The following is a 288,358-nucleotide window of genomic DNA, read 5'->3' on the forward strand; positions in this document are numbered from 1 at the left end:
TGATTGCAATTGCTATTGGAAGCTCTTGGATTGATTGTTGTCCTGGTTAAAGAACCAATATAACTAGCTAAGAAACTTTTATTTGCATTTTTATTCTAATTATTTTATTCTATTTTTTTTATAAAGAACTATCATAGCATTAGCATCAATTGACTTCTATATCTTGCATCTTCTTGTACACTATTTTTGGCCTCTGAATATAAATGAATAAATCCAATGGTCATGTAAAAAGCAACGTAAAAGGGATTTCTCTCTCTCTCTCAATTTTGTATATATAAACAGTGTGGAACCATATATTAAATATTAATTTCTTCATTTTTTTTAAAATTAGCTTTTTGAATTCATGTTGAGTGCTTCATAAAAAATAGTTTTGGGTTTTTTTTGCCTTTACTACACTCTTTAAAGATATACTTTTAATACATACTGTAGATGGTTACAAAATATTTTGCACTATATTGCTCTACCAATGATTTATTTTTCCACTTCAATTCTAAACATGACAGCTATTTTTCAGTTCAAGATTCCAGTATCAAACCACTCCAACATCACTGTCCTGATTTTTTAACAAAAATCCTGTCTAAGTTTATCCTATTCCACAAGAGCAGCCATCTGGTGTGCGAGTTTGGAGATTATAGATTGTTCAACATAAGTAACATTTCTGGCTATGAACATATTCAACTGAAGCTATTATTCCAAAGCATGAGTTAAAGCTGGATTAGTCATTAGATGGTATTCTGATACTGTTTTGAATGAATGGTAAGAATATGATTTATTGATCCATGTGTGCACATAAAACTGTGTTTCAGAATTACTCAGTCTGCACCTAGATGTTAGCCCCATGCCAATTCTCAGTGTGAAACTCTGCTACAGAGAAATGATATAGGAGTAGATGATTGTTACAGTAGGGAAGATTATAGGTTTAAATAAAAGCCTTAATTCTGACAGACATTTAGAGTTAAGTACATGTTACTTTCCACTAATCATACCTACTATGTAAAATTTGCATATAAATATTTCTATTAGGGCAGAGTTTTTATTTCAGAATCTGTTACAAAGCTAAAGTTACACTAGCATATTTTATCATTAGTCATTGCTGGTGCAAAGCTTCTACAGTTGGTAAAAATCTCACTTTCATCATGATGAACTTTGATAAGTGTCTGTTGAAAGCTTGTATAGGTCACTGTATAGACACATTCACAATTTATTTAAACTTCAGCGACCTCTTGTACAATTGCTACTGAAATACCATGTTTCCCCAAAAATAAGACTCTGTCTTATATTTTTTTGAACCCTGAAATAAGTGCTTGGCCTTATTGCCATGCACTCAAAAGCCCGATTGGGCTTATTATCAGGGGATGTCTTATTTGGGGGGAAACAGAGTATATACTCGTTAAATCTTTTCTATATATATTGTATTGGGTAAGATCTTACAAAATTACTTAGTACTTACCATTGACTAATTTTCAAAATGAACATTATAATACTTAAGTCACTATTTTTATCCCCTTTTAGTACTCGCATCAAAGAAGGAAAACGGAATATTTTTCTTGAAAAAATTGTGAGATTTATCACAATTCAGTCTCTAAAAAGAGAAACAAGACCAAAAATATAAATGCTATTTTCCAAATTATTTTGGCTGAAGTCTTCTGGTTTAGCCAGACATTTTGAGAAAAATGACAACTTTCAGGTCAATTTTGAATATTTTGATATTATTGATTAAAATGTGCTAACCTTTAAAAACAAATTCAGTGTTACATCTTAAAAAAATCCTTCATTAATTTGTTATATTCTAAAGGTTATCTACTATTCTGTTTTTCTGTGTGTCTTTGTCAATTATCCTGAAATGTAACCTTTCATAGTAGTCTAATATACATAAAAATAACCACCTCATATATTATACTGATTTTCTATCTATATTCAATTAATCAATTTAGGGAGTCAGAGGAATTCACATAATAATAAAAGAATACTGATACTATCAGATACAATAAAATATGAAAATTATCCAATTTAATTATAAATGATAGGGAAGCATTTGATTCCTTAGTAGATAGGAATTGAGAAGTTTGGGTGTGCACCCAGTTAATTCCCTTTCCTGGATTGAGAAGCCCTTCAATCACTCATGCCCTGGTTATCTCCCACATGGACTGCTGCAATGCATTCTACATGAGGCTACCCTTGAAGACTATCTGGAAGCTGCAACTGGTGCAGAATGTAGTGGTGTGAGCAGTTCTGGGCTAGTGTGGCACATGCAATATCTCTGCTATGTAAGCTGCGCTGAGTGCCAGTTGGCTTCTGGGTCCAATTCAAGGTAAGGTTATCACCTTTAAAATCCGTCACAGCATGGGACAAGGGTATCTAAGGCACCTTCTTATTACAATTACATCAACCCATTCTACCTGGTCAAAGGAGGGCATGCTGTGAATCCTGTCAGTTAAAGAATTTTGACTGGCAAGATCTAGGAAGATGGCCTTTTTTGCTGTTTCCCCTGCTCCCTGGAACATTTTAGTCCAGAGGAAAGGTGAGACCCCTCTGATCTGGTTTTCTTGGCTATGCCACTTAGCATGAGGATTTAAGATAGTTATGCAACCCTGGGAATGGCTGGAGGCTTGAGGGTTCTCTCTCAGTCTAGTTAACCTTTTAGCCTTGTGAATGTTTAAACTTTAATTTTCACTTTTCAGTTATAAATTTTAACTTTGGCTTTAATTGTGTTTTTAACTTTGCTGTTAGTCATATTTTATATTGTTTTATTAGGTTGTTTGTAAATCACCAAAAGTTACTTATGTGAAATGAACGGTGTACAAATTTGATAGATAAATACATAACTAGTATGCCTCACTAAAATGAAACACTGATTCTATATAAAAGTTTCTCATCAAAAAAGGTTTTACAACAGTCAGTATCAAGTATTTAATGTTACCAAAATCTTCTCTTTACCTTACTGCAGCACTTGATATTCTACGTTGAATGAAGAATAACAATGTCATTCTATACACATTTGGCCAGATTGAATTCCATAAAATTTATTCCTAGGATTATATAACATGGTGGGATAATAAAACTTCTTACTAAGGGATGATTTACATCAGTATGGTGCTTTATGGTTAACATGAATGCAGATACATGGTCATACAAAGATTATTTTGAGCAAGTGGTTTTATATGCTGTCGTTTTTTAAAGTTGTTAAGATTCCATCTGAGATTACATATCTCATTATAACTTATCATTATAGTTGTAAACCTGAGTGAATGACAGCATAAAAATATTTATGAGCATGGCCTAATTTGTTTTGATAAGTGTAAACATTTTTACTCAAATCCAAGTCCCATGAATAGATTTGCATACTTCCTACAGGAATTTTCTTGTATTTTGAAAAAGTCACCATATTGGCATGGAGAAGAAAAATGCATTATGAACATCAGATCTGAATCACAGAGCAGTTGGGCATCATAGAAAGAGAGCAAAACAATTCATTTCTAGTTTGAAATAAATTATGAACATTTTTTGGAGAAATACATCTCCAAACATCTTCGTTTAAATTATATATAAAGAAATAGGCCAGAAACAGATACTATAGTTTGATACTTACTTGTTTGACTTAACCGTACTTTCAATTAACTACAAATCCTGCAGATTTAGACAGTGCTGTGGAGTCGGAATCGGAGGAAATTTTGGGTACCTGGAGTCGGAGTCGGCAAACAATGCACCGACTCCGACTCCTACTAAATTTAGATTGGAATTAAAAAAAAAGCAAGTTTAAATGTCCCAATTCACAAAATGTTATAATTAATGACTTCATTAAAATACATTCGCATATTAATACAGAGGAGTCGGAGTCGGCGAGTCGGAAGTACAAAAAACTGAGGAGTCGGAGTCGGAACATTTATCTCCCGACTCCACAGCCCTGGATTTAGATATAACAGGAAGTTATAAGTGGAGGCAGATGTTTCTTTCCTTCTCCCCTGAGATGCTGCAGAAGCATACAGGAAATGCAAGTCTGAGGTTTCTTTACACACTGAGAAATCCTGAATCCTTAGATACACTACTTTTCACAGATCTAAATAATAAAAAGTGCTGGAAATTAAAATGAAGATGTACAAAACTGGAAAGTGTGAAAGATGTAGAAATGTAATCAAGGAATATCCACTTAAATACATACATTCACAAGCAACTGAAAAATATTATTTTAGTAGAACCAATAGAGACCAGTCAGATAGTCTGCTTAAATTGCCATTATGCTTATGTCCAGCATTTATTAAAGATTCCATTCAAAATAAAATTTATCATAAAAATGTTATATTTTTGTACCTTTGTAGATTTTCATAAATGTGCATTTCAAAAACGCACAAGAGGTTAGCAATATTTTGATAACCTGATTTAAGATTATCTATTACTTCTAATTTAAGGGAAAGGAGTTGCAACTTACAATTCAAAAAGAACTATGAGCTATTAATAATAAAGAAATAGCATGAAACAAAAAGGCATAACAACATACTACACTGCTGAAACTAACCTTAGAAGAAGAAACTTACTTGAGAAGTTAAAACCTAAAGCTCTTAAACAGACAAAAAAAAAAAAATCTTATAATGCATCTCTAAAGAATTGTTTCTATCATGAACATATACCTTGAAAAAACATCCAAACAGTAGTCTATGTAAACATTCAATTTACAAAAAAAGGGCAAGCTCTCTGCAAAATCTTACTGATTTGCAGATTTTAAATTGACAAATGAACATTTCAGAAAAATTAAATATATCTGACCATATTTTTCTTCTGATATTTCCATTAGAAGACTGAATAGACATTTGCCATACACTCATGCTCTCTCTCTTGCATATACATACACCAAACATATATTTAATAAAAACCAAAAAATATTAATTAAAAATCCTTAACCAATTTCAATTGTTCAGTTTAAATCTCTTTTTTTTAATGCCATAGCATGAGTTAAGAGGCACTGGACATACTGGGTATCCAACCCATCTGGTATGCCCGTTCCAAGGTCCGCTTGCAATCTTGTAGCACTGTACTGAAGGTGATATGTGGGTGTTGCTGTACCAGTTGTTCCACAGTAACTTCACTCACCTACATGTAAAAGAAATAATTTTATGTATTATTTCTTACAAATACCACATATTGTCTTTTACTCTCACTCTAAACAAGAACAAGTGAATGGCTATCTTTCAAATACAGAATTGTTCATATTTAAAATTATCAGAAAATCTTTTAGAGCAATATTCTTCAAAGCATTAATAATTTGCCTAAAATGAAACAAAAGTAAAACAAGTCTAACGTCCCAAGCAAATAAGCTCCAAAGTATGAATTAGTATGGGCATGGGTAGGTATGGTGAGAGGCTGGGAGTGGGCTGCTCAGCAAAAATGGGCCCAGAGCCTTAGAAAGAACATGAGCGTAATAGGTTCATAAGAATGAAGGTACACATATTGGACCACAAGAACCAGAATCTTGAATTGCGCTCCCACCTGAAGTCAATGGATTTGGAACAAATTGATGTAGTATAATCCTATTAAAAGACAATTTGTCCACTACATCTTAGATGTGTTAGGGTTTCTGAACACTCTTTAATTGCATCTTCAGATAAAACTCATTGCAATAACACTTTGATCCACTGTAATCATAACTAACATCTGCAGAAAAGGGCACAACAACATGAAAATGGGTAATATAGCAGCCACTTGGGCTTCCAGCAGCAGTACTGGGTAGAAAAATGTCTTTAAACGCTGAATCTTATCCTTCACAGTGATTGTAATATTGTCTAGACAGGCTGTACTGTTACATTCAAGCAAAAGATGACTATGAATCTGAATATAAGAATCTGAATCATATATTTTTAGCTTTCAATGAAAAACCCATATCTTCATGGGAAGGGAGGGCAATTTTGCCTCTCTCCCACATTTCTCATTGTGAAAGAATTAAAGTCTTCCCTCTGTAATAACCGCAATCGTCACAATCAATAATTAAAATGTACAGCTTAGAAGGTCAGAAATATCTGTGCTAGACCTTAACCAGAGATATTACCTTTATTCCTCAATCATACAAAGCAATCAATAAGGCCTAATTAAACTTAACATCTCTACAACTGCGGTGCTGTGAAGGGATTAATTTGTCAATTATTTTTAAGCTGATTGTAGTTCATATCACAGAGCCAGACAGCTTCCATCATTCTTTAGATTAAAAAAACAAGATTAACCTAAGAACACGACTTCTAGGTAACTTTCCTTAGAATTTTTTATTGAATTTTAAAATACATCAATATTTAATTTAAATACTCTTAACAGCGCTCCTCTGTTACAATTGTTCACTTTGTACTTCTTTATTGAGTCCAGTGTTGAACTAAAATAAATTTACATAACTAAGGCATTTTCCATTCTTACCATAAATATATATTTAATTGTCTTAAAATCCTTTGGCGAGGGCATGTTAAAGAACAACAACAGAAGGTCTTCAAATATCTCTTTACTATTGTTATTTCCTCTCCTGTCATCGTCCTCCCCCTAGTCGCACTGCCCTGAGCAAACACCAAACTGAAGCAATTGTGCTAGGCAGTGCAGAGAATGAACAGTGATTGCATTTTATGACAGGGATAAATGACGGGTTTAATCTACAGTTCTTCTGCTTTGATAATAGAAACATTCAATCTTCATTGGGAGATTTGTCAACTGAAGAGCAACTTGGATAGAAAATTGGTTTAACTTCTATTTCAAGTACACAGAGACCCTTGCACGCTCTAAACACTTTTGTAAACAACTACATTATAGCAACACTGAATGTGTCTAAAAAACAGGAAGCGCCTTTTAATCAATCAGAATGAAATCTGTAGTGGTACAAGCTCTATGGCAGCTCAGACATATCAGTATTTCACATTTTAAAACTGACCAGAAATGTTTCTGCAATATGTGGATGATCACATAAAGCTTTTATTAGCCTTTGCCAATGTTGGCACTTTCCAGATGTTGAGACAGCAATTCCCAGATTTCTATGAAAACATACTTTTGTACACTGAGCAGTATTTTAACAACTATATTACCTAGATATATGTGTGTGTGTGTGTGTGTGTGTGTGTGTGTGTGTGCCCTTCCATACCTAATAGTTGAAAAGGCAGAAGAGATGTTAATTAGCTAGGCCTACATACTATATGATCATCCTGAGTGAGTATCACAACATTGTGTGTATCTACTAGTTGATAGGATATATGTAATGATCTCCTGGTTTGCAAAGTAGTCTCTAAATTAAATATCTTAACTTGCATAGAATAGTGTGAGCATATTTCATATAAAATTGGCTTTAGGTTGAGTGTGTGGAATATTGGCCAAAATGCTCCAAAACGTAAGAGATTGAGCATCCTGTTATAAAAATATGGATGAGAAAAAATAGGAAAAAAAATAGCTGCAAATAAGGATTTTCAAACTGTTATATACATGAACTATTATTATGTACACTGAACAATGCATTTTGCATGAATCCAAACACTTGTTTTGGATGTTTTGTTCTTTATACAAGATGAAATTAAAGTTCTGAGCAAAAGAGTTTTGGGAGAGGGGTGTAACTAAGGGAAAAATCCAAAAATACCAATAGCTGAAGAGAGGGAGGGCACACACTAGAAATTGGAATCGCCAGTGGGATGTGCTATGTTGGGTTTATTGTTGACATTTTAGTAGGGAAGAGGGACATGGACTAGCACATCAATTATTTGAATTGGTGAGGGCAAGGGAGAAAAGGAAGGCACTGAGTGGCCAGAAGAGTAAGCTGGTGATGGCATATGCCATGCTGGGAATTATTGAAGAGATTAGAAAGGTGATATGAATCAAACTTGCCCTACTTGCTGAAAAAAAATTATCCAGGATCCCTTACGATTTATTGCAGGTTTTCTTTTTTCAGAACAATCATATATGAGTTCAGCAGAATTGGAATGTGATCATTTGTTCTGAGTTCTAAAGAAAAAATGTCCCCTCAAATTGGAAAGAACATGGTCCGAACAACAAAGAATGGTTAAATTAAAAGAGGCAGAGAGAATGAAGAGTGCTTGTGATGAAAATAAAAATGTTGGCAGAATGATAATTGGTCTGTTGCAAGGAATGTTTCTCAAAAGAAGCAAAAATAGGTATATACAAGCACATTGTTCTGTGTACTTTGTATGTCAGGAGATAAACAAAAGCTGAATGCAGTGGGAATAGGCTACTTAGAAAGTGTGTGTCTAATAAAGCAGAAAGAAATATGAATGGGTATTGAATGAATGTGGATTGAATGCAAAAGTGAATGACAAGTACAAAAGAAATACATTAAGGTGATTTGGTAATATAGGATGAATAAGTGAGAAAATATATTAAGGAAGAAGGGAAAGGTAAGACCGAAAAAAATCATAGTTAAATGGTGAAACCTCAACAATCAATGAAATTTGTAAACAATAAAAGACAATATACATGAAGTGATGCTTCATATAAGTGGATATAAGGATATAAGTGATGGAATCAAGGATAGTTTGTAAGGATAGAAAGATACAAGTATAGCGAGTAGTGAACTAGATTTAGTTCTATTTCCTTTTTTAAACTCATGTCTTTAACATTTTCTGTGTTTTACATAAAACTGACTGCCCCACTCCTTCTTAGAATAATGTAATGCATATGTATTTCCATCCCCAGCTCCCACCGCCAATATGAAGCACTAGTTAGTGCAGAGGATGAATGTGGGTTGTCTTACTTGGATGTTCTTTCATAGCAGAAGACCAGACCAAACCAAACAGTAGTTACAACAAGCAGCTGTAACGCATTAAATAAAACTTTATTGGGAGAATTTAATGTTGGAAATTCTGGTTATCAAATTTGTCTAGAATCTCCTACTCTATATCCAGTATCAAAGAGCAAATGTATCAATTAGCATGTCATGTGTACGGTTCATATCTGCGAGCTTTAACATTTGGCTCTATCCCATCCTCCAACCTGATGGATAATAATGAATATCATCTTATTTTCTTGGAACTAATACAGATAGTTGAATTTATGGGACTTGTGGCAACAGACAGCAATGGATAATGTAAAGACCAAAATAAACTATTTTATGAACTCGGCCCAAAATTGGCCATGTATATCAGATAAAAGCACTGTTGGTAATTATGGAAATCGGACGTTGTCTTACCTGAAAGTCCCTTCTATGCGCTCTGCTTGAGAATCCAAAAGCGTGGGTTATTCTTAGTCTGTTAACCAGAGACTGAGTGAATATATCTTTAAATCTTGTTGACTCCGCCTCCACCGACAGGCTGAGGTTCAGTTTTGTTCATGAAGGAAGAGAGAGGTAGAATGTCCAGTAGAGCCATCCGGAACAGAAGAGCAGAAGCCTGCCAAGGCTGGTTGGATTCTCAAGTAGCGCGCATAGAAGGGACATTCAGGTAAGACAACACCCGTTCTCCAGCACGCTGTTTGGAGAATCCAAAAGCGTGGGATATACCCAAGCAAGTACTAAGAAGGGAGGGAGGCTGAATGCTCCCGGGTGGCCGTCATAGAGCGGACCGTTTGCAACACCCGCCGTCCGAAGGACGCCTCAGCCGAGGCAAAGGAGTCAACCTTTTAATGGCGAATGAATGGTGTAAGTGAAGTCCAGGTGACCGCCCTGCAAATGTCGATCACAGAAGCCTGGGTAGCCCAAGCTGCAGGGGTGGAAGCACTCCTTGTCAAAGTGTGGTAGAATCCTACCTGGCAGGGTTTTATTCCTGAACACGTACGCCTTGCACATGTACGCCTTAAGCCAGCGGCCGATGGTAGAAGAACAGACCTTCTTGCCCATTGATGCAGGAGGAAAGAGATGAAGAGCGCCTCAGATCTCCGGAAAGGGGCAGTCTTTTTAAGGTACCTGCGAAGGACCCTCCTGATGTCCAAGGTATGCCACTAGGTTTCCACTCAATGCCGTGGGCCCGGGCAGAAATCAGGTAATACCAGTTCTTGGGCGCGATGGTACAATGAGTTGACCTTGGGCAAAAAGGAGGGATCCATTCGCAGGACTACTCTGTTTGAATGGAAGATACAGAGGTCCCCCCACACGGATAGGGCAGCAATCTCGGAAACACTTCGTGCAGATGTGATTGCTACCAGGAAGGCAACTTTCAGAGTCAGAAACCGGATGCTGATAGACCCCAAAGGTTCGAAGGGGGGCAACATGAGTGCTTGGAGAACCAGGGAAAGGTCCCATGTTGGATAGCGGTGGACAACAGGAGGACGGAGATTGGTGACTCCTAGAAGAAAACTACGAATCCTCGGGTGCTGGGTAATGGGATGATCAACAGTACCTGGTAGGATCATGTGCAAGGCCGCCACTTGCCTGTGAAGGGTGTTCGGGGCAAGACCTTTGTGAAAGCTGTCCTGGAGGAATTCAAGGATATCTGACACGGAAGCCGAGGTTGGATCGATGTGCTTCCGGGAGCACCACAAGCAAAACGCCCGCCATATGGCGTTGTAGATGCGGTTTGTAGAGTTGCACCTGGAAGCTTGAATGGTGGAGATCACCCTCCCTGAAAGGTTGTCCTTCCTCAGGAGGATCCTCTCAAGTGCCAGATGGTCAACTGGAGCCACTGAGGCTCTGGATGCAGAATGACTCCCTGGCTGAGAGAGATCCTGGGGGATCCTCCAGGACGGATGACAGGAAGACTCATTAGGTCCGCATACCATGGACGCCGCAGCCAATGGGGGCTGGCCAGAAGGACGTCTGCCCCTTCTGCCAGGATCTTGCGTACCACCCTCGGGATGAGGAGGGGCGGGAATGCATACAGCAGGCCCAGCGGCCAAGGACACCAGAGCGCGTTGATCCCTTACGACTCTGGACATGGGAACCGGGAGAAGAAACGGGGGAGCTGAACGTTGCTAGGGTGAGCAAAGAGGTCTAGAATTGGGCGTCCAAAGAAGTGCGACAGCTCCCTAAATACAGAGTGATGGAGACGGCACTCCAACTGATCTGAGTCTGGCTCAACCAATCCGCCTGGATATTGGTTGACCTGGAAATGTGTTGTGCCGTGATCAAAGGAGTGTGCCTCTCTGCCCAGGACAGCAGCTTCGTAGACTCGTCCATGAGTGGTTTGGAGCGAGTGCTGCCCTCGCGGTTCACCTGTCCTTTCGTGTTCACATTGTCTGTTAAAATTAGTACATGTTGGCTTACAATGTCTGAGGTGAAGTGTTGGAGGGCCAGGTGAACTGCCCGCAACTCCAACCAGTTGATATCGTTTTGGAGATCTGACGGAGACCAGCGACCCTGAGCCACTGTGGAGAGAAGATGAGCACCCCAACCCATCAGGCTCGCATCTGTTGTAATGGTGACGCGTTGTGGTTCTTGGAAAAAGCAACCCTTTGTCATGGCCATGGAACTCCACCAACTGAGAGACAGGCGGACTGACTGCGGAAGCAGCACCTTTGCCCCAGAGCTGCTGCGAAGTGATCTCTGGTATGGGAGCAGGTACCAATGTAATGGTCGGGCATGGAAACGTGCCCATGGGACTATTGCAATACACGAGATCATCTTCCCGAGCAGCCGAGACAAAAGGAGCAGGGGAACTGATTTGGAGGAGAGATCTGAAATATTAAAGTCATGATGCTGAGGCGATGATCTGGAGACAGGAAGACTTGACCCCTGACAGAGTCTATCACCGCACCTAGATGGTGGATATGAGTGGTGGGTTGTAGATGGCTTTTCTCCAGGTTCGAGGAGTTATAAAGTGTGACACACCGTCTCCAGGTCTCATAGAGCTTGTGTGTGAGATGGTGACAGAATTAGAATATTGTCCAAAAAGAAGTCTGATGGGAATTTGCTGGAGAGTGGCGGCCACTGCCATCAAAAATTTCGTGAAGGTCCTGGGGGCCAATGACAGGCCAAATGGCATGGCCCGGTATTGAAAATGCTGATTGGCATACGTGAAATGCAGGAACCTTCGATGAGACGACCATGTTGGAACATGAAGATAGGCCTCCTTGAGGTCTATTGACGTCATGAAGTCCGCTGTCCTGATGCAGCTCAAAATCGATTTGAGGGATTGCATTTTGAATTGGTGATATACAACAAGCTTGTTTCATTCTTTTAGATCCAAGATTCCCCTCCAGCCCCTGGAACTTTTGGGAACGAGGAAAAAGATGAAGTAGAAACCTGTCCCATGATGTTCTATGGGAACCGGCTCTATGGCGCAGATATCCAGGAGGTGCTGGATCTCCTCGTCCATTAAGTGCCTTTTGTCCGGGTTGGCTGAAACCAGGCACTGGATGTAACTATTGGGAGGGCTGGAGGAGAATTCCAAGGTGAGGCCCAGCCTCAGTGATTGAAGGACCCACGCGTCTGTCGTAGACAGCTCCCATTGGCGAAGGAAGTGGTGGAGGCGGCTGCTGATGGGGTGGGTGGGTTGGCAGTCACTTGCCTCGTCTGAAGGGCCGAGTGCCTGACCCTCTAAACGGTCGCTTGGTCAGGGGCTGGTGTCTATCCCGGTCTTTAGAGAAGGATCTGTCAGATGGCCGGTCGAACCCCTGTGAGTAAGGTCTGTAGGGCTGGGACCCACTGGGTCCAAGTTCAGTCCGAAAGGGCTGCCGCGGCATTTATGAAGTATACCTGTGGTCAGCCTGTCTGTAGGAAGACAGCATGGTCTTTTGTTTATCCTTGTCCTCCACCAATATAGGGTCCAAGGCATCCCCGGAAAGGGTGGAACCCTTGTATGGTGCCGATGCAAGGCACCACTTGGATTTCACGTCCGCCCTCCAGTGACATAACCAAAGGAGACGGTGAGATGTGCCAGTGGAGACCAGAGCGCGGGAAGCGAATTTCGCTGCATTCAGCGACACGTCAGCAGAATATTTGGTGGCTGCCACCAGTTTGTTGATATCTTGGTGTAGCTTCGTGTCTTCTGGGGGAAGGCGTTCTTGGTTGACACAGCCAAATCAATGACGCTCGATTGAAGAATGACACCGAAGTAGCAGCCCTAATGGCCCATGCTGCCGCTTGGTCAGTCTTGTGGAAGGTGAGTTCAGCTTTACGGTCCTCCGTCCTCAAGCCATCTGCGATATCATTGGTCAGGATAGTCGAGGAGATTAGCCTGGCCACAGGCGCATCAACTGCTGGTAACTGAAGCAAACCTTGAAGACTTGGGGCAGAGCAATATAATTTTTTATCGTGGCCATTAGGAGCCGCTAGCGAGCCAGGCAGGCTCCATGGTTGTTGAATCACCTCTGAGAAAAGTTGAGGGCAGGGAATGTACTCCTGCTCCGCCTTGGGAACTGTAAACAACATGTCATGGGGATTAGACAACTCCTGTCGATCAGGTTGATTTTCGGACTCTGCCAAACAAGTTGTGACTTTAACCTTAGGTAATAAGGACTTAAAGAGAGAAGTACGGAAGAGACTAGTAAATGACAGTCTGTCAGGTTCCAGGTCTTCATCATTGGAAAATTCCATGGCCCTACGGTCTTCATCATCTAGCAAGGACTCCTCGCTATGGATCAAATCCTGTTGAGAAGATCCATTGTGTTCAAACCCACCAGATGGATGGGTGAGTGACTGGGAGGCCATTGGCACAGAGTGAAACTGGATGCCTTGGTGATGCCCAGTTGATAGGATGTTACAGGAAAGCGTCGGATGCAATTCTTCCCAGCGCGGAGCCCAGCAGCTGTGGGGGTAAATGTTGGTGTTGGGGCAGAAGATAGCGATGGAGGTTGGTTTTGAGCCATCACTCCAGGTCCTGTGGATAAGGAAGGCTGAGAGGGATGTTGTCCACCTGTAGGCTGGAGGGGAACAACAGAAGAGGGTGCACCCTGGGCAGATGTTGGCAGAGGGTGAGGGCTCAGATCCGAATCCGGAACAGCCGTGGAAGTTGTAGAGGTCTCCTGATGGCCAGAATTACTGGACTTCTTGCGAGCCAAGGCAAACTGCCTTTCTAAGGCTCGATGCCTCCTATTAGCATCCTTGGCATCCGTCGAGGAGCGCCCGGCTCCAGGAAGAAGTGGGCTTGTCAACGGCAGGGGTGTGTTTGGTGCCCTTCTTGGTTCCTTTGCGCGCAGACTTGGCGTGCTTTCAAACCCTTGGGGGACTGTAGGTGTGTTCAAGGTCATAGGAAAGCTCGGAATCAGCCATGAGTATTTAATTGTAATTTAAATGTTGTTGTTGTTGTTCTATGTATGTATGTATGTATGTATGTATGTATGTATGTATGTGTGATGAAATCAGAACTCACAGTCAAACGTTTCCACTTGGATCAATTTAGTTAGAAGACGACTCTGGCGCTAATAGCAAAGCATCCCTAGAGCGCGCAGAGATGATAACTGCAAATGACAGTCAGTGATGAAATGGCTGATCCAGGTCTCAGTTAGTGATGGGCGCAGGAACAAATCCGTGCTCTGCTTCACTAATTGTCCCTTGGAAAAGACACAAGAGCTTGGCGGCTCATCCGTGTCCCAGCGACTCAAGCTGCAAGAACAAAGATGAGTAGAAATTGTCCCTCAGCGCCTCCACGGTTAGCCGTTGATAAACAAAATGGCGTGAGAGCAGGAAAAGCCCTCCAGCGCCTTCGCAGTCCTGTCAACGAGTCAAAAGCGCACGAACACTAAATAGTGGTCAAAGTGCAGCGAAGCCAATACGATACTTAGAGTGTGCCGCGGCAGACCCGGGCAGTGACTCCGAAGCCGCCCTGCAAGTCCATGGAGCTAACTTGCAGGGTGGCAAGCCGGGGAACCAGCACACACACCGGCGGCAGATTATAAGCAAGCAGAAATGTCTGAATGGACAGAGATCTGCGGTGCTGCCTTTGAAGGAACAGGCAGTGGGAGCCGGCCTGGAGTCCCAGGAACGACTCATCGACTGCCAGCAGCAGACGACGATCGATCTCACAGTCCAAACTCCTCAATCGAAATACGATGCAGCTCCAATGAGAAAGGAAAGAAAAGTCAAAGGATGTTGAAGAATCCAAAGTTGTGAGTGGAATTGCTATCAAGTTTCTAGCAGAGGAAATCCAAAACAGTCTCTGTAGTCTGACTGAGTGAAGAAAACTAAACCTCAGCCCATCGGTGGAGGCGGAGTCAACAAGATTTAAAGATATATTCACTGTCTCTGGCTAACAGACTAAGAATAACCCACGCTTTTGGATTCTCCAAGCAGCGCGCTGGAGAATCTACAATTCACAGACAAGACAAAACCATATTCTTATTCCAGAACCTGATTGTAATATCTAATATTACAATTTATCAATTTTGTTTTATGACAATATGGCGTTACATTGTTTTTGCTACTTTTATTTTTTGGACTGGCTGCTCCCGGAGTCTGGTATGGAGATGGTCAGCTATACAAATTTGACAAACAAACAAATAACCCTGGTGAACTATTTATACGCTTAAAATATCAAATTCACTATATATACTATTCAGATTTCCACTGTTTAGAAACCTTTCATATGTCCATCTCCTTTCTTTTCAATGATTTAACAAGTTTATGTGTACTATATCCTGAGTATTATTTTCTCAATTATTTTTAAGTATATTTTTTAACTTAATAGTTGAATGAATAACATTCTCAGGTGGCCTAATTATAATTCCTGCCTGTGGCTACAACATAATAAAAGGTTTGTGAAATCATTCTGTGTGAAGTGCTAGGCACTTGATCTATTCAGCTGAGATGTTCCACAGAGTTTCAGTGATTACCTCAGTGCTGAGGGCTTAGGGGTAGTTGAATAATACAGTCACAGAAAAACATCTGCATCCTGGATTTTCTAAGTGTTAAGGCAGACAATGTGCTTCAGTCTGAATTATGGATTAAAAACAACAAAAGTGGACTAAGTGATGACACTTTGCAAGGCTAGCATCTACCTGAATACTGATGCATTACTTTTGTCAAAGTGAATTTACTCAGACCCATTTCTTATACTGTATATTATTCTTGTGAAGTAAATCATAATTTCCATGTTCTGCAATAAACACCACTGAAGTCTGTATGCAAAATAATAAACGAAGGGGTTGTTTCTCTCACAGCTTAACTTGTTCCCAAGTGGCTAGCTCAATCACCTGATCCATATGGTACCCTTTGTTTGAAAGGAGTATTTAGCAGAGTTCCAATATTACAAAACTGAGTAAGGGTGAAATGTTAAACTAGAAATACTGTACTAGTATTAAACTAATAAATTGGAAAAAGTTACTAATAGAACATTACTAATACAACCTGTACATGTAACTAACTGCCCCAGTAGAATAAAATTATGTGTGTGTGTGTGTGTGTGTGTGTGTAATAGTAATTATTTGCACTCCTACATCAGACTTGATAAATCACTTGTACAAAACTTTCAATATTGCATTACACTCAGCTAAACATGTACTGAAAAGTTCTCTTTATAATTTTTATTAATAATATGGGGATTAATTAGTTAATTTAGCAACTACCTTTAGACAATTTCACATTTTTCTTAAAAGTCTTTTATTCTATCTTTTAAAAAGCTAATGTTGCAGATCTAAATTTAAAATAAAGCAGCATGATGGAGATGATTAAAGTGGATGAAAGCATTGATGTAAATTGCCTTCTAATAGAATTGTGTGAGTTTTGAGTATCAGATATCCAATTACATACAAAATTTCAAAAATTCAGGAAATCAGTTATGAAGCTACTTGATTTCTGCAAATTATAGCTATTCATATGAGTGTGTGTGTGGTGGGGAATAAATGCTACATACTTAAGAAAGCATCTTTTCTTAAAAATCAAAAGTTATAATTTCAATTTTTAAGCCAAAAATATTGTGAAAACCATTTTTATTTGACATAATAGGAAGAAACATTTTATGTTACCTACACTACAATTCTTAATTACTTCATAATTATTATTTAATATTTACTATTTTTTAATAATTCTTTATGCCTTTTAGTAATATTACAGAATATGTCAGTGTAACATAAACATGTTCAGACAAATGTGATGTCCCTGAGATTCATTTGACAGAAAAATTTAAGCCTTCTCCCCTATGCAGACTATATGTATATTTTAATGCACCTGGGAAAGATAAAACAGGGGTGTCAAACTTGCCTCATCACGGCATCGTCATGTGACATATTGCAAGTTTCTGCCCCTTCACTAAACTGGGTTTGGGCATATCCAGTGCATGACATATCCCACTCATGGGCCACGAGTTTGACACCCCTGATCTAAACCAAGCCTAATTAGATTACATTGGGACATTGGGATAACTGTAGACATTATTCAATTAATATTTTCTTTAAAAAGTAATTTCTACATTTGAGGTCTCATAGAAGCTACTAGAATTTTTTATTTAATTAAGCTGCAAGCTGTTGCTTTGTTTGGGACAATTTCTATTTTTAAGGTTTAAAATAAATATATATTTAAACATAGCTGTGTTAGGCAGTGAATTTGTGTGCACTAATGGAAGACACTAAATTTAACAATGCTCATGTCATGTTCTTTTGAAAATTCTGAACTGTTTCCTATTTTGAAATGAAGATATAAGTATGGTTCATATATAAGTATGGTTCATTATATGTTTGGTTATATTGCCATTTACATCTTGCTACTCACAATTTTGTACTTTCTTTTGAACATTTTATATAATTAAAAATCTATAAATGTTTTACTTTTGAATAAACACGTATGTAATTACATTCATTTTGATTAAATGATAAATATTAAGCACAAAAAATTCACAAAAACAGACTTCATGGTAATCCCGCATTTTTAGGATAAGATCAGTGAAATCTTAGAAAATTCGACATCTAGCAAGATTGAGGACATCACAAGTAGTGGGAGCCCAGCATTTAATAACCTCCAAATCCCACATTCAAATAGAATTTTTCAGAAACAAAATATTATTTTCTTCTCTTTCTCCACATACTCTCAAAATCTGTCCCAGAATGGATTTTGAGGGTACATGGGAAGTTCTACTTATTCCATTAACAGAACCAGCCTTTTGTTCTTCTTTAAAAAAAAATTTCTATTTAATTTAACATGACCAGGTGGCTCAGTGGCTAAGACACTTAGCTTATCAATCAGAAAGCTCAGCAGCTCGACGGTTCAAATCCCTAGTACAGGTCTCCTGCGTGAGTAGGGGGTTGGACTAGATGACCTCCAAGGTCCCTTCCAACTCTGTTACTGTTAATGATTTTCTTCTAGACGAGTACTACTCTCAAGTAGGCTAGGAGTCATGCAATATTTTCATCCTAGAAATCTTAATCATTCAGACAGTAGATCCATCTTTCTTGATTAACATTTCTATTCTCCTTTAGTGGAAGGACAATAAACAATATTTTACTTAATATTATTATCAAGCCATTTTGTTCCTTAAAAGTTGTTGCTTCAACTCTATGAAAATCAAAAGAACTACACTAATGGAACTTGATGAAAAAGCAATTAATCTGATTATTTTCATAGAGTGGATCAATAGCAATAGCCACTAGTGGAATCTGTGACCTAGAACCAGTTATATAATCAATGGAATTAAGCAGAGGCTTAATAGCCAGCTCTGCAGAGTCTCTGGACTAGTTAGGATTTAGTAATTCTAAATGTATATGAAGTACACATGAAAGAGACTTCAATGAGATTATGTCATAAAATAATGTTTTGGGGAGAATATTGGAATCTTTTGCTACATATTGCTTATAGTTATTGTGTTAATGAGGTTTTCTTCCACACCTGTTAACAGCACATAAAGGGAAGTGTTTATCTGGTATAGCAACATTATTCAATATTTTGGAAAAGGTTAAGAGGTGAAAAATTGAACCCAAGTGTACTTCTCATCCAAGTGTATGGTTGAACATCTTTTTGTCACAATGGCATTTAATAACCTTTCCTACTTGCCAAATATTACTGTAATGATGTTCTAAAAGCATTAGTTGGAAAAATAAATGAATTCTGCATGAAATATGAAAAGTTAAGGATGAAAAGTTCTTTATTTTCTGATTATGAAAGAGGAATGAAGCTCTTAAGCTGCCAACATTGCATCTAAAACATTTTAAATTCAGGATGCAGTTTCTGAATTTTGTTCTTTTTATGGCTATTATTCAGCTTTCCCTTGCACACAGAGGTTTAACAAGCAAGTTAAATGACCCCCAAAGGTGTCTCTTATGCCACACTTTACAGCATTCTCATCAAGATAGCCAATATATATTTCCCCATTAATCAAGAACAGTTTTCCCTACTTGCTCTGTAACATTCTCACAGATTCTTATTCTTGTTAGCTAAATTGTCTCCCTTCACAGCATGCAGTTCTTTTTGTAGCAAGTCGGGAAAACATAAGCAAGCAATTAAAGGAATACAGACAATACTGTAGATAGATTATACATGGTTTAAGTGATGGCATGCTAAAATCTGTTTAGAACACCAAGGCCACTGAAATTTTAGTACAAGGGAAGATTTTTTTTATAAGCTTCTTTTATTGTACAATCAAGTTTAATTATACCCACAAAAATATGTAAAATTGATCAGTTAATGGGAGACCTAATTTAATGCCAAAGAATTAAGCAGATATTTTTAGTACTATTCCTCAAATAAGACTCTCAGATAATGGCAGTCTTCATTTAACAACCGACTCATATAGTGACCATTTGCAGTACAGTGATAAAAAATAACAATTTTGCAACCAATTTTCGCATTTATGATCTTTGCAGGTCCATAAAGCAAAGGAATGCAGATATAAGAGCCTAAGCACAGTCACGTTTTCACTTAATGACAGCTTTCCTTAATAATCAAGTTGTTGGTTTCAATTGTGGCTGCTGAATCAAGGACTACCTGTACTTTGCTTGTCTTGCCTCTCACAAAATATTCAGGTATAAAGTAGTATATTCTATATACAAATCGTAGTAACAAAATAGTTGTTTCTTTAGCTTAGAAATTTTTTAAGTTTCATCCCTACAATTTGTTTTTAAAAGTAAAAAAATATGTAAAACTGAGAAATATTTTAAGATGTTTTTGAATAAGCAAGAAACAGTCATAATGTATGGAAAATTTATTAATATATAATGATTAAATTGTAATTAAGTAAATATATTACGCTTCTTGTTTTTAAAATGATGAGTTATGAACAAGAAATGTGAGGCAAAATTATGACTTTTACAAAGTCATATGTCTTAGTCTTTTTGGAGGATATTTTAAGATTTTTATTTTAAAGCTAGACAGATTATTATGTTAATGAATTATATCAGTGGTGGGTTTCTACCGGTTCGCCCCAGTTCGGGCGAACCGATAGCAGCGGCATGAGGCTCCACCCACCCGCCCGGACATCATCATGGATGCTCTGCACACACGCAGAAGGTTCTGCACATGTGCAAAAGCGCCGTGCACGAGCAAAGCAAGCGTACATGCGTGCTCATAGTCCCAAACCAGTAGCAAAGGTAAGTGAAAACCAGTACTGAATTATATTTAATAGTCAGTCAAAAATTAGGCAATTCAGAAAGTGAAACTATATAAAACTATGTTAGCATCGTAACGTCAATATTAAACAACCAGATAGGACCAAAAGATCACATACAAAACTTGCATTTACTGCCTTGCTTGAATAGATTTAAGAATGTGGCTTGTAAAACACATGGGGATATTGGTTTCAATGTTTCTTACCTTATCACATCTCATCAGTCCCAAGTATCGGAGTGATTTACTAGTCTGAGCAATCTGGGTGGCTCCCTGATCTGTGATTTCTTTGCACCATCCCACATCAACTGTCTCTATTGTCATACTGTATCTTCCAATGGCTATCAGGGCTGTAAAACATAAGCCAGAACCAGAAATGAAACATAAATCAGACAAATATTTATTTTATAAATACATGCAGAAATATTATTATATCAAACATTATAAGTATCTGCTCCTGAACTTTCTGTTTGTTGTACTTTGATTAATATATAATACTTTATTTATAAGTTTATTTATAAACAAAGAACTTTACACAGTTCCTTTTCTCCTTAAAAACCATACTGTAAAATACTTATATTTGCCTTGCTGCATAATATGTAGTGGTTACATTTGGTTAAACTTCTGTTGTAAATATATGCTCTTAATTTTGCCATTATTCTCCAAGTATTAGTTTCCAGTCTGGTATCTTTGGTAAAGTTCCTCTTTTCCAATGTTATGCTAAGTTCATCCTTGCAGCTGTAAACATACGTTTTTGTAAATAATTGTGATTTTTTTTTTGTTAAAATGCTTTAGAGTTATTCCTAGAAAGAAGAATTTATAATATGATTTCTAATATTTTCTTAATAGGACTATCTATGTATTTCTGGTACTTTTGAGTTATTTTTCATGTCAACCATCATGTTCTTTCTATCTCATGGCATTTCCACTACTTATTATAAGATTTCACTGTCTTGGCAATTATTGACATAGTTATAACTTAGAATAAAGGTGGAGAGTTGAATCCATAAAAGTGTTTTGGCAACAAAAATCCCAACATGCATTGGAATGTTGCATACAAGTATACAAGAAGTGGAGCTTTCCTCTTCATATGATATTTATATCATTTCTATGAAATCCTGACTTGTCATTGACAACCTTGGTTAATGGATTGGATTAGGACAAGGAAGATCCACACTCAGACACAGAAGTTCTAATCATTATCTCTCAGACCAACTAATTTCACAGGATTGAAGGAGAAAGTGCCATAAACAGCCTTAAGCTAGAGGAGCAAAGTTTCTCAACCTCTTTAGCTTCGATCAACTCTTGAAATAATTATGAAGTTTCAGAGGTTTCTGAAATAGAGAAAGGAGATTCCATAAATTGTCTAGCCTCTGAAGCTAAATCTGGGAATATGAATATATTTAAACATTGCTTGTTATTAGTGATGGATTACTCGGGAAATATAATTATTGAAAAAATTGAATGCTTTACTTATATTTTTAGTCACTATTTGAACACTATTTTTAATTGCACTAATACATTTTTATTTAGATTTTTTTTATTTGCTAGTATTCTAGATATTTTTTATCATGTCTGTAATATCTTTGATTGGCAAAAATGATTTGAGAGTAAATAAGTAAAAATCCAGTATAACTTACAAAGGGAGAAATATAATTATATTAGTCTTAATCAGATCGCTTCAGAAAGTTCCTCAAATCTCATCATACAAATACAATCTATAAAAATCCAATAGAATTTACTAAAAATATCAGCATTAATTTTAGGCAAATAAATTTAAGATGTAACAAGTAACTTCTTTTCTACATAACTGTTATTTATAAAATACCTTAAAATATATTCTTCCAGAGCTAGCAAAAAAAGAAAAACCATTACAAATTTCCAGAAATGAATGAACGGTCTGTCTGTCTGTCTGTCTGTCTGTCTATCTATCTAGTTATTTTTTGAAGAAGATGAAACAAACCAACCATTAAAAAAAATCTGTGTGCCTTATGTGTAGTTATTCTTTTTAAGTCAATAACATGCAGAAAATCTTAAGGAAAGGCTATAAATCAGTTTAATATTATAACCTGAAGTAGCTGAAAAGAAAATGGACTGGTTTGCAGCATCAACAGTAAGTTTGCTTTTTTTGAAGGCTTCAGCAAGTGTCTTCTATGTTAATAGATACTGGCATGCTAGATAGCAAATTTCTCAACCAGTAAGGCAAGTGGTTAATTTCCATAAATAAGTTAGCCTGGAAATATTAAAAATATAAATACTTAATTTATATATATATACATGGTCATAAAGGAAAAGTATATTGATGGCATCGGGCCTAGCTATCCATGGCATCGGGCCTAGCTATCTTCGAGACCGCCTGCTGCTACCAACGACCTCCCATCGTCCCGTGCGCTCCCACAGAGAGGGCCTCCTCAGGGTGCCATCAGCCAATCAATGCAGGCTGGTGACCCCCAGGGGGAGGGCTTTCTCTGTGGGGCCACCTACCCTCTGGAATCAGTTGCCCCCAGAGATAAGGAGAATCCAAGACCTTAGCGCCTTCCGCCGTGCCCTTAAAACCCACTTTTTCCAGCAAGCCGGGCTGGCTTAAGAAGAAATTTTAAATGTTTTAATTGGTTTGTATTTTTAATTTTGGGCCAAATTTATATATATATTAATTGTTTTTAATATTTGTATTTCATGTTTTTTAATTCTGGCTGTACACTGCCCTGAGTCCTCAGGGAGAAGGGCGGTATATAAATTTAAAATAAAATAAAAATAAATAAATAAATAAATAACAACATAAACATCTGCATTCATACATTATACTGCACTTGTCTTTTACCCACTTTACAAGCCAAAATTGAAATGGCATAATTTGGGAGATAATCTACTAGTTCAAGAATCCCTTACAGAGGTTCTTAATTGTTAGAACTTTTAGGGTCCCCCCCCTCCCCATTAACTCAGAAGTTAACCGAGTCCATGATATCTGAAACATACAAGTAAACATTTACACCATAATTTCTTCTGTCGACTCATCAAATTGCTTTCAGATAATGACAGCTGCAACTCATATCCCAAGATAAGATGTCGCTGGCCAGCTGCACCTTAATTGCAACTACTGCAGAATAATAAAGCTCATAACATTAATTAGCACTCCTCTATATAAAGAATGGGATGAAATGTCTTGAACATAGTTGAGTGTAATCATCCCGGGAACTCTTTAAACAGTAATTAAAGTGATGGAAATGCAAATAAAAATGTACAGTCCTAAGGGTTTGAAAAAGACTACTTTCTCCTCAAGTAGTTTTCAGAACTCTTCACATTTAGCAGCATAATTTACCTTTCAAAATATTCACCAATAAGAAGCATACCAGGGGAAAATGCACAGATGCATTTCTATGTGCGCCTTTTCCTTTAAATGAAATACAATAAAACTGTTCTTTGCATATTTTATACAGTAGTCTGACAAAATATAGCCAACATTATGTGAACAGAGACTGACATGTGCCACAGGATTTTCCTCCTGCCTGCATTACTAGTGTCATGCCCCAAATGCATCAATTTATTATACCGATGATAGGAATTATACTAAATTTTGTAAGCTATTCTGGAAGCCTTTTTACCTAAAGAGTAGAATAATTTGAAATAAACCAGGCTAGACAAGCAGGCATTGTTTCTCCATCTGTTACAATTTACTCAGTTAAAAATAAACAATTACAGCATGTAATTCAAATATGTACATTATGATCTACTGCAACTAGTTGCTGCATCTGTACACAGAGAGAATGAGACAAACAACCATATGTTAGGGAATGGGAAGAGCAATTTCCCAAACAAATGATCGATTTTTAACTATTAACCGTTAATACACATCAAAAATACACATCAGGAAAATGTTTGGTTTAGCAAATTCTAAAGAAATTGTTGGGAATTTAATTTTTTCTGTTGCTTATGAACTATGTACAAGTAATCTTGCCTATAAAATGTGTGTGATAAAATCATAATTCTATGTAATTTGATCTGTTCCCAACTGTTCTCTGTCAGTTTGTTTTTAAAGTACCTGTAATCTTAACATTTCAACATACCTCTGATGTGCATGGTGAATTCTTTAATGAAATTTATTGGTATTTTTTAATTGCACAACTAAGCAAGAAGAGAAAAAGTTCTTATAAAAATTTAGCAGACTCCCTATCCCCACCTCGCTGCAGGATACTATTAAGTATATACTTAATTGCAAGTAAGAACACTTGTACTTCTATTTCAAGCTGACAAGTCTTGTGCAGAGAACTTTCTTCCTATTGTTCATAGTTAAATCAGTGTCTACATATGTCAGCTACAGAATTTATATGGGGTATTTAACTAATTTATATGGGGATATTCCAATAAATGTTTAGAAATTTTGCAAGTTTTTATATTTTGCCTTTAAAATACTTCAGTTAAAGGAAAAAGCGGAATTTGGAAAAAGAGCAACTAATCTGATTAAAGGCCTGGAGACTAAAATATAAGAACGGTTGCAGAATTTGGATTTGGCTAGTCTAGAGAAAAGAAGGACTAGGGGGGACATGATAGCAGTATTCCAGTATTTGAGAGGCTGCCACAAAGAGGAGGGGGTCAATTTATTTTCCAAAGCACCAGAAGACAGGACAAGAAACAACGGATGGAAACTAATCAAGAAGAGAAGCAACCTGGAATTGTGGAGAAACTTCCTAACAGTGTGGATAATTAATCAGTGGAACAGCTTGCCTTCAGAAGTTGTGGGTGCTTCATCACTGAAGGTTTTTAAGAAGAGACTGGACAATCACTTATCTGAAATGGTATAGGGCAGTGTTGGTTAACCTTTTCGGAACCAGTGCCAAACCTGGAGCATGCATGCCGGAGTGCTGGAAGCGAGCAGCTGGCCAGAGCGCATGCGCATGACGGAACCCAGAAGAGCAGCTGGCAACGGCGCACCTGCCCACAGAGAGGGATCTGCATGCCACCTCTGGCACGTGTGCCATAGGTTTGCCATCATGGGTGTAGGGTCTCCTGCTTGAGCAAGGAGCTGGACTAGAAGACCTCCAAGATCCCTTCCAGCTCTCTTCTGATTGATTGACTAAAAACAGGCATAGAAATCTAAAATGTGCAAGATCAGAGGCTCACCCAGTTCTCTGTGATTCTTTTCATCAAGTTCGATAGGCATTCTTTTCATTAAACTCTGTGATCATTATTTTATTAGAGAAACTTTCATTTTTGAAAATAAATCTTTTATTTAATAACTTCCTTGCTTATCAACTATGTAGTCACTTTTTTCTCCCAACATACAACTTGAGGTGCAACAATGTGGTTGTGGATGATGATGGCAACAGTGTAAAAATGGATGGCACATGAGACTTCTGGTTGGCGCCGCGGCAATCCAGTCGGGGAAATGGCGGGGCTCCCACGAGCCCCGCAAAAACCCCAACTGTCAAGCCGCCGCCAACAGGTCTGCAGACCTACCCTGTCCTGCAGGGACAGGAGAAAAGAGAGGGACCCCTTGGACGGCCGAGAGGAACGGGCAGGTTCCTCGGGGCCGGAGGAAGCCCTCTGAGCTGGCAGCAAGGGAGTGGCAGCCATGGCGGCTGCCTCAAAGCCTGGGCCAACCAGAGAAGCATCATGCTGGAGGAAGAAGGAAGAGAAAGAGCGAAGTGTTCGGAAGCTGGGTAAGCGAGACCCAACCCAGGTGGGAACAGCGCTTAAATTATGGATATATACAAGTGTGCCCCCAGCCTTAATTAGCGGCTATAGACTACCGGGGCAAGAAGATCTCGTAAAATACTTTATAGGAGGAAAAGATCCATTAAGGAATTATGGCTATCACTGACTGATTTGGAATGATTGCTTTTTTGAAAGTTACAAAACTTTGAAAATTGTTTTTTCTAAATGGGAATGGATTATTTCTGAAGAGAGAAAGAGGGAAGAGGCGATAAACAGGAACTCTTTAAAACAAAGGGAAAAGACAAGCGGATAGTTATACAATACACAAAATGGAGAATTGCCGTGACGAAGTGAAAGTGTAATTGTGGATTGTTAGCAGCTTGGAAGAGAAACTATGCGTCTTGCTTTTTAAACTGGATTACTTTGGCAACAAACAAGGAAGTCTGACTCTGGAGATATTCAGTCTGTCTATTGGAGGTTTTATTGATGGAAAGAAAGAAGAAATAAAATGGAACAATTATAATTGAACTAATAAGCGCAGCAACAAAACAAAAAGGCGTGGCAACAAAAGAAGGGAATATGCTGGAAATCAGCCAAACAAAGGAAGGAGGTATGGAGGAGAATATGCTGGAAATCAGCCAAAATAATAATATGCTGGAAATCAGCCAAACAACAGGAGGAGATATGGAGGAGAATATGGATTTTGAGATAAATCTGTGCAATATGAAATATGTAAACTTAAAGGTAAATTGATAAAGTTTAAGATTTAAAGACTTGATGAAGAGGTCTAGAGATTAAGAAATATGGATAGAACTTTGATTTATAAATTGAAATAAAAAATAGAGTTGTAGTCAATTTGAAACTAAGATGTGTGGTGATAAAATTGTAAGGTAAATAATCAGACCAAGAGGTTAGAATTTTTTTTTTAAAAAAAAATAATGCTTTGATATTGATGTTAAAAGATGTAATGAAGGGAGCTTGGGAAAGAACCAGATATAATTGAATTTATAAATGGACATAATAATGAATTAAGCTTCTATGTGGAAATTAAATTGGTGGTGATATAATAGAATGGTTCTGATCAAGATACTAGAATTTATGTTTAAAAAATTTTTTAATGCTTTGATTTTTAATTTTAAAAGATGTAATGGGAAATTGTGAATGGAGCTTTTTAAAATTTAAGCGATTGTACCTATCTATGATCAGATCAAGACTTCGCTCTTGAAAGAGATATATTTTATGTTTATGTTGGAAAAAATAAAAAAATACTTTGCAAAAAAAAAATGGATGGCACACTTGGGCCATTCTACCCTATTTTGGGGTAACTTTGTCAACTTTGCCAAAATGGCAACTGTATTAATTCAGATAATTTTCAATATTAAATGCACCTTTGTACATGTGGCATAAAAAATAGATATGATCCTTAGGATAGATCAATATTTGCTTTTCTCAGTTGTGAACCTTGCTCGCATTCTAGTCATTTCTTTTCTAGTACAGTTTTAATTGGAATTATATCATTAAATCTCAGCTGGGCTTTCTCTATATTTTAGTGTTATTGCTGCATGTCTTATTTCCTTTCTCAGAAATGAAAACCTTTTTCAAAACCTTTACACATCTGTTGATTTAAAGCAATATTGTGATGCTACATTCTGTCTTTACTGATGCTGCAGAATGCTGTTATTATTTGATAACTTAAAATATTTCATTCTGGAAAATCCATTAACTAACAATACAATGGAACTCCAACACATTAGGAACTCTAGTTTTTCTTTCTTGTTCTTCAAAGAAAACAATTTTAGATAAGGACACAGACCAATCCCACTAAGTCATACCAATCATCCATTTGGCACAAGATTCCATTTTTCAAAGATGATAGCAATGTGTAAAACTAGGATTATCTGCCCTCTTTCTACCACATTGTTTTCCATCAGTATTTTAAGCTGATTGCACATTTTTTAAATACATAATAAAAAGACAATAAATAAAAAGTAATATATTTGAAGTACAAATGCATTAAAACAAAAAAGATAAAATATGATGGACAGTGTCAGAGATAAAGAAATGTCCTTGGAAGAATTGTAGATTATAGCCAGAAATAAGACAGCATAGTTGTTCATATAGTCATTTTTTTAAAAAAAAAACTGTGTGTGTGTATAAATTGACTTAAAATGTGTTGACAGTAATTTCACTTTAAAAATAGAAATTTAGATTTTAATCTCAATTATTTATTTGAGATCTATCCCAAAGCTTCTATAAAAGAAAGGGGTTGCTAAGAGAATGTGATTCAGTTATTGGTCCAACATCATATATTTGATTAAACATTTATTTTTATGCAATAAACAGAGGAATCTAAGAAAACCAATCATACAGTCCTCTGCGGTATAATAAATAATTAAAATTACACTGTGTCAAGATTCCGATTAGTGAACCCAAGCAAATCAGAACTCTGATACTAGGATCCTCCTCAAAGTTCTTTATTGAGTACACCATATCGGCACTGCTTCAAAGGAAAACCAACTCTAAATCCTTCCCGTGGTTTCTGTATAATTAAAATAGGAAGTAACCCCATGCCCAAGTGTCACAGGTTATGTTGGCCAATTGGGTTAATTGGCAGGCTCTCCAGGCACTCCTTCCCCAACCTTATCCATTGGCTGTAGAGATTACCTTTGGTCTCATGAGAAAACTCTCTGTTGTGTCTAGTGAGGCATTCTAACCTCCTTCCCCCGTTTCCCCTCTGTGTGGCAACTGAGGAACAGAAAAATGGCTGCTGCCAGGTTCAGTTCGGAATTGACACACTGTTTGCTGCTTCACCCAATGTATTAAATGACTTAATGGAGATTCTATTATGGCTTTTAGCAAATCAATTAATACAAATAATTCTCAACTAGAATACTTTTCTTAAAATAAATACAATTAGCTTATCAAAATTCATGTGATTACATTGATAAAGTATGAGCTTCCATCTTAATAGCAATATTTTTATTTATTTGTAAAACATATTAGCTGCCCATCTTGGCACACAGTAACTTTGGGGGGCTTACAATATTAAAAAATAAAACTGTATAATTTATAATAATATAAATACAATACTACAAAATCAACTTATCTGAAAAGATGGAGACAGGGAATATGATGAGAGGGGGAGAGGGTGGGATCTGCTGTTAATCAATAAACCATTCCCAAATGAAGCCCTCCATTGAAGCCCCAAGCTAACATATAAATGATACTTTGCAACACACATAAACAACACACACACACACACACACACACACACACACACACACACATCAGGGCTCACATATGCAATACAGTGCAATGCATAATTTCTTCCGGGGAGCCTTAATGGAGGCTCAAGTAATGAATTTAAATATTTCTTCCAGATATCCTGCATAATATCATATATAAGAACAGTAGGGGAGGAGCATTGATGGACATTATACAAGAGGAATGAAAAGATATTATCACATCAGTTCTCAATATGACTCTTCTTAGTGTGGACCGCTGATAATCTGCTCTGAAGTAAGATTTATAAGTAAAGCAGTTTAAGCCTGATAAAAACCCTGGGTATGATACAAGAGGCAATCAATAACAATGGGGAGGGGGGGGCTCAATTCTGACTTCTCTTTTCTCTTTCATTGAAGAGACCATGTGTGGGTCACTGAAGATTTGGGATAGCAATAATAATTACAATATATAAAATAGGAGAAAAGTGCGCCCAAATTACAGATTTATTAATCTGTTAGATATTTTCAAGTTGTATGCAACACTTAATATTATTAAACTATTAATGAATAATGAATTAAACTGTTTGCGAAGGATGAAACATTATGGCAGACGAACAAGTTGGCCTTTGACCAGACTATTCTTTCATATTCAGCCTAATAAATAAAATGCATTTATTTCACATAGTTTTATTGTATTTTATGTCTATTTTTTAATTTTATTATTTATAGATTTACATATTTTATTTCAGTATTTGTTTTTGCTAAATGTGTTGTTATGCTAATATAGTTTAAGCAAAATGACAGCAATATACATTTAGAAGCTTTACTATGTATCAACCTGATTGGAAAGTTAAATAATATTTTAGATTGTAACTATTCTACACATCAAAGATTTTAAAGTGTATTTAAAAGTTTTTCTAGTGTGAAATCTTCTGAAGCAAATGATTAAGCTATAAAACCTGTTAAAAATATAAAATTTAATGTTCACAAAATATGAGTTTTAAAAGGTCTCTGTGGAAACTTTTGTCAGTGACTTTGGAAGCACAGAATTTTTACATAGCTGTGGTAAGAGTTTTGTTTCCATTAGATTCCAGCATTCATTTCACACACTTTCCTGTTTTCCTCCTGACAATATATTTATACAGCCTATAAATTTAGGTGAGAACTTTAGACGAATCACCCTTTTTATCTCTTCAGCAGTTTGCAAAATGTTGCTCCAGGGATTAGGACATATTCACAGTAACATATTCACTGAAAATGCTAGTAGCCTGACAGCTAGAGAAGGGTTTTAAAATTGTGAGGCAACATGAGGATCAATTTTTCACTGCAATCTGCGTTTGAAAAATAAATCATGCTAGGAATTAAAAATATAATGTGCCTAAGGTATTTTACATGAACCTTTACTAGTCAACAGTAAGTCTAAATATAGAGTTGATGTACTGAAAATGTGTAAAATAAATTGAAAGTTAGCTAGGTAGACAACAGCCATTAGATAACACAGCTTACTTTGTAACTTCATGATATTTATAAGACAAATACTGCTCTAAACATACTCCAGATAAAAAACTCCCTTTTTATAACCTTGGGTATGGGCCTCTAAATCTTAATTCGGGGTATAAGCCTTTAAATCTTGTTCTTTTTAACCGGAGGGACAATCCTCTTACAAATCCCAGCTCCCATAGAAACAAATTTCAGCTGTTAGAACAGTAGTTCCAAAGCCTCATGTGTTAAATTCTCTTCTTTCCTTCTATAAATTTACTAAAAGAGAGCAGCCCTATTTTTCTCAATATTTCTTTTTTTATTTAAGTCATTCGCTTAAAAGTTACCAGACATACTAAGGAGTTTTTGAAATAAACCATAAAACTTCCCTGAAGACTTACAGTATCTCTCTCTGGTCTTAAATATCTGCACTGTATTTATCTGTAAATGTTTATAAAGATAAGATGTTTTATATAAATAAAATTAAATTATATGCCTGATGCATGTTATCAGTAAAATGTCTTGCCACTTTGGGGATCTGTCAATATAACAGTCAAACAACAGCGCACTAACATTTACGAACCAGTTGTTATAACCAGCAGCAGCCCACCCCGGAGCCTATTTATAAATATTTCTACTCTAAAACATTATTTACACATTCTTCAACTTACATAGCATCTTTTGTCATCTAAGTAAAACAAGTGGGCAGCTTTTTACTTTCTTTGATTGATGAAAAGTATAAAATCTTGTAATTTTTTCAAAAAAGCAGAACATTATATTACTCTGTTTGAAGGCATGACAAATAGGTTAATTTTTTTGCTGTCATTATGCCAACACACAGTATACGACTATTCTACAGATTAAATTTCTACTTCCAATTTTTTGTTATCACCATTGTTGCCATTATTGATTGTACGTCAATCAGCAGCTCTTTATATTTTATTTCTTTATAATTTTCAACAAATATTCCCAACAAATCTAACCAAGGGTCTGTTTTGCTTTTATGATTGATTTTATCCATTGCTGTAAAGTCTAAAATCCAGAAAATTTTAATCCTTGGACAATATACTAATAGTGTCTCCCTCAAGATAGAGAAAATATACGATTTACCATTTTAAAAAACTGCTAAAAACTAAACTCTTTTATTCTTATACCCACACACTTGAGTTCACATTGCAAAAAAGAGATTAAATTGACCAAATGAAATCAAAAATATTGAAAGCAAAACCAGAAGATTACAAATATGCTTAACTGCAATTTTATGATGCTCTAAAAATACTATTTTTCTTAAATGTATATACGTATATAAGATTACATTTGGTTTTCAGATATTATGCCCAAATTCCATAATTTCCTGGGTTGATATACTTCATGATTTAGTTTTCTTCTATGCTTGCTTTCAATACAATGCAAATCTATAAGCTAACCCAGGTCAACATATCAAAAATTATAGCATTTTTTCATCCCTTTCAAGTTCACAACTATTTTCTAGAATTTATTATATTTAAATGTAACTATGAATTATGCACTTCCTAATGACATTATATAAATATAATCATATAGCACTAAAGGGTATAATTATTCAGTACAAATTAATTGAAATTCCATTTTACAGCCAATGTTTTACAGACGCAAATGAAAGTAATTTAGCATTGTGAAACAGCCCTTCAGAAATCTGTTTAGTCAAAATTAAGGAAATTATAAATAGAAAGAAGTCTAAAAACTATTGTTTCTGTGGTCATAAAAACAAAGTATAAACTCTGGTATAAAAGACATACTTGGAGAAGAAAATAAGTAAAAGAAATAGACTAATAAACAGCAATTTGTTCCATAGATAATAAAATCTATGTAAAACATATATTAATATTAATATAGATATCATATTAACAGAATTGTGGTGGCGCAATGGTTAGAAATGCAGTACTGCAGGTTACTTTTGCTGATCACCGGCTGCCAGCAGTTTGGCAGATCGAATCTCACCAGGCTCAAGGTTGACTCAGCCTTCTATCCTTCTGAGGTTGGTAAAATGAGGACCCAGATTGTTGGGGACAATATGCTGACTCTGTAAACCACTTAGAGAAGGCTGTAAAGCACTGTGAAGTGATATATTAGTCTAAGTGCTATTGCTATTATATTACTATACTGCAATAGGATTGTTTGTAGATCTACATATTTAACACATGCAATAAAAACATTTAATTTCTGAGCGGTTTTCAGTTGTGCCTATAAGATATTCTACATTTATTAGTTATTATCATAATTTCCAAGTTTTTTTTTTTTTAAAGAACTGTTAGACTTAAAAAGGATGTCTTTAGAGAATGTCATCTTTTTGTTGCCAATAACACTTTATTTAAGATGTTTGTTAAGTTTCCACTAGTACAATATTAATAATATGGAGATAGAGAACATGCAATATAGAATTGTATCCTTCAGAATGGGAGAAGAGGCCTTTATCTCAGCTAAGAATATACTAGACCATCACTGCCCAACTGCTGCCCTGTAACTTCAGAAAGGAATTAGTAGGTCATGTTTACAAACAAACTAGGTAGCTATCTATAAGAATATAATACATAGCCAGGATTTTGGAGGAGGAGAGAGAATAGTATCCTAATTTTTTTTATTTTTTAATCTTTCTTTCTTTCTCTCTCTCTCTCTTTCTTTCTTTCCGGACCTTACAATATAAACTAGTGATTACAATGGGTAAGATTGTGCTTGGTTACAAAATCAGCTAAATTATGACCATTTGTTCAGCTACTATTCTAATTTATGGTGATCATGACTGAATGATACTTATGCCCAGTCCCCAACCATCCTGGAATAAAAGAAAAATTAACTATGTTTTAGAATTAAAAAAAGTGGAAACAAATGGCAAAAAGTTGAATATGATTCTGATCAAAAAATTTATAAACAAATGAAAGAACCAGACAAATTTGGAATATTAGGATTTTTATTATAATATTTTGAAAGTAATTACAAACCTAAATAGCTTTTTGTTGGTACTAAATTGTTTTGTCTATCCTAAGCCACAACAGAAATTTGAGATGTTATAATTTCAGAAATTGGATACAATGGAGATTAAAGTATCCAGACAAAACAGGAAAAGAAAAAAAGTTAAAGCTTGCCCTTTCTTTTTTGTTAATACTGGAATTTACATAATGACACAAAATGTTGTGACATTTGATGTATTCCAGGAGATTTTGAAGAATGGGCCTAGAAACTAGCATCTATGTCAGCAATGATATTTGCTTCTATGAATAGACTATGCCTAAAATATTCCTTAACAAAGGAATGAAAGGTACAAAAGAGACTATTTTGAGAGATTTACAGAAGAAAGAGTTGAAACAAATTTTGTCGGAGTAAAAATATTAGAACCAGAAATACTGGAATATAATAAAACTTGGATTATAAAATAGAAAAGCCAGTAGAAGTAAAACACAAATGACAAGAAATATAATGACCTGGATAAGGGCTGTCTACTGAATATAAAAAAGAAGTTTACTAAGAACTTGAAGAAGCCTCTGAGATTGGAAAAGGAAAACTTTTGGAAAAAACATCAAATCCTACAATATTTGAATGAATTCAATATCAAGAGTGTTAGAAATAAAAAGGAATATAAAGTTGGTTTGTTTGACCAAAATTAAAGTATCTTTAAATAAAGTTCTGCAACCCTTTACAGTCTTTTTCTTAGCACCAGGATAGAAAAACTGATGATTTATGGATCTGCATATGGATAAGAGATAGGTTATGAGAGAAACAGGTATTTGTTTCTAACATTATAGGGCAGAGATGGACAATTAATTTTCTAAAAGGCCACGTGAGACAGTTGTGGAGGGCCACTGCCATCTTGGTCATGTTGCCGCTCTGGTCCTGCTGCCACCCCAGCCCTGCTGATGCCCTGATCCCTCCACTGATGCCAGGGGCTGAATTGGGACTACTCACGGGCCGTAAAATCTCCAGGTCTGTTATAGGAGGTGAAGACATATATCCTCATTAAGGCTTCTAGATATACTATCTTGCATTCAGTTCATATTTACTCATATTTTTAAAGATGGACAGCAGTATGGTTACTAATTAAAGAAAAGATATATAATTGAAAAAGAAGGAAAATATTCTATTTGAGCAGGCAGGCTGACCTAGTTAACCTTGAAGAATGATTTCTTTATTGTTTTCAGACTTTTAAAAAAAGTTTTAGAAGACAACTGCCTAAGGTTAGAATAAATCTTTCTCTACAGGTATGCAATTCGATTATAGTCTATTTCAAGATTCTCAGCATCATATTAAGGAAACATCTATTAATAGTCAATGACACAGATACAATTCAATATCAGCAGGGTCATTTTTTAAACAGTTCATTTTCCCCAACTATGTGAGCATAATCCAGTCCTTGAGGTGTATAATGAATTTTTATTGAATATTGAGTGAAGATTTATTTATTTATTTATTGAATTTGCATATCTACCAATGTCAAACAAGAGACTCTGGGCAATAAACAGTAAAAAAAAAAAAATTAAAACAGTTAAACAATCTAAAAAGAAATTAAATACAAATAACAGCCAAAATATATTATAGTCTGTTAGTGCTGATATAACAAGGAAACAGGTCATTCACATGCTTGGGACATATAGTTTAGTCTTCAATGCTTTCTGAAAGACCAGCAGGGTCAGGACCATTCAAATCTCTGGAGGGAAAATGTTCCCGAGCTACAGCAAAGAAGGCATGTCTCCTCTTGCCTTCCAGCTGACATTCCTTGGCTGGCAGAAACCGAAGCATGCCTATCCTGCTAGACTGGATTGAATAGGAAGAAACAAGTAGGAGAAAATGATTTCTCAGGTAACCTGGTCAGAAGTCATGAAGGATTTTAACAGTGCAACTAGCACTTTGAATTGTACCCACAATTAGTTTCCTGCATCCACAATTGCACCCACAATTAGTTTCCTGCATTTGCAGGAAACTAATGCATCCTCTGGAACATTAGTATTACATGTGCTGGATAGCTGACCCCAAATAGTATAAATTGCTTCACCAATCATCAGTATGGTCCTTTTTGTCTACTAAAGATATAGCAAACATTTATATGCTTCTTTTGACACATCAAGAAGACTAAATTTTAATCTTAAAATCCTTGGACCGAATATAATTCTGCCATGTACTCATGAAATGTAATAAGATAATTCACCTTCAAGCTCAGTCTTCCACCTGCAGTAGGGAGAAAGTAATATGGACCTATTTTATGAAATATTATAAGCATATACCACTAAATATAATGTATGCCCCTCAATAGGTCTTCTAATAAATCTGAAGCTCCTTTGAAAAACCAGTGTTTTTTTCTTCATAATGTAATCCTAGAATCATTAGGCAAGCAATTTAAATGGTTTTGGTTTTTCTATTTTTTTTTTCACTGAGGTAAATATTACCACCTAGTGAATTAAAAACTTGCAATATATAATATTTTGTGGGGAATTATAGCTATAAGCATATAAACACTGTCTGCTGAAATCTATAAAGTTAGCACATGCCAATGAACATATAAATCTATCCCTCTTGCTTTAAAACCTCAAGGCAACAAAGTAACATGAAATGTTAGTTTACAATCTATTCATAAAAATCATCTTAATTAAAAAGAGAATAATTTATTTTCATGGTCCATTAAATAATTAACATGCTGTTTTAACTCTTAAGACAGATTCAAAAACATGTTCTTGAGGGTATTGGGAAGTGCTTTATAAATTGCTTTAAATGAAAAATAAATAAAGCAGGCACAACTCAAGAAACAAGTTCAGCTGGGTTAAAAGGAACTTTTAAATGAGCATGCACAGTTGACTTAATTTTTAATTTAGAATGAAAACCAGCTGTATGAAAGACCTTAAAACTCTTCCACCTTTTTCGGTATCTTACCACTTTTTATCTTAAGAGCTCTTTACCTCTGTTTATAATTTCTTGATGTAGTGTTTAATTCATCTTACGTAACCTATATGATAACTTTTTTTACAAGGCTCAATATCTACTTCCTCCATCAAATGTAACACTTTGAAACATATTATATCCTGGGAATGTTTCCCTAATATGTATTCTTCCAAACAGCTTTCTGAGATTTAATTTTACATAAAAAGAAGAAATCACTGCCTTTGCTCAGGTAAGCCTATAAAAACGGAACAGATAAAAGCTTTTTAAAAAACCCCATAATCTCTCCTTATATAGATTTGGTCAAGGATGGCTGGGTAATTGGGGAACACATGAAAGCACATCCCTATCCAATTAGCACTTCAGTGCAATTAAATGGAAGAGCTTTGCTATTCTGCAAAGATATGACTTTGATCTTGGAGTGAAAAATGTCCCTTCTCTAAAGCTGCTGTTTTTATTGTTTTTACCCTGTATTCCATTATTAGCATTAATTGTATGCTTGAAACCTGACCTGCCACAAATGGAATGTTTGCAGCATTTGACATAATGACCCTAGAGCAGTATTCTATTTTGTCTATATTGTATTTGCTAATTATATATAACTTAAATTATGCTATTCATCGTTAAACCCACTATAAAAGAAGATATTGAAGTAGAATGAAGCAATTTGAGTAGTTTAGTATCACATTCATTATTTGAATAACATGAAAGAAAATTTAACTCAAGCAATATACATGTTTATTCTTGAATTGCTTCCTATAGAACTTTCTTAATTGATTTCATGAATCTACAGATAAAAATGATTGAAGCTTAATATAAAATTATATGCTTAAATAGCAGAGCATAAAATTAGCATCATTACTATATCTTCAGCTGATCCCATTTCACAATTGATTTCTACAATTCCCAATCCTTTCAATTTACCCATATTCTAACTACTTTCTACAGTCTCAAAGGAATCTGTATTTTCTGCAGATGGTTATGGTGAGACATCCTCAGCCTAAGGGGTTCACATGTTCTCCCAAATACTTCAAGATCTGGATGCTAAATTTTGGTAGAGCGATCTTACTTACAAAGAGTGGTAATAGGAGCAGTAAACCTGTGGGCATGAAGTCCCTCCCATTTTTATCCTTCAAACTTTCAACAAATAGTAAAAAAACAAAACAAAAATAAACATATTTTTAGCAGGGAAAGATACATAGTTCCTATTTCCAAAATTTGATCTGCAATGCTTCCATAATGAAACGTATTCATCTGAAGTTTGTTATATAATATTTTACCATTGATTTAATAACGCAAATATGGAAGCATATTTTTGCTGATAAAACTAATATTAAGTTTAAGGCTGAAAAACCATCATATAGGTAGAAACTAACTGTGATATGATAGAAATAAAAGTTTTAGAGTCAAATATTAGTCTGTGGAGTTTGTGTAATCTGTGGAGATTAGTTTATGGAGTCCCTGTGGAGACTGTGGAGTTCCCACAACAGAGGAGTCTATATGAATCTATTATAGGAGATTAGGTCCATCACATAATGCTAGTTTTGCATATAGCCGTATGTCAATTGTTTCCCAATTAGGGACTAATCCTGAAGCAACTGACGTCAATTGGAGTTTTGCCATCAACTTTAGTGCAGAAAATAAAAGGCCATTAAAAACATAATTTTACTTACATCAATCTTTAGTCAAACTAATGGATGACTCATTCAAACATCAAATTAATTACCTTTTAAGCACCTGAATATTTGATGTAGGTTAAAATAATTATGTTTTACCAATACATTTTAATATATTTACTTTATTTGAACTGGAATCAATCCAGTACACCTCTTTGTATTAAAAATCTTAGTATATTAATGGAAAATATGAACATCATGGTTCATTAAGAAATTTATATAATTCTTGATTTATTGACTAAGACAAAGGCCAGAGTTATAATTTACAGAAGTTGAGACAGCACTGTTCAAAATCTATAGAGACTGGTTGCACATAAAAATGAAGAACTGTTTTATGTTTGACTCCCTAAATTGTACTTCAGTTCCTACCTTTGCATTTGTGTGTGTGGGAACAAAGTTTTATTAAAATTCTTGGAAATCTCAAAGGAAAAGTTGAAGCAATGCTTTTTAAATTAATTAGTGGGTACCATGAAGCTTTCTCTAAACACTGGTTTCCGTTTCGCTAGAACAAAAGAAAAAAGTCTGCAGGCATTTTACTGAAGACCTATGATTACCATTTATTTCAGATTATAACTCTTTTACATTAATAACATCTCATGGTTTTTAGGCTGTAGTCATGTACTCTAAATATCTCTTTTAATGGTAAAGGGCAAATTTTAAAGATACAGAGATACATAACCTCATTGATGATAAGTAGATACAGGAAGACATTCTCTCAAATCCATCATTTTCTCCATAGCTTATAGCCATTTCTAGTTTCAAGCTGATTGAACTATTTACTTATGCAGAAAATAAAGGCATTCTTATTTAGAATGAACAACTAATTAAAATTATCCTATAATTCAAAGTTATCCTATAAGCGACTCAATTTTTATACAATTTAACATATGTTTATTTATTATATTTGTATACCGCCCTTCTCCCGAAGGACTCGGGGCAGTGAATAGCCAGCAGATAAAATACAAAAATACAAAATTTAAAACAATATTAAAATCCATTATCATTAAATAAAGTGTAAATCTACTTTTGTAAAAACAGTCTTGTCTGATCGCCAGATATTGAAAACTAAGAATATTGAATAAAAATAACTGAAACTTTATTTTGGATTTTTGCTTGTGACTAAATTTTTGGGTGAACTAATATTCATTTTGAGATAGGAACTTTTATACTACTATTTGTGCAACATGCATAGATATTGAAAATGTATTAAGGGATTTATTATTTATGTAATACAGAGAGTGGCACAAGTGATAGGGAAAAGAGAAAAAGTACCGATAAATACTTTAATTTAACTATGTTTAAAGAAGAGTTGCAAACTTTATTGGTATATATAAATATAAGGAAAAATGTTAAAATTGTACAAAATTCCAGATAGGAAATGCATAAGGTCTTCTAAGTGAGATGCCAATAAAGTTTACAACTTTTCTTTTGGCTATCTCACAGTATTTCAGCCAATGTTTTGATTTTGATTTTTTTTTTTTAAAAAAAAGAGGAGGATCTGTAGTTATCATTCTGAGATGTTGCAGATGATTCAAATTGTAAGTCACAAACTGACAGGCTATCCTGTACTGTTCTGCTATGTATTTTGTGAATATGAATTATAATTTCATTAAGTATGATTTCTGTTACGAATCCAGTGCTGAAATGAGTTCTGTAAGAGTTTTAATGTGAAATAATTAAGCACCTTGAGAAAATTCACAAGAGTTCGAACTCCAACTTGAGGATGTATGATAATTAACCTAGGATATATGATCCCATACTACGTAACAAGATGGACGTATAACACTACTAAACTAAAATACCGTATTTTTTGGACTATAAGACACACTTTCCCTCCCCCCAAAAGTGGGTGAAAATGTTGCATCTTTGAGACCGAATACAGCCCTGTTTTTGGCCTCCTGAAACCCCTCTGTGCGTCCCATTTTTGCCAAAAGATGCGCAGAGGGTTTGAGAGACCTGTAGAATGTTCCTGGGGGCCAGGGAGGGCAAAAATGGGACACATGGGAGGTTCGGGAGGCCAAAAAAGGTCTGTTTTACATGAAAACGGGATGCACAGAGGGTTTGGGAGGCCTGCAGAGTGCTCCTGGGAGCTGGGGAGGACAAAAACCAGACATGCAGAGGCCAAAAACTTTTTTTTTCTTGTTTTCCTCTTCAAAATCTAGTGTGTCTTATACTAGGTGTGTCTTATAGTCCGAAAAATATGGTATGTGAAAGCAGTTTAAAGCAGCATTGGACAGTTCAGTAGTTTGTGATTTTCTTTTGTTTTGTAGAAATTTCCCCTAATCCAGGTGACAATTATTTCAAATAAGAAAAGGAATATGTTGTATTTAATTAAATTGTATTTAATTGAAATATAATTAATGACAATAATATCTGAAGGTAATTATCCGTAAGTATTTAATAATATACAATTTAGCCATATTCAGAACTTGGTTTATATGTAATATGTATCCTTCAGACGAAAGGTCTGATCCCTGCATAACATCTGAAATGAAAATGATATGAAGGACAGTATCTCAGAAATCATATAACTTAACCAGTTAAATTAGCATTCCAGTTTGAGTGACACTTTGTTGTTTAACTATATTCCTTTTCATTCATCTTACATATGGTAGCATATTTCCAAAACAGCTACTATAAAAATAACTCAAAAAGTGGGCACATGTATTTTTAACATTAAATTATTAAATCTTATTTTTGAATATCTATTTGGATTTTAATCCTGACTCTGTGATACTTATTTTTAGATGTGCCTCCTCAATTCAGGGTAGGGAATCTGCCATAACTTTGAATGGTCATAAATCGAGGACTACCTGCAATCTAGCACTATGAGAACTATGTTTCCTACACTGCTATTTCTAATTCATTAGAAGTTATTATAAAATATTGATATCCTATATTTGTGGGCTACAAATAAACTGCACTTTAATTCAGAGATGCCTTATGAGTTTGATCAAGAATATTACCTTTTTTCTCATTTTGTTTTCCCTTACAATCACCTCTGAAAAGATAAAAAATAATTCTAAAGATAGAAGTGACCCTATGGAATGAGATGAGGCCATTTAGGAAACTGTTGTTAGGAAATGGCAAGCTAACATTCTTTTGGTCTTAGAAGATGCTTTCAAAACATGAATACATTCTCCAAAGTATGGTAAATTGATTGCTATTCTATAATTTCACAAAAAAACTACTCCAGGCATAACTGTCCCACCTTTATTTTATTTTAATGTGAATGTTAAAAGTCAACCAACTTAATTGGAAACTTACCCAAGGCTTTTTTCCTCCATTTCATAATCAATGTTTAATAGAACTGACAATAATTATTGAAATAAAACAGGATGTCAGTTGAACCATACTCGCATCAGTAGTAAATATCTAACACATGTGACATGTAGTTTAGTTCATGAAAGGATGAGATGAAGTTTTATGACAGTCTGTGCATTAAAATGATTAATTCTTTTACTGCTGGCATCAGGCTGACAATGTGGCATCTTGCCAAATATCTTAAAATGTTTAGTGCAAGTAGTACAGACAGTGAAGCAATTCCAAAATTACCTCAGAGAATACTCTGACTTTTCTGCTGAAAGTCTGTCATTTCTTGATTACATGTTAGAAACCAGCATCTTGCTGAATTGGTATCTCAGGTTTTTATCCATTATATCATAAACTAATTAGAAATGCAATAAGACCTCATTTTTTTCTAATTAAGACCCATGTTTCTCTCATGGGTAAATTGTTTAAGTACTTAATTCCAATAAAGCCTTAAAAGTTCAGATAAAATACATCCTAAAGTGACCATTATTCTCCCCTAATTCAAAAGGAACCAAGAAAGTAAATTGCCTTTTGATTTCAAATACCATAGGAAAATGATAGCCACTCGGTCAGCTGCAGATAGATGTAACTCTCTCCTCTGTGAAATTACAAATAATTGTAAAAGTATTTAACTGGGTGTCAAAGCTTTATGTATTCAGTAAAATAAGTATGCTGTTTCTGTCTCATTTTTCTCTGATTAAAAAATTTGGCATATTTTGAATTTTGAACCCCTTTGGAGACATTTAGAGAAATTCAGGATCTAATTCAGTAACTCAATATATCCAATTTACTTTATCTTAAATTGTTTCAAGCCATATGCTACTTTCATTATGCAAGTATAGTGATAAACAGAATAAATGATATACTCCAAAGGCAATGAATGAGATAATAGTAAACAGATTTTATGCTTAAATATGTACAATCCACGTTGCTAACTTAATAATTAATGGAGCATGTCACATGATGATCTCACGTTATGTGACAGAGCCCTGCTTATTCAAGAGTATCTTGTGTGATAGTTATGGTGGGTGCCCTAAGAACAGAGAGACCCAGATTCAATTCAGCTTCAGATATAGAAATTTACTGGGTAATTCTGGGATTTGAGTAAGTGACTGCCTCTTAGCCCAAATTACCAAAGATTATTGGGGAAGACTGGAGATTATTAAAAATGATTGTGAAGAAAATGAGAATGCTTGTAAATAAATCCTGAATTCCTGAAGGAAATCACTATAGCATATAACCTATATTAAATCAAATAATATAAATACTCTATTCCAGGTCTTTAGTGAAGATAAGTAAAGCTGCCTTGGATTCTTTTTTCTATTCCAGTACAGTTTCTGTCATTTTTCTTTATTTTCTTTATTTTTTGTAATTTTAAAATGTTTTTCTTGCAAGCTACCAGAATTGTTCAGGGTAGGGTGGCATACAAATTTAATAGTAGTATATATGTTTAAAAATAAGCACAATTAACCTTTAGTATAACTATATCATACTGAATATGATATATGAAGCCTCAACATCATAAAATAAATTGATCAGATAAAGATGCTATATAATTTGCTATGAAGTAAATTTAATTAATCTCAGGTTTGAAGATGCAAAATGGACGATGGCGCATCCACAGGAATAGTCTCCCCTTTCTCTGTACATAATAAAGTTCTACCAAATGTTAAATTATCCACCAGCTGCAAGAGTAAAAAAAAAATACCAGTTAAATTAAAATGAAATCATAGTGTAAAAATTTAAAACAGGAGTGATTCATGAAGCTTGGCACTGCCTGAATTTATTCTAAATGTCAATTTTATTTAAAACAGGGGTCCCAAATATCCTTTACCGGTTCATGCCCAGTTAGGAACAAGGCCACATGGCTGGAACTATGTAGATGGGCAAACGAGAGAAACTTCATCTGTATTTGCAGTTGCTCCCCAATGCTAGCATCACCAACTCGGTTCCATCTCATATCGCAAGCATTAGATTCTCATAGGAGCACGAACTCCAACCATTAACTACGCGTACGAGATATCTACATTGTGTACTCCTCCTATCCTACTCCAGTCCATGGAAAAATTGTCTTTCATAAACTGGATCCCTAGTGTCAAAAAGGTTGGGGACTACTGATTTAAAAGGATATTTTTTTAAAGAAAAGGTTAAAAACTGAATAGAATATAAATAAAATATCGATTTAATAACAGGTATGCTTTTGGTATTTCTTAAAAAAAACACCAATTTCTAAAATGTCTTTCCTCAGTGCTAAGTATATTCAATTACAATATGAAGAAACATATCTTTTTAAAATTGTTAGAAAGCTTGTAAAGAAATGATATTTTAGAAAAGAAAGAATTTTAAATGAATTTGATTAGTTTCCAATGCATGGAATAGTTCAAAGGTTACAATAAACAAGCAGCTGTAAAGATTATTTTGAAGGTAAACTATATGGAATTTTTTTTGCTTCTTTTGTTCTATGAATACCATGTATTTTTCATTATTCATCTATTATTAGAATTGGTGATGAAATGAAAGAACAGTTATGATCATGAAATGAAAGAACAGTTATGATCATGAGACAACTACTGCAGGTTTAATCAATTTCATAGAAATTTATAAGTGCATGAATTTTGTAAAGATTACACTAATTGGGAAGGATTAAGATCCTTCTGCATGGCTAACCTTCCCAATCTAATCAGCAGAGGCATTACGATCCACTGGAACATACTTTTCTAAATGTAAATTAGAAAATACAAAATAAAGCCTCAACAAATAATAGTTATAAGAATGTATATTATCATTTGTGTCTTTAAGCTGGAGGCTAATGGTAAAAGTACAAGATATGAGATCATGCAGAGAAATATGCAAGATGTGACATCGTGCAGAGAGATAACCTTTAGAGAAATACACAATGACCATTAGCAAAACATAAATTTAGTTTGGGGGAAAAGAAAGCATAAGAAAGAAACTAAGATTGCCATGTTGTGTGCTCTTTTGTATAAGAGGAAGGGAAGGGAAGTGTTAGCTTTTCATGATTCTGTTGTTATTGTCTATCAATAAAATTCTAGCTCATTTTGTGTTGCCTATTTCCCGATCTGGCCTACCTTGAAGGGCTAGCACATTATTCTGTTAGCAATTGCACAAGAGACAATAGAGACTAGTGTATCTAAACCAAGCAAACCATAACCAATTAACATCACATTAGTTAATTGGGCAATTTATTGCTAATAAATATACTATCTAGAAGTAAATATATTTTTCATACCAAAAAGGTTACATAACATTTTGTAACGCAACTTCAAGCCATAAGCCAGCTACTGAGATTTCAGATACCATTCTATAGCTATTTTAGCCATTTGCAATTCAATAGTAATCGTAGATTACTTATTTGATAACACATAATCACATTAAAACTTTTATTCCCAATTGAAATGAAACTGAAATTTTACTTCAGAGAAATGAGTTGAAATTAACTTTTGGATTATTTTTCTTATATTATTTCCTTCCATGTTGTTTTGTCCCAACTCTTAATTTTTTTAAAAAAAAAAATTTATTATATTTTTATTGTTACAGAATAACAAAAAGGAAAGAAAAAAATCAATACAAAAAATCAATAGTAAGGAAAGAAAAATTTTTTTCCCCCCAACGTGCTATACAAACGGAAAGGAAGTTTTAGGAACTTGAAGTCTTCAATTCTTCCAGAAATCTCTTTGATAAGGTACTGGTGCCGATTCATCCAATCTCCCAAGTGCAAAGTCCACAAATGGTTGTCAAGTGTTCCAAAAAACATTTTCTTTATATATACCACTTCTAATTTTAATATCACAAGTCAATTTATCATTTAATGCAAATTTCCATGTTTCATTGTACCATTCTTCTAATTTTAAGTCAACATTTAATTTCCAATATCTAGCAATTATAATTCTCCCCATTGTAACCAAAATCCTCACCAATTCTCTTTCTCCAGTTGTTAATGTTGTTTCATTCAATATTAATAATAATATGGTTTCCAATTTCAATTTGACCCTCTTCTTAATTATTTCAAATATTCCAACTCTTAATTTTTAAAAAATCTTAAATCAGGGTTTGCTTTGTATCTCAAAGACATTTTCTGAAAACTCTGTATACAAACTCAACTATGATTTACTGTAAGTCAAAACTCCAAGAAGCTATTTTCTTTGAAGAATTTAGAGCCCATCCGTCACTGCCATTCTAGAGCTTTACCATCTATCTGAGTTTTTTTTTTTCCCCTGCAGCTCTTTCCTCATTTTGGAGTCTCTGTACTTATGGACCATTTCTCTTTAACTAATAAACTCTATCAAAATCATTTGTTCTAACTGTTCTGCTTGGTGCATATCCATTCTTCTTTCTAGATTAGCTTCTCTGCAGGTTGGCTTACCTAATTGGAAAAGTCATTATTTTGCACATTCTCAAGCTGCTTCAAATATAGTCACACATTTCATTTTAATATCCAACAATCAGAATCAACTCAAACATTATTATTACGGAAATGAGGAGGAGGCTAGACCAAAGGAGGACTTACTGACAAATTACTGCCCTACCTCTCATGGATTCTGATCAGTTTATAGCATTACTATATACTTCATTGAAGGATCCTTACCTGATCATGGAATTTTTTTTAAAAAAAACCTGTGCCTGCCTTTGCGGTGTTAATGAGGTTCTGAATACAGCAACTGTTTACTTTATTGAATTAATGAAATCTTGCTTATATGAATTCTTAGAATTTTCAAGGTCTGCTTGTTTGTGCGCTCTTCTCTTTTGGTTCTTGCAATAAGGTTATCAATGCAAGATAGGATGGAAGGTTTTATGAGCCAGTTTGTTGCAGAGCCTGACACTTGTTAGAGCTGAGAGGGAGATAGTGGCTCAAGGTCACTCAATCAGCCTCTGCTTATAGGACAACTAAAACGTGTGTCCCACTGCTCCTAGTCTAGTATGTTTTAAAATACATTAAGAAAATAGGAAAGAGCTATGGTGGTGCAGTGGTTAGAATGCAGTATTGCAAGAGTTTGAGGTTAACTCAGTCTTCCATCTTTCCAAGGTCAGTAAAATGAGGTTCCAGAATGTTGGGAGCAATATGCTGACTCTGTAAACTGTTTAGAGAAGGCTGTAAAGTACTGTGAAGCGGTATATAAGTCTAAGCACTAAGTGCTATTGCTATCCTGGTGAATCAAAGCCAGGTCCATCTTAGCCTAACTTTTTGTTTTTGACAGTGGCCAACCAGATACCTCTAGGATGCATGCAAGCAGACAACAGTGATATAAACTTCTATCACCATTGCTCACCCCAAGATGTTTTGAGGTATGTTACTTCTAGTTTGCCTCCCTTTATTGAGTATATCCATTTAACACCATCAAAGTTAGTGGCAATCACTATGCCATATGACACTAAATTCCACTAAATTCTAGAACAGGCTTTGGCAATCTGGTGTTTAAAATGGTCTATATTTGTTTTTCCAAACACCTTTTCCTTACAATACAATGTTGAATTTCAGGACCTATGTATTATTGAAATTTGTTCAAATCTTTTACCTAAAATCTTTTTTGTTGCTAAACCAAGTAGTTATATATTTATAGAAGCATTTTATATGCTCTCTTAGCATTTTGTAATTAGATGCAATGTTTTAGTATGTACACTTAATAAGTAAGCATGAATAGAGCAATTGATGAAAGAGAATTACAAATAAACTAGGCCATTAACTTAGCTAGGTCAGAACGATCCTGACATTTCAAAAACTAGAATCTTTCCAATTGACTTTGGAAGAACTGTAATATATACATTTAAATTGCTTTGGAAACATTAACTACACTCTGCATTGCTCTTTGCCTTCTTCTAAGCAATTTGAAATGTTAATTCATGGATAATGTTTAACATTTGAGAGAAATGATTTCTAGATAACAGTAACTGGAAAGAGCTTATTCGCTTTTTTGTCACACACAGAAAGAAGCAGGGTTGTATATTTTAGGATCCTAAACTGAATATTAATGACAGGTCTCATTAGAGGAGTCAGATGAAGAGTATCTCTACCATAAACAACATGATGGGACATAATTTACAGAAACCTATACCAAAGCAGTCATCAACAAGGTCAACAAGTACTGGGCTTGGTATTGGAATTCCTGGACAACTGGTGACAAGTGGGCCACATGACTCAGGACTGGTACCTGAAAAACCAGGACCAGCAAATGCAGGACTATTGGAAGAAAAAAGGTTTATCCATTGGAAATATACAAAGACTGGAAACAAAGAAATAATGATTTGCTATTACAAATCAAGTCCAATAAGAAGAGAATATCTGAAAAGAATACACCAATTGAAAACTGGCTAACATCTGGCAAAATCTACCTGATAGTGAAAGATCTAACAAAAGAGACAATACCAGGCAACTATAGATCAGTTACCTGCTTACCAACAACCTTCAAATTGCTGATTTGGTAGCTGATGCAGCTTCTAGTTGAAAACAAGCTCTTTCCATCTGAACAGAAACAAAACCACTCTTTCAGTAGACAAACAAACAAACAAACAAAAAAAGATCAGTTCCTAATGGAAGAGTTTGGATTTTGATTTTGGAAAAATGTAAGGGAAGGAAGGAAGACCAACTTGAACTTAATTTGGATTAATTACAAGAAGGCATTAGACTCCCTGCCACATAATTGGATAATCAAGTGTGCAGAAATAATAAGAGTCAGGTGAAACATCAGAAACTTTGTGAAAAAATCGATGACACAATGGAAGACACAGTTGATGGTTCATGGTGACAGATTGGGAGAAATTAATATCAAGAGAAGAATATTTCAAGGAGACTCACTGTCTGTTTGTCACTGCATTGATTCCTCTGTCAACAATACTAAATAAATCACTTCATGGCTATCAAACACCAAAAACATTTGCTAGGTATCCCTATCGCCTTTATATGAATGTGATTTGAAGCTGTATGAAAAATACCATCTGAAATATAATCACTGCTCAACACTGTCCAAATATACAACCAAGATAAGGCAATGAATTTGGCCTGGACAAATGTGCCATCTTTTTTCATCAACAAGGGGAAAAATAGTAAAAATTTAAGGAAACAAGATGGCCTTTGGAAATCTGGAGTTAGGATGAAGAAGATCACTACAACTTCCTGGGTATCCTTCAAGCAGACATCAAACACACTGAAGTCAAGAAGCTTAATAGTGAATACATCAGAAGAATGAAGATTTTAAAAGTCAAAACTCAGTGATTGAAGTATCATCAAGGTGATTAATGCCTGGATAATTTGTCATTAGATGCACAACTGGAATAGTGGACCATACTCAAGTAGAGCTAAAAGCCCAGGATAGAAAGCCCAGAAAAATAATAATAATAAATCATGCTGTTCATCTGTGCAGCAACTTTGACAGACTTTATTTACTAAGGAACATAATTGGGTATGAAATGTTGCAAGTATAGCAGATAGATGAAGAAGAAAAAAGGGCATTGGAAGAATATCTGTAGGACAGTGAAGAAGATGCACTGAAATTAGTATACCATTAAGACTTACTAAATACCATGAGGCCAAATTGGCCTTTAAGAAAGACCAAATGAAGAGCAGAAAAGAGACATGGCAAAGCAAAGTATTACTTGGCCAGTATAATAAACAAACAAATAATAAAACTAGCAGGCAAAGCAGATAACAACAAGACCTGGCAATGACTAACAGCAGGAAAATTGTTGAAAGAGATAGAGGGGCTGATTCTGGCTGCACAAGACCAGGCCTTAAAGACAAACAAATATGAAACCAAAATTGAGAAGCCAGCAACAGACAGCAAATGCTGTCTCTGTAAAGAGGCTGAAGATATAGTGGACACCTATTCAGTTGCTGCAAGAAGATTACAGACTGATTTCAAATAAAAGCATGCCGAAGTAGCAACAATGATGTATTGGAATATCTACAAGAAATAACTCTACAAGTGAGAACTGGTGGGACTACCCAACAGAGAACAGAAATCACAAAATATAAAGACCTGCAAATAGAACCCAAAGACTGTGGCAAAAGAAAGCAAAAATAGTACCAACACTAATAGGCACTATGGGTGTAGTTCCAAAACACCTATAACTTCATTTGAACATTGGCATTGACGAAATCACCATCATTTGCAAAAGGTGGCTTTATGTAGAATGGTTTAAGTCTGTGATGATACCTTTAACACAATTAAACATCAACATCAGTCTATCCAAGGTCTTTGGGAAGGACTCAACAGGTGGATAAAAATGTCAAATCCAGTCTAAACATCTGGCTGACTGTGGGGCCAACAATAATAATATAAAAGTTTATGCTGGAAAATATGCTAGAAATTATCCAATAATGGTGGTAGGCTTGGAGGAGACTATACTGGAAATTAGCCAAAAATAGTTGGTGCGCTGGAGGAGACTATGCTGGGAATCAGCCAAACATAATATGCTGGAAAACAGCCAAACAATAGAGGGAGGTATGGAAGAAAATATTCTGGAAATTAGTTTAAATAAAACATGTTTTTGTGATAAACCTGTGTAACATGAAAACTGTAATAGATGATAAGTGTTTTTAAGTGTGCTTAAGATACTAAGATTCGAGGAAAAGGGTCAAGAGATTAAGAATTAGATAGAATTTTGTTTTATAAAGTGTAATAAAAATGGAGTTGTATTGAATTTGAAATTAAGATTTGTGGTGATAAAATTGTAAGGTAAATAATTAGAATAAGAGGCTAGAATATTGTTAAAAATTATTTTGACACTAATTGTAAAAGATATAAGGTGAAGAAAAACAAGATAAAATTAGGATTGATATATAGATATAAAAATGAGCAAAAGTTAGTTTGAAATTAAAATTGTATTGATATAATGGATTTGTTTAGGTGAAGATGCTAGACTTTATGTTAAAATTTGTTTTTTTATGTTTTGAATTTCTATCCATAAAAGATGTAATGGGAAATAGAATGGAGCTTGTTAAAGGAATGTAAGCGTGGTAACCATCTATGACCGGATCGAGACTCTGTTCTTAAAAGTTATATTTTATGTTTATGTTTGGAAAAAAAAATATTTACAAAAAAATAATAATAATATAAAAGTTATTATATAAATAAAGTTATATATAAATTTATAATGCTACCCACTCCCAGGTACTTGGATGGTTAATCCATCTGGACCAAGCATCCCAGGAGAAATTGTAGGTGTTCTGCAATGTACACAGTGCTGAGACACACAGGCACTGAGGCTCACAGTGACAGAATAGCCTTACATAATAGGCCCTTGCTTGGAAATCATGCTCATTTTTAGTTTTTGGGATATTATTGAAAATGAAATTGTTCTGGAAATATGATGAAGTATAATAAAGCACCTAAGAGGAAGTAAAGTGTGCTTATTTTTTGTGATAGCTATCCTAACTTTAAAGTCATCTTAATTTTGCCAAGTCCACAGATATATGTTCACAGATATTTTTTTTGAAAAGCCTCTTTGAATATGCATAATTACCTATGAGATTCTTTGCCTTAAGCCTATCTGTAAAGTTCCACATTTCACATTACTTCTCTTCATATCAATTACTTATATAAACTATATGTAATATTAGAAACCAGAAAACCATGTAGCAGCTTTAATCTCTATTCTCTTATCGCTTATTATCTGGAAGCTGAGTATATCATAATAATATTTAGTTTTATAAATAAACACCTAAAACGACATCCTGCCCCACTTTCTTTTGAAAATTGCTATGTGATGCTGGAAGCTACCAAAATAAAAATATCTAATATCTACTAGATTATGGAATCTGATTCACTGGAACAATGGTTCACATTTAGCCACAAGATCACACGATCATTGAGTTTTATAAAAACAAAGCATGAGATTACATGATCATTAAGTAAGTGTTATAATAATAAAGCATGAGATTTAAATTGACAAATCAGTACTAAAATGAGGGAAACTATGATGAGCCATGCAGCTTCAAATCATAATTTGCCTATTCACTTGGAAGCTCAAACCTACTCCCTATATGCTCATTTTTGAATTAACAATTGAAATTACATATTCCATGTTTGAAAAGAAAAATATTGACATTTTGATATTTAACATTATTTAAATTATCAAAATTTTAAAACTATTTTAATTTTAATAAATCATACAGAACTTTTTAATAAGTTGACTGTATTTATCAATACTATTTCCCTTTGTCATGGCTTTTAACTGGGCAAATGGTGCATTATAGGATAAAAAATTTTGAACCAAAGTGCCTCAAATGGGCCAACATACAAAAATGTGTCCAAACCCTGGGAATGACACCCAGAGGAATAAATTTGGGGAAGTTGTGGCTGCTTCAGTGCTACTGACTATTACTGCTGCAATCATGTGATCTTCATTTTCAACATATTGTGATAATTTCCCAGTCAGTCTCACAATTCCTCCCTCCTTCCCTGACCTAGCAGCTTCCGAGGCAAGGCAGGGCAGGGCAGGGCAGGGCAGGGCAGGGCAGGGCAGGGCAGGGCAGGGCAGGGCAGGGCAGGGCAGGGCAGGGCAGGGCAGGGCAGGGCAGGGCAGGGCAGGGCAGGGCAGAAGATTTTCAACACTACCTGCCTGATTCCCATATGGAAAAATTAAGGGAAAGCTACTAGGAAGTCACTGTTCCCATTCCTTTTTTGACCACTCTGTCATTTGTTTCTCTTTTAAGAGAATGTCTCTGAAAAAATGACTCAAAAACACGGGTTGCCCAGATTAATTTTCAGAAGTGCTTCCAAGTTCTAAAAGAGCCATAGTACAGGAAACATCTAAAAAGTCTCAAATCTCCTCTGACTGTTAATCAGGTTGCCTGCCACTCTACCTTAACATCCAATTGGGTCATTTAAAGACTAACTGAATGAGTAAGTTGGCTTCTAGGCTATAGAAGGAGACACAATTTAAAATGGGGCATCATTACCTCTAGTGCATCCTATCTGATGTCATTTATGCCCCGTGACCCGCATGCACCAAAGTCTCTATTTGTTCTATATATCCAGGGAAAAAAGTAAGAAGGGAAAAAATATTACATACCATAATCTGTGATCTTACATGATACCAAATAAAGTTCTTTCAAATTCTGTCCTTCTTTAGCAATGACCTCCACACATCTGCAATACATACAAATCTAGATTAAGCAACATTTGTATAGATTTTATATGACTAAAAATCCAGGGGCTACTAGACTTTCGAATATCATTGACTAATGGATGAAATTAGGTAAAACTTTAGCTTAATGTGATTACATTCTAATATATTTCAAAATATATAACTTCTCTATTTTTCAGTCTAAGTTAATTCAAAAAAGTTAACATATTTTAAAATATTCAATAGCATAATGTTTTCTATCTCATTTTATTCTTAATTACAAGATATTAAAGAAATGGTTCCAAATTAGCAACAAAATGTTTAATAAGTATCTTACTATCTGCACTTCAAATTTTTTAAAAAATGACACTCAAAATTGTTTTCATTTTGAAATACTATTATATTTTAATTTAAACATTTAATGAGATTATCTTACAGTAGCTACGACTGTAAATTTGGACACTCAATTTTTTCTTGTATGCCTGAGTCAGTTTTACTGATGTCAGCAAACATTAAGGCTGAAATATGTTTTATTTGTAGAAGAATATATTAATTGGAAATAATATTTTGGTTTTAATTCTCTTGTTGATTACTAGAAGAATGATATAAATCTGAAAGTTATATTATTTTGTTCAAATATGAGAGGAATAAACAAAACTATACATTTAAGCAATTTTAGAAATTTAAATAATTTATTTTCATAGTAAAAAATTATTTTATTGCTAAAGTAATTAGTTTACAATCGAAAACAGACAATCATTTTCATTAACTAGTATTGTCCTCTATATTTCTCTCTATATTTATTATCTTTAAAATCATACCACTAACACAGAATTGTTTTTCTATTATTAAATAGATATAGGTAGAAGAAACGGCAACAATGTTAAGTTATAGACCAAATTATATTGTCTACTGTAAGACCTTCATAAAAATTTGACACTGAAACATGTACTATTCAATGTAAAGAAAACAAATTACCATTACTACATATAATGTGAACTGCATTGCTTTTTACCTGTACTTCTAACCTTACTGATATCAACTGATATCTAGTCATTGTATTAAAGTAAGGCATATATACAACAAGCCTTAAAAAAAGTTAAAACAGAGAATACTGCTATGTATTGTCACAAAATATTCTCAACAGTCAATATATTTTAATCTTAAGCATACTGAAATGTCTTAAAATATATGGCTTTTTGATATGTGTGCAAAATTTAAATGCTAAATATGTATTTAAAAATAATTAAAAGGGATCCATTTTTCAGTATAATTTGTACATTATTCTTAGAAGTCTTTCAAATGCTCAGTTTTTACCTATTGGATAAAATATATGTTAATGAAACTGTAAAATACATGCTATCAAATTGAGTCAAAAGGAGTTTGAATTATGGGAAATAATTGTCTATTCTATATGCATACATAGCGTTTACGTTTTGGACTATCTTGCAAAAGCCTGGAACATGGCATTAGTGACAACTGAAATGAACTAATGAGGAAATATGACTACACAGCTTGCAAGAAAAGTGGTCCTTGGAGACCTTGTTACTGTTTGTGATGCATTTCAGCTAATAAAAGCTGCCAGACATTGGTTCAGAATATTTCACTTTTTTTAAAAAATGGAGTTTCAATCACCTTAGCGGTATGAAAGGAAATGACACAATTAAAAACAGAACCTGATGAGACTTGGAATGACTGGCTGAAAACAGTCCTCTGATCACTGTTACTTTTACAGGAACTATATTTTTCTAAGGTGAAAAAACTTTATTTAAAATATAAACAAGAAACATAAAGATTAATTGGAAAATATTTAACTCTAAAAATGGTTTATGTTTTAACGCAAGAAAACGTATATATTTTGAGCAGAATATATGTGCATATCACATCTCATCGTAATATTTCTTTGATGATCTGTAATAATTCACTGGTAATTTACAATTGCTAATCAATACTGGTTTTCTGAAATTAAATGAAGTTGGCCCAAAGGTGCTTTTTCAAGAGAGCAACTGGACTTTGTTTTTTCTTGATGACGTTTTGCTTCTCATCCAAGAGCCCGAGTCCATCTGAAGCAGGGGTAAAATCCAGCAGGTTCTGACAGGTTCTGGAGAACCAGTAGCGGAAATTTTGAGCAGTTCGGAGAACCGGCAAATAACACCTCTGGCTGGCCCCAGAGTGGGGTGGGAATGGAGATTTTGCAATATCCTTTTCCAGGAGTGGGGAGGGAATGGGAATTTTGCAGTATCCTTCCCCTGCCATGCCTTCCAAGCCACACCCACCAAGCCACACCACAATCACTAAGCCATGCCCACCGAACCGGTAGCAAAAAAATTTGGATTTCACTACTGATCTGAAGCCCTAGAGACTGCTAAAAGGCTCACAGCACTTGGCTACCAGACTAAGGTGGGAAGCAGAGGCCAAGAAGATAAATGTCCTATTCTCCAAAAAGCCATCCAAGATGCATTCCTAACTGCAACAACACAGGAACAGTAGAGCCACCAATAGCAGAAAATGAACTGAATTTCTTTCCTTATGTTAACCGGTCTGGGTAGAAGCTAGCAGCTGCTTCACCTGCTAGGCATTCGTGCACTGCTGTTAGTTTCTTTAGCCAGTAAGTTAGATCATATTTGGGCCACGTGCTATCCAGCTCTTGTTGTTCTTGAACTAAATCAGATCTATTATTGGATGTCTGCTATTACTCTCTACATGGGGCTCCCCTTGAGGAGCACCTGGAGGCTCCAATTGGTCCAGAATGCAGCCGCACAGGTAATTGCGGGAGCTGCCTGGCGCTCCCACATAAAAACCGCTCCTGCATGAGCTGCACTGGCTCCCAGTGGTCTTCCGGGTGCGCTTCAAGGTGTTGGTCACCACTTTTAAAGCGCTCCATGGCATACGACCTAGTTATCTTCGAGACAGCCTGCTGCTACCGATGACCTCCCACCGACCTGTGCGCTCCCACAGAGAGGGCCTCCTCGGGGTGCCATCAGCCAAACAATGTAGGCTGATGACCCCCAGGGGAAGGGCCTTCTCTGTGGCGGCACCTACTCTCTGGAATCAGCTGCCCCCAGAGATAAGGAGAATTCAAGACCTTGGTGCCTTCCGCCGTGCCCTTAAAACTTTCTTTTTCCAGCAAGCTGGGCTGGCTTAACATAACATTTTTTAAAAACATTTTTAACTGGTTTGTCATTTTAAATTGGGGCCAAATTAATATATATCCTTTTAATTGTTTTTAATGTTTGTATTATATGTTTTTAGCTGGCTGTACACCGCCCTGAGTCCCTCGGGAGAAGATGCGGTATATAAATTCAAAATAAATAAAATAAAATAAAATAAAATAAAATAAAATAAAATAAAATAAAATAAAATAAAATAAAATAAAATAAAATAAAATAAAATAAAATAAAATAATAAAATAATAAAATAAAATAAAATAAAATAAAATAAAATAAAATAAAATAAAATAAAATAAAATAAATATTATGATGGTGACTGGTTCCTGTCCTTGGAGATTGCTGTGGTCTGCTCTTAGATTATGCAGCCACTTTGCACTGGTATTATGTGTCTTCTTTTTCTTCCATGTATTCTTCCAGTACAGTTCAATTTCTGTTCCTCTAATGTATCACCTTAGTCTAATATCCAGTGCTATGGGATCTAGGACAACTCGCCATAGATATCATGACCTCATTAGAGCCCAATTTGTAGGAGGATTTAGAACCAGGACCATCCGACAGGGATGGCACATCTCCTTTGGAATGTTTGGAGAGGCCTGGGGCTGAGGACAATGCTGTCCCAAGCCCCTCAGGAATTGGGGGAAGTGGTCAACTGGACAGAGAGCTGCCTGCCCTCACAGACACAGGGGAGAATTGGCTGCAGACAGGTAGTGGTTCTGATAGGCAGCAGATCCCCTCTGATAAGGAACAGCTGCCTCCCCCACTCATCCAAGGGTACAGAGAGTAGAATGTAGGCAAGTTCAAAGGAGGGCTGTGAAGCTACTTGGAGAAGATTGCTCCACCCCTCCTCACAAGGAACACCTGGTGTGGGTTGACTTAAGGAGAAATGGGGGGGAGTGTCTTCCTCAGGAATAATTATTTGTTTTGGCTTACATTCCTGCTCCTGCCTGTGCCTTGTCTTTACTTTGCGGACTGCCTTTTGCCTTGTGGACGTGCCTTGCCCTTTGTACCTTGCCCCTGGACCTTGCCCCACAAGCTTGCACATTCTCTTTGGACTTTCTTTATTGTTTACTGCTTTTCTTTGGGGAACTGAGGGTGGCTCCCTTCAGGATAGTGTGGGGTGGTCTTACCAGCCATTGTTGTGGCCTTTAATCAGAGCATCTAATTTGCCTACGCGACCTGTGACATAACAATAGCTGACTCATCCCAGTTGTGTCGCTATGGCCAATTTGCCCTGGCTAACTCATGGTCAACTTATCTATAAAAAGTCACACCTTTGGAGAGAAGCTAACTTCTCTCCATATGTGCAGAGACATATGAATGAAAGGTATGACATCTGTTCTTCAAATTACAAAAAGAAACTTAAACTGACCACTGTTTATGCTACAAATCAATATATCATTAGCAAAAGTAAAGCATTCATAGGAAATGAATGTTGCATTTATAGGAAAATGTGCTTAAGACTGCGTCCTCAATCAAGCAAGCAAGTATAAATATGCTGATCCAGCTTCTAATTCATATATACTGAATTTGGAATACTTAGATAATCATAATGTGACATTTGACACTTACCTCTGGGAGAAACAACTTTATGTTTTAGATTCAAATTGTTTGAGAGAAGTTTTCCCTTAAGGATTCCTAAACCATCTCCCCATGGCTATATTTTAATTTCTGTGCTGCTACTCTGTCAGTTGTAACAAAAAGCAGCAAATATTTGCCATAATATATCAGTGAAAAGAAGGCAAAACTAACATTCTCAGTCAATTTGAGAATATTTATTTTCAAGGCCTGTCATTGTGTCTAGCTTAAGAGTAAACAAGTTTCAAATGGATCTCAGGTAGGTCACCCAGGAATAATCTACTTTGAGTTGTGGCAATAGCCTACTTCCAGCTGCGACAATATCACTGTACTAGTCAAATTGAAAAAAATGTCTGTGGCTTTCTTATAGCACTCTCCAAAGGCAAATAAACTTTAAAAACCCTAAATAGTTTCTTAAATCTGACTGAAATCCAAACTAAAGAATCAACATCACATCTTGATAGGTTCCACTCTAGCAAGTTAATGGAGTAGCTTTGGTGTTTAACCTGTTTCATTTATGAAGGCCTCATAGGAATAATATGGGGTCTATCAAGAAATCAAGAACTATGGATCTTTCATGTATGAAAAATGGTCAAAATAAAATTTAAGTAACAAAAAAGAAAAATATACACTTCACTTGTAACAATGAATTGGTCATATATGTGATCCATTAACATTTGAATTTCATTTTCCTGACAAATGATCAGGAAGACTGAAATCAAACCATCTGTACATGACATAACTTTCTAGGCCTTCTGTGAGTAATTATGGGAAAGCAGGGGACAAGTTGTTTGGGTTATGGAAGGAGTTTCAAAGAGTCTGTCTTAACTCACTATAACTGAAACTGAGAATTTACTTTCGTGATTTGCAAGATTCTTTCTGTATTACCCCAGACTAGCATTAAATATACCTCCATAAAAACTGTGTTACTCTTTATTGTTTGGTTTTGGCAGCCCATGGGGCTTGACAACTCTCCCCTTTTCCTTTGTTCTGTCTTATATTCTTTTGTTAATTTTGTTTGGTATGTCTTTTTAAATTATAATGTGTCATTTTTTAAAAAAGAGATTATTACAGCTCTCATGTTCATGTATCTATCCAGTAAGTCCTTAAATCTATCCTTAGTTTAAATGAGAAAAATTGACATAGTATTTTTGGCTTACTTAATCACTGATTCCTTAGCAGCAACATCATCTTGCTTTCTTGATTACAAAAAAAGCAATTGGTTAGCTCCTTGCCAAAATAAACAAGAATCTATACATTGTATTGAAAAGCTAATTAGGAACACAAAATGTAAATGCATACTTGCAAGTCATTCTAGAGTTATTTCATATACATAAGCACTGAAGTTTTACAGATTAGTGCATTGGAGTTTGTGAATTATCAAACACTTCCTTGTTTATTACAATTAGTCTAATTTGCATGACAACTTCCAAAGAAAAACTATTTTGAAAAATAGTGATTAATTGACTTGGCTAAAGGAATATAATGTAATACATATATATTGTTCACTTCAGCATTAATGTCCCCTAGAGCATGAAGCCAATTAATAAAGCAATATAGGGATGCAGACATTTAAAAATGAATTTCTGCATTATACAGCATTTTCTCTTGTATATGAGCACCACACATTCCAATTTGCTTAGAATATCTTTGAAATCAAGTGACTGAGAATGTGTTCTGATTGTATACCCCAGTATTTACAAAGTTGTGATCGGCAAGGATGATAAATCACATTCACAAATAATTAGGAAGTGAATGCTTATTTTCCAATATTCATGCTGTTAATGCAATGCTTCATATTGTACAGAAAGAGCTGCAGGTTGCAGTTTGAATACAACTTGTTTAAATGCTTTTTATGATGACCCAATTTATACTGAATACCTTTGAAATAAGTACAATAGCTAGATATCTTGCAAAGAAGAATATGTTAAGAGTTAATCCATATGGGAAGGGAACCAAGCTCTTGTGTGTCCAATCAAACTTGGCCAATAAAGAATTCTATTCTATTCTATTCTATTCTTCTACTAGCAACAATGTATGTGGTGAAACCTAAAAAATATACAAACGTGACTGCAAGAATATAAGCATCCCTTTCCCCAAATTGCTAGCATAACCATCAGAATCCTACAAAAAGTTACCACTGATTTGGAATGCTTATTATAAGAAAAAAAATAAAATAAATGAGGAATAACAAAGGATTGCCTTAAAGTTTCTCCCCCATCTAAGTTTAGGATTACTGGAAGTTTAGGATTACTCTGCATTACTTATGCAGAGCTGTATGCCACTCCAAAAGTAGACATGATTGGGAGGCTTAAGGGAGTGGAACAGAATGATGAAGGATACAAGAAAATGATATACAGTATGTGTAAAACCATTTTCTCCTGCGGGAGCAATGGTATTATTACCTGATATAGGTAAATTCAACCAGACTCTAGTGCTAACCAGGATAAATGGAAGAAGGGCCACTGACTCTTTGACTAGAATGGAGCCAATTCAGAGTGATATGACAAAATTTTCGGTGTGCAGCTTTTCGTTTAGTGAACAACCTACTATGGAGTATTCTGAAGGGCTACTCTGCATAAAGAGAAATATAGCAATCCAATCTTTATGTTACCAATACCTAACTTACAATAGCCATGCTATCTTCTTCTATTCAGTAACAATAATTAATTCTAAAGCATCCCCAAATTATTCTTTCTTTCAGGTGAAGTGTGAACCAAACAAGTGGCAAGTCTCTAATTTTCATTGGAAACCACTCACCTACAATCAGTGGTGGGATTCAAATAATTCCACCACCGGTTCGCTGAAAATTTGAGTTCATGCATGTGTGCACAGCTTCTGTGCATGCACGTGCGCACAGCTTCTATGCACGGCTTCCGCGCATGCGCAGCTTCTGCCATGCAGCGATGCTTGACTAAGCAGCCTTTCAGGGCCTGCTCCCCTCCATCTTTATTCTCTGGGGCAGCAGCTGCTTCTCTCTGCACTGCTGGAAGAGCTTCTTGTGCAATTTAGCAGCTGTGAGCCGCCACTTTCCTCTAAGTCCCAACCGGAAAGCACTGTGGCTGAGAGAAACAGCATTCAACATGGCTGCTGTTTCTCTCAGCTGCAGCGCTTTCCGGATGGGTCTTAGAGGAAAGTGGCGGCTCACAGCTGCTAAATTGCACAAGATGTTCTCCCAGCAAGAGCAGCAGCGGAGAGAAGCAGATGCTGACCCAGAGAGCACATGGAGCATCTCTGTGAGCGACCGAGGCTTGGCAAGGGATGGAAGAAGAGGCTGCAAGATCTCCGCTGCAGCGCTTTCCAGATGGGACTTCTTACAGGTAATAAAAACCATCTGGTCCATTCCCAAACCTCTCTGCACCTCCTACACCCATGCCGTCCCCCCGTGGCCCTTCGGCATAGCATGGCAGGCCGCAGGCTGAGTAAATTGCTTTGGCTGGGAGGGGCGTAGTTTGAGGCCAGAGGGGGGCAGTGGCATGCGGGTGGAGGCCCGGAGCAAGGTCGGAGTGGGGGAATGGGGCGCCTGACCCAGCTGAGGCAAACGGCGAGTGGGCGGAGGCTCTGGGGCAAGGCCAGAGCTGGGGAATAGGGCGTCCCTGGGCCTGGACCCGAGGCAAACAGTGAGCGGGCTGCATGCTTACCTTTTGTAAGCAGAGCGGGTGAGGCCCGGAGGCGAGGCGCGGAGATTAGTTGGGCCGCGTGGTGAAGGCAAGATATATAGGGCAGGATGGGATGGGGAGAGTGGGTGGACGGGGCAAACGGGGGACAAGCGGAGAGCCAGTGAGTGGGTGGGCCAACCAGAGGTGGTATTTGCCAGTTTTCCAAACTACTCAAAATTTCCGTTACCGGTTCGCCCAAACCAGTCCGAACCAGCTGAATACCACCTCTGCCTACAATGTCCCCATTTCATCAGAATCTTACATTCTGCTCATTCTGGGCAGCTCTTTCATTCTATCCAATGCTATAGTTGACCAATATTTATAAACAAATCTTTAGTACAACCCTTTTCACCATAACATTCAATGAAAGGAAAGGATTTTTAATTTATAAAAGATAAAACTAGTGCAGTACAAATCCAGTGTGGATATAAGAAATGAAATTGAGAGTTCAACTCAATAGCTGAAACACTTGAAGATGTAAATTGTGTCCATCTGAGAGATCCAGGCTTAACCTAGGCAGCATTATCTGAATAGAATCCCTTCAACTTCTGATAAATTTCTTTATATTCAACTTCAGTGAGGAATAATCCTTGAGAGACAAGTATTTTCTATATCCGTCTTGATATTAATAAAGTACAATATTTGATTGAATTCTGGTGTAATTGATAAAAAGGATCAAGTTAATTAAACTTGCCTCCATTTTATTATTATTAAAGTATTTGGACTGTTTTAACAAACAATTCATCATGAGCATATCCCCAAAGTTAATAAATAGTTGTTTTTACAAATGTTTCAGTTGATACTCCAATATCAAATAACAAGTATTTTGTTAGTGCTCTTGGGCCTTATAAAGCAAACACAAAGTATCTTTTAAAAGGTGTATAAAATTTTTATATTTCATAAGTAAAACTGATAATGTCCAAAAATAGGATGTAAATTCCCAAAACAATCCTTTTACAATTACTATTTATTCCACTTACTTGCAATCACAAAATTAATTTATTTCGTTTATGAAGTTGCTTTCTCTCCCATGTTACCAGTAAAAACATTGACCTTCCTGAGGTTAAGCTTTCTACTTTGTTTGAAACACCACATTCCCTTTTTCCCCCAAAAGAAATGCTATATGTTCACGCCTCAAGCAAAGAAAAAAAAGTCCACTATCATTTTGGTCCTTCATTAGTCAGATGATCTGGCAATAACAATGCTACTTGAATTGAACCCACATGAAAAACTATTTTGAAATATAACCTTGCCAGGAGCTATGTTATGTCTTGGCAAAAGGAAGCAAGCTTTATTTCTCTATCTATTGGTTCAGTCTGCACGAAAGGCAGGTGTTGCAATAGGAAATGAGTTTGAGGGGGTAACAACCTTATGATATAATACTCCAAGGCCCAAGTGTTTTTGCAAAATGCAAACAATGAGCAATTAAATACCCTTTTGCAAAAAGTGACCATGGAGATTATAATCATTAATTAAAATCATGTAAATCATGTAAATAATGTTACGAAATAACATTTGCTTTTTATCTCAGATTTCAAAAGGCCTAAAATGGTAAAGGAGCTTAATCTCAGAAGAGCTGTTTTAATTAAAACTAAAAAACCAAAACTGTATAAATAAACGTGAGAGAGTTTCCAATCCCATACATTTAACAAATGCATGTGTGAATACTTAATTTACATCATTTTTCAAATGTACATAATTGTACATTTTTCAAAATGTACAAACTATACGTATACAATTTTTCAAACTATAAAATAAATGTGTGATTTCTTTCCCAAATATGGAGAGCAATTCTTAAATTTAACATATCATTCCCCCACTTCCCCCCGGTATAACTGAGACCATTTTTTTTTTCTAGAAACAGCAGACCATATTTTCAACATTCACCCTTACTGGTTTATTATGGAAAAATTAATTGAAAATACTCAAAGTTGTACATTTGTCGCTGTATAGCTTTCTATACTGTAAGACTTTAGAGTGTAATTCCAACCTAGGACATTAAAGGAAGTTTACTTTAGAGTATATGCCACAAACAAGGGCTTTTTTGGTTCATGGATTTGATCTAAGGATCATTCTAGGAGGAGAAATGTATTAGTTTATGGTGATAAAAATAAGGAATCTGATAGCACTTTTTCAACTAACAAATTTTGATAAAAGGCATAAATCTTTGCAAGTTGTAGTTCACTTCATCAAATGGCAAGCAAATCCGCCAAAATGAATATATATAGAACTGGGTTCTGGAAATCAGATATGAATTTACTGTGTCATGCTTTTCAGTCTATGTTGATGTTGACTCAGGATGCCTTTGATCTTCAAGGATTCCGGCAGCTTCACAATCAATGGACAAAGGAGTATACCCATAGTCTACATCTATGCATGAAATCAGCAAACCAGGAACACAAAGTCTTTTTTATGCTTTATGGTTTGATCTACTGGAGCAAAACCCTTTTTGGAATTCTTGACTCTGAATGCATTTTTAAAAAGCCACCAATTTCATTGGTGTGAAAAAGTTCTAGTGTTTATTGAATTTTATATTCCCATGCCCTCTGTGTTAATTGTAAATTTGAAAATGCAGACACTTTATTGTTTTTGCTTGGTAATATTTGGTGTCCATATACACATTTTACCCACGTACTATGACGCAGTCCACACTACAATTTGCTACAAGGACAATGTTTTAACTTGCTGGTTTGTTCTCACTCTTGTTTGTCCTGTTAATTTTTCATGCATTCTTCTGAATGTGTACCTCCTCTTTTGTTGATGTTCTGTGTTGTTGAGTATTTAAAATGCATATACCAAAGTAGACAGCCAGGGATTTTTAAGTTTCCTGGATGGCTTTTAGTTAGTTAGTATTGGGGGATTTGGGAGTTGGGTAGTTGTTGGTAAAATCACAGGCAAGCAAAATAAACACTGTGCAGATAGAATTCTACTCTATTTTCTGTTTGTAAATATGTTTGCAGCTGTACTTTGTGCTGTATTTCATTATATCATCTAATTTGGATTGTGCTTCTTCACCTGACATTGTGTTACTCTATGGAAAGGGGACCTGTTGGAAAGGGAAATAAAGAACTACTATTACTCTTTTGATCTTTTGTTATAGGATATAGGAAAGGTAAAGCAAGACCCTGTGACTTTGGCAGGGATTGCTGATTGGTTTCCAATTTTCTTCAGTGTCTGATCCATTATTTAAATGTATGCAATAGCCCAGGAATTACTGTCAAATCACAAATGCCTAACTGCAAAAAAATAAATAAATAAAAAATAGTGTACAGCAGTGAATAGACTAATGTTTTAGGATTTTTGTCTGTATTTTAAAAAAAGCTCCAGCTTTCAAGTAAGCCGATCAAAGGGACAGATGGATGTAATCTTATCTTGGGGGGGAAAAAAAAATCAAAAGCACTACCGTAAATGGAGGTGATAATAGAAACATAGCTATATCACAAAACATGAATATTATTGTAAAATTCCTTTTTACAACAATAATATTAACTGCCAGTAGCTAAAAATTCCTTTCCTGCTTTCTGGTTATAGCAAAGCTAGTATGAGAATTTATTCTTAAGCTTTTTGATGTGTGAAAAGAGGAATGTTATCAAATAAAGAGGAAGGGCTATGTCATACTTATATCAAATACTTGTTTCAGGGCATTTTTAAAGGCGGAGGCATTCAAGGACCTCTTTAGAACTTTGTATGAAATGTTTAATTATGAAAGGATACTACAGTAAACAGACAAAGAAACTCAATGTGTGTATACAGACCTAACGTTAGCTAGCCAAGATTTAATTTCCAAAATGACACAGAGGCTGCTCACTGAACAATGCCTGTGTTTAGCTCATCATACTGAGACAGTTCTTGGGCCAACTCACTTAATTTTTTTGCAGGGCCACTATTCATTAGAACAGATGCCAATATTCTTCATTTCCTATAAAGTTTGAGACAGACTTCATTCAGGATAAGATGAATATTACGTTCAATCAGTGGAGTTCAAGGAAAACATGAAGTGATTTTTATGTGATTTTCAGCCTTTGGCAGGCTGTGTTACTATAGAAATGTTTCCAGTTAATTCCAGTTTATTTAAAGAAGGACATATTTAATTAACTGGAATTATTGTTATTTATGATATTTTATTTCCATTAATTATTATGGTAGAATATTATAAAAATGAATTCAAAAGCCTTTTAATGCCATTTTGTATATATTATTCTACACTAAAAGGAAAATGATATGTTCTGTTTCAGAGTTAAATGTGAAAAAAGATAATTTTGTTTAGTTCAAAAAATAAAATGTCACCACAACAAATGAACAGTCAGGAAATGAAAAAGGCTGAAGATTTTGCCACTGAAGATGATTTACCTATTTTCAAGACTGAGAACGTCAATAAAGTACTGCATGGCCCCAGCCATCTATCATGACCTGTATCACTTCCACAAGGCAGGAGAGAGAAGTATTTGACAAACTGGTAGTTAGTTTAATCATGAGGATCTGCCCATCTCGTTAGGAGCTGCAGGAACAAACTACTCCCAGATAATCAAGCCAGAAGATGCCTAGCATATTCTTTATAGCAGCCCAACAGATGGCCTTAATTTATTTGATTTAGGAACTGCCCAATTCCAACTGATCCTGGATGGTGTATAATAAAAACAGCAGCATAAAAACAGAATACAAACATTAGAATAAAAGAATAAACATCAGGAATCCATGGCAGAGCCATCCACACACAATCTAGTGGGGATCCCAATCACTCTAACTAACCCAAGGCCTGAGAAAAGTGCAAATACTTAAGGCTTTCTGAAAACCCAGGGTAGAAGATTCATGGATATTGGGGGAATCTCATTCCAAAGGGCAGGCACGGCAACAGAATAGGCTCAATTCTAAATTACATTATTTCATTGTCATCCATTGCTCTGATGAAGTGTGATGGCTTATGTGTTTAAAAAACTAAGCCAACAATCAGCAAGTCCATGTTCGAGACTTGAGTGCTGCTGTGTGATGGGATGAACTACCATCATTCGCTTCAATTTCTTCCCATCTAGCAGTTTGAAAGTGAGTGATTGTGAGTAGATAAATAGCTATCATTTCAGTGAGCAATCAACAGGGATATGAAAGGACTCCCCCAACCAGGCATCCCCTAGGCAACAGTGATGCCATCGTCTAATCCTTTCAACCTGAAAGCAGCAGCATTCATTGCTCTGTATCTATTAACATAATTTATGGTAGCCAGTACCTGTCCTATTGGTTCATAGCTGTAAATTGTAATAAATTAAAAAAATATCATGTGAATGACGTTTTAAAACAAATGGGTTATTTACAAACAGTATACTATATATTTAATTAGTACAAATGTATTCCTGTTAGAAAAGTTTATTCTAGGTCTACTATAACTAGAGGTGGATTATATTGCTAGTTTTATGGTTTAGTGATTTCTGGAAAGGAGGGATAAATGTAAAAGTTTGATGATACTTTTGGCCATTCATATGGGTAAATAGTTTGCCAATATAATCCTTTTAGTTTCTACAAGAGTGCCAATTTATGTGAGTATAAAATTCTGATTCTCTTCTTTATGTATTAATTATAACTTACATAGCTCCCTAAACAGCATTTAAAGTACAACAAACTGAAAACAATATTATCTTTGCTGACAGTACAGAAACCTAGCTAACTGCTTCAGAAATTGGTTTCCTATTAACTATTTTAAATATTCTGTTCTCTACAGGCCTCAGGAAACTGTTCTAATTCTCAGCTACTGGATCATATGGAAGTGGTTTTATTTTCTTTTTTAATTATCCTAAGATGGTATTTGTTAACAGTTAAATACAGATAGAGGACAGGGAGAGATAGGAAATTACATTGTTTTCATTTATCATTTTTGCATAATTATTCATTTCTTCTATATAGATTCCTTCTCAAATATTTGTCTCCTGAATATATCTGTTCAGCACGTCCCCAAAATATAAGAAATAATTTCCTTTATTGTATCACCTTCCATTGAGATCTGTTGGCCAAGGTATATGTAGTGGTCTATTATGTCTAGTTCTTCTCCAGATTTTTTTCCTTGGTTGAATTTATTTAACATATATATATTAAACTAGATACTTTGTTTCAGACTTCATACTGCAGTTAATATAAAGTGCCAGTGAAAAGTATATCTATAGTGTGCACATGTATCCACATATGTAAATAAAGAGACATTTGAAGGAACGTTGTATTTGTCTAGACACATGCAAAGAATACGTCTTAATACTGTAAATGCTGACTAAAATAGAAACATTTGATCAAAAATGCTGAAAAACAGGCTATTTTCTTCCATACAATTGTTTCTCCTTGAGGAAATTAGACTTTAAGGTAAGGAAAAAAATCACTTTTAAATAAAGGCATGAAACTCTAAAAATAATTTAAAAATAATAAATTCAAAAATTGGAAAAACTTTCATTTGAAGCAAAAATATATGTATAAGAGGGAATTTAAAACACTTTAAAATATATATATAAGAGGGAATTTAAAACACTTAAAATACAGTTCAAGGTAGTTGAACTGTATAAAACAGGAAAGGGATAAAACAGGAAAGGGAAGAGTTACTAGAGGTATTAAAAACCAAAGGGAACACGGAATGGAACAACTCAGCGCAACCAACTAGCCGCTAGCTTGCTGCCAACTCACTGAAGGATACAGTTGTGCTCATAAGTTTACATACCCTGGCAGAATTTATGATTTCCTGGCCATTTTTCAGGGAATATGAATGATAACACGAAAACCTTTCTTTCACTCATGGCTAGTGTTTGGCTGAAGCCATTTATTATCAGTCAACTGATAATAAATCATAATGTCAATCATAATGACAACAGAAGCTACCCAAATGACACCGGTCAAAAGTTTACATACCCTGGTGATTGTGGCCTGATAACATGCACACAGGTTGACACAAAGAGGTGTGAATGGCTATTAAAGGTAACCATCCTCACCTGTGATCTGTTTGCATGTAATTAGTGTGTGTGTATAAAAGGTCAATGAGTTTCTGGCATCCTGACAGACCTTTGCATCCTTCATCCAGTGCTGCACTGATGTTTCTGGATTCTGAGTCATGGGGAAAGCAAAAGAATTGTCAAAGGATCTGCAGGAAAAGGTAGTTGAACTGTATAAAACAGGAAAGGGATATAAAAAGATATCCAAGGAATTGAGCATGCTAATCAGCAGTGTTCAAACTCTAATCAAGAAGTTCTGTTGAAACCAAACCACGGTCAGGTAGACCAACTAAACTTTCAGCCAAACTGCCAGGAAAATTGTTCGAGATGCAAAGAAAAACTCACAAATAACTTCAGGTGAAATACAGAACTCTCTGAAAATAAGCGATATGGCTGGTGCAAGATGCACAATAAGGAGGAACTGGAAGAAAGATGGGCAGCATGGTCGAGTTGCCAGAAGAAAGCCATTACTACGCAAATGCCACTAAGTATCCCGCTTACAATATGCCAAACAGCACAGAGACAAGCCTCAAACGTTCTGGCACAAAGTCATTTGGAATGATGAGACCAAAATTGAGCTTTTCGGTCACAACCATAAACGCTACATTTGGAGAGGAGTCAACAAGGCCTATGATGAAAAGTATACCATTCCTACTGTGAAACACGGATCGTTGATGTTTTGGGGATGTGTGAGCTACAAAGGCACAGGAAATTTGGTCAGAATTGATGGCACGATGAATGAAGTATGTTATCAAAGGATACTGGAGGACAATTTGCATTCATCATCCCTGAAGCTGCGCATGGAACATACTTGGACATTCCAACATGGCAATTATCCTACACACAAGGCCAAGTCGACCTGTCATTGGCTACAGCAGAATAAAGTGAAAGTTCTGGAGTGGCCATCTCAGTCTCCTGACCTCAATATCATTGAGCCACTCTGGGGAGATCTCAAACGTGCAGTTCATGCAAGACAGCCCAAGAATTTACAGGACCTGGAGGCTTTTTGCCAGGAAGAATGGGCAGCTTTACCATCTGAGAAGATAAAGAGCCTCATCCACACATACCACAAAAGACTTCAAGCTGTCATTGATGTTAAAGGAGGCAATACACCGTATTAAGAACTGGGGTATGTAAACTTGTGATGAGGTTCATTTGAATAGTTTCTGTTGTTATTATGATTGAAAAAGAGTAAACACAGTTGATTGATAATAAATGGGTTCAGACAAACACTAACCATGAGTGAAAGAAAAGTTTTTTGTTATCATTCATATTCTCTGAAAAATGGCCAGGAAATCATAAATTCTGCCAGGGTATGTAAACTTATGAGCATAACTGTAACTTGATACAGTCAACTCACTGCAGGGACAATCTTTTCTGCTTATTTTCCTCACAAAGCATGTCTTTTCTTGTTTGCTTGGTTTCCTCTGACAAGACCATGGCAATGCCGGTTCCCCCACCCCCACCCCTACCCCCATCCCTGGACTCTTCTGAATGGAGTCCAGGATGGCGGTGGTGGCGGGGGGTTGCTGGCCACCAAGCGAGGATGAACATGGACTCATGAGATGCACTAGGTAGGATAAGGGCATTTTGGACATGGCATGGCATGGGACAGGGTATGGGATACAGTGAGAGCTGCCAGCAGCAACAGTAGCTGGAGCCACAGAGCATATGCACCATGCAATAGCAGCCGCAGCAGCCTGCCTGCCCACTGGCCAGCTGGTGCTCAGCGCAAGTTGGTGTCAGTCATGCCCTGCTGTGACTGACACCAACTTGCACTGAGCACCAGCTGGCCAGTGGGCAGGCAGGCTGCTGCGGCTGCTATTACATGGTGCATATGCTCTGTGGCTCCAGCTACTGTTGCTGCTAGCAGCTCTCACTGTATCCCATGCACTCTGCCCACCGCTCATTCACCTGCCACTTGACTCTCCCTCTAGCTGCCCATGTGGTCCATCCTCTTGCCATGTGCTCTGCCCACCTATCCACTCATTTGCCCATTGCACCCCTGCACACTCTGTCCACTGCTTCCTCACCCACTCGGCTATCCCTCTGGCTACCTGCGCAGTCCATCCTCTCACCATGAGCTCTGCCAACCCACCCGCTCACCAAACCCCATGCTCTGTCCATTGCTCGCTTGCCCGGCTCCCATGGCAAGTTGTCCCCATGATGTGTTGTGACTCCGGCTCCCGAGCCTGTCCTCACAGAGGAAAATGACTCTGAAAGTGAAGGGGAGGAACTGACAAGGCCCCTCTCCAGGACCCTCCTTTCTGGCAATGCCTCAGGGTCCAGCTGAAGGCCAGGAGGAAGGCATGTCGGAGCACCCACTAATAGGGAGTGATGAAGATCAATCTTGGATTGATCCCAGGCAGTATCGGAGGGAGAGGCGTGCGCAGCAAAGGAAGAGGTGTGGAAGGGCCAGAGATTGCTGAGTCACTGAGCCATGCCCCACAGGGAATAAAAGTGGGCGGGGTTGCTCTGCAGGCTCTGAAACGGATGAAAACTGCATATCGTGAGCTTTGGATGGGATATCTTTCGGAATTAAGGCTTGGACTTTGTGAATGACTTCTGACTACTCTTTTGTGCCTTGTGAACTCTTGGTTGCCCCAGCAATAGACTACAGATATGCTGACTCCTCTTTCTAGAGGTGATAAGAAACTTGGCAGGCATTCGGAAAGTAGCTGCCAGCACTTTTATCTGCCAAAGGATTCAGGTCGGCTTGTAAAAATAAATTACTGGTAGACGTCTTTTGCTTGTGTGTCTGCCTATGTGAGCTGGGGGGACAGAACATGATGATTTGGCCATGTCAAGCTGTCCTGTGGTCAGTTGGCAGCAGCGAACTGGTGGTGGTTAGTTGGTCACAGTGAGCTGTCATAGACCCAAGGGAACAGGAGTGCTTCTGATTTGGGGTAGGCAGCCGACAGGTATGAGGGCACCCATGCCAGTTCTGAAACTCCTTTACCCTCCTTGAATATGAATACCCATATTATAATACTATAATATTGTGATTTAGATTCAGGCATCTATAAAAACTCATTTTCTTTGTTCCTTAGAGTTTGTAGCTACAGATTTTAAAATTAAACTTTTTAGGCTCATACCCTGTGCCAAAATGTTTCCTGGACTTATACCCCAAGCATACCTGGTTATTCTTAGTGGCAAGCTGTAACATGATATTCATTCCAATTTCATTCCATACTCCAATTATCTTTTGAACTTTTAGCTCTATGTGAATTTTATCAAATTATGCTCATTACAATGTATTTTTCCATCTTTTAAAGTTGTCAAGGTTGGAGATCCCTGTTGTAAATGGTCCCTAATTTTATAATATATACCAGGCATGAAAGAGATGGGTGGGTGATGGTCACCTCAAAGATCTCTCTCTGGTAGAAGAACATTATGCAATATAATCTACTGTGGATTAACTTGTTTTGTGCTAATTCATGTTCTACTGTCCCAAAGGACTTATTTTCAATATATTCAATTTCAGAACACCATCATTTTGAACTAAAATCTAGATGTCATTCAACAGTTGGTCAAAATATTATAATACATTGACAATAATTTAAATATATGAATATTTTATCTCAACATTGTTTACAAAGTAGCAATAAAATTGAATAAAAATGAAATAGAAAGGGTATGTACTCTTGATGCAGAGGAAATTCAGAGACTTTGTTGAAATAACCCCAGTCCCCACCATTCAATACTTAAATTAGCCAAGCCTTTCCAAAATTCATTTGATTCATTGATAAGAGCCTCCACTTGCAGTTCAGCACTACCTTTAATGTGACTAATACCGTTTTTCCTTGTGCTCAAGCAGAAGCTTCTCTACCTTGATATAATGTAGTTTTTATATAGCATAATGCTTTTATACAGCAGCCAATGCAAAAATACTCAAAATGATACTGCTTAAGCACAAATTTAGGGCCTAAATTTCTGAAAAAAGCAACACAAAGCCTACGAGAAAGAGAGGCAAAGAAATCTTATTCAAATATTCATGACAATCAATAAAACAAAGTAGTTTCTCTGCATATACCAATGTCTCACACAAAATTTTATAGCATGTATATAAAGACTCAAAGAGATACCAATAAACCCTGCTTGCCAATCTTTCACTTAATTATCAACAAGTTCACCATTAAATTTCACTGATTGATAGCTGATATAGTTCACAGTAGAAAAATAACACTTTATAACAAAGTCATGTTCTGGGTAAATATGCCAGCTAACATTCTAGGAAATTCTAGGAAAATAAGTATGGATACACTTTACTAGAACTATAATTATACTCTTTAGTGAGTCTTTAGCAAATCAGTTTCTGCTCATGAATCTGTGGGTGTATCTGTGTGCATGTATATATTTACAATTCTAATACATACATGTAGTTCTCAACTTGTGATCACAATTAGGAATGGAATTTGTTGCTAATTGATGTGGTCATAAAATGAGAACGGATTGTAGTAGACCAGTGAAATGCTGTGGATATAGCATACTTAAATTTCAGTAAGGCATTCAACAAAGTAAACCACAACCTACTTCTTGATAAGATAGTAAAATGTGGGATAGACAGCATTACTACCAGATGGATTTGTAACTGGCTGACAAACCATAATCAACAAGTAGTTCTTAATGGTACAAGGTCTACATGGAGGGAAGTAAGCAGCGGAGTACAGCAAGGTTCCGTCTTAGGCCCAGTACTCTTCAATATCTTCATAAACGATTTCAATGAGGGAATAGAAGGGGGATTCATAAAATCTGCAGATGACACTAAGCTAGCAGGAATAGCCAATACCCCAGAAGACAAGCTCAGGATTCAAAAAAGACATTAATAGAACAATGAATGGGCCCTATCCCACAAAAGGAAATTTAATGTGGAGAAAAGCAAGGCTTTACACCTAGGCAGGAAAAATCAAAGGTACAAGTACAGATTAAATGAAACATGGTTCATAAACAGTAACTTTGAGAGGGACCTTGGAGTGTTAGTCACTTGGAGTGCAGTGTGCGGCAGCAGCCAAAAAAGTGAATACAATCCTTTGTTGTATAAACAGAGGCATACAATCAAAATCACATGAAGTGTTAGTATTGCTTAATAAAACCTTAGTAAGAGCACACCTGGAATACAGCATCCAGTTTTTGTCACCACATTATAAAAAAGATGGAAAAATTAATTAAGTTGCAGAGAAGAGCAACTAGGATGATTAAAGACCTGGAGACTACAACATATGAAGAATGGTTGCAGGAACTGGGTATGGCTAGTCTAGAGAAAAGAAGTAGTAGTGGTGACTTAATAGCAGCATTCCAGTATTTGAGGGTTAGGGTTAGGGTTATGGTAATGGATGGAAATTAATCAAACAGAAAAGCCACCTGGAATTAAGGAGAAACTTCCTAACAGTGAGAACAATTAACCAGTGAGACAGCTTGCCTTCAGAAGTTGTGGGTGCTTCATCATGATGGTTTTTAAGAAAAGACTGGATAGTGATTTGTCTGGAACGGTATAAGGTCTCCTGCTTGAGCAGGGGTTTGGACTAGAAGACCTACAAGATCCCTTCCAGCTCTATTATGATTGATTGACTCCGTCCCCAATGCATCCTTCTCTGTCCTTTCTGTGAGGTTTGTACTCAGGAATGATCATATTCAACAAATTTCTTATTCCCATAATTTGTAATTCAGTGAAACAGTACATCATAGATTTTTGAACCAAAGTACGTCAAATGGGCTAACTCACACAATCCAAAATCTGGAACTCATAAGTCCTGTGGAATTGAAATTTGACAAATTTTATAAAACATGTTATGATATAAAATTATGATAAAATAATTTATGACAGAATACAAACTGTCATAAAACATTTCCTATGCTGATGTTTGACTGTACTGTACAAATCCACATGGGCTATTTTCAAGGCAGATACATTTCTGAAGTACCCAACTTTTCCAGTGAAGGCAGTGTATTAGGGGCTCTGTCACTGCTGAAAACATTGGAATCTTATAAAGAAATATCTCTAAAATGATGACCCAATTGGTCAGATTTTCTAGTACCCATTAATTCTATGTTCTTATTCACAAATGGGTATTCTAACTGTGGCTAATATTCAGGAGTGGTACAAAAACAATTATTCATATTTGCTTTTTCAAATGTTGGTTTGTGCATTTTTATAATCCTGCCTTAATTTTTTCTCCTGTCACATCTACCCTCTTCTAACATTGGCACTATACTTTTATTATTATTTTTTGGGAGCTTCCCTGCTCTTCTGAACTGGCAGATGCTTAGCAGGTCATATTGCTTGAAGATTCAACCTTTTTTATGTTATAAATGACAAATGGCTGTCCAGTCTTCTTAAAAGTCTTCAAGAGATGTGGCACCCACAATTTCTGAAAGTAATTTGTTCCACTGGTTGATTGTTCTTACTGATAGAAATTTTCTCCTTGGTTCTAGGTTGCTTCTAGGTTGCACAGCTGATTGTCAGAACTTTTTTTTTTTTTAACTTTTTAAGCATTTTTTTACTACTGGTTCGCTGGGACCGGCAGTAAAAAAAATGCTTTAAAAAGTTTTTTAAAAAAAGTTCCCAAGATCGCACGGCACAGCTGATTATCGGAACTTTTTTTAAAAAAACTTTTTTTTACCGGTTCACTTTGTGCATGTAGGCGTGCAAACCAGTAGCAGACTTCAGAGCATTTCAACCCTGGAGCAACCCAATCCCTGAGAGAGGAAAGACTGCATGAATGCAATCTGATCAAATATCTCTGCCATTCCTTTATTCCAAGCAGCAGCCAAGTCTTCAGCTGGACCATGCAACAAACTACCAGGAATAATCACCAGCTCCCTCAGAAACCATCCAGGTCCATTCAGTCACTGGAGGTGGACAAATACAATAGGTGGAGCCTCCCTGCAGTGGATAGTGGCACTAGAGAATCCCATGGAAATCTAATATGATAAGGAAGACACCAAGAGCTCCTCCAATTTCAGATTATACAGATACTATTCCAATTGAAATACAAGATCTGATGTATGAACTAACTATCCCATGTCAGGATCTGGATGATCTGGGATATGTCCATGGTTGTCATGAATTCCTGTGATGACCTGGGGCACAGCACAGAGATATCATAGGTAGCTGGTGATTCATACCATCCCTTTATTGCTCCAAATTTCTCCAAAGCTCCCACGTTTTTGGCAAGTCCCAGAGCAAAGTGATGACACACATACACACACACACCTCCAGCAGCCTCTGGCTGCAAATAGTCCAACCCAACACTGGGAACACCATGGCTGCACAGCAAGAAATCCAGCAGGGCAAGTTGAAGAGTCCAGGAAGCAAGGGAGCATGGCAAGTAATCCAGAAATCCAGCAAGAATGCAAGGAATCCAGGAAAGTTCAAATGTCGGCACTCAACACTCCAGGAATTCAGCATTTGTTCCCGACAAATGCCCCACCCCACAGCGTCTTCTTAAGTCTCAGTTCCCAGGTGTGCCTTGTGAAGAGGGGTGGGGCACTCTCCCTCCCAAGCAGTTGGCTCAGTCTGCGCTGTTCTCACTTTCTCTCTACTCTCCATGCTCGAAGATCCGGAGGGGGTGGTCCTTGCTCATCGCCTGAGTTCTGTCTCTCATGTTCACTGCTTAGCCTCTCTTGGTCATCCTGCCTCCCTTCCTCCCTGCCTACAAGCCGTCCCAATCCTGAAAAGCCCTGGCCTGACTGGGTCTGCTCTTTCCCATTTTCCTCTGAAGCCAACAAAGCCACCACTCGATCTCCATCGGCTCCAGTTCCGACTGAATCTGCAGATTCAGGCTCCAACGGGGGCATGACAATTCCTGAGTCACCTCAAACCCCATTCTTAGAGAAGACAGACTGAAGTCCCCAGAGGTCTGGGGAACTCCACTGCCAACCCAGAATGGAGTCACAGAGTTTAAACAAAGAGGATGCTACACAGCAGGGCCCAACATAATGAACAGGGTCTCACATCTGGTGATCTATGGGGCAGTGCCCATGAAAGCTATAAGAGATTCCCAGATGACAATCATCACACTGCCCACCCCTAACACAGATCTTGGCTGATAGCATATCCAAAACTCATCTCTAAAATGGCTACCTGCCCTTCCAGGCTGTTTTCAGTAATACATGCTAGGTTGTGCTTTTTATCAATAGTTAAATCATTGATAAGACAGGTCTTATTGCAGTCTGACTTGAAATTCAGTAGAAATATCTGAAAGTCAGAGTTGCTGAAGATCTGCTGACAGGGTACAAGTGCACAAGTACAAGTACAAGGATACAAGTACAAGGGCTGAGACCAAAGAATTGGAACACAAAACCAGTATAATTTATTTATTTATTTATTTAATTTATTTAATTTAATTTATATACTGCCCTACTCCCGAAGGACTCAGGGCGGTGAAGAAGCCACAAGATAAAAATACATCATACAAAAGTTAAAAACCATTTAAAAGTACATTAAATAATTTTGGCCCGAAAAAAACAAATTTAAAAACACCCAATTTGTATAAAACTTAAAAGCAAATTAAAAGGGAGAGTCAAGCCAGACCAGCCTGCTGGAATAAAAATGTTTTGAGGGTGCGGCGGAAAGTGCGTAAATCTGGGATCCTCCATATCTCCGGGGAGAGCTCATTCCAGATGGCAGGTGCCCCCACAGAGAAGACTCTCTCTCCATGCCCATCACCACCATAATATTATGGCTCTTTTCCATCTCCCAACAGCAATCCTATTTCCAATCCATGCAACCTAGGCTCAAGACTGGGATCTTCCCATTGTCCTCTCCAACCATCTCTGGAAGGATAAACTAAGCAGCCACGGCACTTTAACTTCAGTAGCTCTCAGCATCATCAGCGTACCCAGCCATAATCTTCCATTCATTACAATAACTCACATACAGTGCATTCATTCATAAACACTAACGTTCACACATACCTTCCTCTACTGCCGCCATTGATTGGTAGGGGCTCCTTCCACTCACCCACCATCAATTCCCCCTCTGAACGTAATTGTTTATTTTTTTAATATAACTCATAATATTTAGATTGTTAATTCTAATTAATTATGGGTTTTAAGGTTCATTTAATTATTTATAACAGCAATTAACACAGGTTTTTTTCTAGTTAACTTAAAATTTGCTCTCTGCCACAGTTTAGATCACTGACCACTTTTAAGGCCAACTTGAAAGGACATATAGAGTTATCAAGATTATCACAGTATTCACAATTCTGTCACAAAGAAGGAACTGAAGAAACTTCTTGGATGAGAAATGAAATCTTTTCAAAGAAAAAAACCAAGAAAGTCTTTAAGAAAAGCACCTTTGGATCTATCACAAAGACTTCTGCATACTATTACATGTAGTCTTTTACTTACAACTGATCATTTAACAACCATTTACAGTTACGAAGGCATTTGGAAATGGAACTTCATAGCACATAAAGCGCTTATGGTCATGTAAAATGTTGCACCCTGGACCTAGTGACATGATCACATTTCAGGCTCTTGGTAACCCACTCCCATTTGCAACTATTTGTAGCATTCTGTAGTCATGTGATCATGATTAGCAATGTTTTTTTGCTTTTGGTGCTTTTTGCCAGTTTTTGGCAAAAAAAAAAAAAATGCCCATATAGAAGAATGGTTCATTCTTACAACATGATTCACTTAATGACCACCTTAAAAATTGTTGTAAGCTAGAGTCCAGTCATATGAGTACATTGACTTATGGCTATCATGAGTTACGACCAAACTCTGGTCCCAATTGTAGTCGTAAATCAAAGACTACCTGTAAACATGGATTCTCTGTTATATACAGGAACACACTGAAACCTGTCCCTGTTGGAAGGAAAGGCGAAATCTGGAGAAAATGAATAAAGTATTATTCTTAGTCAAACACTATAAAATTGATAACTATTAATTGAGAGATGTATCTTACAACTGAAGAACTTAGCTACCCTGTTTCCCCCAAAATAGGACATCCCCTGATAATCAGCCCAATGGGCTTTTAAGCGCATGGCAATAAGGCCAAGCGCTTATTTCAGGGTTCAAAAAAATATAAGACAGGGTCTTATTTTCAGGAAAACATGGTACTGATTCAAATTTAAAGTCAGGGACAAAATTAAATCTTAGCAAACACACTGGAATAATAAGGGAAAACATGTAAAAACCAAGTAGGAATATGAAGTTGGAGCATCTGCTGATCAGTATGATGCTAATCAATTTTTAAAAGTAAACGAACTATGAATATCCTATTAATGGCTGTAAACCATAGGAACAAAGAAATCTAGCATGCTAAAAGTCTTTAACAGGTTGCAGATGTTCAGGTACAAAAGACAGCCAACTAAGGGATAATTAAAATATAGAAAGTGGTTCTCAACATCTGGTAATTATAAATTCCTAGTGACATCTGCAAAGGAAGGGTGGAAGATGGTGATGGCAGCAACGCAATCCAAGCCGTACCTCTTCTGTATCTCTGTTATCATCAGTTAAATGTGTACACAAAGGGACAGGGCTTCCATCATGCTGCAGCAACTGCTTGTCTTTTAGAATGTGCCCCCTCACCCGGCCACTTGCTGTTCCAACAATATTCTAGAATCAACAGCAGATTTAGGAAGTCCTGATGTAAACTGGAACCAGAACTGAACAAGTTTTGATTGCTTAGAAAAAAATAAGGCTCTTACTACTATAAACTTACATCCTCTTTTGGAACTAGGAAGTAACTATTGTCCTTTAAGTTGTATGGTACTGAAGATGCGCCTTAGGACAAAAGATGTTAAGAGATGTTTTCCCAGTTTGAAGCATGAAAGCAGTAGTGCTTGTTTTTCATTCATGCAGGAATGCAGGCAATGCTATTTCTGGAATTCTCTTTTGGAAGAAAATAGTTACATTGTTCTCAATTCAAAAAATTCTTAATTCTTGGATCTTAGTTAATTCTTAATTCAAGCAATCAAGAAACTAATAAATTAACATTTATTTTATTACTATTTTATTTTCATTATTTTGCCATAATGCAAGCATTCTTGCGTTTAACCACTGCTTTGCTTTAGAAGAATAACACGTACCTACAAACCATGTCATGCTGATCTCAACCCAAAATTGCTTACACAATCAAATATTAGCACATCTGCCATGGATAAACTATGAATTGTTTACCAAATAACTGAAGGAATCCTATGAAATCCCTTAGAGCAATTTTACAACCACAATTCCGAGGGGAAACAAAGGAGAATGTACGAACATTTGTCATCACTACTGTATTCTAAAGTCAATATCAAATTCACGAACATTTTCCACTGTCTTTAGATGTAATTCAATAAATTGTTATTGCTATTTCTTTACCCAAATTATGCATATTCTGTCTAAATATTTAGAAAAAATACAGCCAGTATAAGTATGGTTGCCTTAGTAAATCATTTTCAAATAAACTACATTAAGGATGCTTTTTATTGCTCAACATCTGTGAAACATGTTTGCTCATCCTGATGAAAAACTAGTATTCCTCACCCATTAAAAATAATTCAAAGCTTTCTTGCATGGACATGTTTTAGCTCTAGATAAAAATAAATTAATTTTCACTTTCCCCCATTTGCCTTGAAGTCACAGATGTTTTAAAACAAAGCTTCTTAAAGAAAGATGAAGTATTATGAATAATTCTTTTATTAAGGAGAATTACTTAGGGTCACAACGGCAAAATGCAAACATACATAAAACAGCTTAGAACCCTTTAGAGGTCAGCAGCTATTTAAAAATTATACTGCAGCATGTAATAAAATGCTGTTATAAAAATGTACAGAACATTGAAGCAAAGTTATTTGCTGTTATGTAAGAACAAGTTTAAATTTTTAACATTTAAAAGCCAATCTTTAGTTATAGATGAATTTAGGATGAGAATGAAAAAAATTCATCTATTAAATATTATTTTATAACTTTATTATAGGAACTAAATAGTCCCATACCTATGTATAAAATCATTTACAATTGTGTTCTCAACAGAGCAACATAAAAATGATCATAAAGCATAAATACAAAATATGATAAAACATTTCCTATGATCAAATGCCAATGTTTGACCATGTTATGCAGTTCAGCATGAGCTACTTTCAAGGCAGATATATCGGAATATCTCCCTGAATTATTAAATTTTCCAGTGAAAGCAGAACATTAGCAGCTCTGCCATTATTCAAGGCATTGAGGAATCTGGTAATGAAATATCTCTGAAATGTTGAACCAAGGGTCATGGGTTGTCTAGTTTATTATTTTTAAAAAGCATCCTAATTTTATTGAGAACCAAAAACAGCAAGGATTCTAGGCCATAAATCAGTAGTTTATCTAATCAGAATCATCTTTCAAGCCAAGTGAAATTTATCTAGAATTGTTTGTAAGAGTGAAATCCCTGGGCAAAAGTTAAGTCAAACAAACATCTCCACCTGGGAAAAACCCACCATTCAGATACAAGACAGTGTTAAGAACATACTAAAACGCAGGAATTGAAAATGCACCATTTCTACATGTGAATATAATTCGCCCAAGCCTTTGGCAAGCATGACTGAAACCCCCTTTTCTACTTTTTATTTTAATTTAAACATTTTGTAAACCATCTAGAATCGCTGGGAGTCAGGTGGCACAGAGATTAAATAAATAAATAAATAATATAATTGTCGGTAAACTCAAATTTGAAATTTGAATCTTAACTTAGCATAACTTAGCCTTAAATTGTTTGATGCCTGTAGGGAAAAAAAGTCTTGTTTTGTGGGGGGAAAGTGCAGCTTGGAATCACTTCTTGCACAAGATATGGAACGTAAAGCACTTAGCATGCTCAAGTTCCAATTACTCATCATAGAGTTTTCAGAAAATATGACTAATGTTTTTCTTCTATATTTAATCAGAAGATGGCTATCAATACAGTACTGAGAAAAAAATCTTCAGTGTTTCCCTGGGGCTGATTGGTGTCTGTAACAGAATCGCAGCATCATTTATATAAAATAATGCAGATAAACTTTTTCCTGGCTACCATACCTTAAGTGAATGAGAGCTGCATTGAGCAAGTACTTGTCTGTGGAGTTAATACAAATGTTGAAAAATAAAGAGGCCAGTAAACAGCTCTACTTACTTTTTTATGCTTAATAAACGTGTATGCTTTGAGACCCAGAGAAGCAACTTCTCTAAGTTGTGCTAAGGGTGCTTCATGAAGCACCTTTTGAGGTGGTTTATACAGTATTAGTAACTTGATCTAGATGGGGCATTGATACTTTCCTTTTCGGGGTGTGGCGATAGTCTCCAGGCATGAGTTGACTCTTGTCATTTAGCTCTTAGACTGAGTTTAAACTGAAGACACACCTTCTGCCAAAAGTCCCAGTTTCAACGATGTCACTGCAATGTCCTATAATGCTGAATCTGCAACAACACCCCAAGGATCCCCTGGACCAGTTCTTCCTCGGGGTGGGGCTGGAAGCTATCGCCACACCCCGAAAAGGAGCATATCAGGTAGGACCAATGCCCCTTTTCCAGTGTGGTGGTGATAAGACTCTAGGCATGGGACATACCAAAGCTGGCTGTCCTTACACTCCTGGTGGAGTGCGACATGAGTGCCCAAGGCCGTGGTAGCACCTGTAAGTCATAAGCCTTGGCAATGGTCGCACGAAGCCATCTGCCAACCGTTGATGCCGTAACGTTTGGCTCATAGTCACTGGTTGAAACGAGACAAAAAGAGCTTCCATTTTACGGAGGTCGCTGTTCATTTAATATAAATACGCAGTACCCTTCTCACATCTAGCGTATGCCATTCCCGTTCCCGGGCATGGGATGGATTTGGGCAGAAATTTAGTAAAATTAACTCCTGCACTCTATGAAATAAGAATTAATCTTGGGTATGAAGGCTGGATCCAGCCTCAACACTACCCTGTCAGAGTGAAAGATGCAACAATCCTCCTCTGATATTCTCCTGGCAGATGTTATAGTCACCAAAAAGACCACCTTATAAATTAGAAAACTAGGGTGGTTGAATGGCGCCTTGATAAGGGCTCGTAGCACCCTGGGCAGGTCCTAAGTGGGATATCGATGAACCATTGGTGGTTTTAAATTTGTGGCTCCCTTGAGGAATCTCCGCACCACTGGATGTTGTGCAATGGATTGCAGGGTCCCACATGACAAGACCGAAACCAAGGCCGCCACCTTCTTGCGCAGAGTGTTTGGCGCCAATCCCTTATCCAGGCCCTCCTGGAAAAATTCCAGTAGTTGAGGAATCGATACCTTGGTTGGATTTATGTTACGTGTAGTACACCAACTACAAAAACCTTTCCACCTAGCATTATAAATCCTAGTAGTGGATGGTCGTCTGGCTGCCTGGATCGTGTGTATCACACTGGAGGAGAACTGCTCCCGCATGAAAAGTCTCCATTCAAGCGCCATGCGGTCAACTGGAGTCACTGTGGCTCCGGAAGACTGATGGGACCCTGGCTGAGGGAGACCCTGTCCGGAGGAATGCTCCACGGTCTGCAAATCGTCAGGCTGACCAGATCCGCGAACCAAGGATGCCTGGGCCAGTGGGGCACTATGAAGATCACCTCTGCCTTTTCTTCTAATACCCTTCTGACCACCTGTGGAATCAGGTCAGGGGTGGGAAGGCACACAGGAGTCCCCGGGGCCATGGGCTACAAAGGGCGTTGACCCCCTCCGACCCCGGAGCTTGAGAAGAAGCGAGGCAGTTGACTGTTTGCTAGGCAAGCAAAAAGGTCCAGAACTGGCTGACCAAACCAATCCATTATCTCCATGAACAAGTCTGGATGCAGTTCCCACTCCGAATGTTCTATGGTGGCCCTGCTCAGCCAATCTGCTTGCACATTTTTCGAACCCAAAATGTGTTTCGCTTTGATGGACAGTACATTCTTCTCCGCCCAGCAACCTAGCCGCTCCGCCTCTGTCATGAGCGACTTCGAGCGTGTGCCCCCTTGTCTGTTTATGTGTGCCTTTGTGGACACATTGTCGGTGAGGAGAGAATATGATGGCCCGCTATCTGTTTCCTGAATTCCTTGAGAGCTAAGCGGGACACCCTCAACTCCAATTTATGCTTTGGCGTAAGTCCACCTGTGACCACTTCCCCTGTGCCATGAGATTCTGGCAATGGGCTCCCCAGCCCCCAGGCTGGCATCTATGGTTATGATCAGAAGCTCCCATTCCCTGAAAACACAACCCCTGTTCATGAGGTCTGATGCCCACCAGCGGAAGGATCTTAATACCACTCTATGGAATCTGAACCCACACAGGTGAGTTGCTCCTGCCCGACCTCTGAAAGGGGAGCATAAACCACTGCAGAGGCCTGGCGTGTAGCCGTGCCCAGGGAACAATCCCTATGCAAGAAATCATCTTGCCTAAGAGCCTGGATAGTAAGGCCAAGGAAGCCACTCTGTCTGAGCGCATCTGTCTCGTTAAATTCCTGATGCTCTCCAAACAGTCTGGTGACAGGAATACCTGACATGCTATAGTGTCGATTACCGCCCCCAGATGTAAAAGGCAGTTGACCTGGGTGAGGTAACTGTTCTACACGTAGATGGAGAAGCCATGATCTTGTAGGCATCGCTCCGTCACCCGCAGGTCTTCCTCTGCCTGCCTGTGGGAGGACGATTGTACTAAAATGTCATCCAGATAGCATTGTATCTGGACTGGTCTGGTCCTGAGAGAGGCTCCTATCACTGCCAAATGTTCACAGTGCCCTGTACTGTAGATGCCTGCCATTGTAGCAAAATCTCAGGTACTGTCTGTGAGATGTTAAGATCGGAACATTCAGGTAAGCTTCTGTAAGGTCAATTGAGGTCAAGAAGTCTCCCTCTCTGACATACTCTAATATCGATTGGAGAGAATGCATCTTGAACCTCCGATACCTCAGATACTTGTTTAGGCCTTTGAGATTTAGAATTGGTCGTAACCCCCTGAGGCTTTCTAAATGACGAATAGGATGGAGTAATATCCTTGTCCCTTCTGCTCATCTGGGACTGTCTCTACTGCTCTGATGTCTAACAGATGGTGAATGGCGGCTTCCATGATCCGTCTTTTTGAGGCATCCCTTGATATGGGACAAAAACCTTGGAGGTGCTGCAAGAAATAAGATCGAATCTTATGGTCTCCCTTACCCACATGTCTGTAGAAGTCTCCTCCCATTGGTCTACAAAAAGGCCTAGATGGCCACCAATGGGAGCGCAGGTCCTGGAGTCATTGCAATTTCAGAAAGGGGCGATTACCTCCCCCCCAAAAGGATCGCCTGTTCTGAGGCTGTGAATGATTTTTATCCATGAATCCTTGTCCTGTCTGGTAATATTGCCTACAGGCGAAGCCTCTTTGTGATTTCTGGAAAGTCGGCCCTGTATAGGGACGAAAATAAGGCCTCCGAAAGGGAGGTGAGGGACAGCGGTCAAACCACCTGGCAAGAGATGGGAACACTCGCCTTTTGTCTCTAGATTCCACCAACACTGGATCTAGGAATGCCCTAAACAAGTTTGTCCCCCTAAATGGGGCAGATACTAACCTCCACTTTTGGTTGGTGTCTGCTTGCCAATATTTGAGCCAGAGCATACACCTGGCCGTGACCGACGCGGCAATGGCCCTTGCCCCAAACTTGGTAGATTTAAGTGTAGCGTCCGCCGTGAATTCAGCAGCAGCTACCACCTTATTAAAATCTTGTTGGGTTCTAAGGTCACTGACCAGCACCCTGTCCTGCATTTGTTTCAACCATAGCAGTGACTCTCTGGTAAAAAAAACAGAAGCCACCGTGGTTGTCTTAATGGCCCAGGCAGCTGCCTGGTGCGCCTTGCGAAGTGCTAGCTCCAGTTTTCTTTCCCCCGGTCTTAACATGTCCTCAGCCTTGGCAAGGGTAGCAGATGAGGATGCCAATGCCACCACCGGCTCATCAACCTCGGGAGTTTGAAGGAGTTCTGTGTGGTTAGGTGCCATATTATAGAACTTCTTGTCAAACAACGTGGGGGTGGGGTAAGCACCCAGTGATGCCCACTGCCATTGAATGATTTTTTTATTTATTTTATTTTTATTAGTCATATTTCTATGCCGCCCACTCTCCGAGGACTCTGGGAGGCTTACACCAAAGCCAGTATACTAAATAGCATATTGCCCCCAACAATCTGGGTCCTCATTTTACCCACCTCGGAAGAAACTACTGCAACGCTCTCTACATGGGGCTCCCCTTGAAGGGCACCCGGAGGCTCCAGCTGGTCCATAATGCAGCAGCGCGGGTAGTGATGGGAGCAGCATGGCGCTCCCATGTAACACCGCTCCTGCGTGAGCTGCACTGGCTCCCGGTGGTTTTCCGGGTGCGCTTCAAGGTGTTGGTCATCACCTTTAAAGCGCTCCATGGCATAGGGCCTAGCTATCATCGAGACCGCCTGCTGTTACCGATGACCTCCCATCGACCCGTGCGCTCCCACAGAGAGGGCTTCCTCAGGGTGCCATCAGCCAAACAATGTAGGCTGGTGACCCCCAGGGGGAGAGCCTTCTCTGTGGGGGCACCTACCCTCTGGAATCAGTTGCCCCCAGAGATAAGGAGAATCCAAGACCTCAGTGCCTTCCACCGTGCCCTTAAAACCCACTTTTTCCAGCAAGCCGGGCTGGCTTAAGAAGAAATTTTTAAAAATGTTTTAATTGGTTTGTGATTTTTAAATTTTTGGGCCAAATTTATATATATATTAATTGTTTTTAATATTTGTAGTTTATGTTCTTAATTCTGACTGTGCACCACCCTGAGTCCTTAGGGAGAAGGGCGGTATATAAATTGAAAAATAAATAAATAAATAAATGGAAGGCTGAGTCAACCTTGAGCCGGTGAGATTTGATCCGCTGACCTGCTGAACTAGCAGTCAGCTGAAGTAGCTGCAGTACTGCACTCTAACCACTGCGCCACCTCGGTTCTTTTATTTATGATATCCATAAATAGCAGAGGTACTGGGATAGCCTCCACTTCCATCATTGGTTCGAAAAAAAGCAGGTCAGCGGGGTCCTGTTCCCCAATTACATTGTCTGCTCTAGAGGTGTTCGCCCCCAAACGGGTTGAACTATTGGTCTTGAAGAGAAAGGCCTTGGATAAATGGGGCCTGAACAGACCCTTAGAAACTGGTTGGTCGGGTGTCATGCCCTCCTCATCTGACAGGTCTTGATCAATCTGTCCCTCTTCCATAGAGACCAAGTCCTTACTGCTCTCAGAAGAGGAGCAGTTGGGGCCCTGATCTGAATCTGGGGCCTCCCTTTCCTGATAGGGTTGGAACCTCCCCCGTCGTGACACGTCCGGGATCACTTAAAATGTTTGGCGGTTATGGCCTATGCCTGCCTCAAATCCTCTTTGCAATCCATCTTTGGACCATCTGTGGCATATCTACCACAGAATCCTCCGCCCGGCAGATTCCAGTCACTGCCAGAGTAAAAGACGCTTCAGGTGGGGCCTTTCCACTCCTGTTCACCTCCCTACCCTGAGGTAGTGGTGAAAAGGACTGTATGGGTCTGAACTCTGTTCAGATACCTGACTTAGATTCAGCTCAGCAGCCGCCGCTCTCTGGTCAGAAAACAGACTAGCAATGATCTCTTTATCCCCTCTGGGGCTGAGATGTTACCTTTTCTCCGCTTCTCTGACCCCTTTCTCAACCTTTCAAGGTGTTGGTTATTACCTTTAAAGCCCTACATGGCTCAGGGCCAGGTTATCTTCGAGACCACCTTCTACTGTGTAGCTCCCAGCAACCGGTAAGATCTCACAGAGCTGGTCTCCACCAGGTCCTGTCAGCTAAACAATGTCGGTTGGCGGGCCTGTGGGAGAGGGCCTTCTTTGTGACTGCCCCGGCTCTCTGGAACCAATTACCTCCTGAGGTCCGGACCGCCCCCACCCTTGGCCTTCCGGAAAGCGGTGAAGACCTGGCTTTTCCGGCAGGCCTGGGGCCATTGATCTCTCTACGGCAATCTTGCGAGACCCGGCCATGGAATGGAGTGTATGGGTTTTTAATGTTTTCTTTTAAAAAAAAATTATGGGATATTGTTCGCATTGTTTTGTTTTTTTGCTGTAAGCCGCCCAGAGTCCCTAGGGAGTTGGGCGGCATAGAAATGCGACAAATAAATAAATAAATAAATAAATCTGTTTTTATAAGGCCTTCTGCAATCTTTTTTCAGCCTTCTCCTGAGCCTTTGAGGGTCTCTTAAGGGAGAGCACTTTAGCATTTATTTTGGCTGCAGCCCCCCTATTCCCACTTTTGGATTTTTTATATCCACACTTGGATCCCTGAGCAGTAGCCACTTGAGTGGTACTCCTCATCCATCTCCCTGTGGTCATTAATAGGATCAGTAGACACCATTTTGCATTTTTGGATTTAGGAATTCAGACAAGGTTCAGTTTGGGCACTGACAGGGATCAACTCCTGCAATGCACAACAACTCCCCTCCAAATGGCAGACTTCCACAATCACTCTAATAAATATGGTCTTAGTAGCCTGCTATATATCTCACCACTCCAACGTTAGCAGGTTCCTTCAGAAGTTGCAGCAGTCTGTTGCGACTGTCAAAATGCCAGGCAGGGGGAACGAGACAGGCAGCCAGGCAGGGGGAAATCCTCTGTTCTGGCCCGTCGTTGCTCAAGGTCTGCACTCCATTTTGGGCAGGCAGCCTTGAGAGCGCTCTGTAGATGCGCACCAAGCTGCTGCTGTCTCCCTCGGCTTTTCGCGCTCAAATTGGAGCCAGAAAACACCGCCCCAACAGGAAGTCAGGCTAGCTGCATCACATCATTCCAGCATGCCTGCGCTACCTCTGGTGTCGCTTCTTGCCGTCCACGGGCTGTCCACTTTTCGGCTTCGCTCCCAGCCTTCAAGCAAGCAAATTATTTTCAGAGTGGTTTCGGGCTAATGGCCCTTCCCGCTCTTTCAAAATGGCACCCGCTGTCAGTGAGGCTTGTGTATTTGGGCCTCCTGACAGCCAAGCACTTAGTGCTGGAAAAACTTTCGCTAGAGGAAACAGCGGCTCAAGCCAAGGCTCCTTTATCCAGCTCCGCTGAGTCTCCAATCCTAGCCTCACAAGAGATCAAAAAACTCCAAGTCTTGACTGACTTTCCTAAGTATTGAAGAAAAAACGAGAGCTTTTCTTCAACAGGTCTGACTGAGCTCAAGACTGAGTCAAAACTGGGACCATTGGCAGAAAGTGTGTCTTCAGTTTAAACTCAATCTAAGAGCTAAAGGACAAGAGTCAACCCATGCCTGGAGTCTATCGCCACCACACTGGAAAATACCCAGCACTTTATTCTGAATATATCAATATTTCATATAGCACAGTAACCCAGTGTAATTTGTTTGTTGTTTTGATATAGCATAATACTGCACTTGTTAATGGCTAAAGTTGCTACAAAGCATTGCACAGTTTTGTTTCCTCTCATTAATACACCATTCCCACTGGAAACTTCAATCAAACATTGTTTCCTAAAATTATCCTTACCATAATTAAAGTCAATAAATTTCAAATGAGTTTATTATACTCTCATATAATGAGTGTCAACATAAAGTTAATGTACATATAAGCAGGCAGAATTTTCCTTTGAATCTTTGTTTGGAACTCTACTGAATCTGGAACCCTTTTGTCTTTCTTGTTTCCTTACCTAAAATCCCAAGACATTTAATAGCAATAGCAATAGTACTTAGACTAATATATCACTTCACAGTGCTTTACAGCCCTCTCTAAGTGGTTTACAGAGTCAGCATATTGCCTCCAATAAGCTGGGTCCTCATTTTACCCATCTTGGAAAGATGGAAGGCTGAGTCAACCTTGAGCCAATGAGATCTGAATTGCTGAACTGAAGCTAGCAGTCAGCTGAAGTAGCCTGCAGTACTGCACTCTAACCACTGCGCCATCTCGGCTCATTTAAAACAAATGTCACCAAGGCCATGTTTGATCTTCAAAACAATTCCTTATGATCCATTTCTGTACAATGTTACTCTATTCTGATGCCTAGCCCTGTTACCAAAATGCATATTCCATGTTTCTTTTCATGAGCCATTTTAATACCCTGTTGTTATTATTACTCAGTATTAATATAAAGTATTATAATACTTTAATATTATTATTCATGAACCTGTTTAATACCTTAGACTTAGAGAAAGCCATTTGCTTCTAATTACTCAGATAATTATACCTGCAACATAAATTCTAATTTCATAGATAATGAATATAAACTGTTGGTCTATTTCTAACTTTACTGCTTCACAAGGAGACAAAATTACAGAAATTTCACTATAAGTACAGATATTCGTATCTCAGATGGATCAGTGTTATTGCACTGTGCATCTATAAAGTAATAAAAAACAAGGTAAAGGCCTTTGGATACATGAAAACCTTCATTGCAAATAACAAGGTCTGAACTGTATGTACAAAACTGTGTATAAATCATGGATAACAAGGGCCATGTCAAAACCAGAAAATTGCTAAGCCAACAAATCTAAGCAAAGGTAAAAGGGGCCTACTTTAAAGGAGAAAATTTTTTTACCATTTTATTTTCATAATTTCATAAAGCTAACAAAACATCTTTTATGGTCATCTATGGTCATATAGAATCAAAGAGGAAAAATATAGCCAGCCTTCTAGTAATCTTAAAACAAGTTACTAAGCAACTATCTTACCTGTGCATTAAAACTCCCAGAGAGGAAGGATATCATGGTCTCCTAAGCCATTACAATTATAATTAGACATTTTTCTATCCAATATTCAATAGGCTAATCCCACTGTTCTTGTTAATTTTCAGCAGATCAAATAAAAATTGTTCCTTGTTTTATTTATGTTTGAATATTCTCAGACTAAATATAAATTCTTAATCTTCTACTTTCGTATCTTTAATTACTGACCTTTTAAAAATATTTCTGCAAGCTACTACAAATGCACTTTTAATGTGCAGTACTATCATTCTGATTCAAAGGGCAATATGTAACTCACGTTACAAGAAAGGGCATTCATGTACAGATAGTCCTCAACGTATGACTACAACTGAGCTTGAAATTTTTATCATAATTCATTGTGGTCACCATGTGACCTGACTCAATTTTACAACCATTTTTATGATGGCCATCAAGCAAGACACCATGGTCATTAAATAAATCACGCTGTCATTAAGCAAACCATATGGTTGTTGAACGAATCCAGCATATCCAATGGGATTTTTATTTTTTTTTGGCATTTTCTGATGGAAAATGGTAAAAACGTCACAACCTGTGGACAAATGACCATAGGACACTGCAACCAGTCATAAATGTGAGCAGCTGCCAAATGTATTTATTTTTATTTGTTAAATTTATTACCGCCTATCTTGCCATGGAACTATTATAGGCGGTTTACAATAATAAATGCTTGAACTGAGATCACATGTGAGTGTGTAATATGTGTGTGGCACTGTGTAACTTTGAGGGCAGGTCATAACTAATGTTTTTGTGACCAACTTAATTTCAACCGGTTGTTAAGCAACGACTACCTGTAATACCTATCAGGATACCTTTAACCAAATGCAAGTTTCTCCAAAATCACGTCTAAGCCAAAGAAAGCACCCCTGCAACTTCCCCAAAAGATGCAACTATTTTAAAGTGATTCCAAATGATAGTACACTGGTGTCCATATTTGGCCCTTTGAAACTAGAAGGTCTCTGCAAAGATCTACTATACAGCACTGTGCACTTTTACTCTAATGTTTATTTCATTTTATTCAATCCAATTAAAATTTGTTTTTAGTATGGTATCATAGAGAATCTTTTTCTTTAGCAAAGAGCTCAAGGTTATTAAACTTACAAAGATCAGACTAAAATCTAATATGACACTCAAATATAGTTACAGAATAATTAGTATCTTATTATTTTCAAGTAGTAATTCCAGAAAAGAAAACTGTATTTGAAGATACCCCTTACAATTGGTTCTTGGCCCTTAAAGTAGATGTCTTCCCTTCAGCTACCAAGTACAAAATATATGCTCTTTTCTCCACCGTTTTAGCTTTACATTCTCTCAGCCTGGTTAGTTTCCTCACCAGAATATATAATTATATTTATTTTACTAAAATATTCTTCTTTTCCCTGTAATATCCACAAATTGCCTTCTCTGTGCAAAAGGAAAAATATAATGTATTCCTTTTTGGCATGCAAATATGATATATATGTTTATCACCTCAAAACTTCAATTTCAACAATACTGAATCTTGATATGAGTGTTGGGAAAATTCACTAATGCTAGAGGAAGGAGTGAGATAGTAATGTTCTATTCTCAAAAAGTGTTATTCTTCTAATAACACTTTTTCATATAATTAGTTGTCTCTATGAATGGAAAAACAATTTATGAAACAAGAAATAGTTGAAAATGTCTTTCTAGTATATTTGTGTTTACCACAATAACTATACTTAGTATTGAATATAAAAAATGTTTTCAAAATATTTCAAGGGAAAAGATATATTACTTTTTATTTTTTAATTTGGTAAAATAAGTAAATAAATGGAATAGAATCTCTTTTTTAAAAGTGGGCATATTGAACCCATAAATGTAGAATATATACTACAGTATATACCGTATTTTTCAGAGTATAAGACACACCTGAGAATAAGACGCACCTTAGTTTTTGGGGAGGAAAATAGGGGGAAAAAATTCTGCCTACCAGGTATTCTTCTGGCTAGCGTCCTTAGTCTAGTCAGCTTCAGCACATTAGTCCGCTGGTTTTGAGCGCGTGCGCACCGGGTTGGGGATAAAAAACAACTTCTAAAGCACAGCTGATCTTCGGAGAGAGAAGCAATGAGAAAAGCAGGCGAAGTGCGGAAGATCACTTGGCTTGCTAGCGCCTCGTTAGGGCTGAAAAACAGCTTCTAAAGCACAGCTGATCATCGGAGGGAGCAGCAATGAGAAAAGCAGGCTAAGCATGAAAGATCGCTTCACTTGATAGTGCCTAATCTGGGCTGAAAAAAAGCTTTGAAAAAGCTACATTCAAAGTATAAAACACACCCAAATTTTCAGCCTCTTTTAGGGAGGGAAAGTGCATCTTATACTCGGAAAAATACGGTATACATTTTACATTTTAGGCAATTTAAAAAAAACAAAAATATATTTAAAAAGCCACACTAAACTAACAAATCCTTCAGTATTCTTTTATAGGTAGACCTCAACTACAAAATGCCCCCCCCCATCTATGTACTTTGGGATGCCCTGCACCTTGTAGGCAGCAAGCAATCCCAGAAACACATAGCCCACCCAGCTGTTTTGTCTCCTAGTTGCTGTGTCTAAAAAGGAGGCATTCAAGCAGTAAAACACTTCCCAAACATAGCTTTAGTCACTGTCTTTTTCAGCCCCATTGTAATCATGAACAATCCCTGAACAAGTCATAAGTTGAGAACTACCTATTGTTCAATTATCTCTATCGTCTGAAAATTATCAATTATTAGTAATAACTAATATTGTGGATTCACTTTGCTTTTCTATAATAAAAGTTACTTACCTGTCATTTATGATCCAATTCAGACACAGATTGAGTGAGGTAAGGTTTCTGCATTTCTTTACTATCTCCATCACAGTTTCATTATCCAGTTCTGTGATATGACGTAAATCCAAGCTGGAAAGGTTTCTTAGCTATTAATATAAATAAAACAGAAAGTAAAACATAAGCATATTTAATTATTCATATACTTATACGCAATGTTCTGCCTCCCATTATATTTTTATCTTTTTTTGAAAATAATTCCAAGTTCAAAAAATTTCATTCCAACCGAAGATAAAATTATTTTGTACTTGTATTATAAACAATTCCAAAGTTCTTGTCTGCCAATAATTATGGTTGAATTAATCTATCTATTTATATATTTAAAAAAGGATGTATGTATGTATGTATGTATGTATGTATGAATATATGTATGTATTTTCCAGCATAACTCCAGAAAGCCTCGAGCAATTTCAATCAAACGTGGTGCACAGATGACTTACTCTCTGGAAACAAATACTGTGGGGGTAAGACACCCCTAGCACCCCTGTGTGTGTGTGTGTGTGTGTGTGTATGTGTATTCCAGCATAACTCTGGAATGCCTCAATCAATTTCAACCAAAGTTGGTACAGATGACTTATTCTCTGGAAACAAATACTGTGTGGGGTAGGACACCCCCTAGCACCCCGAGGTGTGTGTGTGTGTGTGTGTGTGTGTGTTCCAGCATAACTCTGGAACGCCTCAAGCAATTTCAACCAAACTTGGTACACAGATGACTTACTCTCTGGACAAAAAAATACTGTGGGGGTAAGAGACCTTTAACACCCCTCAGGGTGTGTGTTCTGTTAAGATATATCCTGTTGTGCCTTAAAATGGCTGCTACTGTGTAGCACAGTGGAGTTGCCATGGTAACAGCACACCCTCCCGGCCCCGCCACAGCTAGCCAGGTGTTGCAAGAGGAGAAGGAGGGGGGAGATAGGGAGAGAGAGATACAGGGAGAGGGAGAGAGAGGGGGAGAAAGAGAGAGACATAGAGAGGGGGCAGAGAGAGAGACACACACAAAGAGAGGGGGGAAAGAGGGAGGGGATAGACACACAGAGAGATATCAGAGAGGAGGGAGAGGGGAGAGACACAGAAAGAGAGAAATACAGAGAGGGGAGACAGAGAGACAGAGAGAGATACAAAGATGGGAAGAGAGAGGGGTGAGAGACAGACACAGAGAGAGATACAGAGGGGGGAGATACACACAGAGAGATACATAGAGAGGGGGGAGAGATAGACACACAGAGATACAGATATGGGGGAGCCAGCGATAAATAAATACCCGGGCAATGCCGGGTTATCAGCTAGTATAAAATATTTATTAATGCAAATATTAACAGTATAAAAATCACTAATTATACAGTAGTGGCCAAAATTGTGGAAACCTTTTGGGGAAAGTATATTTTCTAAAACTAGCTAATAACACCACTTTTTTGGAGTAGTACCATAAAATTATATATCAATGGAAAGATAATTTAATCAAGAATGTAATGCAATAACTTTTATGAAAGATTTGCTAGAATAGCAGTTACAGTATAAAGAAGAAAAGTGAAACACATAGAAAAAACAAGATATAAAAAATTATCACCATAGAAAAAACGAGATATACAAAAATTATCACATCAGTTAATACTTAGTTGGGTAACCTTTAGCATGAATTAGGGCCTTACAACATCTTCCCATGGAGTGAACCAAGTCTTTTAGTTCTGCAGCTGTTATAATGTGAAACCAAGATTGAATGATTGCTTCTATTAACTGGGTTTTATTGCTGGGTCGCTTCTGACTAACAAGTTTCTTTAGCCGGCTCCATAGATTTTCAATTGGGTTAAGGTCTGGGCTATTCCCAGGTCATTCCAGCAGTGGAATATGATTATCTTGAAACTCCAAAAAAAAGTGGGGTTATTAGCCATCTAACCTCAAAAATACACTTTTCCCAAAAGGTTTCCACAATTTTGATTTTTTAAAACAATATTTTTTTCAGTATTTATCTCCCAAGGATGAAAGGTTCCTCGAGTCTGTGGAAAATCTCTGATACAGCATGGATTTTCAATGGGAGGAAATGTCAAACTTCTAATGATAAATTAAAAGTAATAGAAATTAGAATTAAAATTGCTGAGAAAAACAACAACCTCAGTTATGCTGATGATGCCACTTTAGTATCTGAAAGCAGAGGAATTAAGGAAATTCTTGTGGAAGGCAAAAGAAGAGAGTTAAAGGCCAATCTGCTATTCCAATATTATTGTAAAAAAGGCTATGATTATGTAAAGTCAAGGTCAGTTTTTCCACTTGTAGTATAAAAAGGGTAGATGATCAAAAAGGCTGAATGAAGAAAATTTTATGTCTTTGAACTATGATGATATTTTGGACATACAATGTGAAGCAAAGAATCACTAGAGATCTTGATGCTTGGAAAAATTGATAACTATCAAAAAGGCGGCCAAGAGAAAACAATAGAGCCACATAGCATGGGGCCTGGCTACCTATAGAACCATCTTCATCCTAATACATCGATCCACTCCACCCAATCAGGCATTGAAAATATGTTATAGACACTGTAGACTTTTACAGACTTTTGTTTGGTAAGGTCTAGGAAGAAAACCTTCTCTTGTCATCATCAGTGCCCTGTGGAATGTTCTCCCTCTGAAGGTGGTCTTCTTAAAAGGAGTTAAACATGGCTCTACAGCCTTCTGTGGAAAGTCAAGAAAGGTAATGCAGCCATGGGGCTCATTGGTGCCCTGAACTTTTGCCCTTTGTGTTTTGACTAACTTTTAACGTGATTCTATCAACTTTGCCTCCTTTTAAATTCTAAATTTTTCAATTCTTGTATGCTGTTTTTATATTTTAACATTTTAACATTAACATTAACATTTTAACATTAACTAACCTGTCTGAGAGAGATGGGCAGTTCAAATAGATACTAATATTTATAAGCATAAACTTATAAAAAATTTAAAAGGCATCTATTGACAGATTATCTTGGTGAAATGATATCCTTTTAAATATCTGGACTAAATAAATACATAATCAAATTAGGCATGAAGAATATAATATAACTGAGATTTTCCCAGAACAAAGCACTTTCATTGGTTTTAAAATACAATAAAGTTATTTAAATTTTGGTGAATAGAAATGAATTTGAAAGCTACTGTTTAATTGTGCTTTTGAAGATATATATAGGAAGGCCTGGAGGAACGTTGTCCATGGGGTCGCAATGGGTCGGAGATTTTACCACTTTTATAAGAGATGGACACTTCAATTCTGGTAAATGATGCTCTGCCTTTGATTCAGCTTTGCCTACTTTTCACTCACAATCTTGTCAATATAATTTAAATTCTATCTAGGACCTTTAGTATTATTCAGGACAGGTTGCCTGCTAATGCTATAGTCAGTATTCACATTTCAAAGTCACATTATTAGCAAAACCCAAAGAATTAGTTCATGGAAACAGGTAAAAATGGAGCTAAACACCAAGATTAAAACTGCTCATTTGGCCCCCATAAAATTATAATATTGCACTATCTTAAAAGGTAATATAATGATGTAATACAGCACATTACTATTCTGAATAATTTTATACTATGCTTTCCTTGTCAGAGTTGCTGGAATTTGAAACAGGAGTGTTCTAATCTTAAATTTATTTTGATGACCAATCTGAACATGAACTGAAATGCTTTTATTTTTAGCAAAATACAGGGTAGTTCTACTCCTACATAGCCTGATTTGTCTTACCTTCCACTTATGATTACAGACAAGGACTGACCTTTGTTTGTGTAGTAGCAACCTACAGCTTTACCAGTCTGGTTTTCCACTTTCTTTCCTCATCCACTTTTTTCTGTTCATACACAGTGTTCTGCTCTTCCTGTATTGGACTACTTCTCCCTGTTGACTGACACTGCTAGAGCCATTCCCTCACCCAATGCCACCTTCTGTTCGTCATTTGATCATAGAAGCAGCTGATTAGAAATTCATTATTTTTCTGTTACTGTTACTGTTTGGTTTGCGGCACTATGAGTGAGGCTAAAAGAGGAGATCTCTGACCCCTTCCCTGTTGCAAAAATGGTCAGAAGCATGTAGAAAAAAACGCAGTTATAGAATAAAGCCTACATCATTATGAAATTATAATACTATACAAGGGCTAACACTGCCTTTTCTGATATAATAGAAAATACATAATAGATCCTATGCCTTAGTGGATGGTTTAGGAAGTAATTCTGAAGAGCTGAGGCAAACTGCGGTGACATATCTTAAGCTCCAAACTGATCAACCAAAAAGAAAGTACATTTTTCAACTGTTCTTAAAGAAGTCAGAAATGAAAATGTCCCTCTTGTAATACATCTTTTAACATTAGCCTCTGTATTAGAGGATTAGCAAGTGGCCAATATAATGTAACTACTCAAAAAAAAAAGTGAATCAGGGAAATTACAACTGGTATTATCTCTGCTCTGTATTAGTGGAAAACAAGATTTATTCACTAATTACATTCATATTTCACCTTTTGTCTGGAGCTCAGGATGACATTCTTCCTCATTTTAACCCTATAAGAATTATACTGGGCTGAAAAAGAAGAGAATGGGAACAAACAGAAAGTTCTCATAATGAAGGGAGGTAAACAATGAAACCCTGCATAGATAAGTATCAGAAACATTCATTAAAAATTATGGATGAAAAACCTAGATCTTGGGATGAAGTTTCCTAATTATATCAAATTATTTCTTTTAAAGTTGATAGAAGGGAAAAGGCAGAGCAAAAGGTTTAACAGTAATCCACAGACAGATGTAAAAGAATGAAAGTGGCAAATCTGATTCATTATAAACATTAATCACAAGTAGTCCTTGACTTAAAACCAGTCACTTATGACTGGTCAAAGTTATGATGGACCCTCCCAAAAGCTACTAATGACCCAGTTTTGGTTTCCAACAGCTGCACACATCCCACAATCACATGATCGCATTTTGGGTGCTTGGCTCAACTTTACATTTTTTCAGCAAAAAAACAACCATAGAATTACATAAATGACCCTGGCATCTACTTAATGACTATGGCATTTACTTAAAGACTGGCACAAAAAAACCCATAAAACTGAATCTGGTGACGTGAACACTTTGGCTTATGACTATCTTAGCTTAGAATGGAAATTCCAGACTCTATTAGAGCTGTAAGTTGAAGACTACTTGTAATGAACATACATCGCTAACAACATAATATGTTGATGACTCTGTAGGGAATCAGCATATAAATTTAATATAGAATAGAATTCTTTATTGGCCAAGTGTGATTGGACACACGAGGAATTTGCTCTTAGTGTACATAATGAAAAAATACATTCATCAAGAATAAAAAGATGCAACACTTAGTTATAGTCAAGATTACTAATAAGCTATCAAATCGTACTAGGAAACAAATAAAAACAATATAATTGAAAGATACAAACAATACGGATATAGTAATAAGTGGGAAGAGATGGATACTAGTAAGGAAGAGAAGAATAATAGTAATACAGTCTTAGTAAATTATTTGTGTTGTGGGAATTAGTTGTTAAGCAGAGTGATGGCATTCGGGGAAAAACTGTCTTTGTGTCTAGTTGTTTTGGTGTGCAGTGCCCTATAGCTTCTTTTTGAGGGTAGAAGTTGAAACAATTTATGTCCAGGATGTGAGGGGTCTGTAGATATTTTCACAACCCTCTTTTTGAGTCGTACAGTATACAAATCTTCAATGGAAGGCAGGTTGGTAGCAATTGTTTTTTCTGCAGTTCTAATTATTCATTGAGGTCTGTGTTTATCTTGTTTGGTTGCAGAGCCAAACCAGAGAGTTATGGAGGTGCAGATGACAGACTCAATAATTCCTTTGTAGAACTGGATCAGCAGCTCTTTGGGCACTTTGAGCTTTCTGAATTTGCGCAGAAAGAACATTCTTTGTTGAGCTTTTTTGATGACCTTTTTGGTGTTAGGTGTCCACCTTGGTGATGCAGCGGACTAAAGTGCTGTTAAGTAGCACTTAGCTGCCAGTTGCCTGCAATTACTGCGAGTTCAAATCTCACCAGGCTCAAGGTTGACTCAGCCTTCCATCCTTCCGAGGTAGGTAAAATGAGGACCCGGATTGTGGGGGCAATAAGCTGACTTTGTATATAAAAAGAACACCGCTTAGGGGACCCGAAAGCCCTACTAAGCAGGTATATACGAAAGTATGAAGGCTATTGCTTAACGCATTGTAAGCCGCCCTGAGTCTCCAGAGAAGGGCGGCATATAAATCGAACCAATCAATCAATCAATCAATCAATTTAAGTTTGAGATATGATACAACCTAGAAACCTGAAGGACTCTACTGTTGATACTGTGTTGTCTAGTATTGTAAGAGGTAGCAGTATAGGTGGTTTTTTTCTAAAATCCACCACCATTTCTACAGTTTTGAGTATATTTAGTTCAAGATTGTTCTGGTTGCACCACAAGGCTAGTTGTTCAACCTCCCGCCTGTATGCAGATTCATCGTGTATGTGTATATATGTATATATATATAGTGTATGTGTATATATATATTATATATATACACACACACACATATGTACACACATATATATATACATACACACACACACAAATATATATTACTATTATTGTCTAAGCTGATGTGAATTGACAAGGAAAGGGAGCTCTAAAGAAGGAGTATGTTTATTTGAAAAAGCCATGAACAAAACAAGCTTCAGTACCAAATAGAAAAGGCTATGAAAAGAAATTTGCTTCTAAGTTTTTGCTATGGGAAGGATTCTATAGCGTATGTGTGTCCTTTGTTTGAATTATAGCCATCCAGCATAGTTTTAAGCATTCTTGCAAGAGCTTCCATCCATCACAAAACTGATCCCTATTCTTTAATATGTAATTTAATCAATGTTGATGCATCTAGCAAGAGTTTGCCTGTTTAGAAATATCAGTAAATAACCTAGTTAATATACTTACATTGGTAAGATGTATCACTCCTTTAGATGTAACAGAACAGCCCATAAATCCAACATACTGTAACTCAGGACAATGTTCAGCGAATGCTTTAACAGACTGATCAGTTACCTAAATAACGAGAAAAAAGTTTACATTATTCTGAATTTTTAAATAATCAAAGTCCAAGAAAACATTCTAAAGAAATGCATGATGGTTTGCAGGATCTTCTTTTTTTTTAACTATAACAGCATTAAAAATGGACCTTAAAGACATTTGGGTAACCAAGAATAAGATTTTTAAAAATTCCCTTTCCAGTAAAAATCAGTAAAATACACAGAATCAAAATAGAAAAATTGGTTGTACTTGTAAGGATAATAAAATAAAAATCAATTCTCCAATTTTATTGAAGCCTAAACTAGTAACCAGAAATTACTAGTCTCTTTCAAAGCTCTTTCTTTGGCAGAACACCAAAACACACTTAAAATACCTAAACATTCAATTTTTTTAGAATTCAAAATATACTGAAGGCAATGCACATACACCTTCAGAGTTAATTTTGAGAAAGGATAAGCAGTCAAAATAGGGTTGGGGTGGCTCAATGGCTAAGACACTGAGCTTGTCGATCGAAAGGTTGGCAGTTCAGTGGTTTGAATCCCTAGTGACGCGTAACGGGGTGATCTTCCATTACTTGTCCCAGCTTCTGCCAACCTAGCAGTTTGAAAGCATGTAAAAAATGCAAGTAGAAAAATAGGGACCGCCTTTGGTGGGAAGGTAACAGCGTTCCGTGTGCCTTTGGCGTTTAGTCATGCTGGCCACATGACCAGGAGACGTCTTCAGACAGCACTGGCTCTTCGACTTTGAAATGGAGATGAGCACCACCCCCTAGAGTTAAGAACGACTACCACATATGTGCGAGGGGAACCTTTACCTTTACTTGGGTGGCTTACAATATTAATACAATAATATTGTATATTTTCCTAATTAAATATGGTAGAAATTTCAGCTTTTCATAGGCTCCTACTAATATCAAATATAGTTTTGTACAATTGGGGGATCTTGGGGTAATTTTTTCTGGACTAGCCAGAAATAAAGCTATAAACTGTAAATATTAGTTCCTTTAGTAAAGAAAAATAGTCTAAAAGTCTCCTCAGTCAGCACTTGCAGTATCCATGTCAGCAATTCTTACCACTTTAATATAAAAAATTAATGTATTTTCACAGCCCAAGTAACCTCATATAGCAATGGATATTTTAACTCTGTACTGTCAAGTAAAATACCAGGGGATTTACTAGATTTCCAATGTATCATCTTTTTATCTCCTAAATGTAATTTGGAAACTTCCAACTGACAATATAATTTTTAAAACTTCAATTTTTTTTAATGAAGGGAGACTGTTATGAAAGAAAATTGGTAACTCTCTGCAAGGATTGAGACTATTGGGCTTAATGCTGGGGTAATTCTTTTAAACTTTGGCTACAACTTTTCATTCTATTGGTTTCACTATCTTTCCAGTCTTTGGCAGTTGAAAATATTTACTTGTTATCTTGGTATATATGCAGCTGGTGACTTCACAAAAAAACAGTTTCATTGCTTTCTAGAAGTTGCATATTTAAGCAGTTGTTTCTAATTTTCTGTTCAAGCACAATTTCCTTTTGCCAGGCAACAATCAGATCCCACTAATTCCTACTGAAATTTAAGTGGAGAACTAGATAATTGTTTTAAAAAATAAAAGGGCATAAAATCTATCTGACATAAAATAAAGCTATGTGCAAATGTGCTTTTTAACAATGAGCATGCAAGTTGAAATTAAGAATCCATATTACTTTATATGATTTAAAATTATTTTTGTTCTTTCATATGTATACCCAGCAATACAGCTAAATTCTAAGAAACAAATATACAGATAAAATATTTTTAATATACTGATAAAGAATTTGCCTATAAATTCGCCAACATTTCCAAGCATCTGTCCAGTGGTAACAGCCTTCAATCATACCAAGAAATAAATAAATCCAGAAATGTCTCAAATGATATTTGAGGGGTGGGTTGTACTTTTACCTTTATACTGGTTCGCAACGGGAGCGCACCCGCATACGCAGATCACCCATGACATCGTGGCGGTTGGGCAGAGCTTCCCGCCGGTTTTACTACCGGTTCTATAAAACAAGACTGAACCGGGAGCAACCTACCACTGATATAAACTATAGTTTAAGTGGTCTGTGTTAGGATATGGTATAAGCCTAACTGGTTGTCCAGGCAATATGTGTACTATAACTTTAAATGTATTCTGTAACTTTAAGATGTAATGCTGAGTAATTGTACTGATGAATCATTGCAATTGACTGCTGACTGACTGCTGACTGCAATTATCCTAATTGTACTGTTGAGTCATTGCACTGCTAACTTCACTTATCTTAAGTGGATAATTACTAGTGTAAACTGTATATAAGGAAAGAACCAAGCTATAGTCATTGTTGCTTGACTTGTTGGCTGGAACTGTTACCGTCGTGTGAAGAAGTTCTCATCGTGGATGGACCTGCTACCATTGTGAGTTGTTACCAGCATTGAATTGCTGTTTATTACCTACTGCTGTTTGTATGGTAAGAAGATTTCTGTAACTTCGGACTGATTTGAATGGTTAAAGACTTGGATTGATTAAAAGACTATGCAATTGTTTTTCACTACAAAGTAAAAGCTTTGTTAAATCAATTTGTATGTATTGTATTCATTGCTCTCAGTACCGTTTCTCTGTGCACTTACTCTGCTGGTTGGTAACCCAACAATATCCTTAACATTCTGTTCATTTATTTTATTTCATTGCAACTGGACTCTAGGTGATCTACATGTAAGTTATAGTAAAACTATTATTGAGCATAACAATTACGTCCAATAACAGATGCAATCATTAAATAACTGCACAGGTTAGGGTGAACAGAGCGTAAGGTGCCTCAAAGAGTGGGAGAGGTCCTGGGAGGTCTAACAAAGACTTAGGTCCACCTGCCCAGGGCTCCTGCACCTCTTGAGAGACAACCTGTGCTCTTTTTCCCACTCCTCAGACTCTCCACAGGCCTTGGGCCTGCTTTCCACCTACTTCTCTTCAATTATTTTTTGAAGATCTTTTCAGCTCAGGAGGTCAGGGTAGGGGGAGGCCATACACAGAATAGTTAGGGAATGGAGAGGAAGAAAATAGAGAAAATAATCCAGTGGGATTTCTGGGTAGAAAACATGATTATCTAGCCAGTTTCTAAGCATTGGGATGTATTGAGGCAAAATTGGCAGCCAGGTGGCAGAACAGAGCTTCTCCAAACAATGACAAGATTACCTTCTTTAGCTCCAGAAAGCAGCTTCTCACAAGGAAACACACAGGATCATATAAAATCTGTAGAAACTCTCTAGGTATTTTGATAATAGAACATTGGGAGTTGTAGGACATTACGCTCATAGCCTCACATGGAGCTGGGGACACTGGGTTCGTCTAATCCACTTCCTAGAGCATGTTGGAATGGAAAAATTTTAAAGTGTATAGAGGTCTTCCAATCAGAAGAGCATTTTAAATTGCTCAATGTGTGCACTTTTGACCCATGGGAAATATTATTCAGGAGTGATACTATTTGGCAGATCTGGTTGGCTTTTTACTCCATGTCATTAGTGGAAAGTAGTCACTTTTCAAGCATGGCTTCACCTCCAAATTGAACAGTAAAGATGTTGTGTTATGGGAATACATAGACAACAGTGATTGACATTTTCCCAAAAGATATATTCAGTTCTGCAGCAAGGGAGCCATTTAATATACATGAGTCCAAAGAAAGAGCCACTTCTTTAAACCAAAGACCAGCCAAGTTATTTCCAGAACACTCTGGTATGCATTCTAAATGGAGAGGCATGGATATTAAACATAATAATTTGCATCTCTTTGAGATATAGCAAAGAAGTTTCTACCAAGAGTTCCAAGGGCAGAAGGGATATGCATTTTTTTTTAACTCATTGCTAATTAGAATAGCTATACCCCCTTCAGATGTCTTTTCTGAGATGTCTACAATGGTTAATAGTCAAGTCACTTGCAGAAGAAGAATATGAAAATCAAACAGATACTTGAAAAACAGATGATCTTTAAAACAGGCAAACCATCGTGCTATGTTCCAGAAGTAAATTGGCAGTTTCTTCAAAGAGATTATGTGATACCTTGCTTATACAATGTTCTTCTTCAAACTTTTTAGGGAAGCCATCCTCAAATAAACCTTATCTAATTCATGGTTAATGATGCAGTCCTACAAGTCAAGATCTGCAAGTTGAAAAAGAATCTTGGATGTGTTTAAGCCCTGGGGTTCTGCTTCCTGATGTTTTTGCAATGGCTCATATGCCTTGTCAATCACCCCAAATTTTGCATGATTTGGCAATGTCATAGGATTTCAGCAAGTTTCAAAAATATTATTTACATTAAAAAAGAAATATTTCAACATATGCTTTGCCACTTCATAACAGTCACACATTTGCACAACATGGAAGGAGGACGTGTTTAAAAGACATTCATGCCAACTTTTGCATTGCTTAGAGCAACAAAATCCCTGATTGTGTCCTTCAGATATCAGCCAACATTAAAATATCTTCCCTCAAATGTAAATAAGGAAATGCAGTCATTTAAAACAATTTTTCTTCGTTCTGATGACAATGATGAAGACTTAATTTTATTCATCAGAAATTTTATAAACATATTGGATAATTTTGGCTGACATGCTTAATGCAATATCAGAAAGGCAGTGATATATCTAAACTACCTTTAACATTAAATTAATAATAATTAAAAGGCAGTAAGTTACAATTATATATTCTTATATCACTGTTATACTTTATGAAGATATATAATATAGCCTCTTATTTAAATTATTATATTGCTTTTGTGCCAAATATTGTTTATTATAGATTGTTAAAATACTGCTTGAAAAGCATAATATGTAAAGTTCCCTTAGAGTACAATTATATGGAAACATGCTAACTTTTGAGATGGTAGAAACATTGTTTTAAAATTAAATTGCAGGTGGCTGGCAGCCCTGTGTTCAAAATGATCTACAGAGACTTGCAAGCAAGGTATATGATTTATTCACCACGGAGTTGAGGGACACAATACCTGTAAAGTGAATGCCTCAGTTAACACAAACACTAGGTGTAGTTATATTAAAAAGTACATACTTGTTTTAAGTATTCTAAGTTCTAGTTTTGCTTACATAGTCAAACCATACAATATGTTCAAAATATGAAATATTCTCTAATGGTTATTTTGTCATTTAATTCATCACTTGCTGACCTAAAAATAACATGTTGCCATGCAGATTGAGAATTCAAGTGTTTTATGCTACCATTTAAAGTCCTTGGTAGAATCCCAAGAGATATATATTCCCCAAACTCACAAAAATATGACTACTATGATTGTACCTAAATATATAAAAATGCTTATATATACAAAAATTATTTTTTTAATTTCCAGTGAATGACTAGAATTCCCTGTTTATGAGCTATCGCATCCAAACTGGCAGAATTAGGAGCAAAAAGTAGGGAAGGGGCTAAGAAATATATTACCAGAAGCTTAATGAAAGAAAGGAAAGAATTATTCAATAGTGTTAGAAACATTTAAAATAGAGCTAAGAAACTCATATAGAATTACAGCTGCTTCAAGATATAACAAAATAGTAAACATGTTACTACTTTAAAAAGTAGTATATCAATACTTAGAAGGCATTAACTACATAATCCTCAATACAGAAGTATTTGTTTAATGTAAAAAATAAATAAGTTTAAATTTCACTCAAATCAGCTCAAAGTACAGGTGGACATCAAACATTATTAATTTGGTAAAATATCAATAAATGGTACCCAAATAGCCCTCATTTGTCATATACTTCATGCATTTACTTATAGAGATGTTCATGCAAGTAAAGTGGGGAAAAAAAGGAATGTTGGAAAACTAATAATTTGTATCTTACACAAAAAATGACATTTATATTCAGAAAGAACATCTTTTTAAATGATATATTGTTGTATTAGTATGGTCAGAAAGCTTGCAACCTGACATGTATAAAATTGTTATTCCTCTTTTTAAAATGTTTAAAGTAAAAGCTATATTCTGCAACCTAAAAGGAACTAAGGAAATAGAACAAGTGAATCAAACATGGTGATTACATCAGACTATTGTATACCAGTATTTAAAAGTCAAGGATTATCAAGTGAGCTTCTGAACTGAATCAGCAAGTGAGTTCTGATGCTTCATTGCATGTAATTTTGAGAAATCCTATATATTAGGATCAAATTTCTAAATTAGAAATCTGCATCAAAAAGATTGCAAGCCAAAATCAAATCACTAAATCATTTCTGATTTTGCTTGTTTTTATCCTTCACTCTTGCCAATAGTATAATAGAATGAGGAACATAACCCTAACTTTAAAACAAGTATGTTAGATGCTGTTAGAACATCTGTGCAAACCAGGGGTGGGTTCTAAAATATTTTACTACCGGTTCTGTGGGCGTGGCTTATTTTGTGGGTGTGGCTTGGAGGTCATGTGACTGGGTGGGTGTGGCTAGCTGGTCATGTGACCGGGTGGCTATGGCTATGTGTATAGGGACTACTCAGAGGGCTGAAAAAAGTCATTTCTGACAGGTCCTCGCACTTTTGACTGGTCCTCACACTTATGACCATCCTCACATTTATGCCCGTGCAGCATTCTTAACAACCGTCACTCATTTCACAACTGCTTCTCTTCACCATGGTGATAAGATAGGGCAAAAAACGTAAAATGTGAGGACAGTCGTAAGTTTGAGGACTGGTCAAAAGTGCGAGGACCAGTCAAAAATAACTTTTTCAGCCCTCTGAGTAGTCCATATGTATAAAAGGATTCAGCAATAGAGAGGGATGAAGGAAGGGAAGGGAAATTAGAGTAGGAGTGAGAGTAAGAGAGAGAGGAAGAGAGGAGGAGAAGGAGAAAGGAAGAGGAAGTAGGGAGGAGGAGAAGAGGGGGTGAGAAGAGAAAGTAAGAAGGAAAGAAAAGAGAGAGGTTAAGGAGAAAGGTTGCTGTACAATAAAAAAGATGAAAGGGAAGAAAGCCAACCCCAAACAAATATGAAGATATTAAGATAAAGAATGAATTGTTAAAACTTTAAAGAATAAAAGAGAACAAATATGAATAAATAGCAATAATTAGAAACACACATACAAACATACAATGTATTTTCTTTGAACAGAGTATTTGGCCGGTTCACAAATTTTAACAGTGTTTAGTCATTTCAATTAAATTTACAATTTCTATATTTTTTTTTGCCATATTTATTCCTCATCTATTTTTTTAAAAAACCAATATTACCTTTCATCCTCATCTCTAATCTTATTCAAATTCAATTTTTTCCTTCTATTCTATATTATACCCCTTCCCATTGTCATCTATTTTTATATCCATCCTCACATTGGTTAATTATGTAATATTACAGTTGTTTAATACAAATTCAACATTTTAATATAAATCAGTTAGTTATATAACTATCTTTTTTTGTATATTAATCAATATGAACATGAATATTCCAATTCCGGGCTGTCTTAAGATTTTAATTGATTAATTTTATGGGTAAGGAGTTTTAAAATTGGGAAGCCTAATTGATTTAATGGTTTTTTAAATTATTTTAATTTTCATACTGTATGTATTTTAACCTTGGCTATTCACCGCCCTGAGTCCTTCGGGAGAAGGGCGGTATAAAAATTTAATAAATAAATAAATAAATAATTTCCATGCAATCCAATTTCTTACAAATCAATTAATTATATTTACCAATAATAAACCAAATAATTTCCCCCATATATTCCTCCAAACCACAACTTAACCATTTCTGCTTTCAACACTATATACAATTAATAGTATCTCAATTATTACAATTCCCTAGTTAAATAGAGTTTTTTTTTCTTTTGTGTTTTAAAATCTTGAACTCTCCTCTTTTGCCCTAAATTTCCCATTGTTTGCAGTTTTGCACCTACCTTTTTTGGTGAGGAAAAAGAAAAAGAAATCTCTCTCTGCCTCATTTTGTCACGTTGCAGAAAGACCCTGCTTTACTTTCAGTTTCGTTTTTTCAGCATAGCTAGGGGGGGGAAATCTGCTCCAGCACTCTTTGCAGAGCCCTGCGCAAAACAGCTGAGAGCAAATCAGCTGAGAGTCGGGAAGACGATCTAATCAACTTGTGCTAATTAACCTATGCTGAAGCTGAAAGGGGCTTCTATTTTTGCAGGCACCGGTCTACTCATTTGTTTTAACACTGATCAGCTGTAGGGCGGCCCTTTGAAGCCCCGCAGCAAGAGTTTAAACAGTTTTTTTCCCTCTAGCCATCAGCTGGGACTCAGGAGGCAGCAATAGATTGGGAGTGGGCGGGGTAAGCGAACAGCGACCGGGCCGGGAACCGGTTTGGGGGCGTGGCCAGCCAATCTTATTACCAGTTCTCTGAACTATTAAAATCTTTTACTACCGGTTCTTGAGAACCAGTGCGAACCGGGAGCAACCCACCACTGGTGCCAACACTCCACTGCTGATCTGAAAATTGTCTTCTTTCAACTAAAGAACTTCAAAAAGAGATAAAAAAAACTTCTAAAGGAAAAAAAGGACTAGGATTCAATCAAAACTAAGGTTCTCTTTTGCAGTGGAAGTATTAAAAAGTCTGGCAAAGATAAGACACTTACTTTATCAGCTATTGCTGCTGATAAAAGTGTTTGTACTTCTCTGTAGGAAATTTAGATTAAAAGGCCACAGTGGATATCACTAACTTTTTACATTACTTTTACATTAAAAAAAAAAATCAGTTTGCTACAGCATATAGGAATCCATTCCTCTCTGGGAGTTTGTCACAGAGAAATTCAGACATCCAGATACCCCATTTTTGTTAGCTAAGAAGTGCAATCCAAGTACAGGAGATAGAACAAAGTTCTTTTAGATGTTTCATGAACAGAATTTCCCACAGATGACAAAAAAGCTACTCTGACCCAGTAAGGAGGTAGACTATTAGAAAAGGGACTTGAGGAAAGAAGAAGTTTGGGGAAACAGAGTGAGTTTATGGAGGTGGAATGGATTGCAAACCAAGATGATTCTAGACAGCATAGGCTGTTGAAGATTTGTAGTTTCCAGGCGAGCTCAGGATGAAATTCTGGTGATGGTGGTGGTGATGAGTAGCAGTCCAAAGACTATTGAAAAAAAGGGGTACCTGGAAGAAAACAACTGCCAATCCTAGAGGAAGAAAATCAGTCACCATAATTAACCATTTCTTATACTTAAGTAGGAAGCGAGGGGAGAAAATAGAAGTACCATGATTATAGTTAGCTGACATGTATACACATATAATGATACAGGCTTTGCCAAAAGCAAAAGGTTTTATATACACAGTAGAGATCCCATATTTCATAATGCTTTTGAGTAGAGAATAACTCAAGCTTTTGGTTGATTATTTCCCTGTTGCTTTCTCTGCTGTCTAACAGTCAAGCAGGTAGACAAGATAGAGAATGGAGTTCGCTATCTTGTAAATACCTCTTGCAAAGGAATACTGATGAAAACTGATATTACAAACTTGTTTTATTTGCTTTGCCATGTTAAGAAAATCATCAAAAAATGTTTTGAATTTATGTTGAAATTGTCTTGCTTTCATGTTTTTCATACCAGGCATAAACTAGTTTATGTTGCCCAAAATCCACATGAATAATAGCTTATAAATATTTTTAAATAAATTTACAAACTCTAAATAAGAGCTTTGTAACCTGATAGATAACCTTCTTAACTTATCATTGATAAATTTTGGGAGGAGGGGATGAATTTGAATAAAATATATACAACTTTTCATTATTTTGTTTTATCCATTTGAACACATTTTTCTGAGACGGTTCCATAGATTTCACTAAACACTTTAAGAAGTCCATGGCACAAAAATATTAAGAATTTATGCTTTAAATTAATGTCAAAATAAAGTGGCATCTACTAGTTAATTAAAAAAAAACCCACTAGATATAGACAAATATTGTTTTTCTTAGCTTTACTTTCCCTACTGGGAAATTTCTGAAAACCTATAATTTATTTTTAACAATATTTTATAGTAGTTTTGATGTAACACTCAATATATTATGCAAGGTGCCATTATTTACATTATTATAACTAGTAATAGTATTTTTTTAAAATGTATAAACTGTTCATTAGTATTTAAAATGTCCATATCTACTTTTAGCAGTTTTCTGATTATTTCATCTATTTACATTCTTATTTTCTATGAACCATTCAAAACCACTTACAGCATTAAGACACCTACAATTTAGCATTAAATATAATTAAACAGTAATAAACCTGATGTTTACAATTATCCATAAATTTACAATTAATTAAAAATGTAAAGAAGACTAAACCATCTAAATATGCTAAATAAACTAGCATATTGTTTATACAGCATTTACTTTAGAAATAATGATTACTATAATATGAATAATATACATTTGAACAAAAATAAATGCACTCTCCCTTCCTTTTGTGTCACTGTAGTTTCTAAGCCCCAACGGAAAGTCTTTCCTCCACAGGTGGAGATCACAGGCTATAAATCCTAGGATAGAAGATTACTGACAACAATAGGAAGATGACTTAAGAAATTCCACTTCTGTTAGTATTTAATCTTTCTGTATCTACTCTGTTTCCCCCCAAATAAGACATCCCTGATAATAAGCCCAATCGGGCTTTTGAGCGCATGGCAATAAGGCCAAGCACTTATTTCAGGGTTAAAAAAATATAAGACAGGGTCTTTTCGGTAAAACACGGTATTAGAATATTCACATACATCCAATCCAACCTGTTGTCTGTGCCTGTACACTGACATAAGTATAAATATGTGAACACATGCACACATATTTGCAAGCACAGGACTATTAATTTTGATGACATATATAACATAGCATAATTTTTTATATTTTGAAGGCAAATTATCTTGTGATGAAATTTTATTGAACAGAAAAAATGTTAATTAAAAACTATTAAAAAACAACAAGAAATAAATTGTACTGCTGCCCAACTGCGTGCATACAGAAACAACCTATTTTTACCAACTGACCCAGAATGTGCGTGTGTGTGTGTATATATAATGTGTATCAACTACACTCTATTATTTACTAGAGAATGGAAAGCATAAAGTAGGACAGCTTTAGTGTAATAGCTACCTGACATCTTCGTATCCAGGAAAATTTTCTATGTTCTTATGTAAAAGATTCAATAGATTGAGAAAGTTCATATAAAAAATTCAGTGTCTGAATATTTTCAGACCATACAATTTATTTTATGCACAGTGATAGAATTAGAAATTTGTCCTATTTTATAACAAACGTTGTCATATTTTATTATAAAGAGTTCTATCTGGTAAAACTATAAATTGTTGGAAGCAATGCCAACATGCTTTGCTAAAGCCCATAAGAAAATCAAGATTTTGTTCCAGAATGTACCGGGTTAAAATAGAACAATAAGATGCAACTACATATCAAAATTGTCTGAGTTTTGCAACATGTAGAAGTATATGCAGAATGAAATGTGGTTTAGGTATTTGCTCACTTAACTTTGAAATGTCTCAAGATTTTTAAAAAATAGTTGAAATGATTTAGTAGTCAGAGAGACATTTCTCTCAAGGACACAAAATTTAAGAGATTGCACAAATTTTGAATTCTGATACAATGTCAAGCCAAAGCCACAAAATAAACAGAGAGGTATAGCCAGAAATTCAAAAACTTATTATTATTATTATTATTATTATTATTATTATTATTATCATTATCATTATCATCATCATTATCATCATCATCATCATTATCATTATCATATATCAAAGTTCTTAAATAGCCATTAGTAATCTCCTAAATGGAGAATATATGTATATATATATAATGTTTAAATGCTAGGATCTCTGGGTTTCAACTCCAAGATCCCAACAGTCCTCTAAGTGGCTTTCTAGTAATAAAATATAAATACATCAGACAATGATTTTGATGCTGCTTTAAAAAATTGAACTTGAAGAAAGTGTTCTGTCTGTTTTTTGTTTTTATTACAGAAAAAATGCACAAAATAATCATGAATAATCATCATTAATTATTGTGAATTTTAAAATTACAATAGCACTGTAAAATTGCTATGATCAAATAGACTGCTTATTGAAAATATGTGAAGGAAACACTAAACTAGTTTCATTAGATACCAATTGCTTTATATTTAAACAAAAATAAGTCAATGGAATGAAAATATATAAAAAGAGTTAGAAAATCAGACTAATAAAAAAGTTTTATTATCACTATGCTATATCTGAAATGGAAGAAGGTGTAACTTAATCAGGACAAAAAATTATGATTGGTTCTATCTTCCTTAAATGAATTACCATGCTATTTCTTTGAGTTGTACAATACGTTTTCCTTTTATCTCAATATCCTAAGGAAATAGTCTAAAAATTCTATATTCATTTTCAAACATTATATATATCATAAACAGTACCTTCACCAGAACTGAATTTCTTACATCTGAAGTAAACATGTCATACTTTTTATTTTGTAAAAGAACCTGTTATTTCTATCAACATATGAAAAAAAACCTATTTCATTTCAGTAAATGTTTGATATTATGTAGCATATATGTTAAATGTTTGATTCCATCAAGATGTCTGTCCATTTATAATTTTTGAAATAAAATACTGGCATATATTGCCAGGATTAGAAAAATGGAAAATAAAACTAACATTTTACTTTGAATAAACACACAAAAAAACCCACCCTATATTGTATGCCACATACACCTCCAAAGTCATTGGCTCAAATCCTACGACATTGCTGATTTATTTTTTTTAAACTATGTATTAAAATATTAAAATATTATCTATCAATAATATCAATGACAAGAACATTAAGTTTGTTTTCTGTAAAAATAACTTGGCATAACACTAACCAAGGCTTCCTACAATCCTCCGATTCTGCTAACATAATAGAAAAAAGAGCACATTTCTTAATGTCTTCATTTTCCTGGGAAATGTATTAAGGCAGAAAAATCAACTTTAAACATAATTTAAAGTTATCACCTTTATTTAAATATGAAGCTGAGACTATTATTCTGAACCATTAATATAATTACAATTGAATGCACATAAATATACTTGAAATTTGAAACTCTAGACATAAGTCTGTAATTTATTCTAACAAAGTACTTTCTCTTGTATAATACTGTTTCGATAAGAAACTAAAATCTGTCATGCCAAGAGAAAACAAATAATGCCAGTGGACTAAAAACAATAAAATAATTCTAAAATTAAAGAGTTAAATTTTTAATACAATTTGACCATTTGTAGATCTGTTTGACAATATTTTCTATATGGTTTTCTATTTTATGCTATAAAACTTAAGATACGCTTATTTATTGGAATTAAATATTTATTATTTATTAAAACAGGACAAATTACTTCATATTATAGGAATTTGTGTATCTAAAAGCACCAATACCATATGAGAAACTGTTTTTTAATGAAAAAGTAAAACTAAAATAGAAGCAGCACCTTTCTTCAGTATAATTTTTTAAATATATTAAATGCCCATCTTACATTCTCTTGGGAATGGAAAACTGCATTTTAAGAGCAAAATAATAGAATGCTGAAGATGATTTACAGTCTTCAGGAAATCAACTGTGCCCTATAACTACTGTCTTACACAAACACATCACAATCTATTCTCTCAATTTACTGACATATCTACTTTTTACTGAATCTGTCTCCTCTCTTCACCAATGAGTAGCTATGAGTGAACTTTAAACTGATATTCTCCTCCTTCCGTTGTGTGCTCTGACATTACCTCTCCATATTGCAGCTACTTTGATTCTGCAAGATAAAATAAATTCAGCAAGAGTTTTCTACTATGCACCAGTACAATTATGGCAACAGAGAAGAGTCAAGGAGCTTCACCCCTTTCAGTTAAAACTAAATCTATCAAAAGCTCCTTAAAATAAAATAATGCTGAAGACTTTCAGTTTAAAACTTGAATAAAATACTCTGAAAAGTGCTAAAGTGAGGCAACTGTCTCTGTGCTATTCTTATCTGTAGTTAAAAACTTGAAAAACATATATGCTAAACACATAATTTACTAATAATAATTGAGAGTACTGTATATATCAAGTATAAAAACAAACGATAACTGTAAATAAAATTCAACAAATAATGGTTTCTGATTTCTGGAATATAATCATTTCTAGGTTTTATAGAACTGAATATGGAAATGAAGACAAAAGATTATTATGGCAAACCTATTTCACTGAACATAGTGAAAAATCATGTTTCTCATTAATAAAGTCAAACGTGAAATCTAAAATAAAAAGAGTATTTCTTATGGCATTCACTTGCTTTAAAATATCACTGCATTTATAAATAGAAATAATGAAAAGAACTGTAGCAAAAAAAGCATATACACAACAGCGGTAATAAAGCCAAACGTGAAATCTAAAATAAAAAAAAGAATATTTCCTATGGCATTCACTTGCTTTAAAATATCACTGCATATAAAAATAGAAATAATGAAAAGAACTGGGGAGGGGGAGCATATACATAACAGCTAATTTTGAAATTGCATATTAAACTACAATTTAAGTTTAATAGTTATATTAAAATAAAATAAAATTAAAATAGTTAAAATAAAACTAAGTAAAATAATGTTTAATATTTAAGATCATTAGGACTTACTTTTAAAAAGTATATTCTATTCTGCTCTACTAGCCCAACAGAGGCAGAATTTATAGTATATCTAATGATAAAAGGATATAAACATACACAAGCATATATTAAAATTTTTCAGAAGGAAATATACACTCAATATTGTATTTTCTTAGTCACTTGCCATACTATATATGAATTTAACACAATTGTTTGTTTGTTTTTGTTCTATCCCTATAAAAGAAACCTTGGTTATCCTTGTTATCCTAAACTACTTTTATATTTAGCTGTTTTCCTTTTTTAAGCTTTTTCATTTTCAAGTTCCCTACATGAATATGAAGTCACTAAGATACTAAATCTCATGAAATAACGGTGTATTACCATTATAAAATCTAACTGGGTAGTGAAAACAGCTGTAGCTTACCAGAAAAGCATCAACAATCACTTCTGAAACACATACACATTCTTGAAACGGATCCCAACTTTTATAATTAAATAACAAGGCCTTCTAAAATGAGATGAATACATAGTACTTTATCAAACTGAACATTTTCATAATTTTCTTTCACTATTTTGTGTAAGATATGTTTCTTTCATCATGGGCTACAGTACTGTATACATTCTAGCAGCTTTGCTATGTACTTCAATAACTGTCCAACAAAACTATATGCTATGCATTATTGTTGTAAAAGTTTTAACTACTACATAATTCTTAATTACATACTTTTTAAAAAAGTGTTAACTTTTCCTGTACTCTAGAAATTAGGCCACGCCTATCTACATATCTTATTATGAAGAGTGCATAACAAGAAATTAGACAAGTACTGTAATACTGCAATTACTTCAGTCCCCTATATTACAATATTGAACATAGTCACAGTGCTAATTTGAGTGTAATAGATCAAAGGTAATTTCTCCTAACTATAAATGTAATAAAGCTATTACAAGCACTACAATAAAATAAGGTATCTCATATTTGAAAAATTATTTCTAAGGAAAAATGTGTCACAAAAATTACATATGATAAATTCTTTGGAAACATATTGTTGATTTGATGCCTTCTGAAGCAATGACCCAAACTGAAAAATCATTCTAGACTGCTGCTTTTTTCACAGTAGCATTCTCTTTTAGGACAATTAAGTAATGATGACTATCAGTTCATTATATTGTTGTTGTATTCATGCATTTAAAAAAAAAACATTTTCTGTTGTTTCCCTCTACTTTAGATAGAAATAGTCTATCATGCTGATATTATACAGTAATACTGATGTCTCTTCAAGGTCTCTATAGTGTTTCTACAACACTAGGTAACATAAGCACTCCAGATGCAGGAACTCCTCCCTAACCTAATTATTAACCTAGTTCCCTAAGAAAACAAGCAAGCAAGTATTGTTTTTTATTCTCTTGCAGACAGAAGCATTTTGATTCTGAAGACCATGGGGTCCTTTCTCTCGGCTTCTCACCTTCTTATGCTGACAGGAAAGATCCATAAGGATAGTGTAAGAACATCTGGGTGAATGCTTGCAGTGTTCTACAGAACTAGAATACGCATCCCCCTCCCCGCCTTAAATCTTCTTTGACAATACAGGAAGATTAGAGAAAAGGGAGTGGAGCATTTTTGTTGCATTTGTTACTTTCAAAATTAAATTTTGTGGAATTCTTAAAGAGGGCTAAATTGAACAAAGAACATCTGCATTACTTTCTCCTTAAGCATCTCTGATAGCCATGAATATTTATTAGTCTCTACCTCTGTATCTCATAGCTTTTCATTCTTTGTTGCTTGGAAACTACCATAATTATGTAAAATAGTGATTGCATTTATACTCTGCTTACAATTAAAATCCAATTAAAAGCATCACATTTCTATATTATGTCATTTTTATTATGTTATCTTATTGTGGTTTATAGCAATCTCCTTGGGTTTGTATGCAATTGATTGTTTAGAAATCTTCCAAGTTCTTCCCTTCAGGGATAGTGTCAAGGAAAAGCTACAGGCAGGTGAGTGGTAAAGATATCTACTCACAAAAACAGATCCTTCTTGTCAAGATGGCACTTAAAATAAAGCAGCAGGATTCTACAGCGATAAGGAAAAGTTGGCAATATTACTGGATCACCATTTTAACTCCTGTGTTATGCCTGTGTAACACAGAACACAGGAAAAAAGTATAAAATATATTTAAATTCTTTTCAATGATAATGTCAGTACTTTTATAACACTGGCTCATAGCATGCTAGTATTCTTTGATTCTGCTAGTATTCTTTGATTCTGCTTTATCACCTGAAGTTCTTTTACCATCTGGTTCACTAGTTACATCTATTTCTGAATAGGAATACCCTGCCAACAGTACTTCATGTCTTAATAAGCTCCTGATTAGATAATTAGAATATCTTAAATTTGGAACTGCTTAAAAAGGAAACCCAGAAACTAAAGTGATGGCAAAGCAGGAATAGAAGGACTTTAATTGATAATAACAAGGTGAACAACATGGCATTGAAGGGGCTTTTTTTGCTCCTAATCCCAATTAAAGATGATACTTATCTTCAAACACCTAAATGTTTATTTCCAGGGGAATAAACTTATGCCACAAAATGCACTAATGACATCAAAAGATGAGATATTTGGCTTATTAACCCAAAATCTGGGGTTGGACCAAGGTACTTAGCCTTTAATAGGAGGAAGTGGAAACCTGTTTTCCTTTCTCTTAACACCTACTAGCCAATAGAGGGCCAGAAAACCATTCACTAACAATCTGAATGGCAGTAGAATAGGGGGTAGCATAACAGTTCAATGGAAAGAAAATAACTCCTGTAAATTAGGAAGAAGAATCACACAGGAATGGATCCTTTATTTAATTTTCCTTGCCCGAATGACACATTGCTGATATGGTTTTCTAATTCCTAGTTTCTGGAGAATAGTAGGAAAAGGACCAGATAGAAAAGTTAGTTTATTGGATTTTTCCATTAAAATTTGCATCAGAAAATATTTCCATCAGATTATAGAGTTTTTAATTTACTAAATTTTCTGGTTTTAATGACTTTCATGTATTTTACAGTATAACGTTTTGCATGATTACTTAGATGTAAAGCATAACCTGACACAAACTTGCCTAGTTGGCCAAAGATTTTTCCCAAAATGTAGTTTTACAAGTTAATTCCACAACACTGTTCCTTCCCCATAGCACAAAGATATTATTACATCTTTGTTTATATACCTTATTTTCATCAATAATAAGAAGAGTATGTATAATTTTAGTTAGCATTTCCAAGACATTTTAGGTATGCTGCCCAAGCATGAACATCTCACAATTTATTGAGGTTATTATTCACAAACCTTACAACAAAAGCACAGCCAATATCAGAATCATGTAACAAAAGCAGACTTAATAGCTGCAGAAGAAAAAGGAAATCAGAATCTTCCTGTCTCCAATTCACTTTCCATCTTTTCCCATTCACTGTACATCAAAGAAAATCTACTTCACCTGACACACAAGACACATTTTCACCCCTGATCAGGCAGGTGTCAAAGCCAGAAAGCAAGCCTATTTTCCACAGACCCTTTACCTTGTTTGATCACTGGTTACTTTTGATCTGACATTGCCCTCACTCGAGTAATGACTTCCACCTCATAGAACTTACCTCACATCTGTCAGAAAGAATAAAGGACCTCAAACTAAGTCCTGACAAGGCCTATGGGCCATGCGTTGCACTGGCAATGGAACATTCCCCAGCTCCCACAATTTCCAATTCAGTTTCTTTTGTTCTGGTGGGCACAGGGGTTATGGTACCATTGAGAGCATGAAGGATTATACACACACTGTGAAGCCAAGTCTTCATGAATTACTATCTTTTCATGTCAGCTTCTCTGTCCTCTTAAACGCTGTGAATGTTATGGTAGTTACTATGAAACACAGTCTACAAATGCTGTTATGGAAAGACTGTTTAAATCTTTCAGATAGTGAATATCCTGTACGGAGCTTTTTAAAAAGATTTCAAACAGGGCACTGGAAACCAGCTGGCAATGTTGACTGAATAGACTGTTTTACGAACATCATTAAATAAAAATCCAGATTTAAGACATTTACTTTTTAATTACGAGTAAATAAAATATATTTTAATGAATAAAACCATTTAAACCTCCTGTTTTGATGCTCATATTTGTACTTCGACTCATCACTTTGCTTTCAGACAAACATACCAAAAAGTAAAATATTAACTGCATATTAATTCTCTAACAGTTTAGAGAATTAAAATTAGATGTAACAAAATTCTGGCAGATCAAATCAAATCAAAAGCTACTTATATTCTTTAAACTCTTATTTTCTATAAATAAATAAAGATTCTCTTTTCACTGCTGCAACTACTGCATTAAAAGCAATTAAGGAAAAAGATAACCTTTGGACTTTGACTACAAGAAAAAAAATTAAATTACATTGAGAAAAGCATCTCACATTTCATTTAATAACCATAGAGATTTTAATACTCCCTGAAGATGCTGTAATTTTCAGAGATGGAATAAGTTTTAAAAGTATTATATACTACTTTTTTTATACCACTTTTTAAACTATACAATAGTTTATTTTAACTTCATGGAGAAAACATAAAAATACAGATATTATTTCAAATAGCATTGCTTCATGTTACAGTTTAGTAAAACAATCTTAATACTAGAAACATAGAAAAAAAAGTGCCATTGTACATATAATTATTCCTGAGTAAACATGCCAATAATTAAGCCATAATATAGTTGGTAAGCATAAGGCACTAATAATGGCTTTTATCTGCATTGGCTAATGGTCTGAACATGCTACACCTTATTACATGATTTTGCCTTCTTTTGGAGAAACATGGTTTGTGAATTCATACATAACAGTATAGTTTATGATTGAACCAGGTAAACATAGGTCATTTAAGAAGTAACATTTTTTTAAAAAAAATAAAATATCCTAGCTTAATATATGTGAGAATTAGACCTATGTTCAACTGTCATTTATTTGGGCACATAGAGTTATTTTCATCAAAATATCACCATGAAGCATTACAAAAGAAAAACATTTTAAGCTTTTAAAAACTAATTCAAATATGCATTTAATTTATTAGCATAAAATCGTATATATTTGAAAATTTTTATCGTAAGAATATAAAATATGCCAACACTTTCAGAAAAATGTTTGAATTCTTTATCAAAACGCATACTAAAATTGCTAAAAAAAAAATTACAATTGCAAAACACTTACAAGGCAGCTACTATTATATGTAGAAAGTAAATTATATGAAATCATTTCAATGAAATATGAAATTTAAAAAAAAACAGATCAAGTAAAAGTATCTTTTTCATTTAGTCTTAATATCTACACATTAAGCTATACAAAGCCTTAGACAAATCCCCAGCTGTTTCTCAATAGTCAGGCTGAAAACTGATGAATAACTAACTATATGCTATGCATTTCTAAACACATTAACATATCACACAGTATATGTGATTTGTATAACTTAACACATAAAGAGGAAATACAAAGTATACAAGATCCACAATGAACACAAGATATAAACAAGCTATTATGTGTGCGTTACAAGAGAAAAAATAGTGAATTTTGACAAAATAACATATATGCATAAAATGTGAGAAGTGTGTCACAGAAGTAAATACAGTTGACAAACATAAAAGCCATTGCCAGAACTCAAACATAAAAAGTTCAAAAATGACAGCTGTGATAAAGCACAGCAGTTGTTGTACTTGGAATACAATGTTGAATTATACAAAAATTGAATTATAAAAAAGAGCTGGATTCCAAAATATTTAGCATTTCTGAAATACCTCACTTAAGTATTTTATATTACTTCAAAACTTACTTATGCTCATGTTTTTCCTACTTACTTGTTTCCTACTATTAAAATGTCCATATGAGCAAGTAACTTTTAGCAAAGATACTCTTATTTAGAGTGTTTTATTAGTAATAAGATTACATGTATGTCAACAACTCAAATATATGCACTTCTACTTTCCCCAGTGAGACGACTTGTCAAACCAGAGAGATCCAGATATTACTATAAATTTCTCAAAATTAACTTGGACCTTAGAAACCAACCACTTTCAGTAGTTAAGAATGAATTTGAACCAGTGACTCAATTCTAGTCCAATAATTGTTACATAATTTATTAATTCAAAAAATCCTGACCTTACAATAAGTGTTCCAATCTCACTAGAAGTGTTTTGAGCTCAAAATGTGTTTTAAACTGCAACTCTTCCAATAAAATCAAATTTGTTATCAAAATACTTTCTATAAGACAGAACAACCCATTTCAAATTTGAAACAGTGTTCCAATCAGCCAGTCAGAATGAATTGTTAATCTTTTAAACATCAAATACCTGATTTCAATCCCCTATATCCAGAGTAGTCTTTCTCAATCTATGTTACTATGCAGCTCCTGAATTAATTTTCAGGTCTGAAAGCCCTGCTTAAAATTATGCTTGTTTAAAAAAAAATAATGGCATCCAAAACTCCTAGTGACTTGTTGCTGAAACTTGGGGTCCGCAGAACTCCACTTGAAATTGGCTCTCCTACATAAACTCCTGCCATCCAAGCCGCCAAATAATTTCTCCCTGCACAAAGAAGGTATTAAGGAGGATCCTCATTTAGTGACCATAATTGCATTAGCAACTCAGTTATTAGTGAAATGGTACTAAGTGAAACCACAACTGTGCTTACAATCTTACTTCAGCTTTCTTTTGTTTTATAGACTGCATGGGTCGTAAATGTGAGGATTAGTAACAAAGTTACTTTTTCATCATCATTTTAACTGCAAAATGTTGCTGTGCAAAGCAGTTGCTAAACAAAGACTAGCTGTAATATTACAAAAAAATTATTTTATTGGACTCTGGATATGGTACACCTAGATTAGTGAAAAAGTTTTCCCCAACTCCAAAGAATGTTTTGCCTGAAAATGAGCAGCAAACATACACAAAATGGAAGTGATACAATTTTAGTGGATGAGGGGAACTGAAAAGTCAAACTTTTATGATACTGATAATAAAAGAACCTATACCTAGTTTTCTTATATCTGGAACACTTCATCTTTTCAGAAATATTTTTTCCTAAACTTGGTAAAGTATAACTTCTATGGAACAAATAGAATCCAATAATATTTGAGCATTTATTTTTTCTTTTACTAGCTGCTGTGTAAAAATGAGCTTTCTATCCTTATTTGGATTTTAAATACTTTTAAATATTTTAGTATTAGTATTTATACTCTTCATATTTGGTTTTGTATTTTTAAGTTCTCATAATCATGAGATAAGTTTATAAGTTTATGTAACAATGAATGGTAGTTAACTAGCTATCCTTACGAAGATAAATTAGCAAGATTTCAAATATTTATGGAGCATACTAATAAAACCATTCACACATTTTATATCATCCACTGACTTCACTTGGAAACTTTGGATAAGAATATCACTATGATTTATTCTAATTTTTATTAGATTTACCTTTGTAAATGTTTGTATATTCATATATACAATATATATTCATATATAATGTATAGTAAATTGTATTAGTTATCTTAAATTCACAATTCCCTCATTATCATCACTGAACTAGTCAAAGCTAGTTTAGCCACTACATATTCCCAACAGAATCTAAATAACTCAATAACATCCTTTATTGTGTGCTTTAGAAAAAATGGAGAAAATATATACAGGTGCAGTTGAATTTAATCTTAAATCTCTGAAATAAAGTAATAATATAACTGCTATTCTAGAATAGTGTTTTAACATAGTAGGAGGCAAATCAATTCACAGAAAGAAAAGTTAACTATAAATGTACACTTATAGTTGTAATTACAATTACAAAATGGTTATAATTGGAAACCTGAAACTATCCACTTTAAGTTCTTTAAAATAAAAGTACCATTTTAAATGTCTGTCATAAATAAAATAATATCTAATTATTGAAGTTTACTCCAAAAGTTAAACTGATATGCAATCAAATAGTGTCAGTTCAATATCAGTTATATATTAAAAAGACATAATTTTTCAGCCATACAGTTTTATTGTTATAACTAAGACTATTGAACTAGTATATAAGGTAAAATAAAAATATATGCTGTACTCTGTAAATTATCCACATAATAACACAATCTAATCAAAATCTACCATTTCTGGCATTTCCATTATCCACCAAGGACATAAAGGCATATATAAGCATCTATAAAGACATACTGCCACCTAAAGGTCAAGTGAAATTATTTTTTCCTACTTATTTGCAGATAATACTTCACCCACAGCATTTTAAGAAACGTTATATGTGCGTTCATAGTCATCTGAGAAATTTACTGGTAACTCATTTAAAGAATTAAAAGAATTTTAACAGAGAAAATAATGCATTCAAGCAAAATCATCACTCTAAAAATAGCTATCATGGAATATCAGTTATGCAGGGTTTAACAATATCAATATAAAACATTCTGCAATAGATGAAGATTGCTTTACAAATTGCATGCACAATAATATATTACAATGTACAGTGCAAATGACTTGTTTGCATATTCTCACATATGTAAAAACACAATCCACCTGCAATAAAAAATGGTCAAACAGGTATTTGATTTAATAGGAAACCTAGGTAATAGTTTTATTTTGATCCAACAACACATCTCTCCTGCATCTTCTACTATGCTATCTGTGTGTGTGTGTGTATGTGTTTAAAAATGAGTAAAAAACTCATTTTTTACACACACTTACCATTTGAATGCCATCCCAACTGCATAACTAAAACAAGTAGGTACCTTTATAGGTCAGTAGCCACACAGAAAAATGCTGGAGGCAGATGATCACAAGAGTGTCAATGGCAAAGGCATCATTTCATATAGATTGGGAGAAGGCAATGCTAAATCTCACATTCGCCAAGAAAACGTGGCTCACTTAAAGCCTTTGAGACATCTTCTGGTTGACGTTACCACACATGAAAAGAAAAGCCAAAGGGGTCACACCAGAATTACTGTGGGAATATGGAGTTTAAATGTACATATGGAATGAATATGGAAATAAAATGTACATTGGAAAACTCCACATAGTGAAAGTTGAAATGAATTGTTAAAGCATCAGCGAATTCAAACAAACTAAAATTGAACACTTAAGATCATACTATTTGATAGCACATGAAAAATAAAGAAGGAGTGGTGGGTGATGCTTTCATAAATGGAAAGATACAGCAAACAGAGTATTTGGATACAATGTGATATCTAATAGCAATTAGACTTCAGAGACAATCATTTACCATTATGATCGTCCACTTTATGCTCCGACTACTACTACAGAAGAGGAAGTTGATATGTTTTATCAGAAGGTTCAATCTGAAATTAACAAAATGCCTCAGCAAAATATGCTGTTTATGATGAAACCTTGTAATGCCAAGGTTGGAAATAATGAAGAAAATGTAGCATGGCCTAGGAAACATAAATGAAGGGAATAATGACTTATGAGGTTCTGCCAGCCAATTATTTCTTCATTTCTAACGCATTCTTCAAATAACCAAAACAATGGGCTTTGACAGACAGAACAGAGAGAAATCAAATTGGGCTGTTGGTCTGAGCTCCAGAGCTTGGCAATTTGGTTGCAAACGTTTCATTACCATTAGAGGAGACATCGTCAATGCACTTTGAACTGTGCTTGTCTGTCAGAGCACTGGTCTTTAAATATCTTTTTATGTGATGCAAATTAGTGTGGATGTTGTTTGTTTGGCTACTTTTGAGTCATGGTTTGACTTGGCTGGCTATTGTTACCTAGGCATGTTCTTTGGTTTTAAGTACCATCTGTGTGATGTAAATTAGTGTTGCTTGTTCGGATACTGCTGAGTCATGGTCTGGTTTTGGTTTGTTTGAAAGACTGGTTGTTGTTACTGAGAAGTGGTCCGATTTCTTGTGAGATGATAGGTTGTGATTTGTTGTTGTTGTTATGTAGTGGGGTGCTATTGCCAAGCTCTGAACTCAGACCAACAGCCCAACTACCAACCCAAGCTACTTATATTCAAATACATTTCAGAAATCAAATTGATATTATTAGCACAAGGAAGTGGAAAAGATCAATAACAACAAAGACATGGCCAGGGGACTAATTCTAGAACAGATGGCAAATTTCACACGTGTGAGTTGAAAGCTAAGCTAAAATGGAAATACAAAGACAATCAAATTTTGCAAGATAACCTTGAGCGTATAACCATAATTTACAAGAATATCAGGAATCGCTTTAAAATCAAGAACCGTGCTGATAGGGATCTGGAAGCAATGTGGAAATAAAATCAAAGTTGTCAAAGATTAATGTGAAAAAACACTCCATTGACCAAGAAACCAAAGAAAGCAAACTGGATGTCAGAACAAATGGTGCAAGTTACCAAAAACAGAAGAGAAGCCAAATTAAAAAAGAAAAAACTTCCAAGAAAGATCTCTAAAAGAAACTTAACAAAGATTTCAGAGCTGTCAGAAGAGACAATAAGCAGTAAACAAGAGACATTAACATCCAATACATAGATAGTCCTCAACTTATTATAAAAACTGAGCCCAAAATTTCTGTTTTTAAGTGAGACATTTGTCAAGTGAGTTTTGCTGCATTTTATGACCTTTCTTGCCACAGTTGTTAAGTGAATCACTACAGTTGATAAGTCAGTAACCTGGTTGTTAAGTGAATCTAGCTTCCCTGATTGACTTTGCTTGTCAGAAGGTTGCAAAAGAAAATCACATGACCTTGGGACACAGCAATGGTCATAAGTATGAACCAGTTGCCAACCATCTGAACTTTGATCACATGATCATGGAGATGCTTCAAAGGTCGTAACCGTGAAAAATGGTCATGTCACTTTTTTCAGTGCTGCTGTAACTTTGAACAGTCACTTAATGAACTGTTTTAAGTTGAGGATACCCATATTAGCAAAAGTATTTCCTACTTACAAGAACCTAAGAAATACTAATGTCAGATGTTCAAGAGTTTTAGATACGCTGAAAAATAAAGAGACATTTTTGCAGATGCACACTGGATATTTGAGAAAGCAAAAGAATCCCAAAAAGAAATTAACACATGTCAAGGTAAGGGATGTCCTTAGGAAAATGAGAATCCCAGAATACCTCATTGTCCTCATGTTAAACCTAGACAAAGGAGAAGAACCCATAGTATGGATTCATTTCTGTTTTCTAGACCATACTATATTTTCCTCATTACTTCCATTACAGGATTCTTCCATAAGAAATGTGCTTAAGAAAATGGGAATCCTAGAAAACCCCATTGTCCTCATGTTAAACTATACACAGACAAGAACCCACTGTACAGACAGAACGTGGTGAAACAGACTTCACATTGTCAAAGGACTGAGTCAAGACTGTATACTTTCTCCGTATCTGTTCAATGTGCTTAATATATACCAAGATAAACTGGATTAGAAGACATATAAGCAATGGGAGCCTTTCAGTTGGTTAGAAGATGGGTGGCCTAATAAATGTTTTAAATAAACAAACATGCCTTTGAAATTGGAGGAAGAAATATTATTAACTTGTGATACGCTGATCAACAACTACAATGTTTGATAGCTGAAAATGCTAATGATATGCAAGCTCTAAAAAGTGTCAAGGATATTTATTATTAAGATTATATATAAAGAAGTTAAAAGTAAATATAATAGTGGTATACAAACAGAAGAGTGAAGAAAATGATACTGCTACAGCAATTAACCTTAAAATTGACAATGGAGATATTGAGGGGGTAGACCTTTTAGGACTATCAATGTAAAGGAATCAGTAGTCAAGAAGTGCAGAAAGAACTTAGTTCAATGGAAGATACAGATAATGGGACATGTCTATATCTAAAAAGATCAATATCACGCAAGAATCAATATCATGTAAACAATACTTTTCCCCATTACAGTGAGTTGGGCAGCCATATGCAGCATTTAAATAAACTTTTAATATTTTCATATTAGTATAATTGTTTTTATTGCTACCTTTGGGGGAAAGAGAATGAAAATCCAACTCCTCAGAAACTTTCTACACTTAGATAATCTATGTGTTTTTTTTTAATTGACTGAGATTACTCAGCACTCCTGCAAAGCTAAATTGCACAGTGACTCAGCTGGAAGATATTGCAGAAGTAGAATTTTTTAAAGGCCCAAAACAACTGGATATATCATTGCCAATGCAAGATACTTTAAGTGTAGCTAGACATGCTTTCAGACCATGATACCTTAACAATATTCAGATGAAACGCCTAAGTGTCTTCATGAAATGTGTTCACTAAGCATTGTATTTTAATTGCCCATGCTTTTCTATCTACAAGCATAGCATGAAAATGAACAAGTAAATGTCATATGAAAGCAGCATGCAACAGCAACTACTCCAATGTAAAGAATGATAAACTCCAGAAAGCATACCAGTCTCACAAAGTGATTAAAAAAACACTGAGGCATCTGTAATATGTAAAACAATAATCAAACTTAGGACAGCATTACAATTCATTGTCAATGTAGTAGGAAACACCAAACCAGAAAGGCAATGACTTTCCTTGAATAAGAAGCAGAAATGGTAACATAGCTAAATGTATGCAATGGTTTACTTAAAATGTAATAATCCAAGGTATATTGTCATGAGAATAAGTCTCATGGTTCAAGCATTTGGTCTTCCCTTTGTTAGAGATGAGTTGAGATGAAGATTTCTAAGTTTATTTTTCAATAAAGTGTAACTTCTTTGTTATGGCTTGATGTTGATTTATTTCCATTTTGATTAGTTATGTAAGGAGCTAGAGATACATGTAGGTGTCAGTTCCTAAGAAATACAAAGACATGGGCCTAAAAATTTCAAAAGATGTGGTTTTATGCATCTGATGACACTTTAGTTAAAGTGGGAACTTTAACTAAAGATACTTAAAAGATACTTGGTGTCTTTATGGAGGTGAAAAATTACTGTATTTTAAAATGGCAGCTTTAACATTATCTCAGAAATCTCCGAGGGCAGAAAAATTAGAGCTAAAAACTTCTGGGATCCCATGGACTGCCCACTAAAATTATATGATGGTTTATTTCTTATCTATTAGCATAAGCATAATTTCAATGCAAGAACAAACTACCAGAAACAAACTGCATATACAATAGCTACACTTTTTATATTTGTCAAATTAATGAGTTTCTGATTAAATCTTCTATTACGATATATGGATACTTATATTTTATATACAAATCTGGTTCATATTGGATAATTTCTAAGTTTAGCTTTTCAATTAAATTAAAATTCTTGTTACAGAAAACAATTCCCACAAAAAAGTAGAATGGTTAAGTGGAAAGCAATTAAAATGGCAATGAATCTACCCTTCCTTCCTTCCTTCCTTCCTTCCTTCCTCTATTTATCAAATTGATACAGCTACCCATCTCACCAAAGGTGACTCTGGACAACTAACAAAAATCAATAAGAATAAATAAAAACAAAAAATGTATCTAAGGAGCCATCTAACCCTGATGGGATTAGCCCAACTCACTCATTTCATTCCAGCAAAAAAGGCCTACTTTGGATTCCATCTGCCAAAGAATTCTAACTGGCAGGATCCAGGAAAAGAGCCTTTTCTACTGTGTGGGACCTCACTAACTTTTCCATTGTTGATGAGGTCCACCCCACAGGAATAGCCTGAAAACATGGCTCTGCCACCTGCCTGGAGCCGCAATAGTGGCCAGCCATATTGGGATGGCTGATGGGATAGAGAAAATACCCACCTGCAGATTGCCATCATCTTGGTTTTTAACTTTTCTGCAGGATCTAACTGGATCAGTCATTGGAATGATTGTCACTTCCAAGCTTTTAGACTTGTGCCCATCCTCGAGTAATTTCTCTCTACCAGAATGTATGCTTTGGGCTATTCTATGTGTAGTATTTATGTGATGCCTAATTGCATGTGGCTTTAATTGGAAGATTAAACCTCTGGTCCCAGTGACTGACCCAGATTGGTTCCTGCAATGTTATCCTGGGACACATATATTTGCCTTCGTTTGTTTAACTTTTTTATTTAACTGCCCTCATTTTAATTGTCCTGTATTATCTTTTTTTACTTTTGATTATATTGTAAGCCATTCTGGTTCACCATATCAGTGAGATGAGAACCATAAAATATTTAATAAATAGAGTATTATTAACCTTATTAATAAATATCATTAAAGCAGAAATACAATTCACAGGACAGGGAGGAAAAACAATGGAGTGTTTCAACAATGGAGTGTGTCAATTTAGCAGGTCCTCGCTCCCTGGAAGCCCCAGTCCTGACAACATCGCCAAGACTTGAGGCCATTTTGGAATACCAAAGGAATGTAACTAGTCTAATTTCAGAGGGAAGAATTTCTATAACAGTGCTGCAACAGAGAAGGCATGTCTCCTGGGACTCTTCAAGTGAAGGTCCCTCGCCAATGGTATCTGAAACATGCCTACTCTACCAGATCTTGCGGAACAGACTGATATTAACTCAAGAGATAGGTATTTCTTCCATAGTGTATGAATATAGATAAAAGCTTTGAGTTTAAATACTAAAACAAATCTATTGTTTTACTCTTCTGAATTTATAAAGCTTGAATATAATGCATTAAAAGTTTAGAATGCAACCGCATGTCTAGGTTACTATGCTAATCACATCCTTCTTGGGATTTAGTGATTAAAAAGATTTGTTTATCGGAAGAAGGGAACTATGATATGCAATATGTGAAGGTGGAGATGTAAGTGCTGCAATGAAGATTGGAAATAGCTTTAAATATCCAATTTCTTTTTGTTTTTCTTCACTTATTCTTTCTCCTTTATATAATCTTCCTCTTTCTATTTTTTCTGTATTTTTTCAATCTGGTATCTTTTTTTATAGTTCTTAAACTTAGTCATTGCCCATCTCCTTACAGACACTTTGAAATGTTACTCTTAAACATGTACTTTCAGTAGTTTTACTTTGTTATTTCTGTCTTATTTTGATGAGGGTGGGATAGACAAATAAACAAAACATATGGTACATTTTTGTTGGTTCCTTTCCACATTACATTCTGTGAGACAGAACGTAAGTACAGAAATTTGCTTTATAGTTATATTATTTGTCCATCTAATTTGGTATTATGGTATATACTGGTATTATGCCAGTATATTGACTGGCAGCAGCTCTCCAAAATGTCCTAGGAATGCAGAAAACAGGATTATTTGTAAACATAGTATGAATTCTACAATCAAAGTCAGAAAGTATGTTCTTCCACCCACTAACAACTGAACTAGTAAATATAACTTTAATAAGCACACTATTGTAGTTCGCTAATGGAACAAAGTCTACATTTCCATAGTTACAGTGACATTTATTTTTTAGAAACTAAATGGTTTAATAGAATATGACAATCCGTCCAACATGGCAAGTTCAAAGCTACTTAAGGCACCCAATTCTCTAGAGCCATGATGGCAAACCTTTGGCACGCGTGCCCGAAGTGGCACACGGAGCCATGTCACCTGGCATGCCAGCCATCACGCCAGCCCAGCTCCACCACACATGTGGAAAACCTGCCAGGCACATGCATGGGTGGCAGGGTGCATATGCGGACAGTGCTTACATTGCATTTTGGGGGTTCACGCACGCGCACCCCCACCCCGTGCCATGTTTTGGGCCTGGAAGGCCTCCTGCACCAACCGGGAAGTCAAAACAAAGCGCGGGGGGCCCTGGGGCGCATGCATGGGGAGGCAGGGGGCATGTGCAGGGGGGTGCATGCGTGGGGATGCACGTGCATGTGCAGGGGTGGGTTGCATGCGTGAGGGCATTTGGGAAGTCTGGGCATGCATGCATTTGCATGCGCACTTGCACACTTTGGGCACTTGGCACCAAAAAGGTTAACCATCACTGCTCTAGAACATGTACTATGTACTTTATATTAGTTTACTATGATAAACACTCAGAAGTAAATACAATTTAGAATTTACAATAGAATTCCAAGATTAATCTTTTTCCCCCTTTTATATACTGTATATTTTTCATTTAACTTGTTCATTAACTCACAGCAAAGTGCATATTCCCTTGTCAACCGAAATTTCTCATGAAAGCATATTCGATTTAAGGTTTCACTATAGTATGAGATTTAAGAACAATCAAATTAAATTAAAGGAATCATCTGGATAGATCAAAAGGACAACTGATTCTCAAAATGTAGTAGATTTACAAGAGATATCAGTGTTGATCTCATTTTATAAAGTTGTAATAAATTAGTTTTAATTTGAGAACTAATAGGAATATAACACTTGTTTTGCTCATCTGGAAAAAGCAAGAGAAAAAGAGTTACAAAATATTTGGGAAATTCAAACGCTGATACAGCGGCAATATTTAACCTACTCATACCTAGACTTTAATATTCCACATTCATGAATGTATCTATTTAAAATTTTAAATATAATGACCAAGACTATATCTTGGTATCCTAAAAAAAGTTCTAAATAACTGAGCATGTTTACAAATTTACTTCACTACACTGCAATATGGAAATGTGGGGAAGAAAATCAAAGAATACAGCAAACTATTGGACCATTTTTCAAAAGGGAGATATTTCACAAATTCCTTTGTGAACTATCCTGGGATAGTTTCCTGCACGAAATTACTGCTGACACAATCCATTGTTATTTCAGAAACTTCTAGCCAAAGAACTTACTGAGAATCAACCTAATCTAATTTATAAATCCTTGTATAGGTTGGGGCGAGAGAATGTAATGACAATTTCAATTTAAAGTTATAGCAGAAAATACTTACTAATTTGTTTTCCTGCATGTATATTCTCCGTAACTTCAAGCATCCTTTAGCTATAATGGTCATTCCTTCATCTGAGATCTTGTAACACTGCCCAAAGTGAATGTCTTTCAATTCTCTGCATTCTGAGCCCAACTATAAATGAAGTTAAAATCTGCATTAACAACATACTTGAAACCATTTGTATTCTACTTATTACCATAGAACTACCAAAACAATTTATAAGGATAGGAAAACATCCAGCAAGAAAAAGAATTCCATTGAAAATATAATCTATTATTGTCCATAGCAGTAAGCTGCTCAACCAGTACAATTTCAGTGTTTTAGGATTTAGTAGGTTAAATTTCAAAAGCCTATTTATAGATGCATCCAGAACTGAATGCAGTTACCTTTCATAAGGTAGAGATATGTGTCATCAGTGAGTTAAATAATAGCATTAAACCAACCACGCAGTGAAATGAAAGTTGGGAATATGGAAGGCATATAAGAAGTATAACATGTAGCTTATTGCAAACCTAAATTTAATGAACACTGCAGAGCTCAAATGCATTTTCTATTCAGAAAAAGCTGTACATGTACATAGACAACTTTTTAAAATGTACTTCTATTATAATACGATGCATTACCTTGGGTGCTATTAGGAAAAGGGAAATTTGAAATGTAAATTTTGTTTTCATACTAAAGTCATTTTATTCACTTCACTCAAAATAATTCCCATTTTACACTGGCAAAATGGTAGCAAATCACAAAACAAAGCTAAAGCTATTCAACTTGTATCTTGTCGCTGTCTTCTCCCAAAAGAGAGCTATAAAGAGCAGGATGAAATAGCAGTTTGAAGACTGACTTTGAAAGAAACATGGTCAGAGAATACTCATTTTATGTGAATGAGATTAAATTTCCAAATTCAATGCCTCTTGCATGATGGGAAGGAAAACACTGATGGTCTGCTCAAATATGTTACTTTTCAGAAACCATGGAGACCAGTGAAGTGTTAAAGTGCCATATGACTAGAACTGGACAAATGTTGTCATTATCTTCAAAAGCATGTTTGGGCAGAATTACAGATCAACCAATGTGAGTTAAATAAATACTTGAAATATTCTACTGCAAATTTATTGATGTATAAATACTAGAAATCAGTATGGAATTGACAAGACCAAGTGTTAACAACTAATCTTATCTCATTTGATTATTTATTTGTACCCTCATTATTTTTACAAATAACTTAAGGCATTAAACATATCCAACACAGCTTCCTCCTCCCACAATATAACCATGATAAGATTTTTAAAAATGGGATGAAACTGCTATTTAATAAGATCTTCATTATTATCCTCATCATTCTAGCCATTGTCTATCCATTGCAGAGTAAAAGCTTCTTCCGCATGTTTCCAACAAATACTTTCTTTTACCAATTGGGCCTGCAATATTGCTGATGTCATTGATCCAACTTGTTTTAGGTCTATTTTGTGGATGCTTTTTATCAAGTGGAATCCATTCTATAACTGCCTTAGTCCACCTGCCATCAGTTCTTCTTGCTATGTGACCAGGCCATTTCCATTTCAATTCTTTTATTCTCTTGATGATATCGGACACTTTTCTTTGTTCTCTAATCCATGTGCAGGTCTTTCTATCTTGTCTTGTGATGCCAAGCATGTCTCTTTCCATGGCTATTTGCACCACTCATGCCTCTTATATTGATTTGAATTTAAGAGATACAAATGCAAAACTATGCTCTTAAGAATGAAAATGGTGGCAGAGTGATTAGAATGCAGTATTGCAGGCTAATTCTGCCCACAGGCTAGAGTTCAATCCTGACAGGCTCAAGGTTGACTCAGACTTCCATCCTTCCGAGATGGGTAAAATGAGGACCCAGATTGTTGGGGGCAATATGACAAAACCATCCAGATATTGTTGTAAAGCATATTGGGCAGTATATAAGTTGAAGTGCTATTGTTAGAGCTATTGCTAAAATCAAAGGCACAGATATATCATGGAAAGTACTGGCATGTTTGTGGATATCTTGGAATTATAACTGATTAGTAATTGGAGGAATTAAGATGTGATATGGCAGCAAAAAGAATAAATGCAATTTTAAGGCTGCATTAATGTAAGTATAATTTTCAAACCCTAGGATTTTATCCTTCCACTCCATTATGCAGAATCTCTACCAGGTTCTGGGCATTTATTTTAATTAATTTAAATTAAAATAATGTCTAACTTTCTCAATAGTTAATTATAATTTATGTAAATAAAATCTTGAAGAATGATTCTGCCAAAAAAACTCTAATTTGCTTATATATTTGTTTAAAAACAGTAGAAAGTTATAAAAATTAAAATATTATATAAAATATAAATTAATTACCAAATTAAATTTATCTTGAAAACATCTAACTTACATACCTGAATAATTCAATCCATTTGTCTAGATTTGGGTCATTTATCTTGTAATTGGAAATACATTTGAACTTAGCAATTGAAAAAGTTTTCCATAAACTTTTAAACTGAGATGAACACAGCTCTAAAGACAACTACTAATAGTATTGTTTACCTATTCCAATTTATAGTGTAACCAGGAAGAATGACAGACTTTCATATTAAAGAAATAAGATTATAGAATTTTATAGTGTATCTACAAACTTAAACAATTGTCCACAGACAGCAGTACCTCACACTCTACCTTATCTAGTACAGTAAATTTACTTTCAGAATGCCTTCTGGAACAAGTATAAAATTCTAAGAACATAAAGGACAGGGCATCCTTGATATAAATTATACTATGTACATTAAAAATTATGTAATCATTCATGATGCAGGGGGCAGAAAAGTTATATTTATCCAACGTTCAGAATACTGTGAGAATCTGCAAGGAATCACAATTTATTTCAAAAATTTCCAAAATGCCATATTAAAAAAAATATATAGTAGCATTAAAGTACTAATAACTGTTATATTTTGCATATTTTGAATTAATTACATTAATTATATACAAAGTTTAATAGAACTTAGATGGTCCCGTATAAAACAATCAATGGCTGAATTCTAAATAGAATATATTTAGAATTATTTAAAGGCACATACAACGGAACTTAACTAGTATGAAGAAATTTACCTGCTTAAGTCCTTCATCAGTAAGACGATCTTGGTTGCCAACATGAACTTTCTGAAGCTGAGGACATTGTGAGGCAACAGCAGACAGAGATGTATCAGACAGCTGTTTACACCTATATGCAGTATATTTTAGAAGTCCGTGACATTTAGATGCTAGCATACATACACCAGTATCTGTCACATTACGACAATCAGAAATGTTGATTTCAGTTATATTCTGGCTTCGTGATGCAATTCTTTCCAATAGTTCATCAGTGACCTATCAAATAATAGCCAATATATAACATTACACTTTTCTTTATCAAAAATTATACAAACAAAACCACATGTCAACAAATATATAATTTCTGACTTTAGAACTGACTGCTCAGTTCTAGATAGTTGGTACTTCACTATAAATTCCTCTATTATGTAGGAAAAGGCAGTTTTTAGATAAGCTGTATTTAATCCTTTTAGAGCAAGATCCTATATTATTAGTTTGCTATTCTTATTTTTGTGACATGAAGAATTAAAATGGCTATTATGTAACATTCTACTTAGAAACATTTCCAACTATCTATAATCTATGTCCAATATTCACAAACACCTCAAAAATTCTAGTTCTCAACACAGATTTCGAAGACTGAGCACTTCTGTAGACCTCCAAATCTAGTACTTGCATTAAAGTTCCAAGCAACACCCCCAACGAAATCAACTAGCTTATCTGTTAAGCCATACTGTGGTTCAGCAGATTATGTCTATAGAAAATCTTGATCGCAATACAAAATCATGCCATGGCTCTTTATGTTTTGGTTTGAACAGATTCTGATCTAACAAACACCAGAACTGCTCATTCAGCAATGACTCCATTGCTCCATTTGTTTTTCCAGTATCTTCAATCACCACCTGGAGCAATTTGGAAAACCATAATATAGAAATTATGTAATAATTGGACTGGATGCTCAATTTATAAACAATGAGTTTATATAAAAGCAGGTATTGCTGCAATCATTCCTTTATCCCCAATTCTGTACTGCTATCATACAAAAGAAACACATACACACAAATAGAAGCAACATCCAACCACAGCAAAGACCTGTGCAAAGATTACTTTGCACTATGTGCATGACATGGCTAGCTTTTCAGGAAAGGGGCAACATATTCTGTATCCAATGGAAGAGAATATACATACAGTTGCAAGAAAAAGTATGTGAACCCCTTGGAATTACGTGGAGTTTTGCATGAATTGGTCATAAAATGTGCTCTGAACTTCATCTAAGTCACAACAATAGAAAAAACACAGTCTGCTTAAAATAATACTACACAAACATTAGATGTTGCCATGGTTTAATTGAACATAACATGTAAACATTCACAGTGCAGGGAGGAAAAAGTACGTGAGCCCCTAGCCTAATGGCTTCTCCAAGAACTAATTGGAGCCAGGAGTGAGACAACCTTGACTCCAATCAGTGTGATGATATTGGATGTGTTGCTGACAGCTGTCCTGCCCTTTAAAAACACACACACGTTTTGGGTTTACTGGTTTCAAGAAGCACTGTCTGAAGTGAACCATGCCTCGCAGAAAAGAGCTCTCAGAAGACCTACGATCAAGAATTGTTGACTTGCATAAAGCTGGAAAGGGTTACAAAAGTATCTCCAAAAGCCTTGATGTTCATGTGTCCACGGTAAGACAGACTGTCTACAAAAGGAGAAAGTTTAGCACTGTTGCTACTCTCCCTAGGCGTGGTCGTCCTGTAAAAATGACTGCAAGAGCACAGCGCAGAATGCTTTATGAGGTAAAGAAGAATTCTAGAGTGTCAGCTAAAGACCTACAGAAATCTCTGGCACATGCTAACATTTTTGTTGACACATCTACAATAAGGAAAACATTAAACAAGAATGGAGTACATGGGAGGACACCACGGAGGAAGCCATTGCTGTCCAAAAAAAATATTGCAACACATTTGAAGTTTGCAAAAGAGCACCTGGATGTTCCACAGCAATACTGGCAAAATATACTGTGGACAGATGAAACCAAAATTGAGTTGTTTGGGAAGAACACACAACAATATGTGTGGAGAAAAAAAGGCACAGCACACCAACATCAAAACCTCATCCCCACTATAAAATATGGCGGAGGGAGCATCATGGTTTGGGGCTGCTTTGCTGCCTCGGATCCTGGACAGATTGTTGTCATAGATGGGAAAATGAATTCCAGAGTTTATCAAAACATTTTGCAGGAAAACATACGACCATCTGTCCGCCAACTGGAGCTCCGCAGAGGATGGGTGATGCAACAGGACAATGACCCAAAGCCTACAAATAATTCAACAAAAAAATGGCTTCAACAGCACAGAATACGCCTTCTGGAGTGGCCCAGTCAGAGTCCTGACCTCAACCCGATTGAAATGCTGTGGCATGACCTTAAGAGAGCGATTCACACCAGACATGCCAAGAATATTGCTACACTGAAACAGTTTTGTGAAGAGGAGTGGTCCAAAATTACTCCAGATTGTTGTGCAGGTCTGATCTGCATCTACAGGAAACGTTTGGTTGAGGTTATTGCTGCCAAAGGAGGATCAACCAGTTATTACGTCCAAAGGTTCACATACTTTTTCCTCCCTGCACTGTGAATGTTTACATGTTATGTTCAATTAAACCATGGCAACATCTAATGTTTGTGTAGTATTATTTTAAGCAGACTGTGTTTTTTCTATTGTTGTGACTTAGATGAAGTTCAGAGCACATTTTATGACCAATTCATGCAAAACTCCACGTAATCCCAAGGGGTTCACATACTTTTTTTTGCAACTGCAGCTCAAGGATGAACTGTGCAGTCAATGTCCTCTGAGCTTGATTGTACTTTCAGATGCTTCATTACCCAATTAATCATCACTGATATTATCTAATCAGGTAATGAAACATCTACAAGCAAACAACCAAGCTCAGAGAGTACCAAGGACTCCACATATTTTGTCTCAATAGCAAAACACTTCATGTCTCTTTGAAATTTCTGTGTGTTTCTTACTATAGCCACTTGTAAAAAATTAGTGCCTTTGAAAACCACTAAAAAGATTCTGGCACTGATGGAATATTGCTAAGAATGACGAAAGTCTCCTCTCAATCTTTTCCAGCAACATGCACCTCCAGTTCTTGTGTTTCAGAAGGTGGCTTGTGGGAGACTCCCAACTTTCTCCAGGAAAATGTGACAAGGCTAGAAGAATGCAATTGTTATGCATGTGTAAAAACCTCTTTTAGCTTTTCCAAGTGCTACAAACCACTGATACAACATTACAAAGTCAACAAAGGAAAATAAGTGTCATATTTGTTTACTTTTAGAAGTGACAGAACTATATCGCTTGACTCACATTTTCATTCAAGCTAATCTATTTGAATTTACATACAATCCTAATGGGTGGAATGTTGCCTGAAGAGGAACATCTGAAAAATTTGCTGCTAGTGGCTCACATTCTTCTCAAAGTACATACTATAGCACATAGCATAATTATCCTGTGCTTAGTTTTACATACAAACATAACTATAAATTGTATTTGATACTCAAATTGTTTACTACCTAAGTAATTATTTGACATAACATACATTCCATATGTTCACCTTTCAAGCATCACTTTTTATCTGAAGAAAAAGCATTTATATTTTAATATTGCCTACTCCATACCTGCTGACGACTACTGAGGTCCAATTGTTTCCAAAACTGGAAATCTAAACAGAGGTCACGCCAGTATTTACAAACCAATGATGCTGAAAGACATCGCTCATTCAAAGATAAATTGGAAAATATCTATGAAAATAAAAAGAGAAGTCATATGCCTTCAAAGTTCATTTTAACAACATGCCAATGGTAGTATTTTAACAGTTCTCCAATGCAAGCATCATCTTTTTCAAAGAAAATGTAATCCTAGCTGTACAACTTTCATAGTTACTCATAATATGCAACATCCACTCCAATGGTTGCTATGCTGGCTATGAAAAATCATTAAAAATTAAAACTTGCACACATTCAATGTTTATTAGACCATCAATTTTTTTTATAATAGTTGCAAGCTTCTGTCTTTAAGCCATTAGACTAAATTTAGTAAAAAAGGGGGGGGGAGGGGGGTTGAGGATTATAGATACAAATTGTATCTGTAGCAATTACATTATTAAATGGATTGAGAAAGTTTCTTTGCAGTGCACGATAATCTGAGATGGAGTGGTACAACAGTCAGAAATTATGTTAAGTTACAGTAGGATTTGTCTATCAGAATGCTGGAACAAATTTACAAGCATTTGATTTGGTTTCTCCCCCATTTTTGTAAATACAGATTCCACACCATTTCTATAAAGAGCCAAGATACACAGCCTTGCTGGAAAAGAGGACAAAAATTAATGGAAAATGTCTACATTTACAAAGCCTAATAGATAATGCATTGTTTGAGCTTCAGATGAATAAAAAATGGGTACAAACACCTAGTGTTGAAACAACATAGTAGACTTAAATACAGGTAGTCCTTGACTTATGAATACAATTGAGCCCAAAATTTCTGTTGCTGAGACATTTTTTAAGAGAATTTTGCTCCATTTCACAATCTTTCTTGCCCCAGTTATTAAGTGAATCACTGCAATTATTAAGTTATTGACACAGTTAAGTGAATCTGACTTTCCCATTGACTTTGCTTGTCAGAAGGTTGCAGAAGGTGATCACATGACTCCAGTACTCTGCAACCAACATAAATATAAATCATTGCCATGTGTCCGAATTCTGATCACATAACCTCAGGGATGCTACAATGGTCATGTGAAAAACAGTCATAAGTCATTTTCAATGCCATTGTAACTTTGAATGGTCACCAAATGGAACAGAATAGAATGACAGAGTTGGACGGAACCTTGGAGGTCTTCTAGTCCAACCCCCTGTTCAAGCAGGAAACCCTATACCATTTCAAAGAAATAGTTATCCAATCTCTCCTAAACAACTTCCAGTGTTGCAGCATTCACACCTTCTGGAGGCAAGTTGTTCCACTGATTAATTGTTCTGTCAGAAAATTTCTCCTTAGTTCTAGGTTGCTTCTCTCCTTGATTAGTTTCTATTCATTGCTTCTTGTCCTGCCTTCAGGTGCTTTGGAGAATAATTTGACTCTCTCTTCTTTGCAGCAACCCCTGAGATATTGGAACACTGCTATCATGTCATCCCCTAGTCTTCCTTTTCATTAAACTAGACATACCCAATTCCAGCAACCGTTCTTTATATGTTTTAGTGTCCAGTCCCTTAATCATCTTTGTTGCTCATTTCTGCAATCTGTCTAGAGCAGGGGTGTCAAACTCGCAGACGGCGGGCCAGATACATCATGTGCTACTCACGCCCACCCCCATTTTAGCAAAGGGGGGAAAAGTTGTGATACGTCACGTGACGACTTCATGTGATCTTGATTCTATCCCTCTGTTAATGCAGCCTAGAACTGTGTTGGCTTTTTTGGCAGCTGTTGAAAGTCAGTCCTAAATGAACTGTTGTAAGTCAAGGACTACTTGTAGTACAGTTCAAAGCAAAGCCAATGTCTTTATTTTCTGCCATCGTTAAAGGATAATGTAGTGCTATCTAAATAAAAAAAGTAAAAATAAACTGTCAGTGAAGAAATCTTTAGAATGTGCAATTTATTACTTTGGTAGCCTACTTCTTGGAATATTGTTTTAACTATTTCACTGCAATTTACCCACAGTAATAAGCATTTAACTTGAAGTAACTTGAATATATGACATTTGTTAGGTACATTTGGTTAATAACTGTTAATAACAAGTTGCTGTTTTAAAAGATTGGAAGGCATACTTCTATTAAGTAAGTTATCATAAATTCTGTCATTATAGATAACAGTTACAAGTTTAGGCAGAATTCTTTGTAGGGCTTTTTCATTTAAGGGCTTTTGTTCATCTATTTCAAGAAGAACTGAAGTAACTGCAATAGTGTGGGATAAAGAAACAAATAAAGCAGTTTTATAAAATATCAAAAATTTGGTACTGACCACGTAAGGGTCTTTAGATTGGATCTTTACAATACTCCCTGGTTTCCATGTAAAGAGAGATGTATGTCATTTTGGTATACAGTCTTCCTGAATGCCACATATGCATTTTACATAATACTTTATCCTGCTTGAGTCTTCTCAGACTATTCTCAGGGTACAATAGCAGAGAGCCAAAATAAAATCATCTAAAACTTTCAAATATATATTATAAATGCCAAAAAATAGGCTTATGTTTTGGTAAATGATATCTGCGAATCATTTGGTATTAAAGTCCTGGTATTAAACTATCAAGTTAAAATTAAAAAGAAGCAAAATAAAACCCTGCAATGTAAAAAGCAAGTAAGCAGCTTTCAATTTCAGAGTTACTTCTTCCTGCAATTCCGGTATAACAGAAATAAAAGCTGCAATTATCAAAGCTACGACAAATAATTCACTTTAAATATCACTTGCTCATATGGAATACATTTATTTATTTACTGAAAGATATTTTTGTTTATAAATAGAGCAGGAAGAAGAATTTTCCACATCAAGCTGAACAGTTCTGAATTACTGAATATTACCTTATGAAAATATAAAAATTAGCTCTCCTAAAAGCATTCATCATCCTCTCAAGTCAGGGATTCAACTTCAGTTAAGACTCCTTGTCAGCACTGCTTTCAATAAACCTGTAGCTCAGTGCTTTAAATGGATTAGAAAATGGGACAGACCTCAACACAAAGTCTTTATCTCCATTTCTATGGCAAAGTAGCGCAGCAAAAGCAATCTAATGACAGGTTTGCAACCCTGCAGTGGGATTCCAGGCACTGCTGTCGATAGTTTTCAACACATGACTGAACCCAGAATGAGAAACAGGTAGGTGCAAAGTAGCCAAAGCAGAATGCAACACACAGGTTTCTAACAAAACCCTGAAGAGCAGTTCTTGAACATCAGGAGGAAGGAAGAAAACTTAAATGATAGCTTTTTTAAAAAAGAAAAAAAAAGATAATCACAGCACCCCTTGGAAGTCTGTGTATCATAGCACCACCCTTGACAGTCCATGCCCACCAAACCCACTTCTTAGATACAACACAGGTATCTAAGATATCTATGAAGAGCAGTTCTTGAAGATCAGGAGAAACGAAGAAAACTTATTCTTTTTTTAAAAGGAAAAAACAACAACAAGATAACCACAGCATACCTTGGAAGTCTGTATATCATATGTGACAGCACCACCCTTGACAGTCCATGCCCATCAAACCCACCTTGAGAAGGATGGAGGGAGGCAGCTGGTTAATATCCGGCAGGGGTGGCTGCGAGTCTTGGCAACAGTCCTCCGGGTTTTCGGGGGGTTCTTCACAGTAAGGTTCGCCCGGCTCGGGCCTCTCTCTCCCATCGAGCTCCGGCAGGTGCGAAGGAGAGCTACTCGGGATTATCTCCTTCCCATCCTCGGCGACGGAGTCTTTAGGCGAAGCTTCCCTGGCACAGTCTACGGTGCGGGGCAGAGGGCAGAGGTGCTGCTCGGGCAAGAGCACCTGTTGGCATTCGGCGGGGTCGGTCGAGGGCGGCGAAGGGGCGCCGGTGCCCGCCGCATTTCCCCGGAGGATGGCGCAACGGGGCTGTTTCCGCGGCGGATAGGCGCGCAGCCCGATCCCTTTGCGCTTACACACCATCTCCACGGGAGCCTCGCTGCTCTCCAGCGCAGACCCGAAGAAGCCCCGGCGCGCTGGCGGCGGCGGCGGCGGCGGCGGCGAAATGAGCAGGCTGGAGAAGAGGAAGCGACGGCAGCGGCGACCTCGCTCTCTCCAAACCGACGCGGGAGGCCAGCGCAGGAGGCGTCGAGCGTGGCGGTCGCCGGGGGGCTTCGCAGCCGTGCAGAGGAAGGCAGGCGACGGCGGCTCCTTCGCGGCGGGTGGGCTGGCACTGTGGACCAGGAAACACAGCATGCAGGGTCCCCGGAGGAAGCAGGTCCGGGTCCGTGGCGGCGGAGGGACCTTCCCCCTCAGGGGGGCGCGGAGGTGTTTTTTCTCCGCCTTCTGACTCGTGCCTTCCCTCGAAATAATATGGCCCATATAGGAAGCCGAGCCACCCCGCCACCCTGCTCGGCCAGGGCCTTTTCTAAGCGGCGTCAGCGCAGCTCAGCGAGTCTCACGACATGGCTCCCAGCGCTTGTTCCTTTACTCTCGCCGGGGCCGGCAAACACAACGCCTCAGCTTCCGGGACATGGAAGGAAATGGCTAAGACTTCCGCCTCCCTGATCCGCCCCAAATTAGCGTTCTAAATATAACCACAACAAACCAGGGACTCCATGGAAGCCCTCACTTCCGGTTCCGCTTAGAATCTTCCCACGTGATGGAGGCACGTGCTGAAGTTTAAATGTTAAACGCCAAAATCACCGGCCCGGCGGGGGGCGGGGGGCCTGAGTCATTCTTAAGGCTCTGCCCTCGCCCAAGTCGAATTAAATCGAATTAAGTGTTTTTAAAAAGAAAGGGAAGGCGGCAATATTTTAATTATTCTTTTAAAAGAGACTTCAGTGCGTTGCAGAATGGATGCCCAGTTATTTTTTTCATGGAAAGGCATTGTTTTCTTCTCAGCTCGGCCGCGCACACAGAGGCTATTACAATCTAGAAATGGGTATTTTGGAACAGAACATTAGGATGTATTTTATATTTTCAATTTTTTTTTGTATTTTCATTGACAGAACAAGGAAGCGGTGACAAGATGCGACAGTGTCTTCCTTTGTTAATTTCGCCTCTCTCCCAATCCAAGGGAGATAAAGATCGTTATTTCTTTCAAAAAAGGTATCCTACCTTAGTAGCTACAAAATATGCGCTCTCTGGAAATGGCAACATTTTCTCAGCCCTCATAATTATTTCTGTAATGCTTTTGAATGTAACTGACATTCTTTTTTTTTTCGTCTTGGATTTAATTCTAGAAAGGTTATTGTTTGCATATCAGCATTCAAAGAAATACCAGTGATTTGTTCCTTGTAATCAGGGAAAGCACTGTTAATTAAATTTTAAATGTTTTCAGTCAGCTATAAAAACTGAATTCCAAGATACTCAAATGTAAAAACTAATATTTGTTCAGAGTCCTCCAGTTCTTGAGATATTTTAATAGTGATGATTAGGAGAAAAAAATAGAATCTTGGTGAGGCTACTACAAAAATACTGCATGAACTTTATTTTTAAAAAATAGCACTTTTCAAATACTGTTATTGGTAAATGAAAAAAGTTTTAAAATGAGATATATCTCTTTGATAAATGGAATAAAAACAAAGTTTGGAAAAGGAACATGTAACCATACAAGAAACAGAAACTAATGCAATAAAATACATTGGGATTCTAATACTAGTTAAATTCACATCATCATCATTCTAGACATGGTCTATCCACTGCAGGATGAAGGTCTCTTCCACATATTTCCAACCAATATGGTCTTGAGCTTTTCTTTAGCAGTTGAGTCTGCAATATTTGCTGATGTCATCACTCCATCTTGCTATATGTCTGTTTTGTGGACGCTTGTTTTCAAGTAGAATCCATTCTATGACTGCCTTAGTCAGTACCATCAGTTGTTCTTGGTTTGTGACCAGCCCATTTCCATTTTAATTCTTTTACTCTTGATGGCATCATATATTTTTGTTTGTTCTCTAATCCGTGTGCAGGTCTTTCCATCTTGTCCTATGATGTGAGGTATGTACCTTGCCATGGCTCTTTGAGCCACTTGTAGCTTTTGTATTAATTGTGAGGTTAGTGCCCATGTTTCACTGGCATAGGTTAGAACAGGTAGCACACACTGATTGAAAACTTTTCTCTTTAGGCATGGGGAGGTTGTTTTTGAAAATTATGCTTAACTTGCCAAATGCCTGCCAATCACATTTAACACGCTGTTCAATTTCCTTTTTTGTATCACCTTCCATTGAGATCCATTGGCCAAGGTATATATGGTGTCTACTACATCTAAATTCACATGTAGCCAAACCATAAACTGGTAATAATTGACCCCAGATTATTTTTTCCCACCTCCACACAACACTTTTATGTTATAATTTATTTATTTAAACAAATTTATATGGCCACCCAGCTCACTCTCAATGAGCCTGTGTGGCTTACAACAATAAAATCAAATTATAAAAACAAAAACACCCTGCCCTGGCCTGGCAACAACAGACAAGCCATTTGATGGGCTACATCCCGTTCTAGGGTCCCCAGGCTTATTGACAAAACCAGTTCTTCGGGGCCTTGTGAAAAATTGTCAAAGTGGGGACCAATCTTACCTCTCTGTGGATTATGTTCTGCATGGAGGGAGCTACCATGCAGAAGGCCAATTCATCCAGATGAAAGGTGGCAATTCTCCATAGATCAAAGAACTCCAAATCCAGAGCCATTCCATCTTGTCAGGGTTCAGTTTCAGCCAGTTGTTCCCCAGTGCAGCCCTTAATCGTCTTTAAGCACTGTATTTTCTCACTTCTTTCTGATAAATTTGATTTTACCCTTACACTTAAAAGGGTAGACTTTTCCCATTTGATATGCAGATTCCTTTAGAGGGGAATATCATAATATCACTTTAAATAATAGGAAGTAGATTTGTAGACTTTATATCATGGATTATAAATTCTATATCCAAGTCATCTTGGACAATGGCTGTAGATATTTCAAAATTCCTGCATTTTATGTTTATGGAAATGAAAAATACAGTATATATTTGAGAATAATTCTTCACCAATTCCACCATCATAATTTGTCGTGATCTGAAAATTATTTTAAGGAATGGAGACTTTTAAATTACTGCACATTTCTTATTTTCAAGATCTATCTATACATTGAAGATGGGCAAGACTACTGTGGTTCTAATGTGGGAATCAGAAGCTAAGTACAGCCTTGTCCCTAGTGTGTATATATTGTATATTGGTCAGTTCTTTTAATATTCTGAGATTAAATACCTGAGAGTAGAGCTATTAACTCAAATGTCCGAGTTCAACTTTATGGGATTTTTTTTAATGTTCCATTTTGGTTGTCTCTTTCAGGTGACAATATCTTTTTCTACCAGGAAAAAGGAAATGTTAAGATTTTTACAATTTGCAGGATTTTTTTATAATTTGTATAATCACTATCCTTTTATTCCTAGCCCCTTTAATGACCATATTTTTATTTAAAAAAAATTCATGAATTAAAATCATTGTTCGCTTACCTGCCTCCTTGTAGTAAAATATACTATTGATCTGTTTATTTTTATTTATTTTTTTCTAATGGGTCAACATGATATCCTGCACTTCTGGTAAAATTGGGAAGGTCAGCTACAGAATACAAAATCACAAATTGGAATTTATTTGCTTTGTCACTAGATGGTAGCATTGTTTCAGGTAAACTGAAAGCTGTGTTGGGAATTTTAACAATTTTTTTTTTAATCCATTGCTGAGAGAAATTTAATTTTGTTATTGCTTTGAGTAGCAAATTGAATTTCTGCATAACTAATAATGGATTGGAACACTCAAATCAACTAATAGTATTAAGCTATTTAAAAATTCATTCTGTTCTGTAAATAACAGACATTAATTATTCCTTACAATCCAGGCAGAACACATTTATTTCTTTATGGATATTTAGTCATTTGTGAGAAAAATCAATTGAAGAGCAAATCAGATTCTGAAGCAGTGGCAGTGATGTAAGAAGTCTTCCCATGTGAAGAAGACAAGAGAAGATATCGGGGGGGGGGGGGTTTCCTGGCATACAGTATTCACACACAATTCTATTGTTAAGAAAGATGCTTACTTGGGCAAAGACCCTCAGATACAATTTATAGCTAGATTAGCATTATTACCAACTTCAACCCCCCAAAACTAAAAAAATGAAGTTTTGTGTATATGTTGTGACCTAGGCCCAAGTAGTTATTACCAGACACAATCAGTCCTAAACAAACATATTTTATTAGAACAGCTGAGAATTACTTCATTCTCAGCTTAGTCCAAATTAATTCCAAAACAAATTCTTCATAAACAGTCCTTCGGCCTTATCACCAACCTTTGTCTTCTTTGGCACCCTGCCAAAGGCTTTTCTTGGCAAAACCCCACGAAGTTCAGAAGCAAGAAACGCCAACAAGAAACAAAGGTAGCAACATTGTTTTCCTACAGAATCCCAAGAGCCATTGCTGCTCTTTTAAGCCTTCTGGGAGCGGCCAATAATCTTCTGGCCTTACTCCCGAGTCGTCCCTTTTTAGTTGCTCTTGCCTTCTGGCAGCTCTTCGCAGGCGTGCACTAGGAACAGGTTCCTCCTGTTCCTCTACCTCTCTGCTATCTGCCTCTGGAGGCTCCGAAGTCCGCGCATTGGTCCCAGATGGCCCTGGCCCCATCTCTGCCTCTGACACAGAGCCCTCGTCTGGGCCTTCCCCTGACTCCAGAACTGGCTCATGGTTCTCCCCAGCCTCCTCACTGTCTGACTCCGCTGCCAGCTCTGCAGGTTGCTGGCGGATCACAACAGCATATAGAAGATTTGTCCAATGCAGTACATAAAAATCAAGATTGATGTGTCCCTGCTCCAGGGTTTTAATTTCTGCCTTTCCAATGCAATAGGAGCTTGGGTACCCTTGATGGTACTAGGGGCACTTCAACTATGTTAACATAGCAGTTCTCTTTAGCCTGCTTCCTACCTTGCCAGCTTGTTTCCTTAAAGAAATACCATAAGAGGTAGGAATATAACACCAGGACTAATCATATACCATACGGGCTCCTAAGCAATATATTTATTTGCAGTTGGAGACAAGGACCACAATAGAATACACACCAAATGATGTATTAAGAAACAGCAAGAGTAATCAAAATGTATACTTCACAAAGTGAACTTCTCACATTTACTACCTATGTTATGCCAAGTAGTATGGAACAAGTTTGGATGCTTGAGGCACCAGGTTTGAGCAAGACTTATCTGCAAAGTTAAAGACTCTCCTGAGGGAAGCCTACTTCTTGTTTGCTCTGCCTAGAAGGAACTGTACTGAGAGTTGATCTTTAAAAACTTATAGAAGTAATAAAGAAGATGGCCAAAAACCTTTTATATGCAGGAGCATTTTTGGAATAAATTATTGTCCAAAGTTAAGAAGATTCCTTTTCTGGAACAAGAGGTTTGCATAGGGTGGGTTCTACCTACCTTTACTACCAGTTTGCAACGGGGCCATGCATGCACAGAAGCATTTTGATGACGTCGGGGTCAGTGGGCGCAGTGTAGAGAAGTAAGGGGATGACTATTACAGAAATATTCAAGAACCATTATGTAGGCAAAGAAAATTTAATTACACTAAGTGCTAGAAATTAAGATAATATTCAAAAGCTGCTCAAGCAAATGCCTCCCTAATTTAGTAAAATATAAGGGAGGAATAGCATAATGAGACATGCAAGATTATGTTAATTTAGCCTTTCTAAATAAAGTATTGCTCTGGTCTTCTTACAGAGCTGGTTTTCTGGTTTAGTCTGCCTAGTGGGGATGACAATAACAATTCACCATAACAATCCATAGGGAATCAAAGATAAAGGCAACTTAAGGTCAATGAACATAAGGATCCTAAAGGGTCATCTAGAATATTTTTCTACCTAATTTGGAGCACAAAAGCTTCATTAGAAATTGAAAAAGAGACAGAAGTTCTAAAGACATGTCTTGTTTATATATATTATGTGCCTAGATTTATCTTCATGGTGCTTCTCTGAAATTAAGTAAGGTATAAGATTTGGAGAGTTCCCTGTTTTTACTGTGTTATGATAGCCATCAGTAAGAATCATTTACTAAAATAAACCAATGATTGTTTGGGGTTAAACCTTATCCTGGTTCTCTATTAATTATGGTGTCATACACTTCCTCTTGGGTCAGTTAACTACTGGGTGAAACACGAATACATGTAATATTGTAGAATACTGAGAAATTTTAAACACTGAGGCAATAGTGTGTTTGTCAATGTATTTCTTGATCCTCATCAAGCTTCAAGCCTTACCTAATCTTATTTTGTTTTTTAGATTATTTTAATTTTAAAAGATAAATTGGAAACTGGCATGCAGCAAAGCAAAGCAAATTTTGCTTTGTTGAATTAAACCAACAGTGTTTCTGGGTTCCATATAAACCCAAAGAAAATTGCTTAGAAAATTAAATTGGTGTAACTGCAGCCAAGGACTTTGTTATCTGGTATGTGAGTGTTTTGTGATCTGCAATTACAACCTTTTAGTCAGAATGTCCATAAAATATACACAACAGTCTGGATGAGCCCACAAGTCAAAAATGGTTGGAGATAGCTGCTATAAAAATATACTTCATTTTTCAAAAGCTAGAAGGACAAATGAAAAAAAAACTGAACTACATATCCTATATATAATTGTTTGCATATTACAAGTAAATCATTCCTCTCTACTAAATAAAAAACTTGTTCAGAAAATATTTCCTACAACTATGGTAACTTCTTTAATAAACAGCTTAGATTTTTCTTGCTAACTTTTTACAGTTACAGACTTCACACATACATAAAATATTTATGCAAGAGGCAGTAATTGTCTCCATCTGTCTCTTAAATAAATATGTTAGATACTGAAAATGAGTTAGATATATCCAAAATGTTTTTATTGTACTTACTTAAAAGGGAGAATGGAACAATGAGCAACATTACTTACTGTTATTGTTCTTGTGTATTTTTTTTCTGATGAAAACTCAGCAAATGTTGGTAATTTAGATCAATTTAAGTTTTATCCCAAAGGTAAGAATTATCAAAATAGTAGCAATAGCACTTGGATTTATGTACTGCTTCACAGTGCTTTACGGCCCTCTCTAAGTGGTTTACAGAATCAGCATATTGTCCCCAACAATCTAGGTCCTCATTTTTCTGACCTCAGAAGGCCTTCCAGGCTGAGTCAACCTTCAGCTGGTGAGACTCGAACTGCAAACTGCTGGTAGTCAGCAGAAGTAGCCTGCAGTACTGCATTCTAACCACTGCGCCACCCTGGCTCACCACGATACCATAATATATGTCTGATTCTAAAAACACTGTTTTTAATAAGCTAAATAATTAATTCAATTCAGTCAAATAATTCAATTTTTCCATCTGTTTGGACAATCCCATTGTTATCATTGTTATCATCCACACACTAATAATTATGGGGAAGGCATTTGCCAGTTTATTTCATAATCTTTTTTATTTCAGTTGTTAATCATAATATTTTAAAATCTTTTCCAGTTCTTTTTGAACTACTCTATTATCTTTGCCAAATCTATGAGTTAAACTTCAACTCTGGTGATGTCCAGCGTGTTATGACCTAGATTTTCATCTGTCTGAATTTGGAAACCTCATAACATATTTCTGGAGCATTTTATCAACCTTATGATCAGATCCGTACTATCTGCATGAATGTATCCTTTTTATTTATTTGTTGTAAGCCAACCTTAGTCTTCTTGTAACAAGATAGGCATCAAACAAATTTAATAAATATTAATAATAAATATTTATTTTGCTTTTAAATTAGTAACAGAAAAGGAAAAAAAGGAGCAAAACACAAAGATAATTCTGATGGATACATTCTCAAAGGAAAAAATGCATTAAAATGTATTTAAATTTTTTTAAATGCAAAAAATACAACAGAAAAGAAGTATTGGAAAATTTGCTTCTGGTATTTAATACAGTGGGGCAAAAAAGTATTTAGTCAGCCACCAATTGTGCAAGTTCTCCCACTTAAAAAGATGAGAGAGGCCTGTAATTGTCATCATAGGTAGACCTCAACTATGAGAGACAAAATGAGAAAACAAATCCAGACAATCACATTGTCTGATTTGGAAAGAATTTATTTGCAAATTATGGTGGAAAATAAGTATTTGGTCACCTACAAACAAGCAAGATTTCTGGCTCTCACAGACCTGTAACTTCTTCTTTAAGAGGCTCCTCTGTCCTCCACTCATTACCTGTATTAATGGCACCTGTTTGAACTTGTTATCAGTATAAAAGACACCAGTCCACAACCTCAGTCACACTCCAAACTCCACTATGGTGAAGACCAAAGAGCTGTCGAAGGACACCAGAAACAAAATTGTAGACCTGCACCAGGTCTACAAGACTGAATCTGCAATAGGCAAGCAGCTTGGTGTGAAGAAATCACCTGTGGGAGCAATAATTAGAAAATGGAAGACATACAAGACCACTTATAATCTCCCTCAATCTGGGGCTCCACGCAAGATCTCACCCCATGGGGTCAAAATGATCACAAGAACGGTGAGCAAAAATCCCAGAACCACACAAGGGGACCTAGTGAATGACCTGCAGAGAGCTGGGACCAACATAACAAAGGCTACCATCAGTAACACACTACGCCGCCAGGGACTCAGATCCTGCAGTGCCAGACGTATCCCCCTGTTTAAGCCAGTACATGTCCAGGCCCGTCTGAAGTTTGCTAGAGAGCATTTGGATGATCCAGAAGAGGATTGGGAGAATGTCATATGGTCAGATGAAACCAAAGTAGAACTGTTTGGTAGAAATACAACTCGTCGTGTTTGGAGGAGAGAGAATGCTGAGTTGTATCCAAAGAACACCATACCTACTGTGAAGCATGGGGGTGGCAACATCATGCTTTGGGGCTGTTTCTCTGCAAAGGGACCAGGACGACTGATCCATGTACAGGAAAGAATGAATGGGGCCAATCGTGAGATTTTGAGTGCAAACCTCCTTCCATCAGCAAGGGCATTGAAGATGAAACGTGCATTGTCAGCATGACAATGATCCCAAACACACCACCCAGGCAACGAATGAGTGGCTTCGTAAGAAGCATTTCAAGGTCCTGGAGTGGCCTAGCCAGTCTCCAGATCTCAACCCCATAGAAAACCTTTGGAGGGAGTTGAAAGTCCGTGTTGCCCAGCGACAGCCCCAAAACATCACTGCTCTAGAGGATATCTGCATGGAGGAATGGGCCAACATACCAGCAACTGTGTGCCAACCTTGTGAAGACTTACAGAAAACGTTTGACCCCTGTCATTGCCAACAAAGGATATATAACAAAGTATTGAGATGAACTTTTGATATTGACCAAATACTTATTTTCCACCATAATTTGCAAATAAATTCTTTCCAAATCAGACAATGTGATTGTCTGGATTTGTTTTCTCATTTTGTCTCTCATAGTTGAGGTCTACCTATGATGACAATTACAGGCCTTTCTCATCTTTTTAAGTGGGAGAACTTGCACAATTGGTGGCTGACTAAATACTTTTTTGCCCCACTGTAAGTAAGGATGGTGATGTAGTGCCAGGTTCAGAAAACCAAATCCTCCCTCATTAACTAGTTTGTTTTGGAATTACAATTTCCTGAGTAATGGACATTTAAGTCAAAAGAAGAAAGGAATTGTTCTTTAACAACTGCTTGTAACTTGTCAGAATAACAAAATAACAGGTTGGAAGGGACCTTGAAAGTCTTCTAATCCAATCCCCTGCTCAGGCAGGAGACTCTATAGCATTCTGGACAAATGGCTGTCCAACCTCTTCTTGAAAGTCTCCAGTGATGGAATACCCATTAGTTCTGAAGGCAAGCTGTTCCACTGGTTTATTGTTCTCACTGTTAGGAATTTTTTCCTTGGTTCTAGTAAATTACATTTCTTGTAATGATACTCTCAGAATCAAAGAACCCCATAGAAATTTTCTAAACAAAGGATCTATTTTCTGAAAATATTTTCCAGATATATAAAAGGGAATTGCTTGCAGCATATAAATTATTCTGGGAATAATATTCATTTTGAGAGCACCCACCTTTCCTCAAAGGGTGATGTTTAATGATTTATATCCTTTGGCATAGACATAATTTAGCCAAGCCCAATCTAGAAGCGACACAGCGAAATCCAGTTGCATTCAATCCTTTATTTGCTTATATCTATAGTACAAAATCTTGCCAAACTAAAGCTATAATGTTCTAACCTACTAGATTTATCCTGAGAGATTCTAGGATGTGGCTATCCTGTATCTTTCCAACACTTCCTCCCTCCACCATCCAGCTCAGGACAGTGCAGTCTCATAATCCAAATCTATTTCTAGAAAAGCTCTGTAATGTCAAAACTCTCCTCCACTGCTTCTTCAGGTGCACATTCCATCACACTAAGTATTTAATAGATTTGGTGCAAATATGGAATTGATATTCCTTAAATGGATGGGTAACTTAATTTTAGACATCTTTGAGTAATTCCTATGATTAAGGGAAAAATAAGAGAAAACACGCTGTTAACCTTTATTTAAATGTAGGTAACTAGTATTTGAAATCTAAATACACAATAACCACAGCATTCCCTTGATGCACTTATCTAACATTGTCAAAAAAGGCAATAAGATTTGCCTGACAACCTGTCTTTAACCATTCCAAACTGGCTTCTAATAAACACACTGCTTTTTTATAAGCCACTACTTGATTATCTTTTCTAGGATTTTACTATGTACTCATGTCATGCTGATTAGTCTGAGGTTTCCTAGGATTTCCAAGATGACACTAGAAACATTAAGCATAAAAGTATTTACAGAAGCACAGCTACCACATGAACAATTTTGAACAGGAATGAGCAAACTTCTTTAGGAAAAATATTGAAAGATTTTCCTAAGAAAGATTTTCCTATTCAGTTCTATGAGAGTTACTTCCAAGGAAACACACATGACATTAGACTTTCTATTTAGGTATTTTTGCCTGACAATATATTTGCATGATTTTGGTAATGATAGAAAACATATTAATGTAAAAGATAAACATTGTGCTAGCTGTTATGAATACATACTTAAATTTTGAATAATTAATTCCATACTTGTCTAAGCTATTTTTTTTATTATTCTAACTTTCAGATTTGGTGGTATTCCTTCCTGACATTTTAGATTTAGCAGGAGGTTAATTAGACTCAATTTTAGCACTGCTGAGAGGCTCTGGGGCATATAGAACAGACCAGGTTTTAAATGGCTGTATTTTTTAAAACCCCAGGAGATGCCAGCATGAAACCTGTGACAGATTGAAACTACAATTTCTTCTGGGCAAATGTACTGAGCAGAACAGGATTTAGTCCCCTGGTATATAGTCTAATTAGACAAAGTTGTGTTAATGAAGTGTTCCTGAAGGGAATAATGAAAAATATGACTTTGCAAGTGTAATTTTGTTTTAACATTGCCGCTCACGGGCATAATAGAAATGTTAATATCCAGATGTCTATAACCAACAGGGATCAAAGATTTTCATGCTGCATACAAAATGCTGGCCATCATGGTTTCTACTGTTTAGTTGGTACATTTATACTTGCCTACTCAACAGAGTACATATCAAATAGTATTCTGCTTTAATATGCTAATTTATAGTTTTCTATGAACATGTTGAAACTTTTATCACAAAGACACAAAGCTCATAAATCAAAGAACTCTCTTGTGACACAAATTGCAATAAATATACTGTTAAGTGCAGTGAGGAAAAGTTCATTTTATCAACTTTTTATAGAGCAGAAAAAGAACCATTGAAAGAATATGGCTATGCTTTGCTACATATCTAAAGCCAAAAAGGTGCTTCAGAGAGGGTATGAGCAAGAAGCTTTATCTTTTCCTGAGCTTGCACAATAACTATTGAGCCTAGGCAAATAGTTATGTGCATAAAAGAAATGCCAGTAGGATGCAACACGATGTTTTGAAAAGATCTGGATGTGCTGTTAATGCCTTCTTAATTCAAATACTATACTACAACAATCAAAACATTTTTCCATTAAAATAATTTGAAACAATAAACCAAACTAATTAAAATAAAGCAATGTTTCTTTTCAAAGATAATTAAATAGGCACTTGGTTTTGAAAACAAATGTCAAGCCTACCCTTCCTACCTGCTAGTAATTAAGCAGACATATTACAACATGGGCAAGGGGAACTCTGCTCTAAGGATTAAATCCATCTCTGTTCCAGGCTTTCACATCTGACTTGCAAGGCATCAAATGAAGCCTGTTCCCAAAGCTTAATCCTCTTTGTCTTCATCCTTGTTTCATCTTTCTTCAGAGTAGATTAAGAGGAACAAAAAATGACCACTGCCCAAATGTGCAGACTCCAATTCATGGCTAGCTAAGGAATTCTGTGAGTTGAAGTCTATAGATTTCAAAGTTGCCAGGCTTGAGAAACAATGATTTAGAGCAAGGATGTCAAACTCACAGCCCGCAGGCCGGATGCATCATGTGTTGGCCATGCCCACCCCCGGTTTAGCAAAGGGGAAAAAATGTCACGAGACGATGACATGATGACATGAGTTTGACACCCCGTCTTTAGAGTATCAATTACCAGCACAAAGAAAGCTAATTCTCAGGATAAAAAATGGTAATATTAAATGTGAAGGATTGCATGTTTATTCAAAATGCATATTAAAATGCACTACTAAATATTAAAAAATGCATGTTTGGCCCAAAGTGGAAAGGTGCAATCAATGTTCTCTTCATGTTCTGAATGAATCAATAATGGAACCTGTGCAGGCAGCCTGCCTGTTTCCCTGTTTACTTGGTGGCCTGTCTGATGAATTCACAAAGTCACTTGAAGAAAGCTGAGATATCTGTACTACATATTACACTGAATAATCTATTATTTTCTTATCAAGAGATTATTTTTATTCTAGAAAATTGCATTAATGCAAATCATGATTACAATTTCATATTAGAATGGAGATACTGTACACTGATTAGGTGTTAAGCAAAAACTGAGAATGTAAAATGGTTGCAAGAGCTGATATTAGGAGTAAAGACCTAAAATTACATCCTGTTTTATACTGTGGCCAACTACATGCTTGTGGGAAGCTCAAAAGCACCCTGTGGAATTCTGGTGGAATTCCTGCAATCAGATATTCCTCACCTATCATTTCAAATGACTCAATGTGACTGCTTTTGTTAAGCAGCCTCACTAGTTCATTCAAAGTATTTTCACCATTAGTATAAAGATACTTGGAATTTCTATGTTGTGAATAGCTGGTTACCATTTTTAAAATTATACATGCCAGCTTAAAATCACTTAATTATGACAAACTGTTTTTCAGACATCTTCTAAAAGTTTTCTTTGAATTTCCTTGTTTTTATGGTTTGCCATAAATTAATTTTAAAAGTCTCAATAGCATTACAAGATATATTTTCTAATGCAACTATTGCAGCATGAACACATAAATGTGATGGTAGCTATATTTCAATCCTTGTATAATACTAATTCTGATCAGAGTTTATTAAGAGTCAGACACTATTTTTCTAACAGGTGAGAACAGTACCCATAAACTAAATTAATTTTAGTCCATGGACACACATTAGCAGCTAAGCTTGCCATTTAGATAAGTGTATATTGTTTAGAGGTGCTTGTGAAATGATATCCATTTGATTTGTAACTGACCTTGACAGAATAAGCTTCCATCCATATTAGCATTTAAATGTGCACAGATTCATTTCATTACTAAGTGAGGCATATAACTTCTTCGTAAATATGCAATTCTTACTTAGCCTTTTAGTGATATATACTAAAGGTTTTATTTTCAGGATACATTAGAATTTCTTTAAAATTAGTTTTTGACTTTATTAGCAAAGGATAATAGCAAGGATTAGTGTTTGTACCTTGATAACAAGACTCTAATTCATTCTGCAATTTCTGTGGAGACTCTTTTTCCGAAATAGCTGCAAGCATGGAATTCTCTTATGATTTCTTTCTCTTGGAGTACATTTAAGCATGGAAAACCAGAGAAACTACATACTGTTTGAGAGATGATTGTCCAGCAATAACAGAACTTTCACACATACTCCCCACATACTCCACATATGTGTTTTTTAAGTGGGTGGGGGAATGCTAAATTTCAGACATAGTTTATTTGAGACCATTAAAAGGCTGAAAACAATTTTCCATCTCTGAACAAAATAACATGTTCCAAAATGCTGAAGAAATTGATGCCAGAGCACTAATTAATACTGAAAAGTTTCCATGCAGAAGGTATCAATAAAAGCAATTATTTTAGGTTAAATATCAAGATATTTAATGTACAGTACCTTATTGAAAGGCTATAATTAAATTAAATGATATGGTAGGGTCTCCTGCTTGAGTCAGGTAGATGTGTCCGGCAAGAGACGGTCCCTCAGATAACCTGGTCCCAAGCCATGAAGGGTTTTAAAGGTGGCAACCAGCACCTTGAATTGCACCCGGAAGCAAATCGGCAACCAATGCAGATCCCACAGGAGAGGTGATACATGTGCACACACTGCGCAGGTCAACTAGGGTGCGGACACGCCCTGGTTACCTGAGGGACTACGTATGCTAATGTTCACCCCAAGTGACTTCTGGGAGGGGAGGAGTATTATGTATGTAGATTTTGGGCGGGCAGTTTGAATTAATGACCATCAGCTGATTGGCTGACCATCACAGCAAGGTATATAAGGGGAGCTGTTTCCCCAGGTCAGTGCCGGGTTCTCACCCTACAATAAAGAGCTGTTGTCACTCACTGCCTGGCTTACTGTGTCCTCATTCACCCAACCTAACATTGGCGACGAGGATGGGATTTTGAGGCCAGAAGCCACGGAAAGAACTGAAGCCACGAGCCGACGAGAGAACTACAAACCCGAATCAGCCAGGCGAGCGAGCGGAGTACTTGGAGAATCGACCAATGATGTCTGCCTACGTACCGCCAGCGCCTTTCAACCCAACGGAAGAGAAGTGGGGATCCTACATGTCCCGCTTCAAATGCTTCCTGGTGGCCAGCGACCTACGGGGGCTATCCGATGTACGGAAGAAAGCCCTGTTCCTGAGCCATTGTGGACCCAAGGTGTTCGATATGGCCGAGGCCCTGTCGGAACTGAACTCGATCCACACCATCTCGTGGCAAACGCTTCAGACACTGCTGAAGGACCACTACGCCCCAACGCCATCGAAGTATGTCCAGCGGTATGAGTTCTGGCAACGGCTGCAGCATGAGGGAGAATCGATCAGTGAGTACATTGCTGCCCTGGGCAAGGCTGCAAACCAGTGCGAGTACTGAGACCTCGATAAGATGCTGCTAGAGCAACTAATCTGTGGAGTGAGAGGTATTTGTTTGCAAGGAAGGTTGCTCACAAAAACAAATCTCACACTACACATCGCACTGGACGAGGCGAGGGCTCACGAATCCTCCTCCAAGGCAGCCAAAAGACTACAGGGGACGACACAGGGTAGAACAGCACAAAGGTCAGCCCCACTTCAGCAGGAAACCGTAGGCACGGGGAGTGAGGAAGAGTTGGACGAGGAGGTCTACCGGACCGAACAGTACCGGCAGGACTGGCGAGGTCACCGAGATGCCTGTGCGAGTTGTGGGGGACCCCATCCATGCCAAACTTGCAAGTTCCGAGACACCATTTGCTGGCAATGCGAGCAGAAGGGGCACATCGCTAGAGTCTGCAGATCCAAGCAGAACCCCCATTACAAGCCAAGGAGAAACGCTAGCCAATCAGAGATAGCGCAGCGGACGAAAATCAATCCAAAGGGCGGCTACAGGAAGAGCATGAAATCCGAGGACCTCGAAGCCTGCACCATTTGAATCGGCCGGACCTGCACATCCCCCGGAGAGAAGACCTACACGACGGTCGCTATCGAGGGGCATGAGTGCGTAATGGAGATCGACACTGGATCTCCAATCACCATCATGTCCTGGGACAAGCTAAAGAAGGCCATCCCCAGCATCCAGAGAAGGCACCTACGGCACCAGCGACTCGGATTGCGCGATTACCAGGGGAACTGCATCCCCGTGGAAGGAATCGGCGAGTCCCAGGTGGAGTACGGGAAATTCCGGGAGAAGCTTCCCCTCACCGTGGTCAGCGGAAAGCTCCAAAGCCTCCTGGGCATGGACTGGTTCAGAGCCCTGGGCATGGGATTCACCGGAGTCCGCAACGTGCGAAGCACCCTGAAGGACAACCTAATGCAGGAGTTCCAGGACGTGTTTGACGAGCGGCTCGGCAAGTATGTGGGGACCCCTATTGCATTCAACCTTGATCCCAATATTGCCCCCATCCGACTGAAACCCAGGAGGGTACCTTTCACCCTAAAGCCCAAGATTGACGTGGAACTGGACAAATTGATTAAGCAAGGGTGCTAGTGCCAGTCAATCATGCCTGGTGGGAGACCCCAATAGTGATCCCCGTTAAGCCTGATGGGTCTGTGCGCATCTGCATGGACTATAAGTGTATGATCAATAAGGCTCTCCAACAGAGCGCTTACCCGGTTCCTATCGTACACCATCTGCTGCATTCCCTGGAGCCCGGCAAGATATTCACGAAACTCGATCTTACGCAGGAATATCAGCAGCTGCCTGTAGATGGCACTACCGCAGAGGCACAGACTATAGTTACGCATAGAGGTGCCTTCAAGTGTACCAGACTCCAATTCAGAATCAGCATAGCTCCCAGACTGTTCCAGAGCACCATGGAGCGACTGCTACAGGGGATCCCCGGGGTGGTCCCGTATTTTGATGATGTGCTCATCACCGCAGAGGACGAACAGCAGCTAGGGGAGAAACAGAGACAAGTTCTAGGGAAGTTCAGAAGTGCAGGACTCAGGGTCAAACGCAACAAGTGCATGATCGCAGTCCTTCTGTGGAATTCGTGGGGTATCGGGTAGACGGAACCAGCATACACCCCACAGAGAGCAAGATTAGGGCAATCCAAGAGGCCCCCACCCCCAAAGATAAGGCGGAACTACAAGCGTTCCTGGGACTGTTGAACTTCTACGCAATTTTTCTAAAGCACAAGGCAACAGTAGCGGAGCCCCTGCACAGACTGTTGGCCAAAAAGTCCACATGGGTTTGAGGGAAGGCTGAGGCTATCACGTTTGTTGCCGTAAAGAAACTCCTGTCGGCCGAGAGTTTTCTAATTCAGTACAACTCTACACTTCCCCTAGTTCTAGTCTGTGACGCATTCCCCTTTGGTGTGGGGGCCGTCCTGAGCCATAGATTACAGAACGGTCTAGAGGCACCCATCACCTACTACTCCCGGACTCTTTCAAGTGCCAAATGGAACTACAGTCAACTTGACAAGGAGGCCCTGGCAGCTGTCTCAGGAGTCAAGAAGTTCCACGAATACTTGTTCAGCAGAGACTTCGACCTCATCACAGACCATCGCTCCCTTCTGGGTCTCATAGCAGGGGACCGACCCACCCTGGCAGCCCTGTCACCCAGGATGACATGCTGGGCCATCTTACTGGCAGCATATTCCTATCGCCTGGTACATCGACCAGGGGTGAGCATGGGCAATGCCGATGCCCTCAGCCATTGCCCGTTACCGGACAGGATAGAGGACCCCACACCCGGAGTTCCAGTCCTGCTGATTGACATCTTGGACTCGGGGCCCTTCACTTCAGCGGAGGTGGCGAGGGCTTCAACCAAAGACCACGTGATTAGGAAAGTCATGAGTTGGGTCCCGAGGGGGTGGCCAGAAAAGACTGAGGGTGGGGAATTCAAATACTTCGCTAACAAAAAGGGTGAGCTGACAATGCAAGGGGGTTGTCTATTGTGGGGCGATCGGGTCATTGTTCCCTTGTGCCTAAGAGAAAAAGTTTTGAATCTGTTGCATGAGGGGCACCCCGGGATCGTGAGGATGAAGGGGTTAGCTAGGAGTTACGTTTGGTGGCCCCTAATGGATAAGGACATCACTGAGTGGGTGGGGAAGTGCCAGCCCTGCCAAGAGTCTAGGCCAGACACCCCCCCACAGCATCGGTCAGGGAGTGGGAGCGGCCCCAGGGTCCCTGGTCCAGGATCCATATAGATTTCGCTGGCCCATTCCATGGGCAGGTATTTATGGTCTTTGTAGACGCCTTCTCCAAGTGGCTGGAGATTAGACTTATGAAAGTCTACCACCGACGCAGTCATTAGGGAGCTAAGGCAGTTGTTTGCTACCCATGGCCTACTGGACACCTTAGTTTCAGACAACGGACCCCAGTTCACAGCCACGCAGTTTGAGGGGTACCTAGCGGAGCTGGGAATCAGGCACGTACTCTCCGCCTGTTTCATCCGGCTAGCAATGGATTGGCGGAGAGATTTGTGAGAACGGCTAAGGAAGCCATGTCATGCCTAGGCCCCGGGGACTGGCAGGAAAGAATAGACAAATTCTTAACGGCCCAACACGCCACACCATGCACCACCACAGGCCGGAGCCCGGCGGAACTTCTAATGGGGAGAAAGCTCCGAGGAGTCCTAGACAGGCTACACCCCAGCTATTCCCCTGACAACTTCAATGGGACAGAGAAAAGGACAGAGTTCACAGTAGGGACGCTAGTGTTTGCAAGAAATTACAGGAACGGGCCCCTCTGGGAAACTGGGACAATCACGGAGGTAACCGGGCCCAAGTCTTATAAGGTAGACATGGGAGATGGGAGGATTTGGCATCAGCACATTGATCAGTTACGGAAGCGTTTAACCGCCGACAAAGAAGACATCTTCGACAAACCGCTCCCTAACTACCAACCAAATTCCGGACCTAACTCAAGCACAAGTCAAGCGGAGGACTTAGCTGTCGGCCCCAAGATCCAGCGCCGCCCCATCGTGAAAGATCGGCCAGCTGAAGAAGTCGCAGCCCACAACGAATTCTCAAAGTTTCCATTGGCGGAGCAGGGAGAAACAGGGAGTTCCTCCGACCTGCTCGACGCCACACCTCCGACTGAACTGCACAGGTCAACTAGGGTGCGGACACGCCCTGGTCACCTAAGGGACTACATATGCTAATGTTCAGCCCAAGTGACTTCTGGGAGGGGAGGAGTGTTATGTATGTAGATTTTGGGCGGGCAGTTTGAATTAACTGACCATCAGCTGATTGGCTGACCATCACAGCTGCAAGGTATATAAGGGGAGCTGTTTCCCCAGGTCAGTTGCGGGTTTCTCACCCTACAATAAAGAGCTGTTGTCACTCACTGCCTGGCTTACTGTGTCCTCATTCACCCAACCTAACATATATCAAAAGCAAATGTCAGAATTTTTCACTGTACCAAGTTCATTTTACTCAGCACTTCCTCAGAACTATCAATTCTGAATTATACTGATGGAAAAATGAATGATGAAAACAGCATTTTGCAATTCATCAATTTTATATCAATACATGTTGATATAAAATGAACAAAAGAATATGGGGCAGTGAAGAAAAGAAAATGAAAACAAAGGGTTTTCCTGAACTCCTTAAGTATATTTAAACAGAAGTAAGAGAAAATGTTTACACTAATCCATTCCCTATTTAATTCTTGAACTCTTCCCACCATTTTTAGTGGTCTGAAGATTTCCTTAGTACTATTAACCATAAAATTAAATCTGTCTATTTGCTTTAAATGCCCTACTTTCCCCCTATTTCCAGTTCAGTATAATCCTTGGATAAGTATTTTCAGAACACATTGCTTTATTTGAGATGACTTTACTAAAACCCTAGTAGTGTACTAATAAATTGCAATTCTTTCAGCTGACCGTTTTGGGGAGGGATGTCAACGATATTATTTATCTAACAATATAGCCCAAGGCTGCTTCTGATCAGTTTCATAAAAGCTTCTCCATTGCTCCTCAAGGATAACAGGTTAAGCAGAATTCAAGAATTTCTGCTGGAAAAAACATCATTGATATTTTAGACATATTCAATCATGAAAGCCCTTACACATATAATTACAATGTCAAGCAAGTGTGGATAGTTGAAATAAATTGAAAAGATTAAAAGGAATTGGACAGCTGCAACAACCAATCATTGTCAACATCTGCATAAAACGATTCTATTCACTAATGTCAACTTGTCGACTACAGTAAATGTAATGTTGCCCTTGAGTTGAGCGCCATTGCTGGGGATTACATGGAGACTACATTCATGCAATTTTCTTTGAATGAAAATTTGCAAGAAATGATTTGCTACTGCCTGTTTTCAGAAATTTTTTTTGATTCCTCAAAATAATCTACAACCTTGATATTCTTTAGTGATCCACTACCCAAATAAAACTAGCCAGAATTTGCTTAGCTTTTGAGTCAGGTTTGGAATTGCCACCCATCTTTATTTTTTTCTTCCATATAGAATGAAAAGGAAGAAATAACAGTTATGATTAATGTATGCCAGAATACTGATAAATTTTGGGGCTAAGATAACAATGGCAGAAAGAGAAAGCAGATGTGTGGGGAGGGGGAGACACATGACTGGGCAGCAGGAACAATAAATAAGCAAACAAATCAGCAAAGAACAAAGGCACACCTATCCATGTCCATAGAGATAAAATCACATACAGTTCTTGAATTTGCTCTATTTTTTACCAGAGGATCCCCCATCCTCTCTGTAAAAATCTGAAACAATTGAATCTAAAAATCATGGACGCCACATTTTTCATATTGTCCTTCAGAAAAAAACAGAATCGAGGATATTAATGAATTGTCATATTTTTTACACTCCCTCCCCAATCAATCAATCAATCAATCAGCCAACATTAGCTTCTGGGCCTTGATAGTCTCTCTTCTCTCCCCCACTACACACACACACACACACACACACACACACACACACACACACACAGAGTGTGTGTGTGTGTGTGTGTGTGTGTGTGTGTGTGTGTACATGGAAAAGATATAAAAATCAATTATTCAGTATTATTTCACAATCTCAGAACAGCAACTACAAAAATAATGCAATTTAAAACAAATAACAAAAATCTTAAATTGTCCCCCCGCCCCCTCACAATATACTAAAATAGACATTCATAAGGCTGTCCCAAAGGTCAATATATTAAATAGCTGGATCATTATTGTTTAAATGTTTACAAGAATTTATAGACTAAACTCATCTTATCATTAGATAATTGAAATATAGTTTCAAGGTGTAGTGTTGTCTAAAAATGTTCTCCATAGCAGTGGTGAAATTCAAATTTTTTTACTACCGGTTCTGTGGGGGTGGCTTGGTGGGCGTGACTTGGTGGACATGGCAGGGGAAGGATACTGCAAAATTTCCATTCCCTCCCCATTCCAGGGAAAGGATATTGCAAAATCTCCATTCCCACCCCACTCCAAGGGAAGGATACTGCAAAATCCCCATTCCCTCCCCACTCTTGGGGAAGGATATTGCAAAATCTCCATTCCCACCCCACTCTGTGGGCACAGATAGTTTAGTTTTATTTACTTTCTGGTTGGGTGATGGAATCAAATGATTATAGAGTTGAAAGATATTACTTAGTATCGCTTACATCGAAACCTGAAAATTCAGTATTTTTTATTGCTAGTAAAAAAAAAGAAACATACTATTTCATCCTTCTAGATGTAGGAACGTATTCTGTTCAAAAGCAGCATATACACCACCAGATTCTATCCAGGATGTAGGTTGGCCCATTTTTTACTGTAGATTTTTATATTTTAATTATTAAGGTTTTTCATGTTGTATGCCTCTAAATGTCTGTATACAATTGCAGGGAAATATAAATGTGACATATAAACATAAATAATGTATGTCTATAAGGAAATAATGAGTGAATGTGAATGTGCCAGATTGCCCATTAATTATAATATTACTATTATATATCAAGTATAAATAGTATAATATTATATATCAAGTATAAATCAAGTACAAATAGTAATAGCAATCTACTATTTTCCTTTCTACAAACTGTGTATAGCACAATGCTAAAGTTTCTTTGGACACTAATTTTTAAGAAGCAGTATTACAGTTTGCCACAAGATGGGGTAGGTACATTTGTGAAGCTTGTCAAGGGACTATAGATATATGATAATTTTAGCGTTAGAGATATGATAGCTGTGGTTCTATGTAGCTTTCCTCAATCTGATTGCACCACATTATATCACTTCCTATCACACTATTAAGCTAACTGGGATAATAAATTTGCTTATCTGAATGGAACTTAACCTGTTCTGGAGGGCATTGCATTCTCTATTGAAGGCTTAATTTGGGTTTTCATCATCGTCACTGGAGAGGGCGTGATGGCTAAATATGATAGATGGTTAAAGACATTGAGCTTGTCAGCTGGAGATTTGATGGCCTGGGTTTGAGACCTGAGCTCCACGCAATGGGGTGAGTTCCCATTACTTGCCTCAGCTCCTGCCCACGTAGCCGTTCGAAAACATGCAAATAGGTATCATTTGGAGTGAAGGCAACAGCATTCTATGGGTCTTTGGCATATAGCCATACTGGCCACACATGACCACAGAAATTGTCTTCAGACCACACTGGCTCCCTCAACCAAGAAACGGAGATGAGCACCATGCCCTAAATTAGACACAAATGACGGGGAAACCTTTACCTTTTCATTGTCACTAGAGGCTTAGATGACATCAACTACTATATTAAAAGTTTTATCAGTTCTGCTCCTTTTGAAAATGGTTCAGAAATTTTTACTTAATCCAAAATAGTGTTTTATTTAGTCCCTAGGTTAATTCAAAGGGCTAATAGTGGTATTTCAAACACTGAATGATCCAGAAGCAAAATAGTGAAATAAATTTAACTAATTTTATTTTATTAAGTGATAAATCCTAATCCATCTATTTAGTTCAAATACTGAGCTATCGGGTAGATTCAAGCCTCTTTATCTGTATATTGGGGAACTGCCCACCCTAAAGTACTTAGAAGTGTAAATGAAGTTATTAATCATGCCTTACTTTAACTGTAAAGCTGTTTTACAATCCAGAACTATTGCAATAAAGAGACTTATTTGCAATCCAGAACTATTGCAATAAAGAGACTTGTTTGCAAATAAGATTTACACAAATTTGTATCAGTGTATTTATATTTACACATTTGCATCAGATTTACACAGTTACAGGAAGAACTAATTTTTTCTAAGTGGATTTTTTAATTTCAGGTGCCTGAAATGATGCGTAGATATCAATGCTGTTTAAGCAATTAAATATTTAGTAAACATGTTACATAATGATTTAACACACATCTGCATTTCAGAATCGGCACATATCTAGAGTAATCAGTTTTCAAACTGTAGCTGATCTAATAGCCTTATTCAAACTAATTCTCAGGGAGTATGTAGTCCCTTGGTGATGACAGCCAGGCCAGCTGTTGCAATTTAGAATCCATACTCGGTGCCAATCCTAGTGATGTAGCCAACAAACATTCAGTGAATCTGATGTTTATAACTGCCTGTTAGTGCTCAAGGGAACCTGTTGCCAGGATTTTAGAAAAAGAACTTTGCATTATAAAATAGATGATGGCTTAGTATTTCCAGATTGAGTCTCTTTTCTCCATATTGTTTGCTAAAGGCAGGGTGACCCATTGGAAAAGAATTTCTTGGCAGCTAATGCTCGAATCAACATCCAAGGCAAATGCAGCCATTTCAAATGGTCAATAATATCTGCCAGGAAATAACTGGCCTTGAGGTCACACTTGTTGAGGACCTCTGTGTTTAACAGGATAATTCTATATATCTCTATCAAAGTTGTATCCCGTAAAATTTCAGTGGGGTATTCTTAGCTAAATCGATATAGCATAATCTTGTATCTATATTTCTGAAAATATAGCTCCATTGGTCCCAGTTAGAATCAATTCTAAGTAGACATGTATGGAATCTTCCTGACAAATAAACACTTACTTGCTAACAAGATGGATGAAATACTCCTTTTAAACAGCGATTTTCACAGCGCAGCTGCCCTATGCTTTATTGAAACCTGGTTACATGATGATATTGATGACAACAGCATGCAAATTCCAGGGTTTGAGATACATAGAGCAGACAGATTGCAGAATCATCAGGTAAAAAGAAGGGAGGAGGCTTGTGCTTATATATCAACAACAGCTGGTTTCAGGATATAACTATAATATATAAATTCTGTGATGAAAACTTAGTCTTTAATTAGCAACTGTAAACCATTTTACTATCCATGCAAGTTCTCATTTCTACTAATTGCTGTTTATGTCCCTCCACAGGCCTGTAAACAAGCATTTAAAAGCATTGTGATTAACACCAGTTGTCTGCAATTACTGTAAGTTCGAATCTCACCAGGCTCAAGGTTGACTCAGCCTTCCATCCTTTCTAAGGTAGGTAAAATGAGGACCCAGTTTGTGGGGGCAATAAGCTGACTTTGTATAAATATATACAAAAGTATGAAGGCTATTGCTTAACGCATTGTAAGCCGCCCTGAGTCTCCGGAGAAGGGCGGCATATATATATATATATATATATATATATATATATATATAAATAAATAAATAAATAAATAAATAAATAAATAAATAAATAAATAATCAAACAAACAAACAAACAAACAAACAAATAAATAAATAAATAAATAAATAAATGGCATTATGAACTCTATCTGACCAGATTATGGAGGCTGAAGCCAAATACCCCGATTTACTGGCCATTATTTTGGGAGATCTAAACAAAGCAAACTTAAGGAAAGAGCTACCATGTCAATTGTCCCACTAGAGGCAAGAATACTTTAGACCATTGCTATACAACACTAAAAGATGCTTATCAATCTTTATCACAAGCTGCTGTGGGACACTCTGATCATTGCATGGTTCACCTTGTATCTGCTTATAGGCAAAGACTTAAAACCACAAAACCAACAATTAAATCAGTGAGGACCTGGACTGAGAAGGCAAAGTTAAAGCTACAGGCCTACCTTGACTACACTGATTGGAATGTTTTTGAAAGTACTTCTGCAGACTTAGATAAACTCACAGCAGGGGTGGGTTCTACTTACCTTTACTACTGGTTCGCAGCGGGGCCACGCGTGCACTCTTCTGCACAAGCGCAGAAGCTTTTGCGCATGTGCAGAAGCATTTTGATGACGTCGGTGGGTGGAGCCTCCCGCCAGTTTTACTACTGGTTCTATTGAACCGGTGTGAACCGGGGACAACCCGCCACTGATTCACAGATACTGTAACATCATATGTCGGCTTCTGTGAAGACCTATGAGTTCCAACCAGGAACTTGCGAATATACAATAACAACAAATCTTGGTTCACAGCTAAACTTAAGCAGCTACATTGTACCAAAGAGGAAGCTTACAGAAAAGGTGATAAAATGCTGTACAATCAGGCCAGAAATGTATTAACAAGGGAGATCAGAGCAGCAAAAGGAAGCTACTCTGAAAAGCTAAAGAATCAGTTCTCAACAAACATGTGGAAAACTCTTAAAAATATCACCAGTTACGGCAAACCTCCTTCCCAGGCTGAAGGAAATGAACAACTGGCAGATGACCTGAACATGTTTTACTGCAGGTTTGAAAGGAAACTACAGCCACCTATCTCCACAACCCCCATCTCAGACACACCAAAACAGCCAAACCTCCTACAACTGACCCCATCCCATTGGATTCCCAACCCCTAGTGATCAGAAAAGGAAGTGCAAGACCTATTTCACAGACAAAAGCCAGGAAAAGCTCCAGGCCCAGACAAGATAACTCCTTCTTGCTTAAAAGTCTGTTCTGACCAATTGTCTCCCATCTTCACCCATATCTTCAATAAATTGATAGAGACATGCTATGTTCCTTCTTGCTTCAAACGCTCTACTATCATCCCAGTGCCGAAGAAGCCCACCATCAAGGAACTGAATGACTACAGACCAGTTACTCTAACATCTATAGTCATGAAAACCTTCGGCCGAAGAGATTGAACAAAAAATGCTTTTAAAAGGCTCTGACAATCCTAGCTGAGCCAAGCAATCATCAGAGGCTTTTTTTTAACTTTTAAAAGCATTTTTTCAGTGGAAGAAAAAATGCTTTTAAAAGTAAAAAGAAAGCCTCTGATGATCGCGTGGCTCAGCTGGGCATGGGGGGGCGGCAGGGATTTTTGCTACCAGTTCTCTGAACCATCTGCCACCATCGCTACCGGATCGAGCGATCCGGTCTGAACTGGGAGCATTTCACCCCTGGTATCGAGCAACATGTCACTGGGATTCTGGCTTTTGCAGAAGCTAGAAAAAAAAATTAAATTAAAAATGGTCTCTTGTTCTGAGACAAACAAAGCTAGCTCTCTGATCCCATGATCCCAGGAACATAGAGCTGTCTATGAAGTTACCAGGAGTTCAAGTTTAGCTTAATGGAGATTTTACTTTATCATTTCTTCAGTCACAATGCTATTAATGCCTCTTTGTTCCTGAGGAAAAATTGAGGAACTGTCTTTCTTTTTAGTATCATCAAGGGAGCACCAGCAAGAAAGTTGAAACACCTTTTTATCAAAGGTTTCTTTTCATTATCATTCTCCTCCCCCCCCCTTCCATTTTTTGCTTAGTGCAGTATGGTACAGCTGTTGAAGAGTTTCCTTTTTGGCTAACTTTCCTCAAAATGATCCCTTCCAGATGTGTTAGTATTGCAACACAATTCCCCCAGTCTCATCTGGAGAGAAGGCTGCTTTGGGTCATGAAATGTATTTTCATTTTGGAATGAAACTTATCTTCACAAACTCTATCTTAATATAAGGCTTATAAAATATTTTACTAATCTGTTTTCAAAACAGCTGTTTACTTGATATATATCTTCCAGGTTGGATAGAAACAATAACTGAGTTGCAAATAGAATGATGCATTACTCTTACTATTATGATCAATAACTATTTCTCCTGTAGGTAAAATAACTTTCAAGCCTTTGTTATGAGCAATTACTATAATGAGGACTTCTGTAGCAAAAGATAATACTGGGGGCTGTTTGTCAGATAGCTCTTGAAAAGCCATGTGAATAATATTTTTAAATTATATGCTTTATGAATGTGTTTAATTTTAATATCAGCATTAAAGAGATCTTAACCTAGAGTGGGGCAGTTAGACACTGTCAGAACCCAAATTCCAGCAAAGAAAAACAACCACACTCCGCATGAAAAAGCCACTAATTATGTAGCAAGAGATAATACTAAAAAAAAAACCCTTAGCCTGTTTTACTGTTAAGGTTCCCACACAAAGGAGGCCACACAGGGACAAATCTGAACAATTTCAAATGTTAAAAGGTTAAATTTGTTCTCTAAATTCCACTCCTTTCAAAACATGTACATACACATACCAGGAAAAATTACAGAATGTTTAGATGTATTTGCACAACAACCTTACCGTAAACCAGATGATACAGCTGATAACTTGCTGAGTTTTTTTCCTTTATAGAAAAAATGTTGAAAGGCTGATGAATAATGGGCCACTCTGAATCAAATGCAGAAGATGCAGGATAGAAGGAAACTGATTATTTTGGCATCGACTTATATTTAATTTTGCTTTGTGTTTTAACTTTTTATGATTGTTCACTGTCCAAAACTACTGGTTTGAGATAGGTAGCTATATACATTACATTACATTACATTACATTACATTACATTACATTACATTACATTACATTACATTACATTATTATTCCCTCAGGCCCTTTAGTTCTAAATCACCTCTTTCTCATAGGACAGAAAGAAGAGTAAAACAGACCGAAGCTCCTGTAGATCTACTCTGTGGCTCCTTCTACTAACCAGATTTATGTCAGGAGATCAGAAGTCTATTGGCTTATTTCTCATTTTGATATGAGTTTATTTGAGATGCCTGCTGACCATGGTTTCATGAATTAGATCAGTGGTGGGTTTCTACCAGTTCACCCCAGTTCGGCCGAATTGGTAGTGGCAGCGGCAGGAGGCTCCACCCACCCGCCCGAATGTCATCACGGATTCTCTACACATGCCCAGAAGGTTCTGCGCATGTGCAGAAGCACTGTGCACAAGCAAAGTGAGTGTGCATGCACGCTCACAGTTCCAAACTAGTAGCGAAGGTAAGTGGAACCCACTACTGAATTAGATGACTACTAGATGACTGCTAACCATGGTTTCAAATTGCGATTAAAAAAAATATCTACCTTCTCCACATGCTTTATTATAGCTTGGTTTAGTGATATGCTAAATTCTAAGCATATTTTTTCAATGGAGAAGAGGAGAAATTTTTTGCTTTACAACCTTCCCAGTATGTTTTGCAACCATGTCTCTCTGTGTTTGTTGCTGCATATCCTGAGACAGGACACTGGCAAGGACCTGTCCTAATTTAAACCATTCCCAAATCGGTCCCTTACAGCCCAGAACCTCTGTAAGGGAAGGTACTACTTTGTCTTGAACTCTATACCCCCATCTCTGGCTGCCCTGCACAATGGCGTTTCTTGGCAGCAATGGCAATATCAGCAACATTGGGGCTGAAGTAGAGGCTTGAGGCCTTTAGCAATCTCAGCAGCCATCACCCCTTGCTTTTACTTCAGTCGCCACCACCACCTCAATCTCCACACTGTGGCCAGCCACCCCAGTACCATCGCTATTGTCTAATTTGCACACTATGTTTTTGTAATGCTTTGGAAAGCTTCTGAGACCTTCCAAAACCTTGTGAGAAGGCTGTGTATGCCATTCTCCAAATCACAGAGGCCCATCCCCAAATCAAGAAGGCCTCCGAAGCCTTTTCAGAATCCAGGAAGAACAGCTTCGGGGGGGAAAGGTCTGGTGCAGCTACTTTGCATAGGGTCAAGGAAGGCAGACCTATTAATAGGAGTGGCAGCTGTAGCCAGGAAGACCTTTGCATAAGTTTATCTTATGCACTAATGTGTCCTTTGCTCAACCAGGAGTTCCATTCCGTGATGAGGAGGTCACACCTTATTCATTTCACAATTGATCTAATGGAACAAGTTCCGCATGGGCTTGCCCTTAAAGATCATTCAGAAGCTGGTTCAAAATGCAATGTCACATAGTATTTGTTATGTCCATGTGGTATGGCTGTTATGTGAACTGCATTGGTTACCAGGTGACTTTCAGGTGCAATTCAAGAGGCTGATCATTATCTTTAAAGCTCTTCTTGGCATAGGACCTAGCTATTTGAGGGATTGTCCGTTTAGTTGTTTCTTCCCAACCAGTGCGCTCAGGCAAAGAAGTGCACTCCAACTGAATTAATTGTTGTCCCAAAGGTGCTTTTTCAAGAAGCAACTGGACTTTCTTGTTTTTCTTCTTGAAACGAAAGGTCTTCAAAGAAAAACAAGAAAGCCCAGCTGCCTCTTGAAAAATCACCTTTGGGACAACAATGACCTGGATGACTGAGAATCTCCTTAGGCATAAATTAATTGTTGACATCTTCTGGGCTTTTGCGGCAGACCCTGCCCTCTGGAACAGTATCCCCCCAGAGAGATACGTGGTTCCCATTCGCCTCGTGTTTTAGAAATCCTTAAGATCTAGTTCTGTTATTTTTTCTGAATGTTAGGGGATCCTTTTTATAAACCTGGCAGTTGTATGATTTACTGTATAAGTTTTTTTTTTAACTTCATGCATTTTATATATTGTAAGATGCCCAGAGACTTTTTGGAATTAGGCAGCCTTAAAAATCTAATAAATAACAATAAATGGTTAATTAAACAATAAAAACAAAAACCCCTAAAATACAATAGTTTTGTAGTTTTGCTTCCAGGTTTGAAAGCAATGCATCTATAATATTTAAAGTATGTTAATGGAATTACTGTAACTAGAGGACAAATGAAGAAACAAATCCTTTATTTTTTTTCTTTTCTTCTGTTCTATAACTTGATGTAATATGTATATTTGCTTCCTGAAACAGATGTTGTTCTCTCACAATATTGCAGTACATTCATTCTTTGTAGGAAAAGAAGTGAAATGGGGTGGCAGGAGAATTATAGAACAATTTTCAGATGCAGATGGGCACATTCAAAGAATATTCAGAGATGTGTGTGTTTTATAGTAATTTATGAAATAGCCAGAAACTGGCAAAATGTGGATTGACCTCATTTTATTTGTTTGTTTGTTTATATATTCGCTTTAAGTCTTGCCACTTCATTCTCAGAGAGTATTCTGAGAGTGGTCAGCCTATATTGCACGATCAATGGACTTGTAGTACAGTGGACTAAAGCACTGTTATTAACATCGGCTGCTTGCAATTACTGCACGTTCAAATCTCACCAGGCTCAAGGTTGACTCAGCCTTCCATCCTTTCAAAGGTAGGTAAAATGAGGACCCAGATTGTGGGGGCAATAAACTGACTTTGTATAAATATACAAAAGTATGAAGGCTATCGCTTAACGCATTGTAAGCCGCCCTGAGTTTCCGGAGAAGGGTGGCATATAAATTAAAGCAAAAAATAAATAAATAAATAAATAAAAATGGACTTCTTGCTCCTATAATTCTTTTAAAAATCTTGATCGGTAAGTATAACATTCCACCTCCAGAATAATTTTTAAAAATGCTAAAAATTTTCTACTCTTTAAAGATTAATTCAGCTTTAGGCTGTCAGCCTAACATAGGATGGAAATTAGGAACCAAGTTTCAGTTGAATTGAAATGATATAAACAATCAGTTGGGAGATCCCAAGAAGCAGCCTTGTTTGGTGATCTTGATATTTTTCTGATAAGTTATTTTTCATTTCAAAAATATTGTGTGAAAGCACAATTCATTTATAGGAAGCATAAATTAAAAAAGGTAATTTTCAAGGCAAATGTTCCATTTTCCAAGAATTTGAACCTTTAGGCACTACTACTTATAGTTTTACTGTTTATGACATCTTTGCAGTGGTGAAATTCAAATTTTTTTACTACCGGTTCTGTGGGCATGGCTTGGTGGGCGTGGCTTGGTGGGCATGGCAGGGGAAGGATACTGCAAAATCCCCATTCCCACCTCACTCTGGGGCCAGCCAGAGGTGGTAGTTGACAGTTCTCCAAACTACTCAAAGTTTCCACTACTGGTTCTCCAGAACCTGCTGAATTTCACCCCTGCATCTTTGGTATTCCTTAGGTGCCTTAATATTTCTAACACTGTGGTTACATAAAGCTACCTGCATTATTCTTTATCTCTATCTTCTTGATACAAATTTCATTATGAGCTCTTCATGGCCACCAGGATCTTTCATCTGAGAATAATTAAAAACCCAATCTTGAAAATATGTCAAAAACTTCTGGAAGGAATTACTGAGGTACAGTTTTGACTCATTAAAGTGTTTCATAGTATGTGGCTCAGTGAAACTAACTATCTAAATTAATAGAAAGTGAATGAAACCAAAAATAAAATCTAATAAATCAGAATTATTTCTGAATTTTGTAATTAATTAAGTCCTTCAAAACATCAAATGAATTTAGATTTATAGATGAATAGTATTTTGGCAATTTGCAGCAAAATTATTTTGGATGCCCTGTGGTTCTATTTTTTGAAAAACTGGTCTTCTTCAATCATGAAAGTCATTTATGAACTATTTTCATTAAAGAAGAAATTAAAGAATGAATCCAGAAAACAATAATCAGGGCATGCTCTAAACAAATAATGTAATGTAGGCGTAGAAAGATAAACAGTTATATGTATACAAGTGGCTAGTGATAACCTACAGTATATATGATTCCCTTGTGGGATGATACTCATCCAATTGCCAGCTTGGAAACTAAAGAAATTTTTAAAAAGTTAAAACACATATATAATATTATAAAACTATGTATAAACATAATAATTGACTGATATACACTAGATTTGATCAGATAATTCTTTACATCTTCCAATACTTGAAGGGCTGTCACAGGGAAGAAGGCCTCAATTTTTTCTCCATAGAATTTAAGGCAGGGGTGAAATCCAGCAGGTTCTGACAGGTTCTGGAAAACCGGTAGCGGAAATTTTGAGTAGTTCGGAACACTGGCAAATACACCTCTGGCTGGCCCCAGAGTGGGGTGGGAATGGACATTTTGCAATATCCTTTCCCCAGGAGTGGGGAGGGAATGGGGATTTTGCAGTATTCTTCCCCTGCCACTCTCACCAAGCAACACCATGCCCACCAAGCCACGCCCACAGAACTGGTAGTATAAAAATTTGGATTTCACCACTGACTTAAGGGCAGAACAATAGGTGGAAGCTCTTCAGGGGAAGATTTGGCCTGGAAATAAGGTATTTTTTTGACAATAAGAAAGATTAATCAATGGAACAGCTTGCCTCCTAGAGTTATGGGTGCTTCATCATTGGAGGTTTTCAAGGAAAGATTGAACAAATGTTTGTCTGAAATGGTATAAGGAGCCGTGCCTTGGACAGGAGAGTTGAAATTGAAAAATAAATAAATTCTTCCTTTGGGGCTGATTTTTTAATCAAGAAGAGGGGCAACCAGGGAAGCTGCTAGGTAATGGATAGACATGTAATGGAAGGGCAAACAAACTCAAAACTCCAATGAAATGCTAAACAATTGGAGAATGCATCTTAACAACAAAAACTTATTGAAGGGATGAAAATTAGCATGAATTAGAAGGCAGATTTGACAGTATTAGCCAATATTCTTAACACCTTGTTTACTGTAAGAAGACAGTGTATGCAGGCAATGTTGTTATAAAAATATTAGTAGTTTCACATTTGTTTATTCTACTCCATGTCACCAGTTAGTCCACTTCTGCACACAACATATGTAATCCACACACTCCTTCCCTTTATCTGAACCAGAAGAAATACCTTCTCACCTTCTTATCATGCATTTGTGGTTGGAATCTGAAAAGCAGATGATCAGATTCTTAGATGTTATGTACCTATTTCAAGTTTGCTCTTATTTTGGATAGACACATTTTGTGTACCTTGCCGGTAGGTATGAACCAAAATTCTTATCTTCATACTAGAAACATATATTCTAATAATATACTGGCTCAGATGTGTAAGGAGTGACAAAGTTTGATATCCCTTAACTAAGCACTCTAAAGATTCCTCTTTTTGCTATTTTGGGAATTATATGTATTGCTATTAATAAGCTTTTTATGGTTCATTCTTAAAAGAATCATTTTTTTATTAATATTTTTTGAGTTACTGCCATGTGTATCTTTAATATATCCATGTGATTATATTATGGTGGAATTTAATATTTGCTTTACTATCTTGCAGAAGTGACAATGAGGTATTCCCCATCTTATATTTATATTCAACTTTCAGGCATATAATTGTCTTTAAAAGTTCACATTATTCTCATAGCAAGGGTTTTTTTCTTTCGAATAATGGAATGTAAAGTAGTGATCTTTTCAGCTTTTTCCAAGCAAGAGGATTAATTCTACCTGACTGATAAGACAAGGTGGACCTGGGAAATTAACATAACAAAGCGGGGTGGGGGGGGGAATAAAAACTGAAGGAGAGTGGTGAAGCACATATTGAACAATGAACACAAAGAGAAGGTAGCAGTAAGATTTGGAGAAACAAAATTTATCTTAATTCCTTGATTATTCTGAGCAGGAAAACTCAATAAATAGATATTTACATTATAGTCTTCAGCTGGTTTTTCAAAGTCCTCTCTTTATGGAAATTGTTTTGGGGAAGCATTAAATAAAATGGGCAGGATATTAGAATTGTCAGTATTCTCACGAAAGTACCGGAATTTTTTTTTTACAAGATGACAGAATAATGAAACTGGTAATTTATAGATACCAAATAGTCTCAATCACAAGGCAGATGGAGTAGCAGATAATGTAGTCTTTAAAAAAATAGTTTTAAAATGATGAAGAACTTTCAATCATAGTTATCTGAGGTTTACAAATTTGTGCAGCTCTCATCTTTAATTAAGTTGTTTTTCTAGGTTTTTGAAGGGGTACTACAACTTGAAAATATCATATCCAGCTGGCTTCTTGGTGTTCTTCAAGTTTGCTGTAGGGTAATATCTTCAATGCATGGCGAAGTAAAGTTTTCTGGCTGCCTATTTATTGTCCTTCTTGACTTAATTGATGTACAGGTAGTCCTTGACTTATGACCACAATTGAGTCCAAAATTTCTGTTGCTAAATGAAACATTTGTTAAGTGAGTTTTACTCCATTTTATAACCTTTCTTGCCACAATGGTTAAGTGAACCACTGCAGTTGTTAAGTCAGTTACATGGTTGTTAGGTGAATCTGGTTTCCCCATTGACTTTGCTTGTTAGGTTGCAAAGGTGATCACATGACCCTGGGACACTGCAACTGTCATAAATAAGACTTAGTTGCCAAGCATCTAAATTTTGATCATGTGACTACAGGGATTCTGCAACAATCATAAATGTGAAAAATGGTCATGTTACTTTTTTCAGTTCTATTGTAACTTTGAATGGTCACTAAATGAACTGTTGTAAGTTAAGAACTACCTGTATTGTTTGATTATTTCTAAATGTGGTATTTTTATTGTTTTACTGTTCCTATTGATGTGATGCTGGTTCCTACTTATCTGAATGTTATGTTGGTTAATATGTGTATGATTTTTTTTTTTATTTCCAATTTCTATACCGCCCTTCTCCCTGAGGACTCAGGGCAGTGTACAGCCAGAATTAAAAACATGCAATACAAATATTAAAAAACAATTAAAATATCTATAAATTTGGCCCCAAAATTAAAAATCACTACCAATTAAAACATTTAAAATTTCTTCTTAAGCCAGCCCGGCTTGCTGGAAAAAATGGGTTTTAAGGGCACGGCGGAAGGCACTGAGATCTTGGATTCTCCTTATCTCTGGAGGCAACTGAGAAGGCCCTCCCCCTGGGGGTCACCAGCCTACACTGTTTGGCTGATGGCACCCCGAGGAGGCCCTCTCTGTGGGAGCGCACGGGTCGATGGGAGGTCGTCGGTAGCAGCAGGCGGTCTCGGAGATAGCTAGGCCCTATGCCATGGAGTGCTTTAAAGGTGATGACCAACACCTTGAAGCGCACCCGGAAGACCACTGGGAGCCAGTGCAGCTCACGCAGGAGCGGTGTTACATGGGAGTGCCATGCTGCTCCCGTCACTACCCGCGCTGCTGCGTTCTGGACCAGTTGGAGCCTCCGGGTGCTCTTCAAGGGGAGCCCCATATAGAGAGCGTTGCAGTAGTCAAGGCGAGAGGTGACGAGGGCATGAGTGACTGTGCACAGGGAATCCCGATCAAGAAAGGGCCGCAACTGGCGAATCAGGCGAACCTGACAAAAGGTCCTGCTGGTTACAGCCGTCAGATGTTCCTCCAAGGACAGCTGCATATCCAGGAGGACTCCCAGATTGCGAGTCCTCTCTGTGGGGGCCAATGACTCGCCCCCAATAGTCAGTGATGGAGTCAACTGACTATATCGGGATGCCGGGAGCCACAGCCACTCAGTCTTGGAAGGGTTGAGCTTGAGCCTGTTCCTCCCCATCCAGATCCGCACAGCCTCCAGGCACTGGGACATCACTTCAAGGGCATCGTTGGGGTGGCCTGGGGTGATGTACAGCTGGGTGTCATCAGCGTAATGGTGGTATCTCATCCCGAAGCCACGGATGATCTCGCCCAGCGGCTTCACATAAATGTTGAACAGAAGGTGCGAGAGGACCGATCCCTGCGGCACTCCACACATGAGAGGCCTCGAGGTCGACCTCTGCCCCCCTGCCAACACAAACTGCGACCGGTTGGAGAGAAAGGAGGAGAACCACCACAACACGGTGCCTCCCACCCCCAACTCTTCCAGCCGGTGCAGCATGATACCATGGTCGATGGTATCAAAAGCCGCTGAGAGGTCTAACAGGACCAGAACAGAGGAGCAACCCCTGTCCCGAGCCCTCCAGAGATCATCAACCAACGCGACCAATGCCGTTTCCGTGCTGTGCCCAGACCTGAAACCCAACTGGAACGGATCTAGATAAGATGTTTCCTCCAGGAATTGTGGAAACTGTCGCGCGACCACACTCTCAACAACCTTCGCCATGATGAGGAAGCGTGTATTTAAGGATATCTGTCCCTTTCTTTGACCCTTTGGATATTTTCTTTTTTGAATGGTTTACAGATGGAGTTTATTTCCGTGTCTGTAATAGTTGATGTGTCATCATATACATCCACATATATGGTTTTATCAATTCCATAAGCTGGTGATGATGGTTGGAAAACAATTGCTTGATCTCCAGCCATCAGTAAAAAGGATGACCTTGGTAGGTAAATAAAAAAACCCATTTTATCATTTCAAATACCTAGTCTACTTTTAAATAAAGTCCCATCTAGTTCAGAGAAATCATTTGTTACAATGCCCAGAGTTAAAAAGTAAACCATCAATTTCCAGTGATGATGACTTAGACTCAATGATTTTGACACAAAGAAATTATTTTAAAAGTTTAAATTGAAGCAAGTTGGCTAAAGTGAAAATATTAAGAACTCAAGGAAGTTAATTGGCTGGGAAGCTAAAATTTGTCAATTTAATACGTGTATTAAAGATGCATCCACAAAAACAAAAAGGAATAGAAAGAATGTGAGTAGCTAAGCAAGAAATCAAATAGGATTTTTTAACCATAGAATCTAAAAAATAAAACCCTCTAAAGTAATGACAACTGAAATCTTGTGACAAAATGAGAAAGTCATTTGTTTGTCAAACTCAAACAACCATTGACACAAAGCAATCTTCCTTTCCTCTGATGTCTGAACATTTTATCCCAACTCCAGATGCTTAAAAATACAAGCACTCTGCTACTGTTATTTAATATACTGTTGAACTCCAAACTTGTGCCCAATAAATTGGGTTTTAAAGATTTTCCCAAATGAAAAAGAATATATCAAAAGGAATCCGAACCTTAGAAATAGTCTTTTTCAATTGCATGCCTCTGAAACAACAGAACAACCCATTCCAACCTACGAGGGCTTTTTGAAAGATTAAGCCAAAATCTTCAGCGCATTTTTATTGAGACACAAAGGGGCTCCCGCTGAATTCAGATAAGGCTCATTCAGTATATCTCAAACTCTAGAAGAAAATCCACTGATGAGCTACACCCAAAATGTCCAGTTTCCTACATCATCAGGGCTCTAGCAGGAAGACCGATACATTCCAGTATCCGTCCATCTGCCCTCACGTCCCACCAGTGTTTTCCTCGTTGTGCTACTAAACCAAGGGTCTCCAACCTTGGCAACTTTAAGACCTGTGGACTTCAACTCCCAGAATTCCTCAGCCAGCTTTGCTGGCTGAGGAATTCTGGGAATTGAAGTCCACAGGTCTTAAAGTTGCCAAGGTTGGAGACCCCTGTAATCTAAACCCATTTCTCCTTACTCGAGGAGAGGAAATCAAATCAAACCCCCGCCCCGCCCCCCCCCGCTCGTTGGCCCGCCCCACCCACGCGATTCAGCCAATAGCCTTTCCGCTCTGAAGCTGGAGACCACCACTTTCTCCTCCGTTCATTGGCGCACCCTCTCCAGCTGCCTCTCCTCTCGCCGGAGAGGGCTGGATGGCGTGCGGATTGGCTCTCGGCGGGTGACCTGCTTTGGAAAGCGATTGGTTGTCGGCGGCGGGAGAAGCAAGCGAGGATTCGCTGCGGCGGCCGCCCGTGACATAGGCGGGGCGGGTGGCAGGCGTATTGTGGTGGAGGGGGCTCAGTTTGTCAGGTAGGTGAATGCTGCGCTCGGGGTCTGTTGGTGCCGCCGGTGGGGCTTTGTGCTTGGCCAAAGCCGGGCGGAGGAAGGGTGCGCAGCAGGGGCCCCTTCGAAGGGTGCCAAGGCTTGGGAGGGGTGCGGCGCCTAGGCCGGACGAGTGGGCGGGGGCGGCGCCGGGATCGCTTTCGAGGATAAAGGAAGGAAGCGAGGCAAAAGGGAGGCGCTGCTGCTGTGGCGGCCAGCAACGGGTCTCCTTTGGGCAGCCGGCTGCTGCCCAGTCGTGGACAACCCCCCCCACCCCCACCCCCACCCCGGGCATCTTGGGAGGAGTGGGAGGCGGTCTGGCGTTCCCTGGGTCGGTGGTTCTCCTCTTCCGCCCAGTCGTCCCCGGTTCCTCGACCAGGTCACTTCGGAAGTGAGGTGATAGGGACGGGGCTTGGATTTGCTTGAGATGGAGCTTTCGGGCTTTCGACTTCGGAGCTTCTTCGCCGTCTCTTGTCCTTTTGCTGATGTCTGGTTTCCCTGCTCGTCGTTACCCACCATAGTTGGCTTTGGGCATAACACCGAACACTTTAAAGCTGCTGTTGATGGCAAGATCCACAGTCTGGGGACTGGAGGTTCAAACACATAAAGAGCGGAACTGGGTATGTCTAGTCTGATGAAGAGAAGGACTAGGGGAGACATGATAGCAGTGTTCCAATATCTCAGGGGTTGCCACAAAGAAGAGGGAGTCAAGCTATTCCCCAAAGCACCTGAGGGTAGAACAAGAAGCAATGGGTGGAAACTAATCAAGGAGAGAAGCAACTTAGAACTAAGGAGAAATTTCCTGACAGAACAATTAATCAGTGGAACAACTTGCCTGCAGAAGTTGTGAATGCTCCCAATATTGGAAATTTTAAAGAAGATATTGGATAAACATTTGTCTGAAGTGGTGTACGGTTTCCTGCCTGAGCAGGGGGTTGGACTAGAAGACCTCCAAGGTTCCCTCCAACTCTTGTCATTCTGTTCTGTTCTGTTCTGTCTGTATGAAGAGACTGGGATTCCTTTTCCCTAGTCACAGTTTGGCCCACTGAAAATTAGAAGGTTTGAAGGAAGTAGAGCCATCCCTTCTCATGAAGGTTATTTTATATAATATTTATATAAATATAATGTGTATATGTAAAAGTTGCTTTATTTGCTCCAACTGTTTCACTTGGCAAGGATGCAATTGAGATCTAGTTTGGGGGGAGAGGGGGAATACGAAAGAAAATCCATGTGTGCGTTATGAATTTACACAAAAGCTGTATTAAATTACCGTACTTCTGCTTGTGTATAATAGTAGTAGCTTGGAATTATTTAAAAAGCCAATTTTTTAATGTTTCCCCAAGAGGCCATTATATATTGAAGGAAAGAGGCTTACAGTTCATATTTCAATACTTGGCCTAGCAGAAACATTACTTCTTAATGGTTGAATTTTATAAATTGAGTGAATAGATGTAAGAGTATCAGCTATTGGGAGCTGTTAGTTATCCATGAAGCTTAATGTGTTGGTACTATTACCCATACAAGAATAAGGGAGGAAGGGAAATTCTACTTTAAATTGCATGAGTCCTTAAATGTGTGTTTTCTGGAAGTGTCCTGCAGCTGTGGAAGTCAAACACCTGATTCCAGAAAAAGCAGCTGTATGACCCTAAATAATCTCTTCATTATGACAGTCTCTTAATTGCTAAGATATATATTTTATTACAGCAATACATTTTTTACTTATTAGAGTTTGGAGGAATAAATATTGAATCTTTTATTGGCTTCATGGAAAAGTGTAGAATAATTTTTCACTGCATGAGATTAGAGTCAATTGATAAGTAAATGTTGTGTTATAAAAGCTTTCACTTCAGTCCCTAGCAATTTTATGAAGTCTAGTAGAACTGATGTCTGAAACTCCATCCATGAATACAACATTGAGTTAAATGGGATGATTGTTGATTGGATACCTTCGTACATTTTAATGTTTGGAATTTTGCAGAACACATAAGAATCTTAGAAGAAAACCATAATACAAAAAAGTGGGCTTTTGTTGGCAATTTTATTTAAAATGTCATTCCTTATCATAATCAGCCTGTTTTAGCACCTAAATGGGATTTCTTAGATTATAGAAATATGTTTGTACATTACAACCTTAAACCTTAAATTACTGAATTGTGCAAACTTGTATGTGTAGTTGATCCAGGTGTATAATCATATGGGAATATAATTAAGAGTTAAATCAGGGAATGTAATATCAAAATCTAAGGGATTTTATTCTTTTTAAACATATTTCTTTTCCTTATCCTAAAACTTACTCAAAATATTGCAAAATTTATTCCCATTTGTTTTGTATACTGTAAACTCATATGCACTTTAATGATGAGTCTTTCCTTGGCTCTGCATGAGTTTAACTTTAGTTGTTCTACTTTCCAAGGTAGTCCCTGGTTAACGACCACTTGTTCAGCAACAGTTCAAAGTTATGATGCTGAACAAGTGGTGGTTGTGACCGGTGACATAGTGAACTCTTGGCAACAGGCTCACAAATACAGTGGTTGCAATGTTCAACAATCAAGTGATCATGATTTCCAACCTTCCCTGCTAGTTTCCCACAAGCAAAGTCAATGGGAAAGCTAGCAGGGGAGATTGCAAGTTACTTAAGTCTTTCCTGCCTGCGAACCTTCTCCAAGCTCTCTTCACTTTTCCTGCACTTCCCCAGGCACTTGCGCATACTACAATAGCACCACTGCACTTTCACTGCACCTCTCTGGTGATCCGCGAATCTCCTTGTTATCTTTCCCAACTGGCAGCAGCCACTCTAAGCCCTGCTGTGCCTGCACCATGCTTCTGCTACTTGCACTTCCAGCAGCAGCCACTCCAAGCCCTGCCATGTTCATGTCACACCATCCCAGTCACTTTTGCACTCACTTCCTCCCTCCACATCCAGCAGCAATCACCTGCTATCAGCCTGTTTGTGAACCGCTTGGGATTTGGGACTGACTTTGCTTGTGGGAAGCTGGCAGAAAGTTACAAAGAGGTGCTCAAAAAATATCCCACAATCCACACTTAACAGTGGCAATGGAGAATGCAGGGATTGTTCTCACTAAGTAATGCAATCATGTGACATTGCACGTTACAGCCCGCATTGCTTAGGAATGAACATTTTGGAACTAATTTCTGTCATAACTCAAGGACTACCTGTATCTTCATTTCCTATACATGTTAGAAATTGTCATTTCCCTGCACCATTAATTGAGCTTCACAGCTGATGTTTATGTTTACCATCATTCACATGAAATTTAGTTTTAGGTGTGCAACAAAGCCTTTCACAAGGGTTATGTCATGATTTTAGAATATTTTTGAAAACTTACTGTGTTTTTAATATAACTTGAGGGATTCAAAAAAGGGGTTAGAACTAGATAATGACTGTCTTATAAACCTAACTGAGCAATTGTCAATTCAGTCTTCATTAGCTCGACTTCTATTTAATTGGAACACCTAATTTTAAATCCACAAATGTGTTAGTGGTTCTACATGTACTTACATGGAGCCAAGTTAGGTATCTCAAAGGTTGTACATTATATGCTTTCAGTGGTAGCTAATGGAGCCACAAATGCTAAATTGGCAGAGGATAGAATTGCTTTCTGAATTTTATATGCTCAGTAATTAAGGTGATAATTACTGTTGTGAGAAATCATGCATTTTAATTTGCTTTGTTTAGCAACAGAATTTATATTCTGGTTTCAAATCTTTAGGGAAAATACATCTTTCGATCACTGTCAAACCTATCAAAGAATCTTGAAAATAGACCAGGGAAGGCAAACAATTCATGGAAAGTGAAAGATCTTTTTTTGCCTGAGAGCATGATCTCAAAAAGAGAACACTTTGATTTAAATGTATAACTGTTAGATCAGTAAACTACTAATTTCAATTTAATTTTATATTAATGAATGAGTTCTGAGAAATGCCACCTATGCTTTTCTCTAAATTGATAGTTTGGTAACTGAAGTCTCTTTTGTAAGTTAGCTTAGTGCCTTCCAACATATTTCCTATTGTACTATGTTAAGTCATAATACAGTTAAGTTGTTTGGAGCCTGAGAAAACGTATTTGAAGAACCGTTTAATCTTAACATGGGGGTGGGGTGAGGTGTTACAAGCTGTATTAAGCCACAGTGTATTAACCCATGTAATGGGTTGAATAAGCCATCATTGCAATTGGGCTGATAGCTTTTCCATAAATTATACATTCTAGTATACGAATTTCATAGACTAATATAAGTAAATGTCATCATGATATCAGTTTGTCTCAGTGATTGAATACACCATTATAGGAAGGTATGAAAGCAAGCCATTTACTTTTAAGTAAGTAAAAATATACACAGACACTTGACTTGGCTCTTGTTATTCTGATTATGTAATATGCACCACTGAAATCTCTGAGGTAGTTTAGGAAGTTAAGCTAAGAAAGGAGCACATTTTTTCTGAGTGCATCTTCTCTTCCCATTTTAGCATTAAGTTGTTTGAGGCTATACTTGGTTTTCTTGCTGGAAATTATTGGTTAAGGCAAAATGAGAAAATTAGCTAATTAGAGAAATTGTTAACCAAATACTTCTGGATTTTAATTACAGACTAGACAACACATAACCCATTAGATCACTTTTTCAGAGATTTCCTTACATAAACAGACAGAGTAACCATAGGCAGGCAAAATAATCAGGGGAAGCGGGAGCAACTTCTGTCTTCCTGTTGGCTTCTCCATTGAATTCCCACTGTGGGAAGCTGTCATTGAATGGCAGCAATTTTCCTTCCTCCCTTCTCTCCTTCCTTTCTCTTCAAAGCAGGTAGATATGTGGCTGCTGCTAGGTGGGGAAGAAAGTAAGCAAGGGATTGTACTAATGTCTGGAAACATTGAAAATGAAGATTATGTAACCTCAGCAGCACGGTAATGGCACTGTAGCGACAGCTGTTGCAACTTTCCCAAATGTCATTCCCTCCATAGTAATGGGTCCCAACATTCTGTAAGTAGCTCATTTGAGGTAGTCAAATGTTACAAATGCAAGAGTTTTAGTAGCATATAGACTATAACAATTCATATTGGCTTGTTGAGTCAGAATATGATAACATGACCTAAATATGTTTCTTAAAAGTTACAGCCTTCTCACCTCTGGTTCATTAACACAAGGGTTAATGAATTTAAATACTCAGAAATGTGATATAAGTACCAATATAAGAAACTGTGAAGAAATTTGAAAATTTTGGGAAATATGGGTTCTTAATTTGAAAGCAGAAGCATTTTCAAAAGAGTTTCTTCTGTAAATATTGATGTATCTCTAAATAATCAAACTCTAGACTGCTTAAACTATGAAAGTTAACACTACACTGAATATATCTGGAAAGCAGAGGGCTACTAATTCAAATCTTTTAATATGGACATAATGGGATTCTGAATAACAACCTATTTGCTACATTTTCATCAACTCGGATTACTTTCAAAAGCTGTTTGGAAGCTCTACATTAAACATGCTGCAACAGTGAAGCTGAAAAGTTGAGCTACTGATGTCAAAGTGATCAAATTAAGAACAATTGCAGTTGATATGCAAGACATAATTGTGTTGTGTGTCACTTTTGTAGGGCTTTTAGGATGGATAGTTCGTAAATTGATAGCAGTATAAGAGATTGTATGACATTGATTTTTTTTTCTAGTGAGTAAGCAGCACAAAAATTATTGTTAAATAACAGTGAAAATATATTCTTGACCTTAGTTGCTCCTAAGAATCTAAGAGATGGAAAAGAAAGGAGCACTCCTGGGCTTCAGATGTCATTCAAGGAGAATACAGACCCATTAATACAATCCAGAATATTGTCTGGATTTGATTTCAGCTGTGATTTTTCCCCATTATTGAATATTGAATTATTGAATTTCAGAAGAACTGAAAGCTTTCTTAGATTTGAATATCACAGATTATTATTATTTGTTAATTTTTTTTGCTACCTATCTGACTGTAGAACTACTTGCTGTGGAACTATATTGCTTACAGAAATATAAAGAAAGAAATGAAAAGAGTGTGAACAGAACAGAAATAAAACAGAACAACAAACAATGAAAAAGAACACAATGAGAGTACCTCAGTATGATAAAAGATCGACAGGTAGATTAATAGAATTCTTACTAGCATATTGGTAGGACTCTCTTGTAATGGTCTCAATGATTATGCAGATAGCAACTCAACAAAGTAGCATTTCTGCCTACCCCTTGGACTGCTTTCACTGGCATAATAAAGAAGATTTGGCTAATTGGGCCCATTGCTTTCTACAAAATCATTCAAATGAGCCCAGAGAATGGGGTAAATTTTATGCTGCAAGGTAGAAATATTTTCTATTGTGCTTTAGATTTTATTTTCTTTGATGACTATCAGGGAAGATTATTGAGAGCTAGAAAGCTCTGCCTTCTCTGATAGAAGACTAGAGGTAGTAATGAACATTCTTCTCCTTTATCTTCCAAGTTTCTGCCCTCAGATTAAAAAAACACCAATTACCTTTCCTCATTAATGGTCTGCTTTTCTTTCTAAATAAAAAGTGAGCTTAAGTATTTTTTAAAACTGTTTTCAGATACAATAAGTTTCTTCAGATATAAGATTATGTCTGTTGCATATGACTGCAACCATGCAGTTTTTTGGGGCAGCCTGATGAAACAGGTTTGTTGTTATCTTTTTTTTTTTGAATTCTCAAGTAATTCCCCATCCATTTAAGGTTAGTTTTTTTTAAATTCTCAAGTAATTCCCCATCCATTTAAATGTACTAATCAGAGCTGAACTTACTTAGTTTCTTCTAACAGCAGGAAATCCCATGGGGACTACCTTATTGAAAATGCATAGAGGAGCTTAACTGCCTTCCTCAGGACAAGAGGTGGCCACTATATACCTACAGCGTGTTGATGAAGATTTTCGGTCATCATACATGCCTGCTGCAATCAAACTATTCAAAGCTAAACCAATAACACAACTTCTTTATAGTGCCCAGTTGGGCCCCTTTTCCAACTTTGCACCATTAGAACTTGTTCCTTTCAAATTTTGAAGGTCAGCCCTTCAAGCCCCAAAAGTGGGGGCCAGAGTTTACCGGTATTCAACTTTTGGCTCAAACTATTCTTTTCCCCCCTGGCTTCGCCCCATGAACTATGGAGGATGAGTTTCATTTCACATAGAAGAAAACAGTGGCAACTAAAATCTCATCCTTGGATTTTTCTTCAGGTTTTTTAATCAGCATTGGATATGACTACACCAAAGCTCTTGTTAAATAGCGTATAGCACCAATTGGATTTAGCCAGGTCTCCAGTCTTTATTGCCGGTGAATCCAACTGGTATTTGCTTCTCCCATGATATACTTAACCAATCTTGGAATACCTAGCCACTGCAGGACTTTCATTCTATCACAGGGTCATGCCCACCCCTCAATTGTCCTTGAAGGCAAATACAGGAAAATTCCCTACCTAAAGAGGCAATGACCCTGTGACTCTGGGTTTATAAAAACAAGAGAGTCTGTGCTTCTCCAGTGCATGTACTACAGAGACATTTGTACTACCCTCATCTCACAAATAGTAAATACCTAGGGCACACAGGAAAATTTTACACTTTTCATGCTGCTTGCAGACACTAATCCTGCTACCACATACAATATTGCTAGATTCTGTGCAACAGCGATCAAAATTCATCAGATGTGCCTTGGGTTGCGTGTTTTATATTACGATAGATTTAGTCAGCTGCATACAGTGCTAATATTTGTTTTTTAAAATATATTTATTCCTTTTTATAGTTTTTTACATTTGTGTTTTATATAAGATATATCTTTTTGACTTTTATGTATTTTATTTTATTAGCTTTTTAAAATATTATCTGTTTGTATTCTACCCTTCCATGCTGGTCTATGACCATAACAAAGGTTTGATTGATGCTTTCTTTTCTGTTGTCATTCAAGGTTGCGTAGGTGTAACGTTTTTAAGCAGATTTGTCATAAATACCATGACTTCTAGTTTTTTTTTAATTTATACATTTTATTAAAACACAAATTAGACATTTACACAACATACGACATATAAATAAATAGCATATCCTTTTAAAGCATTGTTTCATAGTGGTTTTCCATCTGATAGTTTATATTACTTCCCCTTTTTCTTAGTCTAATACTCTTTTTCCCCCCCTCCTTTTCTTCTCTTCTTTTTTTCCCCTCCTTGTCTTTCCCCCATAAAGATCTATATATTTTGATTATATCTTTACTGTTTAACATTTCTCCATTCATATTATATACCTATAAAAATTATTTATATACATATTTGCATTTTTGTTCTTTTCTTCTTGTATTTGTTTTTCTTTATTGATGGTGTTAAGCCAATTATACCATTTGTTCCATATTCTGTAATAGTCTGTCTCTTCTTTTTCTTTAATTTCTTTTGTTAATCTGTCCATTTCAGTGCATTCTAAGATTTTGTCTATTAGTTCTTCTTCAGCTGGGATTTTTTCCTGTTTCCAATTTTTTGCATATGTTATTCGTGCTGCAGTTAAAATATGTATCATCAAATATTTTATTTCTTTGGGGTATGGTTTTGTAAAGATTCCTAACAGGAATGTTTCTGGTTTCTTTTTTATTTGCAGTTTTGTTATTTGTTCTATCCATTTCGACGTGCCCGGCAGCAAAAAAAATTTGGTCGAACATTAAGAAAGGGATAGAACAAATACCATGACTTCTAGTTTGTTTGTTGTTTTAGTAATCAAAAAATTATTCAACAAATAAACTTGTAATCTTTTCAGAGAATTTGGAACATTCCACTTGAAATCTTTCCTACTGTTTTTTTTAAAGGAGAAGAGTAGGCAAATTATATTAACTATGGTACAATCCGGTATGTATATATCCAGAAATAATTCCTACCGAGTACATTGAAGCTTATTTATTAAATACGTATTGGTTAGATTTGTATCTTCACAACTTTTTCACTTTAGCAACAACTCTATTAATAGTCTCAGTTATTTCAGAATAATAGTCTTTGGTGTGTCATGGTATTCCATTCCAAATAAAAGCATTTTATTTCAATTTTTATTTCCCCAGGCTTGCAATCAATAGTTCTTCCTGAAATACTACTTCAGATGATTTTCAACTCTAGAATAGAAGACAACAAATTCAAAGTCATCTCCCTTCCCTTGCGTGTCCAAACAGATGATCTGACATTGCTCACCCAAATACAGACTAAGATGTCTGTATTTCCTGGCATAAAAAAGTCTCTGAATCAGAAGAGAAAAAATTAGCTGGAACATTTCTAGTAAGAGGAGTGGGGGAAAATGAATTTCAGACAGTGGATAAAAATCGATGATTTTTTAAAATTTAAATTGGATTTATTTTTATTTTTATAAAATTTATTTTAATAAAATGTTTCTGAAGTAAAAATCTAAAGACGGTTTTCTATTTAAGATACATTAATAATGTAGTTTATTCAGCATGAAATGGAGCTTAATTATCTAGTATGAGGCTGTATATTCTGCAATATTTACATTTTTGGTAAACTCATTCAATGAATCCAAGCTCTGCAAGCTAAATAGGAAACCTTCATTTTGTTTGCAAATAATAATATAGATTCTAACTACCGGCAAGAACGAATCCTTGCATTTAAAGAGCACCTGTCATTTCTGATCCATCATGGCCGCACCTGTTAGCGGGAATCCACTCACCTGCTGCCTGCCACGTCCCTCACCTTGTTGTGTCACTGCTGCCTCACCAGCTATCCCATTAAAGTGAATGGGACTGTCTGTGAGTCAACAGTGGGTCAGAGGAAAAGCTGCTGCAGGACAGAGATGACAGTTGCTCTTTAAAAATTATTATTTAAATGACTTGATTTAAATCAAATCTACCCTGATTTCAGAAATTGTATTTCTCTCTTCCTCTTTACTACTTTGTAAATTTCTAAATCTGCTGATAAAAAATGCCAAATCCAGTCTAAGCATCTGGCTGACTGTGTGACCAATCATAATAATAAGAAAATGTTATTTTCAATTTTATTTTATGTACAATAAAACTATATTTTGGAATTCATATCTATGGTTGTATACCTATAAATAATTGAAAATAAATAATATTGAAAACAACAGTATTTACTTTTGAATAAACTACAAGTTTATACTTTACTTTTTATTTTATTTTTATTTTATTCTTTAGCTTTAGTCTCAGGTGTTAATCTAAACAAGTTAAGCTATAAATGTCTCCCCTGTGCTTACGTACCTCAAGTGTTCTGCTGTGAAGCAAGTCTTATAAGTAACCTTGTCAACGTCAGTGAGTAAAATGTTGGAGAAATAAATTTCTTCACTATCCTTCTAATTACAGGTCACACCCAACTGCTGAAAGTTAAAAAAAAATAATCTGGAAAGGTGATCTGTTTTCCCTTGCAGTTGCAAACAGCATTAATCTGTGCCTCTAAGTACTGCAGTGATTTCATCATGTACATTTAGTGATAAGAACTGTTTCATTAGATCGCAATTAGAGTGTTTTGTTCAGTTTTATTTTCTTTTTAAACTTGAGTTGTTGGTAGATAAATAAGGTACAATTTTGGTTTTTAGTTTACAGAGGAGCTCTTACTCATTTCCTCTTATAATAGATAAGATGAAGCTCCCAAGTTAGAGAAGGACATGATGAGAAATTGAAAGAATAATTTAAACAGAGAGCTAGGTAAAATCTTTTTGAAAAAACTAGAGTTCAGGAGATTTAGCTAGAATAAATCCTGGGTTTTTATATATTTGTTAATTGGACAGGCCACCAGGGATGATTAAAAGTAAAAAGTCATATGCAGAATACAATAACTTCTTTAAATGTAAACGGAACAGTTACAATCAGATTTATTTATTTGTTAAATTTATTCTGCCCAAGTCACTCTAGGGCTACTATGAGTGGCTTACAACAGTAAAATGGGAAAAAATGATAAAAAATGTAAACATAACAAAAGCAAAGTAATGAAACAATAAAAACAAACAAAGAAGTACAATAATATGAAATTTAAAAAGATGGGTGGAGGGGGAGCAGGAAGCGCAGGGGGGAGGTGGGTTCAGCTAATGAGTCCAGTGCCACCTCCAGTGTCAACTCCCCTGTTGGATCCCTAGGTCAACTGGCAGAGCCAGGTCTTCAGGCTCTTGTGGAAGAATAAAAGGGCAGGGGCAAACCTCACCCCAGGGGCTAGGAAGTTCCAGAGGGGTTCGTGCTACAGCAGAGAAAAGGTTTTCCTTCTGGATCCTGCCAGTTGGAGTTCCTTGACTGACTGGATCTGCAGCAGGCTCCTCTGCTGGTAGGAGTAGAGTGGGTTTGTTTTAATGGGGTAAGATGCTTGAATTTCGAAGACCTGTCATAACTCCCTAAGCCTAATTCCCTTCCTACAGCACTCTTGTAGCTTCAAACAGTTGCTGAACCAACGGTTGTAACTCGACTACTTGTATAACAAAAGAATTATTGAATCATCTTTAGGTCATTTCAATAAATTACTATTGGCAATTTCATTGTTTTGTCCGAATACCTTGGGTGGTTTTTGAATATATTTTAATACACTTGGTTAATTTAATTGTCCCTGTAGTGATAGATAATAGGTTCTTGTGTTGTTACCAAAAAACAAAACAAAACACCTTTTATCCAATTTTTGATAATTTACTCAGGTTTGGGAAGCACTGCCTTATAGTCTTCCATGCAGCAGTATAATTTAAGGATTTTATTTTTGAACGATCAGGCCTGAAAGCCTTGTGAGGTAGTGCAGCAAATAAGCCAAACAATTGCTTTTGGAGCCAAAATATCTTGAAAAACATTAAAAGTTTGCTATTACAAATCAGCATGTTGCAAATAAGGGAGCAATGCTTTTATGCTTTTTAAACCCCCCGGTTTCAATATAAATGTCAAAAATAGTTTTAATATTATAATTTTAGGGCCATGACAAAATATTTGGGACCATAGCAGCCTGTTGCTTTCTGAGGTTGATATTTCAGAAGATATTAGCCTTATAGGTCAGGGGTCCCCAACCTCTGGACTGTGACCCACTGATGAGCTGTCAGCTGTTTGCAACTGGGCTGAGGAAATGGAAAGCACATGCACATTCCCACTTATGTGAGAAGTGTGTGAGCACGTGCACACCAGTGGTGGGTTGTCCCCGGTTCAGACCGGTTTGCAAGAACCGGTAGTAAAACTGGTGGGAGGCTCCGCCCACCGACCCCATTATCATCAGGAAGCTTTTGCGCATGTGCAGAAGCTTCTGCACATGTGCACGTGGCCCCATTGCAAACCAGTAGTAAAGGTAAGTAGAACCCACTTCTGGTGCAAATGGAGCTGACGTGTGTGCTTGCTGGCCACTTGCACGGAACCGTCCCCTCCCCCTTCCTGCCAGTCCACAAAGCCAGAAAGGTTGGGGAACTCTGCCTTAGATGACAAGTGGGAAATAGAAAGAGAAAATTGGAGGTCTGCATATTAATTCAAAAAAGGAAAATCAATAGGTTCTTGGCACCCATCACTCATTTGCTTCAGTCAGATCATTGTGCTGTTGTAATACAGTTCTGCTTATGTCTATTCAAGAGTAAGTTTTAATGATTTCATAAAATGTATTTTTGGATATAGTCTAAGTTTTAATAATACAGCACATTGAAAAAGTATTCAGACCTCTTCACTTTTGTCGATTTTGTTATGTTACAGCCTGATTTTATCATTTTTTCTTTTTAATAAATTTACAAGACATTTCTAAAATTCTGTTTCCACTTTGTCATTATGGGATACTGAGTTTAGATTAATGAGAAAAATAAATTTCAACAACTGTAGAATCAGGCTGCAACATAAAATTGACAAAAGTGAATACTCAATACTTTCTCATTGCACTATATTTATTCAGGAATAATGTATTGCATTATTTATACAAATAGGGACATTTGGTATTTTTCCACATGCCATTGGTATAGTTTTATTTACGTTTTTGACTCTTTTTTGTATAAATTTAGTACAATATTATTGACTTTGCCCTTAAAGAGTAGATCCCAAAAGTATTGTCATAGAATTTAATAAAATTGAATGATTATGTGCTATCAAATCAATGTCAACTGTGATAATGTCAACTTCATCTAGTGATCATATAGATAAATATTGGATGATATGTCCTTAGCTTGATCTTCCAGTGCTGTACCTATTGCTGCTGTAATTATAATTGCTGCAATTGTAATAATTCACCTTGCTGGTTTTCCCCTTTTTCCTTTTCCTTCCATCTTTCCCATCGCTACAGTCTATGCTTCCTAAGAGAAGTAGGTTTTTGAACGATGTGTTCAAATTAGGATAATTTGAGCCTGGTCATTTGCACTCAAGTGAGAATTCTGGATTGAGTTGTTATTTGATTTCATATAACAGTATTGTGTTTTTATACATTGTATTTATAATAATGTTACTTTTAATAACATTTAGTAACATTATTGCTATTTTGAATTATAACTTTTATAAGGACTCACCAGATTTTACATATCAATCTGAACACTTTCCTTTGAACTTTAGCTGTCTTAGATGTTTTGACCAGCTTCCTGGACCAATTTTGTCCAGGAAGCATTGTCAGCAGGATGAGAAATGGGTACAGAGAATTTGGTGTGATCAAGGATATGATTCCCAGATAAAGCAATATAGTACAGAAGTTTAAAAGATTTGTAAATGTCCTACCTGAAATAAATTCCCCAGATGTAAATGCTTCTGGTGATATATAGAGTTGGTACAGTAGTCCTTGACTTAAAACCATTTGTTTAGTGACCATTTGAAGTTACAACAGCACTGAAAAAAGTCACTTGTGACAGTTTTTCATACTTACAACTGTTGTAGCATTCCCATGGTTACATGACCAAAATTCAGATGCTTGGCAACTGGTTCACATTTATGATGGTTGCAGTGTCCCAGGGTCAAATGATCACCTTTTGCGACTTTCTGACAAGCAAACTCTGTGGGGAAGCCATCTTCACTTACCAGCTGTCTTAACAACTGTGATTAAATGATTCACTTAACAAGTGGCAAGGAAAGTTGTTGCAAGAAAGGTAGTAAAATCGGGCAAAACTCACTTAACGAATGTTCCTTAGCAACATAAATTTGGGGATCAATTGTGGTCGTAAGTCGAGGACTACCTGTAGTTCACAATATGTATCAGTATCTCATAATATGCGGCTCTCTATTCAAGGCCTGTGACATTGTATGATTTGTCAAGTGAATCATATAACATTTGTTTTTCAGAGTTTAATAAAGTACAGAAAATCTGGAAGTGCTAAGCCAGAAACCAGAGGTGTGAACATTGGAAAGGAAAGACTATCAGAACAATACTTTTTTAAAAAAGGTATGTGTGTATTTTGCTTTTCTGTTATCGAATTTACCTGGAGAATTTGATTTTCATTGACATTTATAGCATGCTCTGTCTGGGGCATTTACCCACATATTTATAAATTTGTGGCTTCCCCAGAAAGCTTTTTAGGATGTGTCGTGACCATCAGTGCTATTTTTCATTTGAGTTCTGTCTTTAGGTTCTATAAAATCTTTCAGTAGTTTCATCACTTCATATATGTATGAATCTTGCTAGTAAAAGATATTTACAACCCCTACTTACAAACATTCTTTTATGAGCAGTACTTTATTCTGTATAAAACAATAATAACTCACACATTGTAAATATTGGCATAGTAAGGAATATTATTAATTGCAATTCTGGCATTGTTCTGAACAATAACGTAATACACTTACAATTCAATCATTATTGTATCTGTTTTCAATTGAAAACAACTATTAGTCAAATAATTACATGTGGTACGTGTTTGCATAATGTGTGTGTGTATACACACACACACAGTCAAAATTATCATTGATGGTCTTACATCAGTAATGACATTTAAGAGAATTGCATCTTTTACAGTAATGTCTATCTGAGACCTATTAACTAAAAGTTGCCCATCAAAATCATTATTGGAACAATAATATTTAATTCCTTTTTAATCATCACAATGCAACAATATCATTTTTATGGATTCAGTGCCAAATTGTTTTGGGCTGACAGGATACCTTTAGAATGGCCATCCAGCACCATGAAAAGTATAGTATGATTTAAACTTGTCTCATAAAAAGGTGCTTCTATGCAGTATTTTGTAATTCCCCAAAATTCAGACCTGTTTCAGAAATTTGCAAAAGTCTGAGAATCAGCAAGATTGGAAAGATCAACTTTACAAATAATTAGCTCATCTGAATCAGAAGAATTTTGACCACAGATCTTCAGTTCCAAGTTCTAATAAAAATGTAGGGAGAAAAGCCCCCAAAATGAATTTTATAGATTAGCACAATAAATAGACTGTAGTTTTGTATGCAAATAAGTTACTACATGCAAACAAGCTTTTGTTTGCATGTAGTTTGGGCTATCTGGCTTCAGATCAGTTATACGTTAATTTTGACCAGCTTTAGGAGCGCGATGGCTTACATGGTGAGGATGCTGGTTTGGAGGTTAGTAAGCCTGTGTTTGACACCTGAAGGATGCTGCATGGCGGGGTGAGTTCCCATCATTTGCTCCAGCTCCTTGACGGGGACATTAAAAGAGCCCTCCCAGCATCTTCCAAAAATCAAGGATGTCACTGGCTAATCCTTTCAACTTGGAAGTGCCTTAAACCTGGCTTCCGACATGAATAGGACGGAGATTTTTATTTTGGTTTTGACAACATTATATGAAAGTTGTCATTTTACACTATTTTATACTTAATATATTAATATGCTATGTTTAATTCATTTTACTGAATGTGGGGGAATTCAGTCATGAATTGATTGTGCAGAGAGACATATTGGATTCTAAGTTGAGAATTTTTCTCTCCACACAGTTAGGAAAACCATAGCACTGCACAAAAAGCTTGCTTTTAGCTAGTCAGAAGAGAAATCAGAATCAGTTTTGTTCATCTTCTAGATCTATAAAAAAGCCAATCGGTTACCGTAAAAGAAGGAACTTTTTTTAAGAAGCATCTGATATACTTAACTTCATGATATCTTTGCTAAAATTGTCTTGTAAAAATCTACAGACAATTCAAAATATATTTTATTTGTTCAGGTTTAGTTGCTTTCTGGAGCACTTCCTGATGCCATCTTATAACAGTGGTTGGCTTAATATATTACACTAAATCACAGTTGTTTTAACTATACAGATAGTCCTCCACTTATGACCACAATGGAGCTGTTGTTGTAAGTTGAAGCATCATGTGACTGGGCTTGATTTTACAACAATTTTCACATCAATTGTAAAGCTAATCATAGCAATTATTAAGCAAATCATTTGGTTGTTAAGTGAATCCACCATGTCCAATGGGCATTTTTTACCAGAAACCAGCAAAATGCTAATAATCAGCAAAAACAGTCACAAATTGTGACTATAAGTTCCATATGATTATGGAACACTGCAACCATGGTAAATGCGAACAAGTTGCCAAGAGCCCAAAATGTGATCATGTGACTACAAGGGGGGGGGGAGCTGTGGCAGACATAACTTTGAGGATAGATCATATATACCTTTTTTTTGTCTGTCGTAACTTCAAATTGTTGTTAAACAATTGTTGAAAGTCAAGAATTACCTGTAATTCATTAAGCAACAGTTGTTTGCCTATTATTCACATACAGTACTATCTGGCTCTGTTTGCATGATTGTTAAGGAAACTATATTATGTATTAAAGCAGCTTGTAAACCAACTGCTGAGCCCCTAGAATACAAAGATTGTCCACTGTAAAGCCTCTACAATCAGATCTGATGATGAATAAAGAGATTTGATATTTTACTTCCTCATTAGTTCACTCTGTTGCTTTGTGAGTGAAAAAAGGAATGTTTGTCTCTTCTCTATAATTGTCCTTAGCTCTTCTTTGGGAATGCTTATGTCAGAAAATATACAGCCAATTTGGTATAGTGGTTAAAGTGCTGGACTACAATGGGACTGTGGGTTCTAAGCCTCCCTTAGGTATGAAAGCCAGCTGAATAACTTCAGGCTAGTGAATCACTCTCTCAGCCCAACCCAACTCACCTCACATAATTGTTGTGGGAAAACAGGACACAGGAATATTAAGTATGTTTGTTTCTGTGTGTGTGTGATGTGTGTGTGTGTGTGTAAATAATAATGGTATAAATATCTGGTTAACTGTGTGACCAAAGATGATAATAATAGCCCTTTGTTATTATTTTGTGATGTTTACAGATGTGCTGGCAAAAATAATTTTTACTAGTGGCCCTTGATAAATCTAGTGCCTTAAGAAAAAAGATGGGGTTTGGAAATGACCTGAAGTATTCTCATGAAGCTTTGTTAAAACTGCAAGATTGGGAGTTACGGCTATTGGAAACAGTGAAGAAATTTATGGCCATGAGAATAAAAAGTGACAAAGAATACGCATCCACTTTACAGAACCTTTGCAATCAAGTTGATAAAGAGAGTACGTCACAATTGGATTATGTCAGTAGTGTAGCAAAGGTAAGTAAATGTAATGAAACTTAATTTAAATTCAAAGTGAGTAAACTTTATAAAACTGATAATCTAAAAATTTACAAACATTGTGATAAACACACAGAATGATTTTAAGACTGCAGCTGTAAGGATACAATTTCTTGGTTTCTGCTGAATTCTGTAGACTTGAATAAACATAATTTGATTGTTTATCTTGATGCTAAACTACTTAATGGCTCGGTATATGTTTTCTGTATGGGATGTGATTTGTTTTGTGTTTGAGAATTTCTTTGTGGATTTTTGGGGTAAATCATATGCTTCCATTCTGGCCCAAAAATTTATGTTTCAAGTACTCCTTGCTTAACGATAACAATTAGAATTCTGTTGCTAAGTGATGCAGATATAAAGAATGACATTTGTTTAGCAACAATAATTGCAGCACTCATTGCCATCATTAAATCACTGCAGTTGTTAAGCAAAGATATAACATTTTCCATTTGTGACTCCTGCCCAGTCTCTCCATTGACTTTGCATTCAAATGCACAGATCACAGTCTTGTGATTGTGGGACAGCTGGAACTTGAAATGCATCTAACAAGGCTATACAGATAGTCTTTGCTTAGTTATGGCAATGAGAACCAGAACTTCTGTTCCTAAGTGACACAGTTGTAAAATGTGACATTGTATGACTGCATTGTTTAGCAACAGCAATCCTTGCATTTCCCCATTGCCATTGCTAACCAAGGATCTTGGGTCATTAAGTAAATCCCAAGTGGCTTGCAAGCAAGCTGGCAGGAGGTAAGAGACTGCTGCTGGGCAGGGAAGAATATGCAGGTAGCCAGCAAGAATGACAATTTATTTAGAACATCTTATTTGCCTTTTCTCTTTAACTGTTTTGGAGAGGCAGTCTTAAAAATGAATTGGAATTTTCAGATTTTACTTATTATTCTGATCACTACTTTTCATATGCGAATTATTTTATGAGCTAAAATTACTTAAAAGAAATAAAACTTAGAGGATTTAGAGAATTCCATTCTAAATACATATGATACCAATATTATGTAACATGTACAGTATATCACAGAAGTGAGTACACTTCTTCACATTTTGTAAATATTTAAGTATATCTTTTCATGTGACAACACTGAAGAAATGACACTTGGCTACAATGTAAAGTAGTGAGGATACAGCTTGTATAACAGTGTAAATGTGCTGTCCCCTTAAAATAACGCAACACACGCAATTAACACCATTAATAAATAAACTGTTGGCAACAAAAGTGAGTACACCCCTAAATGATAATGTCCAAATTGGGCCCAAGGTGTCAATATTTTGTGTGGTCACCATTATTTTCCAGCACTGCCTTAACCCTCGTAGGCATAAAGTTTACCAGAGCTTCACAGGTTGCCACTGGAGTCCTCTTCCACTACACCATGATGACGTCACGGAGCTGGTGGATGTTAGAGACCTTGCGCACTTCCACCTTCTGTTTCAGGATGTCCCACAGATGCTCAATAGGGTTTAGATATGGAGACATGCTTGGCGAATCCATCACCTTTACCCACAGCTTCTTTAGCAAGGCAGTGGTTGTTTTGGAGGTGTGTTTGGGGTCGTTATCATGTTGGAATACTGCCCTCTGGCCCAGTCTCCGAAGGGAGGGGATTGTTGTGGTCCGCCAGCAGCCTGCGGAGCTGGCAGCAGTCAGACAGTGAGATTCTGTCCCCATTGCACGCACACACACAAACAGACAGCCAGGAATTAATGAATCAAACAGTCAGGAATTCCTTTAAGATAACAGTCTTGGCAGCGAACCATGAACTGCCTGCCAAGACATTTTACTCACTAAGGGAGGTTTTTTCTCCTCAGTCCGATATACCAAATTAATTCCTCAAAGCAAAGCATTGTCAAAGTCCAGTCCGAAGAAATCCAAAAAGAGATTCTAACAGGGTTCTAGAAACACGATATGACTTCCGAGCTTTTCAATTTGTCCGTCACAAGGCCTGAATAGCCGACACATACCCTTTTATCCCTTGTGGGGTGTGGTCCAGTGACTCAGCTCAATCTCTGGCCCACCCACGCCTCTTTCTCTGCTGCGCGCGCTTATCCTTCCGACGCTCTCTGGGATCCAGCCAAAACTCATCCCCCTCATTCTCTATCTGCGGCTGCTCCGAAGTGCCTTGCTCCTGGCATATCTCTTGGCCTTTGGAGGAAACCTGAGGCATTGCCAGAGAGGAGGGTCCTGGAGAGAGAGGCCTTACCAAATCCTCTCCTTCACCTTCTGAGTCCTCTCCCTCTGTTAGGACAGGCTCAGGGGTCGGAGTCACAAGAAGGAGGCTGGGGAGGAACATGGGCCAGTCCTGGAGTCTGGGGAAGGCTCAGACGAGGGCTCTGTGTCAGAGGCAGAGATGGGGCCAGAGCCATCTAGGAGTTATGTCCAGATTCTGGAGACTCCAGAGTCGGACATCAGAGAGGCAGAGAAACAGGGGGAGCCTGTTCCTAGTGCGTGCATGCGCAGAGCTGCCAGAAGGCAAGAACAGTTAAAACAAAAGGGATGACTCGGGAGTAAGGCTTGGAGATGATTGGCTCCTCCCATAAGATAAAAAGGAAGAGCAAAGGCACATGGGCCTTTGCAGGAAGCAACATTGTGGATGGTTTGTACTTTGAAGCTCCGTTTTTGACTCTGTGTTTCTGTGTGGCCTTGCCAAGATAATTGCCAATTAGGTCTTTGGCAGCCTGTCAAAGAAGATAAAGGTGGGTGTTTACCAGCCTTATCCGAGGGATTGTGGCAGACTTCTGTTGGACTATTTATAAACTCTTGGTGATTCAGCACGTGCTGTGAATGAAAGGAATTCACAGCCGTTAAATAAAAAAAAGGGTTTTGGGACTAATTGTGTGCTTTTTATTATATCAGGAAGCCTAGGTCAGAACAGGAATCATGCTCTGCTTCAGTATGTCACAATACATGTTGGCATTCATGATTCCCTCAATGAATTGTAGCTCCCCAGTGCCAGCAGCGCATCCCCAGACCATGACATTCCCAGCACCATGCTTGACCAAAACAAGTGTATCACTTGTCTTTCTACTCCTCACCTGGTTGCCTCCACACATGCTTGACACCATCTGAACCAAATAAGTTTATCTTGGTCTCATTGGACCATAGGACATGAAATCCATGTCCTTAGTCTGCTTGACTGCAGCAAACCGTTTGCGGGCTTTCTTGTGCATCATCTTTAGAAGAGGCTTCCTTCTGGGATGATAGCCCTGCAGACCAATTTGATGCAGCGTGAGGTGTATGGTCTATCCCCCCCACCCCTTCAACCTCTGTAGCAATGCTGGCAGCACTATGTCTATTTTCCAAAGCCAACCTCTGGATATGACACTGAGCACAGGTACAACTTCTTTGGTCGACCATGGCGAGGCCTGTTCTGAGTTGAATCTGTCTATTAAACTGCTGTATGGTCTTGGCCACCATGCTGCAGCTCAGTTTCAGGGTCTTTCAATCTTCTTATAGCCTAGGCCATCTTTATGTAGAGCAACAATTAATTTTTTCAGATCCTCAGAGTTCATTGCCATGAGGTGCCATGTTGAACTTCCAGTGACTAGTATGAGAGAGTGAGAGCGATAACACCAAATGTAACACACCTGCTCCCTCTTCACACCTGAGACCTTGTACCACTATCGAGTCACATGGCACCAGGGAGGGTAAATGGCTACTTGGGCCCCATTTGGACATTATCACTTAGGGGAGTACTCACTTTTGTTGCCAGCAGTTTAGACAATAATGGCTGTGTGTTGGGTTATTTTGAGGGGACAGCACATTTACACTATTATACAAACTGTATACTCACTACTTTACATTGTAGCCAAGTGTCATTCCTTCAGTGTTGCCACATGAAAGGATATACTTAAATATTTACAAAATGTGAGGAGGTGTACTCACTTTTGTGATATACTGTATTTTCAAACTTGGAATTAATGGTTTCTTTTCAGATGTGTCATACTAACTATATAAATATAATCTGCAGTGATTTTTGAGAATTGTTCTGTTTCTTTCCATGTTTATATAGAATAATCTTTATGTACATTAAAGTATATTGTCTTTATGGCCCTATATTTGAGTTGCTATTTGAACGTGTTCTTAAATATAGTCAGGTATATTAGTAATCCTACTGTACTGTGAGCTCTGCCAATAAATATTTAAACATGTCTTATCTTTGGAAAGTTGACCTTTATATTTTTGGTTTCTAAGCCAATAATAAATCTCTTTTCATCTCTTTTTAAGTCATGGTTGCTTATTGTGCAACAAACAGAGCAACTTAGCAAGATCATGAAGACACATGCAGAAGACTTGAATGCTGGGCCATTACATAGACTTACTGTGATGATTAAAGACAAACAGCAGATAAAGAAAAGCTATGTAGGTGTTCACCAGCAAATTGAGGCAGAGATGTTCAAGGTATATTTTAAAAGTACATTATAAATTTATACACATTTCATTCACTGAAAATATGTTCAGACTTGTCTTTGACTGCCAATTCTTCTTAACTGTTAACTTCTAAATTTTACTTATAAGCAAATATATAAACATGTGGAAAATTTGTACAGAAATAAAAGTTCCTTTGCTAAGTTAAAAATGGGAATGGAGTATTATTTCCAAGCATTTTTAAGATATTACTTATAGCAAATTGTCATTGCAAATTGCAGTATTCCTAGGCTATATAGCAAGAAAAAAGAGTCAAATTGCGTTTTCAATACTTACATTTTCAAAATCAGAGAATTCAGTTTTCTCTGAAAAGAGAATTTTAACCCCAGTTCAGGCTGTTTTACAGTAAGAATATACAGATGGGTCTCTGCTGAAGAGTGTTGTTTCCTATCGAAATCGTTGTGTGCATTTGTTTCAAAAATATGATCCATAGAATTACTCAAGTGTTGTCTCAGAATGCTTCTGCTTAATAGGGCCCCACATAAGGAAATGAAATATTCCCTTACTGATTTTTCCATGCTTCAGCTTGGTTGTGTAGATAATGTCTAAACTCTCACAGTATGTGTTGATATGCCAATTTCTTTTCTATTTTTTTTTTTTTTTGGTAGGTTACAAAAACTGAATTGGAAAAATTAAAATCTAGTTATAGACAATTAATTAAAGAAGTAAACTCTGCCAAAGAAAAATACAAGGAAGCATTATCTAAAGGTAAGTATATAATGGCTGTTAAAGTATTATTTAGATTTGATTTAATCCCTAAGACCTTTGAACATGATAAAATTTACGCTTCAAGGTATTGGTTCTCACCTTTAAAGCGCTCTATGGCTTAGGGCCTGGGTATCTACGAGACCAACTTCTGCCACCGATAACCTCCCACCGGCCAATTCGCTCCCACAGAGAGGGTCTCCTCAGGGTGCCATTGGTCAAACAATGTCGACTGGCAGCCCCCAGGGGGAGAGCCTTCTCGGTGGGGGCACCCGCCCTCTGGAACGAGCTACCCCCAGGGTTACGACTGATCCTGGACCTCTGTACTTTCCGCCGGGCCCTGAAGACTTTTCTATTTCAGCAAGCCAGGCTGGCTTAAAATTTTTAACTGGTCAATTTTATGGGTAAGGGGTTTTAAATTGGGGAAGCCAAATTAATCATGTTTTAAATTATTTTAATTTTCATATTGTATGTATTTTAATTTTGGCTGTTGACCGCCCTAAGTCCTTCGGGAGAAGGGCGGTATAAAAATTTAATAAATAATAATAATAATAATAATAATAATAATAATAATAATAATAATAATATAGAAGCAATACAATTGGTGGACACATTACTAGTTAGTTATGTGGAACTGAATGGGAGGAAGAAGGGCTATACATGCCACCTTGAGTTCCTGCAAAAATCTGAATATACATCCTGACATGTAGCTATTACAACCATTGTTGAATAAGTCAGTAACTGGATTGATACATAGTGTTGAATGATAAACTGTGTTTTATAAATGATATAGTTTTATGCATTATAGCTTAAAATTATATGTGCCAAAGTCATATACTTTAAATTTTTGTTTCCCTTACACCTAAATAATAGACTTAAAGAGTTCTAAAATTGTTCTCTTATTGATTCTTCTCCTGATAGCATTGTATACCAGTGGGTTTCATAGTCTGTCTCTCATTTGATTCCTGTGAGATAGGTGGCCATACAAATTTAATTAATAAAAAACCTCAGAGGACCTATTGATTAATTAAAATTTTGTAGTATTACCTTATGAGTAACAGAATACAATAGAAATTTATTTTTAAAGAAATGCACACAACCCCATGCTTATTTATAGAATTATAATTTATTTTGTCACAAGTATTAGTATTCTCAATTTTATTTCAAAAATACTAGTTACTCTTTTATTCCCTTTCTACAAGTTCTCCTAGCTTTATGGTTACCTTTCCTTGTAAGAAAGTAACTAATTAACCTTTAATTTTCTGTAGTAGAATGCAAGCAACCTAGTGTTTCATCATATAAGCTTCATTCAGAAATTTGGTACCACCACAGGCTTGAGGCTATACTAATAATTTGTGCATCAAAATTCTACAAGTTCTTTTTAAGGAGCTAGAAGAGGGAGTTCTGCAGCAGTTCTCAAGCATTCCATAAGAGGTTGTTCAAGTAGGAGAATTTGATTTAGTTGTACAGGTAGTCTTCGCTTACTGACGTAACTGAGACCAGAAATGTCATTAAGTGACAAGGTTGTGAACTGGAACACTACATAACTGTCCCAACTTACAATGGCAGTTTTATAGTTCTGATTGCTGACATTAGGTGACGCTCACATGGTTGCATTGTCTCTCAATCATGTGATTGTCAGTTGCAACTGCCTGCTGGCTTCCCCATTGACTTCGCTTGCCAGAAGTAGCAATGAAGGTCATAAATGGCAATTACATGCAGTGTAAAAACAACCACATGATCCTGCAATGGCTGTAGTTAGGAGAACTAGTTATAAGCTCCCTCCTTTAGCACCATTGTAACTTTGACTGGTTGCTGAACAAGTGAGTACCTGAAGCAGTACCTGAATTATAGCAATTGCACTTAGACTTCTATACCACTTCATAGTGCTTTACAGCCGTCTCTAAGCAGTTTATATAGTCAGCATATTGCCCCCAACAATCTGGGTCCTGATAGCTCGGAAGGATGGAAGGCTGAGTCTGCCTTGAGCTGGTGAGAATCCAACTGCTGGCAGTCAGCAGAATTAGTCTACAATACTGTATTCTAAAATTCTAAAATGCATTCTGAGGCACACAGTGGCTCAGTGGCTAAGACACTGAGCTTGTCGATCGAAAGGTTGGCAGTTCAGCAGTTCGAATCCCTAGTGCCGCGTAACGGGTTGAGCTCCCATTATTAGTCTTCTGCCAATCTAGCAGTTTGAAAACATGTAAAAAATGCAAGTAGAAAAATAGGGACCACCTTTGGTGGGAAGGTAACAGCGTTCCATGCGCCTTTGCCATTTAATCATGCCGGCCACATGACCACGGAGTCGTCTTTGGACAGTACTGGCTCTACAGCTTTGAAACGGAAATGAGCACCGCCCCTTAGAGTTGGGAACGACTAGTACATATGTGCAAGGGGAACCCTTACCTTTACCTTTTACTGTATTCTAACTACTACACCATCATGGCTCTTTTTATATAATATTTTGCATGCAAGTATTTCTTCATCTTTGGGTGTCTTCGATTATATTTTGTTTCCTATCTTTGTCCTTACCTTGATACTAGGAGCACTTCTCGTTTTATTCTTCATGGTTTAAAGTGCTCTACACTTCTTTCTAGAATGAGGCAGCAGGTAGCCCTTGGGCCATTTCTTGTCTCATATTCCTTTTTTTATAACCTCCCAAGCGTGACTGAGGTCACCAGCAACTTTCAGTGGCTAAGTTTGCAGGAAATCAATCATATAGAGCTCTGATAGTGAACCTATGGCATGTGTGCCACAGGTGGCATGTGGAGCCATATCGGTGGGCACATGAGGTCAGGTCCAGTGCGCATGCACACGCAGGCCAGATGATTTTCGGGCCTTTTGGGCCCACTGGAACTAGGGAAACAGGCTATTTCCTGCCTCCGGAGGGCCTGGGGTGGTTGGGAAGGCCCAATTTTCGCTCTCCCCAGTCTCCAGGGCCTTTCTAGGAGCCTGGGGAGGGTGAAAATGGCCTTCCCCACCGCCCCCCCTAGAAGCCCTCCGGAGGCCAGAAATGGCCCGTTTGCCAACTTCTGGTGGGACCGGAAGGCCCCTTTTTCTCTCCTCCCAGGCTCCAGAGCCTTTATAGGATCCTAGGAAGGGCAAAAACGGCCTTTCCCACCCCCCTGGAGGCCCTCCGGAGGCTGGAAACAGCCCGTTTTCCAACTTCCAGTGGGACCGGAATGCCCGTTTTTCTCTCTCCCCAGGCTCCAGAGCCTTTTTAGGAGCCTGGGATGGGCGAAAAATGGGTCTACCGGGCCCACCGTGTCATCAAGTGCCAAAATTGGGGGGAGGGCAGGGGGTTGCGCACACATGTGCAGGGGCGGGTGCATAGAATTATGGACAACCCCCCCCTGTGCTCCCCCCGCTTTTGGCACACGATGGCAAAAAGGTTAGCCATCACTGGTATAGAGTCATAAAGTTTTAAGGAGAAAAAACATGAAATCTGTTCTGTAGTGCTACATTACATTTAGCATACTTACAAGAATTCAAGAGCAAGAAAGAATACTGTGACTTTTCCCAATTTACAGTAATATTCTGCTTCTTGTAACACTCAATTCTTTAAAATTAGTACTCTGTTATTCAAATGATATTTATCCTTGCTTTGGGCTGTATACAATATTTCTATTTCAGCCAAGCTGACCCTTTCACTGATATGTATTTTTTTCAACAGTCAGAACCAAGCAAGCAATTCCTAGACATAATGCTATGTGTGCCTGACTGCTCAACTTGCATTTTTGTGTCTCTGTTTTTTTCCCCTTCTGTCTTTCACAGAATTTGCAGAGGGGAAATATTGCTTAAACAAACTATCCCTTCCTAAGCCACTTTCACAATGTTTTCCTAAAGATTGTTAACCACAGGTTAACAATCACAGGTTAACAACCACAGGATAACAAGCTCAGCTGTGGCACCTTAATTAATTATGCTGCTGTCTGAAATTGACACAATCAGTTTCACCTTAAAGATTTGCCTCCTAAGTGATTGGGAACACAGGGTAAGCATGTAGCTGGTATTAAGGCATTCCTTTCAATGTGTATTCCTCATTGTGTACTTGCCTACTCTCTTGTAATTGAATGTTTAATAATTTACATTACAAGGACTTTATACAGAATCAAAGTTGCGTGAAATAGTGTTACAAGAGTGGGTGAGGTGAGAGTCCCCAAGAGTATGTGTAATTATTTATTTGATTTTTATCCCCCCCCCCCTTTTATTGTTTATAAATAACTCAAGGCAGCAAACGTAACTAATGCTCTTCCTTCTGTTATTTTCATCACAGCAAAAATCCTGGGTGGTGGCTTGGGTTGGGAGAGAGAGAGAGAGAGACTGACTTACCCAAAGTCATCCAACTGGTTTTTGATGTGTCATATGGGACTAGAACTGTCCCACTGGTTCTTTGGCTCCCACCACTAGACTAAACTGGCTTTCTTTGTAACTTTGAGAGCTATAGAATTAAAAGAAATTGCTCGTTTTTCCTTTTCCTGATCTTTATACTTTCTTTGCATTTGCACAGTGGGGATATATATAATGATTCACTTGTGTCTATGTTATTGCCATACAGAGAAGGAAAAAAGATATAATTATGTATTTATCTCTCTTGGAAAATAGGCTTAAAGCTGTTTTAAAATGGCATAAAGCCTGCAAAATAGTTTGATCATTGTGGTCTTGTTTAGTCTGGAGCCTGGTTAGATTCAGTCATTGCATAAATAAGAGTTTTGTTTACATGTTTAGAATAATTATATTATGCCCATATGTGCTTTTGAAAAGATTGGCAAGTCAAAAATCATGTTAGTTTCTCTTACATTTTTTTGCCTAGTTCATATCCTAATGTGATCATAATAATAAAATTTAGGTGTACTTTGATAGAGAGTGCAAATGATTTGAAAGAAAAAAAAAACAAAGGAAGCACTGCATTTTACTTTTTAAGAATTAAGATGATTAAGGTTTATTCCCTCACCCCAACACTTTTTGGCATTCAGTCTGGAAAGTATGCATTTTCTTCCTTTCTCCCCCTTCTTCCTTTCTTTCAGGCAAGGAAACTGAAAAAGCCAAAGATCGTTATGATAAAGCCACAATGAAACTCCACATGTTGCACAATCAATACGTGTTGGCATTGAAAGGAGCACAGTTACATCAGCACCAGTATTATGATGCTACACTTCCTTTGTTCCTTGACTCTTTACAGAAGATGCAAGAAGAAATGATTAAAGGACTGTAAGATGTAGTGTTTTATCTCATAAAAGCATGTGTAGTCCTCCTAACTTTTCATTTTAAGTTTTTAGAAATGAATAGCAATGTCCTAAGCTTCTACATGTGATATTTCTAACTGGTATAAAATTTTTATAGCAGTACAAGTCAAATAACAGGTTTTTTGTAATGTTTGAAATTTTGTATGTCAGGTACAAACCTCACTTATGAATCAATGTCATAGAATTTTAATATTTCATCTTTTATAGTAAAATTGTAATTTGCAACTATAATTAGAATCTTTTCCACTACTGAACATCTAAAGCCCTTATATGAGTGCCCTATTGTAGAATGTTCCTCATAGTTGATACTCTGTTTTTCTTAACTAGTTAGAGTTATTTCATTCTTCTGGGCTTTCTATTTATAATTTTGTTTTTGCTTTTTCTGTTGCCCTAGCTCAGTGATGGCGAACCTTTTTGGCACCACACGCCTGGGATGTAACCCGGAAGAGGAGCTGCCCAGGGCACATGTGCGTGCCCAAAAATGAACTTCTGGTTTCAGCTACTGAACTTCTGGTTTCAGCCAGCTACTTTTCTGGGTTTCTGGTGCGCATGCAATGATCAGCTGGCCGGTGCGCATGCTCTTGCAGGAAAACATAAGGCCAGCTCTTATAGTTTCCAGCACTGCCACATGCAAAAAGGTCATCTGATTGTTGTGTGCGCATGCATGCCAGAAAGCAGGAAGAGGAATGGATGATGCGTGTGCCAGGCGACATGACTCTGTGTGCCACTTTGGGCACGCATGCCATAAGTTCGCCATCACGGCCTTAGCTGCTCTTTATTTTTTTGTGACAATTTTATCTAGCTAGCTAGCTACACTCTTCCATTTGTTAAAGTACATGCGGGCTCATCATCTATGGGTCTTGGGGGAATAGTTATAGGTGGAGTGAGGAATAAATGATTGAATATCAGCAGGCTGGCAGCTGTTGTAGTGGAAGGGAGAAGAGAAACATATTAGCTGTTTTTTTAATCCTTGAAACCTAGCCGTGGTTTCACACTTTTAAAGATCCTGGTATTTTTTTGTCTGTTGTGCCAGATTAGTCCAAAATAAGACTGGTTGTGAGATATTGCACAATTTGATCATGGGTGAGATATTTGACTTAACAGAGATCTGGCAGTGAGAGCCACATAAACCAGAATGGACCAATTCCTTGTGTCTGGATACTTTTTAGCAGAGGAAGCCAGGAGAAGCAAAATGGAGGTGGCGTGGCTGTGATCTATAAGAATAACATCTCCCTCACCAGGATATCTGTGAGAACTGTTTCATGTTGCCTGTATATATGTGACAAATCTTTGGACTAGGAGTAGATTGAAGATTCTGTTAGCATTCTACTTAGCTTGCTACTTAACACAATCTCTTACTGAGCTGACAAGATTGCTGTTGTTGATAGTATTAGAGACTTCTAGCTTAAAGTTATTGGGTGCTGTCAATATACTGATGAAATCTAGTTATGCAATGCTAGTTGGTATCGACTGTGATTGGAGCAATCTATACATTAATACATTTCTACTGTAATACAGTCTACTGTATTTCTGCCTGTGGTCATTAGTGGGCTGGATAAGAAATAACAAATTGAAACTGATCATACAATATGAGGTGCTTATGGTGAAAGGCCATAATTTTAGAACAGTGTAGTTGCCAGTCCTGGATGGGATTACACAATCCAAGAAGTAGCAAGAACATAAGATTTAAGTTTTTTTTCTAGATGTACAATTTCTCTAGTTAGCTAGTTGAAGAAATATTTAGAGTTGCCCTTTATCAGCATTGATTGGTTACCAAATATGTCTATTTCTGGAAAATAATAACCACAAAGTTTTGCTACACTTGCTGGTAACCAACAGGCTTGACCATAGTTATATATTTTACATGGAGCTGTTTTTGTCCTTTGATTGGAAACTAGTTTGTTTAAAATACACCATGGAAGAATATTCCAAATGATACCTTTAATTAAAATACTGCAGTGGCTGCCAATCCAGTTGCAAGCAAAATAGAAAAGGGTGGATTATTAGTGAACTTCATGGCTTTGGTCCTGGCTACTGTATTGGAAAGAATCTCTCATTCTGAATAATGTTCACAATTACTGATATCATCCGAGGGTATTTTGTTGATGATGTAGGACCATTGGATAGCAATTCTGTTTCTGCCCCAGATCTTTGGAATACACTACTAGCCAAATTGGGAGGCCTGACATCTTTATTAATTTTTTAAGAAGAGCTTTAAAACACATTATACTGTACAAACTGCTGATTTTAACTGTTAAATTTAATTATATTAATTTGCTTTATTTTGTGTTAATCAAAAATTCAAAGGTTCTTATGTCTTCATTGTAATTTCTTTTATTCTATTTATTTATTTATCAGGTAGACTTTGGTACAACCAGTAGCGTAATAAATAAACAAACCTACAAATAGATTAGTGGGAGTCTTTTTTAAGTAATGATAATTACCTTCTGAACTCTTGTTGGCTATTCATATTATATGATAGCCTTTTCAGTATAATTGTTTCTGTCAGCATCTGAAATCAGACTATTCAAACAAAGTATCTGAAATCAGATTGTTCCCTAAAATACTAATGAGTATTTTGAAATCATCACAGCTATGCTTCAAAATATTTGTTTTTAATGGAAACCATAATTGCAATTCCCAAATCGGGAGACATATTCTTTTGTGACAAGTTCCTTTTATTTTTTCAATAAAAAAGCACAGCATTATTGCTTAGTGTCCTTACCTGTTCAGTGCTTTGAATTGTTTAGTGATTATTTTGTAACTGTAGAAGTTGTATGTTTTTGTTGGACTTGTTTATGTGAAATAAAAGGATAGTTAGTCTATCCTTGCCCCATATTTTCCATTATATATTATGAACATTTCTATTATATATTATGAAAGATTTTAAAATATTGGGTTCTTCAGAAACCATAAAGAAATAACATTTTTAGAGTACTGGCTATTTTTTAATGTTAGTGTGTTTATGATTGAATTTATTAATATCTCTTTTAAAATGTCTTGAAAAATGTCATGCTGCATGAAAGTAATGACATATAATATATTTAATGTAATTGTATTTTTCACATTTTTTCAAAGTCATTGTGCTGCAACTGCAGTAAATCTCTTAATTAGAATAGATATTTCACTGAGTAGATTATTACCAGTTTATGTGAGATAAAGGGTTATTCATTCATCTAGTTTTTCCTTCAGTGTAACAAAACAACAGTCAGATGAGGAAAACTAAGACAGATACTGTACATTCATTCAGTACTTCATCTGTGGTCTGAAAAACAAGAGAAGAAAAATAGAGCACTTTTAGTTGTACACTAGAACTGTTTATTTCCAGTTCAAATAGAGAAAGAGAAGCTGTTTATCAGTAATGTGATGAGGAAAATTAAAAATACGGAAATTAAACTAGCTGAAATACTGTGAAGTTCCTTTGAACAAGGTATCTAAAGGGTTCCTTAATATTTGTGAGTTATTTAGAACAAGTGGACATGACAAGTTAATTTTCCCTTAAAAGTACAAAAAGACTTTTAAAAAATAGATTATAAACTTGATTAAAATGGATACATTTCAGTGCATACATTTCAGAGCATTTAGCATATATTTCTCTAATAGTTTGGCTAATATTTACTCTACTAATATCCTTTGGCATTCCTGGATTATCACTGGAGAAATAGCACCACATAGATACAACAATGATTTTTGTAATCCCAAAAATATTTGCAAATTCAATAAGCATTAAAAATATACCTCACTGTTGCTAATTCACACAGTTTTTGTCATTCTGTGGGGAGAAAAAGCAAAAAACTTTTTTTTTGTTACTTTGGTGTTCTGAAAGTTTCATTCCAGTTTCTAAAACAGTTTCTGTGTATTGAGAAAGGATATTATTTTAAATATTTTAAAAAAGTAACAGATTAATTACCTTGCAGGCGGGGTAAATAAATAGTAATATTGGTGGTGTGTTGCAGATAGAAAAAAAGTAGGTACTAAGGCAGTGTGGGTGAACCTTTTCGGCACCGAGTACCAAAACGGGAGTGTGTGCGCACACGTGCACAGGGGAGCACCAGGTACGCATGCACGCTCCAAGGGGCTGAGCTTCCATTTTCTGGTGTGCGCATGCGTGCCGGTCACCTGGTCTTCCGGTTTCTGGCATGCATGCACGCACAAAGACTAGCTGGCCGGCACGCATGTGCGCACCGGAACATGGAAGAGCAACGGGCGACGGCTAGCATGCCCAGAGAGATGGCTCTGCTTGCCACTTCCGGCACGCGTGCCATAGGTTTGCCATCATGGTACTAAGGCGTAGTGGATTACAAAAGTAGTATGGAGAAGAATTAATAAGAATTCAGCATAGGAACACAAAATGTGTAAAATCAGTTATCCAGTGAAATGAAGAAGACCTTTTTGAACAATAGGGATCACTTAATTTTTATAATCTCTGAGCACATTCAGAATTTCAAAAGCATCTTTGAAGTATTCTCACAAAATAACTGTCAGGGAGGTTGGACTCGAACCAAAGAGATCCAGGTTTTAATCCATCCTCAGCCACAGAAGCTCCCTGGGAGAATATGGACCAGTCACACTTTCTCAGCCCAACCCATTTTTTAGGATTGCTATTGTGTGGAATGATGGGGAAGAGCATTATGTACACTGCTTACGCTAGCTAAAATACTGTGAAGTAACTGCTCCCTTCCCCAAGGTATGTAAAAGGTCCATTAATATTTGTGATGTATGTAGAACAAATTAAGTTTCATTTAAAATAGCAAAAAGACTTTAAAAAATGGATTATAATCTATTGTCTTGACCTGCTGTAGAAAAGTTGGGACAACTATCAAATTAATCAGTCCCATTTTCCAGGAGGAAAGTGTTGATTTTTTCCTCCTCAACATTATCTTTGCAGGATACAACTATTCATTTTCCAGTGTATCTTTATCTTTTTCCTAATAAATGGGCATACCGTCCATCAAAGCAGTGCTCAATTATCCACTGGTTTTACTTTTTAAAGACCCATTGATAATCTTGGAAATAAAGATCATGTGCAGATGGCACTCTTACATTGTAGATGTGAGCTTTTCATTTAAAATTATAATAGTATTCTTTTAATTGAACGTCATATACGTATTGGTGCCTTGTCATGCATTAAAGACAATGTTCAAATGTAGGTCGTAGATTCCTTAGCAGAATGAAAGCATATTATTCCTTAGCAGTATTTGCTAAGATCCTGATGAAGCACAAGAACAGAGCTTAGTCTATAAGACAAGTGGTTAACTTTCAGTCTTACCCGAGCAAAATAAGCTCTATAAAAATATTGTGCCAATCTCTCGTATTTTTCTTCCTAAGTTTCTAAAGCAAGATGAACACTTGCCTGGGAGTAAAGCCTATTAATTTATTTGGCCTTACATATGATCAAGCATCATAATGTCAAAGGATGCTAGGCACTAGTGGGCAGATAAGCTCAACACTCAGTTCTGAATAGTTGACGTAGGAGTTTCATGAGGAATGAACTGCATGTACTACCAAATTTCCTGATCATTTGAAAGGTTGTCTAGGCTTAATTTGGCATACAGAAGTTTAGTTTATCTCATTTGAAATAAAATTCAGACAACCTTGAGTAAGTAAGAGAGTAGGCCATCAAGGGTGATCACAGAACAGAAAATTAAACCCTATGAAAAGAAATTGAAAAACTGGAAATATTCAGTTTGAAGAATAGATTAAGAGTACCCTTCGAATATATGAAAGGATGTTACACAGATGGCAGCCAAGACTGGTCTCTTTCATCCCAGAAGGCAGGACATGGACTAATAAATGTGAATTATAGTAAGGCAATTTCTATTGAATGTTAAAAAAAGGTGTTCACAGTAAAAACAGATTGGTACTATAGTATAGTAAAGAAATTAATTTTAAAAATAGTTGGACAATTCTCTATATACATTAATTTATTTTCCTGCGCAAAACTGGAAACTGAATTGCATTGCTTTAAATCACCTTGATTCTATGTTTATACATGTATACTTTATACATTTTTTAAAATATATTTTGAATATATTTTCATGGTATTTTTTTTCAGGAAAGGAATCTTAGAAGAGTACAGTCAGATCACCAGCCTTGTGACAGAAGAACTAGTGAATGTTCATAAAGAGATACAGATATCTGTTGAACAATTAGACCCTGGTTCAGAGTACAGTAGTTTCCTAGAAATTCACAGGTAAAATATTGGTGGTAGTGTTTTACTGCACAATAAATATGTTCTTAACAATGCAGTACATAGTAACTGTGCTTATAAAAATAAGTCCATGTAATAGCAAAAGTGATCTGTGTGATTTAAATTGCCCAACAATTACAAACAGATCTTTCACATAAAATATTTAATGCACATAATAACATCAGATGTAGTAATCTGGGCAAATAATTAATTCTGTGCAGTATTCCTATTACTGTAATCTGCAAAAAATTTCCTCTGTTGATAACATTTTTCTAGTATTTTTTCAGATATTTTGCTATATGGACTGAGTTTTTGTTGTTGTTGATATAAAACTTACAGATTAGAAAGTTCAGGTGTTATCGATGCATAGGTTTTAAAAGAACATGCAGGACTGTTAAACTGCATGATTATTACTTGAGGCATTTATTTAGCAATTAAATAAAATTCACTTTTTTTTACTTGCTTGCTATTTTAAGAATATTTATTTTAAATATAAAATATATGTTCAGAGATATACTGTTATGGCTACTATATTTTTATTGATAATCAGAATTTACTTTTGAGTTTGCAATTATAAATGTGATACATATGTAAAGAAAATCAGATTTATTAAAGAATCATTCTGGTTCTTTAATAGTTCCTTCCTTCTGCCACTGCAGTTCTTCATTAGAAATCTATTGCTGCAATTGGAATTTCACAGAAGAGGTAACAGAATTCTAATATACTGAAGCAGTAAAAAAATATATTCTGTAGTAGTTGACTTTGTTTCATTTCAAAAATCTAAATGTGATTTACTCTAGCAGACTAAAGTGGAGGAATCTGTTCTTTTGATATGATATCTAGAACTTTCTTATTTACAGATAAATTTCTTAACTGCCCATCTCCAGCAGAGAATGAATGAATGAATGAATGAATGAATGAATGAATGAATGACCATTATAACATAGAACAAAAAACTGATGGGGCAGGGGAAGAAAAATAAAATGAGAGCAGATATTGAACATTTACATGATATGGCATAGTTATGTCAGAAAGTATAGTATAACTATAAAGTAGAATCAGTTATTCAGCTAGTCTTACATTATTATAACTTCCAGGGCCAATGCATCTTAATTTATAATTAATCTACCTAGTACAATGATCTGTGATGGAAGCTTGTTACTCACTGCAGCCACAAGTTTGGATAATTTCTTTTTTCTTTTTCTTTTCTTTCTCCTGAGGAAAGGAAATCCTAGGAGGTCATCAGTTCTTTGAGTAGGTTCTTAAAAATTGCAGTCAGGTGGTTTGAAAAAAGAAATGCCTTACTCTTGTATTATTGTTGCTTTTTTTTACTAAAGGACTTCAGATATTGAACAACAAGAAATAGAATTTGATACATCATTATTAGAAGAAAATGAAAATCTTCAAGCTAATGAGATTATGTGGAATAATTTGACAGCTGACGGTTTACAAGCTATGTAAGTAATTTAGCCTCTTTTTCCCTTTTCAATTTTGGCTATGTAAGATATAAAAAAATGTGCTGAATCAGGTAAGATCTATGTAATATAATTTTTATAAGAAAGTTATAGCCATTCTCTATCTCCCTCTCTCCCCCTTTTTCTTAATGATCAGGTTGTATACAAAATAAAATATAAATCAAATTGGTTATGCTGTCAAAAATTATGAGAAATGTAGATTTATCTTTCTTTTGCCAAGAATTACCTAAAAGTTGTGTTAGATTATGACTGGATGATGGCTACTTTAGACAAAATTGGAGAATAATGACAGTGAAACCTCACTATAATGGGCCGCTTAGGAAGAGGGAGTTCATTTACTCTTCAGTGTCCATTTAATATTAAAGTACATCATCAGGACTACATAGGGATTTTATAATTATGTCATTATGCAAACATCACAAATTGTGTCATTTGCATCAATTTATTTCGAACACAGTGGACATCTGTTATTTAGAGGAAAGATCTGGATGAAATTGGGTTGATTACACTTGAAGTCTATTAAATGGGATTCTGTTAAATCAAGGTTTTACAGCATCTGGGAAGAGAACTCTGTGGGACAGCAATCCACACATCAAGAAGAACATGTGCCCATAGGACTGACAAAAATGCATCTAAAACTGGACCAGCTTTGTATCAAAACGGTGTCTTAGTGAAATCAATCTTCACATTTTTGTAGCTCTTTCTCCTATCAGAATTATGTAATGTCCTGGATAGCACTCTTGTTTTACAGGAAGGCCCAGATTGTCTGTCTTGTTTTGACAATAGACTAGCTGTTCCGTATGTAAAAACTAACTCGTAGTGAGAAGCAGTTGGATGTTAGAGAATCTGTTGGAAGGAAGGTTAAATTAGAAGATGTTGAATGGGATATGGGATGCTGGGAAGGGAAAAGTTAAGGGTAGTAACAGTGGAAATAAGATGAGATGTATTGGACCTAGTTGGGGAGGCAAGCTGGACTGGAGTTGACTCTGGATAATGGCAGAGGCTTTGAAGAGTAAGCAAAGTTGCTGCTGGTTTATGTTTTGCAGAGACAGCTGCAGAAGAAAGAGAGAACAGAATGATAACTGCCATTGTTGATCAGGCACTCACAGGAGAGTCACGGAGCTGGCCCATCCAGAAAAATACTTAAAATTTGTGGCTGGAACAATATCCTGGCAAAATCAGTGAGAATGGTAGACCAAGACAAAGAGTAGAGAATTGTTTGCAAGGTTTGGAGCAAAAGCCAGAAGAGTAGAAGACTGGAAGCTGTTATGGCAACAGGTTCCTAAATACTTATTTGGCTGGAGGAAAGAGGAAAGAGAGAGAACTGAATGAAATAAACAGCCGAGGCTTTGTTTGAAAACATAGCTTGTGGACTGGTGATGTGCTATAATATTAGACTCCTTGGCTGATATGCTGCAAGGATCCCCTTTGAGTGAGAAAATTGAAGAGGAGCCCTTGCTTTACTTAATAAACAGGTAGGCTCTGGATGATTTATTTATAATAGGTAGTTGATTATGGAGAGAAGGAAAAGCGGAGATGGTTATGTCTGATTTTGAATATGAACAGTGGGGAGTCTAAATGTAATTTAAAAGTTTATCATTATGCCTTGTTAATCTCCATTACATTGAGGCAGGGGTGAAATGTAAAATTTGTTACTACCGGTTCTGTGGGCGTGGCTTGGTGGAGGTGTAATGTGGGGGTGTAATGTGACTGGCTGGGTGTGGCCAACTTTTTTTTTTTAACTTTTCAAAGCATTTAATGCTTTGAAAAGCCTCTGCCGATCAGGCAACTCAGCTGGGATTGTCAGAGAGGCTTTTTTAAAAATGCTTCTCTGCCGATCAGGCAACTCAGCTAGGATCATTTCTTTTCAAAGCATTTTTCAGAGACTTTTCAAAGCATTTTTTTTACCACCTCTTCGGCCAAGAGGTTGCAGAAAAAAATGCTTTGAAAAGCCTCTGACGATCCCAGCTGAGCCGCGTGATCATCAGAGGCTTTTTTTTTTACTTTTAAAAGCATTTTTTTGTCGGAAGAGGTTGTAGAAAAAATGCTTTGAAAAGTTAAAAAAAAAGCCTCTGATGATCGTGCGGCTCAGCTGGGCATGGTGGGGGGGGGGGGCGCAGGGATTTTTGCTACCGATTCTCCGAACCACCCGCCGCCATCGCTACTGGATCGGGCGATCCGGTCCGAACTGGGACTATTTCACCCCTGCATTGAAGTGGTCCAAGTGCTAGATGAGATTGTTCTAAGTCACCCAATCTCAGTTGTCAAATCCTTCTGTTCTCTGGTTTTTGGAGGAGCTTCATGAATGAAAGGCCAGAACCAATGGTGATATAAAATTAAAAAAATGACTGAGACCCAAATGACCATATTTGTGCCTACATAGTGACAATAAAAGCAGTAAACATCGTTCTATGCATTTAGTCAACAGCCATGTTCAGCATAATCACTCAGGTTGTGGCAAGGAGACTTATCCATTTTTTGTTATAACACCACAAATACTTGGGAATTGTAACTGTTGCATTAATCAGCACATAGTTGGATTACTTCAGTGCAAACCATACCAGGTTGCCTTTGTTAATGACTCAAAACTTGCAGTTGGTTCAGTGTAGCAAATGACATGGAAACAGAACACACTACTATAGATTTTCATGTACTTTGTGGTCTCTTGGATCTGTTACCAGCCAGTTTTGGTGGCCAGTTCAAAATTCAAAGTACTGTTAACTATAAAGACCTGACATGTTGTTAAGACACGTATGACTCAGCCTTATTAAACATGATTTTGTCTTTTTAGTCTATACATCTAGAGAGCTTACCTGAAATTTTCCACTGCAACAAGAAAAGGGATGTGAACCAGACATTTCTGTGGCAGTCCACCTAAAGATGTGCTTTGTCCTTTCTCTTGAGATGCTTCAGAAATCACCAAGACTGTAAAAACAGTTCATTAGGCCTTTGGCCCAGAATAAGGAATGATAAGAAACTATCTAGTTTGGAGCTATGGTTGTTTAAATGTAGATGAGGCTAGTAGGATTTTGAATGATAGACCACCTAATAAGTAATACTAATAATTCTATACTAATCATTCTGTCAGAAAATATATCTTTGTATGTAGGAGTATGTCTGTAAACAAATAATTGTTGTTATAACATGATAACACCTTACATTTCCCCCATGCGTGTGAAGAACTTGCTTTTATTTATGTAAGAAAGTTTCTCATTTCTGTACTATCATCAGGGTTGACCATAACCACCCCCCTAAAAAAAAAAAGATGTACAGGGAAGTTGATGAATTTGTCATTGCTATGAAATACCTGAAAAGTAAAATTAATAATTTCCTGTTTGTAAGTGAAATTAACTTCTACTCACAACTTTCAAGACAGGACTTAATTCGTAAAAGGTCTTGCCACCGTGATCATAATTTCTTGTAATAAAAAGCAAGACTTCCAGACTTCTAACCACTATTAAAACTTGTCTTTTCTCTGTTTGATGAACAAGATACTGCATTGTACCTAGTTGCTTTGAAATAAGATTTGTGTAGCATAAAATAGAAAATGAAAGATAGATTGTTCTCTTAGAAAAGATCGGTTACATGAGTTTTTAGTTATGATCCCTCTGTTGATGAATAGTGAAAGCAAAGAAAATTGGAAGTGGAAAGTTAATAAATCTGGTAAATTAATCTGCTCTGTTTAATTTGACATTGTTCTGTGCTATTGTATTATTCAGTTTCTTGAGATAATAGATGATAAGTTTTGTCCTACTATTGGACAGTTTGGGGAAAATTAATGTGTCTCAGTGCAGTTAGCTGACTTAGTGAATCTTTCAGCTCTTCATTTCTGTGGAACATTGTAAGTGATTTTTTTTTTTAATGAAGGGTTATTATTCTTGGCATTCTTGGTGGTCAGTTCAGAATTCAGATGTTCTCAGTTGGGTATAAACATCTTAAAAGGGCAATGCATTTTCTAAAAACTGGCCATTAAGAATTAATGAATTTATATTATCGTAGGACAGTTATGGTTTTAATATAACAAGTTTCTAAACTGTTAATTGTCCTTATGGTAAATTAATTTTGCTACATTTAAATGAACATAATTAGTTCATAACAAGAAAAGTCCCAACAGCATATAAATAAATGCAATGAGCTAAAGAAGATTGTTTTTATATGTAGTAAAAATATATTTGTGGAGCTTTATTGCATTTATGTTATTTCAAACTATATTACAAGCAGAATAATCTCAAAATGAAAACCATTAAATTCTAGTTTGTTTGCAATATATTCCTGTTATTGTGCCTCTTTTTTATGAAAGTACTTTTTTTTAAAAAAAATAGAATATAAATGTTTGACAGCTTGAAAAGATTCCACAAAAAATATAAATACTTTTTAGCTTCTATTTTACTTTTGAGATTTATACATTTCTTTAATATAACCACTCTAAACAGCTCTCAAATATAATAAAATTAATAATAGTAAATAATAAAAACAAAAACTAAATGTGATGATTATTTGAAAAAGAATTCTCCATTGAGAAATACAAAGAAAGTTCTACTAAATAGTCACAGATTATATTTGTTACTATTCATTTAAATCATAGGTTGAAAACTGTAGTAGAAGAACTGATTCAGACACAGCAGACACTTCTAAATAAGGAGGAATTAGTTCTGGAATTAGAAAAGAAGATTGAAGAGTCTTCTAAGGTCTATGAAAGAAAATCTGAGTGAGTAAATGGCAGACATGGAAGGGTATGATATATAAAATTAATTTTCCAAGTTATTCATGTAATATTCTTGAATGAAAATGAAATCCAGATGATGCACAGTAACTCATTTGCTAAGATCATGCTTCATTGCACCCTATTTGTAAGTTTAGAATTATTGACTATATTTATTAACTGATTTTATAAGCTAATATAAAACTCCTTTTTTAAATCTTACAGCACTTCTAGCATTATTTTTCTTTAATTCTTTTATTATTTATTGTCTCTAATGGCATAATTTATTTCCTATCCCTTTGATTGAATGTAATGATTTTAAACTGTGTATTTCTTTAATTCAGTTATATGGAATTTGGGAAATTTGCATGGATTTCTTTGTTATTTATTAATGTTTTCCTCCACATAAATTTTTAATGCAGCCTAAACAAATTCCTATTCTGTTCTTCTTTAGATTAGGCTTTTTTGAGTGGAAAAACAAGTTGACAATTAACAACCACTCAACTCCATCTAGTATTAATCCCACCTTATAAAATCTTAAATCTGCTAAAGATATATTATTTGTTATGATCTTGAGAAATGAAATACATGCTTCCATTTTGCTTTTAGTAATTTTGATGCCGTTCTTTTCAGCATTGTGCTTCTGCTAAGCCAGAAGCAAGCCCTTGAAGAATTAAAGCAAACTGTTCAGCAGCTGAAATGCACTGAAGTCAAATTTGCAGCTCAGAAGGAACTTCTTCAACAAAAAGTGCAAGAAAATGATGGAAAAGAGCCCCCACCTGTTGTAAATTATGAGGAGGATGCCAGATCAGTCTCTTCCATGGTAAAAATTACATTTATTTAGTAAGTTAGGATACTGTGGCTAATGTGGCTTTAAAAAAAATTGTAACTGTTTGTAACTAAAAGCAAAGGATATACAGGTAGTTGTCACTTAATAACAGTAATTGAATTGGAATTAGTACAATTGAGTGGGGGAAGGTGTGCCATGGCACAAATGTGGTAATGCTGGGCCTGGAGGGCTTGTGCAGTGTGGATAGTAATCAGGGTCCACACTCATCCTGCCACTCATGGCCTCCTCCTCCTCCTCCTCCTCCTCCTCCTCCTCCTCCTCCTCCTCCTCCTCCTCAGTAGAAAAACCAATGGGAACAACTTACCTGAGCCACTTGCAATCTGCTGGCTTCCCCATTCACTGTTCATGGGAAAGTGGCAGGAAAGATTGCAAATAGTAATCATGTCACTACAGGATGCTGCAGCCACTGTAAATGAGAACTGGTGGCCAAATGCCCAAATCACAATCATGTGACCACAAGGACATTGCAGAGGTTGCAGTTTTGAGGATTGTCTTAAGTCCCTCTCATTAAGTGCCATCATAACTTTTATCTCTGAACGAATGGCTAGTAAGCGAGGATTACCTGTAGTACATTGTAAGGTATTCATATTTCCTGACAATTAATTGTAACAATATTTAACACAGAACAGTGTTTATTGAGAACCTTGGCACTATTTTCATTGGCTTTAAAATGGATTCAAATGTATGGTTAACCTAAAATAAGACTTGCTTAAGATTAATAAACTGATCCCAGCTAAATTATAATTGCTTCGTTCCTATGTTGAAAGTAGACATTGATTTGGTGCTATCAAAGTGATGTTGACTATTAGCAGCCACATTGATGGACCTCTTCTAAGATGATCTGTTTCTAGCCTGACTCTACATATCTGCCAATGGTGTACCTATCACTGCTGTAATCAAGTGCATCCATCTTGTTGCTGGTTGTTGTCTTTTCTCATAACTTTTCCAGCATTACTGACTTTTCCAAGAAGTGGGTCTTTTCATAAAATATCCACAATATGACAAATTGACCCTGAAGTGGAAATTGTTTGAATGTTTCTGCCTGAAATGGAAATTATTTGTTTTCTTCGCTGTCCATGATGTTCTCAAGAGCTCTTTCCCACAACAAAATGAAAACACCAATGCTCTTTCTATCCTGAAAAAAAAATACATAGTACTTATTTGTTATATCCATACAATTATACATTTTGTTTCTACAGCAGACAAAACATTTGAAAGAGATTAATTTTATGACAGTAATCATTCATACATTTGCCTCAAGTTATTTATTTTTGTGCCTTTGAGTTAGTCTTGACTCCTGGTGACTGCAAGGACAAGTCCCTGCAGTTTTCTTGGCAAGGTTTTTTGGCCATGGTTTGCCTTTGCTTGTTTGTTCCCTTGGCCTAAGAGAGAGTCCAAGGTCACCCAGCTGACTGTGCTTAAGGCAGGATTGGAACTCACTCCTGGTTTCTAGCCTGATGCCTTAATCACTACACCAAACTGACTCCTTAGCTCACTGCTTCAAATTACTGAGTAAGGTTTTTTTAAAAAATACATACAAAGATTTTATGCTCGTGTTCAGAGAACTAAAAGTATTCTTATTTTGAAAACCTGATATCAAATCAAAATCACATATTGATTTGCAAGAGAAAATGTTATACTTTTGAAGGCATATCTTCCCAATTCTCATTATATGAGACTATAATACTGTAAAAACTTTGCAGGTAAATGAGAATTGATCATTGTAAGAATTTCAGGATGCTGTGGCCTTCTGAATATTGTCTTATAACTATACTACTGTATTTAGATATATAAATGCTACTTCTTTAGTCTCTTGATCTTTCTGTTTACCCCATTTTTTAGACCTAGAATTATATTAATTCTTATGACTATATACTGTCTTGGCTTATTTAATATCTTTGGTAGGAACTTTTGTTTACAAAGTAAATTAGATATAACACATTTTCTCTCTGTGTGTATGTACACAGTTTTCATTTGTAAAATATTGAAGATAAGCTTTCTTGTAAGCATATTGCCCAAAAAGAACCTAATTATAGAAGCAATAAAACAGCTGAAAATATGAAAAAATCAAGTGCCCGAGATTTTATTCAGTCTATTTGCCAACTTGTATTTTTAAAAACTGCAAATTCCAAATTATAAGCTAGAGCTATATAAGGGCTCTGAAGCTCTGCTTTATGGATAAGTAGACTTTTAAATATGACATGTCAAAATAGTTTCATCTAATTCTACAATACAAATCAATCTACCTATTATTACCCATAAAACTCAAACACCTGAGCTGATGTAGAGCTGGAATGAATTGAGTTCTTGAATTTGAGAGAGAAACATCCAATACCTTTGAAAAGTACAGAAAGAGGTTATTACATATATTTCAATGTATGATAGGGAGGAAAAGTAAAGGCAACAAATCGTTGGTGTGCAATAAAGGCTTCATTTTTTAAAATGTGAGAAAAAACAGACATCTTAGATAAAATTCCTCAAGTGCCAAATGTATGTCTTGAGGTAGCTGATTGTAAAATACGTTGCATCTCCTCCTTTCCCACCAAGTTTCTTTCTTTCTTAGCTTTGATCAAGGACTTTAGAATACAGTCCTATTATTTGATTACTCTCATCACTGTTCCTGAAAAAGCTAGTTTTTCAAAGGATATAGCTTTAGCTCAAAGGAAAAACATGATTTCCTAAACCTAAACCCTAAAATTCTACCTAACAATGGTAGCATCGAGACATCTTCACAATATTGTTTCCTCTTCTTTTGATGATTGAAAATGAAATATAGCACAGGTATGCCTTAATTTTAAGCAAATAGTGTTCATTGAAATAGATGCATTTTTTAAAATTAATTTGCTATGTGTTGGGCATAGATTTAGATATTCTACCAGCTGACGTGCTCCCCAAATATAATGCAGACATGGTAATCGTTTCTTTTTCTCCCTGCTATTTTTAAAAATCCTCATAACATAGATAGGAGAAAAAAGAAGAAAAATGTTGAACTAAGGGAGTATAGTTTCAGGATAAATTGCAAGTTTCAAATGCAGTCTTTTACATCTTAATTCCATGATCACCACATTAGGGATTTCTAATGACACTTGTTTGCTTAGTGATTTCTACTAACACTTGCTTTTGCTTTGTAACATGGAGTTCCTTTCTTAATTAAAGAAACATTTTTTCAGAATTTGTACTATTAAGACTGTCTTTTTAAATAGTGTGCCTCATTTAGTTCAATTGAGTTTTTTTGCATAGCAGTTTTACTATCAGTTTTTAACATATACTTTATTTTGTATTACTGTTCATATCTGACTGAACTGAGGTTTTTAAAATAGTTGTTAATCAATGTTTCCCCACCCCCTCTGTTTACTTTGTTATTACTACGCATTTCTCAAATTTAGACCCCAATTCTTCTTTTTTTTTCTGTTAGGTTAATAGATAGTCGTGCATACTAGCTATGTTGCTCAAAAGACTTCAGTCTTGCCCTTTTTTATATTTTAAGAAAAAAAATCTAGTTTAAAAATATAAATATTAAAAAAAAAAATCTCCATCGTGAGGCAGACTGACAGGAATTTTTTATCACTCCGTGCTGTAGCAATAGCAAGCTTTCATCTCTGCTACAATTAAGCTGAGGCAGCAAGCTTGTACCTTTTGCCTGGGACAGCAGACAGGTAGTCCTTTTCCAGACTTGAGAAGGTCTACCTGCTCTGGACCCCAGAGCCTTCTGTGCATAAAAGAGTGTCTTCCTGCAAAAAGGATTTAATTTCCCTCCTCCCAACGATAAAGGCTTAATTGTATTCTCTCCTCTGTCCAAAAATGGTTATAATTAATACCTGTTCAGTTTAGCACTGCACAAAATCCATGATTGCTGTTAACTTTACAGGTAGTCCTCAAATTAATTCACAGTTGAGCCATGTGACCATCTTGCTCAACTACCCCAATCCCTGCTTTCCTCCGTTGTGGTCATTAAGTGTATGGAACGAAAGAACTACCTGACAATGAGGGGCAGGTGTACCCCCTCTTTGTGCAGAAGGGAATAGTAACACTGGGCTGAAGAAAAGAAGCTCAGATCTTCCTGAAGTTCCTATCCCCTCTGTGGGCAGAATGGAACTCTGTCTCAAAATCCAAGCAGGGTTTTCACACAGAGCATTGGGCATTAGGAGTCAGCCCCTAGAAATGAGGGGCTTCTGGGAGGCAAATGCCCTGTGCCAAAATCCTACTTGGATTTCAGGACAGACATTTTTTACTAGGCCTCTTTGAGAACAGAAATGTTGCTCGGGAGAGAGGATCCCCCAATGGGGCAAAATCAAACTCTCAGGCAGTGCTTTTTATACTGAATTTTTTGTGCATTTCACACTCTACCCAACCATACCATGCCTCTTGAATACTCTCTCATGTCCCCCCCTGACTTTTGCCACACCTCCTGTGCAGTCCTTGTGCACCCTTACTTGTCTCCCCCGTGCATTCCCTTGTTCCCTCCCCCATTTAACAGCCATCCTGTTTGATCACCTGGGACTTGCAGCCTTGAGCCAACATCCCCATTGACTTTGGTTGTGGGAAGCCAGTAGGAAGTCACGTTGCTAACAGCCATGGGATTTGGTTAATGAAGGTACCTGGGACTGCAAGATCCCAATTACTCTGATAAGTTGTGGACTATATGTAAATGCTAATATCATGAGGATGGTAGAAAGAATATAATGGTACAGCTTTGTAGGCAACTTTGAACATTAATGGCCATTTAACATCTCCTACACTGTCCAGATTTGCTGCAAAGAATAATGGACATCAAAAATTGGCTCCATTGTTAGAGTAGTCCGACCTTATATCTTCTCCCATTGGATACAACCTTTTGTATGCCACCTTGAGTTCCTTGGAGGAGGTTTAGTTTCAGATAAAATAAATTTTGTGAAGAGTTTGAACTGACCTTTTCTCTTGTGAAATATTCAATGCAGTTAACATTTATTAACCTTCAGGGCAAAAGCTCTATAAGGAAAAGAATTTTTATATATTTATAACTGTTGCTGTATTTTGACTGAATAATAAGATTAAATTTTAAGATTCTTGCTAACATCCTGATTTTCCCTTTGTTTCCTCTAATGGAAATGAATGCAAATTTAAAATATTACAATTACAGAAAAGATCCATAGAGCAAAGAGAAAATCTACAATTTATATGAATGCTCATTTCCATAAATGAGCTGGGGCAGCTAACAATATTAAAGCAAAAGTAAAAATAGATGTATACAAAAATTAAAATATATAGCAGCTAAGAAAAAACAGAACAACCATTGTCATGCCAGGAGATGGCCTCTTTCACATACTTAGGGCCTCAGGCCCAAACACAGAATCAGGTCTTTAAGGCCTTAGTAAAGGCCAGTGGGGTTTGTGGCTAGTCAAATCTCTAGAAGGATGCCAAGCATGAAAGCAGAAAAGAGACTTCTGGGCAAATGCTCCTTAGCCAATGTGATTTGGAGCATGTCTCTCCTGTCAGATTGGGTAGGATGTGTAGAAACAATTGGGGAAAGATTGAATGAAATTCCTCGTTTCCACCAAAATTGGGATTTCAGTATCTCCTGGGAATGAAGGAATACTTTTTATGAAGTACAAAAACAATTTTAAAAAGTGATGCTACAGAATAGTCAGCTTCACACTGATAAGCTATGGTTTAAAGTTACATGTAGAAGCCTTGCATGAATATGCTACTTTCTTCTTTTTTCAGTGTAAGTATGAACTTACGGGTTTTCACTATTGATACTCTGTTATAAACATTGCCTTTTTCCTTAAAACATATTATCATAATATCAAAACTTTTATCCAGTAGCATACCTTCATTGGAAAGAAGATCTTGCTAGGGCATTAGAAAGATGCTAGCATAATCATGAATTGCTCTGATTTGGCCCTCAGTTTGAAGCTGGTTGATATTGTGTGGTACAGGAATAGCAGGGCAAGGCATCATTAATCCTCGGCTAGAGAGGAGACAAAGCCAGGGGACATAAGATAAAATTGAGATTACCAGGTCAGTCTGGTGACACCATAAATAACCACAAAGGCTTTAATATACAGTATATAGAAGGAAACATTGTAAAAGTATATCAAAAATTATTACTGCTTCAGTTTTAATACTTACGTATAGTAAACAGTTATGTCCATTGTATCTGTGTCAGCTTGATGTTATAATAAGGTAAAAATTTCAAGCTTAAATGGACAATACTAAATTACATTTTTTTATAACAGTTCACCAGCAGATGGAGCTCGTTGCCAGCTTAAAGCCATGGTTTTGGAAAAAAAATTAAATGTATTTATTCATAAAATGGTTTATAGAACAAAAATTATCTGTGAACAGAATCTCCTTATAAAATATCACAGGAAATGCCAGCTAAAAATAGTCGCTTACATTATAACCAAAGAATTTGTGAGCAAAATGGCTCAGAGCACAATTTCAATTATTTTTGTTATTTTCTTTTTTAAACACAGAATTGAACATTGCACAACATTGCTTTGTGCATAAATCTTATCTGCAGACCAACTTGTGTTTTCTTCATTTGAAATTTTAGTAGCCCTATTTCAACTGAAAAAAGAACTTCTGTTTTTTTCCAATTTAATAAATAGGAATGAGAAATCCTTATTAATCTTTTGAATTCTTCCAGTAGAGCACAATGCAAATCCTCACTAATCCTCTGAGTTCTGCTAACGTATCTCAATCTACCCTCTCCTTGTTTTCATACTAAACCACAATTATGTGACAAAATTATTAACACAGCTTGGCTATGATATAATAAGGTTAGAATTGAAACATAATCACTTACAATTGTCCTGATACCATATCTGGCTCCTTTTCAGTCAATACAGAAGATTGCCTGCAAATCTTTAGAGCTTAGAACAAAAAAAAAAAATCCATATTTTCTTGGCAAGTGAATAAGACGCCATAGAATGTGATAGAGCTGTTCCACTTCTGGTAGAAGAAAGTTAACTATCATACTGTGTAGTGGTGGAAAACCCCAACACTAGCTGTATTCTCACACCAGTAGGGATTCAAATTTAAGTATTCCAGAAGTGTGTGAGAAACTAGTTCAGTAAAGATCCAAGGCTCTTTATTTTTGGGTATACTCCCAAGCTCTGAACTACTCTGGTTTTTCGTTCAATTTATGATCAGTCAGGAGAGATGGAAAAAAAGAGAAAAATATGAAGAATGCTTATTTCCCTTCCCAACTTAATCTCTGTTTTGTATCCTATGTCCTAGCAAATATGCAGATGTGGCATTTGATGTGCTACAGAATTTCCCATGACGTTACTTTATCACCCAATGGTTTTTGAGTTGGTACATTATTTCAGAGTTAATTTTAATGGTGCTTATTATGAAGTTACCATAAAGCTTCATAAAACTAGGAAGTCACAGTGAATAGAATAGAATAGAATAGAATAGAATAGAATAGAATAGAATAGAATAGAATAGAATAGAACAGAACAGAACAGAACAGAACAGAACAGAACAGAACAGAAGAACAGAATTTTTATTGGCCAAGTGTGATTGGACACACAAGGAATTTGTCTTGGTGCATATGCTCTCAGTTACAGAAAATAAAGATACGTTCATCAAGAATCATAAGATACAACACTTAATGATAGTCATAGTCATATATTTGGGCAATAATTACACAGAATAGAATTCTACAAATATAATATATTTCCTTCTGAGTTGCATGGTAGGGAGTATGGGGGAGGGCTGGGAAAACATTCCAAACTCCATCCCCTGTAAGTGTCATTGTGTTCAAAAGACTTTATATTACCTTGAAATATATTTTAATTTATTATTTTTTGTTCTTTATCTTTTTGTTCAGAAAAGCAGGGCAATTAATAAGTTCTTTAATATGCAAAAGTTTAAAAATTACTGCACATACTACTTAAACTAAATCAATTAACAAGTTAAAATATGCTAACTTTACACATTCGTAAAGAAGTAAAGCTTCTTTACAAACTTTCTAAATACAGTATAGGGCAAAGGTCTCTCCAGAGGGAAAACATCTTATCTCTTGGGAACAACAAGAATACTCTCTCCTGTTTGCCAGATAGGCAAGTTTTTCACAGAAGGATATCATTAGAAGTGAATAGCCAGACAGATTTGTATAAAGAGAAGTGGTTACACAGAAAGTCATGTCTTAAGCTGCTTAGTGCTTTACAGATCAATAGTACTTTGGAAGAGTAGTGCAACAAGCTTTCTTTTTATTCCATAAATCAGACAGTGCTTCAACAGTACAATATTGCCAACAGACAAAATAGAAATTTTTAAAAATTGTCAGATTGTCAGATGGAACATCTGGAATTTCTGTAGGATATAGCCTGAGGCTCTTAATCTGTTATATCTTGAGGCTAATAACCCAGCACAACATGTTGGAAAATGTCCCTTGCTTTTTTCAGGCATTTCAGAGTTTGAAATAATTGTAAGAATACTTTCTGCAGTTCCTTTAAAATCTATCAAAAATTTAAATTTAAATATAAGAAACCTTTCTGTGGAAAAATGTTGTGGATTACTACAAACAACCCGAAAGAACTGAAGGAGAAAACTCACTAATCAGAATAAAAAAAAAGTATTTTAATTCTAGAAGAATACAGGGTAAAATGGCAACAATGAACTCAGAACTTTCTCATAAAATTGGCTGTTACTATAAAGTTCAAAAGAGGAGATGGAAAACAATACAATTCAGAATCAGACTTTGATTCTTTAAGGAATTTGAGATTGATTTACCTGTTTAAGGTTAAAATATATAATTCTGGTAACTCTTAATGGACTTTGCTGATTAAGAGTGAATAATGAGGCTTTATTATTTGCTAATAGTTAAAAGATGAGCAATAGGATGAAAAAAACTTGACTGAAATATCAGAGGTGATAAGTTATTGAAATGTTGTGTACTTGTCTTGATGAAGTGGAAAGACATTTGTATATTCCCTCTTCCCACTCCCATCTTTTTTCTCTGTGCACATTTTACTTTTTTAATGTATATTTTTTTCTCAATTTGTATTAGTTTTCCTTTGTATTTTTAAACTTCAAGAAAAATGATATTAAAAACTTACATTTAAAATTAGTTTTTATCAATATGCAGCTTTTCTGAATGAACTCTTAAGGATGGATGGCAGCAGAAGGTTCTTTTCATAGTGCTTTATGCCGCAGTGAGACTTTGTTTTTCATGAATCATGCTATTTCATAATAAATAAAATTAATTATGGACTTATTTTAAATTCTTAATTTTATTTCTGCCAAGCAATATGGATATTCCTTCCTAGTAGATTATAAAACCACAAACAGCCCTTGCTTCTGGGAACTTCTGAATGATTATACAGATCTTGTGCATGGTCACACAGAATTAAATTTCAGTTTGTTAAATAATGTTTGCTCTGAAACCAATGTGCATAGGATTGTAGTGTCAACTTTTAAAACGTGCTATGGAGCTTAGCATATTTGTAAAATACATTGAATGCCAAAATGAAACCTTTCTCTTGTCTCAATGTAGACATGGAAAATATACGTAAGCTGCATGATTGTACTCAGTTGCATAAAGATGGTGCAAGTAGTTCTCCTTCAATGGCCATTCATTCAGCTATTGTTCAAAAATGATGGTGCTGAATGAGAGGACTTACAATCATTCCTTACAGTTGTGGTTGTCATAACATCTCCTCGGTTATATGATTGCAGTTTGGGCAGTTGGACATGGACTTGCAATTTCAATGTTCACATCATCTTTTGATCACATGATTGCTATTTGTGACCTTCATTTGCAGCTTCAGACAAGCAGAGTCAATGGGGACTGCATGGGATCTATTGACAGCAACCACAACTGCCAGTTATCATGTTGTCGTGAAATTGTTGCCAGTCCCAATTACCCTAGTTACCATAATTAAGTGAGGACTACCTGTATTTATTTACAAATAGTATGTTTCATTTGTTAAAACAACCAAACTTACTAATTCAAGAAATATATTAATTTTAAAACTCAATTTAAACCTTTTTTTCTATAATATAAATCATCATAAAGTAAGAGTCCAATTATCCTGCTTTAGATATTACCTTTTTAATGATTTACTTGGTGCAGTTGTAATTCTTCTTATTGCATAAGTATTCAGACAAACAACTCAACTGAAGTTACAACTTCAACGGGTCAGTGTGTAATTTCAATTTTGGAGAAGAATTACTGGGTCTTCATACTCTTTGTGTCTACATTGGCATCACCAGATATGAAATAAGACTTTGTCTTAAGAACGCAAGAGTAGACCCTGCACTCTCTCACAATGGCCAGCCAGATGCTTCTAATATTTCGCAAGTGGGATATGGAAACATATTGTTCTTCTACCATTATTCTCCTAGGACTAGCATTTGGAGAGATATTGTATTGAATATTCAAAACAGATAGTACTTCATAAATCTGCCTTCAGTGAGTTTATCAAACTCCTTTATTTTTCTTAATTATCATTTATACCCCCTTGTCTTGAACAGACATTATACAGACCAGGCTATAATTTTACGTGCCTCCCCCTTTAAAAACTGGTGTAAGATTGGCTTTCTTCCAGTCCTCTGGCAATGAGGCCATATGAGAAAGAGATTTCATATTTTTCCTATGAAATTATTAATTTCACATTTAAATTCTTTCAGAACTCTGGAATGAATCCCACTATGTGGGATTGGCATATGCACCAAGACAAATTCCTTGTGTGTCCAATCACACTTGGCTGATAAAATTCTATTCTATTCTATTCTATTCACTAGGACTTGGTGGTTCATTAGTGTATAGTTGTAGAGATAAGGAAGAAACCTTAACAGAGTTATGCAGGATTATTTGCCTAGGCAAAAGGGACTGAAGCACTTTTTAAAAATATGGTTTGAGATAATATTTGGGAATAGCTCGGGCAGATGCTTCACTAGGTCACTGGAGGATAAAAACGAGGAAGATGTTGCAAGATTTTGTTACTATAACCAATCTCAATAAAAGTTGGTTTCCTGGTCTGGTCTACCTAACAGGGCTGAAAGTATTTCCTCAAGATATATTTTTTAATAGGATTGTCCTTGCCATACTGTGAAGTTTCCTTTTGCTGCTGTTCAGTGCCTTTTCCAAATTATTAAGTAGTAAGAAGAGCACTAATCTGTGCTTGCTTTATTCTTGATACATTGGGCTTAAAAACAGAGGCAAGGATAATGGCCAGTGAGAATGACCGGCCATTGATAACAACATACTGAATTTGGGAGTGGCATTGCTGTGAGTTAATTCCTCAGTCAGTCAAGACATTTCAGCTAGTATTTCTCAGTACAATTGGTACAGTTGCTTAATGCTACATATTAGTTTGTCTACTTAATTTCTTCAGGGTATACTGTGGCACTACAGCATTATTCATCACAGCAGAATGCATGCAAGTGTTCTAAGCATTCTCACCTGCAGAATTCTTATATTCAAAGTGACACAGGGAAACTGTCAGCTTCTGGGGTGTTCTGTCAGTTCAGCAATTGGAGCTAAAGAGTGGAGGCTGAAACAGCTGCCTAATAGTTACTTGCTTGTTTAACAAAATGGAATCATTTCAGTGGTACCTTGAGTACTGTCAAAGAGTTTACTTATGAGTAAGAATGGAAGTCAATAGTTGATAACTTTTATAGTAAGAGGGCTCCTAACAACCTATAAGTGGAAGAAATAAATGTGACACTTGGCAACTTTTTGTTATGTAGCATAGAGTAATCCAGCTTGCCTTCCTATGAGATCAAAGACATTCTGGGTTAAAGATAGTATGTCAGCTTATTCCAAAACTGAACAAAATTGTTTTTGGTACATTAGATTGTTATCTCGCAACTAGATATTGTTCATTTTTGGGTCAATCTGTTTAGCATACTGACAGGTCATATATTTCTGGCTTGGTACTGCTATTCATTATGGCTCAAAAATGTTGCAAATGCTCAGCATTACATGATAAACCAGATCCTGGACTCTGTACTACATGTGAAAATGCTGAACCTATGGTTTCTTCGGTTACTACCAAATCTCTGCCACTTTCCTCACATACAGCATCCACAAAAGTTAAGGTAAGAATATATTCTTTAAAAGACAATACTTCTCTTAATTTTTTCCTTTCTTTTGGTGTGTGCAAGAAGCTGACAGGTGATATTGTTACTTTAACAGGCAAAGCAGCTTGCTTTCCAACCATTGCTTATAACCTTGCCCAATATATTCCACAATAACATGGAGTGGTAAAAAGAAATTTTTCCATTGATTTATAAACTGATTTTTTTGGATTCTTGTGGTTATTTTTATAATGTGCTTAGGTAGTTCATTTGCTATTGTTACTCTAACAAATTGGCATAAAATTATCAATTCAGAATATTTTTTATTAAGTATGTTCTGATATTTTTCTCCCTTTCAGGGAGAGAATAAAGGCCAGTGAAAGCAGTGAATATTCATAGTTAGTTGAATAAGCCAAAAAGCTGGATCCACGCAAGACATTGAATCATAAAATTTAGTTTTCATCTATACTGATTAAGTTCATAGACTTTGAAGAATCAGCTGTCAAGTTTCCGAAAGATGCCCTTATTAATTCATGAGCACTGTAGAAACCACATAGTCAAACATGATGTAGTATCCTAGTTCTGAGGGTGTCTACTGTAAGGAAATTAGGATGTCAGAAATAATCACATAGGATTCAGATAATGCACATAATTCTAAGGTGAACATGAGCAGCAGATATGGCCACTAATGTGTACATATACATAAATAAGTTAAAAATGACATTTCCCTCCTTGTTTATAGTGATATTTGTGTTAAATCTAGTGATGGTATCCACTCATCAAATAAACATGCTGGCAAAATTGGAACCCTCTCAAGAATAGATTTTTAAGACTAATTTTCAAATGAATGAAAATAGACTAATAATAGACATAGGAAAAATTCTTTTCATTTTATGGACTTACATCTGAAGCTGAAATAGTAATAGAACAGTGATGGTGAACCTTTTAGGCACAGAGTGTCCAAACCGGAAGGCGCGTGTTTGCACACCGGCAGAGCACCAGAAACCCAAGGACCAGTTGGCCGGCGCACATGTGCATGTCAGAAACCCGACAACCAGCTGGCTGAGTTGGGGCGATGGCACGCATGCCCACAGAGAGGGCTCTGCTTGCCACCTCTGGCACACATGCCATAGGTTCGCCATCACGGCAATAGTACTTAGACTTATATACCGCTTCAACAGTGCTTTACAGCCCTCTGTAAGTAGTTTACAGAGTCAGCATATTGCCTTCAATAATCTGGGTCCTCATTTTACCGACATTGGAAGAATAAAAGGTTGAGTTAACCTTGAGCTTGTGAGAATCGAACTGCCAAACTGCTGGTAGCTGGCAATTTGCAGAAGTATTCTGCAGTACTGCATTTTAACCACTGCATCACCATGGCTCTTAAAAATACTGTTATTTAGCAAACTCTGGTTGATTAGAAAATGTAAGACCATTCATGGATTGAAATGAATTATAATTTATAGATTAAAAATATAATACACAATATTTAAATATTTTATAAAATATCTACTGTTATAATATCACAATACATAAGCATTATTAGCTTACATTTCTCATTCAACATGGCCTGCAGTTTAAGATTCTGTACTGAGTACTAAGAAATCACAGCAATTACAGCAAAACATTACATATATAAACTTTAAAAATATTTGTCATATACATGCTGATTAAGTATGCATCATAAGTTCTGTTGTCTACCTACCAGAAATATCTATTTTGTTTTAATCCTCTAAAGGTTGCATATTTCTTTCTGTTTCAATTTATGAAAGAATAAGGTTTAGTCTTTAACATAGTTAATGTAGGTTTAATTGCTTAAAAGTGCATTTTCTCCTCTATTGTACCAAAAGCTGATCAGGGTAAATTCAGTCGGTACTTTTTTTATTGAGGTAAGATATTTTTGAATCTTTTGTTATTAATTTTTCGGTAGGGTATATAATGCTAGGTAAATCAGAAGCACAAGTCTCTATATGGTTTTTCAAATAAAATATTTTTAGAATGTAATAGATTTTGTAGCATTCACATTTAATTTTTAACGTATTATCTCTATATAATAACTTACAGATAGTATAAAAGCAGCATAAACATGCCATTCTTATGCATGCTGTGTGTAAATGTGTGTGTAAATAAATAGGTTAAAATGACAGGTTTTGTTTGTTTATAGTGATACTTGTATTAAATCTTGTTATGGTATCCACTGGTCAAATAAACTTTGCTGGCCAAATTGGAGCCCTCAGAACTTCCCCTGTATCTGTTCCAAAGATTTGAAGAACTTATCAGGGAAATACTTTGAACGACTTATTTGGGAAATAAAGAAGAAATTCTGTTGCATGACTATTATATTGAAAGAAAACTAGGGCGATAACTATATAAATCTGTTCTGTAAAGATAAATATAGTAAGGCAAAAAATGTTTATGCTTTAGAACTCATTTTATTGTATTCATGATTAAAAGGCAATCTAAATGATTGTGAAATCATGTGAAAACTTACAGTATGTTTACACTATTGGTATTCTCCAAATGTACAGGACTTAAATGTTATATTTTTCCTGGCCAGTTTGGACAATATATGACTGCATTATACCAGGTGTATGTTATGTAGCATCATATAATTGTTTTATTGGTTCTTCAGGTAACACAGGGCACTCTATTAAAAAAAACAAATGCATGTGGGTTAAAATTCCATTTGCACTTATCTTCTTTCTAAACCTAGTAAAGAAATGAGTGTAGTATCTTGTTAGGCAAAATTCAGATTGAAGAGAATGTCCATTTTGTTCAATTTTATTATCCTTTTCTTTTTCATAGTAACCTTAGGAAGAGCTCTAAAAGTCATCTCATCTGTTTGTAAATAGACATTTCAAAAATTCAAACTGCTATTAATAACATATTTTACTTGTAGCATATATGATATATTCAGTCAATTTCAGTTTAAATCTTATTTCTACTGTGTCATATATCAGATTAAACTGAGAACTGAACTGGGAAATGCTTTGGGAAAATGCTGGCAAATTGGCAGTGCCATTTAAATAAAAATGTAAACTAATTAACTATAAATATTTGTTTTTACAATTTATCAAGATTGAACTATTAGGTTAATTGGGTTTACAAACAGGGAAGGCAACTTGATGTTAAATTTCATGCTATGATGTTAAGTGAGCTGGTTCTCAATAAATAACTGCAATTACTGCAAGTTCAAATCTCACCAAGCTCAAGGTTGACTCAGCCTTCCATCCTTCCAAGGTAGGTAAAATGAGGACCCGGATTGTGGGGGCAATAAACTGACTTTGTATAAAAAGAACACCGCTTAGGGGGGCCGAAAGCCCTACTAAGTAGGTATATACAAAAGTATGAAGGCTATCGCTTAACGCCCTGAGTCTCCGGAGAAGGGCGGCATATAAATCGAACCAATAAATAAATATATAACTAGCAGTTTTTAGGAGCCTTATGTAGATTTTTTTTAGCTTTCTGAGTCAAAGATTTCATTGTGCTATAATAATGAAGTTCCATGTATCATCTTCCATTTTTCTTAAATTGTAGTCTTAAGACTTAGTTAGATCAAGCAAATTTTGTGTTTCTTAATTTGCATCATGATTAATGCCATATTGATATTTCTAATCCATTTTTTTGGCATTGAAGAAATTGTCTACAAAAATTATTAAAGGCTGCAAATTTTATTGGATAACAGGTAGTTGGAATTCTTTTACATTGTAATCCTTCTCAACTTTTGTTGATAAATAATGATATAACACTTCTCAAAGAAAAGTGTGGATTGATATTTACAAGATTGTCTCTGAATCTCATAGAATCCTTGGACATCCTTAGAAAATAAGATCAGATCAACCCAGTCAAGGGGAGTGTGGGAGGCAAAGATGAGCTAAAATTGTAGAAGAGGTGGTATTGTGCAATCTTATCCATTTTATTTCAGATTGAGGTTTTGTGCCATTATAGCAGTAATTTTGTGAATGTACAGGTATTTCATGGAGCTATTTTGTTACAGCACTGACAACATACAACATTTCAAAAGTACCTCTAGTTCAAAAGCTCTACTACTCAATTTAAACTTAAATGATGCAGTTTATGTGGCATGTCCAGAATTATAATGAGTTACTACCTTTGTAGAGATACAGTTTTTTTGAGATTAAGCTATCAGTTTCTTCCATAATGTCTGTGCAAATGTGATACAGGAAAGAAGGACTCCATTTCCTTCAGTAAATAAACTGGCTTCCCGTTTCCTCTACTTGGTCATTTTGATTTCTGGAATAATATTGGTGAAATCTATGATTTAAGTATATTTTACATAAGAAGATAAAGATTATAAAATAAAGTGATGGATTAAATTCAGTTTCTGATACATGCACATGTACAAAAAAGGAATTGCTTAGATTTGAATTCTTTTAGGCCTTATCATAATTTCATTTTATATACTTTTGTTTTGCTTATCTTGGAATAGTTTAATTATTTTATGTGAATAGGATTTATGAAGAGTACCTGTGTAGCAGTATTTCAAAATGTCTAAGTGTTCTTAACTTATTAATTAATGGGAAAAATATTTTAAGAAATATTAAACAAAATGCTAAATTTTGTTCAGCATTTTATAATGTATATATAAAATTTAGAGTTAATTTGTAATTTATAATAATCATATATTTACTTTTTCTCTGATCAGTTCTTTGACCAAGTTTTAAACACTTTTTAAAAAATAAGGCACTGCAAAACAATAAGTTCACAAAAGTATCTATATATGTTGAAAAAGAAAAAAAACCCTAAAAGGTAGGCAGGATGTTTACATAAAATGAATAGACTTTCCTTTAGTTTATAGTATTCTGTTTGGGTGGAACTTGGAGTGTTAGGGTTGAACATTCCAAGTTCAACTATCAATTGTAACAACTTAATTACTATTTTCTCTGTCCACAAATACAACTATTTGACTGTCCGATTTTACAATGTAAGCTGAAAACTTTTTATTGCATTATGATGCATTATTATAAATCAATATCAAGGCCTTTTTTTATTGGGTATTAGAATTTTTGCATATTTGGCAAACATATTCTGTCAAAGCTGCTGTTTTTAATAGCTAACAGTTGGCTTTTAGGAACATTATCTTCTCAGCATTCTGAATATTTTGTGTGACTCAGTCGAGTCTGAGAATGAGTGCCATCTGGAAACTTTCTGAAACACTATTCTGCTTTCTCATACTATTGGTATGAAATAGGTAGTTTAGAGTAAAAGACAATTATTTTTTAGAGATGGCACAAGAGGGGTTTGAGGGATGGAAATTAATCTCCCTATTTTAGGAATTCTGAGATTACTTGAGAAGCACAAAACTTCCTTTGAAGTTTAGATCCTTTTTCTTGCAATCTCCTGCCTTGACAGCCAATGATTCCTTTAACAACTCTCCTCTTTTCTCTTCACAAGAGGAAGGGAACTTCATAATCCAAGTAAGCTACTAAGATTGATATAGAATACCCCAAGTTAAAGAACTAATTTAAATAACATTTGGTTTACAACTACTTCTACTCCACATAGAACCTCTTTAAATCTGTTTTCCTCCTTCACTTAATCCATTGCCCATATATCCAAAGAACTATTCAATAAATTTCTGGTTTATACCAGTTAGTAGTTTTCTCCCCCTCCCCACAAAACACACAGAAATTGATGTCCTTTCAACACTTAATCTGAGAAGGAAACTGAGTTGGTGCTAGGAAGTAAATTATTATGATGTTTCCTAACTTGTTCCTCTCTTATGAGGAAAAATATATGAACAAATGCAATGTTAAAAGTCAAGAGAGAATGTTGTGATTCATATCTGCTAACCTAGTCTGACTTCTTTATACAAATTGTCTTTATTTTAAATCTTCAATGAGCTAGAAATTTTTAGTCACAAGCTACTTAATAAGACATAATATTGAAGTATGTACATAAACAGGATTGTGGCTGTACAAAACTTTGGAATTCAACCATTTCCTTCATCTTCTGTACTGCTGGAATAAAAGTTCTTGTCAGCCCTTCGAAGAAGACAGAATAGGAAATAGATGTTACAAGGATTATTGGAATTCTATTACTTCAGGGTGTATCAACAGAGTTTTGAAGGACTGACATAGACCGTTTACCTTTACACTAAAATGAATCAAGACAGAGCAATCTGGCATTTCTTTCTGACTTCATCCTGCCTTTCAGGGCTTACTTAACAAATACTGAATACCTTCAAGGACAGCTGCATATCCTCTACCTCAATGGTCCCCAACCTTTGTGGCTTGGTGGCCCAACTGGAGGGCAGAGGGGAACTAGGCCCTGTGAGCCAGTGCATATGTGTGCGTGCGAGCCCGCCACTTGCGAAAGTCGAGTTGCACGTGTGCACACCGGCCCTCTGCTTATGTGAGTCAAGCTGTAATTGCGCGCTGGCCCACTGCTTGTGCAGCCCAGTTGTGAATATGCCGCAGCCTGGTAGTGGCCCATGCCCTGGGGGTTTGGAACCCTGCTCTACCTTACCAATTTGTGTACTAGACTGATCACTTCCAAAACTCATTAAGCTGCAATTCCTGGTTTACAAGTAACAGTCTAGTATTTATTAAAAGGAAACTGAATTCTGGTTCATTCCTCATCTTGGATATTTAGGAAGATTGCATAGATTTATGCACATATTCCAAACTAGTTTCCTCATAAAGTGTAAACTTTTGGTTGCTAAGTTAATGTATTGGTTTGGACAGCACACTATATTTTTCATTCCTTCTTTTTTATATACTGCTTGTCTGAATCAGTTTTAAGTATTCCTGACTCTCTTAATAAGAACACAATGAAAAAAGAGTCTATAGACATGGGCATTTATAATTTTTAGAAAGGTGAAGCAATTTTTTTCAAGGAATCATAACAATTGCCATTACCAATTACTGTTGGCAATTACCAATGGTATTACCAAGATACTTGTCTTTGTATTTTTTCTCTGACAATTTCCTTACATTTATGCCTTGAGCAGAATTTTATAAACGCCTAAAGGATGTGCTTTTGAAAAATGTCAGATTCTATCTGCCCTGTTTGATTTACATTTTACTGTCTGTTCTGATGCCTGCAAGGCTTTTATTATAAGACTTTACGTAAAGCTGTCTTTACTCTGCTATCCTAGGCCAATTACTTGTTCACCTTTGTCTTTATTATTACATTAAAGTGAATTACCATATTTTTTGGACTAAGACTCACCTAGCTTTTGGGAAGGAAAACAAGAAAAAAAAGTCTGCCTCTGCCTCCCAGCATCCATCCGGTATTCATCTGGCCCATTCCCCGCCGCAGCCAGTTCACCGCCGTGGCCTGTTTGCTGCTGCCCATTTGCTACCGCCATGGCCCATTTGCCATCGCAACCTGTTCACTGTCGGCATGGCCCATTCACGTCCCGTTCACGTTGCCTCTGTAGCCCATTCGCCACACCCCATTCTCACTGCCATGGCCCATTCACCACCGCAGCCCGTTCATCACCGCGGCCCATTCTAGAACAGCGCTGCACCAACCCCCCTTCCCCCCACCGCGATATTCACTGTATAAGATACACAGACATTTTCATCCACTTTTTTTGGGGGGGGGGACAATGCGTCTTATGCTCTGAAAAATACGATATTTCATATGACTCAACTATTAATATATTGCATAAAGTACATGTGTATAAATATCAAATTATTGATGTGAAGATATTCAAAAGCAGATAATAATTGTTATAAGAATATAAATAGTCTCCCTTCTTCTAGACAATTTTTAGGTCAGAAAATGGAGATATATTGTCCTATATCTAACTTGTTCTAACTGATATGTTTGCTCACACATCAAAGCAATCTGTTTCATGCATTTGTTAGTAGTTTTGACAGCCGCTGTTGCTGTCCATTTTAAAATTAGCAAATTGTCGCTTGTCAACATTTCTGCTTTCTAGTTTTTAAAAATACTTAACTAGGTAATATCTTAAAAGGCAGTAAATATATATACCTAAAGGAAGCCAGGCTAAATATAAGGGTTAAGGATATTATTTCAGTCATCTGTTCTACAGACAACAGTTAAGAAATAGAAACTTGGTGAATGTAATATTAATGCATTATTTAAAGTAGTTTGGGGAAAATAATCTTTCCCCCTTTGGTTATGTGAGAATGAGTCATTTAGTTGCTAATTATTCTTATAATTCATTTATATGAAAAAAGGCCCTTTGTCTTACCATTATAAGGTGCACGAAATATGCTGATCAGTCCAATGCCTGGAAGACCTAGAAGCAAAATTAGACTCTGTATCTATGGTAATGTAGTCATTGGGTCATTATTAAGAGATGATGTCAAGAATAACAATCGATTGCATTGTTTTGGGTTGGTTTTGTAATCTTTTGTGTGGATGATATACCATTTCCACTATTTAAGCAGGAACACTCATATATTGAAGTGTAAGAAGACACTCCTAAAAGTAAGGTATGAAAGAAGTTACTCAAAATTAACTTCGCCAATACAGGCAGTGAGTAGATTCCAACAATATCTAGAAAATTAGCAGTCTACATCACTTCCAAATAATATATTTGTAATGTTCTACTTTTTTACATTTTTACATGAAGGCATTTTATTGTTTTTAATAGTCATTGTCTATTCTTGGCAAATCTATTCAAAAATGTTAATGTTTTTAGACAAAAACTGAGACTAGAAAACCATTTTCATTCATGCTTGATGATTAACTAGGGTAAAACCAAAACTTTATCTAGCAGTGACTATTTAATCTGCTAAAAATGGTTGGTTTATTTTCTATTGGACTATTTCTTCTCTTTATTTTCTAGGATAAAAAAGATAAAGTGTCCAGGTTTGATACTATTCGGCATTCCATTGCTGGTATGATAAGATCACCAAAGTCTATGTTAGGCTCTTCATCGGTAAGTGGGCAGGTAATGTATTCTTTTGTCTTTATTGAGAAAAAAATTGCTTTCACTATTTTCTGCATAATTTTCTGTTATTTGCTGCAGGATGATTTATTTGATTAATGTTTATAATACTTCCTATATTGAGAATGGTATTTCCTAACAGTCTGCAGTAGATGAAATCCACCGCTAAAGAATTCAAACATTTGAACTCCCAAAGTACAGGTGCATTTAATAAACAAGTTTGGATTATAAATATATATATATAAATTGATTTTATTGTGATCAAGCAAGTAATCAAATTTCAAGTATAATCATAATTGAAAGAAAAATGTCTGTCCCTGGACCAAGTCCATAAGAGTTATCTAGGGTCAAGCTTTCAACCTAATGGCTAGTATCAGAATGCAAAGGTAGGCCAACAGGATTGAAACCAAAAAGGTTGATGAGATATCAGAAAATAAATACTGTACACATTTATTCGTCCATTTGGGGCTTCTCTTAGTCATTGATCTGCTTGTCATGTTTGTACCACTGCCTTATTTGACTGTTAACACTTCTAAATTAATTAAACCTGTGGTTTCATCAGGCTTTTCAGTTAAAATGTGCTGACATAGGTTACATCATCATTTTCCAATGTCAGCCTTTATCTGTTATATGCCCTTACTTGTTAAATATTTGATTTACCTTGATGTGATTATATTATAGGAAAATATGAATGGGAACAGTTTGTTCTCAGATCGGTTATGTTAATGTTAGTTCATGTTGTAACCAAAACCTGGATCACCTAAAACAACCAAATTACTTTGAAGATATAACATACATTTATTAAGTATGCAAATAACAACAATGTACAGCACTGGGTTTGAAGCAAAGCATTGGCAGCTTCCTGAGCAGCCCTGAGCAAAAGCAGAACCACAGCTTATACACCTTTGGCCTACTACATTGAAAAGACAAGACAAAGGCAGACAGAATAAACTACAGCATTGATGTTGGAATGTTTCAATAAATGGATGGCTTTCTCATTATTTATCCCTAATTACTAGATCACCATGCTATCTATATTATCTTTAACATATAGCCAGTGAATATAAACAATGTGGTTTATTGGCCTAATTGCTGTCTGGGTTTGTTGTGTCAACTTTCATAGTCTACGAAAGGTGACTGGCCGCAAGTTACCCAGCTGATTTCATGCCGTAAGGCAGAATTAGACCCTAACTCACAGTCTTCCATTTTTAGCCCACTGCCTTTAACAACTATAGTAACTTGATTCTCAAATTTGGCATTATGTTAATCATTCATTTTCATATTTTTCTTTAAGTTTTTTGATGTAATATCAGCGAGTGAAAAACCCCTGGCAGAACAAGATTGGTATCATGGGGCAATTCCAAGAATAGAAGCTCAAGAGCTATTAAAACAGCAAGGGGACTTTTTGGTGCGAGAGAGCCATGGGAAGCCTGGTGAATATGTCCTTTCTGTGTTTTCTGATGGGCAACGGAGACATTTTATCATTCAGTATGCTGATGTAAGTTTGACATTGATTTTTTAAGTGATTGAAGTACACTTGATTTCAATAGCTACATAATTAGATTTAAATTATAGTTAGATAGCTAAATAATTATGCACAGCTTGAGAACTTACCTGCTTTTTAAAGCTAAGAAATCATTATCTACCTCTTAAAAGCCACAAGTACTGTTCTGTGCATTTGATTCAGGATTCAGTAGTTTTCGATAGTAATCTTTCAACCTTTGAACTGGCACATAGGAATGTTCTTTGCTCTGATGTTGAGATCTTTAGAATTGTGTGATTGCCAGTTGCCATTTTTATCCTAAAAGGCACTGATGTAATTTTTCAGAGGGGTGCAGATTTTTGTTTTTTCCATTGCTTCTTCCAGTTATTCTTGAATTTCATGTCCAGAGCCTTATCTAGCAGTTTCTGAAAATGATAATGACCCCACCCCCCAATAGGCAAATTAGTATGTTACAATTGCCAAAACATCACTGTGCAATAAGACTACTGCAGTGCATTCTATATCAAGAAAACTGAGTACTTAGAGACTATTACCACCCCTGGAACACTTCAAATCAGTGGAGAAAACGAAAGAAGGTGGATACTTTTCGGTATCTGGGATCCCATCTCCAAGGCAATGGCGACATCAATGGTGAGGTGCGAGCAAGGGTGAATGCAGCCTGGATGCATTGGCGAGAACTCACTGGTGTGTTATGTGACAGACGAATGCCAACCCATCTTAAATCTAAGATTTACAAGACAACCATCCTCCCTGTTGCACTCAGTATGGCACTGAATGTTGGGCTGCAACAATAGGGACTGAAAGCTGTCTCCATGCCATGGAAATGCGAATACTCCATTGGATATCGGGCATCTCCCTTCTTGATCACATCAGAAATGACACCATTCACATTTTGGTGTGGCACCTATTACAGAGAAGATGAGAAAAGGCTGGCTCCGCTGGTATGGACATATCCAGAGAGCAGCACCTTCCACTGTTGCCAAGACTGTCTACCAATTAGAAGTTAATGGCTGGTGACCCCGCAGGCATCCAAAACAGATGGCAAGACACCATCAACAAAGATATACAAGCCACGGGCCTGCGCCCTGGAGACATAGCTGATCGTGTACAGTGATGTTCAGTGATCTGAAAAGCAGACCCTGTACCTGTGGGAGAAGAAGAGGAAGAAGAAGAGGAGGAGGAGGAGAAGGAGGAGGAGGAAAAGGAAGAGGAGAAGAGGAAGAGGAAGACGAGGAAGAAAGAAGAACTACTACTACTACTACTACTACTACTACTACTACTACTGGAGGAGCACAGCTTCTACAAGAGGCTGTCCTTGAGCATTCAGAAACTGGAATTGGTGCAAAATACAACTTCTCAATAATTGTTGGGTTTTACCTCCAAGTGTACATGTGCCTTAGTCCCTACATTCATTGCTAGTAGTTTTTTGAATGCAGTTCAAAGTGCTGATTTTTTCCCCCTGTAAAGCCTGTATGGCTTGTGCCTGGTATTTCCAGGAGCACCATTTCTTATTTGAATTGTCCAAAGCAGTATGCCAGAAGAAACACTTGATCATACTCCAGGTCCAAAGAAGTGAGGGCAATTGAGGCCAGGAAGATACTACTTTTGTATTGCAGCCTCCTGTGGAATAGCCTCCCCTTAGAATTAAGGCTTGCCCCTTCTATTACAAAGTTCCTCAGAATGGAGCTCTTCTGGACAGCATTTGGTGAATTTCTATATTGTCACCATCTTTAGTAGTAGTGGTAGATGTATGTATTACTCTGATTGGCTGAATTTGTTTTTTTATATTTTATGTTTAGGTTTTTATAAGTTTATATTTATACTCTGGATTTTTAAATTGTTGATTATAAATTATAAATGTTTTACTGTTGATGTTGTAAACTGCAATGAATCTGTAGTTGAGTACACATTATATAAATGGAATGAATGAAAAAATAAATATAAAGCAGAATGTTCTCAGGAACACTGGCATACTCAGTTTCCAGACACCAGAGTTTTACACAAGCTGTTCCTGTTCTTTAGAGGTATACTACTAGTAAAAGGGAGGATAGGGGAAGTTAATTATTCAAACAAATTCTCCTAAAATCATGAAATTGTGGTAGGAGGATACCTATGCTCCATTTTTCTACCCTAATCCTGATTTTAGATACATGCATTTCCTAATAAGGCCAGCCAATTTTTTATAAAGCTGTAGTATACATGCAATAGATAATTCACAACCGTTTCATTGAATTGTGAAATAAATATTTCTAATTTGAGGAATGATTAATTCATTTTTTTCACACAAACTTCTTAGTGGAACTAAATCACTCAAGCATTTAAATTCAAAAGAATCCACAGAGGTAAAACACCTCAAGCATTTACTACACAAAAGCTAAACAGGGAATATTAAAATATGAAGAATGTGAAATAATGTTCCCTGAATAAAGTAGGGATGGAGATTATATGAAATGATGAGATTGGGTTATTGCTTTGCAAGAAGCAGATACTGATAGAGCTAAATAAAGATTCTTAATCTTCTGTGTCTTGAAAACCTCCTAGATACACACAAGATATATTTAGCAATCTGAAGTTTTATGGTGTAATGATTAATGTATTATATAATCAGCTTTTATTTTAGGTGATAATGAAGTTTTTAAAAAACCTGTGCTCAAACATTATCTCAAAAGACTTCATTATTAAAAGCAATTTTAAAGAGAATTGTAGCTGATCAGAACTATTTCAGAAAAGCAAATCACATGTGCGTCTGTGTGTGTGTTTGTGTTTATATTTGTTTGAGCTCCACATTATTTTTTATCACTTAATATTCTAGAACAAGAGGCAATCAAGTTTTGATTTGAGTGGGAAGAAAATCCCTGTTATTTTTTGTTTGTTTGTTTCTATAATTCATCACAATGTGTTTCAGAGGAATATTAGACTGTTAAAACCTTACTATTTTTCTGATAACTGTATATTCTTATTTTGCTTTATACGAACAATATCCATTTATATCCTGTTAGAATAGTTTAGAAATAAAAGAGATACTGTATATTTCAACTACTTTCAATAGGAGAGATTTCTATTGTTTTGTTTTAAAAACAACTACTAGAAAATAGATCGAACAGTAGTTGCTACTCCATTCTAATATTTATTTCATGTTATAAAAAGTTATAAATGTTGTGAAATATTTTCTTTGTTAAATCTGGAAGTATTTCAAGGCATACACTGAAGATTGCTTCTTGTACTTGAAGACAGTTCGTGGTTTTTTTGTCCATAAGATATAATATTTATCTCAATTTACTGAAAAAAATCCTAAAGTTCTGTTCAATTAAACCAGGGGTGTCAAACTAAGGCCCGTGGGCTGGATCCGGCCCACAGGGTGCTTAGATCTGGCCTGCGGGACCAGTCTGGAAATAGCAAAGGAACAGCCTGCGGTGCCTCTGCTTGCAAAAAGGGGGTGCGGGTGGGGCGCACGCCCACAACAGTTTTTGGCCTGCAGAATGGTCCAGGAGGCCTTCCAGACCCAAAACGGGGCCTCCGGAATACTGTAGGAGGCCATTCTTGACTCAGAAGTTTATAAACTTTATGGCTTAGGACCAGGGTATTTACGAGACCACCTTCTGCCACCAGTAGCCTCTCACCGACCAGTATGCTCCCATAGAGAGGGGCTCCTCAGGGTGCCATCGGCCAAACAATGTCGACTGGCGGCCCCCAGGGGGAAAGCCTTCTCTGTGGGGGCACCCGCCATCTGGAACAAGCTCCCCCTGGAGATTTGGAGGATCCCAGACCTGCGCACTTTCCGCCATGCCATCAAAACATTTCTTTTCCAGCAGGCCAGCCTGGCCTAACCTCTCTTTTAAACTGTTTTTAAAACTTTTAAAATTTTTAAATTTTAAATTTGTCTTATGAATTTGGGGTGTTTTAAATTTCATTTTCTGGGCCAATTATTTAATTGTATTTTAATGGTTTTTTTAACATTTGTATTATATGTATTTTATTTGGCTGTTCACCGCCCTGAGTCCTTCGGGAGTAGGGCGGTATACAAATTCAATTAATAATAATAATAATAATAATAATAATAATAATAATAATAATAATGATAATGATAATGATAATAATAATGAGGAAAAATAAAATATTTCACCTTTTAGGCTTGCAGGATTCTGCTACTAGCCTATGTCAATAATTTATTGTTCTAGTTTTCCTATGAAGTCTTGACCTGGTCTCATAAGGTTAAAGTGTTAAAGTATTAAGTATAAGTATTAAGTATTAAATTAAAGTAATTAAATAAGTATTAAAAAAACAAAATCAGAGAAATGTATGCCTCCCTATTATAAGTTTATAAAACCATGTCTGTGGAGGTGTGGTTCCGTGCCACACACACACACCCATGCCCACCCCCACCCAGCCCTCCAAGGTCAAACCCAGTCCTGATGTGGCCCTCAATGGAACTGAGTTTGACACCCCTGAATTAAGCTGTAATTTCCTGCTCATTTTTATAGCATGGCAGTGCTTTTAATTATTTCCACATAGGTTCAATTTGGTTATATAGCATATATTCTCATTTGATGATCTTGCTTGAGGAAACTATAAATAACTTTTTGTTTTTAATTAAGTTTGCAATCTTATTTAGTAAATATGTATATTGGCTACAATTCCAATGTTGGATATAACAAAAATGAACAAAGTAAGTTAAATAAACAAACATTTGAACCTTCATGAAGAGAGGGATGAAGAAAGTAAAAGAAGCAATTACTAACTGATATTTCCAAATGTTTCCAGCTACTGAACTATGGTTTAACAAATTAAGCCGTACATTATATATTATTCAAATAAGTACACTTTAGTAAATCATTTCAGCATTCTCTGGTAGAAGCTCTTAAAAGACAACTTGTTGCATAAAACAACAGTAAAGTCAGGCATGACTTTATTAATGGAAAGAGCTCCCATTGCTTAATTTTGTATTTCTTCCTCAATTTTATCCTATAGAATCAATACAGATTTGAAGGAACAGGATTTTCAACGATTCCTCAGCTTATAGAATATCATTATACAACAAAACATGTGATTACAAAGAAATCAGGCGTTATTCTTCTGAATCCTGTTGTTAAGGTAGGTGTATTTAATACCAATGGTGGAAACTGGAATTGTAAGCAAACTATGTTTTGTGTTAAACCGTGATTGTTTGAAGAAGTTGTTTTGAGAAGCCAAATTTTGTTTTTATACTACAAGTAAAGACTGTTTATTTTTCTTTAAACGTTCAGAGTCTGTGACTATCTGTGTGTTTTGCTAAGCATCGTAACTATTCGCTGTCTGGTCCGTTGCACTACTTTGCAGAGAGCAGTTTTTACCCTCAACAGTTGTTTGTTTGTTTGTTTGTTGAGAGTAGGCTATATCAGTGATGGCGAACCTATGGCACACGTGCCACAGGTGGCACACATAGCCATATCAATGGGCACGCCAGCTCAACTCTGGCATGCATGCGTGTGCCGGCCAGCTGATTTTCGGGCCTTTTTTTCGGGCGCTGGTTACCACCTTTAAAGCGCTCCATGGCATAGGATCCGGATACCTTCGAGACCGACTTCTGCCACCAATAACCTCCCACCGACCAGTCCACTCCCACAGAGAGGGTCTCCTCAGGGTGCCATCGGCCAAGTTATGTCGGCTGGCGACACCCAGGGGGAGGGCCTTCTCTGTGGGAGCCCCTGCCCTGTGGAATGAACTGCCCCCAGAAATCCATAAGATCTCCGACCTCCGTGTATTTCGCTGTGCCCTCAAGACCCTGCTGTTCCGCCAGGCCGGACTATCAATGTAATGATTTTAAATTAGGTGTTTTAAATTTTGGGGGTTTTAAATTTGAGCTGAAACTATTTAATAATTTTAATTATTTTTAATTGATGTTTGTCTTTGTGCTTTTAATAGGCTGTACACCGCCCTGAGTCCTCCAGGAGAAGGGCAGTATAGAAATAAAATTATTATTATCATTATCATTATCATTATTATTCTGGGCCCACCAGAAGTAGGAAAATAGGCTGTTTCCTGCCTCTGGAGGGCCTTGGGGGGGGGGAGAAGGCTCATTTTTCTTTCTCACCTGGTTCCAGATCCTCTCTATGTATCTGGGGAGGGCGAAAACAGCCTTCCCCAACACCCCGAGGCCTTCTGGAGGCCTGAAATGGTCCATTTCCCAACTCCCGGTTGGACAGGAAGTGACTTTTTTGCTGTCCTCAGCTTCCAGAGACTCCTAGAGAGGCTCTGGACAGCAAAAAAATCACTTCCTGTCCAACCGGGAGTTGGGAAATGGGCCGTTTCAGGCCTCTGGAGGACCTCAGAGTGGGTGGGGAAGGCTGTTTTCGCCCTCCCCAGATGCATAGAGAGGATCTAGAACCAAGTGAGAAAGAAAAACGGGCGTACCGGGCCATCACGTGCCAGGAGTGAGGGGATGGGAGGGGAGGTTATGCGCCATGCGCAGGGCGGGATGCATAGAATTATGGGTGTGGGCCTGCGCATGCACAAACCTCCCCCGCCGCCCCCACCTCCTGGCACGTGATGGCAAAAAGGTTAGCCATAACTGGGTTATATGGTATTTGTATTTCTCCTGAGATATTGAAACACTGCTATCATGTCTCCCCTAGTCCTTCTTTTTGTTAAACTAGACATAACCAGTTCCTGCAACCGTTCTTCATATATTTTAGCCTCCAGTCCCCTAATCATCTTTGTTGCTCTTCCCTGCACTCTTTCTAGAGTTGCCCCATCTTTTTTACGTCGTGGTGACCAAAACTGAATGCAGTATTCCAAGTGTGGCCTTACCAAGGCATTATAAAGTGGTATTAATACTTCACGTGATCTTGATTCTATCCCTATGTTTATGCAGCCTAGGTCTGTGTTGGCTTTTTTGGCAGCTGCTGCACACTGCTGGCTCATATTTAAATGGTTGTCCATTAGGACTCCAAGATCCCTTTCACAGTTACTATTATTGAGCAAGGTATCACATATACTGTACCTGGGCATTTTGTTTTTCTTGACTAAATGTAGAACCTTACTTTTTTCACCATTAAATTTCATTATGTTAGATAGCGTCCAATGTTCAAGTCTGTCAAGATCTCTCTGTATCTTAAGCCTAAACTCTCCTGGAGTGTTGGTTATTCCTCCCAGCTTGGTGTCATCTGCAATTAGTTTCCCACCCCTTGCGAAACAGGCCCCATTTTTTTTCAAACCTCTAATTCTGTTTAAAATTATTACCCTGTCATCTATCTACTGTATTAATGGCCAAATAGTTAACAGATAGAACAACAAACAAACAAAAAAGGCAATAACAAAATATCACCCATTGTTAACAAACTATTGTTGTATTCAACTCATAAGAAGTTTACCATGGGTTATTTTCTATCCCCAATCATCCCAACAATTAACTCTGATTTGTCTGGATCAAATATCCATGATTGTACCTTAATGCTATCTTTTATCAATTGTTGTCTAGTTAAATATAGTAGACCCATTCTTCAAAATCGATCGATCTTCTCCAGAAAATCGAACTGAAATTATTTTTCTAGTTGAGTGTGATAAATCCATTCCCCAAACTTCTTCACTTGTCTATTCAATTTTCTCTTATTGTAAAAGAGTTCAAGCTTGAACTTTGGGAAGGCATGCATAATCCCCTCAGGCAGTTCTATGTTTAAACATCCATATCAGTTTCTTTCACCAAATCTACCACTCTCAAATCAAATTCCTTTTGTGAATCTAATTTAACTCCAATTACTTGCATTTGGATGTTTTTGCAAACATAATTATGTTGTCAAACTGTTTAAAAAAGTTTTCAACTTGGGTTTGCATATTATTCAACGGTCTTTTTTCTACCAGCCATACTTAGTTGTCTGTAATCTGATACATTGTTGCTCTGGTATAATTTGGCAAGGGAGAGGTAAAGTTCCTCTGAGACTGGGAGGATATTCCTCAGAATAGAGGCATGTTTCAGATGTTTCAATCCAGGATAAAAAAGAATTTTGAAAAAATAATCTTCGAAGTGTAGTGAAAGTCCAAAATAGATGTAAATGAAATATAAACACTTCCACTACTCCAAGGCATGCCATGTTTTCCTTACGGAAAACAAAGGTTATTCAAAAAACCAAATCAAAGGAGAAGACTAAGAGAGACAGATAAAATCCAGCAGGAAGGTAAAATAAACAGGCTGGTCAACTTTTGAGATAGGAAGCAAAGCAAAACATAAGCTTTAAAACACTTGTTAATCACCCAGGCATGCCTAAGAGAATGGTCTGCCAAAAGGAAAAAAGATGGATGGCCTGGTTTTCCACTGCTCCCACTAGGAACTGTAATCTTCAAGATACCTTCTTGAAGGTGGGTCCACAGTAATCCAAAAACTATCTTGGGTCATTCCTAAGTGTTCCCATTCAACTCTAGAGAGCAGGGCTGCCAAAATATCAGTTGAAGAGAAAAATCTCCTTACTGTTCAGCAGCCATCTTTGGGAGGAGTCCATGAATATTTGATCTTACTTGCATATTTTGTTTCTGAAATCATGTAAAAAACACTTAAACTTTATTCTTTCAAAGAGTTATGCGAGCTCAGACATATTAGAAAGTTAAAATGTCAACCAGGCTGAAATTATTGCTTCATGTTTTCTTCTGCATCGAGGGCAGACACTTGGGTGCAACTTTGGGATAATCAAAAAGTGGGGATCTGGGATGAATTATGAGGGGCCAGTTTGGTGGCATGAAGATTTGAGAAGGACTCTGGATAGCAAGTCCGTATTGTAGTTGCTAAGAACTATTTGTAATATTAGTCCTCATTTTGAGAAGTTTTTTTTCTTTAGCTTTTACATAGGCTTTTGGTTGTGGTAAATGGATATTTTATCCTTCTCTGCTTCCCATAAGATTACATTTCTTCACAGTGATTTGTATAAATGTATTCTTCCAAATAATAACATGTAATTATTATTAGAATACGAACCCAGATAGTGAAACAGGTGAGGACTTCTAGTAGCTACTTGAAATAATGCTTTCTGAATATAGTATGGTGTATGTGTTTGTGTCTGTATGTATATGTATCAGGGATAAGTTATGAAAGAGACTGCTTAGGGGCGGGCAACAATCACTGAGATTAGTAATTTACTTTATGGACTAAAACTATACTCTATGAACCTACCTTAGTTGTAATAATAATGTCAGATTTATCTTAAATCTTTTTATGCTATTCTTGTAATAAACCTTTTAGATAAGAAATATTTGGGTTTTACTGAATGCCTTGACAGCTCTTTTGGTAATGGAAAAATCAACCTTTCTAAATTTACAATTTTCAGCTATTTTTTGAAGCTTTTTCTTTTCAATGTTCAGTACATTAATTCAGCTAAGAATTAATATAAAGCTTTGATTTATTGATTGAGTGAAATATTATCAATATTCTGCACAAAAATATCCTTTTAAAAAGTCACTGTTTTCCTGAACAAGTAAAACTTCTGTAAATATTGTCAGGAAAATTGGGGAGTGGGGGTGGTTCTTTTCAGCAAAAAAAAAATTGGATCCTAATGATAAACTTTGACTGGCAGGAACTATTCAGCAATATGTGAACATATATTAATCATGATAGTAGGAATATACTATAGATCTGGTTTGGGAAATAATCTGTAGATTTATAATATATTTTAATGAATACTGAATACTTTTTATTTTAATTGGATTTCTTTTAAAAAACTTCAAACAGCTAAATTATGATCATGTTCATAAAATTAGACGAAACAATTCATTTAACAAATAATTAGAGTAAAAAGGAATTTCAAATTTTTTGTTAGATTTTTTCATGTGATTCATGCAACACAAATGCTTTCTTCTATGTTAAGTACTGCTTGATCACTGCTTGATTGCTTATTTAAAATTCATGCGAGGTGAGTCCTTGGCAGGAGTCCTTGAATATTTTAATTCTCCTTTCATACAAAATTATCCTACATGTACCCATTTAATAATTGGAATTTAAACTGAAGCATCACAATTAATGCTATGGAACAAACAAAATGAAGTTCAGTTAGTTTATTGAATAAATGTTCATTTTTTTTACTGTGTCATTGAGGTAATTATTAATAGTTAAGGCCCAATTACATATCATGTTCACTGTATGTCAAGCTAAGAACCATAATGGCAAAATCTTAATAGAATTTAAATTAGAAGTGCCAAAAACATTAAACAACAATATGTGAGTAATTTTTTGAAGGAAAAAGAGGTAAACAAAGATTTCCTTTTATGCTTATATATAAAGTAATAACGTGTTACCAATTCAATTATAATTAGAGTAATGAAAATTCTGTTGTAGTGATCACTGCCCAAATATATTTGAAACTAATAGTAACCTATATACAGTATATATATGTTTTTCTAAATATGTATTCCTGGTAGCAATAAGGAAATAAAAAGTTAATGTAGAATATTCATTAGAATTTAATATGCTTTCTGAGGTAAGTATTTTGATCATGATATATTGCAATTGTGTCAGGTTCATTGGCTTTCTATTTATTTAAAACAGATTTAAAATGCTGGTTGAGAATCTTAAATCCTTGTACAATTCGCTATCATGTTACCTTAAGGAATATTTGAAGCCATATTTTAGAAAATCTGTTGCATTTACTTGGGGCATATTTTGCTTTGATGTCAGGCATAAGAGACCTGGTGACAGAACTTTTAGTACCTTCAAACTTATAATTTCCTTTGATTGCCCTCTTTTGTTTTAAGGATAATAGTCCTTCAAATCTCCACCCCACCACCTGTTTAATACATATTAGAGATTGAATTTATACCAATTGAGCCTTTTTTTACATTCATTTCACATGATCATCTTTATAGACTAGCTAAATTCTGCATCCTGTTTTGACTCCAATCAATTTCTGGATTGAGTGTCTGATTACTATTGTTGTAATTAATGGGAAAGCCCTTTGAACCAAAGATCACACATGCTGTCAAATTTCTACTCCCCATACGTCCAAATTTTAATTCTGTTTCAAGATAGCTGCTTGAATGCTGGGTCCTAAAAACAATACATTATTTTTTCCGAGACTTGGAAAGAAAAGTGATTCTTTTAGTGAGAAAATTGCCTCTGAAATAGGCTAACCAGAAAAGAGTGTTGAACATTCATCATAATTGACAAGAATCGAAAGAACAGGACTGTATTTCAAATTCCCATCTACTGGGGTTTCCCTGTGGAAAATGTAAGCCTTTCTGTTTCTATATGGATCATCCAAAAATAGTTCAAGTGGACAAAGCAGCAACTGAATCTTAAAATTCCGCATAAATAGAGAGGATTTTTGCCAGGGTGATGTTCCACACACTGATGTGGAACATCTTATTGGAGATGGGCAAAACCATAGGTTTATACAGTGATTTTGTTTTCATGAAGTATATATGGCCTGAGTGAAGCTATGTCAGGAATCAGTTTTTTTAAAAAAAAAAAAATCAGTAGAAAGAGCTCTTAATATCTGGTGAAGCTTGAACATTTTCCAAATTTGGAATTGCATAGCAATCTTTTTTTGCACTAAACACACTTTTCCAGTGTGTTTTTGATTCGCTAGCAGGCAGAAACAAACTGCATGAGATCTGCTCTACTTTCTAGCAGATACATATGCTTGTGTTTTGCAGTCGCTTTGATAAACATTGAAGTGAACATTCCCTTGAAACTGCTTCTTGAAGTAACACAGTTTCCATCCTCCTAAGAGTCAAGTAAAATGGCTGCATTGCAGTGCTTTATTTGCTTTGGTTACCTCCTGTTGGAACTGCTGATTGAAGTGTCAGAGTTAGTAGAAATGTCTTACTCAGACAAGTCACATTGCCTTTTTACCTCCAGGAGGATTGCCACAACATCCATTTGTCACAAAGCACATCTCTGAGGCAAAGCTGAGCTACCACACACAGGCCTATGATATGTTGTATTTGGTCTTGTCACAAATCCCTCATGTTACCAAATATTTGTAACTCCTAAATATTTAAATAAGAGTCTGTCTTGACGGTTTAGTAAATGGCCGTTGAAGGAGTAAATAGGAAAGAACAAAGTGGTTTTTAATAAACAAGTGCAATAAAAATTGTTAAGAGAAAGAAAAAAGGCCAATTATATATAAAATGTTTTATATTGCTTTCTCTGTTTTGCAAGTAATTTCAAGGCTTTGAACCCTTTAATCTGAATTTAACAATTGCTTTGCAAGTTATAATATTATGTCCTCTGTTGCTTTAATACAGAATGAAAAATAATAGAACTTAGGAAGTAAATAAGGTTTCACTTGAAGCTCCCCTCTGTTTTAACCTGCCAGAGATGCTATTCTATACTAATATATATATAACATTGTTGCTAAGTTTCCATTGATTATACTATTCAGTGCAGCTGAAAAATGTGGAAACGTTAAATGGAATATATTGAAAAATATGTTCATTTCAAGATGAATTTCCAGAGAGTAAGAGTTATATATGAAACAAAAGCATTTGCATCCATAAATTTATAAGTAGATATATAAGTGTGTAAAGTATGTCTTTTTCAAGTGCTAATTTATCCATAGAATTCTACATGAAATGAGCATGATATGAAAGTCAATCCATCAGTCAGAGTAGAGCATAAACACATCCCTCATGCCCAAAGTGGAAAAAGAGACTTTAAAAAAATAATTGTTTTAAGGTAGCTTCATTTCTAGGCGGATGATTCACGTGAGATGAGCAGCAGAAGGCTGCTGTGAGGAAGGACGTTGAATCCTTCACCCCCACATTCATGGCTTTGTATTTCACTTGAGAAATCTGTATAATTAAGACTACAGGTTTCATTTTTTTTTTCCACAGAGGAAATTTATCATTATTCTATCTATTTCATCTAGTTCATAAAAGGCACAAATTTGATTTTATTCCTTGGGGTTTTTCTGTTTAAGTATTAAATTGCTAATAGTTTCACATATCACACCAAACCGCAAACATGGTTCACAAGCTATCATGCCCACATTTACATATTAAAGTGAATAAAACCTTCAAAACTATAGTCTGCCTTAATGTAATATGTTAATCCAATCAGTCTCTTGTCCATTTCTTTCCAGTAGTTAATTTCCTCCCATTTTACTGGCAAAATATCATCATCTTTGCCTCCCTTGCTTTTTTCTTTTTGTGCTTTAATAACAGTTGTACTTGAATGAAGGGGAGTTTTATAGGATGATGTCATAATTTTGTTCATTTACTACTAAACTTTTCATCCCTTCCCTGAGTGAGCTTTTGCCTTTCTAACAGCTGGTGTCCTCAATTAGCTACATGTTTCCCCATAACAAAAACTTGTTGCTGTCCAGATGGAGACAAAAATTGTTGGATTAATGATGGTCTATTGTTTGTGCTGTGCTGTTAACTTAGAATGTAGTAAATGTAAATTATATATCAGCATATGTTCAAACTTGTGCCCTGTTCTGGGGTTCAGATAAAATTTTGTGAAACATTTGAAAAGCAATATTGGCAATATTGGCTTATGGAATAAAAGTAGAAAAACTGAAGAAAAATTCAAATTCATAATATGGAAATGCTCTGCTTATTTCTAGAAATTATGGTGGAAAGGGGATATTATGTTGCTGTAGGATAGCTTATGTACTCTTAAAGAAAAAACTAGTCTTCAATATAACTTAATAGCTAAGGTCAGCATAAATATACAGATATTTTATTCAATATTACTCATAGATAATTAAATTAATTTATAGACTATTCATTTACTGTTGAAAATAATTTGAAAATAGGTTCCCAAATTTGCATTTACAAATGTATTCATTTTATTGAAAAAATGTACATAGCCACCCATCTTATGATTTCATCTTATGAAATTCAGCCTTAACTATGGTGGTGCAGTGGTTAAAATGCAGTATTGCAGGACTCTGCCCACTGCCAGGAGTTCGATCCTGACTGGCTCAAGGTTGGCTCAATCTTCCATTCGTCCAAGGTTGGTAACATGAGGATCCAGGTTCTTGGGGGCAATATGCTGACTCTGTAAACTGCTTAGAGAGGGCTGTAAAGCACTGTGAAGCAGTATGTAAGTCTTAAGTGCTATTGCTAGATGTCTACCAGTAATAATAAAAACAAATAAATCCAACAAACAAACAAGAAAAACCTGGCATCCAATCAACAATATCTATCCAAATATATGTTTCCCTGGGCTATCCCAGTGATATCCCAGTTAAAACAGCTGTTACTTTTTCTTATGCTGTTTAAATTGTTATAGTCAATGTTAGAACTTTAGTACCTTGAGTATATTGCTGAGGACAGCCCGATTAATTTTTTGCAAAGAAATATTATCTGGGACTGAAAATGTTGACTTTAACAAATGTGGAAAGCTTATATCATAAAGCAATGGCGTAAAAAGGCATTAGAAAAGCAGCAGACGTAATGACTAATGCACTGGTTTAAATAGTTGTAATATTTTGTGACAGCTTATTTGATTGCAGTTTATAGTACAATTTTGTTTATTTATTGGTCTGAATAATTATACATCAAATATATTTCCCATAAAGAAGTCTTTAAAATGTCATCTTCATGCCTTTAAAACAAATATTTTAAACCACTGAACAGTGAAATGTATCATCTTTTATTCTAATACTTATTTTCTTCTTATGTGTGTGTTTATGTGTGTGTGTTTTATTCATCATGACTTTGGGTGCGGCTGCGTTTGTTGGTCAGACTCTAATTGTGGATTGCTTTTAGTATGTTGACAAGGGCGTATGGCAATTGCAAGGAGGAGTTTGCTAGGTTCTACACTGACCAGAGTGCTGGATGGAATTCAGAGGTGTTGAGATGCACCTCTGGATATGGTCATCAGCTTTGGAATAGGTATCATCAGTGTAGTGGTAACCTCCCTTTCTGTTGTTCCTTATCATTCATTTCATTATTATTAATTAACATTAATGTGAATGATTAAATCCAGAAAAAGGACAATACTGTTGGTAATGAGAAAACTGGACTCAAGATAGATGTGAAGTTTATTTAGTACAAACTTTTTCTTTTCAAAAAAGGGTATGTTCACAGTTTGGGACCACTCCTTGGCTCCCAATTGTTACTGGATTTGCATATGAAGCTATGGCAAGGAACATCTTTCATAACTATAGTGATTGTGCCAACTTTGATTCTTCCTGAGCTAGTCTGACTTGGCCATTGTTATCTATGCCTTGATTACATCTTTTATGAATTATTTCAATGTGGATCTGCTGTTGAAAAATGACCAACAATAGTTTTTATGCAAAATGATTAAACAAACTGTTGTCTGGCACAAGTTATGTATTATGTATGTTAAATATGGTCCAAATCCAAGAATCGGTCATGATTGAATGGAAGAAGAAGAAAAAACAGTTGTGGCAATAACTTGCCAAGCACAATTTAAGATATTAATGTTGAACTTTAACACTCTAAATAGCTTAGGAACTGATTATCTGAGGGATCATCTCTTTTCTTTTAATCTGTCCAGTTATTTAGATCAGCAGGAGAGATCCATTTGGAGATTCCCCTCTGCCAGAAGCCTGCTTAATCTGTACATGGAAAAGGGTATTTTCCTGTGTGCTTATGAAGTATATTTTATAAGCAGGTACCCTTCCCCTTCTGCTCTCCTAGTAAAATTGTAGAAATCCATCTCTTTTACCAAGTGCTTAAACCGAGGTTCAAGTTACTGATTTTAATTTTGTTCTGGTTTTAATTATATAACAGTATGATAGGATTTAAGTTAGATAAATGAATATCACAAATAGGAATTAAATTAATAGGAGTTTAAAGAAACCAACAGAGGGCTGGACAATGAATAATGAACATATTTGTCTGCTATAATTCCTTTTCAGTGATTGAAGAAATGCTCATTTTTTCTTTTTAATGAATTGGGTTTATAAATATTGCTAATATTGCTTTGAACCTTCCTAAAGTTGTTGCTTTCATTTGAGTGCACTGATTTAATATATCTCTGAGTTTGTCTACCTGTTTCCCTTAGTATTATTCCTTTATGCTATGAAATGTATAATCAGTGAGAGGTCTTCTCAAGCATGCCTAATAAAGATCTTGTGCTATTCTGCATAATGCAAATCATCTTATTCTTTTCTGATAGCAATATCACTTAGATGTATATCTAGCTTCACAGTGCTTTACAGCCCTCTCTAAGCAGTTTACAGAGTCAGCATATTGCCCCCAACAATCTGGGTCCTCATTTTACCTCATTTTTCAAGTGCCTTTGAAATGTGACCACTGATTTTATCTACTGGATACCTGTTTCTCTGCCATATATTTTATTAAAGCCAGATACTCTTGTCATATAACATTTTTCATTAGATTATCAATATAGGCGTAGCTCTTTAAGACTCATACCCATAGAATCTGTCTTTCAACCTACAAACTGTTGAAAGTTATATAGGATATTAAGAATGCATCCAAAGTTAATTCTGCCATTTACTTGTATACAATTTAAAATTGAATACTTTGGATTTTTTTCAATGATATCTCTTCAAGATCTCATACAAGAGTTGATGATATTGGTTTTCCCACTGCAGGTTTCTTCAATGCAAACTAAGATACACTTGGTTTATATTTTCATGGTCTGATCTTGTAAGAGATATTTCAGTAAAGATACATAGCTAAAAATATAGAAACAATGTTAAGATAACAGTAACCTCAAAAGTTCTTTTAGGTAAATAGGTTTTTGCTTAACTCTTTCTAGCAATTTTTATTTGGATTAAAATGCATATAAAATATTTAAAATGCTCTTTAAGTCAAATTTGTTGAAAGGGCTCTTTGAAACTTTTATATCAAGATCATAAAGCTATTGATATAGTCAGTTCATCAGTATTATAAATGTTTGGGCTTTTCACATGTAATATAATAAATTTTAATTATTTTTCAGTAATCTTTAAAAATGATAGGTGCATTCATATATTAAAGATAATATAGATATATTGTATGGGTTTTATATTAAGCCAAAGCTTAGATTAGAAATTTGATATGATTTTATTAGCTGATTTCACATGACCATCTTTTTCTTGAAACTGTTTAGTATGTGGTTGTCTAGTTTCATTGAATCATACTTCTGGAAGAAAGCCAGTGATATGAATAAGAAATACTTTTTAAAAAGCTAAATATTAATGTCTATTGCTGCAGGATAAAAAATGGATTCTCAATCATGAAGACGTCATTCTGGGAGAACTACTTGGCAAAGTAAGTAACTATCAAAGTAATGGGGAAACTCCTAAATATTAAACCTTATTAGAAAACGCCTTACAAGACATAGTAGTTATTAAGCCTTCTCAATGCATGATAGAACAGCTGTTTTATATCCAGTTTGCCTCTTTAGTTTGAGGTCTTTCCAGAATATCAGCTACAACCACGGGAAGTCAGGAAAGAACAAGCAAGACAGGACTTGGTGCTTTCTGAGCTTAGTTGAGAGAGTACCAGGATCCCACAATTCAGCCCTAAGCTATAAACAGCCTCTTCTATTCTTGATAGGACTGTGGGGACTCATAACAGATTTCAGCACAGATCATGGAGGGCAATATGTAGTACATGAAGGTATAAATAAAAAGACAGGAATGAAGATTACAGATTTTTTAGTTTGCAGCTGTTATTTTAAATAATTTGAAAACACTCTCACTTCAGGTTATTTCTTCAAACTAAGATGTAATAAATGTCTGTGCATGTGTATGAATGCGTGAATTTTGAATTCATTCAATTCAAAAAATACTATTGAATGAAGATATGTTGATTAATCTTTCTTTATATCATCACCACATTGAAACACTTAAAAGTCACTTGAAGAATTTTGGATGACAGTTTAGAGAATGACTTTTTAAGTGAAAAGGCATTAAATTCACAAAGTACTTAGTAAAACTTAAAAAGATTAGAATAGGGTCAAGGATGCTAATTCTAAAACTTCTTATAATATTTCTCACTCCAGATGCTAATGAAATACTCTGTCATGTGAAAGCTCGTACATGCCATTAATATTGCTAATTTATTGTCTTATTAAATATAAAGCTGCAGTCATTAAATGTCAGGGGAGGTAAATAATATCAAAATATGATTTATTTAAATATTTCTTTTTTCTTTTTATTTAAAAAGAAAGAAACAGTTGACATATTTGAATATAGAAACATATTCTGTAATCTTAAAAAAAAATTAAGAAACATTGCTTTATGGGGTTTATTTCTTTAAGATTTAGCCATATTATGGTCTCCAAAACAGAACCAGTGTTAAAAGATAGGTTTGATTTCATTTTTTTCTAGTTGATAGCAGTTTGCTATTTGTATTCTATTTGTATTCTGAAGAAGAGTCATATGTCCAGGCCTAATATGGTTTTAATAATGTTATATTTGAAGTGATTATTCTCAAATCTCTTGGGTATTGATGCTGACGTGAGGAGAAATTATACCATAGATTTCTTGTATTTATCTTTTATTTTGCCCCATTATCCTAGTACTATTGAATTGCAAGAGTACCAGAACATTCTTTTAAAAAAAAATTAATAAATGTTTAAAATAATTTTAAAAGATGGTAACACTGGAGCTAAACTGAGATAAAATTAAATATAAATGGAGTCTCCACTAAAGAGAACACATTCTTCATATGATCTGATTTCACAAGGAAGTGCACAGGAAAGTTGCTAAAACTGCACCTGCATTCTTCCAAACAATATTATATGAGTTTTTATTAGTCTTATCACTAAATTGTTTTTTGAAAAATCCTCTGGCAACACTTATAATTGTGTGGGCACATGTGTGGCCATGCACAAGCCTTTGAGTCAGTGTTGACTCCTGGCAACAGCCTGGACAACCCCTTTTTAAAGAAATTTTCTTAAGAAAATTTCAGGAATGATTTGCTTCCTAGGGCTGAGAGAGTGTGATTGGCCCAAGGTCACTCCACTGGCTTCATGTCTACTTGACTATCCACTGTTATAGCAATTTAAATACCACTTTTGAGAAATACTAACATAAATAACATGGGAAATACCACAATTTTAAAATATGAGCCCCACCCCTTTGAAGCATGTGCAAGTGCAGCAATTACATTATGATACTATTGATGTCAGTCTGACTCCCCTTGTTCTCTGAAGATACTGCTGTACTGCACTAGTTCATGTGTTAAAAATAATATCTACTTCTCTAAGTCACATGAGTTTATATAAGAAAATTAGCATGACTGCATTGAGTTAAGGTATTCTGATATTTTATGCATTTAGAACATGATTTTGTTCACTGTTTTCTTTACTGATAACTTCTAATATTTACAACTTCAGGGTAACTTTGGTGAAGTCTATAAAGGAACATTAAAAGATAAAACACCTGTTGCTGTAAAAACGTGTAAAGAAGATCTTCCTCAGGAACTGAAAATAAAGTTTTTATCAGAGGCCAGGTAAGAAGTAAATAAAATACCAAAATATATAATTTTAAAAGTCATTTGGTGGCTGAAAATATTTCCCATTTCAAAATGTATTTCAATTTGAAAGTGTTTATGCTATTACATTGATAATAATGTAGAAGTCACTTAAATTAAGCCTCTCTGGGATGGGGAAAGGGCAGAGAAATCAGCAATGAGAACATTATCCTAGATTTTTTCTATACACAAAGTGAATATATTTAGATCTTTACTGTTTTCATAAGCAAGATATATCTAAAACGATACTCTCAAAAATTCGGTAAAATCTTTCATGACTTGATTTGTCATTAAATTTCTTGGAAGAATAAATGTAAGTGAATGAACTTTTTTCTTATGATAAATTAAAGAGCATTTAGAGATTAATACACTACATTGATGTAAGGAAATTTTCTACCTTTTTTCAGAATACTCAAACAATATGACCATCCCAATATTGTAAAACTTATAGGAGTATGCACTCAAAGGCAGCCTATTTATATTGTGATGGAGCTTGTTCCAGGTAATGTTGGTTTATAATATTATTTGTAAATAATATATTTATATGCCATTTCTCCTCTATTTTTCTCTTTATTTCACTTTTGTATTTTGTTGTCTTGGACATGCATTTTATGCTTTTTAAAATACATCATTTTGGAATTTAAATGTGTGATTGATCAGATTAGATAAAAGTGGCTTGAGGAAATTCAAAATCATACTTATATTTTGCTTTTGCCAGGAGATGTAAGTAGTATCAAAACCATAGCTTTTAAATATATCTCATTGTAAATTTTTCTAGAACATGGAAATTTGCAAATCTTGGCTGATCCATGTTACTTGTAAATATTGAATATTCAATATAAAAAAAAAGTAAAAAATGCCTCTGTTGTATGAGATCTATTAAAAGTATAAAGAAATATTGATTAATATGTCAAGTTCATGTAAAAGAAACAAGGTTGAAAGTTAAGAGAAGCTATATTGCAGGATTGTTTTCACGTATTTTTCACATGGTGATCCCTATGCATGAATTCTTATATTTGTAATGCTAATTTGTTGCAAACATTGATACGTTTTGCAACCAATGTGCATGTTGTCATAGAAAACAAAATTAATCCTAATGTCCCTTTTACAAACAAAACCCCATTCTTTAAAATTTGGTTTTGGAGCAAATGGTTGTATTTTTGCTAACTGCATTTGTATATATTTATTTGTGCACAACATATTTCTGGTTTGGTATGTATGTTTTGGAGAAAAAGAATAATTAATATAGAGAAGAGAAAAGAATTGGAAGCCACAAGATGAATATTTCATTTAGTTCTTTAAAATGGGTGTTGAAATGATTTTATATGCAGCAACCATTGATGGCTGCTGGTAGGTTTTACTCTAATATAGAGTAAAGTTTTCCATTGTGGGCTATACATAAAATAGTCCACAGTAAGTACGTTTTGATATAGTAATTATCAAAACTTTAATCAGGTAAGTAATTCACTAAATGTCATAAAATTAAAATTCAAAAATTCATAATTGTATGATACAATAAAATATCCATAAAGGATAAAAATTAATAAAATAGATAGCAAGGTCAGTCTTCTAATGCTACTCTTACTATTTCCTAAGATGGTCACAGTAGCCCACTTGAAATCTTTGGCTTCACTTTATTAAATGTTGTACAACAAAAAATGTTTTTAGTGCCTTCTTTTCTAAGAAGGCACTAAAAGCTACAAAAGACAAAAACCAGAAAAACATGATATGTGAAGTCTTATTCCCCAGTTTCTGATGTGCTTTGTCTGAAAGGACTGTTCCTGTTGCATAATCACAAGATATTGAAATTTAATTACTGCTTGTATTTGTGCCGAGAAATAGATAATGTACGATATGAAAAGTGAGGTCAAAAAACATAAGAGGTTATTAGAGGCTATGGACGATAAACTCAACTAATTTTGCCATATAAAGCTTCAACTACAATTGCAAATTGTGAAATGGCAACGGTAAGGGGAAGAATGGGTTAAAAAGTAGAGGTGCATTCATAATGTCTCTTTGAGTGAGTTCAACATTTCATAGACTTAATTCAATATATTTAATAATTTTAATACCCACATTTTTTTCATTATGTTTTTAGTCTTGGTTCAATTTATTTTATGTGACCCAAAATGTTTATTGATAAATATTTTAGTGTCACATAAGTTAATTCTAACATGGATTTTCTTCACTTTTGGATTGCATTGCTACTGTAGTTTAATCTTGAAACCAATGAAAGAGTTTAAGGTACTTATTTGCAGTAGCATTAGTAGAATATACCTATTATAGTTTATTATCAAAAGCATTTTTTTCAACGCTGTCTACTATTCCTGCCAGTATGTATTAAAATTCTCTATCTAAAAATGTGTACTAATAGTAAGCTCACTCTATTAAAACATAATAAATTATATAAAAATCTTCTGTGATTATATTTGGTATCTTTGGTTGACAGATTTGTAAAATGAGTATCAGGATGGGGACATGATTATATTTTTGAAAATTAGCCTTCCCCTAAGCTCTAGGTAGCCAACCATTCTTTTTCCAGTCATAGGAAGCAATGCATATAGGTAGTATCATTCAGAAGCTCACACCTATAGTGTCTAGAATGAAAACCAAGTCATTACACAACTAATTTCTTACAAATAAAAGGCAGTGTTATTAAAGTTAGTGTACGATTAAAAAAAAAAAAGAACCAGCAGCAAGAGATCAGTTCTTGCAGACAAAAAATAGAAACACAACTAGAAGTGAAATGTAATCAGGAATCAAGATTAAATGTCATACAAAAGAGTAGTAACTATCAGTGTAAACAAAGCATGCACTGCACTAGGAAACTTAAATATAATTTTTATTAAGAATTTTAATTACATACAACAATAAAAACCAAATGTAAACTAAACTTAGAGAAAGACAAGCCAATGGAAAAGAAAGAATTGGAAGGAAGGAAGGAAGCTGTGGTTTCATATTTCAGCCAATAGAATACTTGTTAATTTGTTCCTTTTAAATGCATATTGTTTCCACACAATGTAATATAGATTTAATCCCTTGTAAATCATTGGCTTTTTTTGCTAACAACATTGTTATATGGTATCGTGCTCTGGAAAGAGGTCCTAAAACAGCATCTAGTGTGACTAAATCAACATAACAACGTATAGCTATGAATATCATGCCAATGCACTTTTTATGATTTGTAATATTTCAATCTTTATTCCTGTTGGTTTCATCCTTCAAAATACTGATGATGTTGTGTTAGTGTGTACTTTAAAGTGCTATTCCACATTATTTGCTTGGTTGTGGTGATATTTCATTTCATGCTTAATGTTCTAATCCAAATGAGAACAGAAGAGCATAACCTGTCATAACATAATCACACTGAATATACATTAATACTTGGAATCAGGTCTTCAGGTTGCACATTACTAAATTGGAATTTAGTACATTAAATCCATGAAAACAGGAGAAGCTCCTGTGTAGTTGATTATCCTGTTTTGTACTCTTGGAGGAAACTGAAATCTTTGTAGGTAGAGGTTCTTATTTTGTTTCCAATCTCCTACACTTTGTGAGCCTTCATTCAATTTTCTAGATAAACACTGATGCAGTGATCTGGGCACATAAATTACACATAGTTCTTGTTTAGGAACCACAATTGGAATTAGCAATTCAGTCATTAAGCAAAGCAGTCACTAAGTGAAACTGCAATTTCACTTTTCTTTGCTTTACAGACCTGTGATGTAATGCAAGGATTGGTCATAAAGTTACTTCTACATCACTGTTGTAATTGCAAACAGCTGTTAAACAGGACAGTAGATAAACAAGGAGAATGTGTGTGTGTATTTGGGTATATAATGAATGTTTATCCAAATAAGTAGAATGGCTGTGTATAAAAGCATACTTCTGCCTACTTTCTTATATGAAAATAAGAGTGGGTATGTCAGAAGAAACAAAATTGAGCTGAACGCAGTAGGAATGAGATACTTAGGAAATGTATGTGGTTAAAAAAAAAACAAATTTAATCAGTGTATGTGAATTGAAACAAAGGAAGAAAGAGTGAATGGGTCAAGAAGAAATGAAAATCATAAATAGTGATTTAATGGAGTGAAGAGATCCTCAGAAATGAAAAAGTCAACCTTTTTAAAAACAAAAGATAATCCTTTCTTACAATCACAATTGAGACAGGAATTTCCACCACTAAATGATGTGGTGCTAAAGTGAGACATCGCCTTCCCCATTAGCAGGTGCGAGTTGGACAGGATGAAGATGTGCTACTTTAAGAATTGCAGCCACTTCTAAAATGGTGTCTGCTTCCCAGATGACATCATATGGCCTCTGTATAGGAAGGTCATGTGGCAGATCAGCTGCTTCTCCTTTCCAAAAGCAATCTTTGGAAAAAGTAGGTGGACTGAGATATGATATGAGACAGGAGGTTGTAAGACCCAATGGGGCAACAAGCACATCTAAGGCCTGTGAGGACCCAACCAGTTACGAGGTAGATGCAAGGTGAACCCAGTGAGAAAAGATTTTGGTTGTTAAACAAGGCAACCATGTGGGCAGCCTCACTTAACTACCACTATGACTTATTATCATAATAGGTAGACTCCATTAAGGTCATAAGTCAAGGACTATTATAAAACATTGTGAAATATAAGTATATGTGATAAAATCTTTCCTGTGCTGATGTTTGTCTGCTATACAGTTCCGTATGGGGTATTTTCAAGGCAGATATCCCAACTTTTCTACTGAAGGAAGCACATTAGAAGGTCTGTCATTGTTGCAGTCATTGAAGAATCTGGCAAGAAAGTATCTCTGAAATGATTACCCAAAAGGACACAGGTTGTTTAGTAATACATTTTTGTATCTTTCTCCCCAAGCCATTTCATAGGTCACTGACAATCCATTTAAAGTGATCTCAGATACTACACATACTGAATTCCTCCCACCCTATATCTGTTAAAAGTCCTTTCAGAATTGTTCATAGATTTCAGATGATGTTGGTTTTCTCCTAATTTAGAGGAATTTTGCTGTAAAGAGTTCCAAGTTACATACAAGTAGAAAATTTACTGTGTAAAGTATATATAAATATCAGATACAATGAAGTATAAACATAGCATAGTAGTTAACTTTTCAATAATAATTAGATAACCATCCTCCAGAGCAGTGGTCCCCTAACATTTTGGACACCAGGGAGTTTTTTCTTTAGGGATGTGGTTTCGCATGCTGCTTTCATCCCATGGATGAGGCTTTGCTTGTTTGTGTGGTCCCATTTCTGGCATGCCGCGGCCTGCTACCAGTCCAGGGGCCGGGGGTTGGGAACCCTTGCTCCAGAGAATAGACTAAACTTGTAATAAATGTTATCTCTTTGCCAATTTATAACCAGAAAATCCTGTTCTATGTGAAATCTGAGGCAAAGGGGAGGTGATTTAATCCCACTTCCCAGTTGCTGACTCTGCCATTTCTACCTAATTTTAAAGGGAGAAACATTTTTTTTCCAACTAGCAGAAAGTGAGTTTTGGGTAACATCCTTGCCTACATGATCTCCAGCCATGCTTTAATCAGAACCTGCCTGAGACAGGAATGTGTATACCCTGACAGGAAAATACCTGTCTATCTTGAACATCTGGTAGCATCATCCTACATCCAAAACAAAATCACATCTCAGCCCTCTTGCAGACACACACCTCACCTTTATTATACCTATTTATTTCGTTGCTGTTTGAAACTGAACTGTATCCCTGTAGTCAGCACTGTAGTACCAAATATATTGAGTTCAAGAAGGCATTTGATGAATTGAATCATGACCTGAGAACAATCATTTCCATTTTTAGCCTCAACCCAGCTTTGATTCCTGGTAAAGGTTGCACCAGTAGAAGAGAAGTTTCCATTAAATAAAGACGCAATGCAGTGATCTTTTGTCTACCTGGGCACATAAGACGAGGGCAGGAAAAAAAATCCTTTTAGAAACAATAATGTACAACATTATTTTAAGTATGATATGCAATTAGTGAAAGATACCTTTATGTGTAATAATAGTGGTTTAGAACAACTCAATTTTTAGCCCTTTCTTAACATCTTTTGGCTCTCAGTACTGCCAAGCTGAGAAGGATTTTCTTCCTATCTTTCCTGCCTTCTGCCTGCAACAGATTGTTGCCAGACCTGCTGCTTCAGAAAATGTTATTATGTTAATGGGAATGGCTTTGAGGTTTTCCCTAGGTGAATTGGGAGGCGAGGGGAGGAGACCAAAAGCTACTCTCTTCCAGGGTTCTGTAATAATGTTGTGAAATTGCATTTTTTATTGGTGTTCTTTCTTGTTCTATGCTTTGTACCTGTAAAAGAAAAAGCAGCAGGATGTATATGTAGTTGATATGGGGAGAAGAAAAATCCCAGCAGCCCTTATTCTCTGTGCATTTTCACTCAGCTACCTGTGGCGGGAAATGATTAGTGCCGATCCAGTCCCTCCAGATCCTGAAGCTAATGATCTAATATCTCTCTCACACACACACACACATGGACAACTGAATTCAGGCTCTCTTCTGGGAAGCAGTAGTTTTGTTTACTATTTGTCTGCTTGGTTTGCTATCTTAATTATTAAGATCATATTTTTCAAGAGTATGACAGGCCAGCTCCTGAATCCTATGTATATGAGCATGTTTATTATCTGACTTAAATGGAAATGCCACATATTTCTTCCCTTCAGACATAAAGTTCAGTTTTTCAGGAATGCATTAAGAGTAAATACCACAGGAAGATTCAGTTCCTAATTCCTCTCATGAATCTGCTTTGCAAAATGAAGTCAAAAAAGGTATTCCATTGCCTGAGGTTTTCAATGCATACAAGCCTGTTCTGATATTCTTTAAAGAGGCAATAAAATATAAGTGTTATTACTGTGACAGAAAAACAGTGGTGGCTGTTGCATGTATTGACATTTTTTTCTCTCCAAACAAGTTGCCATAATATTCCGTACTGAAAAATGTACTTAAAAATTATTTGATGAAACATTAAGCTACCCCTTTGACTATAAAGACATAGAATAGATTGTGAACTGACAGTAGTCTTGACAAATTGGCAACAGAATGATCTTGTTTGCTTAAATTAGGATGCTAAAGAAGAAAATGTGGTGTATGGTTGAAACCCAATGCAGTTGACATACTGAAAACAAATTTTTAGGCTCAGAATATGTTCAAAGACATTGTGGATTTTTAAAATGTTAAACATCACAGAAGCCAACTTGACTAAACTCTTCTTCCTACTTTCTCAAGACCATTATTCCCAAATTCCCTGTGAGAAATCCCTGAAGAGAAGGGAGGACGCAAAAAGGCAGGCTGTAGCCACCATGAAAGCTTGACCAGTGCGATCCTTGCCTCAACAAAGTTATTGTTGTTAATCATTTACCTTGTGGGAAGCATTCTAGAAATGTCTTTGCTTTTGAATAATATTTATTGTGGTTTTATTTTAAGTTGTTTATATTGATTATAACCTGCTTTGGGACAATTTCTATCCTAAAAGATAGATTTTAAGTGCTTGTAATAAACAAATAATACATTATACTAATTCGTATGTGTTGACACCTGACTCTAGTTAGTAGATCTCAGACTGCAGTTATTAAAAGAAGAAAAAAAGATCCAATTAGCCTGAAATCTGCCTAGTTCTGAGAGAAATAATGCATACACTTAAAACACATGCAACAGAATGAACATCCATAGTGACAGAATAACAGAAATTTTCTCTTTTCCTTTCAATAACTAAACTATTCAAGCACTGAAACTAGAAAACATCAGTAGTTCGTATTTCTGTCAAAAAACAAATGTGTGATCTTGCTGAAAGAATTTTTCTTTGTACTCTATTGGAAGAGGAGCAGCAGGAAGAGAAGGAGGCCTTGTCAGTCATATGTGAGAAGACGACTCTTGACCATTTTTAACAGTTCATTTATTTCAAATACAGAGTTATCTGTTAACAGCTAGATCCTATGCATCACTGCACCATTTGTCAATGGGTTAAAAAGGCACATTAAACCCATAAAGACAATTGAGAAAAGCTGAGGAGGCCTTGGCAGGTCCAGAGCAGATTGTGTATGAATCATGGATGGCCAGAGAGAGCTTGGAGCCCAGCACAGCCTGTGTATGAGTCAAAGAAGGACATGGGAGAGGCCCGGCAGAGTATACACAGGCAGTGGGGTATTGTGGGTGAAAAATGGCAATCCCATGACTGTGGGTCCTTGCAACTCTGTAACTATATTACTATTTCTGATCTTAGCAAGTTCAAAAATATTCACAGGATTTCTTTTTTCATTATTTTGTGAAGTAATATTTGGTAGGGCTATGCACACACAACTCGGTTTTTAAAATTAGCTACAAAAACCTTGCAAACAATGTAGCTGTTTTAATGATAGCTCATTGCAAAATACCTCTTTCAAAAGCTTTTTACAGCACCAATATACAATCATATGTTACTGTTTTTATCATTTTTCCCTTATTTCTTATGCAATTGCTATTTGACAAAAGATTCCACATTTAAAGCAAAATTCTGTTTTTGTACAGAGAATCATGTGGAGTGGATTAGTTTGTACATACTGCATTGCTGAAGACTTTCCTGTAGAGTTTCTAGTTTTCTAGTCACTAATTTTAATTGATAACATTTAATTGATGAACTTGACACTGAATCCACAGTAGGAACCCATTAGCTACAGCAGTCAGGGAATTGATGAAATTGGATAGCAATTGGCAGCTGAACAGAATGGAAAATACTGTACAAGCTTAAATTTTACATGTAATTCAGTAGAAAAGTGATCAATAGAGAAAATAAAGAGGATTTATACAAGCCAAAGAAATCTCTTCAACTTTTTCTTTGACTGCTTCTATGAGTCTTATCTGACAAAACAAGTCCATTTAGAGCTATGCATTTCTGTTTAATACTAAATAGGTGAATCTAATATCTCTGCATTTTAGGTCTAGCATATTAATTCCTTGTAATTTTTATTAGCAATAGCAATAGCATTTAAACTTATATACCGGTACCACTCCAAAGCGCTTTACAGCACTCTTTAGGTGGTTTGTAATGTAAGCATTATTTGCCTATTGCCCCCAACAATCTGGGTCCTCATCTTGCCAACCTTAGAAGGATGGAGGGCTGAGTCAACCAATGGATCGAACTCCAGCCTGGTGACAGAGGTTGCCTGCAATATTGCACTTTAACCACTGTGTCACCAGGGTTTCTTATTGATCTCTTTACTCATCCTGCTGTCCAGCATGGTAGCTCACAGAATATTTGTTTTTTAGAAAGAAACAACATATTACATTCCCACATTTAAGATGGAAATTGCATTTAACACTGTTTCTTTAGTTAAAAATCATTTTGAAGAAGCAAGTACATTTTGCCCAATCAAATTAATAGTTTGGTCCAGAAAATGCAATTTCATTGTGTTAAGTGCTTTTTTGGTGTAAAAATAGGGTAAATATATGTAGCATTGAAGATATGATTTCCAAATAAAACTTCATTATGTTTCATTTCTAAGGGCATATAGGGTGTTTTATATCTCATGGCCAACTACCTGTGCTGAAACATGTAGGAATTTGATGACTGTTCAAATATCTTCCCATTAAAATTAATTATTTATATTTACTTAAATATATGTGACATAGGACATCATACTTTTCTGTGAGTCTGTCATAAAAGCAGCAAGACACCTAAATGTTTTGCTCTAGTGAGCTAATAGCTTAGGTTTCCCTAGGAAGATTTATCTACAGGAGAGAGAAACAAGGATGATTAAGCTGGAAAGGAAAAATCCAAGAGGAAATCCAGGAGAAAACTGTGGAAAGGACGAAGAGTTTAGCTGATGATAAGATGAAGCTAGACAGCCTTGGCTACTGAATATTTATGGTCCAGTTTATAAATAATGTTGGCTGATAAGCCTGAGGGAACCTGGACATTATTACACCAATATATAATATTGTTTATTAGAGGGAGCTGAAGACACCCAAAGTGTTCTAGGACATCTTTGATTCCCAGAGTGAATTACAGGATTGAATATAATCCAAGATGAAGTAGGTTGGTGGACTTCTACCCTTTCTAGATGGCTATCCAGAAGTTGAAAATAGAGGAAAGATAAGAAGCCAAAGTATAAAATTCACCCAGAAAAAGGAAGAATCCATCTGGTATCTTTGGCCCTTTATCTCTAAGTAGAACATAGGACCAGTTAGACGATGTTACGCCAACATTATGATTTGCACACCTATACAAAGTTAGAAAATGTATACTGCAATATTTGATAGGTGGGGGAAGGAAAGTTCAGTTGCAACACCTTTTGAAATTCTAGCAGCTTTTTGCTTTGCCCACCATATGTATGTTTATAGTGGTAGACCATAGACTTTTTAATTCAAAAATCCCTTGTGCTAGGAGAAGAATATTTCAGCTGATACAACATACAGTATGTCTGATTTTATTTCATCCCCTTTCTCCTCTTTATATGTGCATATATGCCAATAGCATGCATAAACCATTTCAGACTTCAAACTTCAATTTCCAGTAAGATATGTTCATGGATCTGCAGTGGGATAGAAAGCCTTGTTCCATGTACTGTAATACAGACTGGGCCTAGGCCATTAAATTCAGATTCTGATAGAGGTTGTTTGTTTCTTCTATCAAGTTACTTTCATTTCAAAAACAATATAGTTGTTCCACATAGTCTATTTCAGATTCATACTGCTTGCTGTTATACTGTAAATCGTGGTGTTTTCATAACATATATTCTCAATAAATGTAACATGATGATAGTATTAAAACTTTTTTTCTCAGAGGGCAGTAAAAAAAAATTTCACAGCTAGCGATATGGAATGAAAGTGCTCTAGTGAAATCCTCTTAGCTTAGCTTTGAAGTATTAATGTGCCCTATTCCTTATGAAGATGGATTGCGATGATTTTTGCTACAGTTGATATAAATGTCTGAGTTTATCAGTAGAATAATCCCTTTATATTAAAGGATAGGCAATTAGGTGTTAATTCATGTCACAGTGCTGAGCATAATCAAGGTCTAATAGGAGTTGGTATCACATCTTGTTTTCGGCACTTTCATAATGTAAATTACCCTTTTCCTTACCTAAATGCTTCCTTTGTGATGGAATAGAACATATAATATTTTACATGTTGCAACATAAATCTTCATAAAACATCTTTTAAATGGCAGATGGATCAATTAAAAATTATAGAAGGGGCACTGATGAAGATCTTCAAACACTGTTCTCTTTAGGCTGCCTTTTCAGCAAGCTATAAGGAATGAATAATGGCCAAGTATATAAATCCTATTTTTCTAAGTTACTTATGCCATAAACAAAAGATAGTCTGACGTGAAATGTGATAAAACAAAACATGATTAAAAAGAATGAAATATTCCTATTCCACTGATTTCTTACATACTGCTTGGAAGTTAGTTCTTTCAGACTTTGTTCTTTTTTGTTGTTTTATTTTTCTAATCAAGCCATTCAAGAGTCAGGCTGATTTTTAGTTATGTGTAGTTTCCATTCTTTACAGATTATCTGCTTTCTCCTGAATTTGACAGTCTGCAGTTGGTCTCCTTATGAACAGTTTGAAAGCTGATATGCTAACGAATTTACCTGATGGTATCATGCCTGAATCCAGGAGTCTTGGCTAGTTTGACCAAACACAACATATGAATATTCATCTTTGTTTATTTGTAGTAAGATGAATTGGAGCACAAAGGTTGGTTAGACCTGAGAGTGCAAGGTTGAGTACCAGTGGTCCACCATGTTGCTGCTGAGAGGTGTGTGAAATGGTAGCTTTATCACACATCTAGCTTACGTTCAGTTTCTAACCAATTTCATCATTTTTTCACAAGTATCATTTCCAAACAAGATATTCTCCATTCTTTAAGACATATGTCTTGGATTTTTGTGTCCTTAAGTAAAATTTTGGAAAGCGTGAGAGCTAGTATTGGATTTAAATCAAGCAATTATTTCTTACAAGTGCACCTGTCTTATTGACTTATTTGGAAATTATGGCTTCCTATGTCAAGACTCTATCATATTTGTTTATTTATCTAATGAAACTTTTCTTCTGACTGAATAGGAGAATATATTTTTTGATTATATCTAGCCACATTTCTCATTTTACCAAAAATCTGCACAATCGATGGTGGCAATGGGAGCTGTAGTGGAAAGGGAATATCATAGAAATCCCATTATTTCTAGAATGATCATATCACTCAGAACATGAGGAAGACATAACATTATTTAATAGAAAAAAGTTCTTTCAAAGTGTTCTGCCAAACTGGTTACACATTTTAAATAAAACTTCATCTTAAGGTGATTTGGGGAAGTTTTCAACAAGATTGATGCAAAAGCTTGAGAAGAATGCCCCAGTTTATTATCATCAAAGAACAAATGCCATATGGTTAGAAGGTAGGAGGTGTAGGATCCCTTATGCCTAATTTCATAAGGTTTTATTTTTGCTCATTTGGTTTGCTGTTTAAACTATTGTAAATTACCTTGAGTAATATGAGTGTATTAGTGAGATGCTAAATCTATATATAAATAAATTCATCTAATCCCATGTATAACTTATTTTTAGGGGCTTGACTATAACCATATTTATGGCTAGTGGAGCATGAAATATTTTATGTAAATGCAATCTACAACTGTAACACTTTTTTTTACATCCATTTTCTAAAGAAGCTCATAATTACACACTTGAGGCTATGTAAAAGCACTTGGGATGTTTTTATTATTATTATTGTTTAAGTGACTAATGATGAGCTGAATTTTATTTACAACTCTCCAGTATTTCAGTCTGATTCATAAATGTGATGGCATTTTTACTGAAGTCATAAATTAGAACCATATAATCTGTGGTAGGCAATATAGGTGAGAACACAACCAAAGGGTTTAATAGGGCAGTTTGTTTTCTTGAAAGCTTTAACTAAACAGTGTGTAATTAAGTTATCACCTCTTGAGTCTTTCTATGTATGGAAGCCTGGTTCTTTGGAACACTTGGTAAAAATTTCAGAATTTGGTAATTAAGCTAATTTCTCTCACACTCATGCCAGTTTTATATGAAGGCAGTTGTTAATGATTTCATATAATAAATAAACACATCTCTGCAGTTTGAAATATTTTGTGTTAAAAGCAAATCTTTGTAAAAAACAAACGCCTGATTTAGATTCAGGAGAATTAATTAGCTTAGAATAAAATAATGCCTGTGTTGTTGTTTTTTATTCCTACTTAATATATGTATATTTATATGAATGTACTACAGAAAAAGGATGTTTCTTTTAAAGCAGGGGAGACTTAAAGCAGTTTTTTTTTCCTTTTTGGGAATGCATTTCTAATTTAATTTTGGACCCTATGGGTGTTGCATGAAACTGGGAGATATGGCACCTAAAATTAGAATTCTTCCCTTTTTGGCAGTTTAAATAAAGTAAGACCCTTAAGCCTCATTTAAGACTATTCTGCTTCTTAGTTGTAAAATAAGATAGAAAGGAAATTTTAGGGGCTCTACAGATGCTGGAAACCCTATATAAGCTACAGTTTACTTACCCCTGCTGTGATCTATCCCAGGGCTAAGCTGTGTAAGACCTTGAATTCCAGGCGTATATTAATAAATGGATTCTTTAAAATAAAACCCCAACTATTATATTTGATAATTCTCATATCAGTTTTTTCCTTCTGATCTTAATGAGCTTTCAGGGAATGCAGTAGGATAAAAATGCAAATAAATTCCCAAACTATCATTTAAGTTGTTATTGTAGACAGGCAAGTTTAGACCCCACCCCAAGGGAGAATGTGCTCTATACCGAACCACAATACAGTGTCACAAATCCAAATGAAAATAGCTGTGTGAGGTTTGCATCCTGATAAAATAGAAGGATCATACAGTAGATCTGTGGTTAGAACACATAATTTGCAGGAAAAAAACTCCAGATAACATGTTTCCAGGTAGATATGAGAAATATTTTCCTTTACCCCAGTACATTTCCTACTACAACTTGGAGCATGCCTTCCTGTAAGCCTTAACTTCATGAATAGACAAGTTCCCATTCTGTACATTGCATCTTCATATATCCCTTCACATCTTACTTTTTATGGATTACTTTAATGCAAACTTCCCAAATGTTTTGTGCCCTTCTTAAAAATGGAATTGTTATCACTGCATCATGTACATAGCGCACATTATTTCCAATAATCAGAATAATTATCCAGCAGAGTATTTTCTCCCGTAAGTGCTTACATATCAGCTAAGAGATAGTATACTTGTCCTGTGCTTACTGTATCTTACTATAAATTGTTTTAAGTGAATTGAACTAATTTTGTAATTGAATTCAATGATGAAAATGCAGTCTAGATTTTTATATATATAAATAAATGCTGAAGTGTTCTATGCAATGTGCAGATTTCATCTTGTAACAGAAATATATCTAAAATAGTTTTTAAAAAATAGTATAATTAAACTATAATCTTGATATTTTTATTCTTTTTACTCAACCTTCAGATTGAAAAGCATTGCAGAGAGTACACTGCCTCCTGTTCAGTCAAGCATCACTAATGGGAGATAAATGGGAATATCACCCTGTCATGTCTCATTGCTTATCTGTCTCTTTCTCTAGGAGGTGATTTCCTTTCCTTTTTAAGAAAGAAAAAGGATGAGCTAAAAACCAAACAGTTGGTGAAATTCTCATTAGATGTTGCTGCTGGGATGGCGTATCTTGAATCCAAAAACTGTATACACAGGTAAGAACAAGTCATATAATCTTTTTAGTATAAAATACATAAGCATAAATGAGCCATAACAAAATCTCAGGCTCGTATCATATTTATTTTACTTTATTTATCCATTTGGGTTTAGGCAAAGCATACTTAAATCAATCACATCCTGTTCTATCAGGTAATATGTACAGCATACTAAATTGGGGAGCTCTCAGAGATCATAAATAGGTTCAGTTTTGCTAAGAATCAATATAATGTTGAATGGTACCCCATTAAACTAGAGGGTTCAAGTAGTATCTGAGAAACAAATACAGCTTCAGAAAATGGAATAACTTCCAATTGTTCACATCTCTGAAGATTCATCTCCTGCTAAACCTTTTCTGTTAGTAATAATAGTTTTTTTTCTCTTCTGTCATGAAGAAAAGAAGGAATGTGCTCAGACACATTCCAGCAGGAGCCCCACTCACTGATTATCTAACCAGAATGAAAGCCTGTAGCATTTGCATCTCAACACTTACTCAGTATCTAATTAGCACTTCATACCCATATTTCAAACGATTACCATTCAATCAAGGCAATTCTATGCCTTCATACCCCAGTTTCCCTTCCCTAATAATTACAGATGCTACATTGACAGTATGCAGCAATACAGTGTCAGAATAATCACTTATTCACAAAAGCTCTTGGTGCCAGGCTTTACCTCCACTCCCCAACTCTGAATTAGCTAGTAGTTGGATATCATTAACTGGTGCACCCACCATCAGATAGTTCTTCAGATATTACTGCTAGAGCAGAGAAGTTCTCCTGCATTCATTTTTCTGTCAGTTTAGTGAAAGAGGATTTGAAAATGCTTTCATCTTTTTTTAAAAAAATTAAATTCATGGATGACGTGGTGGTATTGTACTACTTTGTTATAAGGTCTGCAGAGCATGCATGCAGATTGCTCTGTCTTTCATTGCACAATAACCACTTCAGTGGCCTGCAGCCTACTTAATTTCCTATGCTTCCATTAAATTCCAAGGGAACATACCATCACAAATAATAGTGATAACGTCAGAATCCTGCTCTTGAGATACAATTAGAAAAGTTTTTCTTAATCTGGAGAAATAAGGTGAAATAGCCCACCCACTTTATGTGATGAAGAAATTTCAAAGAACATTTGTATTCAGTTCTAAGCAAACATGGTTGTCCACCCATGGAACACTTGTTTGTTGTTTTATACCTGCATTGAATGGGAGAAAACCAAGTTGTGAGCCTCTGGAGAAACAGCACCTGGGACATGCACTTGTTTCCGCTTCCCTTTTTCTTTTGCCTGGCAACACTATCAACTAACATTTATTATTTGTAGTTTAAGACAAACCAAATTACTGAACTACAGATGAAATCTTGTATCTTTCCTGATAAATCCTCAGATACTTATGTAAACATAGGGAACACATTTGCATTTCTCAAAATTAGATTATCATATACATACATACACAAGCAGAGCTAACATAATGCTAAAAGGGATTGAAAATAAGTCCCAGAACCATTCAGAATTATAACAGATTGGGGCTGTCTATACAATTCATAACTAAATGATTATTTACTATAATTATTTCAGATTCACTGATAATTTTGAATATCCAAGTATAAAACAATATTTTCAAAAAGGCAATATTTAAATAGTTTTTACAGAATTTATATTAACTGGATAACTGATTATCTTTATCTATATAGATATAGCAAGAAGAGGTAATTTTTATGCCTCCGAATGCTTTTGGGTATAACCGGATTGTTCAAGAGATAAAGAATATTTGGAAGATTCCAAAGTGTTCTTGTGAATTTTTTATTTGAACAATTGTTTTCAAGCTGTCTTCTGTGCTTTGAAGCACATTAAGCAGAGAATTCATTTCACAGTGTCACCCACCGAAGCATTTATAGCAATGAATATTATCCAATGCCATTTCGTTTATTACAGATTCAACGTTACTTGTCATACTGATACTGCAACATTATAGGTTTTTATATCTTTTAAAAGAGAATTCTTAAATAATATTAAACAAAAGCTTGAAAGGAAAAATGTTCCTTTAAATTCTCAGTAAACAAAACATTTTATATAATATATATATATATATATATATTTTACTTGCATATTATCTCCTTCTTTAGCTTTCACTCTCTGTTTGTCTATGTAAATATTATGAGATTGAGGGTTTTGTTCATACATTTATAGTAGTGCTTAGTTCCCCACCATTTAAGGCATTGACAGAGTAGAATACCACAAGACCATTAAGAGCAACTTCTCTGACATTTTCTTTCTACTACTTCTTGCCTTGGAATCGCTTGTTCTATTACTTATGTAAACAGGCAGATTTTCAAGTATATGATTCTACAATATTTGAGCCCAATGAATACTTTCTTAAAATACCAGCCTACTTATGCTGTTTAGGCTGATCACACTTTAGTTTTGGCAAGTTCACTGAATTCAGTAGTCATTTGTCCCTCATAGATCCCCTTCAAATCAACACCCTTAAAATGTAGGCTATCTTAAATCAAAAAGTTGAATGCTTCTATTTTGTCTCTTTCCTCTATTGGGAGTATAGACCTCAATCTTGTTTGTAGCACTATATAACTTTGAGACCATGATATTAGAACCACTTTAGTCATCTGATATTTTACAACGGATGTTAAAGTTATGGTAAGAAAAGCAGAGGTTTTTATGAAAAAAGAAAGACACAAAATACCTTAGGCATAATCATTTGTATACAATTCCTTTTATAGATATATTAGGTTTTGCATTTATGGCAAGATTCCTAATTGTTAACTGATGCTGTATTTCAAAATAACTGGTACTGATGCAGTAATATTACATAGACAAAATAATTGTGTTACATTTTTTGTCTTTGAGAGGATACTTTCTTAGAATAACAACACACAGTTCAAATAAAGGTTAATGCTTGCTTTATTATTTTCTTTTACTCCTATTAAAAGTCTTTATAAAAAGAGACTAAAGTGGATCCAAATAATAAGAGATTTTTCTTCATATAATCATGATTTAAAGGTCAGGGAACAGGAAATGGATAGATTCTCTAGATGTGATAAAAGATTCAGTTATTTTGCATTATTATAAATGTCACAATTTTTGAAAGAAAATCTTTCATAACATATTTTCTCTAGATTCTTCAATTTTATAAATCTGTTGTTTCTTGTTTTGAAATAGCACAGGTAGTCCTCAATTTACGGCCACAATTGAGCCCAAAATGTTTGTTGGTATGGGATACATTTGTTAAATGAACTTTGATCCATTTCACAACCTTTCTTGCCACAGTTGGCAAGAAAGTTGGTTAAGTGAATCACTACAGTTATTAAATTAGCAACATGTTTGTTAAGTGAATCTGGTTTGCCCCGTGACTTTGCTTGTCAGAAGGTTGCAAAATGTGTTCACATGACCTACAACGGTCATAAATGTGAGTCAGTTCCTAAGTGTCTGACTTTTGATCACATGACCAAGGGGATGCTGCAGCGATCGTGTGAAAAACAATCATAAGCAGAATGGGCTGCTGGCGGTTTGGACCAGTTCAGGGGAACCGGTAGTTCCAACCAACAGCTGGGCCCGCCCCCCCGCCCCGGCACTATCCCATCCTATATAATCATGGTGTGTTTGATGATGTGTGGAAGGCACACGCACATTTTCGGTTCTGGGCTGTTGTTACATTATATGACGCCCACCTCTGATCATAAATCACTTTTTTCAGTGCAATTGTAACTTCGAATGGTCACTAAATGAACTATTGTAAGTCGAGGACTACCTGTACAGCTAGCAGAAATTCCTCCATATTCCCTTGGAAATGAGAACTAATGCAAATATGCAAGCAGTGCTTTATTTCAAGCCTCCAACTTGTATGTATGATGAACGTCAAGGGAAGCTGTGAACAGCAACACAGCAGTTCTAGCTGTTTGTGTTTGCCCTCTGCCCTCATTTTCCTGAATAGTAGTGTTAGAAAGAAATCGTACCAGGTTTGTTTCTGAGCTCGGAATAAAGACCTTGGGCAGTTGCTTGAATCAGATATGAAGTTTATTCCATATTCCATCAGATACGAACTTTATTGCGCTAAGTCTTTTCCAAGAGATCTTTATTTAGGAAAACATTGCCCTTATTTCTTGAAAGTGCACCCTCTAGGAATTCCTCTCTGTAGTCAGGCACCCTGCTGAGTTTGTGGTATTCTTAGTTTAGCACTTGTTGATCGAAAACAGTGATCTGTTTGGAGAAAGGAACCTTTTTTTTATTTAATCAAAGAGATGATCTTCCTAGCGTATTCCCGCAAGTGCTGGGTCTGCTTTTCAGATCATTGAATGCCCCTTTGCACAGTCAGCTGTGTCTCCAGAACTCAGGCCTGTGGCTTGCATCTCTCTGTTGATGGTGTCTTGCCATCTCTGTTTTGGGCGTCCGCGAGGTTGCCGTCCATTGATTTCTAGTTTGTAGGCAGTCTTGGCAATGGTGGAAGGTGCTGCTCTCAAGACATGTTCATACCAGTGGAGCTGGCCTTCTCTCATCTTCTCTATAATTGGTGCCACACCAAAATGTTGTTGAATGGTGTCATTTGTGATGTGGTCAAGAAGGGAGATGTTTATCTTTCCTTTTGATCTTAGTCTCGGGGCCTATTCTAATTTGTGATTTTGAGCCTTTTGTCTTGATTACAGCGAGATAAATGTATGGTGGGAGGACTTTGATTTCCTTCCTATAATCAACCTAAAAATAACAGTGCCCCTGCAAAATAAACCTAAACACAACTATGTGTACATACTAAGTCTGTCTTGCCCAGTCTTCAGCAGATATCATATGGGATACTGTCAAAATAGATTTCTTATTCCAAACTCTCTGAAATGTTGTGCTGCAGCCAGGAGATCTCACCCTTGTGCCAAGGGAATGACTATCCCAGCTGGTCAGAAGGATGTGTGAGGATGGAAACATGAATCTTAGAATTCTTTTATAAAGTAAGGTTTCCATCTTCCATATTTTAAACTATTTTAAAATACGGAATCCTCCTAGCTTGTTCATCTCCTCACCATCTTAGCATTTTGTAAGTTTGTCATTATGCAATACAATGCTCTCTGTATTTTGTTTTTCTGCTTTACACTGAACCTTGCAGATATGAAAACCAAACCAAAACTCGATTCTTATATTTATAAGCTATGCTGTATGTATGTTTTCTTTTTGAGGGAGGAAGTTGTAACTGCTAAGCAATACTTGAATTTGAGTGAACAATGCATTCAAAAATGTATTGTAGATAATTCTTCTAAGTTTAACAAGGACATTAATTATAATTAATGGATATTTTCACTTCAGCTTTTATATTGCATAGTAGCAAAATCAATATTCAATAATTGTTCAGAAACTCTTCGATTGGTACTTAGATTAACCAACATGCATGCATCCCCATAATCTCAACTTTTTTGTTCCATAGTAACAGAGAATTTCAGTTGCTATGGAACAAAATCTGTTGGGGGAGGTCACATCTTGAAATTACTGAAACCAAAAATACCTCTGATTTGATATTTTGTTTGGTTATAACTCTTGTAATGACATACTTTCATTCTTCACTCAATAATATTCACAATACAACAATATCTGAGAATGTTTTTTGTCAGTGTGCTAATGTACTAAGCTGAATTGAAATTAAATATATGGGTTATTGACCCTGGAATTTGTCATTTACAGATATTTATGTCCTTCAACAAATGTTTCCCATTTTGTTGCACTTATTACGAAAAGACTTTCTGAGCAGCTTAGCACTAGAAGAGTCTTTAACATGTCACTATCCTTGCAATTTTCATGTCAAAATAGCTGTTTTTTAGGAATACTCCAGAGCTTTTATTAAATCACAACTGAAAATAGTTCTAACTTTTGGTTCTCTTAATAAACATAACACTGTCACCATAGAAGTTATGTAAAGGCTATCTGCAGTTACAAAGATCAGAGTCCAGGCTACACATTAAATAAAACACTTTTTGGCCATTTATGTGTCTTTCTAATTTCTCTTTAGGGTCAGATCTTTATGAGAAAAAAGTAAGCTGTGATAAAAGAACCTATATTGACAATAATATTTAATAAAGAGAACTATTTATAATAATATTACCAATTTATATACTTTAGATTTAAAAAAAACAGCTGGATTGATGACATTGTAAACTCATATTTGGTGTAATTTAAACTGCACAAACTCTTTAATTCTGGAATTTCTATTTATTGCATTTGCTTTACTTGATGAAAATGAGATAAAGTGTTAGGAATATATCAGAAAAGGTCTAAAAGACAGAAAATAATTTAGTATATTACAGGTAGGTAGGTAGGTAGGTAGGTAGGTAGGTAGGTAGGTAGATAGATAGATATACAAAGACTATTAATCGAAATCTCTGAAGTTACTTCCAACATATAGTCAGTTGGTTTACTATAAAATTATATTGTTGTGCATTTAGTTAAAGGGTAAATGTTGAAATAAAGACAAATCACCTTCTGATATTCTCCAGAAAGTAAAAATTACAAATATCATTTGTAGCTGCTTTTCATCTGTGAAGTAAGTTATGGTCCATTATGCTCCATAATGAGACTGGTCCTTATTAATTTGGAGAAGACTTATTTGTATGTTATTGTCATTAACTAATTAATTTGTATGCTAGTGTGTATCCACTTTCTTGCCAAAATCCAGTTTAGTTTAGTTTTCTTCATAACCAATAGCAGCTGAGAACTAATCTGGGCAGCATAGCCTGAATCAAAACAAGGGGCCTCTATGGGTGCTGTCAGAAAAATATTCATTGGAAGATTCAACAATAATGTTCTAAAACAGTTTAGAATAGGGGTCTCCAGACTTGTGGACTTCAGCTCCCAGAATTCATAGCCAACATTGACATCCACAAGTCTTAAAGTTGCCAAGTTTGGAGACCTGGTACAGAGAACCAACATTTTTACCCATTGCGCTATCTTTGGAGGATCCTAGGTTTACACAATTATTGTGCTTTTAAACACCCTGTGCATTATTTCAGTGCCATTCGTCAGTTAGAAGGCATAGTTATGAACTCAAAGAAGACTATGAGTAATCAGGAACTGGATCAGAGGTGGTTTTCAACAGGTTCTGACCAGTTCTGGAGAACCGGTAGCGGAAATTTTGAGTAGTTCAGAGAACGGGTAAATACCACCTCTGACTGGCCCCACCCCCATCTATCTGTCTCCGAGTCCAGCTGATCGGGAGGAAATAGGGATTTTGCAGTAACCTTCCCCTGGATTGGGGAGGAAATGGAAATTTTACATTATTCTTCCCCTGCCAGACCCACCAAGTCATGCCCACCAAGCCATGACACGCCCACCAAGCTACAGCCACAGAACCGGTAGTAAACAATTTTGAAACCCACCACTGGGCTGGATGTGTTCCTGCTACAACAATCCAATTAGTTACTGTCACTCTAAATAATCAAACTGATAATGGACTCTTCCCATCACTACTGTTTTCTCTCCAGAGTCATATCAGTTAGTAGTTTGCTCAGGAGAACAAGCTTGGCAAATAGCAGTTAGATATTTGCTGCTTCCAATGCTATCTGTGTCAGCGCAGGTGAATTTTAGTGCACCTAGTCCTCCTGCTGTTTCCTTTTCAGGCTTCTGTGGGTATAAAGCATAAGCAGTACATCAATTACTGAAATGCAGCAGCAAAGATAAAAGCAGTTTCTTCCACTCAAGTAAAAATGATAATTTGGTTGGCAACTCCAAAAGAAAACAGCCAGGCACTCCATCTACAAATCATTTAGCAAGTCTATCAATTCCACATGCCATCTTTACCGTTAAAAGCTTCCTGTTATCACATTGTTACAGAATAAACTCAAATTTGATTGTTTTAGGCAGTTATAATGGTTTTAATTAAGAAATAAAACTGTTGAACGGTGTGATACTTCTGACAAGGAATTGAAACTTTTCGTAGAGCCGGCAAAGCCCTCCTCCCACTCCCACCCAGCAATTTATTCCAAGGAATTAGGGAATCCCCAGAGCAGAACTGCAGGTATTTAAGAATTGTTGAGAAAATGAGAAAATTGATGCCTCAGAATTTGTATTTGTTTCTATAATATGAAACTGTGAAAAGTGTTACATTGTAATATTCTAATGATTCTATATTCACAAGTGCCTGGCTTCTGTTAAAAAATTATTTGAAGTAAAGTCTTCAATGAACGATTACTATGTTTTCTTAATTTGGTTCCATTAACTGCACTTTATTGTATTTGTTTATAAAATTTATAGGCCACCCATCTTACCTCAAGGTAACTCTTGTATGTATTCCAGATCTAATTTACAGGGAGTCCTGATTTACAACCACAATTGAGATGAGAACTTCTGTTGCTAAGTGATGCAGTTATTAAGTGACTCAACACCTGATTTTGCAACCTTTGACCATAGTCATTAAATAAATTATGCAGTCTTTAGGGAAATCCAGCTTACCCCATTTATTTTGCTTGTGGAAAGCTGCCTGGGAAAATTGCAAATAGCAATCACATGACCCTTGGACCCTGCAACCGTGATAAATACATGCTGGTTGCCAAGCACCCAAATTTGATCATGTGACTGCAGGGGCACTGTAACATTATAAGTGCATTGGACCAGTTGTAAGTCACTTTTTTTCAGTGCTGTCATAATGTCCCCATCCCACTACCCCCAGTCAAAGTCAGTGTACAAACAGGGAGTTTTCTTGGATTCACAGCTCCTATTCAAAGATAGGTGATAGCTGTAGCCAGGAGAGCTTCTGTACAAATAAACCTTGTATTCCCATTGCATGTATTCTTCCATCATGAGGCACTACAAAAATCATTCATACCATAGTAATCTCCAGTGATGAAATCCATATTTTTTTACTACCGGTTCTGTGGTTGTGGCTTGGTGGGCGTGGTATGGCTTGGTGGGCATGGCAGGGGAAGGATCCTGCAAAATCTCTACTCCCACCCACTCCAGGGGAAGGATACTGCAAAATCCCCATTCCCTCCCCACTCCTGGAGGAAGGATATTGCAAAATCCCCATTCCTACCCCACTCTGGGGGCAGCCAGAGGTGGTATTTGCCGGTTCTCCGAACTGCTCAAAGTTTCCGCTACCAGTTCTCCAGAACCTGTCAGAACCTGCTGGATTTCACTCCTGGTAATCTCTCAATTGAACTGTTGCAATGTGCTGCACAGGGGAATAACCTCGAAGATCTAGAATGCAGAGGAATGTATGGTTTTGGAACCACTATCGCCTACCCATGTGACACCATGTTAAGTTAGCTACAACAGAGTTCTGAGTAGAATTCAAGAGATTAGTTGCTCCTTTATGAGACTTACATGGCATGGGACCGGGTGAGGCTCTTTCCCAGGCATTGGGAATGGGACATTAGGTTGGAAACTCCACATAAGCACAAATGTGCAGTAATTTGCAAAAAAAATTGTATTTTTATTGAGCCTCAATATCATTTTACTTGTTTTTTGTCTTAAAATAATTCTTTGTTCTTGTTTATTTGCTGCTCAGAGTTTCTTGTGTGGCCACATAAATTGGATAGATAAATAAATCAGCTGGCATTGCTGCAAGGAAAGAGAGCCACAATATCAGTGATTAGGTCCTAATATAATATCACTGTAAATAAAGTCTTAGCAAACACAGTCTAGATTACTGAAATTGGGCAAACATAGGACATGTTTTCCAACTACATAAAACAAATGTGTTAAGAAAGAGAAGTTGAATTGCAAACATTTGTTTCCAGCTATAAATGAATTATAGGCAAAAGCTCTATTCTTATTGTAATCTCACATTTTGATTCAGCCCATTGCAAAAATCATAAGGACAGAAGAAATTACATAAATCAAGAGGGAGATATTTTTATATGTGTGGAGACAGAACACACAAAAATGTATTACAGTGGGTAATAAAATTGCATCAAACAACTTGAAAATGCTAAGCTACATTCTGCTTCAGTCATAAGAATAACACCAATGTTTGAGAATATTTTTAAAATATCTTATTAATCTTAGTATAACAGCAGCTTCTTTTAAGTATATGAGCAGGTACAACATATATCTTTACTCTGTTGTTTTAGTGTGTATAAGAGTGAAAAGCATTTTCTTAATTTGCTGGTGCTAACAAGTGTGAAGAGGATGGATTGAGGACATAGGATGCAGCAAATGTGCTGGAGATACAGATTTCTAGATCTCAGAACAGTAGCCACACTCACTAGGGCCATATCCACACATCTGCTTTGCCTTGGTCTCCCTCCATACCAGAGTCTACAGAAAATCTAAAATCTTGCTGTCCCTACAAGGATGCTCGTAGCAAACATCCAGAATAGATCTATGCTGAGCTACTGTCCATAGAGCTTTAATAGGCATCATTCTAAGCAACATGATTGGCAGTTCCTTTATCTGAAATTTCAGTGCCACCCATCATCATACTACATGGTGGTAGTCAGCCAGTTCAGACTGGTTCGGGCGAACCAGTAGCAGAGACTGCCGGTGAGTCCGCCCACCAGCCCTGGCCTAATACCGTCCTATTTAGCTATGTTTTCGAGGCTGGGCACATGCGTGGAAGGCGCATGTGTGAGCAAAGTGCATGTGTGGAATGCGCGTGCGCGAGTAGAAGGCGCACACGAAGCAAGTGTGCGCATGCACAGCAAACCAGTGGTAAGAATATGTGAAACCCACCTCTCACGCGAACAACCTTCTCCAATTGACCTCAACTGCATTTTTCTCCTTTTCTCTGTTTCTCATTAACTTCTTGAACATCCTTTAGATAATTGACTGTTTGACCTAATGACCACTAGATGGCAGCAAGAGTATGTCTCCTTCTCTTTCTCCTCCTTCCATGATATGAGATGACCGCAAATAAATTTCATAAATAAATCTATATCCCACTTTCATTATTTTTACAAACAACTCAAAAATGGCAAACATATCCATCTTGCTCCTCCTATTTTCTCCACAACAACAACTCTGTGAGGTGAGTTGGGCTGAGACAAAGTGATAATTATCTTCTAATTTCTGAAACCCATAAATGTAAGAAATAACAATACAGGTAGTCCTTGACTTACAACCACAATTCAACCCAGCCTTTGATTGTTAAGTGAGACATCTGTTAAGTGAGCCTTGCCCCATTTTATGACCTTTCTTGCCACAGTTGTTAAGTGAATCACTACAATGGATAAGTAAGTAACCTGGTTGTTAAGTGAATCTGGCTGCCCCTTTGACTTTGCTTGTCAGAAGGTTGCAAAAGCTGATCACATAGCTTTGGGACACAGCAGGGGTCATAAGTATGAACCAGTTGCCAAGCATAAGAGCCTCGATGGTGCCTCGACAAGAGCCTCGGTGGTGCAGCAGACTAAAGTGCTGTTAAGTGCTAGCACTTAGCTGCCAGCTGCCTGCAATTAGTGCAAGTTCGAATCTCACCAGGCTCAAGGTTGACTCAGCCTTCCATCCTTTTGAGGTAGGTAAATTGAGGACCCAGATTGTGGGGGAAATAAGCCAATTTTGTATAGAACAACACCGCTTGGGGGGGCCGAAAGCCCTAATAAGCAGGCATATACAAAAAAGTATGCAG

At 36.4% G+C, this 288,358-nt stretch overlaps 3 protein-coding genes across 8 annotated transcripts in view; 1 reads left to right on the forward strand and 2 right to left on the reverse strand.

The window, feature by feature from the left end:
- Positions 1 to 4,217: 4,217 nt before the first annotated feature.
- FBXL17 (F-box and leucine rich repeat protein 17) lies at positions 4,218 to 145,180 on the reverse strand. Its single transcript, XM_034432718.3, has 9 exons — positions 141,265 to 145,180; positions 137,686 to 137,808; positions 134,029 to 134,286; positions 130,920 to 131,051; positions 99,467 to 99,574; positions 92,496 to 92,626; positions 52,632 to 52,708; positions 20,567 to 20,709; positions 4,218 to 5,085 (listed from the first exon to the last, which is right to left on the reverse strand). The coding sequence occupies exons 1-9, from the start codon at positions 142,069 to 142,071 to the stop codon at positions 4,948 to 4,950; spliced, it is 1,917 nt and encodes a 638-aa protein (XP_034288609.2). The 5' UTR covers positions 142,072 to 145,180; the 3' UTR covers positions 4,218 to 4,947.
- On the reverse strand, positions 84,228 to 87,231 carry LOC148115101 (lamina-associated polypeptide 2-like). Its single transcript, XM_087888195.1, has one exon. The coding sequence runs from the start codon at positions 85,065 to 85,067 to the stop codon at positions 84,228 to 84,230; it is 840 nt and encodes a 279-aa protein (XP_087744321.1). The 5' UTR covers positions 85,068 to 87,231.
- A 33,889-nt stretch (positions 145,181 to 179,069) lies between the features above and the next one.
- Positions 179,070 to 288,358, forward strand: part of FER (FER tyrosine kinase) — a 124,586-nt gene continuing 15,297 nt past the window's right edge. Inside the window, exons 1-17 of one of the 6 annotated variants that reach the window (XM_034432719.2) lie at positions 179,070 to 179,201; positions 193,443 to 193,542; positions 196,412 to 196,681; positions 200,936 to 201,109; positions 201,745 to 201,844; positions 206,872 to 207,055; positions 213,146 to 213,283; positions 214,618 to 214,737; positions 219,341 to 219,463; positions 220,091 to 220,280; positions 241,114 to 241,218; positions 242,510 to 242,713; positions 247,688 to 247,810; positions 259,820 to 259,876; positions 261,951 to 262,066; positions 262,495 to 262,589; positions 276,686 to 276,809. In XM_034432719.2, coding sequence (XP_034288610.1) covers positions 196,475 to 196,681; positions 200,936 to 201,109; positions 201,745 to 201,844; positions 206,872 to 207,055; positions 213,146 to 213,283; positions 214,618 to 214,737; positions 219,341 to 219,463; positions 220,091 to 220,280; positions 241,114 to 241,218; positions 242,510 to 242,713; positions 247,688 to 247,810; positions 259,820 to 259,876; positions 261,951 to 262,066; positions 262,495 to 262,589; positions 276,686 to 276,809 — 2,060 coding nt within the window. In that variant the 5' untranslated portion in view covers positions 179,070 to 179,201; positions 193,443 to 193,542; positions 196,412 to 196,474. Of the gene's footprint in view, positions 180,308 to 193,442; positions 193,543 to 196,411; positions 196,682 to 200,935; positions 201,110 to 201,744; positions 201,845 to 206,871; positions 207,056 to 213,145; positions 213,284 to 214,617; positions 214,738 to 219,340; positions 219,464 to 220,090; positions 220,281 to 241,113; positions 241,219 to 242,509; positions 242,714 to 247,687; positions 247,811 to 259,819; positions 259,877 to 261,950; positions 262,067 to 262,494; positions 262,590 to 276,685; positions 276,810 to 288,358 lie in introns of all 6 variants that reach the window. The other 5 variants (XM_087885949.1, XM_034432722.3, XM_034432721.3 and 2 more) reach the window with 5 other exon arrangements.

The sequence above is a fragment of the Pantherophis guttatus genome, chromosome 2, assembly GCF_059756535.1.
Source record: "Pantherophis guttatus breed Tessera chromosome 2, ASM5975653v1, whole genome shotgun sequence".
Lineage (NCBI taxonomy): Eukaryota > Metazoa > Chordata > Lepidosauria > Squamata > Colubridae > Pantherophis > Pantherophis guttatus.

Coding starts and splice junctions, on each gene's coding strand:
- LOC148115101 (XM_087888195.1), bottom strand. CDS start 85,067: ATGACTAATAAAAATAAAATAAATAAAAAAATCATTCAATGGCAGTGG.
- FBXL17 (XM_034432718.3), bottom strand. CDS start 142,071: ATGGGCCATATTATTTCGAGGGAAGGCACGAGTCAGAAGGCGGAGAAA. Junction 92,627..99,466: donor GAGTGATACATCTTACCAAT/GTAAGTATATTA, acceptor TTATATTAATAG/CTAAGAAACCTTTCCAGCTT. Junction 5,086..20,566: donor GACTGATGAGATGTGATAAG/GTAAGAAACATT, acceptor TTTTACATGTAG/GTGAGTGAAGTTACTGTGGA.